Source organism: Ovis canadensis, chromosome 9 (genome assembly GCF_042477335.2).
Source record: "Ovis canadensis isolate MfBH-ARS-UI-01 breed Bighorn chromosome 9, ARS-UI_OviCan_v2, whole genome shotgun sequence".
Taxonomy (NCBI): domain Eukaryota; kingdom Metazoa; phylum Chordata; class Mammalia; order Artiodactyla; family Bovidae; genus Ovis; species Ovis canadensis.
In genome coordinates, this window is record NC_091253.1 from 23,844,485 (window position 1) to 24,115,151 (window position 270,667).

General features: G+C 58.8%; 13 protein-coding genes and 1 long non-coding RNA gene across 71 annotated transcripts in view; 8 read left to right on the forward strand and 6 right to left on the reverse strand.

The window, feature by feature from the left end:
• The first annotated feature begins 1,085 nt into the window (after positions 1 to 1,085).
• OPLAH (5-oxoprolinase, ATP-hydrolysing) lies at positions 1,086 to 11,262 on the forward strand. Its single transcript, XM_069599574.1, has 27 exons — positions 1,086 to 1,687; positions 2,152 to 2,375; positions 2,447 to 2,638; positions 3,137 to 3,236; positions 3,310 to 3,433; positions 3,596 to 3,791; positions 3,859 to 4,024; positions 4,110 to 4,248; positions 4,342 to 4,409; positions 4,537 to 4,802; positions 4,889 to 5,001; positions 5,087 to 5,257; positions 5,394 to 5,531; positions 5,612 to 5,750; positions 5,879 to 5,991; positions 6,221 to 6,372; positions 6,934 to 7,094; positions 7,175 to 7,276; positions 7,347 to 7,521; positions 8,967 to 9,151; positions 9,270 to 9,416; positions 9,500 to 9,634; positions 9,816 to 9,965; positions 10,075 to 10,232; positions 10,339 to 10,499; positions 10,685 to 10,782; positions 11,053 to 11,262. Exons 1-27 carry the CDS (start codon positions 1,462 to 1,464, stop codon positions 11,197 to 11,199), a joined length of 4,146 nt encoding a protein of 1,381 aa, XP_069455675.1. The 5' UTR covers positions 1,086 to 1,461; the 3' UTR covers positions 11,200 to 11,262.
• LOC138445640 (sphingomyelin phosphodiesterase 5-like) lies at positions 10,870 to 14,078 on the reverse strand. 3 transcript variants are annotated; one of them, XM_069599711.1, is made up of 8 exons: positions 13,948 to 14,078; positions 12,575 to 13,486; positions 12,408 to 12,480; positions 12,044 to 12,184; positions 11,857 to 11,946; positions 11,699 to 11,762; positions 11,487 to 11,622; positions 10,870 to 11,415 (listed from the first exon to the last, which is right to left on the reverse strand). In XM_069599711.1, exons 2-8 carry the CDS (start codon positions 13,397 to 13,399, stop codon positions 11,323 to 11,325), a joined length of 1,422 nt encoding a protein of 473 aa, XP_069455812.1. In that variant the 5' UTR covers positions 13,400 to 13,486; positions 13,948 to 14,078; the 3' UTR covers positions 10,870 to 11,322. The 3 variants fall into 3 exon arrangements, with proteins under 3 accessions (XP_069455812.1, XP_069455810.1, XP_069455811.1); XM_069599709.1 differs by lacking the exon at positions 13,948 to 14,078 and adding an exon at positions 13,745 to 13,911 and having other exon boundaries at positions 12,273 to 12,480; XM_069599710.1 differs by lacking the exon at positions 13,948 to 14,078 and adding an exon at positions 13,745 to 13,902.
• A 1,481-nt stretch (positions 14,079 to 15,559) lies between these two features.
• SPATC1 (spermatogenesis and centriole associated 1) lies at positions 15,560 to 42,056 on the reverse strand. The gene is made up of 6 exons (XM_069599660.1): positions 41,846 to 42,056; positions 22,297 to 22,512; positions 21,868 to 22,206; positions 21,241 to 21,753; positions 20,993 to 21,132; positions 15,560 to 15,889 (listed from the first exon to the last, which is right to left on the reverse strand). The coding sequence occupies exons 1-6, from the start codon at positions 42,054 to 42,056 to the stop codon at positions 15,560 to 15,562; spliced, it is 1,749 nt and encodes a 582-aa protein (XP_069455761.1).
• On the forward strand, positions 34,280 to 74,998 carry PARP10 (poly(ADP-ribose) polymerase family member 10). Of its 2 annotated transcripts, XM_069599588.1 has the most exons (11): positions 34,280 to 34,428; positions 41,838 to 42,042; positions 68,540 to 68,794; positions 68,866 to 69,102; positions 69,178 to 69,758; positions 69,880 to 70,101; positions 70,220 to 70,316; positions 70,506 to 71,147; positions 71,236 to 71,369; positions 74,146 to 74,317; positions 74,407 to 74,998. In XM_069599588.1, exons 2-11 carry the CDS (start codon positions 42,021 to 42,023, stop codon positions 74,751 to 74,753), a joined length of 2,709 nt encoding a protein of 902 aa, XP_069455689.1. In that variant the 5' UTR covers positions 34,280 to 34,428; positions 41,838 to 42,020; the 3' UTR covers positions 74,754 to 74,998. The 2 variants fall into 2 exon arrangements, with proteins under 2 accessions (XP_069455689.1, XP_069455688.1); XM_069599587.1 differs by lacking the exons at positions 34,280 to 34,428; positions 41,838 to 42,042 and adding an exon at positions 67,992 to 68,462.
• Positions 62,057 to 65,374, reverse strand: GRINA (glutamate ionotropic receptor NMDA type subunit associated protein 1). Its single transcript, XM_069599766.1, has 7 exons — positions 65,185 to 65,374; positions 63,788 to 64,175; positions 63,595 to 63,707; positions 63,326 to 63,526; positions 63,081 to 63,209; positions 62,839 to 62,982; positions 62,057 to 62,759 (listed from the first exon to the last, which is right to left on the reverse strand). The coding sequence occupies exons 2-7, from the start codon at positions 64,149 to 64,151 to the stop codon at positions 62,610 to 62,612; spliced, it is 1,101 nt and encodes a 366-aa protein (XP_069455867.1). The 5' UTR covers positions 64,152 to 64,175; positions 65,185 to 65,374; the 3' UTR covers positions 62,057 to 62,609.
• Positions 74,958 to 129,089, forward strand: PLEC (plectin). Of its 17 annotated transcripts, XM_069599521.1 has the most exons (34): positions 75,158 to 75,428; positions 76,650 to 76,848; positions 106,382 to 106,443; positions 106,729 to 106,743; positions 106,827 to 106,916; positions 107,717 to 107,794; positions 107,875 to 107,967; positions 108,780 to 108,946; positions 109,583 to 109,698; positions 109,770 to 109,876; positions 109,957 to 110,076; positions 110,155 to 110,250; positions 110,437 to 110,564; positions 110,806 to 110,899; positions 111,353 to 111,507; positions 111,583 to 111,853; positions 111,942 to 112,019; positions 112,108 to 112,269; positions 112,421 to 112,525; positions 112,703 to 112,798; positions 112,988 to 113,113; positions 114,050 to 114,202; positions 114,280 to 114,434; positions 114,514 to 114,640; positions 114,798 to 114,981; positions 115,067 to 115,224; positions 115,332 to 115,510; positions 116,285 to 116,423; positions 116,524 to 116,880; positions 116,956 to 117,039; positions 117,196 to 117,300; positions 117,411 to 117,509; positions 118,299 to 121,679; positions 121,775 to 129,089. In XM_069599521.1, exons 2-34 carry the CDS (start codon positions 76,656 to 76,658, stop codon positions 127,985 to 127,987), a joined length of 13,686 nt encoding a protein of 4,561 aa, XP_069455622.1. In that variant the 5' UTR covers positions 75,158 to 75,428; positions 76,650 to 76,655; the 3' UTR covers positions 127,988 to 129,089. The 17 variants fall into 17 exon arrangements, with proteins under 17 accessions (XP_069455623.1, XP_069455622.1, XP_069455627.1 ...); XM_069599522.1 differs by lacking the exon at positions 106,729 to 106,743 and having other exon boundaries at positions 74,958 to 75,428; XM_069599536.1 differs by lacking the exons at positions 75,158 to 75,428; positions 76,650 to 76,848 and adding an exon at positions 78,382 to 78,507.
• A 25,933-nt stretch (positions 129,090 to 155,022) lies between these two features.
• LOC138445684 (uncharacterized) lies at positions 155,023 to 167,681 on the reverse strand. Its single transcript, XR_011258954.1, has 2 exons — positions 167,520 to 167,681; positions 155,023 to 156,951 (listed from the first exon to the last, which is right to left on the reverse strand). It is a non-coding gene; the product is annotated as an uncharacterized lncRNA (long non-coding RNA).
• On the forward strand, positions 167,009 to 183,367 carry EPPK1 (epiplakin 1). Its single transcript, XM_069599537.1, has 2 exons — positions 167,009 to 167,043; positions 171,156 to 183,367. Exon 2 carries the CDS (start codon positions 171,187 to 171,189, stop codon positions 183,178 to 183,180), a length of 11,994 nt encoding a protein of 3,997 aa, XP_069455638.1. The 5' UTR covers positions 167,009 to 167,043; positions 171,156 to 171,186; the 3' UTR covers positions 183,181 to 183,367.
• A 4,238-nt stretch (positions 183,368 to 187,605) lies between these two features.
• Positions 187,606 to 194,850, forward strand: NRBP2 (nuclear receptor binding protein 2). 3 transcript variants are annotated; one of them, XM_069599636.1, is made up of 18 exons: positions 187,606 to 188,005; positions 188,464 to 188,586; positions 188,651 to 188,752; positions 188,932 to 189,021; positions 189,160 to 189,200; positions 189,303 to 189,397; positions 189,527 to 189,550; positions 189,621 to 189,704; positions 189,776 to 189,831; positions 189,924 to 190,019; positions 190,980 to 191,112; positions 191,229 to 191,331; positions 191,432 to 191,482; positions 191,565 to 191,700; positions 192,621 to 192,674; positions 192,781 to 192,844; positions 192,948 to 193,003; positions 193,095 to 194,850. In XM_069599636.1, exons 1-18 carry the CDS (start codon positions 187,883 to 187,885, stop codon positions 193,161 to 193,163), a joined length of 1,500 nt encoding a protein of 499 aa, XP_069455737.1. In that variant the 5' UTR covers positions 187,606 to 187,882; the 3' UTR covers positions 193,164 to 194,850. The 3 variants fall into 3 exon arrangements, with proteins under 3 accessions (XP_069455737.1, XP_069455736.1, XP_069455735.1); XM_069599635.1 differs by having other exon boundaries at positions 187,608 to 188,005; positions 192,621 to 192,670; XM_069599634.1 differs by having other exon boundaries at positions 187,608 to 188,005; positions 192,948 to 194,850.
• Positions 194,851 to 198,630: 3,780 nt separating this feature from the next.
• PUF60 (poly(U) binding splicing factor 60) lies at positions 198,631 to 211,019 on the forward strand. Of its 12 annotated transcripts, none has more exons than XM_069599644.1 (12): positions 198,636 to 198,894; positions 203,477 to 203,560; positions 205,728 to 205,823; positions 205,935 to 206,024; positions 206,877 to 206,927; positions 208,879 to 209,040; positions 209,111 to 209,203; positions 209,309 to 209,522; positions 209,612 to 209,802; positions 209,937 to 210,072; positions 210,259 to 210,494; positions 210,578 to 211,019. In XM_069599644.1, the coding sequence occupies exons 1-12, from the start codon at positions 198,871 to 198,873 to the stop codon at positions 210,875 to 210,877; spliced, it is 1,677 nt and encodes a 558-aa protein (XP_069455745.1). In that variant the 5' UTR covers positions 198,636 to 198,870; the 3' UTR covers positions 210,878 to 211,019. The 12 variants fall into 12 exon arrangements, with proteins under 12 accessions (XP_069455749.1, XP_069455755.1, XP_069455752.1 ...); XM_069599641.1 differs by having other exon boundaries at positions 198,659 to 198,894; positions 210,563 to 211,019; XM_069599645.1 differs by having other exon boundaries at positions 198,671 to 198,894; positions 203,480 to 203,560.
• A 631-nt stretch (positions 211,020 to 211,650) lies between these two features.
• SCRIB (scribble planar cell polarity protein) lies at positions 211,651 to 231,559 on the forward strand. Of its 22 annotated transcripts, XM_069599560.1 has the most exons (37): positions 211,651 to 212,167; positions 213,344 to 213,461; positions 213,569 to 213,647; positions 213,737 to 213,826; positions 213,928 to 213,984; positions 214,071 to 214,134; positions 214,225 to 214,299; positions 214,371 to 214,515; positions 214,922 to 215,040; positions 215,207 to 215,406; positions 215,476 to 215,642; positions 215,722 to 215,852; positions 215,944 to 216,066; positions 216,883 to 217,050; positions 217,550 to 217,927; positions 218,571 to 218,633; positions 219,042 to 219,131; positions 219,533 to 219,610; positions 220,217 to 220,540; positions 220,623 to 220,703; positions 220,781 to 221,020; positions 221,316 to 221,426; positions 221,506 to 221,799; positions 221,894 to 222,079; positions 227,381 to 227,491; positions 227,573 to 227,620; positions 227,751 to 227,825; positions 228,633 to 228,692; positions 229,407 to 229,514; positions 229,607 to 229,766; positions 229,841 to 229,979; positions 230,080 to 230,265; positions 230,348 to 230,490; positions 230,568 to 230,605; positions 230,726 to 230,800; positions 231,011 to 231,062; positions 231,176 to 231,559. In XM_069599560.1, exons 1-37 carry the CDS (start codon positions 212,009 to 212,011, stop codon positions 231,319 to 231,321), a joined length of 4,881 nt encoding a protein of 1,626 aa, XP_069455661.1. In that variant the 5' UTR covers positions 211,651 to 212,008; the 3' UTR covers positions 231,322 to 231,559. The 22 variants fall into 22 exon arrangements, with proteins under 22 accessions (XP_069455661.1, XP_069455655.1, XP_069455644.1 ...); XM_069599554.1 differs by lacking the exon at positions 230,726 to 230,800; XM_069599550.1 differs by having other exon boundaries at positions 211,692 to 212,167; positions 217,541 to 217,927; positions 227,381 to 227,620.
• Positions 231,555 to 255,965, reverse strand: IQANK1 (IQ motif and ankyrin repeat containing 1). The gene is made up of 14 exons (XM_069599815.1): positions 255,908 to 255,965; positions 254,296 to 254,444; positions 250,944 to 251,033; positions 241,612 to 241,745; positions 241,335 to 241,499; positions 241,068 to 241,259; positions 240,866 to 240,991; positions 233,195 to 233,343; positions 233,085 to 233,139; positions 232,880 to 232,972; positions 232,603 to 232,711; positions 232,417 to 232,510; positions 232,210 to 232,344; positions 231,555 to 232,123 (listed from the first exon to the last, which is right to left on the reverse strand). The coding sequence occupies exons 2-14, from the start codon at positions 254,369 to 254,371 to the stop codon at positions 231,820 to 231,822; spliced, it is 1,722 nt and encodes a 573-aa protein (XP_069455916.1). The 5' UTR covers positions 254,372 to 254,444; positions 255,908 to 255,965; the 3' UTR covers positions 231,555 to 231,819.
• A 64-nt stretch (positions 255,966 to 256,029) lies between these two features.
• Positions 256,030 to 265,881, forward strand: FAM83H (family with sequence similarity 83 member H). 2 transcript variants are annotated; one of them, XM_069599580.1, is made up of 5 exons: positions 256,030 to 256,429; positions 259,641 to 260,102; positions 260,947 to 261,111; positions 261,197 to 261,321; positions 261,521 to 265,881. In XM_069599580.1, the coding sequence occupies exons 2-5, from the start codon at positions 259,656 to 259,658 to the stop codon at positions 264,327 to 264,329; spliced, it is 3,546 nt and encodes a 1,181-aa protein (XP_069455681.1). In that variant the 5' UTR covers positions 256,030 to 256,429; positions 259,641 to 259,655; the 3' UTR covers positions 264,330 to 265,881. The 2 variants fall into 2 exon arrangements, with proteins under 2 accessions (XP_069455681.1, XP_069455680.1); XM_069599579.1 differs by lacking the exon at positions 256,030 to 256,429 and adding an exon at positions 259,120 to 259,204.
• A 1,459-nt stretch (positions 265,882 to 267,340) lies between these two features.
• The window catches only part of MAPK15 (mitogen-activated protein kinase 15), a 5,740-nt gene continuing 2,413 nt past the window's right edge, over positions 267,341 to 270,667 (reverse strand). For 3 of the 4 annotated variants that reach the window (XM_069599692.1, XM_069599693.1, XM_069599695.1), the window contains exons 5-14: positions 270,613 to 270,667; positions 270,338 to 270,501; positions 270,007 to 270,146; positions 269,241 to 269,298; positions 268,778 to 268,915; positions 268,572 to 268,677; positions 268,308 to 268,467; positions 268,100 to 268,218; positions 267,886 to 268,014; positions 267,341 to 267,765 (exon numbers count right to left, since the gene is read on the reverse strand). The exon at positions 270,613 to 270,667 is cut by the window's right edge. In XM_069599692.1, the coding sequence (XP_069455793.1) occupies positions 267,589 to 267,765; positions 267,886 to 268,014; positions 268,100 to 268,218; positions 268,308 to 268,467; positions 268,572 to 268,677; positions 268,778 to 268,915; positions 269,241 to 269,298; positions 270,007 to 270,146; positions 270,338 to 270,501; positions 270,613 to 270,667 (1,246 nt within the window). In that variant the 3' untranslated portion in view covers positions 267,341 to 267,588. Of the gene's footprint in view, positions 267,766 to 267,866; positions 268,015 to 268,099; positions 268,219 to 268,307; positions 268,468 to 268,571; positions 268,678 to 268,777; positions 268,916 to 269,240; positions 269,299 to 270,006; positions 270,147 to 270,337; positions 270,502 to 270,612 lie in introns of all 4 variants that reach the window. The other variant, XM_069599694.1, reaches the window with a different exon arrangement.

Genomic DNA, 270,667 nt, shown 5'->3' on the forward strand with positions numbered 1-270,667 from the left:
AAGTCTGGGGCAGATCTGGGCCCTACTCGTGAGCCAGAGGCCAGAGTTTGGGGGGTGCCCCACTCAGGGTGCTCGGAACTACTGGGTGCTGGCTCTGAAGCCCCGGAATGTGGCTGCGGTGGGGGGTAGGGAGCCGTTGACCTCACAATGGCGGGGTCCGCTGCCCTCTGGCCAGCCTGCCTGCCGCCAGCAGCTGCTGCCCACCGCTGCCGGGCATGTCCCTCCTCAGCAGCTATGAGGGCCTGCGGCAGGAGATCCAGCGGCTGGCACAGGAGAACGAGGAGCTGCGGCGGCTGGTGCAGCTCATCCAGGAGAACCAGGAGCTGAAGCTGGTGCTCAGGAACCGGGGCAGCAGCCTGAGCTTCTGTGGCCCCGGGCTCCTGGCTGAGGTAGCTGCTGGCCCCCGGCTCCCCCGGCGCAGAACTATCAAGTTCAAGGATGTGGAGAGAGGTGCGTGCTGGGCCGGGGACTCTGCAGGGGCCGCAGTCTCCACCAGTTCAGCCGTGTAGCAAAGCGGGAGTCCCTTGCGTCCCTGGGCTGTGTCCTGTCAGGTGCTGACAGGGGCTGCGGAGGAAGGGGGGTGGCTGGAGCGGGGGCTCTTTCAGGGGTGCAGCAGAGGCAGACCAAAGGGAGGGAGCCATCTGGCTGCCCTTCAACCCCCCAACATATGGGGGACACTGAGGCGGCTAGAGGCCAGTCAGTGGGGAGCCCCGCCGCAGGCAGGGTGCAGCCCGGAGCCTGCGCCCTTAAAGCAGCCCACTTCCCCCTCTCCTCCTGGACCAGCTTCAAAGGCCAGCAAGGGTCAAGAGAGTGCAAAGCCGGGGGTGGGACGGGGGCCAGGGTGTGGACCATGTCCCTACCCGTCTGGCCCCCTGTCTGCCTAGTCCCTGAGGTAAGGGGCCCGCCTTCACCTGCTGCTGCTCTTGGGAAGCCCCCTTATCCCCCACCGTTCCTTTTCTAGAGCCCTTCACAGCTTGAGCCCACCTCAGACCTGGGCAGGCAGCCTGGCGGCTTTCAGTCCACAGGGGAGCACTTAGGGGAGGGGCAGCCATCCTTCCCGTGGTCACGGGACTGACCAGCTGTCTGGCAACATCAGCCAGAGTGCCGCAGGGTCGGCCAGGGAGGGTGGTGTGGAGGGCCCCCTGCCCACAGCGCCTGTGGGGAGCGAAGGCTTTCTGCAGGGTTCGAAGTCCTGGCTGCCGGGGACCTCAATTCCAGCCTCCCGCGTCGCTCCCCGACTCCCCCGCTCCCCCTCAACCGCGGCCCGCTGGGGCGCTCTCCGAGGTCGTCTGGGCAGCCTGCTCCCCTCTCCCGGGGCGCCTGGAAGAGGCTTCCCGCGGCGTCCACGCCAAGCGAGCTCCGAGCCGGCGGAGGGCCGGGCGGCCGCCGAGCCCAGGTGCCCGCGGGTCGGGCCGCGGGGTGGGGCCGCGCCTGCACAGTGCTTCCTCCGCGGGGATTGGCATGGAGACGCCCGCTGCCCTCCGGCCCAACTCGGCCCCGCCCCGCCGTACTCGGGATGGCTCGCAGTCGAGGGAGGGGACGGCTCCGGGCCGCCCGATCTTGACGCAACCGGAGAGCCCGGAGCGCCGGGACCGGTCGTGCGGGGGGCGGGTCCCGCTTCCGGGCTGGGGGCGGGAGCGGGCAGGCTGCCGAACGGACGGCGAGCGACCCGGAGCCGACAGGCCAGGTGGGGACCCTCCCCGCTCCTCTCCGCACACCTCGCCCCCGATCGCCCCCGCCGCGCGCTCCTCCTTGCCTCGCGGCCCCCGCCCCGGCCGGCCGTCTGCGCAGGCTCTGCCCGGTCCCCGTCCCCTCTTGCTCCAAGGTCGAGCCTTCCTTCGGGCAGTGGGCCTTCTCTCACCTGCTCCCAACGCACGTGCTTCTTCCTGCTTAAAGGGTCCAGAAACCCCAGCCCCAGGGCTCCTACTGCATCTCCTCCTCGGAAAGTCCTGCTCCAGGAGGCCCTGGGTTTCCGCCCGCAGCCCTGGGCATTGGAACTGGGGAGTAGGCACAGGGGGCATTAGGCCCAGCCCGGACTTACCCAGCTCTGGCTCCACCCAGGGCCCCTTCTGGGCCCGGAGTCGCGTCCTCTCCCCATCCCAGCTCTGCTCAGGGCTGCCCGCCTGTGGATGACCCACTGCCTCTGGCCAGTTCTCCCAGGACTGCCGGCTGAGGAGTCGCTGCTGGACTCCAGCCCCATCACCATGGGTGGCCCGGAGGGGCGCTTCCATTTTGCCATCGACCGTGGAGGCACCTTCACAGATGTCTTTGCCCAGTGTCCAGGGGGGCACGTGAGGGTCCTAAAGCTGCTTTCAGAAGACCCTGCCAACTATGCGGACGCCCCCACTGAGGGCATCCGCCGCGTCCTGGAGCAGGTAGGCTGGGCAGGGTGGCAGGTGGAGGGGTCTCTGGGCCAGAGGCCTGAAGGCTGACCACGTGGTTCCAGGAGGGGGGTGTGCTGCTGCCTCGGGACCGGCCGCTGGACACCAGTCGCATTGCCAGCATCCGCATGGGCACCACGGTGGCGACCAATGCGCTGTTGGAACGGCGGGGAGAGCGGGTGGCGCTGCTGGTGACGCGCGGGTTCCGAGACCTGCTGCACGTGGGCACCCAGGCCCGCTCAGACCTCTTTGACCTGGTGAGCTCATCCAAGTCAGCGGTGGCTGACTCCATAGAACACGTTTTCCCTGGGGCGCCTGGGCCCCTCAGGGAGGGCAGTCCTTGGAAGGGTCAGTGCTAGCCCAAGGCCACAGCTGATAGCAGGTTCTGGACACTCATGATGGGATGCTGCGTCCCTCCAGCCCTGAGTGGCCATGTGTTGTTCTGGGCCTGTCCTCCACTCTGCCACGTCCTGGATGCTGACCCTCACCCCTCTGCGGGGTTCTGGGATGGAACAGCTCTATGAGGGCAGACAGCTGGCAGCACTCAGATGCCTGGGGGCAGAGAGCCACCCTGGGTGGGCCTTCCTTGGGCCACCCAGTCTGACTGTCTCCTGGGACCATCCCGTCTGACTGTCTCCTGGGGCTGTGGACTGGCCCACTGGGACACATCCCCTAGCCTGCATCGACCCATCCACGCAGGACCCCAGCAAGGACCCTCAGGCCTGGGCCACCTCTGAGCTTCTGCCCGCCCTCAGGCCGTGCCCATGCCCGAGATGCTGTATGAGGAGGTGCTGGAAGTGGACGAACGGGTAGTGCTCTATCGAGGGGAGCCGGGTGCTGGGACACCCGTGAAAGGTACGGCGGAGTGCTGGGGGCGGGGCAGCAGGCCCTGACAGCCTTTGACCCCGATCCCGCGGCTTCCTCGCAGGCTGCACAGGGGACCTGCTAGAAGTGCAGCAGCCTGTGGATCTGGGGGGCCTGCGAGGGAAGCTGGAAGGTCTCCTGTCCCGGGGCATCCGCAGCCTGGCCGTGGTGCTCATGCACTCGTACACGTGAGTGGGCTGTGGTGGGGCGGGGGCAGCGGGCCGGTCCGGAGTGCTGAGGGTGGGGGCGGGACGGCGTGCGGGGCGCGGGCTGAGCGGGGCGGGGGGGCGGGGATGCGGGGTGCGGGCCGGTGGGCGGGGTTGGGTCTCAGTGGCGCTCGGTTCTCCTAGGTGGGCCCAGCACGAGCAGCAGGTGGGCGCCCTGGCCCGGGAACTGGGCTTCACGCACGTGTCGCTGTCCTCGGAGGCCATGCCTATGGTGCGCATCGTGCCCCGGGGGCACACGGCCTGTGCTGACGCCTACCTCACGCCCACCATCCAGCGCTACGTGCAGGGCTTCCGCCGTGGCTTCCAGGGTCAGCTCAAGGTGAGACCCCCTCCCTGCCCGCCCCTGGCCCGCCCCACCCCGCCCCTCACCGCCCGCCTGCCCACAGGACGTGCAGGTGCTGTTCATGCGCTCTGACGGTGGGCTGGCCCCCATGGACTCCTTCAGCGGCTCCCGCGCTGTGCTCTCCGGACCTGCTGGGGGCGTGGTTGGTTACTCAGCCACCACCTACCGGGTGGAGGGCGGCCAGCCAGTCATCGGCTTTGACATGGGAGGTATGAGGGCCCGAGGGTGGGGTCCGGGGGCCTCAGTTGCTGGGCTGGGTAGCATCTGGGTCTCCTTGCTCCCCACCCCCACCAGGCACGTCTACCGATGTGAGCCGCTATGCTGGTGAGTTTGAGCATGTTTTCGAGGCCAGCACGGCTGGTGTCACCCTTCAGGCCCCCCAGCTGGATATCAACACGGTGGCAGCGGGTGGGGGCTCCCGCCTCTTCTTCAGGTCAGCACCATCCCGCACCTGTGCGGACACCCCCAGCCCCACCTCCCTAACCCACCTCCCAGCACGCCTCCAACGCCAGTCCCCTCTCCAAAGGTCCGGCCTCTTCGTGGTGGGGCCAGAGTCTGCGGGAGCCCACCCTGGTCCCGCCTGCTACCGAAAAGGTAAGTGCTGGCATACTGGCCCTGAGACCCTTCCAGCACAGCACAGCCCCTCCCCCAGCCCCACCCCCACTGGCCACGCCTGGCACCCACCTACAGCCCCAGCCCCCACACTGTGCACACCTCCCAGGGGGCCCTGTGACAGTGACGGACGCTAATCTGGTCCTGGGTCGCCTGTTGCCTGCCTCCTTCCCCTGCATTTTTGGGCCGGGAGAGGACCAGCCACTGTCCCCAGAGGCGTCCCGAAAGGCCCTGGAGGCTGTGGCCACGGAGGTCAACAGCTTCCTGACCAACGGGCCTTGCCCAGCCTCCCCACTGAGCCTGGAGGAGGTGGCCATGGGGTTTGTTCGTGTGGCCAACGAGGCCATGTGTCGGCCCATCCGTGCTCTCACGCAGGTACGCCCACCGCTGCCCTTGCCTGTGGGGGGAGTAGGGGGGGCCAGGTGGATGGGGGGGCCACTGATCCCCTTCTGGTTCCCCAGGCACGAGGCCATGACCCCTCGGCCCACGTGCTGGCCTGCTTTGGGGGAGCTGGTGGGCAGCATGCTTGTGCCATCGCCCGGGCCCTGGGCATGGACACTGTGCACATTCACAGGTGTGTCTGGGTGCAGTGCGTGGGTCCGGGGGGCGCCCACTTTGGGAGACACTGTACCCGCCACTCTGCCATCCTTGTCCTGTAGGCACAGTGGACTGCTGTCGGCGCTGGGGTTGGCCCTGGCTGATGTGGTGCATGAGGCACAGGAGCCCTGTTCCCTGCCCTATGCTCCTGAGACCTTTGTGCAGCTGGACCAGAGGCTGGGCCGCCTGGAGGAGCAGTGTGTGGAGGCCCTGCGGGCCCAGGGCTTCCCCAGGTGGGGCTCTGGGGGCTACCAGGCCACCTCACTTGGGGTCCGGTCAGCAGCAGTCGGGGAGGGCTGGGCTCTGAGAGCTGCAGGAGGCTCCCCCGCCCGGCCCCCCATGCGAGCACCCCGCCTGCCACCATCACAGGTCCCAGATCAGCACTGAGAGCTTCCTGCACCTGCGCTACCAGGGCACAGACTGCGCCCTAATGGTGTCTGCCCACCAGCACCCGGCCAGTGCCCGCTCGCCCCGAGCTGGTGACTTTGGGGCGGCCTTTGTGGAGAGGTATGTGACCTCCGCCTCCCAGGAGCCCGGGCGCACGGGTTGGCCTGGCTGCCACCCCTGACAGTCCCCTCTGGGCTCAGGTACATGAGGGAGTTCGGCTTCATTATTCCTGAGCGGCCGGTGGTGGTGGACGACGTGCGGGTCAGGGGCACAGGCAGCAGCAGCCTTTGCCTCGAGGATGTCCCAAAAGTCCATAGCGGGCCTCCCCGGGTAGATAAGGTTAGTGATCCTGCCTGTGCCCACCCACCCACCCACCCACAGCCACTGGGACACGAGGACAGAAGTGGAGGGGGAGACGCAGGGAGAGCTCCGGGCCTGGAACCCTGCTTACCTCGCACCCTCCTCAGATGACCCAGTGCTACTTTGAGGGGGGCTACCAGGAGACCCCTGTGTACCTGTTGGGAGAGCTGGGCTGTGGGCACAAGCTTCAGGGGCCCTGCCTCATCATTGACAGCAACAGGTGGGCTGAGGCCTGGCCGGGGTGGGGGTGTGTGGGGTGAGGCCCAGGGTGAACTGTGGGGCCCTGGCTGGGGGTGGGGTGGGGCGGTCCTCTGGCCCCAGCTGCAGGAGTGTGGAGGACTTTTGGGTCCCTTCATGGTTGGGATGTTCCTTGGCCTGGGCATGTGGGGAACCTGGTTGGGTGGGGGTCTGGCCTGGCTCCTCCAGCCCCTCTGCGCCCCTGCCCCCAGTACCATCCTGGTGGAGCCAGGCTGCCAGGCAGAGGTGACTGAGACTGGGGACATCCGCATCTCTGTGGGGGCCGAGACGGCCAGCATGGTGGGCATGCAGCTTGACCCCATCCACCTGTCCATCTTCTCCCACCGCTTCATGAGCATCGCTGGTGAGTGGCTGCACAGTCCTGCTCCCTCGCATGCTCCCTGCGGTGCAGGGGCGGTTCTGCATGCCGGGCAGTGTGTGCTGGGGTGCCTGGCAGGGGTGTGCAGGGAGAAAGTGCGATCGGGGGAAGGGCAAAAGCAGAGCCTCTGAGCAGTGGGGCAGGCAGTGTGGCCCTGGCCCTGGGATGGACCTGCTGCACCTGCAGGTCTGGGGCAGGGGGGTGCTTTTGCCCTCCCAGCACCGTGTGATCTGGGCTCTGCACAGGGAACCCAGGCTCAGGGTCAGGCTAGGTGCTTGCTGGGGCCACCAACATTGGGTTCTTACTGCAGGAGGCAGGGTGTGGGGTTGTTGGGGGCATTGGGCAGGGCTGAGAAGGGAAGGGCTGCCCTCGGCACGAGAAAGACGTCTGGCCACGTCCTCATGTGTCTAGGTAGACCATCACCTGCTTCGGGTCCTGGGTCTGGGACTCAGAGGCCTTGAAGGCAGTGGGCCCTGCCCCTCTGTGCCCGGGACGGGCTGTGGGCAGCATGGGGCCGGCGGGCATCTGGTCACTATGTGCCCCCAGAGCAGATGGGCCGCATCCTGCAGCGCACGGCCATCTCCACCAACATCAAGGAGCGTCTGGACTTCTCCTGCGCCCTCTTTGGGCCCGACGGGGGGCTCGTCTCCAACGCCCCTCACATCCCTGTGCACCTGGGTGCCATGCAGGAGACGGTGCAGTTCCAGGTTCGGGAGGCCCCTTCCCCTGATCCCCCTACCCCTCAGCCCTGCCCCCTCCCCACTCTGCACCTGTCTCCTGGCTTCAGATTCAGCAGTTGGGGGCTGATCTCCACCCCGGCGATGTGCTGCTGAGCAACCACCCCAGTGCAGGGGGCAGCCACCTGCCAGACCTGACTGTCATCACACCGGTGAGGGGCGCTGCCCAGGGACCCATGGAGGAGGGCCACCGGCGCCACTGACCGTTGCTCTCACCCCTAGGTGTTTTGGCCAGGTCAGACGCGGCCTGTGTTCTATGTGGCCAGCCGTGGGCACCATGCAGACATTGGGGGCATCACACCAGGCTCCATGCCCCCCCACTCCACCAGCCTGCAGCAGGAGGGTGCGGTCTTCCTGTCCTTCAAACTTGTGCAGGGGGGAGTCTTCCAGGAAGAGGGTGAGTGGCACTGGGCTGGTACACCTGGCTGCTTCCCGCCTGCCCTACCCCCAGGCTGGCCTCCAGGCTGGGGGAGCCAGGCGGTGACCCCGCAGAGTGGTTGCACAGTATCTCTCAGAGATAATCAGAGGCGCTGAGCTAAGTTGTGCCTGGGCCCAGGGAGGCCTCAGTGTTTTGGGGGTGGGGAGTTGGCCAGGACACCCAAGGGTGCAGGAGAGGGAGAAGCCTACTTCAAGGTGGGCAGCTGCTTCTGTTTATAATTCGCACTTTGGTTTGCACCGGGTCTGGGGGCTGCAGAGAAACAGGGGTGCCAGGGGCTGCAGGCTCCTGAAGAGCTTCCCTGGGCCTGGGTGGCGGGGCAGCTGTGAAAGGCGTCAGCCGGGCCCGAGCTGGTCTGCTGGTGCACCTGCTGACATGCGGTACATAGAGAGTCCAAGGATGGCCTGCAGGCCAGGAGGGGGGGTGGGGCGAGGGCTCTACCTGCCTTGGAGGATGCTGAGCCTCAAGCTGGGGACAAGGGTGAAGGTGGTTTGGAGGTCAGGGTTGGTGTCTGGTGGGATTTCGGCATGGGGGAGGGAATGAAGTTTGGACAGCTGTAGGATGGAGGTTCTGGCTTTGTGGTTGCTGAGGAGGTGGGGCAGCAGCTTTGGTGGAACCTGGGGGCAGAACAGCCAGTGTGAGGCAGCCAGGGGTGAGAGCCCCGGGGGCATCTCAGAGTGAGAACAGGTGATGGGTGACCGGACCATGTGCTGCTGTGGGTGTGAGGACACAGATAAAGGGGTCGAGGCCTGGCTGCTGCCTTGGTCAGTGTGGGGCGGGGGCAGAGGGCAAGGACCCCTGAGGGACATGAGCAGGCAGAGGACCTGGTGGCCAGGAAGCCTCAGAGAGGATCCTGACCCAGACTCAGGAGAGGCGCTTTCCTGAGGCACGGAGTGGTCCTTGGGGTCAAACCTGTACTGCTTGCCATGGGTGGAGTCTTTGTCCAGGTCTGCTGGGGCCAGGGATGGGGGGACAGACAGCCATGCTGATGCTCTTTCAGTGATTGGCCATGGCCGCGAGTGGTGGGCCCTAGGGGGGAGGGTTAGGTAAGGGAAGTGGTTTTTCCTCTTGGCGGGAGGCCTAGAAAAGGCTGGAGAGTGGGCCAGTGGGGAGGTAGGGCAGGAGGAATGGAGGTGGTGTGGAGAGTTTGCTCGGGGAACCTGCGCCCTGCCCCTGCCCTTACCTCCAGCCCATGTGTGGTCACAGCAAAGCTACCTGTCTATTCTAGGGTGCCCTGGGGGACTGGGGTGTGAGGAGAAGGTTCAGCCGATGGGGGAAGAGTCAGCAGAGTGGTAGGGAGCCAGTGCTGGGCCAACACGTGGAGCCTGCAGTGCCCCGGCAGAGGAGCAGGGCACCAGGTGGCCCTGGGACTCCCAGGTGGCTCAGTGGCGGTCCCATCCATTTAGCTGTGACTGAAGCCCTGCGGGCGCCAGGCAAGATTCCGGGCTGCAGCGGAACACGGAACCTGCACGACAACCTGTCGGATCTGCGTGCCCAGGTGGCGGCCAACCAGAAGGGCATCCAGCTGGTGGGCGAGCTCATCGGGCAGTATGGCCTGGACGTGGTGCAGGCCTACATGGGCCACATTCAGGTGGGCTGGGGGCAGCAGGGCAGGCAGCTCTGTGCTCACCCCCAGGTGGGTGGGCAGAGGAGGAGGGGGCACCTGGCCCACCTGGAAGGGACATGGCTGATGCTGAACTCCCCACCAGGCAAACGCGGAGCTCGCTGTGAGGGACATGCTCCGGGCCTTTGGAACTGCCCGGCAGGCCCGGGGCCTGCCCCTGGAGGTGTCTGCAGAGGACCACATGGACGACGGCTCCCCCATACGACTCCGAGTGCAGATCAACCTGAATCAGGTCAGTCTTCGGAGGGGGTACCTCCTCGGGCATCACGGGCACGCCCGGCGGGCTGCTGACCTCTCCCCCACTCTGGTGGGCAGGGTAGCGCGGTGTTTGATTTCAGCGGCTCAGGGCCGGAGGTGTTCGGCAACCTCAACGCGCCGCGGGCCATCACGCTGTCTGCGCTCATCTACTGTCTTCGCTGTCTGGTTGGCCGCGACATTCCACTCAACCAGGTGCGAGGGGCTGTGCTGTGTGCAGGGACAGCGGCTCCACCCCAAGCCCACATCACCCTCAGTGAGCCCGGGCGAGGTCAGCTCAAGGTCGGCCTGATCCTAGGCAGCAGGTGGTGTACTTCCCTCCACAGCCCCCGCCCCCCACCTCCCCCCATTGTTGAGAGCCGCCCTTTGCCCTCAGGGCTGCCTGGCTCCGGTGCGCGTGGTAATTCCTAAAGGCTCCATCCTAGACCCTTCTCCCGACGCGGCCGTGGTGGGCGGCAACGTGCTCACGTCGCAGCGCGTGGTGGACGTCATCCTGGGTGCCTTCGGGGCCTGCGCCGCTTCCCAGGTGCGGTGGGCCCAGGGGACGCTCTGTGCGGCCAGAGGCGGGGATGGGCTGCGGGCGGTAGGGAGGGGCTGCACTCGCAGCCAGCGCAGCGACCCCTTGCCCCTGCCAGGGCTGCATGAACAACGTGACCTTGGGCAACGCCCACATGGGCTACTACGAGACGGTGGCGGGCGGCGCGGGCGCGGGTCCGGGTTGGCACGGGCGCAGCGGCGTGCACAGCCACATGACCAATACGCGCATCACCGACCCCGAGATCCTGGAGAGCAGGTGACGGCTCGGGGTGGGTTGGGGGTCGGGGGACGGGGCTGGGCAGCGGGGCCGGGCGGCGCGGGGGCGGGGCCGGCTGGGCTGAGCTGAGCCCCGGACGGTGCAGGTACCCGGTTATCCTGCGCCGCTTCGAGCTAAGACTGGGGTCCGGGGGTCGCGGCCGCTTCCGGGGCGGCGATGGCATTATCCGTGAGCTGCTTTTCCGCGAGGAGGCGCTGCTGTCCGTGCTGACCGAGCGCCGCGCCTTCCAGCCGTACGGCCTGATGGGTAGGTGGATCCCTCCCCCTCCCCCCTCCCCCCTTCCCCCCCCACCCCGCCCAGCCCCAATCGCTGCGGGGAGTCTGTTCCCCACCCACCTCCTGTCCCATCTGTCCTCCCGTTTAAAACACCCCCCCCCCTCCTCCATCTCTCCCTTGCCTCCTGGGCCACTCCCGCCTTGCTTCTTCCTGAAGGGGGTGAGCCTGGTGCCCGGGGCCTAAACCTACTCATCCGGAAGGACGGCCGGACAGTGAACCTGGGTGGGAAGACCTCGGTGCCCGTGTACCCTGGGGTAAGGACTGCGGCCTGGCCTGTCCCATCCTCACTCCCCCACCCCCAGTGGCCCTCATCCCACAGAGGGTGAATGGAATTTCGGAGATAAGCGGAGACCGAGTTTAATTTGGCTCCTACAAGAATAGGGAGCCGGAAAAAAAGGGGCCCGAGAACCCGGGCTCCGGGGTCCAAGCTGGCCGATATGGACACGTTGTCCTGTGGGGATGGGCCTGTAGCGGGAGGCAGGGCAGCGCCAGGCCCAGGCTGATCCTGCCCCTCTGCTCCACAGGACGTGTTCTGTCTCCACACACCAGGCGGTGGGGGCTACGGGGACCCGGAGGACCCCGCCCCACTGCCAGGTTTGCCTTTGCAGCCCCTAGCCTTCCCCGAGCGGGGCAGCGTGTATGAGTACCGCAGGGCCCAGGAGGCTGTGTGAAGGAGGGCCCACACAATAAAGATCCCTGAAGTCGCCTTTCCCTCTGGCGACTGGCCAGGCTCACGTTCTGTGTCACCGTCCGTCTTTCCACCTGTTCTGGCACCTGTCTCCTGCAAGCTGGCCTTAGGAAGACGTGGACACTCGGAGCCGAAGTCCCACGGCCAGGTGGTCTGTGAGCCCGGCCAGGGCAGTGCTGAATGTCACCTGCTCCACCTCCTGGAGGGTGGGAGGCAGGTTGGAGAGTCGCCCCAGTGCGGCAGGCCCGCACCCTGAGCTCTGGCACTTACCGGGCTCAGAAGGCCTCCAGGCGTGCTGCGGTAGGTGATGTAGTCCAGGCGCCGGCCCCGCCAGGACTCAGCTGGGGGGCCTCCGCGGGGAGGGCCTGCCAGGTAACGGCGGCGCCCTTTCTTCTGCTCCAGGGCCCTGAGGAGGGGCCGTGTCACCAGGGTCAGGGCACCCCTGCTTCCTGACCTCGTCTGACCCCCAGGTAGCCACTCACCTACGCAGCATCTCCGGCGAGCAGGCCACAGAGCGGCGGAGCTCGGAGGGTCTCAGCAACGTCCCTGGGGTGGGCGGGGAAGGGCATTGTCAGTGGGCGCCTCCGCAGAGACCGCCTGAGGTCCCCACGCCCCCATCAGGGTGCCCCAACCTGCGTACCCAGGGCCCAGGGCTGCTCCCGGCGCGTGCCCAGCCGGCAGGGGTCCCGGAAGCAGCTGAAAAACTGGTGCTCCTGCTCCTGCTGGTGGTCTGTGGAGAGGCGACATTCGGGGTGTGTGTGTATGTGGGTGTTTGTGTGTGTGTGTACGCGCGCGCGTGGGGTTGGGGGAGGGGCGGGCCGTCTTACCTAGTGAGCAGTTGTCGAAGTTGAGGTCACCCAGGAGCACGCTAAAGGCCACAGCCTCGTCACTCTGGCGGCTCTCCGCCTCGAACTGCCCGGCCCAGTCCAGGAGCACCGTCAGCTGTTTGCAGCGCAGGAGCCCGTCCTCTGCGGAGCGGGGTGGAGGAGCCGGTGTCCGCATCCTGGACACCCAGCTTCGCCCCCCGTCCCACCCTATTCTGATCCGCTAGCCCACCTAGGGACTCGCGGCGGCTGGGGCAGTGAATAAACTTTGCAAGGAGGGGAGGTGCTGGCCAGGGTCGGGACTCGCTGCCGCCGCCGCCCCGCAGAGGGGCCTCCTGCTTTTGCTTACGAACCCGGCAGGGCTCACCGCTGGGCGCGTGCAAGTGTGTGCAGTGCAGGAAGCCCACGACGCGGCGCCCGTCCAGGATGCCCAGCTGCGCCTGCAATACCACGGACCTTGGCGCTCCTTCGCGTGTTCTACTCCAAGCCCCGCCCCTCCCTGGTACCGCAGGGCCACAGACAGGGGACAGGTACCTGCGCGGAAAGTAGTCCCTTGGAGGCCAGAGCATCCTCGCCACGTGCGTGGGGGAAGGACTGGAAGGCAGCACGCAGCAGCGGATAGCGCGAGGCCAGCAGCAGCCCACTGCCCAGCAACTTGAGGTGTAGGCCGTGCTGCAGGCCGAATGTGCCCACGTCGTACAACACCGGGCCCAGATTAGATGCCAGGAGGCTCACCAGGCGTCGCTCTGCGCGAAGATCGAACGCCTCCTGCAGGCACACGAAGTCCAGACTCGCTGGCATGGCTCCCGTCAGCACCCCGCACGGCATCGCCTGCACTGGCGAACCGCAGCCTGTAGCCCCATAGGGCGAACTCCGCAGGCCGGCGAGCAACACTGCGGCCACGGCTGCGGCCCGCCGCTGCGTGTGGGGCAAGTTGTTGAAGCGCGCCAGCCCGTCGGGGAGCAGGCACAGATTTGCGCTGAAGAAGCCGAAGCTGCGCGCGGGCTCAGTGCGGGGGCACCAGGGCGCAGGGGGCGCCCAGCACCGCGGAGGAGGCTGGTAGCAGAAGGGACGGCGCCAGGCCTGCAGCAGCAGCCAGAGCAGCAGCGCCGGGAGAGTCAGGGGCAGGGCCGCGAGCAGCAGCAGCAGCGCGCCCGCGGCGCCCCCGGCGGTTCTCAGCCAGCTCTGTTCGCTCCGGCTCTCGGCCGGCGCCCAGCAGCCCAGCAGCTGGTCCAGGGCCCAGTAGGCCGGGAAAAGCAGCGCGCGGGTCAGGCGGTGGAGAGCGTGCAGCACAGGGTGCGGGAAGGGCGAGGGTCGTAGGGCGCAGGGCGTCGGGGGCCAGTTGGGCGGGGATGGCATGGCGCACGAGGCTCCTCGGCAGTGTGAGTCTCCGACGACTCATTGGCTTCCAGCGTGCGAGTCGATCCGTGCGTTCGTCCCCGGGAGCTGCAGGGGAGTCGCAGGGGTCAAGGCCACGTGGCACAGCTTGTGCGCGGGGCAGGGAAGGCTCTGTGCCCCGCGAGCTTGGGGGTGCGGACGCTGGCAGAGCCGCCCGGGAAACCGCCCTCTGCTCACTCGCGCGGAGTCTCTGCGGCGGTTGGAGAGAACCAAAAGGAAAGCAGAAGGGACCCTGGTCCCGCCCCAGAAGCCCCTCGCCCCGCCCTCCCCTAAAAGCCTCAAGGAGAACCCGCAGACCGCGCGGACCAGCGCAGCTCCTGGGTGCAGCCACACCCAACAGAGGCCGACACTTTTCCCGAGTCTGGCGGCCGGACGGGAGTGCGATGCGCGCTGCGTCCAGCTCTCTGCCTCCTCCCGCCAGTCAGGGTGAAGTGGCCCTTCGCTCCTGCTGCCCAGACTGCGGCGTATACCCCACCCCGACCTGTGCCCAGGTTCGTGACGTCTAGCACCTGAGTAGAAGACACGCCCGCAGATGGGCGGACTCGAGCAGCCTAACCAGCCGCCAGCTCTGCGCCGGCTCTATGGGCCTACCACGAGAAACTTCCAGTCTGGGGGAAGGACCGTTGGTTCGGCTCTGCGCGGCCGGCCTGGCCTTCCGGGGCACGTGAGCCAGATGGGAGCCACTCTGTTGGGTCCCAGGGCCGAGCTGCCTGGCCTTGCTCAGATGCTGCCTTGCCCTCCCCTCCCTGGCCCCCATCTTTCTCATTCCAGCTGTGAAGCGGTTCCTAGAGCTCTTACGGTTGACTCCTAAATTGCGCTGAAGCTTGGACCAGGATTGCCCTTTCCGCCTGCAGACACAGAGAAGGGGCTCTGCTCCCCGCACCCCTACCCCCGCACCCGCCCCCCCCCCCGCCCAATCAAATTTTCCAGAAATCCTGGATCCCCTGTAGAAATCAAGGTCTGGTGCTGGGTGTGCTCGTTCCTCCCGTCCTGTCGTTCAGCCTTCTCAGCAGACAGAGCTAGGCACACCTAGGGCTCTCTGCCTGTCTACACAGGGGCTCTGCCTGCCTTTCCCAGGGGTCTGACTTATCTGCTGAAGTAGGCCTGGGGGAGGGGAGTAGGCTGTAAAGAGGCAGCAGCTCTGGGGCCAGAGACTCCAGCTTGCCCAAACCCCCTCTCCTCTGTACCCCCTTGCTGGTAGCTGACATGAACCCATGCCCAGTGGCTCCTCTGTCCCCTAGTGATCCTCGGGCTGGTGAGCAGCAGTGCTAGAGAAGCCTCCTGGCTGGGGTCCGCATCCCCACCACCACCTCTGGCCTCCTCCCCTTCTGCTCTCATGCGCCCTCTCTGCTCCTCATGCGGGTCCTGAAGGGACAAGCGCCCTGGCCTACACTCAGGGAATCCTGCACTCCCCACCAGCCTTCCCTCTCTGAGTCTATAGGTTACCTCCTGTGTCCCCTCCTACCCCATCCCACTCCAGCTCTCCTGTTCTGCTCTCCTGTGGCCTGTGCTGCTCAGCTGCACCCCTTAAGTAGTGGGGAGCTGTCTTCCCAGCTCTGACTCTCACAGTCTAGTCCCTTCCTATGGGAGCCTTTGGCCTTGCAGGGCCCCCACCTCCCTGGGCTACCCAGTGCCCAGGTGCGAGTGAGTCTGTTTCTCCTGGCTCCCGTCCCTTTAATGTCCCCCTGCCCTTGATGAGGGTCCAGAAAACATGTCCCCACCCTCCTTGTCCCTGCCTGGTGCAGAGGGAGGCGCTCCTGTGCCCACAGCCTCCTCTGGAGCCCACTCTGCCTTCTGCTCTGGGTCCAGGCCTCACCCGGCCGCCAGCAGGTGGCCAGGGCTGCGGGCACACCCACACACCCCCTGCTAGTTCGGCTCCTTCCCGCTTCCTGCTCTGGACACTCCAGGCCTCAGGCCATGTGAGGGGAGATGTGGGGCCTCTGGAACACCCCCTCAGCATGACAGCTGCTCAGATTTTGTCTTGGGGCTCTCTCCAGGGGCCCTGAGGGGCAGGAGCCCTCAGGGCAGACAGGACAGAAGGGCCCCAGAGGAGGTGGCACCACCCAGGAGTACCGGCCAGGGCCCAGCGGCCAGCATCCGAGGGAAGCTTTAATGGTGGGGTCACCAGATGAACATGGGCTTGCCGTCATCGTGGGCTAGCTGGCTGAGGCAGGAGAGCAGCAGCAGCGCATCAGTGAGCATGCTGGGGTGCACGGTCTCCACCAGCACGCGCTGCAGGAAGTCCACTGTGTAGGAGCCGCCCTCGGACGCGGCCAGCTCCGGCCGCTCCCGCAGGATGCCGTAAGCATTCACCAACTGCTCCGTCAGCGCTGGGTGCACCCGCCCGTTGTAGCCCAAGCTCTGCAGCCGGTTCATGATGCTCACGTAGCGCTGTGTGAGCGTCTGGCACAGCTCCTCGTCCAGCTTGTGGTCACTGGGGTTCAGGGAGGCCTGAGGGGACAGCAATGGTCAGGGACCTTTGGCTCCACCCTGGCCCAAGAGCAGGCAAGCACATGGGGGCAAAGGAGGTTGCGGGGGTGTGGTTCCACCAGGATCACGGTCGGAGGGAGGGACCTGCAGGGAGGTGTCCTGGAGGCCCTGGCTGAGGCGCCTCTAGGGATCCAGGGTGGGGGAACCCTGTGGGCTGAGCCTGAGCTCAGAGCTTCCAGCAGCCCCAGCACCAGCTCCATCCACCACCTGGAATTGGACTGAGCTGGGGCCACAAGCAGCAGAGGACAGAGGGTGTGGCTGCTGGTGATGAGACACCAGGGGACCTCCCCAAACCCTCAGGATTGCCTGACCGGGAAGACACCACCCAGGGTCTTTCCCAGGCCTCCTTCTGGGTCCGGCCCTCCTACTTCTCAGGCTTTTCTCTAGGCCCCCTGTCCCAACACCCCATCCTTAGCATCCTATGTCCACACCCTGCGGGGGGCCCCTTCAAGCCCTCACAGTGTGCTGACAACCCCAGGCCCAGAGCTGAGGCCCTGAGTCCCAGCACTGCTGTCACTCGGGTGCTGGCTCCAGCGTCTGGGCCTGAGGTCGGTCTTCACCTACTTTGTCCCTGCCGGGCTGGGCCTGCACACCCCCTCTCTCCACTGCCTTCTGGTGCCCTCAGCTTGAAGTTCTGCTGAAGCAATCTCGAGGTTGTTAATTTTTGAACAAGGAGTGCCGTGTTTTCCTGTGCACTTGGTCCTGCAAATTCTGTACCTGTCGCTGGTACCGCTGCCCCCAGGCCCATGAAACAGTGGGTTGGCTGTGTGCGGAGTTAGTTGGGTGTTGCCCTACTCGAGCCCCTGTGTGGTTCCCGCTGCTCCAGCTCCAGGGCCAGGGCTGACCCTCAAGGCCCCCATCTGGCCCTGCTCACCCTCTGCCCGCGTTTCCCTAGACACCACCTGCTAGGGTCGCCCAGTCTGCTCAAGCATCACCTTCTGCAGTTAGTTCCCTGTCTGCCCCTCCCTGGGTGGTCGTGTGAGCGCAGCACCAGGCTCATGTTAGGGTTCAGCCAAAGTGACCTCTGACTTCTGGCAGGGGCAACCCTGAGCCACCTTGCAACACTGGGACAGGCCTGTCTTCCTGACCTGGGTTCCATCTGGCTCCATCTGCTGGAGGCCGGCAAGGTGGAGGCTGAAGGAACTACTGACTTTCTTAAACGCTGAAAAATTGCGTTAACAGACATTCTGCCTCCTCTTCTTGCCTCTTCTCTGGGGAGCTGCATTTAGGGCTGTGACTATTGCCCAGTATAAGCAGAAACATCAGGCAGGGCGAAGAGTGGTGGGGAAGGGGAGGACTTGCACAGCCCAGGCACTGAAAGGCCAAGCTTATTTCCATTTAAATGGGCAGTTTCAAACAACTAAAAACCTCTTTCCACAGTTTGATGTCTAATCTACATGGGCAACTAGACTTTACCTTACAATTTAATGTAATCTTTGCCAACTAGATGTCAGACACAGCATTTTAGAGACATAAATATTGTGCTTCTCTGTGCCCATTTTTGAATAGCCGCCACGCCTGCACCCAGAACACAGCAGGAGTGGTGGCTGTGGTCCAGGACAGGTCAGTTCAGTTCAGTTCAGTCGCTCAGTCAAGTCCCATTCTTTGCGACCCCATGGACTGCAGCACACCAGGCTTCCCTGTCCATCACCATCTCCCGGAGCTTGCTCAAACTCATGTCCATCGAGTCAGGGATGCCATCCAACCATCTCATCCCCTGTTGTCCCCTTCTGCCTTCAGTCTTTCCCAGCATCAAGGTCTTTTCCAGTGAGTCGGTTCTTTGAGTCAGGTGGCCCAAGTATTGGAGTTTCAGCTTCAGCATCAGTCCTTCCAGTGAATACTCAGGACTGATTTCCTTTAGGATTGACTGGTTTGACCTCCTTGCTGTCCAAGGGACTCTCAAGAGTCTTCTCCAACACCATAGTTCAAAAGCATCAATTCTTTGGCACTCAGCCTTCTTTATGGTCCAACTTTCACATCCATACATGACTACTGCAAAAACCATAGCTTTGATTATTCGCAAATTTGTCAGCAAAGTAATGTCTCTACTTTATAATATGCTGTCTAGATTGGTCATAGCTTTTCTTCCAAGGAGCAAGTGTCTTTTAATTTCATGGCTCCAGGCACCATCTTCCATGACTTTGGAGCCCAAGAAAATAGTCTGTCACTGTTTCCATTGTTTCCCCATCTATTTGCCATGAAGTGATGCCATGATCTGTGTTTTTTGAGTGTGGAGTTTTAAGCCAGCTTTGAGCAAGCTCTGGGAGTTGGTGATGGACAGGGAAGGCTGGCATGCTGCACTCCATGGGGGTCCCAAAGAGTTGGACACAACTGAGCGAGTGAACTGAAGGCAGCTTTTCCACTCTCCTGTTTCACTTTCATTAGGAAGCTCTTTAGTTCCTCTTTGCTTTCTGCCACAAGGGTGGTGTCATCTGCATATCTGAGGTTATTGATATTTCTCCCAACAATCTTGATTCCAGCTTGTGCTTCATCCAGCCCGGCATTTTGCATGATGTACTCTGCACATAAGTTAAATAAGCAGGGTGACAATATATAGCCTTGACATACTCCTTTCCCAATTTGGAACCAGTCCCTTGTTCCATGTCCAGTTCTAATTGTTGCTTCTTGACCTGCATACAGATTTCTCAGGAGGCAGGTAAGGTAGACTGGTATTCTCATCTCTTTAACAATTTTCCACAGTTTGTTGTGATCCACACTGTCAAAGGCTTTAGCCTAGTCAATGAAGCAGAAGTAGATGTTTTTCTAGAACTCTCTTGCTTTTCCTATGATCCGGTGGATGTTGGCAATTTGATCTCTGGTTCCTCTGCCTTTTCTAAATCCATCTTGAACATCTGGAAGTTCTTGGTTCATGAGCTGTTGAAGCTGGCTTGGAGAATTTTAGCACTACTTTGCTAGCGTGTGAGATGCGTGCAATTGTGTGGTAGTTTGAGCATTCTTTGGCATTGCCTTTCTTTGGGACTGGAATGAAAACTGACCTGTTCCAGTCCTGTGGCCACTGCTGAGTTTTCCAAATTTGCTGGCATATTGAGTGCAGCCCTTCCACAGCATTGTCTTTGAGTATTTAAAATAGCTCAGCTGGAATTCTGTCACCTCCACAAGCTTTGTTCGTAATGATGCTTCCTAAAGCCCACTTGACTTTGCACCCCAGAATGTCTGGCTCCAGGTGAGTGATCACACCATTGTGGTTATGAGTCATGAAGATCTTTTTTGTACAGTTCTTCTGTGTATTCTTGCCACCTCTTCTTCTTAACATCTTCTGCTTCTGTTAGGTTCATACTGTTTCTGTTCTTTATTGAGCCCATCTTTGTATGAAATGTTCCTTTGGTATCTCTAATTTTCTTGAAGAGATCTCGTCTTTTCCATTCTATTTTCCTCTATTTCTTTGTATTGATCACCGAGGAAGGATTTCTCATCTTTCCTTGCTATTCTCTCAAACTCTGCATTCAGATGGGTATGTCTTTCCTTTTCTCCTTTGCCTTTTGCTTCTTTTCTCAGTTATTTGTAAGGCCTCCTCAGAACCATTTTGCCTTTTTGCATTTCTTTTTCTTGGGAATGGTCTTGGTCACTGCGTCCTGTACAGTGTTACAAACCTCCGTTCATAGTTGTTCAGGCACTCTATCTATCAGATCTAATCCCTTAAATCTATTTGTCACTGTTACTGTATAATCATAAGGGATTTGATTTAGGTCATACCTGAATGGCCTAGTGGTTTTCACTACTTTCTTCAATTTAAGTCTGAATTTTAGCTCCCAAGACAGGTCAAGGGTCGTCAAACCGGACGTTAGCAACTTGGGCCTTGCTGACACCAGCAACACAAGGATACCAACAGGGCAAAGATGGGAAATGTCCCCAGCTCAACCTGTAAACCAATGAAAACCTGAACACTTGAACTAGGTGTTTTTTAGAACGTGACAGACCTTGAAATTCTTATTGAAGAGCGAAGGGCCAAGAGGAGCTACTACAGTCTGGAAGAAGGATGCCCAGGCTCCCTCTGCTGCCGGATTAGGACATCGGCTTGTGGCAGGGCTGGAAGGGAGGACTGGAGCCCACACACGTGGACTGGAAGAGGGGACTGAGGCGGGGCTGGCAGCTTCAGTCTTAAGACTTGAAAAGCACAGATAAAGGAAAAGGCAGATAATTCTGGCCACGGTAAAATTAAAAACCTAAAAGGACACCTGAACAAACGGATAAGGCAAATGCAACCGGCGGAACCGATGAGCCCACTGTAACAGAACGTCATTTCTGCCCACTCAGACTCAGGCCGACAGCCCCTCCACGGAGGAGGAAGGCCAGAGGCAGAGGCTGCCACGCCCACCCTCGCGCCCCCTACTCCTGTGCCCGCATCGCCGCCCTCACCCGCAGGGCGTCAGTCGGGAAGGACGTGCCTTCGCTCATTCTGGGGGGCAGGGCTGCAAGGTGTCCAGCCCACGCCCTTCCACCCCCAGGCTCCTATTCGTCAGCGCCTAGTACACGGTGGCGGCAAGAAGTGCCAGACTCGTTTGGGAAGCACCGTCCTCCACGTCCCTCGGGGGCAGTGGGCTCAGTGGACAGCAGGCTGAAAATGCACTGAAATTAGCCCAGCCTTAATGGCCACCAGGCTGCCAACTGCTCAGAGGCTCCGAAACTGGCCTTCCCGGTGTCCACCTGTGACCCTTGAGGACTCAGACCCCGCGGGGAAGAAGGCTGAGGCCTCGGGCCTGCCAGCCTGGGGAAGGGCCCTTGGGAGCAGGGCTTGGAGATCCCGAGGCCACGGCAGTGAGGAGGCTGGGAGCACACATCTGACCCTGCGGGGGCCCTTGCTGCTCTGCTCTTTGGGAAGGCCTCCCATGCACGGGGCTGGGACACAGGCCCCTGCGGCTGGGCGCCCTGGACACCTGCTGGCCACTGGACTGAGCACTAGGCTTCCTGCATCCCTGGGTGCCCTCAGATTCTGCTGTGCTCTGCCTGGCTGACCCCCAGAAGCCCATCAAGAGCCAGCAAGCTCCCCGCCCTTGCAGTGGTGGGCAGGCCCTCCGGTGGCCAGTGGGGATGGGCAGGACACACCTGGATGATCTTCTCCGGAATGTTGGAGACTGTGAAGCCATAGAGCCTCACACGCTCGGGGAAGATGCTGGACAGGATCCTGCGGTCCAGCTGGAAGGCGATCTCCCCGACCAGCCTCTCCCAGGCCAGCTGCTTTGATTCTGGGGACAACAGGGGTGGACAGAGTGATCAGTGACTGTGGCCAGCAGCCCAGGGGGTGCCTGGGAGGTCTCCATGGGCAGCAGAGGGGACCCCAGCCTCGCGCTGACCTCGAGAGCTGTCAGGGAACTTGCTGCTCTTGCGATGGGCTAGCTTCCGCTCCAACTCCAGGATGCTTTTCCGAGACTGCTCTGGGCCGCGTGGACCACGGGTGTCGGTGACTGAAGCCGGGGAGGATGAGGTTCGCGGTGGGGAGCGGGGGTTGCGTGGAGGGGAGTGGGGGGTGAGCGAAGGCCGGGATGGGGAGTGGTGTGTTCGGGCAGAGGGGTGTGGCGTGCTTGACGGGGTGTAGCTGGTGGTCACTGGGGGGGTGGGGGTAGGGGCAGAGGTGAGGATGGCCATGTTGGAGGCAGTCAAGACAGGGACAGAGGCAGGGACCACTTGTCCCTGGGGGCCGCCAGGCTGTGTCTGGGCATCTGAGGTGCCATAGGAGAAGGCTGTCACGGGGCCTGGAGTGCCCGGGACACCAACAGGGGTGGAGGTCTGGATGGGTGCACCCACAAATGTCATGCCGAGGGGCTCTGGCTCCTGGGTTGGCTGGGGGTGCTCAGTGGAGAGTGGGACTAGTGATGTGCGGGAGGGGCAGAAAGGAGAGGAGGCAGATTAGAGCCAGGCAGGACCAGGGACTGGCCTGGGAGGGCCCACCAGGGCCCACCCCCCATCCCCGCATCTGTTACCTTTGGAGGTGGCAGAAGGTCCCCTGTCAGCCGAGGGGTGGGGTCCCGAGGGATATGCTCGGAGCGGCTCTGCCAGCCGCACCCGTGGGGCCTCCGACAGCACCAGATTGTTCATGGGGTTGGCCAGAACGTTCTGAGAGACACCTAGAGGGGCGGCCGTGGAGGTGAGCAGGGGGCCACTCAGGGAGAGGAGCCCCGAGCCTGTCATAGGGGGCATTAGGGGGCCATTCTGAGACACAGCTTGGGGGCCCGCCAGGGGGCTTCCTGGAGTCAGGGGGCCGGTGGAGGGCAGGCCCAGGGAGCTGACTGGTGTGCCCCCTGGGGGCACTGCCCCGGGGCCTGCCAGGGGGCTGCTGGGCATCAGGGAGCCGGTGGAGGGCAGGCCCAGGGAGCTGGTTGGTGTGCCCACTTGGGGCACTACCAGGGGGCTGGCCAGGTGGCTGGTGAGTGGGCTGCTCTGGGAGATGGGCCCTGGGCTGGGCAGCAGCGTGTTGAGAGGGCCTGCCAGGGGGCTCACGATGGGGCCTGCCACAGGGCTGGGCTGTGGGCTGTTTAGCACGTCGGCCAGGGGTGCCAGAGCCACAATCCCCACTTCTTCCAGGATGGGTTCGTTTGTTGCTGCCGGGGACGGGGGCAGGAAGACACCTGGGGGACACAGAGAAAGCACTGAGATGCCAGGCTCTCTCCCACTGTGGCAGGGCCTGGACCACGAGGCCCATCTGCCTCTGATGAGCTGACCAACTCTCTCTGAGCCTCCCCTCTAGGTGGATCCCACGTGAGGATCTGACTCCTCGTTTCTGTCCTCTGAGGGTACCTGCCTCCTCCCAGGATCACCTCCCTAAACTCCTGCCCCCGCCGCCAGGACCTTCCACGCTACCTGCCCCTCAGACAGGACACTGCCCTGAGCTGCTGACCCCTCGCTGAAGAGGGGATGGTCTGAACACACAGGTGGCCAAGTTGACCCCTCTGTGCCCTGGTGGGGAGAGGTGGGCCCGGGCCTCCTGACCACTGTCCTCTTAAGGACAGCCGAAGCTCACGACATGAGGGACCATCAGGGGGCCAGAGCTTGAAGTGGCTGGAGCCCAGGGTGTGCCTGGCCCCTGCCTACCGGCAGGGGATACGGCTGCAGGAGGGCCTGCTGTGCCCACCCCCGCACGCGGCCTGGAGGCCTGTTTGCCCCTGGTTCCTGAGGAGACTGCCCCGGAAAGGCCAAGTGACTGCTGTTGGAAGGAGAAGTCCCCTAGGGAGGGCGTGGGAAAGGCGTCTGTGAGTGTGCAGTTTGATGGAAGCTTCCACGTTATAAAAATAAAAGCAGAACATGCTTATGATAGGGAAAGAATGGAAATACAGGAAAGTCAAAAAGCGATGAACACCACCGGTTGACCTGTCACCCCGCAGTGCGTCCTATTGCAAAGCTCTGTGTGCGTGGCCTTGAAGATGTCTCCAGGTGGTTATGCGGGTCAGGGGCTGGCAGACCCCTCTGTAAGGAGCTGCGAAGACCTTCTCCATGTGTCTGTATGGGTCAGGGGCTGGAAGAACCCTCCGTGAGGAGCTGTCTACAGACCTCCAGCCTTCCTGGCCACTCCTGCTGCAGCTTCTCAGCTCTGTCATCGCTGCTTGAAAGCAGCCATGGGCAACGTGGAAACAAATGGACGTGGCGGCAAAAATTCATGAATGCTAATATTTGAATTTCATGGACTTCTTCTATGTTGTGAAATAGTCCTCTCCTTTGATTTTTCTCTCAGACGTTTAAAAAAAGGTTAAGCCAGCTGTTCCTGGCTCCCAGGCCATGCACACGCGTGCAGTGACTCTATGTCCTTGTGTCCTTATGTGCCCGCCTCTGGGAGACACTCCCTCCAGCTGTGTCATTCTTGGAAAACAGTGCTTATTGTGGCCACGGTGGTTTCCATCTTGTGTACATGCTATTATCTATCGAGCCGATTTCAGTCGGGGGATTCTATTGATTCCAGTTTTCCCAGCAACAAAAATGCTACTATATAAATCTTTGTTATTTTTCTCCCCCTGAAAGCAGACATTTCGCAGTTTCTCAATGCACACTGCCGAGCCCCTCTGCTTTAAGACCCCTTAGACCATCTGATGTTCCCTTCGAAGTCCCAGGTGTGGTACATTGGTGCTATACTACCAGGACGTCCAGCCAAACATTTTTAAGTTTTGTTATTTTTTCCAAACAAATAAATTAAAATTTCAGAATCAGTCTTTGATGATTTCTTGTTTTGACTTTTTTGGATTTTTGCTTTAGGATTGAGGAGACAGTAAAGCCTGTGGCCTGAAGGGAAGAGCCCATGGGGAGGAAGTGTGTGAGGGACTGGGCAGTGGTGGGGCAGAGGTGATAGGGCACGGATATCCGAGCTGAGTGTCCATCCTCCTCAGCCTGACTCCTCTTCCAGGAGCCTGCGGTCTGGATGACTCAGGCAGCATCTCCAGGACTCGGGAGAGAAGACAGTCTCCGCACAGTCAGTCCTCATGGTCTCTGAGACCATCTCACTGATGGCCCTACCACACCATTGCCTCTGTCTTTGCGTTGGCTGGTCCCATTGCAATCCGCCTGTAATGCGGGAGACCTGGGTTTGATTCCTGGGTTGGGAAGATCCTCTGGAGAAGGAAATGTCTACCTAATCCAGTATTCTGGCCTGGAGAATTCCATGGACTGTATAGTCCATGGGGTCGCAAAGAGTTGGACATGACTGAGCAACTTTCACTCACTCATTTCTGCCTGGACTGCTCTTCCTGTGTGCCTGGTTGGCCCTGCACTGCTACTCATCCCTCACGTGAGACCTTCTCAGAGAGGTCTTCCATCCGGAATTGCCAGGTTCCTTCAGGCCACCTGCTCCTTCCCTTCTCCTCGATGACTTCCTTCTTGGCACTTATCTCGCTCTAAGACACTCTGCATTGACTTACTGGTTTGTCCTGGTTCCCTCAATTAGCATGGAAGCTCCATGAAGGCAGGGCTTTGTCTCTGTGCTGCTGTTTCCCTGTGCCTGGAACAGTGCTTGGGCCACAGGAAGTGTTCAATAAATATGAAGAATATGATTATATATGAGCACAGATGAAACCTGAGACTTAAAAAAGGGTCAGTCTAGAAAGTGAGAGGATGGAAAAATATAGTCCATGCAAATGGGAAGCTAAAGAAAGCTGGAGTAGCAATCCTCATATCAGAAAAAATAGACCTTAAAATAAAGAATATTACAAGAGATAAGGAAGGACACTACATAATGATCAAGGGATCAGTTCAAGAGGAAGACATAACAATTGTAAATAACTATGTACCCAGCATAGGAGCGCCTCAATACATAAGACACACACTAACAGACATAAAAAGAGAAATTGACAGTAACACAAGAATAGTAGGAGACTTTAACACCCCACTCACACCAATGGACAGATCATCAAAACAGAAAATTAATAAGGAAACACAAGTCTTGAACGATACATTAGATGAGATGGATCTCATTGATATCCTCAGGACATTGCATCCAAATGCAGAAGAACATACCTTCTTCTCAAGTGCACATGGAACATTCTCCAGGATAGACTACATCTTGGGTTACAAATCCAACCTCAGTAAATTTAAGAAAATTGAAATCATATTAAGCGCCTTCCCCAACCCCAAGGCTATGAGACTAGATATCAATCACAAGAAAAAAACTGTAAGAAACACAAATACATGGAGATTAAACAACACATTTCTAAATAACCAACAGGTTACTGAAGAAATCAAAAGGGAAATAAAAAATTTCTAGAAACAAATGACAATGAAAACACAACAATTCAAAACTTATGGGATTGAGTTACTGTCAATTTCTCCTTTTATGTCTGTTAGTGTTTGTCTTATGTATTGAGGTGCTCCTTATGTATTGAACTGCAGCAAAAGCAGTTCTAAGAGGGAAGTTTATAGCAATACAATCCTCCCTCAAGAAACAAGAAAAACATCGAATACACAACCTAACTTTACACCTAAAACAACTGGAAAAAGAAGAACACAACAAAAGACCCCCAAATTAGTAGAAGGACAGACATCATAAAGATCTGAGCAGAAATAAATGAAAAAGAAATGAAGGAAACAATAGTGAAGATAAAGCTAAAAGCTGGTTCTTTGAGAAGATAAACAAAATTGACAAATGTTTAGCCAGATTCATCAAGAAAAAAAGAAAGAACAAAATCAACAAAATTAAAAATGAAAAAGGAGAGGTTACAAAAGATAATTCAGAAATACAAAGGATTATAAGAGGCTATTATGAACAACTGTATGGCAATAAAATGGATCACATGGAAGAAATGGACAGATTCTTAGAAAAGTTCAATCTTTTAAGACTGAACCAGGAAGAAATAGAAATTATGAACAACCCAATTACAAGCACTGAAATGGAAGCTGTGATAAAAAATCTCCCCCAAAACAAAAGTCCAGGACCAGATGGCTTCACAGGAGAATTCTGTCAAACATTTAGAGAAGAGCTAATGCCTATCCTTCTAAAACTGTTTCCAAAAATTTCAGAGGAAGGAACACTTCCAAACTCATTCTACGATGCTACCATCACCCTGATACCAAAACCAGACAAAGACAACACAAAAAAAGAAAACCACAGGCCAATATCACTGATGAACATAGATGCAAAAATCCTCAAGAAACTTTTAGCAAACAGAATTCAGCAACACATCAAAAAGCCCATACACCGTGATCAAGTTGGGTTTATTCCAGGAATGCAAGGATTCTTCAATATACACAAATCAATCAATGTGATAGATCATATTAACAAATTGAAAGATAAAATTCATATGATAATCTCAATAGATGCAAAAGAAGCCTTTGACAAAATTCAGCACCCATTTGTGATTAAAACTTCAAAAAATGGGCATAGAAAGAATTTACTTCAACATAGTAAAGGCCGTATATGATAAGCCTACAGCAAACATTATTCTCAACAGTGAAAAACTGAAAGCATTCCCCCTAAGATCAGGAACAAGACAAGAGTGTCCACTTTCACCACTATTATTCAACATAGCTTTGGAAGTCCTAGCTACAGCAATCAGAGAAGAAAAAGAAATTAAAGGAATCCAGATTGGAAAAGAAGAAGTAAAGCTCTTACTGTTTGCAGATGACATGATACTGTACAGAGAAAACACTAAAGATAGTACCAGAAAATTACTAGAGCTAATCAGTGAATTTTGCAAAGTTGCAGGATACAAAATCAATTCACAGAAATCACTTGCATTTCTATATACTAACAATGAAAAATCAGAAAGAGAAATTAAGGAATCAATCTCATTCATCATTGCAACAAAAAGAATTAAATTTCTAGGAATAAACTTACCTAAGGAGACAAAAGAACTGTACATAGAAAATTATAAGACACTGATGAAAGAAATCAGAGACAACATAAACAGATGGAGAGATATCCCATGTTCCTGGGTAGCAAAAATCAATATTGTGAAAATGACTATTCTGCAAATTCAATATGATCCCTATCAAATTACCAATGGCATTTTTCACAGAACTAGAACAAAAAATTTCTCAATTTATATGGAAACACAAAAGACGCAGAATAGCCAAAGCAGTCTTGAGAAAGAAGAATGGAGCTGGAGGAAGCAATCTTCCTGACTTCAGATTATACTACAAAGTTACAGTCATCAAGACAGTATGGTACTGGCACAAAAACAGAAATATAGACCAATGGAACAAGACAGAAAACCCAGAAATAAACCCATGTACTTATGGGTACCTTATTTTTGATAAAGGAAGCAAGACAGTCTCTTCAATAAATGGTGCTGGGAAAACTGGAGAGCTACATGTAAAAGAATGAAATTAGAACACTTCCTAACACCATTCACAAAGACAAACTCAAAGTGGATTAAAGACCTAAATGTAAGACCAGAAACGACAAAACTCTAGAGGAAACAAAGGCAGAACACCCGATGACATAAATCAAAGCAAGATCCTCTATGACCCACCTCCTAGAGTAATGGAAACAAAAACAAAAGTAAATAATTGAGACTTGATTAAACTTAAAAGCTTTTGCACAGCAAAGGAAACTATAAGCAAGGTGAAAAGACAGCCCTCAGAATAGGAGAAAATAATAGCAAATGAAACAACTGATAAAGGATTAATTTCCAAAATACACAAGCAGCTCATACAACTCAATGCCGGAAAAACAAACAACTCAATCAAAAAGTGGGAAGAAGACCTAAACAGACATTTCTCCAAAGAAGACATACAGATGGCTAACAAACACATGAAAACATGCTCCACATTGCTCATTATCAGAGAAATGCAAATCAAAACTACACTGAGATATGACCTCACACCACTCAGAATGGCCATTATCAAAAAGTCTACAAGCAATAAATGCTGGAGAGGGTGTGGAGAAAAGGGAAACGCTCTTGCACTGTTGGTGAGAATGTAAATTGATACAGCCAGTACGAAAGATGGTATGGAGATTATTTAAAAAACTAAGAATGAAGCCACTATATGACCCAGCAATCCCATTCCAAGGCATATACCCTGAGGAAACCAAAACTGAAAAAGACACATGTATCCCACTGTTCACTGCAGCACTATTACAATAGCTAGAACATGGAAGCAACCTAGACGTGCATCGACAGATGAATGGAGAAAGAATTTGTGGTACATATACACAATGGAATATTACTCAGCCATAAAGAGGAATGCATTTAAGTCCGTTCTGATGAGGTGGATGAACCTAGAACATATACAGAGTGAAGTGAATCAGAAAGAGAAAGATAAACATCGTATTCTAACACACATATATGGAATCTAGAAGAATGGTGCTGAAGAATTTACTTACAGAGCAACAGTGGAGAAACAGACAAAGAGAATAGACTTATGGACATCAGAAGGGAAGAGAGTGAGATGTATGGAAAGAGTAACATGGAAACTTACATTATCACACATAAAATAGCCAATGGGAATTTGCTGTATGGCTCAGGAAACTCAAACAGGGGCTCTGTATCAACCTAGAGGGGTGGGATGGGGAGGGAGATGGGAGGGAGGTTCAAATGGGAGGGGATATATGTATACCTATGGCTCATTCAGGTTGAGGTTTGACAGAAAACAACAAAATTCTATAAAGCAATTATCCTTCAGTAAAAAAAAAAAAAATTAAAAAGAAAACAAAAAGCTCAGTCTAGGAATTGTCCACAGAATGACCCTATAAACTGTGACCCCTGTGACAGCCATGTGAGATCCCAAACTCAGTCAGTTAACAGGTAACTAGCTGAAGGAGTTGTGTGGTCCTTAGAATACAGAGTGCAAGATTCATCAGCAGGTCTACAAAAGTCAATTGTATTTCCATATACTGTCAATGAATAATCCAGAAGTAAAATTAAGACAATAGCATCAAAAAGAGTAAAATATTTGGGAATAAATTTAACAAAAGATATGCAAAACGTATGCTCTGAAAACTATAAACATTATTGACAGAAATGAAATAAACTCTAAATAAATGGAAAATATCCTGTGTTTATGGATTGGAAGACTTAATATTGTGAAGATAGCATATACTCCCCTAGTTGATTTACAGATTCAATGAACTCCCTATTAGAGCAATAAAAGAAACAATAAGTTGGATTTCGTCAAAATTAAAAGCTTTTGTGTTTTAAAGCACACTATCAAGAAACTGAAAAGACAAAATGGGAGAAAATATTTCCAAATCATATATTTGATAAGGGACTTATATCCAGATTATATAAAGAACTCTTACAAATCAATAATAAAAACCAAATAGTCCAATTTAAAAATGGACCAAAGATCTGAACAGGCATTTCTCAAGGACGATATAAAAATGGCCAATAAATATATGAAAAGTTGCTCAACCTCATTAGTTATCAGGGAAATGCAAATTAACATCAGAATGATATACCACTTCAAACCCACTATATGGCTATAGTCAAAAAGTCAGAGACTAAGTATTGGCAGGATGTGGAGGAGCAGAAATGCTCCTGCATTGCTGGTAGCTTATGTAAAATCATGCCGCTCCACTGGAAAACAACCTGGCAGTTTCTCAGAGTTAAACATAGAGCTATATAGGACACAGGAAGTTCACGCCCGGCTATATAGTCAAGAGAAATGGAAACATATATGCACACAAAAACTTGTACGTGAAGGCTTACAGCATCATTATTAATAATAGCAAAAGGAGGAAATATAAGTCCATGAACTGATGAATGAATTGGTACACACACAAAAACTTGTACGTGAAGGCTTACAGCATCATTATTAATAATAGCAAAAGGAGGAAATATAAGTCCATGAACTGATAAATGAATTGGTACATCCCTTAATGGAATATTATTCATCCATAAAAACAACCTCCCCCATCTCCCACCTAGAAGTACTGATTCATGCTATAACATGGATAAACCTTGAAAACATTATGCTAAATGAAAGGAACCAGCCATAAACGCCACTTATATATGAATCCACTTATATGGAATGTTTAGAACAAACAAATCCATAATAGCAGAGAGTAAATTAGTGGTTGCTTAGAGCTGAGGAGGATTGAGTGGTAGGAATGTGATTGCTAAAGGATTTATTTTGGGGATGATGAAAGAGTTCTAAAACTGATTATGGTGGTGTTTGTATATATCTGTGCATATATCAAAAAATATTAAATTGTACACTTTAAATGGGTGAATTGTATGGTATGTATGTGAATTATATCTTTTGTTTGTTTATTAGCCTTGCCTTGTGGCATGAGAATCTTAGTTCCCTGACCAGGGATTGAACCTGTGCCTCCGGCATTGCAAATGCAAAGTCTTAACCATTGGACCACCAAGGAAATCCAGTGAATTATATCTTAATAAAATTGTTATTAAGAGATACCTGAAGTAACAGGAAAATTTGGCCTTGGAGTACAAAATGAAGCAGGGCAAACGCTAACAGAGTTTTGTCAAGATTATGCACTGGTCATAGCAAAACCCTCTTCCAACAACGCAAGGGAGGACTCTACACATGGACATCAGACGGTCAATTCTGAGATCAGATTGATTATATTCTTTGTAGCCAAAGATGGAGAAGCTCTATACAGTCAGCAAAAACAAGACCAGGAGCTGACTGTGGCTCAGATCACTAACTCCTTATTGCCAATTCAGACTCAAATTGAAGAAAGTAGGGAAAACCACTAGACCATTCAGATATGACCTAAATCAAATCCCTTACAGTGGAAGTGAGAAGTAGATTCAAGGGATTAGATCTGACAGACAGAGTGCCTGAAGAACTATGGACAGAGGTTCGTGACATTGTAAAGGAGGCAGTGATCAAGACTATGCTCAAGAAAAAGAAATACAAAAAGGCAAAATAGCTGTCTGAAGAGGCCTTACAAATAGCTGAGAAAAGAAGAGAAGTGAAAGGCAAAGGAGAAAAGGAAAGATATACCCATCTGAATGCAGAGTTCCAAAGAATAGCAGGAAGAGATGACAAACCCTTCTCTAATGATCAATGCAAAGAAATAGAAAAAACAATAAAGTGGGAAAGACTAGAGATCTCTTCAAGAAAATTAGATATACCAAGGGAACATTTCATGCAAAGATGGGCACAATAAATAACAGAAATGGTATGGACCTGACAGAAGCAGAAGATATTAAGAAGAGGTAGCAAGAATACACAGAAGAACTGTACAAAATAGATCTTCATGACCCAGATAATCACGATGGTGTGATCACTCACCTAGAGCCAGACATCCTGGAATGCGGAGTCAAGCGGGCCTTAGGAAGCATCACCACGAACAGTTAGTGGAGGTGATGGAATTTCAGTTCAGCTATTTCAAGTACTGAAAGATGATGCTCTGAAAGTGCTGCACTCAGTATGCCAGCAAATTTGGAAAACTCAGCAGTGGCTACAAGACTGGAAAAGGTCAGTTTTCATTCCAATCCCAAAGAAAGACAATGCCAAAGAATGTTCAAACTACTGCACAATTGCGCTTATCTCACACACTAGTAAATAATGCTCAAAATTCTCCAAGCGAGGCTTCAACAATACATGAACCAAACACTTCCAGATGTTCAAGCCGGACTTAGAAGAGGCCGAGGAACCAGAGATCAAATTGCCAACATCTGTCAGATCATAGAAAAAGCAAGAGAGTTCCAGAAAACTATCTATTTCTGCTTCATTGACTATGCCAAAGCCTTTGACTGTGTGGATCACAACAAACTGTGGAACATTCTTAAAGAGATGGGAATACCAGACCACCTTACCTGCCTCTTGAGACATCTGTATGCAGGTCAGGAAGCGACAATTAAAACTGGACATAGAACAACGGACTGGTTCCAAATTGGGAAAAGAGTACGTCAGGGTTGTATATTGTCACCCTGCTTATTTAACTTATATGCAGAGTGAGTGAGTGAGTGAGTGAACATTGCTCAGTCGTGTCAGACTCTTTGTGATCCCATGGACTATGAAGTCCATGGAATTTTCCAGGCCAGAATACTGGAGTGGGTAGCCCTTCCCTTCTCCAGGGGATCTCTCCAACCCAGGGATCAAACCCAGGTTTCCCGAATTGCAGGTGGATTCTTTACCAGCTGAGCCACAAGGGAAGCCCTGTATGCAGAGTACATCCTTTGAAATGCCTGGCTGGATGAAGCACAAGCTAGAATCAAGATTGCTGGGAGAAATATCAATAACCTCGGATATGCAAAAGACACCACCCTTATGGCAAAGTGGAGAAGAACTGAAGAGACTCTTGATGAAAGTGAAAGAGGAGACTGAAAAAACTGGCTTAAAACTCAACATTCAAAAAATGAAGATCATGGAGAAGTCTCTTGAGAGTCCCTTGGACAGCAAGGAGATTCAACCAGTCCATCCTAAAGGAAATCAGTCCTGAATATTCATTGGAAGGACTAAAGCTGAAGCTGAAGCTCTAATACTTTGGCCACCTGATGGGAAGAACTGACTCCTTGGAAAAAACCCTGATGATGGGAAAGACTGAAGAAGGCAGGAGAAGGGGATGACAGAGGATGAGAACAGACATGAGTCTGAGCAAGCTCTGGGAATTGGTGATGGACAGGGAAGCCCAGTGTGCTGCAGTCCATGGGGTAGCAAAGAGTCAGACACGACTGAGCCACTGAACTGAACTGAAAATTGTTATTAACAAAAAGACTCATTGAAGGCATTTAGGGTTGCAGTGAAGACACTGTCAAGGTACAGGGGCCAATTAAGTGCATCCCTGGATGGCACTGCACGTTGTGTTGGTACAGCTCCTGGGGGAGTGTGTGTCCACTGCTTGGAGCTAAGACTGTTGTAGCCTCAGTCGTGGACACAGTGTCCACAGGTTTTTGACCCATAAAGGTCAGCAGTGAGAATCTCAGGATTGGCCTGTTGAAATTTTGGCTGGGGGGTGGGGACACTTGAAAGCACAGAGTCCTCACCACTGGACCACAGGGGAATTCCCATCAACAGGAGTGTCCTGAGCCAACAGTGTCCTAGATCCCAGATTAAGCCTTGGTTTAAGGGATTTCAGTCCTATAGTTTTGTATTCTCAAGCAAAATGTGCAGGTGATTGATTGTTTTAAACTTATTATAATTTATGTTTCACTGATTAAGATTTGTGAGTTGAAATGTTCCTAGGTACTTTACTACATGTTTTTATTGTTGTTTAGTTAATTCGTATCTGATTCTTTTGCAGTTCCACAGACTATAGCCTGCCATGCTCCTCTATCCATGGGATTTCCCAGGCAAGAATACCGGAGTGTGTTGCCATTTCCTTCTTCAGGGGATTTGGCAGGTGGGTTCTTTACTGCGGAGCCACCAGGGAAGTCCCATGTTACTACATACCGTGTTAGAAACTTAGAGAGCTTAGATTCACTGCACTTATTTATTTTATACATAAGAATTGTTTAGGGTTCAGGAAGCTTTGTTACATCGAACAATTAAAGTTTGTTTTTAAAGCAAATGTCTTATATTTACCAATGAAGTTTACAGTGTTTTAACTGTTTCCTACTCAGGTCTCCTGCCCCTCATTGCGTCGGTCAGCACGTGGCCGCCATATGGTCCTGCCCTTGGACAGGCCCAAGCGTCTTCCCCGCCGCGGCCTCTGGCTCCCGGCGGCTGCGCCTCTGCAGCCATCGCTCCGGGGCCTACCCACCGCCCGCGGCCTCGGCGGCCGCGGAACCCTGCCTCCCGCACGAGAATGCCGGCCCCACACCCGGGTAAGGGGGGCCCGGCCACTGAGACCCCAGTCCTCGTGGGGACGGAGACGTGGGACAGTCGAGGTGGCCGAGGTCCAGCAGGGTTCCCTGAGAGGGTTGGACGTCATGGTGGGTCCTGACGGGGCGGGGCGCGAGCGTAGGGGCGGAGCCAGAGCAAGGGGCCCGCTCAAGGGGCGGGTTATGTGGGCGGAGCTAGCGTCCCGGGGCTGCCCTGGGGGCGGGGCCAGAGGGTCTTGCGGGGAAGGTGTTGCTTAAGGCACGACCCTGAAAAGCCCAACCAAGCAGTGAGCAAAGGCTGCCAGAGCCAAGGTTTAGAGGGTCAGCGGGTGGGAGGACGAAAGAGAACAGTGTGCTGACAGATCCTGAGAGGCGGCGGGTTCTGAGGTGGGGGCAGAGGTCCCGAAAGGAAGGCAAGGGCTGAGGGTGGGCTGGGGTCCTGAGAGGAATCGTCGCGGGGGGAGGGGGCGGTGTTCTGCAGGGTGGGTCCCGAGAGGGGAAGTTCTGAGGGGGGAGGGTTCTGAGGGAGAAGGATTCTGAGCGGGGAGGTTCTGATGGTGGGTGGGTCCTGAGACGCGGGAGGGTTCTGAAGGGGGTGAGTTCTGAGGAGGGACGCGTCCTGAGGGGGCTGGTTCTGAAGGGAGACAAGAGTTCCAAGAGGAAGGCAGTTCCTGAGGGAAGGAAGGCTTCCCACTAGGGGTGGAGCTAGGCGGGCTTAGGTTAACTCCCTAGGGTGGCATGTAGCGGTGGGGTGGGGGGATGGGGCCTGAGGTAGGAAATTGGGCCTTGGGTGGGTCCTGGTGGGGGGACGACAAGAACACCTCCTGAGGTGAGGAAGGAGGCCCTGACCTGGTGACAAGGTAAAGACCTTGGGTTAAGGAAAGCTCCGGACTAGAGGGAGGGGGATGGAGATTGTGTGGAGCAGGGCTGGTAAAAGGCCTTTTGAAAAGGGGGAAAGACTGCTACCTGCCTGAGGAAACTTCCATCAGCCTGCAGACCCCAAGGGAAGACAAGGGGCAGCAGGAGTGGGGGCCTGGGTGAGGACAGGCTTATGTGAGGAAAGAGTGGGAACTAGGGGAGGGTGCCCGGCAGAAAGAGCAACAGAAGCCCTCCTGCCCTGAGAGCCCTTCCTAGCCTGACCACCTGCCCTGTCCTGACCACCACTGTAAGGAGCAACCACTTTGGCAGGCAGTCACTGTTTTAGTGACTGGAGCCCTCAGTGTAGTCTTCATTTCCTCTTTGCTCCAAATGCCCTGAATTTCCATCTATCTTCAGTCTTCGAGACATCCTGGCACAGTCCCTGAGCCCTCAGGAGCATGAGGCCCTGAAGTCTTAATCCCATCCTGGCTCACCTCCCATCTGCCATGTTCACAAGGCCAAGGCCTAAATCTCTTGGCCTTTCTTCCCTGAGAAGTTAACTCAGCCCATAGCCAATAGTTTACTGATTTCCTGTCACTCAGGTTGCCCAGTCTGCCCACAAAGTTGTACCTTCTGCCTTGCTTGCAAGATCCCTGCCAGCCTCTAGATCTCTAGTACCCTGGTCTCTTTATTTTCGTCTATCTGACAGCCCAGCTGGTGCCCACTTCCTTCTCTGATGTGCCCGAACTCTTGCTGAGAGGCCCTTAGCTCTGCCTGCCTGCTTTCCCGTGTCTGCCCTGCCCTACCCATCAAATACTGCTGGAGAAGGTTGGTGGCTGCTGCCTGTATAATCCATTATGCCAGCATCATTTGGGCCCATTACACACCTCCCAGGTTCTCCATTCAGTTCCTTCTGCCATTTTCACTTCATTTCAGACTTTGCTTATCTTTTTCTCTCCACCATTGCTCTCAGAGAATGAAAGCTTTACAGAGAAAATTAAAGCCATGGTTCTGGAGTTTCTTTAGCTTCCCACCTGGCATTCTCACGCCCCTTTCCTTCCTCCTTCCCTTCTCAGACAGGGGAAGAGATGTTCTTCCTTCAGTTAATGCAGCTCTGCTCTAGAAACTATCCCTTTTTTCTTTCGTATCTTCCCTTTACATAGAAATAAACTCAGGTCTCTGCCGTCAGGAAAAGCAGCTCTGGACTCCAGGCCCCTCTCCAACTAGTGCCCCTCCAAACCCTACTTCATGAACTAAGTCCCCTCAGCCACACAGACACATTCTGGACTCTCATCCCTCACATCTGAGCTGTTCGTTTTCCTACTAAGTCACTTGAATCAGTCTCTCTCCACTGCTAGTTCACACCATCATGTTCTACATGGATGACTCAAGAGCTGCAGTCTAATTTATTTCCCTACCTTACTCTTATCTCCCTTGACTCCATTTCCCCACAGCAGTGGGAATGATCTTTCTGAAGCATAAATATGATTACTCCTTGTAGGAACCTGCCAGCGTCTGCTCATTGCCTTTGGGAGCAAGTCCAAGCTCCTCAGTATGTCATTCTCAGTCCTCAGCATCTGAGCCCTGCTGGCCTCTAACTGCATCAGCACCTCTCACTGACCCCAACCCCCTCAAGTACACTCGCAAATGCAAGCAGTACACACACACCTCACACTAGCACACATAGCATAAACACACTCTAATACCCGCACACCACACACTCATACATGTCCCACACTAAAACACACAATCACAAACATACTTACACATACTATTCTATTCTATCAAAGTATATGATTATCCACATACTATACACATAGCAACTCACAAGACACATACACCACACATACGCCACACATCAGACGGTAAAGCGTCTGTCTACAATGCAGGAGACCTGGGTTTGATCCCTGGGTCAGGAAGATCCCCTGGAGAAGGAAATGGCAATCCACTCCAGTACTATTGCTTGGAAAATCCCATGGACAGAGGAGCTTGGTAGGCTACAGTCCATGGGGTCACAAAGAGTCGGACACGACTGAGTGACTTCACTCACTCACTCACTCACTCACTACACTCACACATTCACACACACACACACACCTTTTTTCATACTGTACAACACACATACCCAAGGCACACATGTTACACATTAGTCACTTACCCACCTGTACCACACACTCCACACGCACATCACATTATACACTCATGGGTCATATACACTAACACGACGTTCACGTGCTCACACCGCCCCCCCCCCGACTCCATACCCACACCCACACACTAAACACCATGCACACCACAGGCTTTAACCACACAATCTATTTCTCACTCCTGCAAACCTTTGGCCCAGGCCTTTGCACAGACAGTTCTTCCCTCTGAAATGTCCCTTTCCCCTTTCAGGGCTGGGTGTCTGGGCTTGTCACCAGAAACCTTTTCCTAACCCTCCAAGCTTGACCCTTCAGAGTGGGAGAGCAGAAGTGGTCCAAGAATTCTCTCAAGAACCAAACCTAAAAGGAGAAGGCTTGCTTGGTTAGCCTGGGAGTTGGGAATCACAGTCTAATTTCTTCAAATGTTTAGTTCAGTTCAGTCGCTTGGTCGTATCTGACTCTTTGTGACCCCCAGGGACTGCAGCATGCCAGGCTTCCTTGTCCATCACCAACTCCGGGAGCTTACTCAAACTCATGTCCATTGAGTCGGTGATGCCACCCAACCATCTCATCCTCTGTCGTCCCCTTCTCCTCCTGCCTTCAATCTTTCCCAGCATCAGGGTCTTTTCAAATGAGTCAGTTCTTCACATCAGGGGGCCAAAGTATTGGAGTTTCAGCTTTAGCATCAGTCCTTTCAATGAATATTTAGAACTGATTTCCTTTAGGATTGACTGGTTGGATCTTACAGTCCAAGGGACTCTCAAGAGTCTTCTCCAACATCACAGTTCAAAAGCATCAATTCTTCCATGCTCAGCTTTCTTTATGGTCCAACTCGCATCCGTATGTGAACGCGACTACTGAAAAAACCATAGCTTTGACTAGACAGACCTTTGATAGCAAAGTAATGTCTCTGCTTTTTATTATGCTATCTAGGTTGGTCATAACTTTTCTTCCAAGGAGCAAGCATCTTTTAATTTCATGGCTGCAGTCACCATCTGCAGTGATTTTGGAGCCCAAGAAAATAAAGTCTGTCTCTGTTTCCATTGTTTCCCCATCTATTTGCCATGAAGTGATGGGACCAGATGCCATGATCTTAGTTTTCTGAATGTTGAATTTTAAGCCAACTTTTTCATTTTCCTCTTTCTCTTTCATCAAGAGGCTCTTTAGTTCTTCTTTGCTTTCTGCCATAAGGGTGGTATCATCTGTATATCTGAGTTATTGATATTTCTCCAGAAAATCTTGATTCTAGTTTGTGCTTCATCCAGTCCAGTATTTCTCATGATGTACTCTGTTCAGTTCAATTTGGTTCAGTCACTCAGTCATGTTCGACCCTTTGCGACCCCATGAACCGCAGCACACCAGGCCTCCCTGTCCATCGCCAACTTTCGGAGTCCACCCAAACCCATGTCCATTGAGTTGGCGATGCCATCCAACCATCTCATCCTCTGTCATCCCCTTCTCCTCCTGTCCTCAATCTTTCCCAGCATCCGGGTCTTTTCCAATGAGTCAGTTCTTCGCATCAGGTGGCCAAAGTATTGGCGTTTCAGCTTCAACATCAGTCCTTCCAATGAACACCCAGTATATAAATTAAATAAGCAGGGTGACAATACACAGCCTTGACGTATTTCTTTCCCAATTTGGAACCAATCTGTTGTTATATCCAGTTCTAACTGTTGCTTTTTGACCTGCATACAGATTTCTCAGGAGGCAGGTCCTATGGTCTGGTATTTCCTTCTCTTTAAGAATTTTCCATAGTTTGTTGTGATCCACACAGTCAAAGGCTTTGGCATAGTCAATAAAGCAGAAGTAGATGTTTTTTTGGAACTCTCTTGCTTTTTTGATAATCCAATGCATGTTGGCAATTTGATCTCTGGTTCCTCTACCTTTTCTAAAACCAGCTTGAACATCTGGGAGTTCATGGTTCACATACTGTTGAAGCCTGGCTTGGAGAATTTTGAGCATTACTAGCATGTATTGCTACTGCTGCTAAGTCACTTCAGTCGTGTCCGACTGTATGACCCCATGGATGGCAGCCCACCAGGCTCCCACATCCTTGGGATTCTCCAGGCAAGAACACTGGAGTGGGTTGCCAGTTTCTTCTCCAATGCATGAAAGTGAGAAGCGAAAGTGAAGTCGCTCAGTCGTGTCTGACTCCTAGTGACCCCATGACTGCAGCCTACCAGGCTCCTCCGTCCATGGGATTTTCCAGGCAAGAGTACTGGAGTGGGTTGCCATTGCCTTCTAGCATGTGAGATAAGTGCAATTGTGCGGTAGTTTGAGCCTTCTTTGGCATTGCCTTTCTTTGGAATTGTAATGAAAGGCAGGACTTTTCCAGTCCTGTGGCCACTACTGAGTTTTCCAAATTTGCTGGCATATTGACTGCAACACTTTCAGAGCATCATCTTTTAGGATTTGAGATAGCTCAACTGGAATTCCATCACCTCCATTAGCTTTGTTCATGGTGATGCTTTCTAAGGCCCACTTGACTTCACATTCCAGGATGTCTGGCTCTAGGTGAGTAATCACACCATCGTGATTATCTGGGTCATGAAGATCTTTTTTGTATGGTTCTTCTGTGTATTCTTACCACCTCTTCTTAATATCTTCTGCTTCTATTAGGTCCATACTGTTCCTGTCCTTTATTGTGCCCATCTTTGCATGAAATATTCCCTTGGTAGCTCTAATTTTCTTGAAGAGATCTCTAGTCTTTCCCATTCTATTGAAGTGTAACGTTTCTTAAATATTGTATCTCCCCGAGCATATCATTTTTGTTGCTCTGTCTGTTGTCTCAAAATCATGGAAGTAGACCCTTTCAGAGGAGAGAGAACTTTGTGCTTGGGACCAGTAAGGGAGGACTGTGAAGCCCAGTTCCAGATCACAGCCAGGCTGGGAGGTGGGAAACCCAGTGGGCAGAAAGCAGGGGAAGGCAGCTTCCAACTGAAACTGGACTGTAGGGGAAGGAGCCCAGACCTGAGGGGAATAGCCTCAGGTCAAAAGGTCAAGTTCTTAATCAGAAGCATGCCTAGTTTAGAGTGAGCTGAGTTCCAGGGACTCCTTGGCCTGATTACCACTTCTGCTGCTGCTGCTGCTGCTGCTAAGTCGCTTCAGTCGTGTCTGACTCTGTGCGACCCCATAGACAGCAGCCCACCAGCCTCCCCTGTCCTTGGGATTCTCCAGGCAAGAACACTGGAGTGGGTTGCCATTTCTTTCTCCAATGAATGAAAATGAAAAGTGAAAGTGAAGTCGCTCAGTCATGTCCTACTGTTTGAGACCCCATGGACTGCAGCCTACCAGCCTCCTCTGTCCATGGGATTTTCCAGGCAAGAGTACTGGAGTGGGTTGCCTTTGCCTTCTCCAGATTACCACTTCTAGTGGAGAGAAAAGCCCAGGTGGGCAGGCTGGCTGGAGGGCAGGGCCTGAACCAGACTAGGAGCTGAGATGAGGGAGGATGACCCAGCTGAAGGTGTTCTTGGAACTCAGAAAGAGGAGGGTTATCAGTCCCAAGTGCCATGCAGTGACTTCCCTGGCAGTCCAGTGGTTAAGACTTTGCCTTCCAGTGCAGGGGACATGAGTTCAATTTTGATCCTTGGTCAGGGAGCTAAGATCCCGCATACCTTGCACTGCCAAAAAAAAACAAGTGGCACGCAGAGTTTGAGAAGAATGCGGCACCTAAGAAGCCGCCTTTCTAGAACAGCGGAGTGTCAAGGTCCGCTGCAGAGCTATAGAGCCTTAAGTGGTAGAGACTGAAAGACCAGAGTTCTCTTTCAGTGAAGGGGGCTGGCCTCACACCTGTTGATGAGCGGAGTGGAGGTGGGGGCAGCAGGATGGCAAGGAGCAGGGCCTTTGATGGAGTGGGGGTCTCCACAGGGGTGCATGGGTACCAAGTGTGGGTGCAGAAGTGCACCTGGGAAGGAGACACACAGCCTTCTCCAGGACAGGAAGGACGTTGTAGACAAGGAGAGGATGTGGATATAACAAATGCGAAGGCGTTTCGTCAGCTCCTCACCAGCATGCTCTGACAGTCTATTGCCACGCCCTGGGAAGTTCTCTCTGATTGCTTCAATACCAGCCATTCTGTGTCCACAGCTTTCTGTTCTTCTGGTGCATCCCTTTTTGCCATCCCCACAGTCAACTGTGAAGCCTCTCTGGCTTCCTGGCCTCTGAACACCCTTCTGGCCCAGTCCCTAAGCTCCAGGCCTAGCCCTGAAGGTCATCACTTTAACTGCTTTTCTGCAAACACCTCTAACTTCTTTGCCAGTTTTTCTGTCTCACCCCACACTCAACATCCTCTCCAGCCCCAGGGGTGTCACGCATTAGTGATTTCCAACCTCAAGCCTCAGTTCTGGTTTCTCTGCCTGGCTTTTGGACTCAGGTGGCTAGTTGCCTTCTGGTCACATCTGAGTGGAGAGGAATGGGGAAGAGGCCTGGGGTGCTGAGGGAGGGATGGAGGGGAGGGTGGAGGGGCGGGGTGGAGAAGCTGAGGGTGGGTGCTGTGTCGGGTCCAGTGGGGCAGCATGTTTGGATTTCAGGGCTGGAAAATTCAGTCTGTGGAGCTGCTTGCAAGTTCACTTGAGGAGAGGGTTCGGGCAAGGGTACCTGCTGTCAGGCAAACGGGGCTGGCACCTAGTTTTGTCCTTTTATCTTGACTGTCCTGTGTCCTCACCCCCCACACCAGGGGGCCTGCTGACCCCATGTTTGTTGCTGTCTACGCCCTTCTCCCCAGACCTGAACACACAGACTCCCTCCCTTGTGGTTGCAGTCTCACCCTTCCCTCCCTGCTTTTCTTGAACTCAGCCTCTTGCAGTTACCCTGGTGTGGAGAAGCACTGGCCGCCGCCTCACTGAGCCCACTGCTGAACCCGCTGATGCCCAGGCCGCCCGCCTGTGTCTTGATCGCTGACTTGAGCTCGTAATTCTCCCGAATGAGCCGCACCAGCTTCTTCAGTTCCTCATTTTCCCGCACCAGCTTCTCGATCTGATGCCGAAGCCCCTCATAATTGGTGAGTAGAGACATGCCCCAGGGCAGCGGGAAGGGTGCGGCCCTCAGGAGGACGCTGCACCTGGAGGCTGCCCAGGGCCTCGGGCCTCGCCCGGGCTGGAGGAGGGCACCAGAGTTTGCAAGTCGCAAGGCTGGCCCAGTGGGCCTGGGTATTGTGAGGTCAGAGGCTGCACCTCCTCCGTGCTCTCTTTGCTCTAACAGGCTCAGCTCTCCATGCCTCCAGGCAGCCTCGAATGTTCCACCCCTTCCCTGTCCAGCTGGCTTTCCTCTCGAGGTGCCTCCTCTGTGGAGTTTCCCAATCCCGCCCTCTAGGCTGTCCCCACGGACGTGTCCTTTGTCACAGCACTTGCCTGGGCCTATGAAGTTAGCTCTTTAGCCTGTTTCACTTCACATCGAGGGCAAGGACTGTGTGACTCGCCAGCATCCTGCAAAGGGCCAGGTGTCGTGAAGGTGGATGACCAGTGAACATTTGTTGAATGAAAACTTGTCACCTTCCTTCCTGGAGAGGGTGCCCTTTCCTGGGGATCTTGGATTTAGTTGTCAGCCTCCTCCAGGCGAAATTCTATCTTGGACACCTGGACACCGGGCTTTGCTTTCTTCTAGCCCCAGGTGCTCAGAGCCTTTCTCTGGCGGCTGGCCCAGGGGCTCCCGTGTCCAGGTACTCGGCTCCCTGAAGCTTGGTTTCTGTTTCTGTGGACTCAGCTCCCCTCTTCCAAATTCCCCTGCGGTGGCCCTCCTGTGCCTGCTCTTCTCCGGATTCTTGAATTTTCTTATTATTCTTCAAGAACCCAAGACTGCATTCCTCATAAGTTTGTAAGAATGCATATTTCTGAGTCCTTATAGCACTTCCCCATTTTAGAGCCATCTAATGAGAAATTCGCAGGTCTGACCTTGGCAGGAGTGAGGCCATGTCCTCGTGACCTCCACTGGTTCTGCGAGTGTCTGCTCTTGAACAGGAGGAGGTGGTGGCATCTTGTTATAAGCCAGAGTGCTCACGCTTGACAGGAGAGTGGGGATGAGGACGCAGTCGAAGATCAGCCAGGACTGGGGTTAGTCTGAGCTGAGCATTCTACATGGACCTCACAATGGGAGGCCTACCCCCACCCCCCTCCGACACCCCAGACTGTAATCCTGGGTGAATCTCTCTGGCCCTGGGGACCAGGGCTGAGCTTTCTTCAGAGGAGATCTCCTCTTGGCGTGTTCTGCTCTTAATAGAACATCTCTGCTGGGATTTCCTCCAGCGTGTGAAAATAAGCTTATCATGGTCCAAGCCTCTTCCACCTCCAGTATTATCTCACTGTTGGCCTCTCCTTGGGTTGATGCTTTCTTTGCCGTCTGTGATGGTTACATTTTCTGGGTCAGCTTGGCTGGGCCTATGGTGCTGCCTAGGAATTTGGTCAAACACTAGCCTAGTCATTGCTATGAAAGTTGACTTTAAAGTAAAGTAGATTATCCCCAATCATGTGTGTGGGCTTTATCTCGGGTTAACCAACCAAAAGCAATCATTTGAAAGCCTTAAGAAGAGAAAACTGAGGTTTTTCCAGGGAAGAAGTAGTTGTGCCTCAGCACTGTTTTAGAAATTGTCTGAGTTTCCCGTCTGCTGGTCTGCTCTGCAGACTTCGGACTTGCTATTTCCAATTGTGTGAGCCAGTTCCTTAAAATAAATCTCTTAATATGTAAGAACTCTGATACACCATCTGTATTTGCCTTTATACCAGTACTGCTTTCTTTATATATATGTGTGTGTATATATAACATCAACTGTATGGAGGGCATTGTGCTAGAAATTAGGGGTTCAGTGTCATAATCAGGCATTATTCCCACCTTACTGGTCATATTGAGTACAGAGGAGAGCAGCTGTGAATCGAACAATCACACATAAATGTCAGATTACTGCTGTGATGAATGTATGGTGCCTGGAGAAGGTGCGGTGGGTGGGTTAGACCCAGTCAGCTAAGGGCAGCCTTCCTGGAGGAAGTGATGATTGAAATGATATGAGGGAAGACTCCGGTGGGAGAAGAACTTTCTAGCAGGCATGACAGCCCATGCAGAGGCCCTGGGTCTGTGTGCGCCACGGAAGGGACCGCAAGAGGCTGGCTGAAGTGACGGGCCGGAGGAGGGGAGCTGCTGTGTGTGCGGAGGAGGACAGAGGGCCCAGACTGTGATCAGGCCTGGTGTCCGTGGGGCTGTTGATCTTCATCTTAAGGGCCTTGTGAAAGCTTGAAGGGCTTTAACAAGGGAGTGTGGGGATGGACTGGAGAGAAAGCTGCTGAGTCGAACACAGTAAGGAGGCTGCCACAATTACCCAAACAAGTAACGCAGGTGGCTTGAACACGGGTGGTGCCAAGGAGCAAAGTGGATGGGGCTGAGAAAATTTTGGTGGTGGACTGGTATTCAGCATGGGTGTGAACAGGGACAGCACCACAGTTGCTGGTATGTGTGCTAGGGCTGCTGGTGACACCAACCGAGAGGGAACAAGACCAGGTTTAGAGGAAAGACCCCGAATCAGGTTTGGAAGTGCTGCTGAGAGTGGGTGCCGTTGAAGCCTCCAAGGAGTTCATTCAAGGAGGCAAAGCTTCCTGCTCCAGTCCCATGGGAGAACCTGCCGTGTATGCTAGAAAGATATCATTTGGGGTTCATCAGCTTTTAGACAGCAATTGAAGCCACGGGAGTGGGTGAGGTCACCCAGAAATCAGTAAGTCAGAAAGGCAACAGGCTTTAGGCCTCCTGTGCCTCAAAGAGCAGCACAAGCCTGCAGAGAGCACAGGACAGAAGTGCCGTGGGGACTCGCACTCCCCTCGGGCTCAGCAGGAATTCTCTGCAGACAAAACTTCAGTGTTTTCCCACTCACTTATGCTGAGTCAGATACCCTCTGGTGTTGGGCCACTGGCTTTTGCACAGTTTGTCCCCATTCAGATTTACCTCATTAGATTCTGCTCTGTGTGCCAGCTTGGCAAGGCCCTCAGGGATCTTTGCTCCCGTCTTGGCTGAGGATGCTTTGTAGGTTTAACAAGCTTCCTTTTAAAGCCATCTTCTCAAGAAGATGGTTGAAGAACAGGGGGCTTTATTTAACCTGGAGCCTTCTGTCTGCACCCCCTTCACTTCCCATACCCCTTGTGGGGAGGGGTCAGTCGCATGTGGCCAGCGCACATCGAGCAATACCGGCCATGTGATCATTTCAGTCCTGTTTAACCGCAGGGTCTGCGAGCTTGCAGTCACATGCTGGTGCTGATGGGGAGCTCCTGGGAGGGATCTGCCCAGTCTGTGCCCTACAGGGTCAGCTGGCTTCTGACTACCAGCACCCTCCAGTACTGCTGACAGTCCTAACACCCCCCACCCCAGGCAGATGGTACAGACACCTCCTCCTCTGGGCGAGGTACCGAGGCACCACCCTCCAAGTGCCTGGGCTTCCCAGGTCCCTACAACCAGCCCATGCTTCCTACTTTTTCCCAGCTGTCAGACAGGCTGGGGTTTGGGGCAGGCTGCCAAGTCTCTGGCCTGCTCTTCCTGCCTCCAGCCTCAGCCTCTCTGCACAGCTGCCAAGAGGTCTTTCTGACCCTCTGTTGGATGCAGGCTCCACTTGGGGAAGACAGGTGCTGTTGTGGGAGGACGAGGGTCACAGCACATACTGCTCTGCACCCCTGAGCTCAGGACAGGGCCCAGAACATAACAGGTGCTCAAGAAACACACAAACCTTTTTCCTCTTTTCTCAAAGAATTCCCATTATAGAGCTGGAGAAGGCACGTTGGCTAGTGGTAGAAGCAGGCCAGGTGCTAGCTGAGTGTCTGAGGACGAGCCTCTGGGTTTCTGAGGGAACGGCTGCCCCTCCCTGCCTCTAGAGGCCTGGGGAGGCAGTGGCCTGGGAAGAGCAGGCGACCCTGCGCACCAGCCTGGGGTCCTGCCAGCCAGAGTCGGGGAGACAGCCTCAGAGGAAAGCCTCTCCAGGTGCCGGTTAGAGGCAGAGTGTTCTGGGAATGAGACCTTGGTCACCAACGCAGGTCATCCCGTCACCCCTTGTAAAGGAGGGAGTTAGAGGCCAGGAAGGGCAGGAGGGCCCTGTCAGGCCCTGGAGCCCGGCAGCATCTCCTGCAGGGCCCTCTCTGCCTTTTACGAAGCATCATCTGAGGGCAGCCAGGAGGAGGAGGGCGGGGCAGCGTTACAGGGGACCGGGGCTGGGGCTGGGGACCGGGCTGCTGGGGATGTGTGTGGTTGGGGTTCAGGCCCTCGGACTCCAAAAGCCTCAGCCCAGACCTGTGTCCTCCAGGAGGAGGAGGGCGGGGCAGCTTTACAGGGGACCGGGGCTGGGGCTGGGGACCGGGCTGCTGGGGATGTGTGTGGTTGGGGTTCAGGCCCTCGGACTCCAAAAGCCTCAGCCCAGACCTGTGTCACTCCTCACTCTGACCCTCGGTTGATGTCTGCTCCTACTGCAGACCCCAGCGTGGGAGCTCGCCTCAGGTCCTGCCATCCGCAGCATCAGAATGATTGCGCCAGGCCTCGGCATGGCCGCGTGGCCCCAGCGGCCCCCATCTGGGTGCCTCTATCCCTTCATCTGTCCTGATGGGCAATGTGCTACCTCCTCCCCCTGCTGTGTGAGGCCCGAATGAGGTGATGTGTGTAACACAGCAAGGGCTGTGTCTGGCGCAAGGGAAGAGCTAACTGCATTTTCTCACCAGCCCAGAGATCTTGACAGCCTGCCAGATGCCAGGCACGTTGTGGGGATAGCAGGGAGCAAACAAAGAACCTCTGCTCTCTCTGGCTCCATTTCCATGGCCAGGAGCTGCCCAGGGCAGGGCAAGCCTGAAGCTGGAGGGGGAGGGGGAACCCCAGGCTCCCTGGCCCTGTTCCTTGACTGGTGGGCACCCTCAGAGCCTGGGAGGGGAGACAGAGGGGCCTGGAGGTGGGGGACCCTAGCCAAGGACCACCTGCCAGTAAGGCTAAGGGGTGACTGTGGACATGTGGCCTGCTGAAGCCTCAGCCCCCAGTCAGCCGGCTCGTGACGCTGTCTCGTAAGGCTTCTGTCAGGACCGTGCGTTTGGTTATCTGGTCCACTGCCGGCATCGCCGCCATCTCTCACCGCTGCAGGGAACCCAGCAGAAGCCTGCTGCCTGCTGGCAAGCGCGTGGGCTGCTGACTGAGAGAAGGAGGTGAGGGTGGTGGTGATGCAGGGTGGGAGGAGGAGTGATGTGGGGAAGGCTGAGCAGGTGGAGATGAGGCCTGCAGTGCAGAGAGGTCAGAGGGCCTCTCTGACAGGCAGCTCTTGGGAGGAGACTGGAGGCGGATGTGGGACAGGAAGTGAGGGTGTTGAAGGCAAAACCTTCCTGATGGAGGGACAGCCAGTGCAAAGGCCTTGGGCATGTGAGCAGTTGTGGTGCACTTTTGAAGACCAGCCAGCAGGCCTTCGAGGTGGAGGGGAACGAGCCCTGAAGACAGAGGTGGCCACGTAGAGACAGAGGCGAGGTGTCGAGGGGAACACAGGGACTTTGGATCTTACACCTGGTGAGATGCTGAGGCTCGGAGGGTTTTGAATGGAAGAAGGAGCTTAATAGACAGTCTACATGATTATATGACCTGGGACTGGGGCTGCAGGACCCTCCTCATTGTTAGGTCCTCGGGCCCACTTCCAGCGCTTCCAGGGCTCTAAGTGAGCCCTGCAGAGCAAGTTCACGGGCCCTGCCTGGCCCTGCCACCTCCCTCGCTCCTCACTGGGTAAAGTCCAGACGTCTCCGCCTGCCTGCACCTCCCCACCCGCAACTCCTCACACACACCAACTTCTGCTTGCCACACGCCTCCCCAGCCCTTGCACAGCTCCTGTGAGCCATGTCCATCCCTGCTCCAGGTGGCTCTGCGACAGGCCCTGGCCAGCCCTGCAGCTGAGGGCAGATCCGCTCCCAGCCCTCAGCTCAGCCCGGTCTGAGTAGAACCATCGGGGGCCTTTCATCAGGAGTCTCTGTGAGCTGGAGGGAAGTGACAGGGGACAGGGCCGCCTGGTTTTAGGCCTGAATCTGGAGAGCAGTGTTTAAATCTTCACTCACCTTTGACCGGCTGGCTGGGAGAGACACCATGAAGTCACGGCAGGCAGGGCTGTCACCTTTGGGAAGTGAGTTTGTCTTAAAAGTCAGATGACCCAGAGGTGAGGTCAGGGCCTGCATGTAGGGCTCGACATCTGGTTGCGGTGACAGACTTTGGACACTTGGGGTCTTCATCTGCCTATGCTCAGGGCTTGCAGAGGAATAGCTGCTGTAAGGGGAGCAACTTGAGGCCAGCAAGCACACACCAGGCTGCTTTGATAAGGTCACCAAGCTGAGGGTCAGACAGTGGGATTGACACAGGATTAGAGCCCAACCCAGGGGCATTGGCCATCCCCATCATCTGCCACTCAGGCCTCCTTGCCCTTGGCCTGGAGGCGTCCCCAGCTCCCATGCCGGCAAGTGAGCCCTGGGTGAGGCTCTGGGTCAGAGGTCAGCTTGTTCAGTGTCACCTGGGCTCTGGCTGGATCTGGGTGGCACACTTGCCCCTACTTCTTCCTGTGATTTTTTTGGCCAGCCCTTACTGCCTGCTCCAGTATCCTTGCCTGGAAAATCTCGGACTGAGGACGGAGGAGCCCGGTGGGCTGCAGTCCATTGGGTCACAAAGAGTCCAGCACGACTGAATGGCTAACACTCACACTTACTGCCCGGTCCTAGGAACATGTCTCTTCTCTCTTCCCTTCTGCAGTGGACGAGAAGTAAAGACTTTCCCAAACCAGTTTCCTCAGAATCTGCCATGGAGTCCCGGGTTTGTGACCTGAGCCCCTTTCTAGAGCTAGGCTCATTTGCTTGGTGGTGGTGACGGACACCTACTTAGGCTGATCAGTGTTCATCCTCCCTGCTCCAACCCTCTCTCCCTAGCATCTTCCACCACAGCACTTCTGGCCAACATCCCTCAGGTGGCAGACTCTGATCCCAGGACCCTCTTCAGCCTGTGTGGGTCCTTGAGCCACAGCCTGAGGAATTTCATGATACAATTTTATGATGTAGTTGTTGTTGTTATTTAGTCTCTAAGTCGTGTCAGGCTTTTTTGCAACCCTATGGATCACAGCCCACCAGGGCTTCTCTGTCCATTGGGTGAGTACCCTTGGTTCAGCTGGATCTCTTAGTCTGTGGTGTTACTGAAAAAATCTGGTTATAGGAGGGAATCCTAAAAATATACAGTTTTGCTAAAATGCTTGTTTTGAAAATGTGAATTTGTTTCAACATGATTGATATATTTGGGAACAATTTGAACACAGGCAGATTTATTTTTCTTTCTTTTTGGCTGCACTGTGTGGCACGTGGGATCTAAGTTCCCTGACCAGGGATCGAACCCATGTCCTCTGCAGTAGATGCATGGAGTCTTCACCACTGGACCTCCCGGGAAGTCTCAAACTTCCTTTGTTTATGTGCAATTTTGTTTATGAGAAATAGGTGAAAATAGAAAGTAAAAACTGCACCCAGCTGAATGGACCACAACCACCTAGAGATGTGCAGGACACACACCTCAGACATCTGCCAGCTGCTTCAGTTCACCAACCAGCACCATGCTGAGCCATACCCCTACATCTGTGTTACAATTTCCCATCCGATTTCAGACACTTCACAATAACCCACAAGCCACAACCTTTCCCCCACCCACTTCTGTAAACTGGCTTCATGTCTTCTTCAAGGTAAACCCCACATTTATTGTAGTATTCCTGTATTTCTTAACCACATAACGTAAGTAAACCTGTGCTGTCATTTTTATCACGTTGTTAAGACTTTTCGAGTGTATCGTTGGTGACATTTCTGCGTACTCTGCTTCGAGCCCCGTTTTCCTCAGAAGCTTTGTGGCGTTTCTTGTGCTGGTTGGACACGGCGGGGCTGCTGGTGGACTCTGGTGGTTCCTCAGCCCCTGGAAGCCACGGCCTGTGAACTGGCACTCAGCATCCTGCCTGCTGCCTCCCGCCGTCTCCGGGATGGAGTGCTCCTCCGGGCGGCCGGGACACTCTCCCAGGCCCCTTGAGAGAATCACCGGTGGGAGGACTAATTCTTTTTCTGGGGGTGTCACCTGCATCTTGAGGGAGCCCTCCCATTGCCACCGCACCTCCACACTGGACCCAGACAGCGCTGTGTGCTCTCTAATGCACAAGGCACCCCAACAAGGACGAGATTTATTGAGCTGTGTGCCATTTACCCTGCTGGGCATCAGGTGACTGTGGTGGCACCACATACATTATGGAAAATTACAGTAAGAGGGGCACACAGACCAACAGGCAGACAGAGAGCACACGGCAGGCGAGGCCTTGACTGGGGACGCTGAGGCAGAGGCCGTCTGGCCCTGGTGGGGCGTCAGGGGCTCATCCCAGAGGAATGAGTTATGAGAGATGAGAGCCAGGCTAGTGGGCTGTTGGCTGGGGACAGGAAGGGGAAGGTGCAGAGGCCCGGAGTCCAGGCAGTTTGGTGCAGCTGAGGTGTGCAGAGGAGGAACTGGGGGGTGCTGGGCAGTCACCAGGGGCAGACTATTCAGGGCCCTGAAGCCCCTCAGAAAGCGTGGACTTTATCCTGGGTTGTGGGGGATGGGGAAGGCTGTACCTTTGAAAGTGTGTGTGTTGGCTTCCTCAGCTGTCGCATGGACAGTGTGGTGTCAATACCAAAATGTTGAGCCCTCCTGGGCTGTGCTAGGCAGTCCAGCACAACATTTGTTCTTCCCAAACTGGGAAATGTCCCTGTGAGAAACTACATCTTCAATGAGCAGTCAACAAAGAATATTTTAGTTTCAAATGTACTTTTAATTATTGTTAATTTTGAAAATAGTTACTTTGTGGTCAGAGAACAATTTGTTATAACATTGTTCCATGTAGCTGTCATTCTTTCATTTTGATATGTACAGTAGTTTATACATCCATAATCTTGTCTGTGGAAGTTTGGTTTGCTACTATGAACAGACACCGTGAACTTTCTTATACATGTCCTCAGGTGTACATGTGCAGAAATTTGTCTTGGACATATCTAGGAATAGAATTCTGGGTTGTAGAAATGAAAGTTTCCAACTTCACAAGATAATGTCAAATTGATTTGCTGTTTGACTGACTTACCAGCAAAGTGTGAAGTGAGCCAGTTGCTGTATATCTTCTCCAGAACTCAATATTGTCAGACTTCTTGATTTTTTTCCAGTTGATATTGACTGATATCTCATTGCAATCTTGATTTCATTCAACAAGTCAACAAATGTCTATTGAGTGCTTACTCTGTGCCTGGCACTGCTTTAGGACTAGATTTGCAATCCCTTGATAATTTACGAGATAAACGTGTCATCATGTTTCATGGCCATTTGTGAGATACACATTGCCATGTCCATCAGGGGGTCTTCTTAGGCTATTAAATATCCAGCCCCACCTTCAAGACGACCAAAGACCACCCTTGCAAACATCTGTTCAGACATGCAGGGAACACAGATAGCCAGCAGTGGGGCTACATCATCTTTTTCTAAAGCAATCATGGAGTGATCTTTTTAAAAAGTATTTATTTGTTTATTTATTTGGCTGCACCAGGTCTCAGTTGCAGCACACGGGATCTTTAGTTGAGGCAGGGGAACCCTTAATTGCTGCATGTGGGATCTAGTTCCCTGACCGGGGGTCAAACTTGGGCCCCCTGAACTGGGAGCATGGAGTCTTAGTCTCTGCATCACCATGGAGGTTCCCATGGAACAATTTATATAGCCATCAAGACTACATGTTTGGATCTTAGATGCTAGCCCACACACAAGGGGATGAGATCCACACTGGGCAGGGCTTCCAAATCCTATGCTTCACAGGAGCCATATGTCTTGCAACAGTTGCATAGACCTAGCTTCCAGAGTCTCCACAAGGGACATGCTCTGCTTCAGGAGTCACTTTCCTCCAGGAAGCTCAGGGTTATGGCTTCTCTCAGGCATTCATGGTTCATTTCTAGTTTCTCCCTGTTGACACGCAGCTTCCAATAGGGGCGACTGTTACCATAAGCAATGTCCCTAGTTAAATCATTAACACTCTACCTGTATCTGGTTACCAGGGGACATAGCTAGACAGTTAACCAAAGGTCAAATTCTCAAGTAGAAGAGGAAATGGTTTGTTAACCTTTTGCTCACATTCATTGGAAACAAACAAACAAACAAACAAACTATTGAGGTGCAATTCTCACACAATAAAATGTACCCATTTTAAGCAAACAGTTTGATGAGCTTTGAAAAACGTGTGAACCGTGTGATCACCACTACAATGAGGTATAGAATTTTTCTGTTACCTCCAGAATTTCCCTGTGCTTTTCCCTAGTAATCCTCACTTCCTACCCCTGGTCCTCACAGGTTAGTCTTCTCTGGAGGAGTAATCAGACAGTGTATGTTCCTTTGTGTCTGGTTTCTTTAGTTAAGCCTGACGTTCATGAGAGACATCCTTGTGGGTGTCTGCATTACTGGTTTGCTCCTTTTTATGGCTGAGTAGTATTCTACTACTCACAATGACTGTATTCCTTTACTTGTCCCTGGACATTTTAGTCTTTTTTTTTTTTTGTTATTATGAATAAAGATTCTATGGACACTTGTATAGTATATAAATCTTTGGATAAAAATATAGGAATAGAACTGCTAGATCATACAATTCAGTTCAGTTCAGTCGCTCAGTCGTGTCTGACTCTTTGAGACCCCCATAGACTGCAGCATGCTTCCCTGTCCATCACCAACTCCCGGAGTTTACCCAAACTCATGTCCATCGAGTCAGTGACGCCATCCAACCGTCTCATCCTCTGTCATCCCCTTCTCCCTCTGCCTTCAATCTTTCCCAGCATCAAGGGTCTTCTCAAATGAGTCAGTTCTTCACATCAGATGGCCAAAGTATTGGAGTTTTAGCTTCAGCATCAGTCAGTCCTTCCAATGAATATTCAGGACTGATTTCCTTTAGGATAGACTGGTTTGATCTCCTTGCAGTCCAAGGGACTCTCAAGAGTCTTCTCCAACACCACAGTTCAAAAGCATCAATTCTTCGGCACTCAGCTTTCTTTATAGTCCAACTCTCACATCCACCAGGGTTCCCTGGTGGCTCAGAGGTTAAAGCATCTGCCTGCAATGCAGAGACCCGGGTTCAATCCCTGGGTTGGGACGATCCCCTGGAGAAGGAAATGGCAACCCACTCCAGTACTCTTGCCTAGAGAATCCCATGGACGGAGGAACCTGGTAGGCTACAGTCCACGGGGTCACAAAGAGTCAGACACGACTGAGTGGCTTCACTTCACTTCACTTCTTCACTGAAATAACTATAGCTTTGACTAGACGGACCTTTGTCAGCAAAGTAATGTCTCTGCTTTTTAATATTCTGTCTAGCTTTGTCATGGCTTTTCTTCCAAGGAGCAAGCATCTTTTAATTTCGTGGCTACAGTCACCATCTGCAGTGGTTTTGGAGCCCCCAAAAATAAAGTCTGTCACTGTTTCCCCATCTATTTGCCATGAAGTAATGGGGCTAGATGCCATGATCTTTGTTTTTTGAATGTTGAGCTTTAAGTCAGCTTTTTCACTTCCTCTTTCACTTTCATCAAGAGGCTCTTTAGTTCTTTGCTTTCTGCCATAAAGGTGGTGTCATCTGCATATCTGAGGTTATTGATATTTTTCCCAGCAATCTTGATTCCAGCTTGTGCTTTATCCAGCCCAGCATTTCACATGATATACTCTGCATATTTCTTTGCATTGATCACTGAGGAAGGCTTTCTTATCTCTCCTTGCTATTCTTTGGAACTCTGCATTCAGATGGGTATATCTTTCCTTTTCTCCTTTGCCTTTTGCTTCTCTTCTTTTCTCAGCAATTTGTAAGGCCTCCTCAGACAACCATTTTGCCTTTTTGCATTTCTTTTTCTTGGGGATGGTCTTGATCACTGCCTCCTGTACAATGCCACGAACCTCTGTCCATAGTTCTTCAGGCACTCTGTCTATCAGATCTAATCCATTGAATTTACTTCTCACTTCCACTGTAACGGATTTGATTTAGGTCATATCTTTCTTCAATTTAAGTCTGAATTTGCCAATAAGCAGTTCGTGATCTGAGCCACAGTCAGCTCCCAGTCTTGTTTTTGCTGACTGTATAGAGCTTCTCCATCTTTGGCTGCAAAGAATATAATTAATTTGATCTCAGTATTGACCATCTGGTGATGTCCATGTATAGTCTTCTCTTGTGTTGTTGGAAGAAGGTGTTTGCTATGACCAATGTGTTCTCTTGAGAATCTCTGTTAGCCTTTGCCTGCTTCATTTCGTACTCCAAGGCCAAACTTGCCTATTATTCCAGGTATCTCTTGACTTCCAACTTTTGCATTCCAGTCCCCTATGATGAAAAGAACATCTTTTTTTTTGATGTTAGTCCTAGAAGGTCTTGTAGATCATCAAAGAACCATTCAACTTCAGTTTCTTCGGCATTTACTGGTTAAAGTATAGACTTGGATTACCGTGATATTGAATGGTTTGCCTTGGAAACAAACAGAGATCATTCTGTCATTTTTGAGATTGTACCCAAGGACTGCATTTTGGACTGTTTTGTTGACTATGAGGTCTACTCCATCTCTTCTAAGGGGTTCTTGCCCATAGTAGTAGATATAATGGTCGTCTGAATTAAATTCACCCATTCCAGTCCATTTTAGTTCATTGATTCCTAAAATGTCAATGTTCACTCTTGCCATCTCCTGTTTGACCACTTCCAATTTACCTGGATTCGTGGACTTAACATTCCAGGTTCCTACGCAATATTGTTCTTTACAGCATCAGACTTTACTTCCATCACCAGTCACATCCACATCTGGACGTTGTCTTTGCTTTGGCCTCCGTCTCTTCATTCCTTCTAGAGTTATTTCTCCACTCTTCTCCAGTAGCATATTGGGCACCTATCATCCTGGAGAGTTCATCTTTCTGTGTCTTTTTTTTTTTTGCCTTTTCATACTGTTCATGGAGTTTTCAAGGCAAGAATACTGACATGGTTTGCCATTTCCTTCTTCAGAGAACCATATCTTGTCAGAACTCTCCACCATGACCCGTCCATCTTGGGCGGCCCTATGGCTCATAGTTTCATTAAGTTAAACAAGGCTGTGGTCTATGTGATCAGTTTGGTTAGTTTTCTGTGATTGTGGTTTTCATTCTGTAAATATCTGTTATAAACTGCCACATTGTTTTCCAAAGTGGTTACACTCTTTTACTTTTCCACTGGTAAATGAGAATTCCAGTTGCTCTGCGTCTTTGGCAATATGCTAATGTAAATCTTTTAATTTTAGCTGTTCTACTGAATGTAGAGTGGTATTTCATTGTAGTTTTAAATTGCATGTCCTTGATGGCTAATGATTTTGAAAACAATTCATGTGCTTACTGGCCGTTTGCATATCTTCTTTTTTACATGTAGTTTTTAAACTTGATATATTGTATTTTCATTTTTATTCAATTAAGGAAATTTTCTCTCTGTTTTTTGGCTTAGAGGCTTGCGGGATCTTAGTTCCCTGATAAAGGATCAAACCTGCACGCCCTGCAGTGGAAGCACAGAGTCAACCACTGGACTGCCAGTGAAGTTCCTGTGTATCTTCTTTTACGAGCTTCCTAAAATTTTTTGCTCATTTAAAAATTAGGTTGAGTGTCTTCTAATTACGACATTCCCTAGTGGCTCAGAGGTAAAGAAACTGCCTGCCGATGCAGGAGAGTGGGTTGGGAAGATCCCCTGGAGAAGGAAATGGCAGCCCACTCCAGTATTCTTGCCTGGAGAATCCCACGGACAGGGGAGCCTCGTGCACTACAGCCCACCGGGCTGCAAAAGAGTCAGACAGGACTTATCGACTGAACAACAACAACAACACTTGTACATCTGGATACAACTGTAACCCTTTGCAAATACATGTATTGCAAATATTTTCTGCAAGATGTGGCTTGTCATTTTATTTCCTTTTCAAGAGCAAAAGCTTTTAAGTTTATCAAAAAAATTTTAAAATGGTCTGTGCTTTTTGTGTCCTATTTAGGAAATCTGTCTACATTTTATCTACATTTATAATTTTAGCTTTCATATTTAGGTCTATGGTCCATTTCAAGTTAATTTTTGTATCTGTTGTAAGGTAAGGGTGGAGGTTCTTTCTCTTTAATATCGATATCTAATTGTTCTATTACCATTTGTTTAAAGAAATGTGTGTAGTATATTTCTGGATTTTCTATTCTGTCCACTGATCTGTGTGTCTCCCTTAGGACACTATTATACTGTCTTGATCATTACAGCTTTACAGAAAATTTGAAATCGGGTCCTCCAACCTTGTTCCTTTTCAAAACTGTTCCGGCTTTTTGAAGTCTTTCATGTTTCCATATATACTTAAGGTATTTGTCAATATCGACAATAAAGCCTGATAGGATTTTCATTGGAATTGTGTTGAATTTCTAGATCAATCTGGAAAGAACTGATATCACTATTGAGTCTGATGCATGAACCTGGTACATCTCTCTATTTATCTTTCAAAATCTCAGAAATGTTTTGTGGTTTTCAGTAGACGTGCACTGCACACATTTTGTTGTTTATCACTGTGAAGAAGCATAGCAGACCTGAGACTGCCACCCTCAGAAAGGTCTGCTTGGCCTTGCTCATCTGGGAATTTGATTTCGGAGAGTTCCCATAATTCTCCGAACTGATAAACTGATAAGAATGGCTCGCTGTGCCCAACTCTTGGTTCAAACAATGTGGCTTATGCTGAGCTTGTGATTTCCTTCTGAGAGTCTGGAATTTGGGTTGCTGCTGGGCAGAGGGCGCCTGTATGACCAGCCCTCTATGAGAAGCTTCGGCACTGGGTTTCTAATATGCTTCCTTCATAGACAACATTGCACACGTATTGTCCCAACTCATTGCTCAGAGAATTAAGTTCATGCTGTGTGACTCCACAGAGAGAAGACTCCTAAAAGCTTGCACTGGGTGTCCTTCACATTTTGCCCCAAGTCTTTTTTCTATGCAGATTTTGCTTCATATCTTTTCTGTGTAATAAATCATTGCCATGAGCAGGAGTATAGCTGAATCCTGAGTTCTAATGAATCAGCAAAACTGAGAGTGATCTTAGGGGGCCTCTGCCATAATCTCTGTGCATTCTATGGTTTTGTGATGTACATATAGTTTTAATTTTTTATGTTTGTGGATATGTATAGTTCATGATTTTTTATTGTTGACCTGAATCCATGACCTTGCCAAACTCTTTTGTTAGTTCTAGTAGGTTTTCGGTAGATTTCTTAGAATTTTCTATGTACATGATCATGTTGCTATAGATAAACACACCTTTTCTCCTTGTCCTATTGTGCTGGTTGGGGCCTCCAGTATAATATTTTGCTGTTGTTTTTGAGGAAACCTTTAGACGTCTTTATTGCTTGCGGGGCAGGGCCTGGGTATGGGCAGTCAGCTTCCTCCTCCCCATCTCAGGGGTCCTGTGGGCGGTACTGTGCTTCCAGGTGCAGAGGGTGGCCCGCATGGTTGCAGACAGTGGTCCGCGTGCTGGATTCCTGCTTCACAACGACCTCGCCACTGTCTGTCCTGTGGAGAATCCACCTGTTGTAGTGGAAGGTGGCTCAGGGCCACAGATGATTGGGTTCTGAGCCAGGTGTCTGCTGGTTCCTCTTCCTCAGGAGGCTGCAGCAGTTCCGCGAGACCATCCATGCTAATGCAGGGACCTGGTGGCAGAAAAGGTGCCTGTGTCTAAGAGTCCCCTTTTTATAAGGACACCAGTCATGTTGGATTAGGGGCCACCTTACTCCAGCACAACTGGAGTAAGGTTCTTTTTTTTTTTCCAAATAGAAGTATAGTTGATTTACAATGTAGTGTTAGTTTCAGGTGTACACCAAAGTGACTCAGTTATACATGCATAATGCGCACGCGTGCTCAGTTGCTTCAGTCATGTCCGGCTCTGTAGCCGGACTGTAGCCCACCAGGCTCCTCTGTCCATGGGATTCTCTAGGCAAGAATACTGGAGTGGATTGTCATACCCTCCTCCAGGGGATCTTCCTAACCCAGGGATCAAACCCGCATCTCTTATGTCTCCTGCATTGGCAGGTGGGTTCTTTACCACTAGGGCCACCTGAGAAGCCCCTCAGCTCTCTGGGGTCAAACTCTGTTTCTGGATTGTTCACATCCTTGATTCCTGGTTCACCTTAAGGAGCCGCAGATGGCTCCTCAGCAATCACCGTGGGGGTGGCGGCATCTGCTGGGCCGCAGGCATCGCATTCCCTTTTGGGAGCCCTCACTCACATTTGGAGGCCTGAAATAGCTGATGGCTGTGACATTTCTTGCCCACCAATATGGCAAGAAATCTTTCATTTCACAAGGCCTTCTTTAGTAGCATAGATGGGAGTTGAGATGTTCAGCTCTGTGTGTGTGTGTGTGTGTGTGTGGTGGGCATTGTTTGAATATGGGGAGTTCTTCAAGGTCCCCAGTTCCTGACAAGCCTGAGACAAAGCAGAACCCAGGAACACAGAACGTTTTGGCGGCAGATGGGCCAAGCCATGCTGATGCCTGGGGCGCAGTGTCTGGGCTCGGTGGGGAAGGGCTGCCTGGGGAGCTGCAGTGCCTGCCATCAGTGCCTCCCCTCCCAACGCCCCACACCCCCCAGGCCAGGCCCTCACTGTGGGCATTGCTGATTTTCCTGCCTTTACTCAAACCACTTCCAGGCTCTTCACTGGAAGGTCCCAGTGGTTCACCCCTGCATGCAGAAGAGTTCGAACTCGAGCTCTGCGTCCACAGCTGACACACTGAGGGCCACTAGACCCTCCACTATGCTCTCACCTCCTTGCTCTTCCACCTGCTCCCCCAGATAGGCCTCCGCAAGTTTCCTGGGCTTTCAGTTCTGCTGCCTGCACTCCTCAAGTGCTTCCCACTGATGCTGATGCTGACCAGAGTCCAGAGTCTGTAGCGCTCCTGCCTGGTCCTGGGGCAGTTGGTGCCTGGGCGGCTCACGCCGCATAGAGTTCCCACTCCTTCCATGATCTACGCCAATGGAACACCCACTCTGGACTAGATGCTGGCCTGAGTGTCAGGATGCGCAGGTTGCGTGCCTGTCCTGAAGGCTCCTCCAGCTCCAGAGGCTGAGGGCAGCACTGGTTAGCAGGGCAGGCAGCACAGGGCACCTACGGGCTGCTGAGCGTGTGGGGTCCTGTGCTGCCCACACGGTGCTTTTCGAAAGTGGGCGCAGTGATGATGCTGAGACTCTGTGTCCTTTAATCTTTCTTTAAAAAATATGGATTAATTTGGCTGTGCTGGGTCTTAGCTGTGGCGCAGGGACCTTTGGTTACGGTGTGGGAACCCTTAGTTGCTAGACGTGGGATCCAGTTCCCTGACTGGAGATGGAACCGCCTGCACTGGGAGCATGGCGTCTTCACCTCTGGAGCACCAGGGAAGTCCCATGCGTTGTTTAACCCGAAAGCATGAATGGACTTACTGATCAGTCATGTAAATAAACATTTTGTTTGAAGAATAAAGTAGTCCTCCTCAAGGCTCCAGAGGAAGCCCACCGACACCCTGTCGCTGGGTGTCTTACACATTAAGACAGGCTTACTGTGTATTTGTTGGGGGGCCCTGGGGGCGCCCAGGATGGACTTGTTTTGGTGAACAGGGTGGGGCAGTTGTCCTGAGACTGTGTATCTCAACAGCAAGTTTTTGGAAGGAGGACAGACCAGGGGCCAGCTAAAGCTGCCCGCTTTGAAGAGCCAGCATATGCTCAGATGAGGCAGGACAGGATGCACAGAGTAGGTCTTCTTTATGGCACGGACGATGCCTGCATCTGGCTTATGTTCAGATGTGACAACAGAGGAGTCTTCTCTCTCGACCTGAGCTGGCACTGAGGGGCCTGGTCTGACCTGGTCTCGTGTGAATCTGCATGTTCTACACCGGAGACCACCACGGACGTATCTGAGTGCACCAGGCCAGCTCTGGGAGCTGGCGGCTGCCTCATGTCACCTGAACAGTCTCTCTGGCCGACCTCACCCCTCCTGCCACCCAGTTAGACACAAGCTGCCCCATATCTCCTTCCCAGCAGCAGCAGACACAGCAGACAGCAGGCCAAACTCCATTGGCAGAAATGCCCTGCCCACCTCGACTGGGCCCCTGTGACCCCTTTGTGCCATTGCCAGCTGCCTTGAGCCCTGCTCCCTTCTGCCATCTTGTCTGCTTCCTCCCTGTGCCTATTGGAACCCAGCCCCCCTTCTGGACACTCTCTCCCTGGACTCATCTTCCTGAGCACACTCTCAGCAGTGGGTCCTGCCAGTCCCTTTCACTGGCAGGGCAAGCTCAAGGCCTCATCCGTGTGCACCCCTGACCTCCCTTCCCACAACGGCCCAGCTTCCAGACCTTGGCCCTGCCCACAGCTCTGGCCCCTGATGGTCTCCGGGAGCCTCCGCCAAGGCTTCGTCTAGTCAAGGTTTTGTCCTTGCATTCCCTGAGTAGACACTGGCCCTGCACACTTGGCTTGGGGTTCATTCCTTAGCTGCCTCTCCTGCCTCTGTGAGGTTCGAAGGCCAGGAACGCTCTCCGGAGCAGGTGTCTGTACACTTGGCTCCCACAGGCAGGGAATCCTGGATGAGGAGCCGCACACCTGCTCCAGGGAGGTAGGGGAGGGGAGCTGCAACATCTGCCCGGCATGTGAACAAAGCCGAGTGCCTGAGGGTAACAGTGGAGCAAAACTGCTGTGCGTGGTGAGCTGGACTCTGGGAAGGCAGTGTGCAGCCCACCCAGGGAAGTGGGGCCTGCCTGCGGCTCAGGCCGAGTAAGGTCCACCTCGGGTTAAGGGGCGTGGGGACAGCGGAAGGCCAGCTCAAGCAGCCTTCAGGGAATGTGGACTTCGTGCCGCCAGCTGCCATCAGGCACGTGGTGTGGTCCGTGTGTCATAAGCAAGCCTGGTGGCGGACAGAGACTTGGTAAGGGTGAGCTGTCAGCCGAGCACAGGAGGCCTCGAGGAGGGGGCCTGGGCAGGGAGCGGGTGGGGAAGGATGGACGAGGGCAGAGGGGACACTTGTCTCCAGCCTGGGGGGCCGCTGGATGCTGACGGGGCTTACGTGGGAGTGGCAGAGGCAGTGTAGGCCATGACGAGCTGCCTGTGGGCGTGGGGTGCTGGCTTAGAGCGGGCTTCCCTTCAGAGGTGCTGGGGTACTGGCTCCGGTTAATGGGCCAGGTTTAATGGGGTGGTGGGTAGGAGCTGGGGAAGCCCTGGGGGAGGGGTCTCAAGCCAAGTGGACAGCAGGTCCCATGAGCGAAGGCTGGTCAGGAGTGTCCACTGGGCTGGGGGCTCAGGAGGGCTCAGGGCCGTGGAGGGACCCCTCTGTGAGGAGGGCGGGGATAAGGGCAACTAGCTGACGGCTGGTGCACGTCAGAACCGGGGCAGCAGGGGTAGGCTCTGGAGCGGGGACAGAGAGAGCCACAGGAGGCCATGCAGGACCAGCTGGGGCTGAGGCCACGGAGGGGCGGGGTCTGGAGAGACTGCTGGAAGGTGCCAGAGGCAGGCCAGGGGGCCTCAGGGTCTCCATTCTGCTTCGCCCTGGGGGCCTGGTCTGCAGGTGTCTGGGGGGGCGTGCAGTGCCACCTGTCAGGTGACCGCTGATGGGCTCCTGGGGGCCTTTCAGAGCCAGAGGAGCAGGACAGTCCTGCCTGGAGGGGGGTCAGTGACCCGTGCCACTGCCCCTCAGGCCCAGGGTGGGGATGGTGAGGTCTCACAGGACCCTCTGTCACACGAGGCAGGTCCCAGGCATGGGTGGCAGATAGCATGTGATCTGGGAGCCCCGGGTCCCATCCATTAGCCAGGCCTCCTGGCACAGCGCTCAGGACATGGCTCGGAAGGCTGCGAGGAGGTGGAGGCATGGAGAAGCTGCTGCCCTCACCCTCCGCCAGAGCCAGGCCCGGCCAGCAATGCCTGTCCGGCTCCTGCCTGTCCGGGTCCTGCTCGCCGCCTCACTCTGTCGACGCCCAGACCCCTCCCTGCCTTGGGGAGGAAGCGGCAGTGACAAGAGTGAGGAAGGGAACACAGAGCGCAGAGGGTCCCGTTTATTGGAATTTTACAGACAGTAGAATGAGAGGAAGGCACCCTCCTGACCTGGACTGTTCCCTCCTCTCTGCCCTCAAGGGCTCAGCACAGGGACGAGACCCTCACCCAGCAGGTCCCCCAGAGGGCAGCACTCCAGTGGGGGGGTGGGGGAGGCTGTATGCCGAGCCAGGGAGCAGGGACAGGAGGGGAGACGTGCACCCTCACCTCGTGGCTCCATCGCTCGCCCCTGAGGCCTGGTGTTGCCCCCAGACCCTGGAGTGGGCTGGCAGACAGGGCTCATGCAACACTGGGTGGGCGGGAGGGGGCACGGAAACCCAGCCCCGCTGCCCTGTGGCGGGGTAGGACGGCTGGAAGGGGCCATGCTGGCCGCGGCGGGTCCGGACAGAAATGTCTGCAGTGTACACACGGGAGGGTCGAGGGGCTCCCTGTCGCAGGCAGCACACGAGGACGAGAGAGGGGAGCTGAGAGGAGCTGCCACGCTGGGGTAGGGACCAGGCCGGGCATGCCACCTGAGGGGCCCCACACGAACGGGCTCAGGCTACTCCTTGGCGCGGCCAATGATAGTGAGGATGTACAGGAAGATGTTGATGATGTCCGTGTAGAGGTTCAGTGCAGCGAACACGTACTCCTCCGGGCTCAGGGACAGCTGCTTGTTCCCCAGCAGTAGCTGAGTGTCCACTGCCAGGAACTGGGGGTGACAGAGTGGCCGTGTCGAGAGACAAGCCCCCTGCCCAGCCCCCCGCCCAGGCCTCAGCCCCGTCACTCACGCAGGTGAACAGCAGAGCACCCAGCGAGGCGTACACGATCTCCAGGACGCGGCTCCGGATGAAGATGCAGAGGATGGCGAACAGGATGAGCACCACCACGCTCACCAGGAGCACGCCCACGCAGGATGTGAAGTCATAGCGGGTCTGTGGGCACAGACGCGTGCAGGGGGCACTGGCGGCCGCTGCCCCAGGGCACCTCTGGGCCCCGGGGGTCGGCAGCCCTGCCCCGGGGGGCCCCTCACCTGCATGGAGAAGATGACCACTGTGAAGCAGACGGTCGTGGTGATGCCTACAGCCATGATGACCGCCTCGGTGTTGTAGAAGCTGGCAATCATGCCCACCATGTAGGACAAGCTGACAGTCAGGATCGACTGTGGGGAGATGGCGTGTCAGCACTCAGAGCCGCGGCCCCTCCCACCCTGCCCCACCCCCTCTGTTGCTCCAAAGCCTGAGACATCGGGTGCTGAGGTAGGGCCCTGGGAGTTACCAGCGCAACAAGGTTCCAGGGGTGCTTCCGCCGGAAGTCCCCACAGCAGCTGAGGACAATGAGAGAGACGAAGAAGACGGCATAGGAGACGTAGTAGGTCCAGACGTTCTCCCGGACAAAGCCCTTCACCTCCCCGACGAAGGTGAACACAGCCACAGTGGACAGGGTCACAGACAGCTGCAGGGTCAGCACCAGGAACACCTGGGGAGGGAGGCGGCTCAGAGCCCCGCCAGCACAGCTGCCCACGCCCCCAAGCCCCCGAGGCCCACCTTGCGGATGAAGGCCTGGCGAATGCTCTTGTCATCCCAGTTGGTGGCAGGGAAGTCCTGGTTGTCATAGTAGGATGGGGGCCCCTCCTCGTGATAGTTCCCATGATGAGGTGCTGAGGAGCAGGACGGGCAGTCAGCACCCCTCACTCATGTGGGAGCCCCTGCCCTCGCCCTGCCCTGCCGGGATACTCACAGCCAGGGTCCTGTGCTGGGAAGGCCTGTGGCTGTCCGTAGGGGTTGGGGGGAAAGGGGCTCTGCGGATATGGCCCCTGCGGGTATCCCCCTGGGGGATAGGGGCCCTGGGGGTAGCCCCCTGGGGGATAGGGGCCCTGGGGGTAGCCCCCAGGGGGGTAGAGGCCCTGTGGGTAACCACCTTGGGGGTAGGGGTTGGGGCCCTGGGGATACCCTGGCTGGCCATAGGGGGATGGCTGGAACGCGGCCTGTGGGTAAGGGGCCCCTGGGTAGGGTGCCATGGAGGGCTGGGGCCCTTCCGGATATCCAGGGTTGGGGGGAGGATAGCTGTCCCCAGACACCAAGAAACTCTTTTCATGGGACATGGCCTCAGCTTCTTCGGTCTCCCCCTAGAGGACGGAGAGAGAACAGTTAGCCTGCCGCGACAGAAGCCAGCCAGGCGCCCCACCTGCTGCCGGGAACCAGGACGGAAGGAGCGGGATTATGACCTCTGCCCCAGGGCAGCGGGGAGTCCCAAGCCGGGGGTCAGGAGAGGCGGGTGGGGGCCGGCTGGCTGCGCTGGCAGCTTCAGCAGGGGCCGCCACAGACTGACCCCAAAGGGGGAGAAGGGGAGGGACGAGGGAGTGACTTTGTCAGCCTTGGGATTCTGGGGCTTCCGCGGTTTCTCACAAGCACCTCGAGGGGCCCTGTCACCGCTGCTGGCGTCTTCGGGTCAGAGCTCATCCTCAGTGTCGGCGGGGGGCGCGGTCGGGGAGGTGTGGGGGTGTGCCCGGACCCTCCCCTTCACATCCCGCCCCTTAAGCAGCTTTAAGGGGCCAGGGCAGGCGGCTATTTCTATCCCAGGAAATCCTCACGCCATCTGTGATCAACCAGAACCCTGAGCCCCTCTCCCAGAGCAGGGCCCGACCGTCCCTCGCTCCCGGGTGGGGGCAGCAGGCCTGGATCGGCTGCCGGGCTGCCTGCCGGCGGGGTACGCCAAGAACAGCGGGTTGCGGGGGTGTGTGGGGGATGGAAGAGACCAGAGGGCGCGCAGGGGAACAAAGCGAAGCGGACGTGGGGGCGAGGCGGGCGGCGGGGGCGGCGGCCAGGGACCCCGCACCGAGGGCGGGGTGGGCCCTCTTGCCCGTTTGGGGGGCGCTCGAGCGGCGGTTCCACTGTCGCAGCGGCGCGCCGCCCCCGCCCGCCTGCCAGCGCGGGGTCCTCCGGCTCCCCGCCCCCGCCGCCGCCGCCGCCGCCGCCGCCGCACCCCCCTCCCCGGCCCCTGCGGGCCGCGTGGCGGCTGGACCGACAGACTGACCCACCGCGACGCCTTTCGGCTGCGCAGGGCTCCAACGGGGGTGGCAGCGGCCGGCCGGCTGAACCGGTAGACACGCGGCTGTGTTAGGGCCGGGGACTCACCAGTCGCGGGGCGCCTCAGGACGCTGCGCCCACTGTCCGCTGCGCGGCCGCGGGGTAGGCCACCGCTTCGTCCGCACTCGCAACCGCACCCGCACCCGCTACGCTGCCGGCTCGGCTGGGCCTGCGCCTGCGGCTCGGGAGACGCAGCGGGGCCGTGTGACGAGGCGGGGCCTGGGGCGGGGCCTGGGGCGGGGCCGCGGACGGGGCTCTGCGGGAGGGCGGCGCCTCCCCGGATGGATCCTGCCCCATTCCGCCGCCCTGCTGGTGTCTTTCTCGAGCTCGTCCACAGAGAGTTGGGCTTGGGCTCTGAGAGCTATAGACCTGGAGGCTGACACCTGGCCTCTCCAATTTGGGTCAGAGTCGAGAAATTTATTCCTAAATTTGAGATTTGCTGAGTTTTGACTAGCACTCTCCATCCCTCCTTGACCTTGAAACCCCACTTTCCATTTCATCCAAGGCTATCCCAGATCAAGAGACCTGATTGTATAATTGCTCAGTCCTCTCCGTTAAGCTAGTCTAGGTCCCCACTAGATCATTCATTCTCACTTCACAAACTCACAAACAGTAAGGGTGGCGTTCTTAGCCCTGTTTCTCTGCTGAGGGACTGAGGCTTAGAGATGCCCCAGAACCGGAGGTCAAGTTAACTTCCGTAGGCTTCAGTGGTCTTGAGAAGAAGCACTGCCTGCCCCAGTCAGGGACATCCCCTGGGGCGCTGTCTCCTGGAGTCCCTGCAGGAGTGCCTCTCCCCCTGGGGCCTAGGAGTCCTACTATACTTTCTGGACTCCTGGATGGTGGCCTCTCCCAGGCCTGGCAGTGGTTCGGAAAGGCTCTGTCCTGTGCAGGGGATGTGTTGGTTCCGTGTTGAAAAACTGACCCCAACGTGGGGAAGCCCTGATCTGTGCCTTTGCACATGTCCTTGGCATAAATACCGCATCATGGCTTATTTCGACTGACCACCAGTTTACAAACTGACTCACAAAGATTCCCCCAAATTAAACAATGTTGTCGTCATGATGTGAGTTGTTCCGGCACACTGCCACCTGGGGTAGATCCTCCACAGTAGGTATAGGTATAATAAGTAAATTATACATTGTGTTAGAGGGCAATGAGTTCCAGTCCAGTTCAGTCACTCAGTCGTATCCGACTCATTGCAACCCCATGAACTGCAGCATGCCAGGCCTCCTTGTCCATCACCAACTCCCAGAGTCTACCCAAACTCATGTCCATTGAGTCTTGAGTCGGTGATGCCATCTAAACATCTCATCCTCTGTCGTCCCCTTCTCCTCCTGCCCTCAATCTTTCCCAGCATCAGGGTCTTTTCAAATGAGTCAGCTCTTCGCATCAGGTGGCCAAAAGATTGGAGTTTCAGCTTTAGCATCAGTCCTTCCAATGAACACCCAGGACTGATCTGCTTTAGGATGGACTGGTTGGATCTCCTTACAGTCCAAGGGACTCTCAAGAGTCTTCTCCAACACCACTGTTCAAAAGCATCAATTCTTCGGCACTCAGCTTTCTTTATAGTCCAACTCTCACATCCATACACGACTACTGGAAAAACCATAGCCTTGACTACATGGACCTTTGTTGACAATGAGTTCCATGAGAAGACAAAGCATAGAGCAGGCAGCGGTGACTTCAGGTTTTGTACAACTAGAAGTTAATACAATTTGAGGGTCCTTTTTTAAAGAAAAAAACTAAAAATGACAAAAGTGAAGCTGAGGTCAGGGCTTTAGGAGGGTCCTTGAAGACTTTTAAGTTCAAGTTAAACCTGCCACCAAGAACCTAGCAAGGTGAGTTGGGGGGAGGGGTGGCCAGGTGGCTCTGTGGGAAAGGCTGGTCTAGAAGAGGGAAGGGCCAGTACAAAGGTGTCAGGGAGGGAGGGTCTGCTGCACTGGATGACGGAGCGCGGGGGATACAGGGGCATTCAGCCAGCAGGGACTGGGGCCTGGTCAGTACAGCCTGACAGGTCTTCCAAACGACTTTGGCTTCATCATGGTCCAATCTCTAGCAGCTGTTGGTGTGACTTTTAAGGCCCTCTGTTGAGGTTGGACAGTGTGATAGGGCAGGAGTGGCAGAGAGAGATCAGTTCAGAAGTCAGACACGTGATCTAGACGAGAGATGACAGGCTCGGACCAGGGTGGGGGCAGCTCAGGGTACAGACTGGACAGGCCCTCAATCCCTTGCAGAAGTAGCAGGGGTTAAGGGGAGTTTTTGTGGCTGAGGGCTAAGTGGGAGGTGGGGGTGGAGAGCACTGTGGGCACAACTCTTCCAGAGGCTGGAAGCCAATGAATACGGGCACCAGGGAAGGGGTGACTGGATGGCAAGAGGGAGTGTGGGTTCTAAAGGTGCAGCCGGGCGAGAGGCATGGCAGTGCCTTGGGCCAGCAGTGATGGGGACGGGACGTACCCCTCCAGGGTCAGGAGCTGAGCTGCTCGCCTTCGCCAGGTGGGAGGTCGGCCACCTTTGAGTTGTTGAAGGGTGAGTGCAGGTGCAGGCACCAAGGTTGCTGGGGAGAGTCGAAAGCCAGCCTCAGGCAGACCCAAAGTCTCTGCAGTGGGGGAAGGGAACACAGAGGCTTGAGGTCTTTGAGTTGGGGGCAATGACTCAAGAACCCCGGCGTATTTACCAGGGAGGGTGATTGGCCGTCTTGAGGTTCACAGGGAAGGGCCAGTGGGAGTGGAGGACCTCCAGGGGCCACTCCCCCCATCCTGCAGCCACTGGGCTGGGGTGGGACAGACGACAAGCGGACGGGACTGGTGGGCGGAGGGCCGGAGGGGCGGGGCGGGGGCGGGGCTGGAACATCCTGCAGGAGGAGCCTGAAGAGGGAAGCACCTGAAAGGCCACACTCGCGCAGCACTGCTCGCTCCTCCCTTCCTGCAACAGTTTCGCTTTTGCTTTCCTGTCCCAGGGTGTGGGGAGGGAGTCCTGGCTGAAGGCCCGGGTTGGGGCAGCTCAGGCTGGGGTCGGGGAGCGTAAGTGGGGGGATGTAGGTCGCCTGCACAGTGAAGGGGACCTCAGGGAACGCTACCAAGGGACCCGGGCTGCGTGAGGTGGAACGGTGGGGCTGCTGCCTACCCCCTCTTCTGGCCCCAGGGTGGCGATGGGAGAGGCGGAGTTGGAGGCGGGAGCGGCAGTGGAGCTCAGTGGTCTGCCCCCCAGCGTCCCAGACGAGCTGCTCACGCTCTACTTCGAGAACCGGCGAAGCTCTGGGGGTGGGCCTCTGGCGAGTTGGCAGAGACTCGGCCGCGGGGGCATCCTCACCTTTGAGGAGCCTGCAGGTGAGGGACCGACGGAAAGGGACAGCCTGGGCCCCTCTGGCCGCTGGCCCTGACCAGCACGCTCCCCTTGCCCGCAGATGCCGCGAGGGTCCTGGCCTGGCCAGAGCACACTCTGCAGGGGGCTAGGCTGAGCCTGCGGCCAGCCCCACCACGCGCCTCTGCGCGCCTGCTGCTCCAAGGATTGCCTCCTGGCACCACACCCCAGCTCCTGGAGCAGTACGTCCAAGCTCTGCTTTGTGCCGCCGGGCACCCGGAGCAGCCTTGCCACACTTTGGCCAGTCCCCGACCAGATCGTGCCCTGGTGCAACTGCCCAAGCCCCTTTCTGAGGCAGGTAAGAGGCGGGATTGGGGCGGCCTGCCTGTTAGGGGAGGCACCCTGTGCTGACTTGCATCCTCCCCGCAGAAGCTGGCGTCCTGGAGGTGCACGCCCAGGCCCTGGGCCTGGAGGGGGCTGAGGTCTCCCTGGCCTGGGTGCCCCAGGCCCGGGCAGTGCGTGTGGTAGGAGGTGACCCCCCTGCAGACCTGCTGCTGCTGGAGCTGTACCTGGAGAATGAGCGCCGCAGCGGCGGGGGGCCACTGGAGGGCATGCGCAGCCTCCCAGGGCACCTGGGCACCGTGGTCTCCTTCCAGCACTGGAGGGGTGAGTGGGGCAGGACAGGGCTGTTCCCTACCATGGCTTGGAGCCCTGATGACCTGTTCTTTCCCTTCTTCCAAGTGGCCGAGCGGGTGCTGCAGCGGGACCACCAGCTGCAGGGCTCACAGCTGAACCTTGTCCCCCACTACGATGTCCTGGAGCCTGAGGAGCTCACTGAGGATGCCGGCGGAGGGAGCCACCCAGGCAACTTGGGGCCTGGGGCCCCCAGGCACATTCTCCAGGAGGCAGGAGGACCAGCAAGGGCACAGCATTATGCTGGGGATGTCACACTGGGCTCTGAGGAGGCGCCAGGGCAGTCAGGAGCTTCTCTGAGCACAGGCCCTTGTTTGGACAGCTCGTTGCTGGCACGGGCCAGGCCAGTCAGCTCAGGGTCTTCAGAAGAGGAGGGACCGGGGAGCCCAAGGACTGTGGGGTCTCCGGACCCAGTGGAGATCGCCACGCGCTCTTCAGAGCAGGTGGCGTCAGTGGGCTTGGGGCCCGCGGGGTCACCGAGGCAGGAGGGCCTGGTGGAGACGGTGCTGGCAATGGAGCCGGGAGCAATGCGCTTCATTCAGCTCTATCATGAGGACCTTCTCGCCGGCCTCGGAGACGGAGACGTGGCTCTCTTCCCGCTTGAGGGCTCAGATACGACTGGATTCCGGGTAAGCAGCCCCTGAGGAGTCCTCACCTTTAATCCTCCTCTGCTACTGGGGGCTCTGGGTGCCTTTCCTGTGCCCTAAACTTGCCAACTGCCCCCCCCACCCCCGCCCCACGGTCCTGCAGCTCTGTGGAGCCCTGGCCCCGTGCCGGGCAGCCGAGGAGTTTCTGCAAAGTCTGCTGGGTAGCGTTAGCTGTCACATGCTAAGCCTGAAGCACCCAGGCAGTGCCAGGTTCCTGCTGAGCCCAGAGGGGCAGCACGTTCTCCGGGAGCTGGAGGCACGGTTCCAGTGCGTCTTCGGGACAGAACATCTGGCTGGGGCCGTCCTGGACATGGATCTGGAAGAGGTGGACATGGAACCTGCCCCGCCCTCCCCTTGTTCCCCCCACCAGGCGCTGCCTCCACCCTTGCTCAGACGCCTTGGGGGGCAGGTGTCCTGGGAGCCTTGACACTTTCTCCCAACAGGTGGGCCCCACTGAGGCCCTGCAGGCCCTCCCTGGCCTCTCTTCCACCCCGTGGCCTCCAGACGATCCGGACAGTGACCAGGAGAACTCAGGCCTGGGTAGGGATCCCTGAGGCCCCGGGACATCCCGCAGCCCTTTCTTGACCTCTGGCAGCTCTGTGCTGCTCTGCACTGTGCCCATCGGCTGAGCAGATACCCTCCAACCCCTGTCTCCATCTTCCTCCCGGCCCCTGACTGCCCGTCCTGGCTGGGCTCGACCCTTGACCGGGTGCCTCTCCCTGCCCCCAGAGGAGGTCCGAGAGCTGCTGGCCACCCTGGAGGGCCTGGATGGTGAAGACTGGCTGCCGCTGGAGCTAGGGGAGGAGGAGCCTGAGGGGCAGCCAGAAGAGGAGGTGACACCCCCCAGGTCTGGGGAGGGGCCCTCGGCCCCCAGCACCAGAGAGTCTGGGCGGCTGCAGGAGGAAGCCGAGCTACAGCTGGCGCTCTACCGGTCCCTGCAGCCGCGAGGCCAGGGAGCCGAGCAGGAGGAGGCTGCGCTGCAGCAGGCCCTGGCCCTCTCCCTGCTGGAGCCGCCCCCCCTGAGAGGGGAGCAGGAGCTCCTCTGGGGCCAGGGCCCGGGTGGCTGGGCCCAGCTGGAGGTGCACGCCTCCTTTGAGCGGGATATGGACGAGCTGGACCGGGCCCTGGAGGCTGCCTTGGAGGTGCACATCAGGGAGGAGCTGGTGGAGGCCCCAGGCTGCGTGCTGCCTGCGGAGCTGTGCACCCGCCTGGAGCGGTGCCATGGTGTGAGTGTTGCTCTGCGCGGTGGCCACATCGTCCTCCGCGGCTTTGGGGTCCAGCCTACCCACGCGGCCCGCCACCTGGCAGCACTGCTGGCTGGCCCCCGGGATCAGAGCTTGGCCTTTCCCTTGGCGGCTTCCGGCTCCACGCGTGAGTCCGCAGGCTGGGAGGGGGTGAGGAAGGCAGGGGCCACCGGTGCCCTGGGCAAGGCCTACAGCCTTTTTCCTTCCTGCCTCAGTGCCACAGCAGAGGCCAAAGGAGCCGCTGGGCAGGCTGGAGCGTCTCGCTGAGAGCAGCAGTGAGTTCCAGGCGGTGGTGCAGGCTTTCTGTGACACACTGGACACAGCCCACAGCAGGATCTGCGTGGTGCGGGTGAGGCCACTCTGTCTTGCCGCCTCTGGTCTCTGGACTCCTGGCACATTTTGCTTGCAGAGCCCGTGGCCAGGGAGACAGAAAGCTGTGGAGGTTGGGGGTCCCAGCCCGGGTCCCCACTCTGCCAGTGACAGTCAGGTGCAGAGCGTGGGGTGCTGGCACCATCTCGTGGCTTCTCTGAGGATTGCTCCTTCCCCAGACTGCACCTCTGGGGGCTCCCCTGCCCTCCATGGGGGTGGCTCCAGCAAGAAGAGGGCTGGCTGCAGCCTCCTCCTGCATTCACTTGTAAAAACTGGCAGCTCTGAGTATGGTCTCGTTGCCGAAAAGGCTGGGAACTACTAGTAGGGGGCCAGAAGGAAGGAAAAGGAGGCTGAGAAGGAGAGGCTGCAAGGCAGTGGGGTGGATGATGGAGGCAGTGGCGTCCCGAGGGCCGGTGGGGTCAGAAGGAAGGGCTGAGGAGGAAGCTGAGCCAGGCTGGTTGACTCTGTGAGAGCAGTGCCCAGAGACAGGATAACTGAGCATGAGCTGGGCTGCACGCTCAAAGGCCAAGGGGCCGGAATCTGGGGCCAGCCGAGAGCTGGGAAGCCAGGCGGCCCCTTTGACTCTTGAGGCACCGAGCTGTGGGTGGGTGGGCCTGGGGTGGGGTAGCAGCATCAGCAGCCTGGATCTGGTCGGAAATGCAGAAGCCCAGGCCTTCCCCAGCCCTGGCCTGGTCAGCCAGCAGCAGCACCACTGCTCTCCTGGTTCTCCTGCTGTAACTCCACAGGGAGGACTCTGCTTCCATTTCTGGACTTAGCAGCCATCACCCCTGCCCTTTGCAGAGGACAGACCTCCTGCACTCGGGCCCCAGGCTCCTCTTGAGGTTCAGCTGGTTGCCTGTGCAACTTCTTCCAGCAGGACCTCTGTGACTCACGTGGTCCGCTTGAGTCTTTTCTCCACTTAATTTTAGAGACTGTCTCTTGTCTCCCTCCAGAGAAGATGTGGAGAATGGACTTCCCTTTTCCCCGTCATTTCTTCCCTCTTCCATCTCACATTTGGTCAGTGACATTATTTTTATGTTGACAAGGTTGACAAACCAACATCATCATCTGACTGTCATGAAGCTCCATGCTTGGGCCATCAGTTCAGTTCAGTCGCTCAGTCGTGTTCAACTGTGTGACCCCATGGACTGCAGCATGTCAGGCTTCCCAGTCCATCACCAACTCCCGGAGCTTGCTTAAACTCATGTTTGGGCCTTAGGTTGATCAATATGATAATGAAAAAATATTTACCACTGGACCAGAGAGGGCAAAGGGGAAGGAAAAACCTAGTTATTAAAACCATGTTGCCTGAAAGAGAATATTCTAGGAGTCAAGGGCAAATGGCCATTAATTTCATTTACTCTCTGCATTTTTCTTTGGTGCTTGGCTACTGAGTTTCTCCTGGTGACTCCGTCACCCTCTTGCATAGTTTCCTTTTCTGTTTAGTAGAAGTATCTCCTTGAGTGAGTAGTAAACACATTGGACTTTTAAATTTATTTTGCCTTTTGCAACTACAACTTGATATTGATATTTTTTCAAACAAAACATGCTGTGTTTATTAAAATATTTCTATGAACTTAAGCACAGCTGATTCTTATGTGCCTTAATCTGTCCTTATTTTGTTTGCACCATAAATAGTGTGGCTGGGTATAGCAATCAGGATGAAAATATATTTTCCTTCAGATGTTTGGAAGACTTAACTCTTTTTCTTTCCTTCTCAAAAATTTTTTTTTCTTGGAAAGGTTAGAAAAAAACCCAACAAAACCCTTCTGTGGCCTCTTAGCATACAGTATTAGTGGTGAGAAGCCCAGTATGAGAATGTGAGATTTTTTCCACTTTTGTATATCGACTTTGGTGTGTGTGTGTGTGTGTGTGTGTGTGTGTGTGTAGTCTTGCTGAGTTTCCTTTCACTTTGAAGGCTGATGTTTTCCCAGCAGGTAGGGGCCATGGGTGTGCCTTTCCCATCGTCCTTGGCATTTCTTTCCATCTGAAGATGCCACCTTCAGCTCAGAGAAACTGTCTTCCATCAAGCCCTTATTTGCTCCCGTCACATCTGGCGTCTTGTGGAGTTCCTACTACTGAGATCTTAGACTTCCCGGCCCCTCTCCCACATCAGTCCTCTCATAGTTCCCAAGTCTTTCTTTAGCTCTGCACTGAGTCACTTCCTGATCTCTATCTTCATCTTATTATTTAGCTTACCCACTGGATGCAGTTCAGCAATTCCATGCTTAATGTAAGAACACTCTAATTTTCAGACTGTTTCTTTTTCACAGTAGGTAACCTTGTTTCATGGATACAATATTATTTTGCATCCTTCTGAAGTGAGGAGAATTTCTTAAGAAACTTTTTGGGTCCCTGAGTCGGCTCCTCCTGGTTGACTACCAGGTCGGTCACCAGGTCTCCCATCACTGGGAAGTCCGGGATATCTCCTGGCATTGAGGGTGAAGTCCTGCCTGCAGTGCAGGCACCGGGCTCAGCCTCTCTCTGTAGAGGCATGGCTGTGGGTGCTGGGTTTTGGTTAGTGGATGGGTTGTCCACCTGCAGCCCCCTCGGAAGCCCTCCAGTGCCACTTGGGGCCCTGTGGAGGTGGTGAAGGTCAGCCTCCTGTGGGCTACTAAGTAGAGCATGGCAGGAGCTGTGAGGTCTCCCCAGGCTCTGAACTCCTCCAAGAGGGCTCTTTGGGGCTCAGCCCTGCTGGGTGGCCGAGGCACAAGTAGCCTGGCTCTGACTGATCCCACCCCGACCCCCTGCCTCAGGTGGAGCGCGTGCTACACCCACTGCTGCAGCAGCAGTACGAGCTGCACCGGAAGCGCCTGGAGCAGTGCTGTGAGCGGCCGGTCGAGCAGGTCCTGTACCACGGCACGGCGGTGCCCACCGTCCCCGACATCTGCGCGCACGGCTTCAACCGCAGCTTCTGCGGCCGCAATGGTGAGGCCTGGGTCCCTGCGGGGGCGGAGGCTCTGCTCCCTGGAACCACCCTGACCGCCCCCCCAACCCCGTGCATTACCCCCCCGCAGGTGCGCTCTATGGACAGGGCGTGTACTTCGCCAAGCGTGCCTCCCTGTCGGTGCTGGACCGCTACTCGCCCCCCGATGCCGAGGGTCACAAGGCAGTGTTCGTGGCACGGGTGCTGACCGGTGACTACGGGCAGGGCCAGCGCGGGCTGCGGGCACCCCCTCCGCGGCCCGCCGGGCACGCGCTCCTGCGCTATGACAGCGCGGTGGACTGCCTCCACCGGCCCAGCATCTTCGTCATCTTCCACGACACCCAGGCGCTGCCCACCCACCTCATCACTTGCAAGCACAAGTCCCGGTTTCTCCCCGAAGACGCCCCTGCGCCCCTGAGCACCTCCCCAGCCACCTGACCCTAGAGGCCCCCCTCGGCCCGGCCTCCCGCTCCCTATTGCCCCGCACAGCCCTACCGCCCCGCCTCCTGTCGTGGTGCTGTGTCCCCCCCTTGGGCAGGGTTCCCCCCACCCCGGCTTGGGCCGGGCCGACCACCAGGGGTCAGCAGAGCCCGGGTGGAGGGTGGCCGGGCCAGACCTCGCCCGAGCGCGACTGTGTCGTTTGAATAAATGTGCCTGTGAAACCTGGCGGGGGCCCTGCTGGAGCTCTGGGTCCGACCTCTGTTTTGAGGGTGGCTAGGGGCGGGGCCGAGGCAGAGCCGCAGCGACTGGGGGGCGGAGGCCGACCCGGCGCGCCCCCGAGCGACCCCGCGTCGCCCTAGTGTCACGCACGCTCCCCTAACGGCGTCGCCTTGGCGACGGGCGGCCCTCTGCGCGCGGGGAGTGAGCTGTGCCCGGCGGCGGAGGCGGGGTGGGGGGCGCTGTCCCAGAGCAGCCGCGCTGGCGCTCCGGCCCCGCCGCCACGGGGAGCCCTGGCCCCGCAAGCACTCGGGCGCCAGGACCGCACGGGCGGCGCTCGGTTAGGGGCCGGGGCGGGGCTCTGGGCTCGCCCCGCCCGCACAGCCTGCGCAGCTTTCCCGGCACCGGCAGTCCGGCCGCACCGGCCGAGCCCAGCGGAGCTGAGCCATCGCGCAGGTAAGACCTGGGCCCGGACGAGGAGGCGCGCGGCGGGCGGGAGCCGCGGGATGGGGTGGGGGCAGCCCGGAACCAGAGGCTGCGTCGAGGCCCTTCCTCCCTCGGGAGGATGCCACCTCCGCGCGCGGAGACTGCGGAACTGGACGGGCGGTGCCCGGGGTGTGGGCAGGAAAGGCTGCGGCGGGGCGCCGGTCGGGGGGCTGGCCGGGAGGCAGGGTGCGGAGGGGCTGTGCAGTGTGGGACCGGCCGGGGTGGAGCGGCCCCCAGCTCGGTGCCCGGCGTCTCCTCCCAGCACAGAGCCCACATTGTGCCCCCGCGCCAGCTCAGCCCCGCCAGGACGGAGCCCCGTTCACCTGCACGCCCGCGCGTGGGGCCCGGGCGCTGAGGGGCGTGCGCGCGTCGGTGCCGGTGCGCTTCTGCGGCCCCGGCTGGGCGTGTGCGTGCTGCGCAGGGCGGGCTGCTGGAGCGGCGGCCCAGGCTCCCTCCCAGCCTCCCTGCAGCAGAGCTCCTGCGGCCCACGCCGATGCGGCTTCAGCTATTTATAGGGCTTCACTGCGGAGACCGAGGTGGGGCTGCGCTGGGGTGGGGTAAGGCGACGGGGAGCCCTGTTGGCTCGGACAGCTTGGAGGTAGAGCTAACGTCGCCGGCTTGAGGTCTGGGTCCTTCCCTGAAGGCCTCTGAGGGGAGGGGCAGCAACCAGTGGTTCCCCATGGCCTGTCTTGTTTGCTGATCGGAGGATTAGGGGAGACAGGGTCCAGGTTTGGCACAGAGGAGCCAGAGGCCGGTGTCGGTGTGATGGGGTGGAGGTTGGAATCAGTGGCCTCTGAGGGGGTGAGCCCCTGGGCAATGGTCTGGAGGGGCCAGTGTTTGGGTGACTAAGACAAGGGAGAGGCAGTGAGTGTTGGGGGGTGTCAGTATCTCAGTGCTGCAAGGAGTGAGGTCAGTGTCTTGGGTGGGGGGCGGGGGTCACTGTGTGGGTGTCTGAAGGATGAGCTGGAGAGGTGAGGCCAACCGTGGTTGTCGGGAGAGGGTGGTCCGTCCTGTCGGGGTTGAGAGGGTTCAGCGTGTGGACGAGGCAGGACGTAGGAGCGGTGTGGGTGTCAGTGTCCAGGTGACAGGGCGCCTGTGGTGGGTCCCTGTTTAGGTTAAGAATGTGTAGGTCAGTGTGGGGCAGTGTGCCCCCATACGTAGAGGTGTGATCCCCTCCTGCTTTCTCTCCAGGAGGCCATGTCGGGCGAGGACCAGGAGGTTCGGGCAGTGGTTGAGGATGGCTCCAACGGGGGCAGTGGCTCGCCCAGCCCTGGGGACACACTGCCCTGGAACCTGGAGAAAACCCAGCGGAGCCGGCGAGGTGGAGGTGGCCCCGGAGGAAATGGGAGTGTCCTGGACCCTGCCGAAAGAGCAGTCATCCGCATTGCAGGTAACGCTCAGGAACTCGGCCTGTCCGGTTCATCAGCTCTCACCCGTTGGCTGAGCCCCTGCTGTGTGTTCTGCGCGGGGCTTCTGGAGTCGGAGAAGAGGCCCGGGGCGGCTTGCAGGGCGGAGCGGGCCTCTCCGTCCCGAGTGACTGCGGGCAGCACAGCGCCACCTGCTGGCCGCGCCCGGTCAGCTGCACGAGGCCGGAGGTGGAGCTTGCGGAGGGCGCCTTGCCGCTCTCAGGAGGAGCCCTCAGGCCCCAGTGATGGTGACACTTCCTTAGGTTGCTGGGGCAGAGCCGCCTCCCAGGGAGTAGAAGCATGTAGGGGCAGGACAGGAGGGACCACCTGGTTGGTGGAGCCCCAGACCCTCCCTGAGCCAAGATCCGGCTGGCCTCCAGTAGCTGCCATCCTGGAGGAGAAAGGGGAAGGTCCGGGGCAAGGACCCTGACCTTGTGGGCTGGCAGCAGACAGCGGCTGCGCCCTCTGGGAATTAGGTGACGGCTGGTGCTGCGAAGGGAGGAGCCAGCTGGGGGTCTCCAGGTCAGCCACGTGGGCAGGACAGAATGATGATGAGGGGGTGGAGGGGGGCGCGGCGGGCAGCACCCCTGCAGGAGGCCGACGTGGGTGGGAAGAGGCCAGGAATCCCAGTGCTGGGCGGGACGGTGTAGGCTGCAGCGAGGGACGTTGTGGGTGGGAGCACAGGGACAGCTTGTGGGGGTGTGGGGAGCTGGAGGGTGCCGCTGCCCGGGGCCTTGTGGGCGCGGCTGGACCGCGGTCTTTTTCACATGTCACATCTGGATGCGAAGGAACGAGGCCCTCTCACTCGAGGGAAGGTGAATCCTGAATGTGCTACCGCAGCCCGGACCCCGGCGCTGTCAGCGCCCCCACCCCATCCCTCCGTGCCGTCCCGCGAGCCCTGGAAGCCAGGGGCTTCTGGACACGGGGTGCGCAGCGTTTGCAGCTGGAGGAACGCTGCCGGGGCGTTCCGGGGGAGGGCGTTTCTCAGCCCTGGGAGACGGGGCTTGCCAATCTGATGGGTGGCAAGGACATTGTCTTTTAAAAAAATCATATTTTCTTCTGTACATTCCTGATTTCAGTCCTTTTATTCGTAATTTTTAAATTTTCTTTTTAGCTTAAGAATTTCATACCGAAAACACTTGATCTCCCAGGTTGCAAGGGAAAGCTTCTCGGTAGCGGCGGCGGGCGCGGAAGCGGGTGGGCGCGCCAGGGGCGGCCAGGTGAGCTCGCTGGGTCTGGCGGCCAGCGAGGAAGGGGGCCCCTGCCAGGCCAGGCACGCAGATTTCGGGACGTCGTTGGGCAGGCGACCGGGTCGGGGGCGGGAAGGGGGTTTGCGCCCCGCCGGGAGGAGCGCGGGGCGGAGACTAGGAGCCTCCGACGCCGGGAGGCGCCGGGGCTCGCGGCCGCCGCTCCCCCGGGCCCCGCCCGCCCGTGGGGCATCCTGGGTGCGGGGCGGGGCGGGGGCGGCTCCTTTAAGCGGCGCGCGCGGCTGCAGGGGCCGAGTGGCCGCCGGGGACTGGAAGCCCGCTCTGCGCCGCAGCGCCTGGCTTGTCCCGCGCCCGCCGCCGCCATGGCCGCCCTGCCGCCGCCCGACGAGCAGGACTTCATCCAGGCCTACGAGGAGGTGCGCGAGAAGTACAAAGGTACGGCCGCGGCCCCCGCCCACCCTGCGGGCTGCCTGCCGGCCGACTGGCCGGCCCTGACAGGTCCTCCGGCCCGGCAGTCCGGCCTCTGACACCTCGTCTGCGGGGGTCGTCCCGATCAGAGCCCAGACCCCCGGCTCACCCCTCAGCCTCACTCGACCGGCGCGGCCGCCGGCAGCGCGCTCGGCAGAGCCCGGTGGTCATGCCCTTAATAGGGCATGGTGCGGCGCGGGCGGGTGGAGTGGGCCGCCCTGGCCAGTGTCCTGTGTCCGGCGTCCGTGCACAGCAGACACGTGGGTCAGTCTAAGCTGTCCCCTACCCCTCGGCTGGGCGCGTCCTCCAGGAGCGCGAGTGGCCGCCTCTGTCTGGCAGTGGGTCGCATAGCTGCTGTCTTTCCTCACCTCCCCAAATTGGTGAGCACCTAGACTGCTGCCCAGCCTTGGCAGGGACCCTGTGATGCCCCTTTACTGTCCGCTGGGGAGCAGCTGTGGGCTGGGGAAGTCGGGTCAGCCCCCTCTTCCTCTCTACAGGGGTCCACTCTGGGGCTTTGGCAGACCTCTGCCCCTGCTCCACCGGCCAGGGGCCCCTGGGTCTGCCCAGGCCTCACTGCTGTCCGCTGCCCGCAGCCCAGCTGCCTGGGGCGTGAGCTCTGAGTAGGCATGGGCGCAGCCCTGGCCCCTGGCCCACAGAGGCTCAGCAAGGGTCGAGGTGGGGCGCTGGGCAGCGCTCAGCCAGAGCAGGTCCCAGCCCACACGGCTGGTTAGGCTGGCTCTGACCCCAAGGGCAGTTCAGGGAGAGAGGTCCTGCTGGGACCTTGCCTGGAGCCCTGGGCAGCCACTGTCCACCCACTGACCTCACCCAGGCAGGGGAGGTTTCACCAGGCCCTAGGCTCATCTCTGCTGGGCGGTCGTCCACTCATGGCTGTCCAGGCCCTGGCCGGGTAGATGTGCTGAGTGCTTCCCCCACCAGCACTGTGGCCGACCTGCTTGCTTCTGTGACCAGTCGCTTGGGCTGGAGACACTGCTGTGACTGTGAGCTCCTGAGCCTGCAGGGAGGGAAGGTGCATCTTGGGCAGGCTAGCCTGGCCCAGGGGCGTCTGTCTGGACACGTCCAGGGCAGGGGGCAGCCGCCCACCTGGGCCGCAGCCCTCCTGGCAGGCCCCAGGACGGAACTGTTCATGAATTGGCCGCTCTGAAGGAAGTGGGGACGCCGCACAGAACGAACAGCGCTCTGTCCAGCACCTTCCCGTGTGGCTCCAGAGCCCGTCAGGAGGTCAGGCTGGAGTGTCCAGGCCTGAGAAGCCCTGGCCTGCTGCTCCCTGGGGTGGTGCCCATCTCTCAGGAGTGAGGCCTGACAGGACCCTGTGGGCTTCTAGGACTGGCCTCGAGCTGCCTTGGCCGTACCTGTTCTGGCTGGCCTGGTTGCTGCACGCGGGTGCAGGGTGCCTTCCTGAGGTGGCCAGTGCCGTGGCTCAGCTCTGATTGCGGCATGGGCCTGGGGCGGCTGAGAGCAGCGAACTGGGGGAGCAGGTGTGGGGGCTGCTGGTTGGGGTAGGGAAGGCTTCTGGGGGACCTGAGTCCCTCAGCTCCTGGCTTGAGCCATGGGAATGGGCAGGGGGCTGGGCTGGGCCCCGGCTGGTCAGGGCCACGGCCAAGGCCCGAGGATGGTTTCAAGGAGGCAGAAGAGGCTGGGCTGTGGGCTGCAGGCCTGACGGCTGTGAGCCCCTCGGACCCATGGAAGCCTGAGGTCCTGGCCCATCCGCCCCTGGCGTGGAGTGCTGCTCACTGCGGAGAAGAGGGGTAAGGCTGGAGAGACAGGAAGGAAGCAGGGGTTCCCCTCTGGGGGCGCAGTGAGCACTAACATGCTCGGCCCTCAGGGACTCCTGCCCAGCTCTGCACACCCGCTTCTGGTCACTCTGGCCGGGGAGGGCCTGGTGCCGCCTACCTTGCCTCATCCCCGCTGGCATTCGCCCTGCCCCCACCCTTGCCCTGTTTGCCCTCTTGGATGCACCTTCCCATCTGCCTCCAGAATCCAGCCTCTGCAGTGACCTTCGTGCCCTCCCTGGACCCCGGGGCACCTCCCTGTCCACACTGGACCTCACAGTCCACACTGGATGTGTCACTCCCCTGGAAATCCCCCACGCTCCCGCTCCCCGCAGCGTCCTGCTCCTCCCAGGGCCTTCTCCACTTCCTGTCTGCCGGACCCTGGCTCCAGGGCAGATCCCCACAGGGCTGGAGAGCCAGGCGGGGCTGGGGGAGGCTGCAGAGGCCTGTGGTCTCTGTGGGAGGGCAGGGAGGGGGAGTTCAGATGATGCAGGCCAGGCTGTGGGGGGAAGGTATATGGTGAAAGAGCCCCCCAAAGCCCCGTGGCGGCCCTTTGCATGCGGGTCCAGAGGCCTGTCCAGGCAGATGGGACACAGAGTCCAGGACAGGGAGTAGGTGGTCCAGCCAGGAGGGTCTGGGCAGCCTGTAGAGAGTTCAAGGCTGTGTCTCGGGGAGCCTCAGTGTGGATGGGGGGAGGGGGGCTGGAGGGTGCCTACCAAGCTACTGCCGTGGTCCTGGAGGGGGCACGGACATGGAGCGGGGAGAGCAGAGGTGAGCAATGTCGGCAGGGGTGTTTGTGGGGGCAGGTCCTCCAGGCAGGGCTGGGGTAGGGGGTCTGCTGGAGGCACCCCCAGGAGACCGTCGGCTTAGAGAGGGTGGCGCTAGGAGGCAGCGACAATGGTGTGGGGAGTGTCCTTGAGTTCGAAGGACGTGTGCCTGGCTGGTGGGGTTCCCTCACCTCCCTGTCTGGCCCATCACGTGTCCCACCCTGTCCCATCCTGGGCTCGGCTACCTGTGTCCCTGGCACCAGCCCCAGGCTCTCAGCCAGGACTCAGGGCGCTTGCAGGGTGAACAGGTGATCGCATGGGGTGTCATCTTTGGTGGCCAGAACTCAGTGGGCAGGATTGGGGTCTGGCAGTTATTTGGGGCTCATTGGAGAGGGCTTTTGGTCTGTTTATGGTCAAAAGCTAAAAACAGACAGAAAAGCACTATGAGAATATAAAGAAAAAAAGTGAAAGTCTCACTTTGGGTCCCTAGTCTCACTGGCTGGGGTGACCATAGTGTGTGTGTGAGTGAGAGAGAGAGAGAGAGAGAAAAACAGAGAGAGAATTCAGTGATTTTAGCAAATTAATAGACTTGTGAAGTCATTCGCACCATTGATTTCAGAACATTTACAGTCCCCAGCCCCTGGCAAACACTGATCTACTTTAGGTCTCTGTGGATTTGCCTGTGTAGGACATTTCACATTAATGGAATCATCCAGCTTTGTGTCTGGTTTCTTTCATGTGGTGTAATATTTCTCCCATGTCATAGTGCGTGGTTCTTCATTCCTTTTTATGGCGGTATGATATTCCGTGGTGTGGATAGACTACGTTTGGTTTACCTCTTTCTAGGGTGATGGGTCTGGGGGCTGTTTCCACCTTTGGCTATTGTGAATATGCTGCTGTGAACACTTGTCTGCTGGTTTTTGTGTGGATGTATGTGCTTATCTCTCTTGGGTATATACCAAGGAGTGGAATTGCTGGAACATGTGTTAATTCTATATTTAACGGTTTGAAGGACTGCCAGATTGCTTTGCAAAGCAGCTGCACGGTTTTGTGATCCCATGAGCAGCGTGTGAGGTGTCCAGTCTCTCCACATCCTCACCAGCACTTATTATCTGCTATTAGGGATCCCCGGGTAGCTCAGACGGTAAAGTGTCTGCTTGCAATGTGGGAGACCCCGGTTTGATCCCTGGGTGGGGAAGATCCTCTGGAGATGGAAATGGCAACCCACTCCAGTATTCTTTCCTGGAAAATTCCATGGGTGGAGGAGCCTGGTAGGCTACAGTCCATGGGTCACAAAGAGTTGAACACGACTGAGCGACTTCACTTTTGATTATAGCCATTCAATCCTAGTGGGTGTGAAGTGGTTTCTCTTGATTTTGATTTGCATTTCCTGATGATGTTGAGCATCTTTTCTTCTGCATATTGGTTATTTCTGTGTCTTCTTTTGAGAAGTGTCTGTTGAGAGACTTTATCTGTGTTTACCTTGTTTTTTTTTTCTTTTTATTATTGAGTTGTTAGTGTTCTTCATGTATTCTAGATCTAAGTCCCTTATCAGAGGATTTGCAAAAATATTCTCTGATTCTATGGGTTGTCTTTTATTTTTTTGATGATATTCTTTGAAGCACAAGAGATTTTAACAAGTCCAATTTATCTATTTTTTTCTTGGTTGCTATGCTTTTGGTGTCATATCTAAGAAACTGTTGCCTATTTCAAAGTTACGAAGATTTATATGTATGTTTTCTTCCAAGAGTTTTATAGTTTTTGCTCTTACATTTTGTTCTTTTATCTATTTTGATTTTTTGAATATGGCATGTGGTAGTGGTCCAACTTTATTCCTTTTTTTTTTTTTTGCCACACAGTTTGCTGATTCTTTGTTCCCAAACCAGGGATCAAAGCCAGGGCCCCTGCAGTGAGAGCGCTGAGTCCCAACCACTGGACCTCCAGGGAAGTCCCCCAACTTTACTCTTTTGTTTGTGGATATCCAGTTGTCCCAGCACCATTCACTGAAAAGATTCTTCTTCCCCCACTGAATGGTCTTGGCACCCTCATGCTTTTTAATGGATACAGTACCAAGCATTCCATTATGTGGAAGTACCTCACCTTATTTATCTGGTCCCTTTACATTTGGACAGTTCAGTTCAGTTCAGTCGCTTAGTTGTGTCCGAATCTTTGCGACCTCGTGAACCGCAGCATACCAGGCCTCCCTGTCCATCACCAACTGCTGGAGTCCACCCAAACCCATGTCCATCGAGTTGGTGATGCCATCCAGCCATCTCATCCTCTGTCGTCCCCTTCTCCTCCTGCATGCAGTCTTTCCCAGCATCAGGGTCTTTTCCAGTGAGTCAGCTCTTAGCATGAGGTGGCCAAAGGATTGGAATTTCAGCTTCAACATCAGTCCTTCCAATGAACACCCAGGACTGATCTGCTTTAGGATGGACTGGTTGGATCTCTTGCTGTCCAAGGGACTCTCAAAAGAGTCTTCTCCAACACCACAGCTCAAAAGCATCAATTCTTCGGTGCTCAGCTTTCTTTATAGTCCAACTCTCACATCCATACATGACCACTGGAAAAACCATAGCCTTGACTAGACGGACCTTTGTGGACAAAATAATGTCTCTGCTTTTTAATATGCTGTCTAGGTTGGTCATAACTTTCCTTCCAAGCAGTAAATGTCTTTTAATTTCATGGCTGGCAGTCACCATCTGCAGTGATTTTGGAGCCCAGAAAAATAAAGTCTGACACTGTTTCCACTGTTTCCCCTTCTATTTCCCATGAAGTGATGGGACCAGATGCCATGATCTTCGTTTTCTGAATGTTGAGCTTTAAGGCACTTTTTCACTCTCCTCTTTGACTTTCATCAAGAGGCTCTTTAGTTCTTCTTCACTTTCTGCCATAAAGATGGTGTCATCTGCATATCTGAGGTTATTGATATTTCTCCTGGCAATCTTGATTCCAGCTTGTACTTCCTCCAGCCCAGCATTTCTCATGATGTACTCTGCATATAAGTTAAATAAGCAGGGTGACAATATACATCCTTGACGTACTCCTTTTCCTATTTGGAACCAGTCTGTTCCATGTCCAGTTCTAACTGTTGCTTCCTGACCTGCATACAGGTTTCTCAAGAGGCAGGTCAGGTGGTCTGGTATTCCCATCTCCTTCAGAATTTTCCACAGTTTAGTGTGATCCACACAGTCAAAGGCTTTGGCATAGTCAATAAAGCAGAAACAGATGTTTTTCTGAAACTCTCTTGCTTTTTTGATGATCCAATAGATGTTGTCAATTTGATCTCTGGTTCCTCTGCCTTTTCTAAAACCAACTTGAACACCTGGAAGTTCACGGTTCACGTATTGCTAAAGCCTGGTTTGGAGAATTTTGAGCATTACTTTACTAGTGTGTGAGATGAGTGCAATTGTTTGGGCCTATCATTAAAAGTGATTGTATTTTGGGACTTCCTTGGTGCTCGGTCCAGTGATTAAGAGTCCGCCTTCTAATGCTGGGGACTCGAGTTCGATCCTTGGTTGGGGAGCTAGGACCCCACATGCCATGGGGCAACTAAGCCTATCCACCACAGCAAAGATCCTGAGCTCTGCCACTGAGACCTGATGCAGCCAAATAAATGAAGAAATATTTTACAAAATGATTGTATTTCTAATTTGGCCCCTGGTGTAGATGACCCAACAGGGCTTTCTCCCCTTGTCTCTTCCTCTCCCCTCCTCCAGGGGAGCTTGGGTCATGAATTAGCTGGGGAAGGGTCTTCCCAGCTGGATGGTCAGCGCTTGGCAGGGACTGTTCCTGCTGCCCTAGGGCCAGGAAGGAGGAGGGGGCATCTGCTACCCATATGCATCCTGGGGTGGGGTGCATCCGGAGCCCGTGCTGCAGGGAGGAAGGGCCTGGAAGGACCCCAGAGGCTGGGAGATCTTGGGCAGGCTGGTGGTCAGGTGGGCCGGGGGCAGCATGGGGGCTGGGGGCCGTGGAGTGGGGAAGGCGTAGCTGGGGGGTTCTACCCCCTGCTTTGGGTTCCTGTCGCTGCCGTAACAAATCGCCACAGTCTGGGTGGCTTAAAACAACAGAGGTTTTCTCTCACAGTTCGGCAGGGCCGAGCGCCCCCAGAAGCTTTGGGGCAGGTTACTTTCTGGCCCCCCTATCTTCCAGTGGCTGCATCCCTGCAATGTCGCCTCCATCTTCAGCATGGCCTCCCTTGCATCTTCTCTTCTGTCTCTTGTAAGGACACTTAAGACTGGACTTAGGTCTTCCTGATAGTCTAGGATGATCTCATTGCAAGAATCTTAACTAAGTTACAACTGCAAAGACCCTGTTTCCAAAAGTACCTTTCACGGTTTCTGTCTGTTTTTGGAGCCACCATTCAGTGCACTGCCACCTGCCTTCTGAAATTCATGTCTGTTATGTGCAAAAGACATTTGCCTCTCCCAGCATCCCCAAGAGTCTTACAGCCACAACACTCAGTCCAAAATCTCACCTAAATCTCACCCAAAGCCCCACGTCTCATCTAAGTTGTCTATATCAGGTATAGGTAAGATTCTGCATACGGTCCACACTGGGGTGAAACCCATCTCAATTTGTGGACCTGTGAGCTAGAAATCGAGTTGTATACTTCCAAAATATAATGTTGGAGAGGCATAGAGTAGACAGCTCCATTACCAAAAGGAGGAAGAAAAGATAAAAGGGTCACCAGTCCCCAGCAGGGCAAGTTCCAATATGGCTGAAGGCCTGAGAACACCTATCTGGGGCTTGATGCTTTGCTCTCTGTACCTTCTTCTCTGCCGGCCTCTGTCTCTGGGCCCAAGGCTCTGCCCTTGGAGTCATCTTTTGCTTAAAAAAAAAAATTCTATTTATTTATTAGACTGCTCTGGCTTAGTTGCAGAATGTGGGATCTAGTTCCCTGACCAGGGATCGAACCTGTATTCTCTGCATTGAGAGCTGGGAGTCTTAGACTCGGGACCACCAGGGAAGTCATGATTTTTCCCTTGATGGGTGGCATATGTTTGAAGCTGAGTAGCTGCTCTGTTGCCCCATTTCCTGCCTGCAGAACCCCTGAATTCCAGCATCTTTCCTTCATCCTCTTCCATCCAAGCTGGCAGTGTTTCTGCTGATACAGCACCCTTTTTGACCGTGTGGGTCTCCCGTGTATGTCACAGGGACCCATGCCATCAGGGAGGAGGCTCCTCCTTCCCAGGAGGCCCCTCTCTGAGCCCAGCTTGTGCTGAGATGTTTGGATCTGCTAGTCAGACATCAGCTCTTTTCAGAGGACGACTGTCCAGTCACGTCGTTGGCTCTCTCTCCTCACAGCGAGACTCCCTGCAGCCGCCTCTCCTGAACCTGGGTGGGCGTGAAGTTCCTGGGTCACCAGCACAGGCTGTCTTCCTGTTTCACAGTTCCTTCCACGATTGGTGTCTTTCCTCCTGAACTTTCCTGTAAGGAACAGATAAAAGCCAGGTCACATCTCCCACACTTGGCTTGGACACCTTCTTAGCTAAAGATGCAAGTTCATCTCTTGCAAGTTCTACTTTGCACCTGACACTGGAACTCAGTTCAGCCAAGTTTTTTGCTGTGTTTAATAAGGATCACCTTTCCTCCAGCTTCCGGTGATTTGTGCTCAAGGCAATCTAGGCTTTTTCTACCATACTCAAGTTCTCAAGCCTCTTCTGTTACCCAGTTCCAAAACCAGTGCCACGCTTTTAGACATTTGTCTCTCCTGGTAAAAATATCTTCATTAGTTTCCTGTGTCTGCCATAACAGATGACCACAAACGGGTGGGCCGGAACAGCAGAAACTTCCTCTCCCCTCTGGAGGCTAGAAGGCCAAAGTCAAGGTGTTGTCATGGCACTGGCTTCTCTGGAGGCTCCAGGGAAGACCCTGCCTGCCTCTGCCTCTTCCAGGGTCTGGTGGCTGTGGTGTGCCCTGTGGCAGCATCCTTGCAGCCTCTGCCCCTTCTTCACAGGCCTGTCCTCTGGGGATCTCTTTTCTGCCTCTTATAAGGGCACTGTCATTAGATTTAGGTTCCACCCAGATATGCCAGGGTGATTTCGTCCTGATATCCTGAACTTAATCACATCTGCAAAGACCCAATTTCCACTTCAGGTCACAGTCACGGGCACTGGGGGTCTCTACATGAGCACACCATCTGGGGCTGCTGGTCAGCGCCTTCCCTCCAGGTTGCCTGCAGTTGGTGATTGGTGTTCCGTAAAACCTCCACAGCTTTATGTTTTATGCTTGTTTTTAAGAAAAACGTGCACAGTATTTTATAGTATAATTTAGTTTATGTATAACTTTGTAATCTAGTATTGTGAAGTATTTAGGTGCAAACATAATTGCGGTTTTGGACTCTGAATTTTAAATCATTATAACTAAGATCAAACACATCTTTATTAATCAAAATAGGAACCATTACAATCAACACATTTTTGCCAACAAGAAATAAGTTTATTTCTATAGTGTAAAAATCCATGCTTCGGGATTCAGTGAACTCTTGGAAAGCATTTTCTGCCTCCTTCTGGCTGTGGTAGCGTTTTCCCTGCAAAAAGTTGTCAAGATGCTTGAAGAAGTGGTAGTTGGTTGGTGAGAGGTCAGGTGAATACAGAGGATGAGGCAAAACTTTGTAGCCCAATTCATTCAACTTTTGAAGCTTGGTTGGTTGTGTGATGTGCAGTTGGGTTTTGTCATGGAGGAGGCTTGGGCCCTCTTTGTTGACCAGTGCTGGCTGTGGGTGTTGCAGTTTTCAGGGCATCTCATCGATTTGCTGAGCATACTTCTCAGATATAATGGTTTTGCTGGGATTCAGAAAGCTGTAGTAGATCACATGGGTAGAAGACCACCAGTCTCTACCATGACTTTTTTCTGGTGCAAGTTTGGCTTTGGAAAGTGCTTTGGCGCATCTTCCTAGGCCAACCACTGAGCTGGTTGTTGCCAGTTGTCATATAAAATCCACTATTTGTCACTCGTTACAATCTGATCAAGAAATAGTTTGTTGTTGTTGCCTAGAATAAGAGAAGATAATGTTTCAAAATGAGGACTTTTTAAATTTGCGATCAGCTCACGCGTGTTAAGTCAGCTCAAGAGACACCCACTCATTCAGTTTTTTCACCTTTCCAATTTGCTTCAAATGCTGAACGACCTTAGAATGGTGAACATTAAGTTCTTTGACAACTTCTCGTGTAGTTGTAAGAGGATCAGCTTTGATGATCTGGCTCTCAGTTGGTCGTTGTCGTTGTCAACCTCCGATGGCTGGCCACTACGCTCCTCATCTTCAAGGCTCTCATCTCCTTTGCAAAACTTCTTGAACCACCACTGCTAACCACTGTATGTCGGTTAGCAGTTCCTGGGCCGAATGGGTTGTTGATGTGGTCTCCTCTGCTTTACAACCCATTTTTAACGCAAATAAGAAAATTGCTCCAATTTGCTTTTTGTCTAACTTCATTTCCATAGTCTAAAATACAGATAAACAGCAAGTAATATGTTACTAGCAGAAAAACAAAAAGGGAGAAATGCGCATTAACACGATGTATAGCATAGTCACATTTATTTAAGAAGGTATTCCAATATCAAACAGCAAATGTCAACAGTGCAAAAAGTGCAATTACTGTTGCACCAACCTAGTGTTTTAGACACGTGTAACTTCTTTTTATTTAATGTTACAACAAATATGATCCTTCTATGACATGAGTTCGTGATTTGCATGGTAATCATATCCTCTTTATTTTGTGCTATTTATGTTTTTGTGTGGCAGGTGTACTAAGGGACAGAACGCACACGAGGCGTGTCTCGGGCAAGGGGAGTGGGTCCTGCACCGCTGTGGCATGTCAGCGGTCAGCGGAGGAGCGTGCCTGGGCTCAGGCACACATACCACCTGCTGGTCTCAGCACCGCCTCACTGTTGTGTCCTTGGGCAGCTTCCCGCTCAGGACTGCATCCTATTGAAACTGATCTCCTCCCATGGAACAGTAGGTTTGGTCTAGTTCAGCTTTTTTGCTGCTGGAAACTGCTGCATAGCAGAGCTGTGTTGCTGGATCATGTGTGTCTATGGCTATTGTTAGAAATGGAATTTCTGGGTCAAACCAGCAAGATTTAAGCTCCAGCTGCACCACGGTGCCGTTTTTTGTTTTTTGTTTTTTCACCTATCAGATTGGCAAAATTCCAGAACCCCGGTTTCTGGATTGTATTAGTGAAATGGTGGGAACCAGGCCAGTGAAAATGTCTATCAGGCCTAAAAACCGCAGTGCGTGAAACAGCAGAGGATGAGGGCAGCACCTGAGGGAGGGTGGGTGTAGACCTGCAGCGGGGGACCTCCTGACAGTGCAGGCAAAGGGTCACTTTTTGTGTTGAAAGGGGGAAAACCAAGAATCGTGTTTGTATTTACTTGACTTTTCCCCATAAAGAAATTTCAGAGATTTGAAGAGGAAGCCAGTCCTGACTGTGAGTCGCATACTGTGTGCAGGGCAGGGAGGGGACAAGATGGGGGCACTTTTCCCTGTGTCTGGGGAATAATTCCTATTCAAACACAATATTTTTACAAGGTCCTAAGGTGTCTGCTCTGGAGTAGGAAATAGTAACCCCCTCCAGTATTCTTGCCTGGAAAATTCCATGGAGAGAGGAGCCTGGCGGGCTACAGTCCAAGGAGTCGCAGAGTCAGACACGACTGAGCGACTAACAACACACAAAAGGTTGTCTGCCAGGTTCTGCAGTGCCTGAGAGGGCTCACTACCCCCCTGCCTACCTTGCACCCCGAGTCAGGGCTGCAGACAAACAGCAGCACCACGCCGATCTGATATGCAGTCACGTGAGCAGGTAAACGAGGCAATTATTAACAGAGTTGGCGTGCGGGGCCGGCGTGCCTGTCAGGAGCGCAGCTCTAGCTCAGGCGCAGTGTCCTGCGGGGTCAGACCCCTGCACTGGGAATGTGAATCTGCTGTGGATCTGGGTCTTTCTTTGTGCTTTTGGAACTTTATCCATTTAAGTCCTGACAGATTTTTATCAGTCCGTGCCAGAGAAGTTTATATCGTGCACTGCGAATGCAGGGTTTCTCCCACCCTCTTTTGCTAACTCTCCATTGTTAGCCTATAAGAAATCTCTCCAGTCTTTCGAAGGATGTTGCAAGCTGGCTGTCCTAGTGGGCGCCTTGTTGGTTCTGACGGGTGGTCGACGGTGCTGGTTTAGGTGCTGAGGAGGCAAAGGACACTTGTCATCACTCTGTGGTCAGAGTGGCGTGTATACGGTTTCCTTTCCTCATAGGCCTGGATCCACCTCGCCAGCAGCTGAGCCTGGAGGCTCGCTCTGGCCTCTGGCCGTGTGGCTTTGGGGACATCCCAGCCACCGTGCCGAGTTCTATCGCCCAGCTGCTCCTGCTTCCGGTACTTCCCACAGGGGAGGCCTCTGGGGCAGTGTCACCGTCAGACTCAGATGGAAGTCTGGTCTCCTGTTAACAGCTGGCCTTCCCCATCCATGGTTCAGCCACTGGGCACTTTAGTAATTTAAGGTTCAAAAAGTAAAACTTGAATTTGCTGTGGATGGTCTTTACATAGGATTTACATTGTAGTCACAGTTATCTATGTGCTCCCAGTGGCTCTGGCTCAGACAGTAAAGAATCCGCATGAGTGCAGGAGACCAAGGTTTGGTCCCTGGCTCGGGAAGATCCCCTGGAGGAGGAAATGGCAACCCACTCCAGTATTCTTGCTTGGGAAATCCCATGGACAGAGGAGCTTGGCAGGCTAGTCCGTGGGGTTACAAGGAGTTGAACATGACTGAAGCGACTGACACTATTCATGTAGCACTTGCTCTGTATTAGCCTATATGTAAACACTACTTCAGTTTTTATAAGGGACTTGAGCATCCAAGAATTTGAGTGTTGGCTGGAGTTCTGGCACCAGTTCCCCTCGGACCCTGAGGGACCCCTGGACCTCCTTTCCCAATTTATTGGGCCACTTTGTAAAAATCAGAAATCTCAGTCAGTTTTCATGAATTGTCAGCAATTTTGAGATTGATACATAGGTTTTCTCCTTTAATCTATTACTGAGGTGAACCTGTTACTAGAGTGCTCTGTGTGATTACAGGGGAACCCTACATAGTAGAAGCCGTCTGTGGCTATCACCTGCCAACCAATCACTAGTGAGCTGCTGCAGGGCAGGCTGTCCCCGGGTGGGTGCAGTGTGAAGCTGGGGAGCGCTGGTGGGGAACAGGGACTTGAGGGCAGGGAGGGCCTTGGGAGCAGCGGTGGTCTGGCTGGCAGGCGGGGTGTGTGGGGGTGGGGTCCTCCTTGCCTCTGGCCCAGGGCCACACCTGCCAGGGTCTCAGGAGACTCGGGGGGCACTTTGTCCCAGACAGAAGGGCTGGGAAGGAGGGGGCCTGGCTGTGGTGGAGGAGCTCAGCTCAGGTCCCAAGGACCACAGGGGTGTGAGCTGCTTCTTTGCTCATCAGCCTGTGCCTGTGGGTGCTGCTGGCTTTGCCCCTGTGGTGTCATCATGTGCCCCCCAGTCCAGACCCAACAGGCAGTGGGCCTGTAGAAGGAAGGGTGGATGCCTGAAGGTGGCAGCCCGCCTGGGGAGGGTGTGGGCCCCCAGGGAGGAGCTTTGGGTAAGGACGGAGGGAAGACTGGGGTGTAGGCCTGTGGGAGACCGGGGTGCCTGTGCCCCACAGCCCCACACAGAGGACCAGGGTGGAGTGGGAGGCGCTTCCTGGGGCTGACCTTGAAGCGGTGTGCCTGCGGCACCATGAATGAGGCCGAGCTCATCCCACTGGGCAGTGCGTGCGAGGGCATTCTCCCCAGGGCGCCGGCAAAGACGCTCGGTGTCGAGGAGGCTGATCCTGTCAGCAGTAGGGCTGGTGGTGGGGACCCCGCGAGATGTGCTGGGACCCAGACAGTTGGTGGCAGATGGACAGACCAGACGGTGGAGCCACCAGGACCCACAGGGCTGACCCACCTCAGGATGACCCCAGGGTGCTGGCCGGAGCTGCTGGGTGGTGGGTGGTGGTGCCTCCAGGGAGGGAGGAGGAACCCTGAGAGACAGGAACACCCTGAGACAAGCCCGGTGGGGACCTCACAGTGGGGAGGTGGGAGCTGGCTGCCACTTGGGGGGTCATGTCACCCAACGGGCTGAGGTGATCCAGAGGAGCATGTGGGTGGAGGAGGGCCCCCAGCTGAGGGAGAATGGGGAGAGCATGGCAGGTGGGGAAGTGAGCCGTGATGAAGGGCCTGTTCTGCCCAGTGGGACCCACCTTTGGGCCTCATGTGGGGCGCTTGCTGGGGAGATGGCCAGGAGGTCCGGACTGTTGGGCCTCTCCAGCAAGGAGTGAGTGGCCATGATTTCGAGGTCAGGAAAGCCACGTGCAGGGGAGACTAGGAGGGCACTCTGAGGGTGGCCAGCGGTGAGGGTCGGGAATGTTTGTGGGGGCTGGGCCTGCCAGGCGCGCCTGGATCTAGCTTGCTGGCCTGGCAGTCTGGCTGGGGTCAGCGGGGTCAGGCGATCTGAGAGCTGGAGGCTGGAGGGGTGAGGGCTGCTTTCATGCGAGCAAGTGCCGGCGGCCAGGCCCTGCGCATTGATTAGCCGAGGCTCCGCCCCGGCTGGAAAGCCCCGCCCCGCACCTCCCGGCTCCTCCCCCAGGCTGCGGCTCTGGCCTGGGCAGTGCAGTGCGGGGCTGGACTCTGCGTGGCGGCGGCCGCGCCGCCCTCAGCCCCAGCGGAGACATGGACCCCTCGCGAGCCATCCAGCAAGAGATCAGCTCCCTCAAAGGTGCGGGCCAAGGCGGGGGGCCGAGACAGGGCATGGGGTTTGTGGACCAAGCTGTGACCTCTGCCTGGATGCAGTCCCCACAGAGCAGCGGTCGGAGTCTGCAGCTCTGGGGGCAGCTTTGGGAGTGGGGAGCTGGAGCCCCAGGAGGCCCGGCCCATGACCCACCGGGTCTGCAGCTGGTGCGAGGTCCTCCCGAGGCTGGCTGGGAGGGCTCCAGCCACAGCCCCGTAGCCCCACGGCCCCGCAGCCCCGCAGCCCTGCAGTGTGTCGGGGGGCGGGGCGGCTGCGGCGGCGGCGGGGGCGGGGCGGAGGCGGGAACTGGCTTCTGCTGGCGGTCGGGTCGGCGCTTTCTCCTCCAGCACTCTGTTGTGTCCCCGCCCAGCTCGTCGGCCTGCCCCCAGCGTCCGAGGGGACCCGGCCAGGCCTAGGGGATCACTGGGGGGAGGCGCCAGGCGGGCTGGCCCCGGGCAAGTGCACACTGCGGTTCTTTGTTCTGGGATGGGGGGTGCTGGGGGCTGCCAAAGGGCACCGACTGGTTGCCCTGGAGACCCGGAGGGGCCTGGAGTGGGGTGGAGGGGGCCGCCCTGTCTGCCCGCCTGGGCCCTCCCTTTGCTGAATCAGCGGCTGCGGTTCCCGCAGTGTGGGGGATGGGCAGAAAGGGCCGTTCTCCCAGCCCTGGGACCTCGGGGGCGCGGGGGGTGCGCTGGGACTAGGGCCGAGGGAGGTGTGCCGCAGCCGGCCGCGCGGGCCAGGCCGGGAACATCCTGCCCTAGGTCCCTCTGTGCTCCTCCCCTCAGCCCTCGAGGCCGGGCTGGTGGGCGGGAGGGGGACGCCCCTTCGCGCCCCGCCCCCTTTCTTGAGCAAGGGTGGGGGTGACGGGGCTGAGGCCAGAGCTGGGCTGTGTGGGAGGAGAGACCTTGGTTTGGGGACCTTGGGTGCGGCTGGAAATCATTTTGGGAGGTGGGATGCTTTGGGGTTGGTTTGGTGGGGTACTTGGGGGTTGAGGGGGTTAGATCGGAGAATCAAACTAAGAAAATGTGCGTTGGGTGTCGGGGTCGCTGGGAGGGAGAGGAAGTCAGCGTGGGGCTATGGGGTGGGCAGGGGGAGCGCCGGTGGCCTCAGGGAGGGCTGAGGGACAGGCCAGGAATGGCCTTCCTCCAGCGCAGGGCCAGGCCGGGCCGCTAGCCTGAGTGCTGGCCTGCACCCACAGCTCGTGTCGGTTCCGCAAAGTCCTGGTGGCCCTCGGGGCGCGCGGGCGCCGCTCGGCAGAGAGGGCACGGCAGCTGCCCACCCCGCGTCCTCCCAGCCGGCGCCCCGCCCTCCCTGAGCCGGAATCCGGCTGCGCTGGGCCCCTGCCCGCCGGCGGAGGGAGAGCCGCAGAGAGCCGGCGGGAAGGGCTGTGGGCACAGTTGGCTGTGCCTGCAGTTTCCTCTGCCACAACTCCGGGCGCGTGTGTGTGTGTGTGTTGGGAGCGGTTCTGCAGTGCCATGGCAACGGCCTCAGAACCCCGCCCCCACCCGCCGCCTGTTTGCCGCCTGCTCGCCGGAGCCTCCCACCTCAGGATCCCCCCACCTCCGTCCGATTTCTAATCAGTTCCCGGGTTGGCCTTGCTTGGTGGGAATGGGTGTGTCTGCTTGGTGGAGCGGGCAGCCCCAGGTGGGAGAGTTGGGGTATCGGGTGGGATGGGGAGGCGAGGCGTGTCTGCGGTTGGAGGCTCAGCAGCGAGGCCTGGGGGGGACTGCTGGGTGTGGCCAGGCCAGGATCCAGGGTCCTCACGTGAAGCATACGGTCCCCTCCCAGCTGCTGGCCCCCCATCACTGGGACGCCCAGACCCTCGTGTAGCTGGGCTCCCATGCATCTGTCCAGCTGGCTCACAGGAGGCTCTGGGGGGTGAGAGGGGCTTGGAGCGGGCGGACTTGGTGACTTTGATTCCCTGTAGCAGCTGAGAGCTTCTGGCCTCTGACAGCTGGCCTGGGGCAGTGGGGGGTGGAGGCCCCACTCTGAACACCGCCCCCCCCGCCCCCTTCCCCCCTCCCGCCCCATTCCCTGCTCCGATTCCTCTGGACTCGGAGCTGACTCCATGCTCCTGGCCCACCCTTGATCTGGCCCGGCATGGCAAGTGTTAAAAAGGGCCGCCAGTGTCTGGGTCTGACATTTGGCGGTAAGGGCTCTGTCCCTTAGCCTGCCTGATGGACAGCAGCCAGTGGTGCCTGCAGCCTGCCTGTCAGTGTGCTGTAGCAGCTGCCCCTGCTGTGCCCCCTAGACCCCTAACCCCAAGACCCCAGTTCTCCTCCTCCCTTCTCAGACCCTGGACCCCTCAGCACCTCCTCTCTGCCCCCCAAGACTTCAGCCCTCCTCCCTTAGACCTGGAGCGCCCCCTGCCGGGACGGGCAGCACCCTGTTCAGATCCTTGTGACTCCTGAGGCCCTGAGACCACACCGCGGCCTGAGGACCCTCCTGCCCTCTCTCCTTCCGCTTCCCTCTGCCACCCTTTGGACTCTGGGTCCGTGGCTGCTCCCGCCGGCCCGCCCTCCCCCGAGTCTTAGAACCTTGAAGGAAGTGTTTAGAAACTGATGTAATTACTGACGTGGAGCCGTGGGCCGGCTCTGCGGGAGGGGGCCTGCTTCGGGGGTGGCCCCTCTGCAAGGTTCCCCCCCACCCTGTGAGGGCCCCTGTTGGTCGAGGGTGGGAGGGGCCGCCCTTGCTGCTGAGTCAGAGGGGGCCGGCCTGGGCGTCCTGAAGGGCGGGCGGGCGGGAGGCTCGCGCAGGCGGTGGGCAGGCCGCAGTGCCGGCAGGAATCGCACGGAGCCAGGGAGCCTGGCGCCGCGAGCTGCTAGCCGGGAGCCCGCGCCCTCGAACTGAGCGCTCCGCCGCAGCCTGCCTGCCCCGGGGCCCATCTCCTCGCTGTGTTCAGGGCGTCTCCTGGCCTCTTCTCTGGGCCCCGCCCGTGCCCTCGGCTCACCGACACCCGCAGCCATGGTGGCCGGCATGTTCATGCCGCTGGACCAGCTGCGGGCCATTTATGAGGTGCTTTTCCGAGAGGGCGTGATGGTGGCCAAGAAGGACCGGCGGCCCCGCAGCCTGCACCCTCACGTGCCCGGCGTCACCAACTTGCAGGTCATGCGCGCCATGGCCTCCCTGCGGGCGCGGGGCCTGGTGCGGGAGACCTTCGCCTGGCGCCACTTTTACTGGTACCTGACCAACGAGGGCATTGCCCACCTGCGCCAGTACCTGCACCTGCCCCCGGAGATCGTGCCTGCCTCTCTGCAGCGTGTGCGCCGCCCCGTGGCCATGGTGATGCCCGCACGCCGCACCCCCCATGTGCAGGCCGTACAGGGTCCCCTGGGCTGCCCGTCCAAGCGGGGGCCGCTGCCCACCGAGGACACTGCCCGAGAGGAGCGGTGGGTCTACCGCCGGAAGGAGCCTGAGGAGGGGGCACTGGAGCCCCCTGTGGTGCCTGCCACCACCCCAGGGACCCTGGCGAGGCAGGGGCTGGAGCCTGCCTTACCCACAGGTAGCTGCACCCTGGCCCCAGCTGGAGGGCGGGGGTGTGGGGGCCTGGGCCTGGTGGGTGGGGCTGCGGGGCCTGGGCCTGGTGGACGGGGTGGGCAGCAGGTGTGCAAAAGCTCTGCTCCTGCCAGCAGGCGGCGCTCTCTCCGCCTAGGCACTCTTGCCAGTGGATCCAGGGCTCCTCCTCCTGGCTTGAGGATCTTGGGGTGGGTAGGCCAAGGAGGAGCCCATGGGTTACTGCCACCCATAGCCAGGCACACTCTGGGGCTGGGGGTGGGGCTCACGGTTCTCGGACTGGCAGGACCAGCTGTCGGCACAGCCCTGGCTGGCATCCTGGGCCCTCTCGCCAGCATCACCCTTGTCTTGTGCCCTGCCTGCCCCCTCCCTGCCCCAGGGATTTGTCTGCTCCAGGCTCTCTCTGCAGGGGGTGGGGGCGTGCAGAGGGGGTGCTGGGATGGGACAGGGTACAGCCGCTCTCCAAGTGGGAATGACTGCCTGGTCTTTCTGAGCCGTGGGTTTGTCCAGCGGGGGTGACATCCGCCCCCCGGTTGTGTGGCACAGATGTGATATGGTGGCTGGGTGCTTGGTCAGCCTGGGGTGGGTGACAGCCTAGCAGGCAGCCCTGGGCCGGGACAGGAAGAGCAGACTCGTGGCCGTGGCAGTGCAAGACTCTGCCTGGGGTCTAGGCGGATCCATCCCGGGGAGACCTGGGTCCCAGGGGCTGGCACCTCGCACTGTGCCCCGCACTGTGGCAGCCCCCTGTCCCTAAGGACCTGTGCTGCACCACCCAGGTGGGCAGAGGGTCTCGGGCAGCTCAGGCTCACACCTGTGCTTCTGAGCTCACCGGCCTCCGTGTTGAGTGGGGGTAGCGGATCCCCAGCATAGGGTGGACTCCATGTCTCTCCAGCTGGGGAGGAATGTGGTCTCTGCGGGTGGGTGGGGGCCTGGGGTGAGGCTAGCACGGTGGGCAGGAGTTTTGCCAGGTGGATGAGTGGGGGGTCAGGGGACCCAGGCTCAGGCCCGGATTGGGCCTGGACCCACTAACTAGGGCCCAGGCGTGGGAGCCCATCTCGGAGAGTTTGGGAGGTTGTGGGTGGCGGGGCTCACCACGTGGCCTCTCCCGCGCCTGTCAGTAAGGTGACCGTGTCCCCCACCAGAGACAGTAGTACTGGGCTGGGCGGTGGTCAGCTCTGACAGCACCTGATGGACGGTCTCTGCGCGGCCTCCTCCCTGACTGTTGCCTTGATGGGGCCTCTGCCCCATTCTGGTTGGCAGAGCAGACCCTCCCCCTTCCTGGGTCGTGGGTGTGGGGAGCATGGACCCCTTCCTTTTATCTCCTTCCTTCCTTGTCTGTGGCCTGGCTGGGCTGGTGCTGGGCTGAGCGGCTGGGCGAGCAGTTGGCTGTGGGCCAGGAGGGGGGACTGGGTGTGGCTCAGCGAGCAGGGGGGGGCGCCCCCAGCCCTGAGGGGTGACTCAGTCTTCCCTTCCCGGCCGCAGCCGCTGCCGCCGGTGGCAGCTCAGAGTTTCCAACAGGAAATGAGTTCCAGCTCCAGGCTGAGTCAGGGCCGGAGGGCGTGGGCTCCCCCTTCCCCGAGGTCCTGCAGGCTGAGCGGGATCTGAGCACCACCCTGGGCACAAGAGGACGCCCAGGGCACCTCGGATGCTGGGTGGGGCACAGGGCTTTGGCCAGGTCTGCAGGGGTCCTGGTGGCTTGGCTAGGAAGCTTCTGATGACATTGGGAACTGTCGACTTCTCAGAGTTTTAAACATTATCAAGTGGGGCTTCCCTGGCGGTCCAGTGGCTGTGACTCTGCGCTCCCAAGGCAGAGGCTGCATTCAGTCCCTAGTCAGGAAACTAGGTCTGACAGGCCCCAATGGAAACCTGGCACAGCCAAATTAAATGAAGAAATAAATACTTTAAAAGTTATCCAGCGATGTGCCACACAGACCCCTCACTTGCTCACAGCATCGCTCCTCTGGTCCATCTGCAGAAGGGCAGGTCAGCACGTGGGCCCAGCCTGCCACACTCGTCACAGCGGCCTTGCTCAGGTGGACCGCCTCTGCCCGGCCAGCCCTGGCCAGGGAGCTGCGGACCCCTTCCCCCGTGCCCTGGTGGTCTGCTCATCCGTGTGGGAAGGTGTCCACTTGCTTGTTCCGCCACTTACCAGTCAGTTCCAGGCTGAGTCCCTGGCTGGAGGCCCCCAGCATGTGGGATGGATGGGCTGGGTGAAGAGCGAGTGGTCTTGGAGGGCCCCTGTGAGAGACGCCCTGAGCTGAGTCCTGACCGAGGAGGACAGCGCTCAGAGAGCTGCCAGGAGGTCCGACGGGTCCTCTGGGGTTACTGGAGAGATGGACCTGGGGGAGTGGGTTTCATACATGAATTTCATTTCTCAATGAGCCTGGCTCAAAATTCAGAAAGAACTAGAACTTCAGTAGAAAAGAAGTGCCGTCCGAACACGCTCACCCCTGTGCTCCAGCAGCCTCTATGCTGTGGGTGCAGGTGCCCTGCAAGGCTGGCTGCTCCTGGCCATGCCGTGCACCTGACTGTCCCACGGGCTTGTCCGCAGGCGCAGAGCCCTGCCGCTCCCTTTCACGGCACGTGGCGCCCCTGCCAGCCCTCCATTAGTCTCCAGTTTTGTGTCTGGTTATCTGCGGGGAGACCCGTAGAACTCTGGCGGGTTTTCTAAGCAGGTTACCGTACGATTAGGTTTGTCTTTTACCGGGTCTCGCGGTGGCTGGGCAGTCCAGTAGCACGGAAAAAGTGCAGAGGTTGGTACTCAGCTAAGATATGTCCCTTTGTCAAGGCTGAAGGCCTGGAGGCTGAGGCAGAGGAGGGGTCTAGGAGGGGCTGGGGTGGTGCAGGCTGCTGGGGCCGGTGCTGGGTGGGGAGGCTGCCGGGTGGGGAGGCTGCCGGGTGGGTGGGCTGGGCCGACAGGCAGAGGAGGGCCCTCCAGTCACACCTGAGGGCTCAGGGATTGCAGGCGGGCTGGTCCGACTCGTCGGTCCACTGGGCTTCACTCTGCCCGGCTCTCTGACTAAGGGGTGGCCATGAGGAGGAGCCAGGCTCCCAGAACTGGGTGGGGAGGCCAGGGCTCTGGCGAGCCCTCCCTTTGCTTCCCACCCTTTCCCTCCTTCCTGCCTTCCCTTCCTCTCCTCTCTGCTGCTCCAGAGCAGCCAGGCTCATGGTCGGCAGCTATGGACAGGTACAGCATGGAGGAGCTGATTCAGCTGGGCCAAGGTAGGGTAGGGTTGGGCCAGGGTGCAGGTCTTCAGGAGGGGTCCAGGCCTCCAGCTGGGGCTCTGCTCTCCCCACCAGCCTGTGGCCGGGGCCCTGCAGGGGCAGGACTGTGGATTCCAGATGAGCATGGCTCTGTCTAGAGATGCCGCCTATGGTGTGTCTGGGGCGGGATGGACGTGTCTCGGGGTGCCAGGCCTTGCCCCAGACTTCCATGACTCCAGGAGCCGGTTTCCCCTGGTGTTGGAGCACGGAGTCCTCTGAGGAGGAGCCCAGCCCTGGCCTTCACAGCTGGCCCCTGCAGGCCGGTTTCCTTCAGAATTGAGTTTCTGAAGCTTGGGGTTGATGGGCAGGAGGCTTGGGTGGGCCTGGCCCTCCACCCCCTCCCCGTTGCCCCTGGCCTCCCCACGTGGGCCGGGGCATCCCTTCCCTGGCAGCCAGAGGCCAAGTGTGGTTTGCTGTGCTCTGCTGCCGGCTGCCCACATGTTCCAGGCAGTCGACCAGGGCTGAGGTCGCGGCCTCGCGTGGCTGGGGTGTTCCTCGCTGGTTCTGTGCCTCAGTTTCCTCAACTGTGTGGTGCAGTGACGCGTGGGGCTTACTCCTTGGAGTTCTCAGAGGGTCAGACTAGAATGGCCCCTGCGGGTTTCCTCCATGGGGTTCTCAGAGGGTCAGACTTGACAGGGAGGAGGGGGCAGGACCTCGACCTCCACCTGCTGTTTCCTGAGCACACCTTGGCCCTGGGATGTCTGAGACCCCGGGCTTCCAGGGTCTGTGTGGGCCTGGGGCCGGCACCTGAGCGTCCTGGGTTGCTGGGGAGGCCCGGCCCGATCTGGCCTGAGACCTGACCTTGGGAGGCCGTCCTGCCCGTCCGTCTGGGCCAGGTGTTGTTTGGTGACCTGCCAGGGGAGGGGGTGGTGGTGCTTGCCAGGGTGGCCTTTCCCAGTGCTCCCCCACTGCTGTCCATGCCCGAGGGGTGGGCAGGGTGGGAGCTGCACGCCTTTCAACAAGGACAGGAGCCCCCAGGCTCAAGGGCCACCCTGCTCCCAGGTGGGCCCCGACACCCAAGGCTTCCCCTGTTGGACTCACCGTGGGAGCTGGCCTGGCGCTGGTGCCCTGGCTCTGAACGTCATGTTCTAAGTCAGGACAGATGACGGGCCTGGCCTGCCCTCCTGGGATATTTATATCCGCGGGCCCCCTGCCCACCCCCCTCCCCCACGGACACAGCTCTGCTGACAGCAGCAGCGCTGTGCCCTCCTCCACGCACCTCTGCGTTCGCTGCCGCCTCCGAGGGGCCTGTGACCCTCCCGACACCCAAACCTACTCGCTGTCGGACCCGTGGGCCCCGCGCTGTCCCCAATGAAGATCGTGCCGGGTAGGTGGGGCTGCCTCTGAGAGCCCAGCGGGCGCTGCGGGGCCCACCCCCTCCCTGTCTGCTGTCTGCGGCGGGGCGGGGGGGCGTCGGGTCGCCCTGTCTTTGACAACGGTTGAGTCCGCTGCGAGCCTGGAGGCCAGCAAGGACCGGGGCGCTGGCAGCTGTCCCCAGGGGCACCCTTGGAGGCAGAATGGGGTGCTGGGCGCCACGGTCACCCCCTGTGGGGGCGGGGGAGGCCCGTGTGAGGCCGCGAGGGCCCGGGCTGGGCTAGGGGATGAGGGGGCTGCGCTCAGCCAGGCGTCCCCGCAGGCCCCTCCTCCTGGCGGGTGTGGCCGCGGGTGAGCAGGGGTTAAGGCTCCGCTAACCTTGAGCGTGCGAGCGGCGCAGGGCCCGCTGAGCGGCGCCGCCGTGGGAGGTGGGGCGGGTGGGGAGCGCGAGTGGCCAGAGCGGGAGGGAGGCGCGGGCGGGAGCGCAGTTGGTGCGGCGGCGGCGGCCGACAGTGGTCGGGCGGTCCCGCAGGGGGCGGTCCCCGGTCCCGGGCACCCCTAGCCGTCCTCCACTTCCTCGGGGGAAGGAAGGGGGGCTGCCCGGCTTGGAGTAGCCCTTCCGAAGGGCGGCTGCGCCTGCCGAGCACGCAGGCCGGCGCCTCCAGAGCCATGGAGCCCTTGGGCAGCCTGTTTCCTTCCCTCGTGGTCGTGGGCCACGTCGTCACCCTGGCCGCCGTGTGGCACTGGCGCCGGGGGCGCCCGCGGGTGCAGGATGAGCAAGGTAAGGCCGATGGTGGCCACCCCCGGGGCTGCTGTTTCTTGCCGCCAGCCGGCCAGGGGGCTGAGGGCGGGGCGCTCGAGGGGCCGCCTCTCTCCCGCCCCTGAATTTCCCTATGCCCGCCCCTTCCTGTCCTGGAGGCTCGCGCGGGCACTTGGCCAGACAAGGTGTGGACCCCAGGCTCCGCACCCTGCGCTGAAGACCCCGCCTGCTTGTCTGGGCAGGGCCGGGACTCTGCCTTCATCAGCCTGGAGCCTGCTGCTGGGCAGGGCATAAAGGGAGGGCTGGGGGAGGTCTAGGCAGCTGGGGAGGGGGCGGCAAGGGGCAGGGGCTTTCCTAGGCCCCTCCCTAGCAGCCCGTATGGAGCGAGCACAGGTGACTCTCAACACAGAAACCGCAGCTGGCAGGTGCAGGCGTCCCGGGGACTGAGGTGGGGCCGCCGCAGGAGGTGGGGCTGCGGGAGCTGGACAGGTGCCTGAGCGCCCTTGACCAGGGCCCAGTAACGCCTCGGGACCTGCGGCCGGACTTACGCTGCCCTCCCCCGGCTCCAGGTCACCCGCTCGAGGCTATAGCCCTCGGCAGTGGCGCCTGGCCCAGGAGTGGGTGGAGCCTGCCTCCACTCCAGTGAATGAGCAGGGGACTGGGGTTCCGGCCGGAGGGACGGCCCCACTGGGGACCTGCAGGGCGGCCCGGGCGATAGCCTGAGGCGGGGAGGCTTGCCCTGGGTGAGGGTGGCCAGGGCCACCCCGGTGGGCCTACTCTGCGGGAGCCTGGCCAAGGTCTGAGTCCGGATGGGGCTCCTAGGCGTGGCTTTGGGGGCTGGGGAGGGCCTGGTGACTCAGCTGCGGGGTTCAACAAAACGGTTCAATAAAATGCTCAGGTCAGCGCTCCCCGCCTCGGTTTGGCCCTCCCTCCCTCAGCTTTTGTCTCCTGTGCCCACGTGGGCACGGGGTACCCCTTCGGCCGCTCCCTGGTCCTGCTGTCCTCGGCGCCCCTTTTCGATGCTTCTGCTCAGTTCTCAGCCCCCTGCTCCGCACACCCGGCCTTTCCCGCGAATCCTGCGGGAGCCGGAGCTCGTCCCGGGAACGCCAGGCTCGGGCAGTTCCCAGCCTCTGTCCTGGGGCCGCAGCCTCCCCCGCTACCCCCAGGACCAGCCTGGTCCTCTCCCTCCAAGCGGGGGCGCGGCTTCCAGGTCCCCGTGGGGCGGGGCGGCCGCCGGGGGCAGGTTCTCAGCGTCCGGCCCGGCGGGGGAGGGTGTGGCGTGCGGAGCCGGCGGCCTCGCGCGTGGGCCGGGGAGCCGACGCACCGTCCTGTTTGCTGTCCGCAGGGCGCCCGGGCTCATGGCTGCGCCCGGCACACGGGGGGCGGGCGTCGCTTTCGCCGCGCAGAAGGAGGTGGTGCTGGAACGGCCGTGCTGGCTGGATGGGGGCTGCGAGCAGGCGCGCAGGGGCTACCTCTACGGGCAGCTGTGCTGCGTAGGTGGGTGCGGCTGGAGGAGCGGTGGTGCCGGAGGGCGCACCCGTCTCCGAGAGCGCCCGGGAAGGCCGCGGGGGCCGGGGGGCGGTGCCTGGCCCAGGCGCAGCCCCGCCCCCAGGCTCGGTGCGGAAACACCTGGGGAGGAAGGCGGGGTGGAGTCCCCTCTGCCCCTGAGATCCCTCCGGAGAAGGGGGTGGGGAGTGGGGCGGGCCGGCAGGCCGGGGTTGCGGGTTCCGGGCTCCAGGCTGTCGGCAGTCTGCCCTCGGGAGGTGTAGGGTGGGAGGGGCCGGGGCGGAGTTGCCGTCTCTGCGCCGCCCTGTGCTCTCGGCTTCTGCTCCCTTCGTGTCTGCAGGCTTCTTATCCTGGGAGCGGCCCCACTAGCCGTAGATTCTTGCCTTAGTTTCCAAATCTGTGAAAGGGGGCAAAGGTACCCTTCAGAGGGCCACGAGCAACTCTGCGGGACACTGGCCTCGTGGACAGGGCAGGAGCAGCAGTGCTGGGGAGGGCCAGCCGAGACGTGCAGCAACCTGGCCTATGGGCGCGGGCCGCGGGGTTGGGCCTGCCGGGGAAGGGTGGGTGGTCTCTCGACGAGGGCCTGAATAGGATGCCGGATAGGATGGATGGGGAAGGGCGCGTCCTACAGCCAGGGGTGAGGGACTGGCCTGCAGGGCCGCAGGGAGTGCCTGAGAGGACACTCTGAGATCCTGGGGGGGGGGGCAGGGAGTGGGGAGTCTGGAGGCAGCAGGGTGTGCTGGGGAGAGGGAGCCGGGCTTGGGAGGTGGAGGTGGAACCCTGTCCTGGACAGCAATCCAATATCCTTGGAGCCTCTGAGTGGCAGAGGAGACGCTGGAGAGGGGCTGGGGCGGGGGACTCCCCCCGCTTGCCTGGCAGTGGGTGTGAGCCATCCTTGGTGACCCTACACTGGGGTGCTGGCCAGTGTGGGTCTGATGTGGGATCCTGGAGCACCTCTGGGAGGTGAAGGGCTTGTGTGGGGGGCCTCTCCGGGCCTTGCGTAGAAGGGGGGGGTTTGTCCAGAGTGGGGGCGAGGTGACCTGCGGCAGGGACCCTGAGGTAGGGATGAGGATAGTCAGCTCCACCTGGTCTGGGGCCCCCTACCCACTAGGGTGTGAGCGACCCCCCCACCCTGTGGCCACAGAAGGGCAGCGGCTGGGTGGGGTGAGCCTTTCCTGGAAACGAGGCCCGAGGCACCATGGGGGTGGGGCTCCCAGCTGGATCGCATCAAGCCAAGTCTCCGACTGGAAAATTCTGTGGTCAGGGCGGTGCATTCTTTCCTGCAGCGGCTGGGCAGCTGGGCAGTCCCTGCGCGGCCAGGGCCGCAGTGTGCGAGACGAGAGGGAGCCGGGCCGCACCCCTGAGCCCTTTGTCCCACCACCTTTACAACCTGAGTGGCTGATATCTGTGTGCTCCGCCCGCCTGCAAACAGCCCCCCACCCAGGCTGCCCCCAATGCCCTAGGTGCGGCTTCCTTGCCCATGAATCACCCCTCCCCTGACTCACTGGCTGGGCCCCCTTAGGGTGCTCCCCTCTGACCTGGGTCCCCCCCCCCCACTCGAGGCAGAGTTCCGCAGCTCAGGGCTGGGCGGTCCTGCCTGGTGAGTCAGCGCTCAGCTATGCGCCCCCTCCTGCCCCGAGGAGCACTGCCTTCGGATGGGGGCACTGCTCCAGGACAGGCTTGGTGGGCCGCTTGAAAGGGGCCCAGCCCTCACTGGAGCCTGGTGGCCCTGGAGCCGGGGTATAGATGGGATCCTAGCAGGGTGTAGGGTGTAGGGCATGTAGGTCTCTGAGGGGTGATTTAGGAGGGCTTCCAGGGAAGGCAGCCGGCCCCCCCAAGCCAGGTGTCACTCCCCTTGGGGGTCCCTCCTTAGAACCCGTCCGCCTGGCAGTTTGGGCAGGCATGGGGCGGCCCTGGGTCAAGTCTGAGCTGGTGTCCCCCCCAAGATGCGTGACCTTGGGCTCCCTGGCCCAGTGGCACTCAGGCACCCCTCCCTGAGGGGGCCCCCTTTGGAGTGGCCCTGGGCACGGTGTGCGGTTCCCTGTGACCTGACACTTGTCTGTATGCCGTGACATGCAGGTCCCCTGGCACCCGGGTTCCTTCAGGGGCTGCTGCGGGCAGGGTGGGTGAGGAAACCCCTGGGTTTCCTGTTTCTGCCCGGCTGTAGGTGTGGCTGTTGGGGGAGGGGCTGCCTTCCTGCTTCCCGCTGGGACACTCCTTCTCTGGGGGTGTGCAGGCTGGGGTGGGGCTTCGGGGGCGGGGACAGCGGCTAGGGAGTTCCGCGGGCAGGGAGTGGCCCGCACTGGGCTCCAGCGGAGCTGAGCGACCAGAGCCCACCGAGCGAGCGTGCCGTGCCTGTGCTGAGCACCTCTGCCGTGGTGTGCCCCGCGGCCGTGAGCGCAGCACCTGGGGTGGGCCAGAGCGCCGAAGGGGCAGGGTGGCACCATGTCTCAGCAGCGGCTACGGGTGCCCGAGCCCGAGGGCCTGGGTCACAAGAGGACCAGCTCGGAGGACAACCTCTACCTGGCTGTGCTCAGGGCCTCAGAGGGCAAGAAAGGTAGCGGGACTCCACACCGCCAGGCGGGGCAGGCGCAGGACAGGAAGGGCCCAGTTCCTGCCTCAGGAAGCCTGGCATTGGGTGGGGTGGGGCCCAGACTGTGGCTCTGAATTTAGGGGACAGACTCTGAGACCAGCATTGGCCCAGGTGCAGAATTGCTGCGGGGCCAGCCAACCATGCCCAACACAGAGAGGCTGGTGGGGGTGTCTGGGCCTTGGGTGGTGGGGGTGGAGGGCTCTCCATGCCCCGGGAAAGGCCCGCCATCCTGTGGGGGGACAGAGCTTCCCCTCACCCAGCCCTGCCTAGTCTGGGTCCAGGCCTGCTTGGGCCCCCGGAGGCGGCCTGTGTGGGGGTGCGGCAGGCCAGGACTTGTGTGCTGTGCCTCCAGGAGTGGCTGCCAGCTCCAGACCCTCCCATCTTGGGAGACCTAGCAGTGGGCACCCGCGGGCCTGGCCCCCAGCTTCTGTCCAGGACTGTCTGGGGCCTTGTTGGGTGGGGGGCAGTGTGAGTCTGAGGCCCTCTTCAGTGGCACCAGCCACTGTGTCTGCATGGCGGTCTCCTCCTGGGGGCTTGCGGGGCTTCTCCCAGGCCCAGGTAACCTGGCCTTGTCTCTCCCAGATGAGCGGGACCGTGTGCAGAAGAAAACCTTCACCAAGTGGGTCAACAAGCACCTAATCAAGGTTGGTGGTGTGTGCACACACGGTTGTGAGCGTGTGTGCAGGAGTGCCTGCGTGTGTGTGTGTGTGTGCAGGGTCGCGGGGGTGGAGGAGGATGCCCTGGCCGTCCAGCCCAAACAAGGGCTGGAGCCCCCTCTGCGTCCACGCGCGCGGGCCCCCCTTTCTCCCCTGGGGGCCCACCTCCCACCTCTGAACCTGTCCTTTCTGTCTGCTTCCTCCCCTGGCTCACTCATCTCCTGTCTCTTTCCTCCTCTTCCTCCTCCTCCTGGTCTCTCCTGGTCTCTCTAGCACTGGAGGGCAGAGGTAGGTGCCTCCTTGGGGGTGGGCGTCTCCTGTGGGCCCCTGCTTTGAGCCTTCTGGACCAGCCCCACGCTCTGTCCGTGCAGGCTCAGAGGCACATCAGTGACCTATATGAAGACCTCCGTGATGGCCACAACCTCATCTCCCTTTTGGAGGTGCTCTCCGGGGACAGCCTGGTACGTGTGTCTGCCCGCCCCTCTACGACCCTGCCTGCCTTCCCTCCTGGGGTCTCACTGGTGACCCCCCCCAACTCTGTGTCCGGCCTGGCCTCAGCCCCCCCGTGCCTCCTGGTCAGTGTCCATCCTGGCCTGGGAGCCGCCTGACCCCTGTGCCTGGGCACACGGCCCCGCTGCCCACCATGCTCAAGCCTTGACACTGTAACCTCATGCTCTGCTCTGCTTTGGTTTCTCTGCTGCTTGGACTCTGAACTTTGACCTCTGCCCTTTACCCTTTGCCCTGCTCTGGCCGGGCAGCCAAGAGAGCGGGACGTAATCAGGAGCTCGCGCCTGGTGAGTGGATGTGCCCGCTGGCCACGGCAGCACGTGGGCTCCAGGAGCCCGGCTCACCTGGCCGATGGTGCTGGGGTGGGCAGATGGCCCTGCTTCGAGCTGTGCAGCAGCCCACCTGCCACACTGTCCGGGGCCGGAGACCCATAGGGGCTGCCACCGCTGGGCAGAAGGACCCCTCCCCCAAACCACTACCCTCTGCCGGTGGCTTCCTGGCTATTGTGTCCTCCCCGCCCCCTCCTTCCTTCCCGCAGCCTGGCCTTGGACTTCCCAAACCCTTGCTGGGCCAGTGTCCCCCCTCCCAGTTGGGGTGGGTGACCCGGGATAAGGGTCATGGATGCCTCGGGGGCTCAGGGGTGCTGACCGGCGTACCCTACCTCCCAGCTGTGGTGGGTGACCCGGGGTGGGGGTCGTGGATGCCGCGGGGGCTCAGGGGTGCTGACTGGCCGACCGGCGTGCTCCCCTTGCAGCCGCGGGAGAAGGGGAGGATGCGCTTCCACAAGCTGCAGAACGTGCAGATCGCCCTGGACTACCTCCGTCACCGCCAGGTGAGGCACCCGCCTGGCCGCAGGCCCCGGCCCCTTCTCCGGCTGGCTCGTGGGTGTGACCGAGGCCCGCTTGCTCACAGGTGAAGTTGGTGAACATCCGGAACGATGACATTGCCGACGGCAACCCCAAGCTGACCCTCGGCCTGATCTGGACTATCATACTGCACTTCCAGGTAGTGCGGCCACCCACCTGCCCTCTGCCGCCTGCAGAGTCTGCAGGGTGGGGCTGGCCCTTGGGGCCTTCTGTCAGCCTGCGCTGCAGCCCTGCGCTACCTCCACGGCCTGGAGGCCCGGGCCTCTCCAAGGCCTGCCTGTCCCTCGCCCTCTGGCCCTGGCTCTCCCTACAGAAGCACGCGTTCTCTGCTGTGTGGCCTCCCGCCACGGGGAAGGTTCTGGAGAGGCACCCGTTGCTCGGGCTGACTCACCCACTGCCTGCCCAGCCGCACAGGAAGCCGCAAATCTGAAAGCTGGGCAGGCAGAGCCTGGCTGGCACGGCAGCTGAGTCATACAGGCGGGCAGACCAACAGTCAGATAACTGGGAACAGACAAGCTGGCAGACTTGGGCCCAAAGGACTGGATTGAGTGCAGCGCCAGGCCCAGGCTGCAGCCATACCTGCCCAGTCCCAGGACCCAACCCTGGCCTGCAGCCAGAGAGGCCCTGACCACTCCCACCCCGCCACACACACACACACCTCATGACAGCCTTCTCTAGGCCTGGGGCTTCTGGGCGAGCCCCTTGCATGCGCCCTCCACCAACTCTGATCCTGCCTTGTGGGGTGCAAGGTGTAGCTGGGCTGAGGGAGCACAGGGCACCCACATTGTGGCAGCTGCTGCCTGGGGTGGCATGGGCTTATGATGCTGAGGGGTGGTGGGTCCCAGTGGCTCCTTGACGTGGGCAGGACACACTTGGCCTCTGCTGGCCGGTGGCTCATGTATGCTGACGGGGCTGTGCCTGAGCCCCACCTCCTGCCCACTGTGCGGGCAGATCTCAGACATCCAGGTGAGCGGGCAGTCGGAGGACATGACGGCCAAGGAGAAGCTGCTGCTGTGGTCCCAGCGCATGGTGGAGGGCTACCAGGGCCTGCGCTGCGACAACTTCACCTCCAGCTGGCGCGACGGCCGCCTCTTCAATGCCATCATCCATCGGCACAAGTAGGCCGCCAGGCGGGGCGGGGCGGGACGGGGCGGGGCAGTGTGTGCGGCGGGCGGGGGTGCCAGAGTCCCTCGGCCGGGCGACTGCAGACATGCTGGGGCGAAGGGGACGGCGAGAAGGCGTGTGCTGTGCACGGGGAGCCGCTGCCTGGGGAGATGGGCTCTGCTGCCAGCTGCTTCCCCAGGTGGCCCAGCCTGGCCCACACCCTTCCCGCCACCTCCCGGCCCTTCCCAGTTTCTTCGAGGCCAGAGGACCTCAGGGCTGCTGGTTTTCACAGCCATGAGCACTGGCCCCACACTGATGCCACAGAAGAGGCCTGAATGGGGTCAGTTCTTGGGGGAACCTCAGCCTCCACCCAGGACCCCAGGGCCTGGTGGACAGGGTAACTGCAGGGAGCCCCACCCTGGGCCCCAGCACCAGGCAGGCCCCAGGAGATCCTGGGGGCAGGGCCTGCACACGGGCCACCTGTGTGGGAGGGACTCAGTGCCGTGTGGGGGTTGCTTCTCAGGGTGAGTGTGGGCTGGGGGCTCTGTGTCCCAGGGATCTACAGAGGGTCTCTGCATGCTGACCTTCCCAGAGGGTCTCACTGCTCCCATGTCCCTGCCTGCCTGCCCCACCTGCCCCTTTGCCCCCAGGCCCATGCTCATCGACATGAACAAGGTGTATCGTCAGACCAACCTGGAGAACCTGGACCAGGCTTTCTCTGTAGCAGAGCGGGACCTGGGGGTTACACGTCTCCTGGACCCCGAGGGTATGTGCCACTGCCCCCCCTCCCTCCCTGCTCCCCACCACCGGCGCCCCTCTGACCCCCCTCCCTCGCAGACGTGGATGTCCCTCAGCCCGACGAGAAGTCCATCATCACCTACGTCTCGTCCCTGTACGACGCTATGCCCCGTGTGCCGGACGTGCAGGATGGGGTGAAGGCTAACGTGAGTTCCAGCCAGCAGGGCCGGGGGGGCGGGGGATGAGTGGCCCTGGCAGCCCCTCATGCCTGTCCCCCTCCCACCAGGAGCTGCAGCTGCGCTGGCAGGAGTACCGGGAGTTAGTGCTGCTGCTGCTGCAGTGGATCCGGGCACACACGGCCGCCTTCGAGGAACGCCGCTTCCCCTCCAGCTTTGAGGAGATTGAGGTGGGTTTCCCTGCTCCTCGGGGTCCTGTGTCCACTGTGGGCACCCAGGTTTGGCTACTGAACCCCCCTCGTCCCCAGATCCTGTGGTGCCAGTTCTTGAAGTTTAAGGAGACGGAGCTTCCGGCCAAGGAGGCGGACAAGAACCGGTCGAAGGGCATCTACCAGTCTTTGGAGGTGAGGGGGACCTGGAGATGAGGGAAGCCGCCCAGGAGCCTGGGGCCTGGGGGCCCATCCAGCAGGCTTGGCCTGCCTCCTCACTAAGCTGGGGCCAGAGCTGCTTAGGGCGGGCGGGCCCAGGGCCTAGGTGGCTTGGCACCCCCATGCTTGCTGGCCTTGGCCTGAGCTTGGCCCTGCCCACAGGGAGCAGTGCAAGCAGGCCAGCTCAAGGTGCCCCCTGGCTACCACCCACTGGACGTGGAGAAGGAGTGGGGCAAGCTGCACGTGGCCATCCTGGAGCGGGAGAAGCAGCTCCGAAGCGAGTTTGAGAGGTGGGTGGGGGCGGGGCGGGCGGGGGGGCGGGGCGGCGGCTAGAAGCCACCCGAGGGTGAGTCACTGCCTGGGGAGGAAACCCCCACCCCCGGGCTGGGAAACCCACACTGAGGCCAGCTCAGCTGTGGGCCGCAGGCCGGCAGGGAGGCCCAGAGCAGGAGGGAGCTGTGCTCCTAGGCGGGAAGCCTGGCGGGCGGTCGACACTCACGGAGGGGGGGCCGTGTTTGCTCTCGACCGCAGACTGGAGCGTCTTCAGCGCATCGTGAGCAAGCTGCAGATGGAGGCTGGGCTGTGTGAGGAGCAGCTGAACCAGGCCGACGCCCTGCTGCAGTCGGTGAGGGCTGGGCCTGGGCAGAGGGGCTGGACGGAGGGAGGAGCCCCAAGCCCGCCACGCCCTGCAGCTGCTGCTCCTGCCTCCTGGCATGGGGCCATCTCTGACCGCTAGATTGGGCAGAGCCGGCTCCTGGGCACCAGGCCCGCCCTGAGCTGCCTGCTGGCTGGATGTGGCAGAAGGGGACCCAGACTGCGGGCCCTGGGCTGGGACTCTCAGGGAGGACTTTCCTGGGGTGGGTGATGGGTGACAAGGCTGAGAAACACTTGGCTCTGGGACCCAGTAGAGGCCTTTGCACTTGATCCCGGTCCCCACAGAGAACTGGGCCTGGGGGTTTGGCCAGAAGCCTTAGTGACACGTACAGTGCTGGCTGGGGAGGAAAGGGAAAGGACGGGCTGGGCCTGGAGGCGGGGGCTCAGGGTGGCCAGACTCTGAGTGAGGGCGATTGCCTCGTAGGATGTCCGGCTGCTGGCTGCAGGCAAGGCACCGCAGCGGGCGGGTGAGGTGGAGCGGGACCTGGACAAGGCCGATGGCATGATCCGGTTGCTGTTCAACGATGTGCAGGCCCTCAAGGACGGGCGGCACCCTCAGGGCGAGCAGATGTACCGCAGGTGGGACGCGCCCCTCCAGTGCCTGCGGTAGGCAGCCCTGTTCTGCGACCCCCCTGACCCCTGCCCTGCCTGCAGGGTGTACCGCCTGCACGAGCGTCTGGTGGCCATCCGCACCGAGTACAACCTGCGTCTGCGGGGCACGCCACGGCACCCTGAGCTCGAGGACTCTACCCTGCGCTACCTGCAGGACCTGCTGGCCTGGGTGGAGGAGAACCAGCGCCGGGTGGACAGTGCTGAATGGGGTGTGGACCTGCCCAGTGTGGAGGCACAGCTGGGCAGCCACCGTGGCCTGCACCAGTCCGTCGAGGAGTTCCGGGCCAAGATTGAGCGGGCCCGCACGGACGAGGTGAGCAGGCAGCGGGTGTGAGGGTGGTGGACGGAGGGAGTGGGCAGGTCCTGGCCGCCGCAGGCCTTACCCTGCTGGTCTCCCTCAGGGCCAGCTGTCCCCTGCCACCCGGGGTGCCTACCGGGACTGCCTGGGTCGGCTGGACCTGCAGTACGCCAAGCTGCTGGTGAGTGGGGGCCAGGCGGGAAGCGAGTGTGGGGAAGGGTCCCTGGAGGAGGCGGCAGCTGACACAGCCCCCGCCCGCCTGCCTGCAGAACTCCTCCAAGGCCCGCCTCCGATCCCTGGAGAGCTTGCATGGCTTCGTGGCGGCCGCCACCAAGGAGCTCATGTGGCTGAGCGAGAAGGAGGAGGAGGAGGTGGGCTTCGACTGGAGTGAGCGCAACAGCAACATGGCTGCCAAGAAGGAGGCCTACTCGGTGAGGCGGGGCCCCTTGGTGGGTGGCCAGGACCCCTTGGTGAGGTGGGGGTCCTCCGTGGGTGGCCCGCCCAGGCCCCGGGAGCACTCGGTGGGAGCCAGGGTTCCCAGTGCTGTCTTGGCACTGCCCCTGAGGCCCCTGTCCCTGTCAGGCCCTGATGCGTGAGCTGGAGCTGAAAGAAAAGAAAATCAAAGAGATCCAGAGCACTGGGGACCGCCTGCTCCGGGAAGACCACCCTGCCCGGCCCACAGTGGAGGTGGGAGGGGCCTACATGGACCTCTCCAGGCGCCCCTGGGGGGAGGGGCAGGGCTGGGGACCCACCTGGTCATCGCTGGTGGGGGCGGGGCTGGAAGGCTCCTGGTTGGGGCGGGGGGCTGGGGCACCCCGGCCCAGGAGGCGGGCGGGGCCTGACAGGCCGTGTGCTGTGTGGCAGTCCTTCCAGGCAGCCCTGCAGACCCAGTGGAGCTGGATGCTGCAGCTGTGCTGTTGCATCGAGGCTCACCTGAAGGAGAACACCGCCTATTTCCAGGTGAGGCCTGGGCCCAGCCCACTGCAGTGGCCTCGAGGGGGTCCCTCTACCGGGCTGTAGTTGTGCACTGGGTCCGTGCACTGTCTGTCTCACTGACCTTAGTCAGCGCTGTCCCCAGGCATTGCCTGGGCCCTCGGCCTACACTGGGGCAGCCGGGGCTGGGGCTCTGACCCTCTGCTGCTGCCCCAGTTCTTCTCAGACGTGCGGGAGGCCGAGGAGCAGCTGCGGAAGCTGCAGGAGACGCTGCACAGGAAGTACACCTGCGACCGCTCCATCACCGTCACACGGCTGGAGGACCTGCTACAGGATGCCCAGGTGAGCCGCTTGGCCGGCCCAGCGCTGCGCAGCGGGTGAGGGGCAGGTGCGGAGGCCCGGGGTGTGGCCGCTGGGGCTGGAGGGCAGCCACAGCTGAGGGCAGTCCAGGGCTGGGGATAGCACTCGGGGTGGCAGGCCTGCTGTCCGGGCTGATGCTCGGGGAAGGTCCCTCTGGAGGCAGAGGGTGGCGACTGGAGGCACCAGCAGAGGTCAGGGGAGGTCGGATGGGGGGAGGTCAGCATAGCGGGATGGGTGTGGGTGGATGAGAGCTTAGTGGCAGGGGCCTGGCCTGAGGGTAGGTGGCTGCTCAGAGCTGGTACAAGAGCTGACCTTGGGGCTGCAGGAGCGAGTAGGGGCCTGAGTTAGCTGCTGCGCTGTTAGTCCCCCACTGTAGGAGGCCCACTGGCATCCCAAGCCAGACAGTCTGGGGCAGGTGGGGCTGAGGTGGACACAGAGGCGGCTGAGCATGGCACTCAGGCCGGGCGAGACAGAGGAGGGGGGCTGGGGGCCCTGCTGGCCAGGGGTCCTGCATTGGGACAGGCGCAGGCAGCTTCCACTGGACTCTGACCCATAGCCTAGGGTGGTCCTTGGTCCCTCAGAGGGGCTGAACAAGAGGAGGTGTGCACCCTTCCACAAGCACCAGGGAGGGCAGAGGGGAGAGGGAGAGGATGATATGGCACCCTCCCCGAATGATGCAGCTGTGCTGGGGGTGGGGAGGGGCACTCGGTCCTGCCCAGGGAGGAGGGCATCAGTGGAAGCCCAGGGGTCTGTCCTGGCGAGTGCCCAGCCCTGCCACATTCCAGGGACTGTGGGAAGGAACCCCTGGTCTCAGGATATTGTGGGGCAGCGGGGGGGCGTGTATGCATTTCCTGGGGCAGGCACGGGGGTCCTCACAGAGGGTCTCGGACCCCCTCTACCCCCGCCCCGCTCCCGCAGGATGAGAAGGACCAGCTGAATGAGTACAGGGGGCACCTCTCAGGCCTGGCCAAGCGGGCCAAGGCTATTGTACAGCTCACGCCCCGCAACCCCACCCAGCCCACACGGGGCCGCGTGCCGCTGCTGGCTGTTTGCGACTACAAGCAGGTGGAGGTGAGGGCCCGGCCTGGTGGGCGGGGCCATGGAGGGGGCTGGGCATGGCCGCACAGTGACCGCTCTGGCTGCTGCAGGCGACGGTGCACAAGGGCGATGAGTGCCAGATGCTGGGCCCCGCACAGCCGTTCCACTGGAAGGTGCTCAGCAGCTCCGGCAGTGAGGCTGCCGTGCCCTCCGTGTGCTTCCTTGTGCCCCCGCCGAACCAGGAGGCCCTGGAGGCTGTGGCCAGGTGCGTGGTCCTGGGTGGGGCGGCCGGCTGGGTGGTAGGACAGCTGACTGGACACCTCTGACTGTGCCCTGCCTGCCAGGCTGGAGGCCCAGCACCAGGCCTTGGTCACATTGTGGCATCAGCTGCACACGGACATGAAGAGCCTTCTGGCATGGCAGAGCCTCAGCCGTGATGTGCAGCTCATCCGCTCCTGGTCCCTGGTCACGGTACGGCGGGTGCTGAAGGCGGGTGGGGTGTGGGGCCTCTCTGCATCTACGCTCACCCCCTGGTCCCTGGTTGTAGTACGGTGGCCCCGCTGAGCGCTCTGGGAAGGTGGGATGTGGGTCTCCCCGCGGCCACGCTCACCCCCGCCCGCCCACCCAGTTCCGCACGCTGAAGCCCGAGGAGCAGCGCCAGGCCCTCCGCAGCCTGGAGCTGCACTACCAGGCCTTCCTGCGGGACAGCCAGGACGCCGGCGGCTTCGGGCCTGAGGACCGGCTGCAGGCCGAGCGCGAGTATGGCTCCTGCAGCCGCCACTACCAGCAGCTGCTGCAGAGCCTGGAGCAGGGTAGGTGTGGGCAGCCTGGGGTGGTGGGAGGCTCGTGGGGGGCCGCCTGTGGTTGGGCAGCGTGCGAGCGGGATGTGTTCCCCAGGTGAGCAGGAGGAGTCGCGCTGTCAGCGCTGCATCTCAGAGCTCAAAGACATCCGGCTACAGCTGGAGGCTTGCGAGACGCGCACGGTGCACCGCCTGCGGCTGCCACTAGACAAGGAGCCAGCACGGGAGTGCGCCCAGCGTATCGCCGAGCAGCAGGCAAGCCCCAGCCCCTCCACCCCACTGCACTGTGCCCGCCCCCGGCTCCCAGCGGTGCTGCCTGTCGGGCTCCTGGGCTCAGCTTGCCCCTTGCTCTGTCTCCTCAGAAAGCACAGGCGGAGGTGGAGGGGCTGGGCAAGGGGGTCGCCCGGCTCTCTGCCGAGGCCGAGAAGGTCCTGGCCCTGCCCGAGCCGTCCCCTGCGGCCCCCACTCTGCGCTCAGAGCTGGAGCTGACCCTGGGCAAGTTGGAGCAGGTCCGCAGCCTGTCCGCCATTTACCTGGAGAAGTGAGTGCGCTGTTCAGCAGCCGGGGTCGGAGACCGACAGGTCTTCAGCAGAGCGGGAGGGTGTGGACAGGCTGATGGGCTGGGTGATGAGGCCGTGATGAGGGTCCGCTGAGGGATAGCAGGCGCGGATCTGGCCGGGGTGTCGCGGGGTGGCGGGAGGGGTTCCGTCCTGGCGTGCCTGCGGCTGGCTTCCCGAGGACCGTCCGAGGGGTGAGAGCAGTTATGGGAGGAGGACTGGCACCCCCGCCCACAGGACACCGGGAGGTTGGGGGGGTCACTAAGATGTGGAAGGCAGGTGTACAGAGGCAAGGGGCGGGCACATGGGGAGCCTAAGAGGGTGAGGAGTGCTGGGGAGGGGGGCGTGTCCAGCGAGGATCAGAACCCGGCTTGGGGGGCACTGACAACCTCAGGGGAGGAGCTTCTTGGTGGAAGGTGGGGTCAGGTGGGCCGTGGGTGACACAGCAGAGACCCAGGGTGCTGAGAGCTCCCCCTCCCCCTCCCCCTCAGGCCCTTTCCCTGTCCCCCCCATGCCTCCAGGGAATATGGAGTCCTCCCCAGGACCCCTCCCTTCTCCCCACCCTCACTCCCAGACACGGACACCTTTTCCCCCCGCTGTTCATTTCAGCATACACATTCATGTGGCTTGTAGATTGTTTTCAGAAGCTTCATGGGAACCCCCCCAAGCTCAGTCCCCCATGAGCCTCCCTCCAGGACCTGGCCTTGGTCCTCAGCCTCTCACTCAGCCTGTCTTCATGAGGCCCTGCTTTCCCCTAGGCTCAAGACTATCAGCCTGGTGATCCGCAGCACGCAGGGGGCCGAGGAGGCACTCAGGGCCCACGAGGAGCAGCTCAAGGAGGCCCAGGCTGTGCCCGCTGCCCTCCCAGAGCTTGAGGCCACCAAGGCTGCGATGAAGGTACTGCCGCCAGCCCGCGCCCCACCACCAGGGCCTGATGGCGTCAGGGGTGGCAGCCAGGGCCTCAGGCTGAAACGGCTCCTCTGCTCTGGTCCAACAGAAGCTACGGGCCCAGGCAGAGGCACAGCAGCCTGTGTTTGATGCCCTGCGGGATGAGCTGCGGGGGGCGCAGGAAGTGGGCGAGCGTCTGCAGCAGCGGCACGGCGAGCGGGACGTGGAGGTGGAGCGCTGGCGTGAGCGGGTCACCCAACTGCTGGAGCGCTGGCAGGCCGTGCTGGCCCAGACCGACGTGCGGCAGCGTGAGCTCGAGCAGCTGGGCCGCCAGCTGCGTTACTACCGGGAGAGCGCAGACCCGCTGGGCACCTGGCTGCAGGACGCCAGGCGGCGGCAGGAGCAGATCCAGGCTGTGCCGCTGGCCGACAGCCAGGCCGTGCGTGAGCAGCTGCGGCAGGAGAAGGTGGGCCCGGGCAGGGCGGGCAGGAGGGGTGGGCGTGGGTGTGCCCCATGATCCCTGACCACCCTGACGCCCCAGGCCCTTCTGGAAGAGATTGAACGCCACGCGGAGAAGGTGGAGGAGTGCCAGAGGTTCGCGAAGCAGTACATCAACGCCATCAAGGTAAGACTTTGTGGCCTTGGGCCCCGGGGGAGACGTGCAGTGGAGGGGTGACCTCTGGGGGTCCCTCAGCTAAGGCCGTGCTGGGCAAAGCCTGTGGGCAGGTTCAGGGGCCGGGTGGAGCGGGCAGAGCTGGCAGCCATTGGTGTGTCTCTGCAGGACTATGAGCTTCAGCTGGTCACGTACAAGGCGCAGCTGGAGCCGGTGGCCTCACCAGCCAAGAAGCCCAAGGTCCAGTCGGGGTCCGAGAGCGTCATCCAGGAGGTGAGGCTGAGGGGCAGTGGGGCTGGTGGGTGGGCAGAGCCAAAGCCACGCAGGGCCTGGTGGGCTCTGGGCAGGGGCAGGGCTGACTGTGGGTGTCCCTCTGCCCCCAGTATGTGGACCTGCGGACTCGCTACAGTGAGTTGAGCACGCTCACCAGCCAGTACATCAGGTTCATCAGTGAGACCCTGCGGCGCATGGAGGAGGAGGAGGTAGGGCTGCCAGGGTGGTGAGGCCGTCCCGCACCCCCCCAGATGTGGTCCCTGGGACGCGTCCAAGTGCACCTGGCACAGCACGGCCCACCCCCCGTGGCCTGGCGCTGCACGGCTCTCCCCGCGGTGGCTGGCGTGTGCCCCGGGGCGCCCCTGGCTCTGTGTGTCCCTTCTCGGGGTTCTGCATTGGCCTTTTCACTTGGCCGCCTGCTCTGCAAGGACTCGGGCTTGTTCGGTCATGGGGGCCGGGAGGGGCGTCACGGCGAGGCAGGGCACTGGCCTGTCTGTCTTCTCCCGCCCCCCGCAGGTGAGCCCTCTGTCTGGCCTACCTGCAGCCTCTTCCCTGAGCTGAACTGCAGACTGTCGGGTCTACATGATGCCCACACTGGCCACCTGCCCTGCTGGGTCGGGGGTGCCAGAGCAGGCCACGGGCATCAGCACTGCTCAGGCAGGGCTGTGCAGTAGTCGTGGTTCCTGGACCCTGCAAACCTCTTGCTTTGCTCTCTCTCTCTCTCCGTTTGTCTGTCTCCATCGCCTGTCTGCGGGAAGAGGGGAGGACGCCTGGGTCTCCTTCCCTGGGCTGGTGAGCACTGTGGGGCCAGGCTGCGCTCACTGCCCCAAGTGCCCCGGGGGGGTGCACGTGATTCCCCTCGGCCAGGTCATGACCTGTGTCCTCCCCCAACCCCTGCACTGCGCTGAGCTGTGGTGGCACTGAATTGCGTCCCAGGAGCAGCCACGGCACGCTCACCGCTGTCTCTGGTTCTCTCCCTCTCTCTGCCACGGCCGCAGAGGCTGGCCGAGCAGCAGCGAGCGGAGGAGCGGGAGCGGCTGGCTGAGGTGGAGGCTGCACTGGAGAAGCAGCGGCAGCTGGCTGAGGCCCATGCCCAGGCGAAGGCGCAGGCGGAGCGCGAGGCCCAGGAGCTCCAGCGGCGCATGCAGGAGGAGGTGGCACGCCGGGAGGAGGTGGCAGTGGATGCGCAGCAGCAGAAGCGCAGCATCCAGGAGGAGCTGCAGCAGCTGCGGCAGAGCTCAGAGGCGGAGATCCAGGCGAAGGCCCGGCAGGTGGAGGCAGCCGAGCGCAGCCGGCTGCGCATCGAGGAGGAGATCCGAGTGGTGCGCCTGCAGCTGGAGACCACGGAGCGCCAGCGCGGCGGGGCGGAGGGCGAGCTGCAGGCGCTGCGGGCACGGGCGGAGGAGGCTGAGGCACAGAAGCGGCAGGCCCAGGAGGAAGCGGAGCGCCTGCGGCGACAGGTACAAGAGGAAACCCAGCGCAAGCGGCAGGCTGAGGCTGAGCTGGGCCTGCGCGTGAAGGCCGAGGCCGAGGCGGCAAGGGAGAAGCAGCGGGCCCTGCAGGCACTAGAGGAGCTACGGCTGCAGGCTGAGGAGGCGGAGCGGCGCCTGCGGCAGGCGGAGGCAGAGCGGGCGCGCCAGGTGCAGGTGGCACTGGAGACAGCGCAGCGCAGCGCCCAGGCCGAGCTGCAGAGCAAGCATGCCTCATTTGCTGAGAAGACAGCGCAGCTGGAGCGCACCCTCGAGGAAGAGCACGTGACCGTGGTGCAGCTGCGTGAAGAGGCCACACGCCGGGAGCAGCAGCAGGCGGAGGCCGAGCGTGCCCGCGAAGAGGCCGAGCGTGAGTTGGAGCGCTGGCAGCTGAAGGCCAATGAGGCGCTGCGGCTGCGGTTGCAGGCAGAGGAGGTGGCACAGCAGAAGAGCCTGGCGCAGGCCGAGGCGGAGAAGCAGAAGGAGGCGGCAGAGCGGGAGGCACGGCGGCGCGGCAAGGCGGAGGAGCAGGCTGTACGGCAGCGCGAGCTGGCAGAGCAGGAGCTGGAGAGGCAGCGGCAGCTGGCGGAGGGTACTGCGCAGCAGCGCCTGGCTGCCGAGCAGGAGCTGATCCGGCTGCGCGCCGAGACAGAGCAGGGCGAGCAGCAGCGGCAGCTGCTGGAGGAGGAGCTGGCGCGGCTGCAGAGCGAGGCGGCCGCAGCCACGCAGAAGCGTCAGGAGCTGGAGGCCGAGCTGGCCAAGGTGCGGGCTGAGATGGAGGTGCTGCTGGCCAGCAAGGCGCGGGCCGAGGAGGAGTCACGCTCCAGCAGTGAGAAGTCCAAGCAGAGGCTGGAAGCCGAGGCCGGGCGCTTCCGCGAGCTGGCAGAGGAGGCTGCCCGCCTGCGCGCGCTGGCGGAGGAGGCCAAGCGGCAGCGGCAGCTGGCAGAGGAGGATGCGGCGAGGCAGCGGGCAGAGGCTGAGCGGGTGCTGTCCGAGAAGCTGGCTGCCATCAGCGAGGCTACACGGCTCAAGACGGAGGCGGAGATTGCACTTAAGGAGAAAGAAGCCGAGAACGAGCGCCTGCGGCGGCTGGCGGAAGACGAGGCCTTCCAGCGGCGGAGGCTGGAGGAGCAGGCAGCCCAGCACAAGGCCGACATCGAGGAGCGGCTGGCGCAGCTGCGCAAGGCGTCCGAGAGCGAGCTGGAGCGGCAGAAGGGGCTGGTGGAGGATACGCTGCGACAGCGGCGGCAGGTGGAGGAGGAGATCCTGGCCCTTAAGGCGAGCTTCGAGAAGGCGGCCGCCGGCAAGGCGGAGCTGGAGTTGGAGCTGGGGCGCATCCGCGGCAACGCAGAGGACACGCTGCGAAGCAAGGAGCAGGCAGAGCAGGAGGCAGCGCGGCAGCGGCAGCTGGCTGCAGAGGAGGAGCGGCGGCGCCGGGAGGCTGAGGAGCGTGTGCAGAAGAGTCTGGCAGCTGAGGAGGAGGCTGCACGGCAGCGGAAGGCCGCACTGGAGGAGGTGGAGCGGCTCAAAGCCAAGGTGGAGGAGGCGCGGCGCCTGCGCGAGCGCGCGGAGCAGGAGTCTGTGCGGCAGCTGCAGCTGGCCCAGGAGGCTGCCCAGAAGCGGCTGCAGGCGGAGGAGAAGGCGCACGCCTTTGCGGTGCAGCAGAAGGAGCAGGAGCTGCAGCAGACCCTCCAGCAGGAGCAGAGCGTGCTGGAGAAGCTCCGCAGCGAGGCCGAAGCTGCCCGGCGTGCAGCTGAGGAGGCAGAGGAGGCACGCGAGCGGGCCGAGCGCGAGGCAGCGCAGTCCCGGCAGCGCGTGGAGGAGGCGGAGCGGCTGAAGCAGGCAGCGGAGGAGCAGGCGCAGGCCCAGGCGCAGGCGCAGGCCGCTGCAGAGAAGCTGCGCAAGGAAGCTGAGCAGGAGGCGGCGCGGCGGGCACAGGCGGAGCAGGCGGCCCTGCGGCAGAAGCAGGCGGCCGACGCGGAGATGGAGAAGCACAAGAAGTTTGCGGAGCAGACACTGCGGCAGAAGGCCCAGGTGGAGCAGGAGCTGACGGCACTGCGGTTGCAGCTGGAGGAGACCGACCACCAGAAGAGCATCCTGGACCAGGAGCTGCAGCGGCTGAAGGCAGAGGTGACGGAGGCCGCCCGCCAGCGCAGCCAGGTAGAGGAGGAGCTGTTCTCCGTGCGTGTCCAGATGGAGGAGCTCGGCAAGCTTAAGGCACGCATCGAGGCGGAGAACCGCGCCCTTATACTGCGCGACAAGGACAACACACAGCGCCTCCTGCAGGAGGAGGCTGAGAAGATGAAGCAGGTGGCGGAGGAGGCCGCACGACTGAGTGTGGCGGCTCAGGAGGCGGCGCGGCTGCGGCAGCTGGCGGAGGAGGACCTGGCTCAGCAGCGGGCCCTGGCAGAGAAGATGCTCAAGGAGAAGATGCAGGCAGTACAGGAGGCCACGCGGCTCAAGGCTGAGGCGGAGCTGCTGCAGCAGCAGAAGGAGCTGGCCCAGGAGCAGGCCCGCCGGCTGCAGGAGGACAAGGAGCAGATGGCTCAGCAACTGGCACAGGAGACGCAAGGCTTCCAGCGGACCCTGGAGACTGAGCGGCAACGGCAGCTGGAAATGAGCGCGGAGGCGGAGCGGCTCAGGCTGCGCGTGGCCGAGATGAGCCGGGCCCAGGCTCGCGCGGAGGAGGACGCCCAGCGCTTCCGAAAGCAGGCAGAGGAGATCGGCGCAAAGTTGCACCGCACAGAGCTCGCCACGCAGGAGAAGGTGACGCTGGTGCAGACGCTGGAGACCCAGCGGCAGCAGAGCGACCGGGATGCCGATCGCCTGAGGGAGGCCATTGCGGAGCTCGAGCGTGAGAAGGACAAGCTCAAGAAGGAGGCTGAGCTGTTGCAGCTCAAGTCTGAGGAGGTATCTTGCGGCGGAGGGCCGGGACCTGGGGTGGGGTCTGCTCTGGGGAGGGTGCGCCCGGCCGGGTCCCTGACTGCCCCCTACCCCCTTGACAGATGCAGACGGTGCAGCAGGAGCAACTGCTGCAGGAGACTCAGGCCTTGCAGCAGAGCTTTCTCTCCGAGAAGGACAGCCTGCTGCAGCGGGAGCGCTTCATCGAGGAGGAGAAGGCCAAGCTGGAGCGGCTCTTCCAGGACGAGGTGGCCAAGGCACAGAAGTTGCGGGAGGAGCAGCAGCGACAGCAGCAGCAGATGCAGCAGGAGAAGCAGCAGCTGCTGGCCAGCATGGAGGAGGCGCGGCGGCGGCAGCACGAGGCTGAGGAGGGCGTGAGGCGCAAGCAGGAGGAGCTGCAGCTCCTGGAGCAGCAGCGGCAGCAGCAGGAGCAGCTGCTGGCGGAGGAGAACCGCCGGCTGCGTGAGCGGCTGGAGCACCTGGAGGAGGAGCATCGGGCCGCGCTGGCCCACTCTGAGGAGATCACCGCTGCTCAGGCGGCAGCCACCAGAGCCCTGCCCAATGGCCAGGACGCGGCCGACGGCCCAGCTGCAGAGCCAGAGCATGCCTTCGAGGGCCTGCGGCAGAAGGTGCCGGCCCAGCAGCTGCAGGAGGCAGGCATCCTGAGCACAGAGGAGCTACAGCGGCTGGCGCAGGGCCACACCACGGTGGCCGAGCTCACACAGCGGGAGGACGTGCGCCGCTACCTGCAGGGCCACAGCAGCATCGCTGGGCTGCTACTGAAGCCTGCCAATGAGAAGCTGACCATCTATGCCGCCCTAAGGAGGCAGCTGCTGAGCCCGGGCACTGCTCTCATCCTGCTTGAGGCCCAGGCAGCGTCAGGCTTCCTTCTGGACCCAGTGCGGAACAGGCAGCTGACCGTCACCGAAGCCGTGAAGGAGGGCGTCGTGGGCCCTGAGCTGCACCACAAGCTGCTGTCGGCCGAGCGCGCAGTCACCGGCTACAAGGACCCGTACACCGGGGAGAAGATCTCCCTCTTCCAGGCCATGAAGAAGGACCTCATCGTGCGCGAGCACGGCATCCGCCTGCTGGAGGCCCAGATCGCCACGGGTGGCGTCATCGACCCCGTGCACAGCCACCGCGTGCCCATGGACGTGGCCTACCAGCGCGGCTACTTCGATGAGGAGATGAACCGCGTCCTGCAGGACCCCAGCGACGACACCAAGGGCTTCTTCGACCCCAACACTCATGAGAACCTCACTTACCTGCAGCTGCTGGAACGCTGTGTGGAGGACCCTGAGACAGGCCTGCGGCTGTTGCCACTCACAGATCAGGCTGCCAAGGGTGGTGAGCTGGTCTACACTGACTCGGAGGCCCGGGATGTGTTTGAGAAGGCCACTGTGTCAGCGCCATTTGGCAAGTTCCAGGGCAAAACAGTGACCATCTGGGAGCTCATCAACTCCGAGTACTTCACGGCCGAGCAGCGGCGGGACCTCCTGCGGCAGTTTCGCACGGGCAAGGTCACTGTGGAGAAGATCATCAAGATCGTCATCACCGTCATCGAGGAGCACGAGCAGAAGGGCCAGCTATGCTTCCAGGGCCTGCGCGCCCTGGTCCCTGCTGCCGAGCTGCTTGAGAGCGGCATCATCGACTGGGACCTCTTCCGCCAGCTACAGCTGGGCGAGCGATCTGTGCAGGAGGTGGCTGAGGTGGAAGGCGTGCGGCGGGCCCTGCGGGGCTCGGGTGTCATTGCAGGCGTATGGCTGGAGGAAGCGAGGCAGAAACTAAGCATTTATGAGGCTCTGAAGAAAGAGCTGCTGCAGCCGGAGGCGGCCGTGGCCCTGCTCGAGGCCCAGGCTGGCACCGGGCACATCATCGACCCTGCCACCAGTGCACGGCTGACTGTGGATGAGGCAGTGCGTGCTGGCCTGGTGGGCCCTGAGCTGCACGAGAAGCTGCTGTCAGCTGAGAAAGCTGTGACTGGCTACAAAGATCCCTACTCGGGGCAGAGTGTGTCCCTGTTCCAGGCCCTGAAGAAGGGCCTCATTCCCAGGGAGCAGGGCCTGCGTCTACTGGATGCCCAGCTGTCCACAGGAGGCACCGTGGACCCCAGCAAGAGCCACCGTCTGCCCCTGGATGTCGCCTGTGCCCGCGGGTACCTGGATGAGGAAACCAGCACCGCCCTCTCAGCGCCCAGAGATGACGCCAAGACCTACTACGACCCCCGTACTTGGGAGCCGGCCACCTACAGCCAGCTCCAGCAACAGTGCCGCCCTGACCCACTGACAGGACTGAGTCTGCTGCCGCTCTCGGAGGAGGCAGCCCGGGCCCGGCAGCAGGAGCTCTACTCTGAGGTCCAGGCCCGCGAGGCCTTCCAGAAGGCCACTGTTGAGGTCCCTGTGGGCAGCTTTCAGGGCCGGGCAGTGACCATCTGGGAGCTCATCAACTCAGAGTACTTCACGGCCGAGCAGAGACAGGAGCTGCTACGGCAGTTCCGCACGGGCAAGGTCACCGTGGAGAAGATCATCAAGATCGTCATCACCATTGTGGAGGAGGTGGAGACCACGCGGCGTGAGAGGCTCTCCTTCAGCGGTCTCCGTGCCCCAGTGCCAGCCAGCGAGCTCCTGGCCGCTGGCATCCTCAGCAGCTCCCAGTTTGAGCAACTCAAGGACGGCAAGACATCAGTCAAGGACCTGTCAGAGCTGAGCTCACTGCAGACCCTCCTCCAGGGCAGCGGTTGTCTGGCTGGCATCTACCTGGAGGAGTCCAAGGAAAAGGTGACCATCTACGAGGCCATGCGACGGGGACTGCTCAGGCCCAGCACTGCCATCCTCCTGCTTGAGGCACAGGCGGCCACGGGCTTCCTGGTGGACCCTGTGAGGAACCAGCGCCTGTACGTCCATGAGGCTGTGAAGGCTGGTGTCGTGGGCCCAGAGCTACATGAGAAGCTGCTGTCAGCCGAGAAGGCTGTGACCGGGTACAAAGACCCCTACTCGGGCAGCACCATCTCCCTCTTCCAGGCCATGAAGAAGGGCCTGGTCATCAGAGAGCATGGCATCCGCCTGCTGGAGGCCCAGATCGCCACAGGCGGCATCATTGACCCCGTGCACAGCCACCGCGTGCCTGTGGACGTGGCCTACCAGCGCGGCTACTTAGACGAGGAGATGAACCACGTGCTGGAGAACCCCAGCGACGACACCAAGGGCTTCTTCGACCCCAACACGCACGAGAATCTCACGTACAGGCAGCTGCTGGAGCGCTGTGTGGAGGACCCCGAGACGGGCCTGCGGCTTCTACCACTGAAAGGGCCAGAGAAGGCAGAGGTGGTGGAGACCACGCGGGTGTACACCGAGGAGGAGACGCGTAGGGCCTTCGAGGAGACACAGATCGATATCCCCGGGGGTGGCAGCCATGGGGGCTCCACCATGTCCCTGTGGGAGGTGATGCAGTCTGACCTGATACCCGAGGAGCAGCGGGCCCAGCTGATGGCCGACTTCCAGGCCGGCCGTGTGACCAAGGAGCGCATGATCATCATCATCATTGAGATCATTGAGAAGACCGAGATCGTGCGCCAGCAGAACCTAGCGTCCTACGACTACGTGCGCCGCCGCCTCACGGCCGAGGACCTGTACGAGGCCCGGGTCATCTCGCGCGAGTCCTACAGCCTGCTCCGGGAGGGCACCAGGAGCCTCCGCGAGGTGCTGGAGGCCGAGTCTGCCTGGCGTTACCTCTACGGCACGGGCTGTGTAGCTGGCGTCTACCTGCCTGGCTCTAGGCAGACCCTCCCCATCTACCAGGCCCTCAAGAAGGGGCTGCTGAGCGCTGAGGTGGCCCGCCTGCTGCTGGAGGCGCAGGCGGCCACGGGCTTCCTGCTGGACCCGGTGAAGGGCGAGCGGCTGACTGTGGATGAAGCTGTGCGGAAGGGCCTGGTGGGCCCCGAGCTGCATGACCGGCTGCTGTCAGCCGAGCGGGCCGTGACCGGCTACCGCGACCCCTACACGGAGCAGACCATCTCGCTCTTCCAGGCCATGAAGAAGGACCTTATCCCTGCTGAGGAGGCCCTGCGGCTGCTGGACGCTCAGCTGGCCACAGGCGGCATCGTGGACCCACGCCTGGGCTTCCACCTCCCGCTGGAGGTAGCCTACCAGCGTGGCTACCTCAACAAGGACACACACGACCAGCTGTCGGAGCCCAGTGAGGTGCGCAGCTACGTGGACCCCTCCACGGACGAGCGCCTCAGCTACACACAGCTGCTCCGGCGCTGCCGCCGTGATGAAACCAGCGGCCTGTTCCTCCTGCCACTCTCGGAGGCCCGCAAGCTGACCTTCCGTGGCCTGCGCAAGCAGATCACGGTGGAGGAGCTGGTGCGCTCGCATGTCATGGATGAGGCCACTGCGCAGCGGCTGCAGGAGGGCCTGACCTCCATCGAGGAGGTCTCCAAGAATCTGCAGAAGTTCCTCGAGGGAACCAGCAGCATTGCTGGTGTCCTTGTCGACGCCACCAAGGAGCGGCTGTCGGTGTACCAGGCCATGAAGAAGGGCATCATCCGGCCCGGCACAGCCTTCGAGCTCCTGGAGGCCCAGGCGGCCACTGGCTACGTCATCGACCCCATTAAGGGGCTCAAGCTGACCGTGGAGGAGGCTGTGCGCATGGGCATTGTGGGCCCCGAGTTCAAGGACAAGCTGCTGTCGGCTGAGCGCGCCGTCACCGGCTACAAGGACCCCTACTCCGGGAAGCTCATCTCCCTCTTCCAGGCCATGAAGAAAGGCCTCATCCTCAAGGACCACGGCATCCGCCTGCTGGAGGCCCAGATCGCCACAGGCGGCATCATCGACCCCGAGGAGAGCCACCGCCTACCCGTGGACGTGGCCTACCAGCGCGGCCTCTTCGATGAAGAGATGAATGAGATCCTCACTGACCCCTCGGACGACACCAAGGGCTTCTTCGACCCCAACACGGAGGAGAACCTCACTTACCTGCAGCTGATGGAGCGCTGTGTCACTGACCCCCAGACGGGGCTGCGGCTCCTGCCCCTGAAAGAGAAGAAGAGGGAGCGGAAGACGTCCTCCAAGTCCTCAGTGCGTAAGCGGCGTGTGGTCATCGTGGACCCCGAGACGGGTAAGGAGATGTCCGTGTACGAGGCCTACCGCAAGGGCCTCATCGACCACCAGACCTACCTGGAGCTGTCGGAGCAGGAGTGTGAGTGGGAGGAGATCACCATCTCATCCTCGGACGGTGTGGTCAAATCCATGATCATCGATCGCCGCTCGGGCCGCCAGTATGACATCGATGAGGCCATCGCCAAGAGCCTCATCGACCGCTCGGCGCTGGACCAGTACCGCGCCGGCACACTGTCCATCACCGAGTTTGCTGACATGCTCTCGGGCAACGCCAGCGGTTTCCGCTCACGCTCATCCTCCGTGGGGTCATCGTCCTCCTACCCCATCAGCCCGGCTGTCTCCAGGACCCAGCTGGCCTCCTGGTCCGACCCCACAGAGGAGACAGGCCCTGTGGCCGGCATCCTGGACACCGAGACCCTGGAGAAGGTGTCCATCACAGAGGCCATGCACCGCAACCTGGTGGACAACATCACGGGCCAGCGGCTGCTGGAGGCGCAGGCCTGCACCGGGGGCATCATTGACCCCAACACTGGCGAACGCTTCCCCGTCACCGATGCTGTCAACAAGGGCCTGGTGGACAAGATCATGGTGGACCGCATCAACCTGGCCCAGAAGGCCTTCTGCGGCTTCGAGGACCCACGTACCAAGACCAAGATGTCAGCCGCCCAGGCCCTGAAGAAGGGCTGGCTCTACTACGAGGCGGGGCAGCGCTTCCTGGAGGTGCAGTATCTGACGGGCGGCCTTATTGAGCCCGACACGCCTGGCCGCGTGCCCCTGGACGAGGCCCTGCAGCGCGGCACAGTGGATGCCCGCACTGCCCAGAAGCTGCGTGATGTCAGTGCATACTCCAAGTACCTCACCTGCCCCAAGACCAAGCTCAAGATATCCTACAAGGACGCACTGGACCGCAGCATGGTGGAGGAGGGCACGGGGCTGCGGCTGCTGGAGGCCGCCGCCCAGTCCAGCAAGGGCTACTACAGCCCCTACAGCGTCAGCGGCTCCGGCTCCACCACCGGCTCGCGCTCTGGCTCGCGCACCGGCTCCCGGGCTGGCTCCCGTCGCGGCAGCTTCGATGCCACGGGCTCAGGCTTCTCCATGACCTTCTCCTCCTCGTCCTACTCCTCCTCAGGCTATGGCCGCCGCTACGCCTCGGGGCCCACGTCCTCCCTGGGGGGCCCTGAGTCCGCGGCAGCCTGATCCCTCCTGCTCCCTGCCTCCCGCTCTGCATGTGGCCTCCCGCCCAGGCGCTGGGGTCTCTTTAACATTGAAAGGTGTCTTCCTCCCAAGCGGTGCCTCAAGTTTAACCAAAAAGACTAGACTAACGTATTAATATATATCTGCTGTCCAGACAGCCTGTCTCCCGGGGACGGGGCCAGTCCAGCCCCACTGACCACTCCACCCCCCGGGTCTCCCTGCTCCTCTTTACCTGCCACTCACCACAGCCAGGTGCCTTGGAAGGTCCAGAGGTGGGCCCCCCGACTCAGCCCTCTCATCTCCCCAGGGGGTTCCGTCTGGGCGAGCTTCCCCCAGCCCTGTAGACCAGCCCCACCCAACCCCCAGCCCAACCTGCCTGGGCAGCGGACGCAGCCCCTAGCAGCAGGGCCGTTGGGACCAGCACCTCTATGTCTCCAGGACTGACCCGCTCGCTCTGCGCGGGCGGCAGCGAGTCCTGGTCACCCTCCTCTCCTCGGCTGCTCAGGAAGCCCCTTCCCCACGGGAGGGTGAGGTTCCCAAGCAGACCCAGCCGGCCCAGGCCAGGCCCCTCAGACCCCAGGCCTCTGGCTTCAGCCTTCCAGCCTCAGCTCCCTAGTAAGTGCCTTCTGTGTCCCCCTTCGCACCCCAGGCCCCAAGGACCCAGACCTGGGGTGGGAGACAGACCCTCCTGGTGAAAGGCTTGCCACTGCCCAGCTCTCAGGCATGCCAGCCAGGTACAGCGGGTCCCCCATAGGTTTCTGCCCACTGTGGGCCCAGCGCCCCCCAAGGCCTGTGGGACACCCCTCCCCCGGGTGCTGACTGCCTGCCTCTCCCAGGGAGCCTCAGCCCCCGAGTGGGCCCGGGACGCGGCCAAGGCGGTCCGTGCCAACCAGGCCGCCCCGCCGGTGCCACCCGCTCCTACTCCATCACCCCGGGCCCTGGTGGCTCCACCCCTGCCTCCACCCTCTGACTGAGCTTTGCATGTTCCACTAACCCAGGGAGGTGGCAGGTGGAGGCTCTCAGCTTCGGCTGCATCTGAGGGCAGAACACTAACCTGACCATGGCGGGCCTGCCGCGCTCGCCCCAATAAAAGCAATTCCAACCACCCTGTGGTCCTGTGTCCTTTCTTGTCCAGAGCTCAGTGGCATGTAGGGTAAGGATGCTGCAGCCCCAGGCTCTGAGCTTGGCCTGGGTGAAGACACTGGCTGGAGGCCATGCACTCAGAGAGCGCCCAGGCTGAGGGACCCAGAGCACAGAGGAGGTAAGGCCTGGCCAGCAGGGGTCGGCCTGTGCAGCACCCAGGCTGGATCTGTGACGGGCACTTACACCTGAGGTGAGGTCCTTCAATCATTCACTGACTGTGCCCTCTGGGTATGTGGTCCAGTTTGGCCAAGGGTAGCCGTCCAGAGCAGAGAAGGCAATGGCAACCCACTCCCGTACTCTTGCCTGGAGAATCCCAGGGATGGGGGAGCCTGGTGGGCTGCCGTCTGTGGGATTGCACAGAGCTGGACATGACTGAAGCAAATTAGCAGCAGCAGCAGCCATCCAGAGAAGGGGGCAGTCGTGAGCACAGGTGGCGGTCGGTTGGCAGAGCGTCAGCATCTCCGCCATGACCTCCCCTCCATGCCCCTGCTCATCATGTTCAGTTGATTCCAACTTCTCCAGGATTCTTTCTGGGAGAACTTTAAAGAGGAGGGTGAATGGGTCAGCCATAGCCCCGCTGAGGTCCTGCCTGAGCTGTCTCCCTACTCTGCTTGGGGAGGGCCAGTCCCTCATCCCCAGGAGTGATTCCTGGTCCCACGCCTTTGGGCTCTCCTCTCTTGCCCACTTGCAGTTAAAACAGCCTGTCCAGGGCATCAATCCTTCCTCTGCGTGTTTGTCAGGGGTCTCCTGGCCAGGACGGTGCCCACTGGCCCGGCTGGCCTCCCATGACAAACAGCTGTCGTGCTGGGTGGCCGCTGAGGCCGTGAGTTGAGGGAGCCCCAACCCTGCCCCGGACAGCTATGTCTTCCCTCGCTGACCAGGACCACGAGGGTCTCACTGACAGGTTGCGGGGACAAGCAGCACGTGCCCCAGCGGGTCCCGGGCCTGTGGGTGGTGGGCCGTCTCAGCCTCCCCTCTTGGGGTCCTTGGCTTGAGGTCCCGCCCACATGCCATCCCACGGGGGTCAGCTGCGCCAGGCCAGCAGCTTCCAGAAGGCCTGGCATCCTGTGGCCCTGGATCCGTGCAGCCCCCCTTGACAGAAGTGGCTCTGAGGTTCGAGGGGATGTTTCAAGGGATCTGGGGGCGACTGAGAGGCAGGGCAGCGAGCTGAAGTGGCCATCCGCCCCTTGTTGCTAGCTGGTCTCTGGTTGCTGTCGCCTCTGGGGTCTTCCTGGGAGGCTGCTGTGCACAGTGAGAGGGGCTGGGCCCGGCTGGGTGGGGCACCTCACCAGCCTGCATGGGGCCACCTCAATGGGAGCCCATAGCCAAGCCGCGCGGGTCAGCCCAGTGTCTGCTCTGCCCGGCGCTCCTAGCAGACATTGGCGTGACCTACCCCCCATGTCCACCCACACCTTGTCCACTCCTGCTCCCCTCAGGCCCTGACCCGCCAGCCAGTCCATGCCGCCCAGGAGCCACTCTCCGCTCCTCTCGGGGGGGCGGGGGGAATGGGGTGGGGGGAGCACGCAGTGCAGCGCTGAGGCTCCAGCCTGGGCTTTCCTTCGCTGCGGTCAGCCCAACACACCATGCCCGCCATGGTGGGCCAGGCCAGGCTTCCTCCTCCTCCAGTCTAGTCGCAAGGACCCCCTGCAAGACTGTCGTCTAGCGGTAGTGGTGAGCTCGGGGGTATGGGCCACTTGCCCATGTCGCCCCCTGGCTCTGTGTGAGCCTGAGTTGGTGTCCACCCCGCTCACCCCAGGCGCTCAGCCAGCCACCCGGCTTTGTGTCGGTGTGTCTGTCATGGGGAGTCAGCTGTGCAGACCCACCAGCCTCGGGAGCATCCTAGGACTGGCCCCGGGGAGACCACACGTGCTCCATCCTCACTTCCAAGCCAAGGCTCCCCTGGGCCTCTCCAGCGACCCCAAGTCACAGCCTTGCTGCCCGTGTTCTTTTAAGGGTGGCACAGGGCAGGATTTAACCCTGACCCATGCCCACCATATCTGTGAGCTCCCCAACCCTGCATGCAGCCTGAGTGCCATCCACCCCAGGTGCCAGGACTGCCAGTGTCTACCCCTCACAGGAGATGAGCAGGTGGGTGTTGCAGCCCCAGGCTCCGCTGTGGAGGGTGCTTCCTAAGATGGCATCTGACACCAGCTGTCTCAGGTCAGTTCTGAGACGGAGAGCCCGAGATGGCGATCCAGGTGCTCCTGGTGGGGTGGGGGGCTCCCAGGGAGGATGTAAGGAGAGAATCCGGTAGAGCCACTGGGTGAAGGTGCGGTCTCTGCAAAGCCTCCGGCGGCCTGATCCTGGGGTCCCAGGCCTCACAGAGCTGTTTCTCCAGCGACAGGTTGTCTGGGCTGATATCCCCTGCCTCCCAGCCATGGGCTGTGGGCTGCCCTGGGATGGGCACCTTGAGTGGGGCAGCTCTCGCTGAACAGGCTGGTGCGAGTCCTTGGCAGCTGGGGATGGGCATGCCCACCCCCAAACAGGCCCTGAGTGGATTGCCAGCTGCACCTGCTCCAACAGATCCAGATCCCGAGGAAAACCCTCTGCCGTAACTCTTCCAGCTGAGACCTCAGGCACCTGAATCCTCAGGTGAGCAATGAAGTCACACTCCAGCATGGGGGCGACACTGCCCCAAGGAGTCTGCTGAGCCTACCCAGCCCAAGCCTCGGTCCCAGCAGACCCTCGGGAGTGGAGCACGCCCTGGGCTGCACAGGCTGGCGCTGTGTGACCCTCACCTCCCCATGACTCTGCTTAGCAAGCACATCTCTGCGCACTCCCCACCACGGCAGATGCTGGCGGGGGAACCTCCTTGGATCAGGAAAACCGTCCGCTGCATGTTCGTAACTTCAGGTCTTCGTCTTGTGCTTTCTGGGGAAGCCCACGCAGAGAAACATTAAGTCCCTGGCCCCAGGTTGCTGTGTCTGTGCCTGGCATGAGCAAACACAACCTTCTCTAGGCATCTTGCCTCCAATGTCTTGCAGAATTCCCACAGGTGAAACTCAGTCTTTGAAACACCATCTCACAATTCAAAATTGTAAGACAAATGAAAACAAGCCATGATGAACAAATTAGCATAACCAAAAGCAGAATTAGAACCCAAAAGACTTAGGACATTGGAATTATTCAATAAAGAATATATATTGATAGTAAGTGTTGAAAATGACTATGAAGTGAGACAGAATTTATCAGTGAGACTTATTGATTGTAAAGGAGAAGATTGTAAATGAATTTAGATGAACTACTAGGAATGAAGGGCTTCCCTGGTGGCTCAGCTGGTAAAGAATCTGCCTGCAATGTAGGAGACCTGGGTTCGATCCCTGGGTTAGGAAGATCCTCTGGAGAAGGGAAAGGCTACTCACTCCAGTATACTGGCCTGGAGAATTCCACGGACTGTATAGTCCATGGGGTCGCGAAGAGTCGGACACGACAGAGCAACTGTCATTCACAGGGAATGAAACATAAAACATTTAAAACTCAATGGATTTATTCAACAATGAATTAGACATAAGTTGAAGGATTTTAAATTCGAAGATAAATCTGAATGAACGACTCAGAATTCATCCCAGGTAAGGGCAGTGAGAAAGAGGATAGCAGACAGCTTATAACAAAATATTCTACACTGGTCTAACTTGTAGTTCTAGAAGAAGATTTCAAAACACACATGGAGATAATTTTTGAAGAAATAAAAGCTGATAATTATTTTCCAAATTAACGAAAAACATGAATCATTGTATTAAAGAAGCACAGTAACATTCAGTCATGGCAAGTGACATATTTGTATCAAAACACACCAACACAATTATAGAGAACTAAAGACAAAGAAACTTTTTTATTATTACTTTTTAGCCATACCATGTGGCTTGCAGGATATTAGTTACCTGACCAGGGATTGAAATCGGGGCCATGATAGTGAAAGCATCGAGTCCTAACTACTGGACCACCAGGGAATTCCCTGAGGAAAAATTTCAAAGCAGCCCAGAGTAAAAAAGAGATTACTTACAAAGTGATGACGTTTAAACTCATTAGCAAAAGGGGGAATCTTCTTAAAGTGCGGGCCATGCATCCTGGATCTTCTGGAAATGTGGCCCTGGGGGTCTGCCGTAGGTCCACTGGGTCACAATCTGCATTTTAACAAACATGCACTTGAACGCCATTTAAAATTAGCTTTCAGAATAGAGTTCAAGATGTACAAAAAAATAGTGATAATATAGAAAGTTTCCATATATTCCACACTCAGTTTTAACATCTAGTAACATGATAAACATGTCACAATTAGTGAACCAATATATTATTGTCACTTAAAATTTGTATTCTATTCAGATTTTCTTGTTTTTTACACAACATTCTCCTGTTACAGGACCTCTCCTGGATACCACATTATATTTAGTCATCATATTGCCTTAGGCCCCTCTTGGCTTTGACAGTTTCGCAAACTTTCTTTGAGGCAGTTTTGAGGACTGGTTATGCATTCCCCACACTGATGCTTGAGAAGCACAGGGCTAAATGTATGCCAGGTTTTACCACTTAAGAAATAAGGCGAATAACAACAACAAAAAGGAAATAAGGTGAATAACAATGCCCCCCCTTCTATTCAGCATTGTGCCTAGCCTGGACAGTAAAGCGAAAATGGAACAAAAGCAAGATTGGAAAGAAAGCAGTAAACCTCTATTTGCAGATGACATGCTCTTCTATATGGAAAATCTCAAGAAATCTGCTAAAAAACTATGAAAGCCAATAAATGAGTTCAGCAAGTTTGTGAGATACAGATCAATATACAAAAGCCAATTATATTTATATACATTTATAATAATCTGAAAATTAAGAAAAGCATTCCATGTAAATAGTATCAGAAAGAGTAAACTTGGGAATAAATTTAGCAAAAGTCATGAAAAATTTATATTCTGAAAATTACAAAGCACTGTTACAAAAAATTAAAGAACTAAATAAATAGAAAAACATCTCATTTTCATGGATTGGAAGATTTAATATTGTTCAGACAACAGTACTCAAATTGATCTGCAAATTCAATCTCGATAAAAATTCCACCTAGATTCTTTGCAGAAATTGACAGATCAATCCTAAAATTCATACGGATATTAAGCAATTCAGAATACTCAGTGCAATCTTGAAAAAACGAACAAAACTGGAGAAATCACACTTCCCTTTCAAGTTTACCTCAAAGCTACAGTAACCCAAACTATGTGATATTGGCATGAGGACAGACATATAGTTGGATAAAAGAGAACAGAGAGTCCAAAAATAAGCACATATTACCTTAGTTCTATGGTTGTGATTATGGTCCACTGATTTTTTTACAAGGATGCTGTTCTTTTCAGCAGGAAAAAGAATAGTCTTTTCAACAAATGGTGCTAGGAAAACTGGATATCCATCTGTAGAAGAGTGAAACTACACCCCTACCTCACACTGTGCCTATAAATTAACTCAGAATGGATCAAATACCAAACGTGTTTTAGAATAAAATGTAAATATTCATGACCTTAGATTAGACAAAAGTTTTTTTGTTTTTCTTTTGACCCTGCAGCATGCTGGATCTTAGTTCTCCAAACAGGAATCAAACCCAAGCCCCCTGCAGTGCAAACGCAGGATCTTAACCACTAGATGGCCAGGGAAATGCCCTAGGCAGTAAGTTTTTGATATAACACCAAGCACAAACGACCAGTGGAAACAACAGATAAATTCGACTCTATAGAAATTTAAAACTTTTATATATCAAAGGATATCATGGAGAAAATGAAAAGAAAATTCATAATGTGGGAGAAAATATTTAGATATCTCATATAATCTGAGAAGGATCTTGAATTCATAAAGAATACCTACAACTCAATAATAAAAACACAAAAGTCCAATTTTAAAATGAGCAAAGGAGCTCAACAGACATTTCTCCAGAGAAGATCTGCACGTGTCCAAAAAGCATATGAAAAAGTGCTTAATGTCATCAGACATCAGCCAGAGAGATGCAAATCAAAACTACAGTGAGATACCACTTCCCAGGCAGTACAATGGCTGTGATAGAAAAGAAAGACAACAGGAGAGGCTGTGGGGAAATTGGGACTCTTAGACATTGTCGGTGAAAACATAAAGTACTACTGCAGCTTTGAGAATCAGCAGCTTCTGCCGTTTCCCAAAAGTCAAACATAAAGTCACCATGTGACCCAGCCATACCCCTCCAACACATCTATCCATGAAAAGTGACATGTATCCACACAGAAACTCATACACAGGTGTTCACAGAAGCCAAAAAGCAGAAGCATGCCTGGTGTCCATCAGACAATGATGGAGAAATAAGAGGTAGTGAATCCACACAGTGGAGGATCATTTAGCTAAAATGAGAACGGAGCACTAATATGTGCTACCCCATGCATGAGCCTTGAAAATATTATGCTACGTTAGAGAAGCCAGTGATAAAAGACAACCTATAGTATGAGGCCATTTATGAGAAATGTCCAGAATAGGTAAGCCCCGCATGCCAAGAGGCAAAACAAAACAACCAAACAAATATACCTACAAAACATTTCTGAGAGAAATTGAAAAACTCACCTGTGGAGAGACAGACCTTGTGCACAGATGGGAAAACTATACCGCTGAGATACTTCTTTCCAATCCAGACTGCAGAGTCAGTGCAACACATCTCAATTCCAGCAGTTCTTTTGTTTTTTAAAGAAATTGACAAGCTAATCCTTAAATTCATATGAGGATGCAAGGGCAAGGGTGGCCAAGACAAGCTTGAAAAGGACAAGCAAATTTGAAATACTTGCACGCTCTGACTTTAAGACTTACTGTGAAAAAAAAGTGAAAGGACTCAGTTGTGTCCAACTCTTTGTGACCCCATGGAATAGTCCATGGAATTCTCCAGGCTCCACAGGGATCGAACCTGTCTCCCGTATTGCAGGAGGGTTCTTTACCATCGGAACCACCAGGGAAGCCCAAGAATACCAAAGTGGGTAACCTATCCCTTCTCCAACGGATGTTCCCAACCCAGGAATCAAACTGGGGTCTCCTGCATTGCAGGCAGATTCTCTCCCAGTGGAGCTACCAGGAAGCCCTACTTACTGTAAAGGTATAGTAACTGAGACAGTGTGGAACTGATGTCAACATACAGCAATAAAGCCCAGAAATAGAATCTTCTGGGCATGTATTGTCATATGACTTGAAGTAAAAATCACAAAACTCAGTCAGTGGAGCAAGGGTCATCTTTCATCAAATGATGCTGGAGCCACTGGCTGTCTACATGCAGGAGACGAATCTCACACTGTTACAAAAATGAACTCAGAATGGATCATAATTGGGACCTAAAGCTACAAAAATCTAAGAGGAGATATGTGATAAAAATCTTTGTGAGCTTTCGGTTAAACAAAGGGTTCTTAGACATAACACCAAAAGCATGGTCAATAGAGGACAAAATTGAAAAGTTAGACTTCATCCCATTAAGAATTTATGGGAATTCCGTGGCAGTTCAGTGGTTACGACTCCCTAGTTTCACTGCCGAGGGCCTGGGTTTGATCCCTGGCTGGAACTAAGATCCCACAAGGCAAGCCAAAGCCGCGCGGCCAAAAATAAAAAGCCACAGACTGGGAAATGATACTCATAAGTCACATCACTATAGAGAACTTGCATCCGGAATATATTAATACAAAGAACTCTCAACACTCAATATATAGGAAGCCATCCCAGCCTGAAAATGGGAAGAAGCTTTGAACAGCCACTTCAGGGATGAAGATGCAGAAATGGTGAACAGCACATGGAAGGGTGCTTGGCTTCACCTGTCATCAGGGAATACAAATTAAACCTGTGATGACAGAACACCACACACCCACTAGAAAACCTGAAACAAGGCGAGTGCTGGTGGAGAGGTCAGGCCGCTGAAGCTCTAATATGAAGCTGGGCGGGGGAAGGTGGATGCTTCACCACTTTGGAACGTCCCTTCAACCAGAATATTCCAGCATCTACCGCAGTCCGACGTATTCACCCAGCAGGAAGCAACGTGTCCATGCAGAGACTTGGATATTCAGAGCAGCCTTACTGGTAATGGCCCCAAACCGCAGGGTAACCAGATGTTCATCCACACGTTGGTGAGTAAACACACTGGGCTGTGCACACCAGGAGAACAGCGCAGCGGTGAAAGTTCACTGCTGATACCTGCAGCGCCCTTGCTGCCTCTCAGGACACAGGCTGAATGAGAGCTGGACAACAAGAAAGCACATGCTGTTTGATCCCATTTACACAAAGTTCTGGAAACACACATAACTCAGAGCGATGGGAAGGGGCTCATTGGCTGCCCGGGGCTGGAGGACACTTGGGGGCACGGGCAGCTGACAGTCAAAACGTAATGTCAACAACCCCTGGTGCCCAGCATTTTCACAAATAGGTCTCTACAGGGAGACTCTCACACAGGCCCAAGGAGACGTGGCCAATGTGCCTTATTCTTGGATGGAGATTAAAGTTGGAAGAAAGCCACTATCAACGAAAAGTTAAACAGTCAATCTGAGAAAGAAATGGAAACTTATTTGAGCCAAATGTGAGGATTATAAGCTATAAAGAGCATGTCAGAAAACTCTGAGAACTGCTTCCTGGTTAGAAGTCGAGACAGGCTGTGTAAGTTGTTGTATATGAGCGGAGGGCTGCACCTCAGACGTATTATTGACAGCTTCCCTAATCCAGGTCTATGCACATCCCAGTGGGTCACGTGACCCCTTAGAAGCTCAGGGAGGAATGTTATCTTTTAGGGAGTTGTCTCCTTGGTGCTGGAGAATGTTACTCTTTGCGGTTGAACAGGTATTTCTGCTGCTGGCTGAGTTTTGGTGGGTGTGTAATGCAGATAAGTGATGCACCCTGGGGGAGAGACTTCTTGTTTAACTTTTTCTTTTCCTGCCATGAAATGTGAATTGGATTTCACACCATGTAACCCAAGTTACTTCCAGCAGGTGAGATATTCACATATTGGAATAAGCAGAGGTTAAAATGAGAGTTAAAATGTGTGTTTAAAATATCAGACATCGGTAACATGTAAAATGGAAGCACCCCTGGCTTAACATGTGTTAACCCACAAGGGTGTGGATCTTGGTTCATTCTGGACTTGGTTAAATAATCATGTTACAAATGGAAGAGAGATCCTTAAAAGAACGGAAGTACAGAGTCCTGGCCAGAAGCAGGGCAGAGGAGGAGCCTCTGACAAAGGGGTCCTTCACAAAGAGGCAACCCCCACAGATCCAGGCCAGGGACCACTGAGAACGTGTGTTATTTGGCAGACACAAGACAGCCTCTCAGGCGGCTCTGGAGGACAGCTGCGGCGAGGTGAGGGAGGAGCCAGGATTTATAGCACTTATTGCAACACAGACCTGGCAGTCAGAACATCAAAAGACACTGTTCATTAAAGAAAACCAGACGACTCAGGTTTCTCTCTATGTGTGGGAAGATGCGAGCGGCGGGGCTCACTGAAACCATTCCTTTCATCTGCACCTCGGCTCCTTGGGCCCAGCCTTCTCTGCTTGCTCACCTGGGTCCCCGCAAGCTGCTTCATGGGGCAGGTGTGGCTGCCAGCTGCCGGCTGTTGCTGCCACATCCTTTGTTTACTGATACATCGGGGACATTCTGTGTGACCTTCTTCACCCACCCTTATTGCCAAACCAGTTTCTCTTCTCCTGTTTCTAAGGGAGTTTGTTTGCTGTTGATTCGCTTGGTTCTTCAAGGTCCCCGGGTGACTGCATAATATCACAGATTTCATTGTCGAGACAGCGGACCCCAGCCAAGGAGCAGGCAGGCGCCCAGTAGTTCTGGAAGCCCAGTGGGCGTCATACTCGTGCTGCTGGCAAGCCTGGCCTGGCCAGACTGCTGGGCTCCAGTTGGTCTAGGAATGGCTTGAGCTGTGCCCAGACGTAACCAGAGTGCTGGCACCCTCGGGGGCCCCACCTTCGGGGCTGAGGCGGAGCCATCCCCCGCCTAGAGCTGTCTGTCCTCCAGGCCGAGCCCTTTGGGGACCCCATGCGCTGCTGGCAGAGGGCCTGACCCGGGGCAGGGGGAGCCCAGCCCAGAGGCAGCCTCACACAGCCCTGTTCAGTGAGGAGCGGACTGTCTTGTCAACAAAGGGTCCTGGCAAGACAAGGTGTCCCTGTGCAGGAAGGAAGTGCAATGCTCACCTCACACCGTTTACAAAACTTAACTCAGAGTGGGTCAAAGATTTAATTTTAAGACCTAATACTATAAAGTCTTCTCTAGTGGTCCAGTGGCTAAGACTCAACGCTGCCAGTGCAGAGAGCCTGGGTTTGACCCCTGCCCAGGGAACTAGATCCTGCGTGCTGCAGCTGAGACCTGGTGCAGCCAAATCAATAAATATATATATATATTAAAAACCTGTTAAACACAGAATAAAAAAGATGCATGACTTTGGATTTGGCAATGACTTCTTCGGTATGACACCAAAGGTATAGGCAACAAAAGAAAAAAAAAACAAGGGAAATGAGACTTTATGAAAATTTAAAAATTTTGTTTATACAAAGACACTGTTGGCAGACTAAAAAGGCAACCCAGAGAATGGAAAAGAATCTTTGCAAGCCACATACCTGAAAAATGATTATAATTTAGAACATGTAGAGAACTCCTAAAACTCAACAGGAACAAAACAGACAACCCAGTTCAGTAATGGACAAAGGATTTGAACAGACATCTCTCTAAAGAAGATGTAGAGGTAGCCAGTTGTTGTTCAGTCACTCAGTCGTGTCCAACTCTCTGTGACCCCATGGACTGCAGCATGCCAGGCCTCCCTGTCCGTCACTAACTCCCGGAGCTTACTCAAACTCATATCCACTGAGTCAGGGATGCCATCCAACCATCTCATCCTCTGTTGTTCCCTTCTCCTCCTGCCTTCAATCTTTCTCAGCATCAGGGTCTTTTCCAATGAGTCAATTCTTTGCATCAGGGGGCCAAAGTATTGGAGTTTCAGCTTCAGCATCAGTCCTTCCAATGAATATTCAGGACTGATTTCCTTTAGGATGGACTGGATGGATCTCCTTGCACTCCAAGTGACTCTCAGGAGTCTTCTCCAACACCACAGTTCGAAAGCATCAATTCTTTGGCTCTCAATGTCATAACATCGGGATACAAAATCAACATACAAGGACTCACCTCCCCACATCCATCCGAGCCCTGCAGGGGGCAGTGTGCTGAGGGGTCAGAGTCTCACTGCCTGCTCCTGCAGGGACAGCCTCACCTGAGGAACCACAGCCAAGGGGAGAAGGGTGGGAGCTGGAAGCGCCTCCCCTCCTCATCCTGGCCTAAACTGAGGCCGCTGGACGCAGACGGTGGAGACATGGGTTTGCCCTCCACCCCCTCTCCAGGCTGGTGCTTCCCACTCTCCACCACCTCCAGGGTCCTGAGAATGGAGTGTGGCCACGGCTACACCAGGGTGGAAGAGCCACTCCGGCTGGTCCTCTGGGATCAACTCTATCTTCAGGGATGGTCCAGGCCAGGTAGCAGGAGTGGGGAGATCTCCGGGGTTCCTTGAGAGACCACAAGAACCTCTTCTCTAAGGAGGCAGGGCGGTCACCTTTTTGATGCAGAGGATTGCAACTCATTTTCACTGTAACTATTCAGTCATCTCCCACAATTGATGGCTAAGTGGGTGTTTAATGGAGAGTTTTGAGCATTCTTTGGCATTGCCTTTCTTTGGGATTGGAATGAAAACTGATCTTTTCCAGTTGTGTGGCCACTGCTGAGTTTTCCAAATTTGCTGGCATATTGAGTGCAGCACTTTCACAGCATCATCTTTCAGGATTTGATAGCTCAACTGGTATTCCATCACCTCCACTAGCTTTGTTCGTGGTGATGCTTCCTAAGGCCTACTTGACTTCACATTCCAGGATGTCTGGCTTTAGGTGAGTGATCACACCATCGTGGTTATCTGGGTCATGAAGATCATTTTTGTACATGTTCTTCTGTGTATTCTTGCCACCTCTTCTTAATGTCTTCTGCTTCTGTTAGGTTCATACCATTTCTGTTCTTTATTGTGCCCATCTTTGCATGAAATGTTCCCTTGGTATCTCTAATTTTCTTGAAGAGATCTCTAGTCTTTCCCATTCTATTGTTTTCCTCTCTTGCTTTGCACTGATCACTGAGGAAGGCTTTCTTATCTCTCCTTGCTATTCTTTGGAACTCTACGTACAGATGGGGATATCTTTCCATTTCTCCTTTGCCTTTCACTTTTCTTCTTTTCTCAGCTATTTGTAAGCTTTCCTCAGACAACCATTTTTCCTTTTTGCATTTCTTTTTCTCGTGGATGGTTTTGATAACATCCTCATGTACGATGTCGCGAACCTCTGTCCATAGTTCTTCAGGCACTCTGTCTATCATATCTAATCCCTTGAATCTGTCACTTCCACTGTATAATTGTAAGGGATTTGATTTAGGTCATACCTGAATGGTCTTGTGGTTTTCCCTACTTTCTTCAATTTAAATCTGAATTTGGCAATAAGGAGTTCATGATCTGAGCCACAGTCAGCTCCTGGTCTTGTTTTTGCTGACTGTATAGAGCTTCTCTGTTTTCGGCTGCAAAGAATATAATCACACTGATTTTGGTGTTGGCCATCTGGTGATGTCCATATGTAGAGTCTTCTCTTGTGTTGTTGGAGGGGCATGTTTGCTATGACCAGTGCATTCTCTTGGCAAAACTCTATTAGCCTTTGTACTCCAAGGCCAAATTTGCCTGTTACTCCAGGTATCTCTTGACTTCCTACTTTTGCATTCCAGTCCCCTATAATGAAAAGGACATCTCTTTTGGGTGTTAGTTCTAGAAGGTCTTGTAGGTCTTCATAGAACCGTTCAACTTCAGCTTCTTCAGCATTACTGGTTAGGACACAGACTCGGATTACTACAGTAATTGTAGTATTGAATTGTAGTATTGAAACCCTATTGAATCGTTTGCCTTGAAAACGAACAGAGATCATTCTGTCATTTTTGAGACTGCACCCAAGGACTGCATTTTGGACTCTTTTGTTGACTATGAGGGCTCCTCCATTTCTTCCAAGGGATTCTTCCCCACAGTAGTAGATATAATGGTCATCTGAGTTAAATTCACCCATTCCAGTCCATTTGAGTTCACTGATTCCTAAAATGTCAATGTTTGCTCTTGCTATATCCTGCTTGACCACTTCCAATTTGCCTTGACTCATGGACCTAACTTTCCAGGTTCCTACGCAATATTGTTCTTTACAGCATCGACTTTACTCCCATCACCAGTCACATCCACAACTGGGTGTTGTTTTTGCTTTGGCTCCATCACTTCATTCTTTCTGGAGTTATTTCTCCATGGATCTCCAGTAGTGTATTGGGCACCTGCCGACCTGGAGAGTTCATCTTCAGTGTCTTATCTTTTTGCCTTTTCATACTGTTCATGGGGTTCTCAAGGCAAGAATACTGAAGTGGTTTGTCATTTCCTTCTCCAGAGGACCACGTTTTGTCCAAACTCTCCACCAGGACCCGCCTGTCTTGGGTGCCCCTACACAGCATGGCTCATAGTTTCGTTGAGTTAGGTAAGGCTGTGTCAAAGAATGCTCAAACTGCTGCACAGTTGCACTCATCTCACACACTAGCAAAGTAATGCTCAAAATTCTCAAAACTAGGCTTCAACAGTACGTGAACCATGAACTTCCAGATGTTCAAGCTAAATTTAGAAAAGGCAGAAAAACCAGAGATCAAATTGCCAACACTGGTTGGATTATCAAAAAAGCTAGAGAGTTCCAGAAAAACATCTACTTCTGCTTTATTGACTACGCCAAAGCCTTTGACTGTGTGGATCACAAAAAACTGTGGGAAATTCTTCAAGAGATGGGAATACCAGACCACCTGACCTGCCTCCTGAGAAATCTGTATGCAGGTCAAGATGTAACAGATAGAACTGGACATGGAACAATAGACTGGTTCCAAATCGGGAAAGCAGTACATCAAGGTTGTATATTGTCACCCTGCTTATTTAACTTCTATGCAGAGTACATCAACAGAAATTCTGGACTGGATGAAACACAAGCTGGAATCAAGATTGCCGGGAGAAATATTAGTAACGTCAGATATGCAGACAACACCACCCTTATGGCAGAAAGTGAAGAAGAACTAAAGAGCCTCTTGATGAAAGTGAAAGAGGAGAATGAAAATGTTGGGTTAAAACTCAACATTCAGAAAATTAAGATCAGGGCATCTGGTCCCATCACTTCATGGCAAACAGATGGGGAAACAGTGTCAGACTTTATTTTTTGGGGCTCCAAAATCACTGCAGATGGTGACTGCAGCCATGAAATTAAAAGACGCTTGCTCCTTGGAAGAAAAGCTATGACCAACCTAGACAGCATATTAGAAAGCAGAGACAGTACTTTGTCAACAAAGGTCAGTCTTGTCAAAGCTATGAGTTTTCCAGTGGTCATGTATGGATGTGAGAGTTGGACTGTGAAGAAAGCAGATTGACGAAGAATTGATGCTTTTGAACTGTGGTGTTGGAGAAGACTCTCGAGAGTCCCTTGGACTGCAAGGAGATCCAACCAGTCCATCCTAAAGGAAATCAGTCCTGAATATTCATTGGAAGGACTGATGCTGAAGCTGAAGCTCCAACGCTTTGGCCCCCTGATGAGAAGAACTGACTTATTGGAAAAGACCCTGGTGCTGGGAAAGATTGAAGGCGGGAGAAGGGGACGACAGAGGATGAGATGGTTGGATGGCGTCACTGACTCGATGGACATGAGATTGAGTAAGCTCCGGGAGTTGGTGATGGACAGGGAGTCCTGGAGTGCTGCAGTCCATGGGGTCGCAAAGAATCAGACACGACTGAGGCTGAACTGAACTGATTACTAGTAGAGTTTCCAGCAGGTGGCAGCACAGAGCCTCCTGCTCACAGTCTCTGCAGCTTGCTTTCTTTTAATCTTTAAATTACCATCCTCTATTACTTAAATCTTTTTAATGGAAATGTAGTTGATTTATAATGCTGTGTCAGTTTCAGGTGTACAGCCCAGTGATTCAGTGACACAAAAGTGTGGGATTTATTCCAGCCCCTGGCAGGAGGGCAGCGTGGTGTCTAATCTGGGAGGCTCCATGCTAATTGGCTCCTGAGGAAGACATGGTCCAGTTGCCGAAGGGCCGCTGCTCTGACGTCTGGAACCAACTATGCTTCAACAGCGGGTACCACTCGGCCAGAGAACTGAGCAGTGTGCATCCTGAAAGAAATCACCCACCGGGGATGTTAAACATGGGACTGTGGCCTGAATCCTGTCCTCAAATACAGCAGCCACAGGTGCAGCGCATTTGGAAACTTATTAAATACATAGTCTTCCAAATGGTGACATTTTAAGAAATATAGAGCCTGGGTACCTTGTGATATATGATGCTTAGAAGTTTATGTATTTTGCTTTTGCTTCAAACTCTTTGCACAGGAAAAAAATCAACTGATGAGTGTGGATGGGGACAAAGCGTTCATTCATAACTGTAGTAAACATGAAAATGTGGTCTGCACAGCAGTAATAACAGTGAGCATGGAAAGATTTTAGAGTGTGGAAAAGGTAACAGTCTATGCCACAGAACAGACACCATACGAAAAATTTAGGCCATGTACTGTGATTGACTGCTCAGATACAGGCCTCTTCCATTTAACGGCAAGAGACTATTGTCAAGAATTAGACATTCTCCATAAAGTTATCAGCTGGAAGTCTACATGGGAAAAATTATAATGTAACTAAAAGCCAGTAAGTACACATACGTGTAAGTGAAGCGCTTCCCAAACACGGGCATGAGCATGGATGTGAACACGCCTGTCTGCAGGGGAGCAGCCTCTCATGGCCCCAGCTCACCCCACCGTGCACACAAGCAGGTGTCGACCCCCGAGCTTTGCATGACACCCTGGCAGGATGGCGATCGTCTAGCCATCATGTCTGCGATTTCATCAACATTCCCCCCGCACGCCATTCTGGTAAAGTTGATTCAGGGTGCTATTCATAGAAAATGTCCCTGTGTAAATATTGCTGGAACGAGAACTCCTGTGGGGTCTAGGTATTAAAACCAGAACTGTTCAAGGGTGGCCATGTTACTGGGGAGGGGATCCCTGGGTCTGCAGCAGGTGCGGCTTTGGGTGCGGCAGAGGAGCATCTGGAGCACACAAGATAAGGGACAAGGCAGACAGTTTTCACTTGGCAGAAACCATAGGAAAGTTTCATAACGTGACGCCAGATCACTTACGACAAGGCAGCGTTCGGTGCCAAGGCTCCTTACTAACCGGATGAACTGCAAGATCAAAAGACTAAGGTGGGTAGGTAGGTGCAGGGCTGTGAAGGGAGGAGGGAGTGTTGTGTGCTCGCTTGTGCCAGCTCTGCTCCGTCCAGTGCACAGAGGGCCGCACTGCCGCCTCCCGTGGTCAGCGGGACCGTGTGACCAGTGTTGGCCAATGGGGTGTGAGGGGACGTGGCACGTGGCCTCTTCACACCAGAGCATTTAGCTGCTGTATAAGACCTTCCAGAGTTCTCTTTCCTTAGGCCAGAAAGACCAGAGATATCCAAGAGCGGTCATCTCATCAGCCCAGCTCCTGAAGTGAAGAGGGCAGGCAGAGCCCCAGCAGCCCCGAGCCAGGCAACATGAGTGAGGACAAGCATCCATGCACACACGAGATGGTGAGCACCACTGGGTGCATACACAGGATGGAGTATTATTCCGCCTTCACAAAGAATGAAATCCTGATGTATGATACGGCATGGATGAAGCTTCAAGTTACCATGCTGTGATAAATAAGCAGACACAAGAGGACAGACCATGAAACTAAAAGACGCTTGCTCTTTGGAAGGAAAGCTATGACCAACCTAGACAGCACGTTAAAAAGCAGAGACAGTACTTTGCTAACAAACGTCCATCTAGTCAAAGGTATTGGTTTTTCCAATAGTCATGTATGGATGTGATAGTTGGACTATAAAGAAAGCTGAGTGCTGAAGAACTGATGCTCTTGAACTGTGGTGTTGGAGAAGATTCTTGAGAGTCCCTTGGACTGCAAGGAGATCCAACCAGTCCATCCTAAAGGAAATTGGTCCTGAATATTCATTGGAAGGACTGATACTGAAGCTGAAACTCCAATACTTTGGCCCCTGATGCGAAGAACTGACTCATTGGAAAAGACCCTGATGCTGGGAAAGATTGAAGGCAGGAGGAGAAGGGGACAACAGAGGATGAGATGGTTGGATGGCGTCACTGACTTGATGGACATGAGATTGAGTAAGCTCCGGGAGTTGGTGATGGACAGGGAAGCCCGGCATGCTGCAGTCCATGGCGTCACAAAGAGTCGGACACAACTGAGCGACTGAACTGAACTGAAGAGACAAGCATGGTATGATTCCACTTAGACGCGGTCCCCAGGATGGTTATTCATAGAAGCAGAGCGTAGAGCAGGGGGAACCAGGGGCTGCAGGAAGGGAGCATGAGGAGTTAGCGTCTGATGGGCACAGAGTTTCAGCACAGATGATAAAACAAACATCCTGGAGATGGACAGTGGTGGCAGTTACACAGCAATGTGGGCATACTGAATGCCACTGAGCTGTACATTTAAAAATGGTTAAAGTGGCAAATTTTACATTATGCATATTTTAACACAATAAAAAAATTAAGGGATCAAATAGAAATTATGGAGTTGAAAAGTATAATCACAGGAATAAAAAATTCACTCAAAGGGCTCAGCGGCACATTTGAGCAGGCAGAAGAATCACTGAACTTGAAGACAGGTCAGTTTAGATGATCCAGAATAAGAAACAGAAAGAAAAAATTTTAAAAATGAACAGAGCTAAAGAGACCTGCAAGGCACAGCTCAGACTCCAAAATACCTGGAATAAGAGTCCCAGGAGAGGAGCGAGAGAAGGGGAAGAAAGAAGATACGAAGAAGGAATCATCAAAATGTCCCAAATTTGATTTTTTAAAGACATTAATCTACACACCCAAGAAGCTCAACAATCTCCAAGTGGGATAAATCTAGAGATTCAAACCTGTATACATATTAACTCAACTGTTGAAGGGAAACACACACAGAGTCTTCAAAGCAGCAATCAAAGTGACTCACCGCATACATGGGCTCCTCAGCAAGAGTCACATCCCTAGGGCTCCCCGGTGGTCCCGTGGTTGAGAATCTGCCTTCCAATGCAGGGCACCTTGCCTTTCAATCCCTGGTCAGGGATCTAAGATCCCACAGGGCTCGGGGCAACTGAGCCCACACACCATAACCAGCAAACTGAATCCACCAGCACATAAAAAGGATTATACTGTGAGTAAGTGGAATTTATGCCAAGAATGTAAGGTTTGTTCAACATGTGCAACTTAATCTGTGTTACAAGTCACACTAAATAAATAAGGGAAAGAAAGCCACATGATCACCAACAGAGGCAACAAAAGCATGAGAAGAAACCTGACCTTCATTCATGACAAAAACAACCAACCAACCAACCAGATGGGAATGTTCTCTAACTGATAAGGAGTCTCTAAGAGGGACCCACAGTTGACATCACACTTCATGGTGAGAGGCCAACAGCTTTCCCACTGGGATCAGGCGGGCAAGGATGTCCACTTGACCGCTTCTCTTTAGCACTGCTGGAGACTCCAGCCAGGCAGTTAGGCAAGGAAAAGCCAAAGGCATCCTATTTGAAAAAGAAGATGTGAAACCATCTTTATTTGCAGATGATATGCTCTTAAGTACAGAAAACCCTAAAAAATTCACCAGAAATCTACTAGATTTAATAAGTGAGTTCAGCAAGATTGTAGAATGTAAGATCAATAAACAAAAGTCAGCTACATTTCATACTAACAATGAACAATCTAAAAATGAAATTAAGAAAACAATTCTATAAACGATCACATTAAAAAGAGTAAGTTACATGGGAATAAATTTAATCGAAAAGTGCAACACTTATATACTGAAAATTATAAAATATTATTGAAAGAAATTAGAGAAGATCTAAATAAATGGAAAATCATTGTGTTCCCAGATAGGAAGCTTTCATCAAATGTCATCACTCCCTGAGTTAACTCCACAAACAGTGCAGTCTATGTCAGCATCCCAGCAGCCTTTTTGGAAAAACTGAACAAGCTGATTTTAAAGTTTATGTAGAATTACAAGAGACCCAGAATAGCCAAGACATTCTTGAAAAACCACAAATTTGGAGAATTCACACTTATCAATTTTAAAATTTTACTGCTGCTGCTGCTGCTGCTAAGTTGCTTCAGTCATGTCCAACTCTGTGCGACCCCATAGACGGCAGCCCACCAGGCTCCCCCGTCCCTGGGATTCTCCAGGCAAGAACACTGGAGTGGGTTGCCATTTCCTTCTCCAATGCATGAAAGTGAAAAGTGAAAGTGAAGTCGCTCAGTCTTGTCTGACTCTTACTATGAAGACTTAAAAACTTATTATGGGACTTCCCTGGTGGGGCATGGTGGAGAAGAACCCGACTGCCAATGCGGGGAATGCAGGTGTGATCCCTGGTCAGGGAATTAAGATCCTACGTGCTGAGGAGCAGCTACTGAGTCTGCGTGCCACTGCAAAGATCCCGCATGCCACAACTAACACCCGATGCAGGCAAAGAAATAAAAATCTGAACAGAAAACAAAAAATAACAAGAGTTGGCGAGGATGTGGAAAACCTGGAGCCTCGTTCACTGTAGGAATGTGAAATGGAGTGACTACTGCGGAAAATAATCTGACAGTTTCTCAAAAAGTTCAGCATAGAGTTACCACACGACTCAGCAATTCCACTCCCAGGTAGTATGAAGAAATAATTTCAAGAGAGTTACATACATATGTCTGTACAAAAACTTATACACTAATGTTCACAGCAGCCTTATCCATAATAGCTAAAAATGAAAACAACTTGAAAGTCCATCAAGTAATGAATGGGTAAAGAAGATGTGGTCTAGCGATGCAATGAAATACTCAGTTCAGTTCAGTTCAGTCGCTCAGTCGTATCCGACTCTTTGCGATGCCATGAATCGCAGCACGCCAGGCCTCCTTGTCCATCACCAACTTCTGGAGTTTACTCAAACTCATGTCCATTGAGTCGGTGATGCCATCCAGCCATCTCATCCTCTGTCGTTCCCTTCTCCTCCTGCCCCCAATCCCTCCCAGCATCAGGGTCTTTTCCAATGAGTCAACTCTTCACATGAGGTGGCCAAAGTATTGGAGTTTCAGCTTCAGCATCAGTCCTTTCAATGAACACCCAGGATTGATTTCCTTCAGAATGGACTGGTTGGATCTCCCTGCAGTCCAAGAGACTCTCAAGAGTCTTCTCCAACACCACAGTTCAAAAGCATCAATTCTTCAGCAATCAGCTTTCTTCACAGTCCAACTCTCGCTTCCATACATGACCACAGGAGAAACCATAGCCTTGACTAGATGGACCTTTGTTGGCAAAGTAATGTCTCTGCTTTTTAATATGCTATCTAGGTTGGTCATAACTTTCCTTCCAAGGAGTAAGCGTCTTTTAATTTCATGGCTGCAGTCACAATGTGCAGTGATTTTGGAGCCCTCAAAAATAAAGTCTGACACTATTTCCACTGTTTCCCCATCTATTTCCCATGAAGTGATGGGACCAGATGCCATGATCTTCGTTTTCTGAATGTTGAGCTTTAAGCCAATTTTTTCACTCTCCTCTTTCACTTTCGTCAAGAGGCTTTGGAATTCCTCTTCACTTTCTGCCATAAGGGTGGTGTCATCTGCATATCTAAGGTTACTGATATTTCTCCCGGCAATCTTGATTCCAGCTTGTGTTTCTTCCAGCCCAGCGTTTCTCATGATGTACTCTGCATAGAAGTTAAATAAGCAGGGTGACAATATACAGCCTTGATGTACTCCTTTTCCTATTTGGAACCAGTCTGTCATTCCATGTCCAGTTCTAACTGTTGCTTCCTGACCTGCATACAGGTTTCTCAAGAGGCAGGTCAGGTGGTCTGGTATTCCCGTCTCTTTCAGAATTTTCCAGTTTATTGTGATCCACACAGTCAAAGGCTTTGGCATAGTCAATAAAGCAGAAAGAGATGTTTTTTTTTCTGGAACTCTCTTGCTTTTTCCATGATCCTGTGGATGTTAGCAATTTGATCTCTGGTTCCTCTGCCTTTTCTAAAACCAGCTTGAACATGTGGAAGTTCACAGTTCACGTATTGCTGAAGTCTGGCTTGGAGAATTTTGAGCATTACTTTACTAGCATGTGAGATGTGTGCAATTGTGCGGTAGTTTGAGCATTCTTTGGCATTACCTTTCTTTGGGATTGGAAAGAAAACTGACCTTTTCCAGGCCTGTGGCCACTGCTGAGTTTTCCAAATTTGCTGGCATATTGAGTGCAGCACTTTCACAGAATCATCCTTCAGGATTTGAAATAGCTCAACTGGAATTCCATCACCTCCACTAGCTTTGTTCATAGTGATGCTTCCTAAGGCCCACTTGACTTCACATTCCAGGATGCCTGGCTCTAGGTGAGTGATCATACCATCGTGATAATGTGGGTCGTGAAGATCTTTTTTGTACAGGTTCTTCTGTGTATTCTTGCCACCTCTTCTTAATCTCTTCTGCTTCTGTCAGGTCCTGACCACTTCTGTCCTTTATTCAGCCATAGAAAAGAATGAAATACTGACACATGACCCCACATGAGTGAACCTAGGAAACATCACCGTAGGTAAGAAGCTGGTCACAAGACCACGTATTCTGTGATCCCACCGACATGAAATGTCCAGGGTAGGCAAATCCATGGAGAGCTATTTCCACAGAGCGTGGATCAATGATACCCAGAGTCTGGGAGGACTGTGGAAACATGTGCGGTTTCTCCAGGGAATGAGGAAATACGTTGGAATTAAATGGTGGTGATGGTTGCCCAACCTTGTGATATGCTAAAAAGCCACACTGAACAGTATACTTTTAAGGAGTGAATTGTGTGATATGTGAGTTGTGTTTTGCGAGAGGGACGCTTAGACAAGAATGGGGTGGTCTGCAGGCAGGATGAGCACAGGGAGCCCGAGCATCTCGTCGGGGAAGAGACAGCTGCTGCTCAGCCCTAAGCAGGCTGAGTGGCCGGAGCCTGTTAGATCTCTGCCTTAAGTCAGGGATTACGCAGGGGCTGCACCACACGCCAGGGTTAAATCCCTGGAGGATTAAGCTGGCACCTGCTAAATCCTTTAAGTCACAAAATGGCTCGAGGAAGAGACTAAAGGCTCTGGATGAGACCAAAGTCTTCATGAATAAGTCAAGAAAGGGAGAACCAACTTGGCAAATCTTCATGCCTGTCTGATCCGTGGGCACGGTGCAGGCGTGTGGGTTTCCCTGGAATAAGATGGGTAGAAGCCAAAAGTTGCTGTTGTTTAGTCTCTCGGTTGTATCTGACTCTCTGCAACTTCATGACCGCAGCCCCCCAGGCTCCTCTGTCCATGGGATTTCCCAGGCAAGAATACTGGAGTGGTTTGCCATTCCCTTCTCCAGGGAATCTTCCCAACCCAGGGATCAAACCTGCATCTCCAGTATGAGCAGGTGGATTCCCTACCACTGAGCCACTGGGGAAGCCCTGAAGAAACCAATTAGCTTTATTTAAAAACATTTTATAGTGGGGAATTTGAACACGTACTAAAGTGAACGAGGGAGAATAAAGGACACCCTTCACCCTCCAGCTTCTGCAGTTAGGAAGTTGTGGTAGCTTGTGGCCTCTGACCCCATCCTTTGCCCACATCCTGTCTATCGAGGACAGGGGCTATTTCACACAGTGACGCTCACATGCCTGCGTCACGCCTGAGGAGCGGGAGCGTCCAAGGTCATTGAATAATCAGTGCCCCTGCACTCGCACCCAGGCGCCGCATGAAGGAAGCCACAGTCACACCTGGGCAGGGGCCGGCACTCTTGGGTCCTGCACTGCTTTTTTCTATTTTCAGATCCATTAGCTTCATAACATGAGCTTGATAGATTTTCTCTTTTTCCTTTTTTCTTGAACAAAAATCATGAGTTAGTAAGAGAAAAATCATTTTGAAAGTTCAGTTTGCAAAAGTTTGGGAAGTTTTGAGGTGGAAAGCGCTTTAGCCACCATTTTATGTGTTGGAAGTTCAGCTTTGGCATTTTGTCCCTAGGAATGTGGCCGTTGTATTTGGGTATGAAATGCCTTGACTTTTTAGAGGTCATGTTTAGAGCTGTCGCTTTTCCCTTTTCACTGTTATTCTAATTTTTATTTACATCTTCTCTCTCTTCTTTTTTTTTTTATCATTCTTGCCAAAAGTCTCTTTTTATCTTACTAATCTTTCCCCCAAAACAATATTGGCTTTGTTGTTTGTTACTGATTTAATCTTTCGTTTGGTTGATTTTCTTCTTTTATTTATTTATGTAGTGTGTCTTCGGTTTGCTCCAAACTTCTTTTGCCAGTTTTTTGAGTTTAATTCTTAACTCCTTTTGTTTGGAATCTTATTTCGTGATAAGTGTCTTTAAAACTGTACAGTTCTTTCAAAATACTGTTTCAACTGTGTTCTGCAAAGCCTACGTGTAATTTCCATCATCAGCGCCCGAAGCGCTTTGTGCTCTGAAATCTCCATTTGAGTCTGAAGGTTCTTGGGTGACCTGTTTAGCTTCTCACCAGATGGTATGTTCACTTAGGGCATAGAGCAGGTTGATCCTACAAGGAGACCAAGGGGTAGTGGCTTCAAAAAGCTTCAATGAAGCTTGTTTCTCTGACACAGAACATCCATTTGGCGTGCGGGCTGCCTGGCCACTGCCTAGGAGACCCGAGACTTCGTCCACATGCTGGAGACCCAGCTGTACCAGGTCCCAGCTGCTGGGGAAGGGAAGGGGTGACCCGGCCACCACTGACCGCTTGGGCTACTGGGTGGGGTGGTCCCTGGGGGCAGTGTGTGCCCACCTGACATGCAGGCTGGGGACATCCGGCCAGTGAAGATGGGCATGGGGTGGGGGTGGGGGCGTCCCTGATCTGGGGGATTTTGTTGGCGGAGGTTGGGTAATTAGCTGAGTGACCATGAATTAATTTCATTTCTTTTTGGTCAGAGGACCACCTGGGTGCCACTGACCATTTGGGATGTTCCAAAGCCTCCTGGGGGATAAGGGGGCAAAGACGTCTGCTGAGGACTCAGGAGGTGCACGTGCTCCGTCTGTGGGAGCACACACCTACACATCTGGGCGTCTGGCAAGTGAGGCCACAGTTATCCTGCATCTTCTGTCTGTCCACTTTCCGTGACTCTGAGCCGGGGTGTGATGCTGGTGGGTCTGTTTGCCCCTGTGTTGCTTTATAGATTGAGGGGCTGCTGGGGGCTGTGTTTGAACCGGGACACACAATGCCCCTCTCTCCTCGTGACCTTGTCTGTGGCTCCCCTCAGTCAGAGGCCGGGACCACTTCCTTTCAGTTCACGTGCTCCTTTTCCAAGGTTGCCCACTGCTGACAGCGTGCTGTTGGGTCTTGTCGGTCTTTTTCCAAACCCAGCCTAAGCGTCTCCTCTCACTGGTGAGTTTAGCTCGTGCCATCACGCACCTGCTGCTGCGTGCTCAGCCGCACCTGACTCTGCGGCCCTTTGGGCTATAGCCTCCAGGCTTCTCTCTCCACGGGATTTTCCAGGCAAGAATACTAGACTGGGTTGCCATTTGCTGCCACACTTGGACTGATTTCTACCACCTTATTCTGTGTATTCTATTGACTCTGCTTTATTAAACGTTTTCTAAGGAATTACGTTTTTTTGGCTGAGCTGTGTCTTTGTCGCTGCCCCAGCCTCTCTCTGGCTGCAGTGAGCGGGGGCCAGCCTCCAGTTGCGATCTGTGGGCTTCTCGCCGTGGTGGGATCTCACCGCTGCAGAGCACGGGCTCTGGGGGGCTCGGTAGCTACGGATTCGGTAGCTTGGCTCCCAGGTTCTGGAGCACAGGCTCGGTAGTTGTGGTGCCGGGCTTAGTTGCTCCGAGGCATGTGGGATCTTACTGGATAAGGGATTGAACCCGCGTCTCCTGCATTGGCGGGCGGATTATTTACCACTGAGTCACCAGGGATGTCTTGTTTTTCTTTCTCTTTTTTTCCCTTTCCTGTTTCCCATTGGATAAACCAAGCTTTCTATTGCTGCTTTTAAAAGGAACACGTTGTACTTATCTGATCTTGGCCACTCTCAGGTTCACACCTGTGCTCACTTCCTCCTCAATACCTGCCCCTCCCCTAACTTGGCCAGCCCTCAGCCCCCTCCTGCCCCACACCCTCTTCAGTTATTTTGTTATTTCCGGATAGAGGAGAGTGGGGAGCACGAAGATGTCAGGATGGCACGGTACCCAGCCCCGCCCCTCCTGCTCTCTGACTGCCATGGAGACCCCGCCTGCCAGAGAGGAGGGGCATTGGGGGTGCAGGCCTACCTCATGCAGATGAGCTCCTGGGGGAGACACGTGCACGCAGGTAGGGAGCTAAGCACCCCCATGTACCCCAAAGAGGAGCTGTTCCGGGCTTCTCTGCTCATGTTCCTCTCCCGACAGCAGACCTGGTGGGCTTCCTGCAAGAAGAGCACCTTGATGGCCCTTGTGCTTTTCCAGCACAAATACAAGTGTCGGTTTCTTCCTGCCAGTGCACGTGATGCTGGCCCCCAGAAGGAGAGTCTGCACGCCAATCCCTGCCTGTGATCGCAACCTTATCTGGGGAAGGGTCTTTGTGATGTAGGGTCAAATATGAGGAGATGAGGACGCTCTGGGTTGTTGTGGCCTTAATCCAGTGGCAGGTGGTCCAGTAGAGACCCACCGTAAAGAGGTGCCAGAGCCCCCAAAGCTGGCGGGCCGGAAGGGACTCCCCAACAAGAGCCTCCAGAAGAGGCATACTCCTGCCCCCACCCTGATTTTGGACTCTGGCCCCAGACCTGTGAGAACAGATCTCTGTTGTTTCAGGCACCAGGCACCGTCTGCGATCATTTATTGCGTCTGTCCCAGAAAGTGCCAACGCCCCTTTCCCATACAGAAAGCAGGCCCATCAGCTGCTTTGCCCTTCTCCTCCTGGTCCTGCAGCCCACACGGCGTCGCCAAGCCTTTCCCACGGCTGCCTGGTATTTGGCAGCGAGGATAGATGGCAGCCTCTTCATCAGCCCTGATGATGTCGGAATCACCCCACACCTCCTGCCCTCGCCAGCCAGGCGGCACGGAATGCATGTGTGCAGGCTCAGTCATTCAGTCGTGTCAAACTCTTTGCAGCTTCATGGACTGTAGCCCGCCAGGCTCCTCTGTCCATGGGGATTCTCCAGGCAAGAATTCTGGAGTGGGTTGCCATGCCCTCCTCCAGGGATCTTCCTGATTGAACCTACATCTATGTCTCCTGCATGGGCAGGCGAGTTCTTTACCACTAGCACCACCTGGGAAGCCCTGGCACTGAATAACCCTGAGTGAAGTTGCTGGAGACTGCAGGTATGTCCGCGAGGCTCACAGCTGAGTGCACCTGTGACCTTGCTCACGACGGCCAAGTTGCCCTTGGAGCTATTCCATCTCACACCCGGGAGAGATACAGCTGGAAAGAGATGGCCTTTTGCCCCTTGGCCTTCCTCTTCTTCCTTCTTGGTGTGCAGGTGTGACAGCTAGAGCCCCTGCAGCCTCTTCTCTGTCTGTGAGGATGGACGCTAAGGCTAATAATGGCAGATCAGGAACACAGATGGAGCCTGGGGCCTTGGAGGAGCTGTGCGCCAGCCTCCACCGGCCCCCGTGGTCTGACCTCCGGGGAAGGGGAAAAGATAAGCGCTTACTGTGTATAAACTGTTATACTAGCAGGCAAACCTATGAGACACGAGTTTGGTGAGTCCCTTTGGGGGCTGTCACCATTCTCCTGCCCACTGTCTCAGAATTCCACCTGCTGACCACCACTCAGCCCCCGAGAGGTAGGCTCTCCCTTCTGTGGTCACTCAGCACTCCAGCCAGCCCACCTGACAGAGGGTGGGCAACCCATGGGGGCTGGGGAGACCAGCCTGGGCAGCCTCTGGACACACATGTGTCCTTCCTGTCCAGCACAGTTGGGAAGGGGTGGGGCTGAGTGCGGGCTGGGGCTCAGGGAGGCGACAGGAACTGAATGAAGCCACGGCCTCAGTTTTGTAGCTGGAAGCTGGTGTCTTGACCCCATGTCTCCAGGCCTGTCTCATTTCTTCATTAGCTTTGACCTCAGTGGGAGGGGAGGTCTGACCCATCACTGCCTGAAGCATCCCCACCCCTTGCTCAGTACCGGAGGAGCCTGCTGATCCAGCCCAGGTCCTGGGAGGCAGGCAACCCCCTTGGGAGGGAGGGAGCCCTGCTGCCCTGCACCCTGTGCCTCCCAAGGCCACACTGGACCCTCCCTGGAAGCAAAAAATAATTGGTTGGGAGGATAACGGGGTGGGAGGTAGGGCTACTGAGTTGTAGAGACGGGGGAGCGAAGGTGAGAGCATGGTGGCCCCGGAGGGGACAGGCAGGGACACAGCAGGCCCTCTTGTAGCTGTGAGGCCTCCAGTCTCATGCTTTTGCTCGTCTGGGACCAGATCTTTCAGGCCCCGGGGAAGCTGACGTCCAAGCCCATCCGCGAGCTGAGAGTGATGTCATGAAGGGCTGGCGGGAGTGAGGGTTCCCTCCTCCACACGGGGAACCCATGGTGGGTTCTGGGGACGCAGTGCTGGATGCAATGGAGCCTCCCAAGGGAGGGGACAGACTTTGACCAAACTGCTACGAAAGCGACAGGCTCTTCCTCGAGAACGGCTGTGTCGCACCGGCTGCCACCTGTGTGTCCACACGTGTGCCCACGTGAGGAGGAGACTTGGGCCCTGGGCTGGGCTTCTGGGAAGAGAGTCCGAGGTGGGGATCTGGGTGAGAGCAGTCTGTCAAGAAGAGAAACCAAGAGAGACAGTGGGGGCGGGGCAGAGGGCACAGCCCAGGGACGGGCAGGGTGCTAGGTGCCTCCTGCAGGGCGCTCAGGGGCAGCGAGGTCTGCCCAGGGCTCGCCAGAGCTGGGGGCATCAGGTGGACCCCCGCCAACCCTCGGGACTTATGTGTCTGTGCGCATGGGCCACATGCGTGCCCAGTGGCCAGGAGACCCCTCATGGTGAGGTCCGAGGGAAGAGGCCGCTCTCTGGCTCAGGTCCACTCGCTCCCCACATGCAGGCTGCCCACTGCCCACTCAGGACCGGAGCTGGACCGGGGCTGCTCTGATTTCCAGAGAAAGAGAAAGGCCCTCGAGAGGCCCCAGCTGGCCCCGAGCCTCCTCCTCCTCCCACCTCCCGTCTGCTGCCCGCTTGCTGCCCAGGGCTCAGGCCTGGTCCTGGGGGCGGGTGAGCTGGCTGCGCATGCACAGAGTCCCAACACCCAAGTCCTCAGAGTGGCGCCCCAAACTCTGTGGCGGGCAGGTCGACAGCTGGACAGAGCGCCTGCCGGTCCACTGCCACGCGGAGCCTGGAGCCACTGGGGCCGCCTGGCAGCTCTGGCCGGGCCAGACACCTGCTGCATGTGGAGGGAGCCTCTGGGGCCAGGGTGCAGAGCGAGGCAGAGAGGGCCCGGGTGCTGCCACCTCTGCCTGCACAACCCCTGCTCCCCACACTGGGGCCACAGCATCTTGGGCACCAGGGCTACGGGCTCGAGGCCCACCCCATCCCCAAGGGCAGCTCCCACTTCAGCGACTGTGACCCTGAGCTGTGCCTGGGCTGTGCCTCTGGGGGCTGCCGCTGGGCCCCTGCGGGGGGCCAGTGCAGTTCCTCCTTGGCCGTGACGTGAGCACCTTGGTTTGAAATCATCTCAGCAGGCAGCGCTCTGGACCCCAGGAAAGGCCTCCAAGCACTTGGCATTTTCTTGGGATGAAGGGCAGCTCATGTCCCGCCTCCAGTGGGCAGTCTCCCCTCCTGCCTCAGGCCCACGGGGTCCCGGGACCCTGGGGTCTGGCTGTGCAGGCCTCACAGGAGTCCTGTGTCACAAGGCTGAGGTGGTGGGCAGTAGCCCCCTGCTGGCCCCATCCAGAGGGTGGAGGGAGGGTAACGAGGGGCATGTGGGCACATGGGGCAGCAGGTGCCAGGCCATGGGAGAAGCAGAAGGCGGGGGGATACAGCGAGCAAGGCAGAGGACCGCCCGTGGGAGCCTGGTGGAGACTGGCCCCGGCGCAGGACAGCAGGGCGCCCTGGAAGCATGTGGACGTGCCGGGGGCCTGCCGGCCTCGCTGTCTGATCACACAAATGTGGATTTGGACTCTCTAGTGGTGTCCTCTGCTCTCTGAAGCCTCAAGAAGCCTCTGAGGTTTTGTAACTGTAGTCGTCTAACCGGTAGGACTTGAGCCACAAAATAGGTGTGCGAGACGTGTAACAGTGTGGGCCTGTGACCTCATCTGTAACCTTGAACCCCACCCCCAGACTTGAGTTGTGGCGCCCCTTCCACGGCTCCGCCCTCGGGGTCCTGCCCATGTCTGGGTCAGCCTCCTGTGCCAGGTCAGCACACTCCTGTCCCCTGCTGGGGGCCTCCCCTCTCCCACCTTCTGGCCGGGTATCCGGTATGCTGGCTCAGGATGGACCAGCTCCCTTGGGGCCACCAAAACAAAGGCCCACAAAGCAGGCTGCTGGGAGTAACCGGGAAGGACTCCTAGTCCTGGAGGCTGGGGCCGGAAGCCGTGGGGTCAGCAAGGCCACCTCTGTCTGGACCTCTGATCCCTTCCTGGCCTCTTCCAGCGGTTGGTTTGCTGTCTGCCTGCAGGGACGCCCCTGCAGTCCCGGCTGCTGTGTCCCGGGTGTCTGCCCCTCACGTGGCCTGTCCATGTGGCTCCCTACCTGCGCTTCAGGCGGTTGGATTGCGGCCCACCCTGATGACCTCATCTTAGCTTGATCGCATTGACTGCAAAAACCCACTTCCAAATAAGGTCAGATCTGCAGGTACTGGACTAGGGTTTCAACATACCTTTCTGAGGGGGCACAATTCAACTCATAATAGCGGGTAAGCCAGTGATAGTTAGTGAAGCCAGTGTGACTCTCTGGAGCTTCCAGAAGAAAGAGGACTGGGTTTCTTTCCCCTCCTCTGAGACGTGAGCCCAGGCGGCCACCTGGGCCACGTATGCCCCGTGAGCTGAGCCAAAGAGCGGGAAGTAAAGCTGAGAAAGGGAGAGAGCGTGTGCGGCGGACTGACACCTGGATCAAGCTGCACCTGAAGGCCTGCTGCCCCGGCCGCTCTGCACATGGGATGGCACGGCCTCTTTTCTGGCGAAAGCACCTTCTGAAGCGTTGTGTCACAGCCACCTGAGCAAAGTCCGAGGATGAGAAACTGGTATAGGGATTGGGCTTTCAAAGTGGCCTGAGATACACGGGCCACTTCCCTGGGGGCGCAGGTGATCAGCCCTGCCCAGTAGGGGGCAAATGGGTTAAGTAGTGTGATACTGGGCCAAGGGGACCGACGGCGGACAGGGTCCGGCCAAGGAGGCTGCGCGGGAGTGAGGCCAGAGGCCGGCCAAAGCTTCTCGAAGCTGTTCAACACCCGGGCGACTCAGGCTTCAGGGAAGAAGCAAGTGGCTTCCTTTCCCCTGCTTTTCCCTCCGGGGCAGCCAGGTTGGGAGAGAGGGGCCCAGGCCTGGCCCAGTGGAGACTGCCCCCCAGTTCACTGTTTCTGGTGACCCATACAGACAAGCTCTGCCTGTCGCTCCAGGGTCTACCGGGCCTCTTCCCAGACCTGGTCCGAGCTCGGGGGCCCCCAGCACACGCCCAGCACATGGCCGCCCTCTCTCGGGCCTCAGGGTCCCCCTCGTGCTCAGGGCTGTCAGACGCAGCACACACACACACACACACACGTACTCGAGAGTGACAGCCCAGGACCCTAGCTCTGCCTTCTCCTGGGTGAATCTGTGTCTGAGCAGGAGAAGCCTCTTTCACTGTATGAGCCCTGGAAATAGGAAGGTGGCAGACAGGCCTCTGCCTCAATCAGTTCCCCCAAGGGAGGCCCCGCACCCTCATCCCAGCCCACCTGCAGGGGCTCAGAGCCGCCAGACTGGGAAGGGCCTTGGGCACTGGAGGGACGATGTCCCGCCCAGACCAGGTGGAGGCAAGGGCCCTACCCTTGGTCCCTCTTGGCCCTCCTTGCTCACCGCCCGCTCCAGGCACCCAGCCACCCCAGGTGCTACCCTGCCAAAGCTCGCCTGTTCACGGCGCTCTGACCAGGCCCACCTCGGGCCAGCCCAGGCTGACTTGGGCCTGTCGCCACTCGGGACATGATGCAGAGTGTTCACCGGTTTGGTCCACCCTGACGATGGCCAGAGCTCCGCTGTGAGGCCTGGTGTGACCGGACTGGTCTGGAGGTCGAGTCTGGCTTAGTTGGCACCTGCCCTCTGGCTCAGCACCGTCTTGGAGAGTGGGGCCTCGGTGAGGCCACAGAGCCCTCTCCCTGCCCCTCCTGGGACCCCACCCCTTTCTGGGGGGCCAGGTCGGGTGAGCAGGGGCCCCAGTGTTTGCAAAGTGTGTCTGTGTGTGTGTGTATGGTGGAGGGGGGCAAAGTCCCAGGCACGGAACTGAGAAGGAGCCCTGGGATGGACAGACAGCAGGCACGCGTGGCCGTGGGCTCCAGCAAGCTGAGTCGGCCGAGTGGATGCCCAGTGTTGGGGCACCTGGGCCAGGGCCTCTGCCGCCACTGTCCGTCCCGATCGCCCACATCGCTTGGCCGCTGCGTGTTGGGAGAACACAACGGAGGGTGGGTGAGGCTGTCTCAGGCTGCTGGGTGGCGGCTGCTGGCCTGGCAGCAGGAGTGCACGTCAGACCAGGACCTCGGCCCTAGGCGCCCCGTGGGAAAGGCTGGAGGTTTCCCTAAATCTGCTCTGAGTTCTTCCTGGGCCCCCCAGCCTCCCAACTCTGACATGGGCCCCAGGCCAGCTGGACCAGAGGCTGATGGGGGACACATCCGGACCTAGGCACTCACCCCTTCCCTGTGGGGGCCCGGGGAAGGGTGAGGCGAATGGAGTGAGACCTAGAGAACAGGTGGGCATCTGGGGACCCCTGGGTCCTACGAGAACACCCTGCCAGCTACAGGGGAGACGGGAACACCCTTCCAGCCCCCAAAGCTGTCACGTGGCCCGGGCCTGCAGGGTGGGCTGTGCTGAGTGTGGGGTGGACAAGCCCCTCCCGGGAGACGCCTGGCACTGGTCCGCTCACGGCGCGTCCATCAGCCTGCCCCGGCCTGCCTGCCCACCCCACCCAACATTCTCTGATGGAAAGTTCCCAGGGCAACAGCAGCACAAACCCCGTGGAGAAAACAGGCTTGGGCAGGAGCAGGCCAGGGGGCACAGGCAGGGCCTGACTGCTCCCCTGGGCTCCCCAAAGCCTGGGTCCCCTCCTTTGCAGACCTGACCTCTGGCACCTCCTCCCCAGGGAAGCTGTTCCTGGGAGATCACAGCCCAGCTCGGCATGGACATGGGAAAGTCCTGGCATGTCTGCTAGACACAGCACCCACCCCTTAGTAGAGGCCAGTGCTGGGGAGAAGGACGAGCCAGGTGAATGAAGGAATGCGGTGCCCACCAGACCACCCACCGCAATGCATGTCAGAAAACTGTGAACCCGCAGGACCCTGGGCCCCTCTGCTGGGCGTTGCCCCATGCAGGGTTTCCAGGCCGGAGGCAGGGCTCCTGCCCCCGTCCGGGTGTGGCCAAGGTGTGTGGTTCCTGGAAGCAAGACCCACCAGTGTTGGGTGTGGGGAGCCATGGGGGGCGGGGTCCAGGCCCTGAGGGTGGGGGACCGGAGGCGGAGGGCGGGCCCGTGAGGTAGTGGGAAGATGCCGCCCAGGGTCCAGGGTCTGCGGCAGGAGGGCCCTCTGCGGGGGTGGGGGCGGGGAGAATACAGGAGCGGCTCGCCGATCCCACAGGAGGGGGGCTCCCCGAAGCATGTGCCCTGCCCTCCCCTGTTTACACCGACCCCCAGGGCAGGCTTGGCACCATCTCCAGCAGCAGCCCCCCTCACCCCACACAGCCTGGGTGGGTAGTGACAGCCCCCCGACTCCCCCACTGTGCAGGTGACTGAGGGGGGCATGGTGCAGCTGTAGGGCTGCAGCCCCTTCCCCAGCCCCCCACCCCGCATGGCTGAGGCCTGCTTCCCATTTCCCAGGCAACAGGTGGCTGGCAGGACAGCTGGGACTGCTGCTGTCTCCCCTGGGCCGGAGGGCAAACGGGGCAGGTACACTCGGGGCCGTGGGGCTGTGGGAGCTGCCGGCAGTGACCCCCGAGGGGCCCTCAGGCGAGATCCGGGCCCTGGCCCCCCACGCAGGGGCAGGGAGAGGGCGGGGTGAGCCTCAGGGCTCCGCCCTATCGCGGGCCCCTAGCCTCGCCACAGCAGAGCTGCCCTCGGTGCTCCTACAGGCCTGTCCCTGTGAAACCCCCGCTCAAGCCTGGGCCACCTGGGGAGGTGAGCAGCCCTGCTTCCTCCAGGGGCCTCCCGGGCCTGGTGGAGGCACCAGGCCTTGGAGGGGACAAAGGTGATTGGGTCTGTGGGGTGGGCCCTGGTGTGAGGGCAGTGGCTCGGGTAGGGTACAGGTCACCCACATCCCCGCTGCCTAGAGCTGGGACAAAATGCGTTCCCATCCCCGGCATCCCCGGGCCCCTAGATGCTGCCTGCAGCTGGCTGGACAGCGGGGAGAGCCGCACGCCTCACTGGCACCTCCGGCACCCGAGCCACCCAGCTGGGGGAGCAGGAGGTTCAGGTCTGCGGGCCGGGGTGGGGGGGGAGCACTCTGGGACCCCCGGGCCTCCTGAGACTTGCACTGTGCCCCGGCCCACAGCAATGGCCTGCAGACCTGGGTGGCAGGTGGGGAGTAGGCTCTGCAGGTGGAAGTGAGGCTGCAGGAGCCTCCGAGCCCGCGGATGGAGGCTGGGTGAGGCCCTGGGGGGGTGGGGGGGGGACCGCCCTCTCAGTCCCCAGGTCGGGGCTCAACCCCGTGGGCCTCAGAGTCTCAGGGAGGCCCTCGGTGCACTCCCGGTGCTGCTGGCCAGGCGAGAGGCTCCCGGCTGAGCCGTGGGGAACCGGCTGGGGCTTGAGGGCTCTGAGGTGCCTGCCAGGGTGGGTCCAGGGTGGGCGGGGTGAGGGACACAGGACTTGGTGGGCGTGGGCGAGGGCACTGTGGCCAGGGCAGATGGCCTGGCGAGGGCCCTGCAGGCGGGCTAGGGGTGGGGGTGGGTGCCCAGGTGCCTGAGGGAAGGCAGGGTGTGTGCCCAAGCCCGCATGTCAGGGTGGTCCTGCCTCTGTTCCAGGCAGAGGTGGCGCCTCTGGGGCTGCCGGTCAGAGGCTCAGGAGCAGGACCCCACGCCCAAGGCCACACGAGGCAGCTCTGGCCGGTGGAGCTGGCGGCCAGTGAGGAGGGCTCTGACCTGCGGTCCATGGGGCCCAAGCTTTGCAGGGGCCTCAGGGGCTGGGAGGATGGGGGCTGGCCATGGCATCCTATGGGAGGAGAGGGCGACCCCAGGGAAGCTGGACAACTTGGGGGCTCCTGCCAGGCTGGGGCGCTGTCTGCCAGGGAGGAGGGCTGTCTAGACAGGAAAGCTGGCAGCAAGTTGACCGCAGAGGTTTCTGTGGCTGTGTTTAGATGGGGCTCCCACCTGCCACACAACCCCAAGTCCCTGTGACAAGCCTTCCCTGCTCTCCCAGTGGGGTCCTGGCCAGAGGCACAGGCGGGCCATCCCTGGGTGCGTCTGGCCAGCCAAGGACAGTGCCTCTGGGGACAGCACTGTCCAACCTCTGAACCGTGTTGGGGGGGCGGGGACAGAGAGGCCCCGGCAATCTGGGCACATCGTCCCTCCTCTGTCCAGCAGAGCTCCTGATGCAGACCACAGTGTTGCTATTTATGACTTCTGTGTACACAGTTATTAGAGAGAAAAAACACATGTGGAACAAAACATAAAGACAAGATATCTGGGCTTCCCAGGGAGGGGCTAGTGGTAAAAAAACAAAACAAAACAAAACGCCTATCAATGCAGGAGATATAAGAGGCAAGAGATGTGGGTTCAATCCCTGAGTCGGGAGGATCCCCTGGAGGAGGGCATGGCTAGCCACTCCAGTATTCTTGCCCGCAGAATCCCATGGACAAAGGAGCCTGGTGGGCTGGAGGCCACGGGGTCGCAAACAGTTGAACACGACCAAGTGACTTAGCAGTAGCATGAGGACATCTAGCTCTCAAGTGTAGCTTGGGTGTCTCTCCTAGGCTAACGCAACCTCACAGCCCGGCCTGGGCGTCCGGAGTGGGTTCCCCGCCCTGGCTCTGCCTTCGTTCAACACCACCCCTTCCCTCGACCCACCGATACTGAAGAGGGGAGAAACCAGGGCTTGCCCAAGGTAGCTTCAAGGTTTTCCTCCTGCCCTGAAATCCCAGAGCCCTTTCTTCACTTGCTCTACCTGGCTGAGTTCTCAGACTACGAACCGTCTCTGTTTGCACCGGCAGCCAGGACCCAGCTTCACTGGCCTGTGGCTTAAACAAGAGAACCTACTGACTCTCAGCTCTGGAGGCCGGGACCGGAGCTAGTCTCAGGGCTGTGAGTGCAAGTCCGCTCCGCTCCAGGGTCCTCTCCATTCCCAGGGTGTCTTCTCCTGTGTGTTCACATCACCTCTGGGTGTGTGTGCATGCGTGTGCGTGTATGTACAAGTGTGTCTGTGTGTCCTAATCTGTGCTCCTACAGGGACCCTAAGGGCCCATCCGACTCCAGCACGCCTCACCTAACTAACCTCATCTGTAATGTCGGTAATTCCCAATATGGGGGATTCAGGGTTAGGACTTCAATATATGAATTTAGGGGGACACAATGCGACCCACAGTAGGCATGACCCCTGCTGGCCTCTCCTTCCCTGTGCTGAGCACCGGGCACAGTGCTGCCACCTGGCCCAGCCTGTGTCATGCCCCCCTTGCTGATGAGGGGCCAGCATCCAGCACAGGACGGGGGCAGGTACCAGGGGGACAGGACAGTGGGGCGTCTCAGAGGCTGGCAGGTCACGTGACTGCTCTGACGACAAGGCTCCCCATAGGAGCTGCACACTTTGGGGAGGTGCCAGAGGGGACCCGAGGCCAGGACTGTGGCCCTCATGGCGACCTTCCAGTGGACTGGGGTCAGAGCAGCGTGGTGACACTCAGATGTCTTCAGACCCCTCCGTGATCTATGCCCTCTGACCTGCAGCTGCTCTGGGAAGGGGTGGGGGCTGTGGGGCTAGGCACACCTCTTGAGAGGCTCCGGGTGCCAGGGACGGGATTGGGCCCGGGGCCACCTCCTTGGCCTCCTGACACCCCCACCCCACCTCAGTTCCCCGAGGCCCCTCCCTGCTGTGTCGGCAAGCCTAGGTCTGGGGGCTACAGGGCTGAAACCCTGGACCACAGCTCCATGGAAGGCACTGGCTCTGAGGGGCCCTGATCAGAGGCAGCCCGAGGGCTTCAGGAGCAAGACAGGGACCCGGGCCAGGAGGGTCCCAGGAAGATGTGAACTGGAGGCCCCTAGGGGGAGAAGAGCCAGAGGGACAAGGACTGGTGGTCGAGGCTGGGCGGGGTGAACACGTGCAGCTTGCCCCCAGCCTCTGCCCCTGGGGCACAGGGAGAGACCCAAGCCTGGCAGCCTCACCCTCCTGCCCACAGCGAGGAGCTGGCACACTCGTGGGCTTCCTGGCCTGGCAGCAAGGTGGCCTGCGATGGCGGGGCCCCAGGAAGGTCCGGCCACAGGCCAGCTTGGGCTCACTTCCCAGCGGACATCGTGGACAGGGTCCTGGAGTCCAGTGAGCAGGCCCGGAGCTGAAGGCAGCTGGCCTGACACGTCCTAGGGGACGGGGCCCAGCCGGAGCTCACGGGGGAGGCCAGGTCAGGCCTCCTCAGGGGCCAGCGGAAGGACGACTGGGACCAGGACACAGGCGGCCAAAGGTCAGCACTGGGTCCCGGAAGCCTGGGTGAGTAAGTGTGAGTGAGGGCCTGGGCCGGCAGTGAGGGCAGAGCCCCGGGAGCCGCCCTGCACCCTCCACCCTGGAAGCCTGGCCCCCACCCTGCCAGTGTCCCGAAGTGCCTCGGTGGTCTGTGCTGGAGGCAGCTGGGTGGCCCTGGTCAAGAGCGGCTAGGGCAGGAGAGAGACGCAGGACAGAGTAGGACAGGTCACAGGTCTTGGCTCCACCCCATCCATCGGGGACCTCTGGGCAGCAAAGGGGAGAACCAGCCGTAAGCTCCATGACTGGCTCCTGTCCTGGGAGTTGTGCCCGCCAGACTCTGGGCCTCCATCCTTTGCACCTCCCGGAGCCCCTGCCCCAGGGGTGTGTGCTGGGACAGGGGGCACCTGCTCTGAGCCCAGGCTGGGGGCTGGACCCACGGCGCAAGGCCTGTCGGTTCCGGACAGACTGGAAATCCGCTGGCCACACAGACCTCATCCCTTCCTTGGTCGAGGGGAAGCCACTCAGTCACGGAGGCGGCCCGGGTTCTCCGCAGCGGCGCAGGAGGAGGGCCCCAGGGCGGGGCACAGGACCTGGCGCGCAGGAGGACGCGGACCGGAGGGCGCTGGCCGCATGGTCCGCCGCGGGCAACGAAGTCACGTTCGTGAAGCGAAACCGCCCGCACGGCCGGCGGGGCCGCATTTCCCTTGCAAATGCCATTCAAAGGCCGTCCGGGCGGCGCACCCTGCTCGCTGCTGCCGCTGCGTTCCTCCGCCGTGACTCCAGGGGAGGGGTCGAAAGGGGCTGCGCGGCAGCCGCCCCCTCCGCACCGAGGACGCCCTCAGGCCGCGGCGGGCTGGAGCGCCCGTGGGGGCGTCGGCCAGCCCCGCGCGGGACTCCAGGCCCGCATCACGCCCAAGGGAGCCCCCGCCCGAGGGAAGCCCCGCGTGTCCCTCGCCGCCCCCAGACCAGGGCGGGGCAGCCGGGGGCGGGGCCTGCGCGGGTTTAAAGCGGGAGGCGCCCGGCGCGGGCACCCCGGCGAGCTGAAGGACTGCGAGCAAGCTGAACGCTGCGGCGCCGTCCGGGCAGGTGGGGCCGCACTCACACGCCTAGGGGGGCTCTCGCCCCGGCCTGCAGGGGCTGGGGTGGGGGCGCGATGAGCTTGGAGGTGGCCGGGAGGTCAGGATCTGGGAGAGCAGAGCGCTGAGGCCTGGCTCCCTCCCAACTAGCCCTGGTGGGCGGGGTCCCGCCCGTCGGCCCCCCCCCCCGCTCCTTGTCCCTGCGCTGGGGGCGCAGGTGGGAAAGCTGAGGTTCCCCGCATGGGTGTGGGAGACTTGGCCCGCCGGGCAGGGGTCTCGCCTGCCCCGCGGTTTCCGGGGCCGGACGGGTGCGCGCCTGGGTGGGGCCCTGCAGGTCCGGTTCCTCCTGCCCGGCCCCTGCCTTGCAGGGCTGGGGGCGTTTGCAGCTGGAGCCAGTCCGTGGGCCCTGCTTTGCGGTCGGGTTGACAAACTGACAGGGTGGACGGGCTTCTGGCCCGGTGCTGGGTGAGGGAAGCCAGCACTTACCCTTGGAGGGAGCTCCCTGCCATTGGGAAGAGTGGGCACAGGGACCCCTGCGTGGGGCCAGCCCCAGGCTCCTGGCGGGCGGGGGTGGGTGTGTTGTGCCGCTGCCTCCCTGCCAGGCTTCCGTCTGGCCGCTGATCTCTGCTCCCTGCACCCAGTGCAGGTGGGCGGGCTCTGCTGCTCCTGCGGGCCAAAGGCCAAGGTCACTGCCTCCTGTGCCAGCCCAGGGCACCTGGCCATTTGGTTCTCTTATCAGGTTCTGGAGAAGGAAAAGGCAGCCCACTCCAGTATTCTTGTCTGGAGAATCCCATGGTCAGAGGAGCCTGGTGGGCTACAGTCCATGGGGTCGCAAAAGAGTCAGACATGACTGAGCAACTAAACCTTCCCAGGTTCAGGAGGACAGCCAGCGAGCCCGTCTGCAACCCCAGCCCAGACTGGTGTGCTGCCCTGGGGGGCGGGCACCACCCTTAGCAACGTGTCCCCACCCTCCTCAGGAATTGTCCTCCCACTTCTTGTCCCCTGGGGCCCCTGAAGGGGTCCTTCTCAGATTCCCCCTCCAGCGCTGGGACTCTATTGGCCCCTCCCCCAGCTGCAAGGCCACCCAGGCCTTCTGCCACCACTTCTCTGGTGACCACCGCCCCAGGACAGCTGAGACTGGTCTGCCTGAGGCCCCGGACACCCCTCACGCACCCAGATCTGTCTCTCTTGAGCGCCAGACCCCTCGTCCAGCTGCTTCCCCAAGATCCCCACTTCAGACTCCAGGCCCCCAGTCCCAGACCACTCCTCACATCCTGCCTGATCAGGGACCTGGGGGCTCGAACCAGCCCCAAGGTCACTGATGGCCAAGCAGGCCTTGGCCCAGCTGCAGTTACCCAGCTGCCTGACTGACCCCGTGCCCAGCAGGTCGCAGCCCCCTCCCTCCCAGAGCCGCCCCTGTGCTCTGATGTCCCCTTGCTCCTCTGGGCCTCCTTTCCAGGTGCTGGCGCTCCCCTGACAGCACCGCCTGCAGGGCCCACCCGGCTGCCCCCTGACCCTGTGGCCCAGAAACCCTCCCCTGTTTGCCGGTGGTGAGGTGCCCCCTTCCTTCCCACCCTGGTCCCTGCTGGATGGCAGCTGACAGGCGCGGCTCTGGCTGCCTGTAGCCCTGTTTCCCGGGCCCCTCTGGCTAGCGCAGTGTCTGAAGCCAGCCTCAGCGCGAGACACACGGTACAGGGGAAGCGGGCCAGACCCCGGTCAAGTGGGCAGCAGGGCTCCCGGCAGTATGACAGGCTCAGGGATCGGCCTCAGAGGGCTCCTGGGGTGGGAGGCGAGGAGGCTGGGGGCAAGGGGACAGGCTGGCCATGGTGCTGGAAAGAGGAGGGCACCTGGTCACACCATGTACTTGAACCCTGCTGCCCAGGCGCCATACTCCTCGTCCTGGGGAGCCGTGTAGGAGGTGGAGGACCAATCCCGGCCCCTGCTGCCACTGTAGGTTGGGCCAGGGCATGGGGCACGCGGTCTCCTCTCGCTGACCCACTCCTGCTCCCCTTGCCCACCCTCACCCTTGTCCCTGAGTCTCCCTCTCTGGCCACGGCCTTTGCTGCCAGATGGGCTGGGAGGAGCTCCCTGCAGCACTGGGGCCCAGCACTGCCTTACAGCCCCTCCTCCCGTGGCGAGGTCCTCTCCCCTGCTGGGGGGTCACCCTTCTTGCACATCGCTGGTTCCTGGACCTGCGTGGCACCCCGCCTGTGAGCTGGGGCAGCTCGGAGCCTTCAGAGCCCCCTACCACGGAGCCCCCTCAGCCGGCCCTCCCTGTGGAGACCCGGGCCTCTCCCAGTCACTTGAAGCCTTTAATAACCTTTCCCAAAGCCTGCATCTTAACCATCCTTCTCTCCCTGCACCGGATACCTTTGTCCTGTCTCTCGAAGGCCTGATACTGCGCCCTGAGCACCCGCTCTCCATGGCCTGCTCACCGTGGGAGAGCTGGACCGCGGCGCTGCTTCTTGGACACTATCCAGTGGCAGCGGCCGAGGGAGCAAGGATCCAGGCCAGGCTTCCGTGTCTGCCTGGGCCCGGCACGAACTCACACTCAGGGCAGCAGACCAGCTGCTGCGCCACTGGGGGCTGGGCCCAGCATCCAGGCAGGGAAGGAGGGGACAAGATTTTGTCCTGGGGTGGGCCCAGCTTTGGGGCACGAGGGGCTGAGCAGAGCTTAGGGGGCAAGCTCTGCAAGGCCAGGGCGGGGGAGCTGCTCCTAGGCAGTGGCTCTGGGGTACCGCAGAGCTTGAGACTCCTTGTGAGTCCACTGGGCACAGTGTTCAGGAGGTGCTGGGCAGGCTGGGCTCTGGCTGTGGTCAGGGTGAATGGGGAAGTGTCACCGGGGCTCCACGCCCGGTGACCCAGAGGTCGGGTAGGTCGAATCTGAAATGCATCTGTCGGGTGTGGTGGCTGGAGCTGAGTTCACCTGAGCGAGCTCACCTGCGGCATGGGCCAGGGTGTGAGGGGCTCTGGGCAGCTGGTCAGGAGGTGGGGATGGGTGTAACTGGGCTCAGGTCTGAGGGTGTGGTTCTTTGGAACGTAGGTGTGGACTGGCCCCCGGGCGGCTGGGCGGCTTCGAACCACAGATTACTCTCCCACAGTCAGGGTGCCAGGGTCTGGGATTTGCGCGTCAGCGTTTGCTGTTTCTGGGGCCTGAAACTGCGTGGCCCATCTGCCTTCCTCACGGCATCCTCCCCCACATCTGTCTCCTGTGAGGACACTGTTGTGTCGGGATAAGGCCCCCCTGCACCCGTGTAACTGCACCCTAACCTATAACACCATCACATCTGCAAAGATCCTGTTTCCAAATAAGGTCACAGTTGCGGGTGCTGGGGGTTAGGTCTTGGACGTGCTTGCTGGGGAGAGGTAACCGGCCAGGGGGTAGAGGAGGGAGGTATGTGGTTGTGGTGGGGCAGAAGGGTCGGCATCGGTCACTGCTGCTCTAGGGGCTGGGCCCACAGCTGTCAGCTGAAGGGGATGGCCGTGGGAGTGCAGGGCTCCAAGCAGCGGACCAGGGACCAGCAGGGCCGGGAGACCTGAGCCTGGCCCCACCCATGGCACCAGCACCCCAGCGTGAGCTCTGGGTCCTCCTGGGCTGCCAAGGCAAGGGATGGGCACAGAGCGGCCGTGGGCCAGGGGACGCTGGCAGGCTGAGGCGGGAGACCCAGGCAGGTCAGAGGACGGAGATCTGGCTGGGAAGCCCAGTGGGGCGCCAGGAGGGAGCAGAGGCCCGAGCAGCAGGGGGTCGAGGTGGGGAGGCTCTGGAGGGGTCACCGGGCGGCGGGGCGGGGCGGGCCCTGGAGGAGGCAGGAAGAGTCTGGAGGCCGAGGAGGAAGAGAGGCCAAGTCACTGCCCTGGGACCCCCGGGGGAGCGGGGTGAGGGTGCGGCCAGAGGCTGGCCTGTAGGACAAGGGGAAGCCCGCGGCACCCCCAGGCTATGCTGGGGTCCTAGTGTGCCCGTAGCCCCACCTGGGACCCCAGGGCAAGAGGAAGGGCTGAAACTGGAGGCTGCCCTTCCTCCCTCAGGAGGGCTGGTGGCACCGGAGGTGGGTCCAGGGTGCGGGGACCTACCACCTGCCTGGGCCATCGCAGGGCCCCTAACGGAGGCTTTCCACCCTGCAGGGAGCAGAAGTGGGTTCTCGCTGAGTTCTGCATGATGAACGGCCACGCCTCTCCTCCTCTCGACCTAGTCACCGGCGGCACCAGGCTGACTGCTGTATCCAAGACCGTGAAGGCCGCGCTGGGAGCTGGCGCCCCGTCTGCACCCCAGGCCAGGAGCATCGCTGGGGTGTGGGTGGAGGCCTCGGGCCAGGCCCAGGGTCTCTATGCTGCCATGAAGCAGGGTCTCCTGCCCTCTGGGCTTGGGCTGGCTCTGCTGGAGGCCCAGGCAGCCACAGGGGGCCTGGTGGACCCCACACAGGGCCAGCTGCTCCCTGTGTCTGAGGCCCTGCAGCAGGGCCTGGTGGGCCTGGAGCTCAAGGAGAAGCTGCTGGCTGCCGAGCGTGCGGCCACTGGGTACCCTGATCCCTATGGGGGCAAGAAGCTGTCCCTCTTTCAGGCCATCGGGAAGGAGGTGGTAGACAGGGCGCTGGGGTGGAACTGGTTGGAGGCCCAGCTGGCCACTGGGGGCCTGGTGGACCCCATCTGTGGGGTGCGTGTGGCCCCCGAGCTGGCCTGCCAGCAGGGCCTCCTGGACCAGGAGACATGGCATGGGCTGTTGGAACTGGGGCGTGGCTCAAGCGCCCCGGGCTTCCTGGACCCTAACACACTGGAGCAGCTGCCCTACCGGGAATTGCTGGCCAGGTGTGTGCAGGCGCCCAGCACAGGGCTGGCCCTGCTGCCCCTCAGGATCACGTTCCGTACCCTGGGTGGGGCTGTGAGCTTGGCCGAGCTGCTGGAGGTGGGGGTCTTGGACGAGGAGACGGCCCGAGGCCTGCAGGAGGGCCAGCTGGCAGTGCCAGATGTAGGTGCATGCGCCGAGGTGCGATGTTACCTGCAGGGCACTGGCAGTGTGGCTGGGGTCGTCCTGCTGCCCGCAGGGCACAAGAAGAACTTCTTCCAGGCCGCGGCCGAGCATCTGCTTCCCACAGGTGCCATGCTTCTGCTCCTGGAGGCTCAGGCTGCCACCTGCACACTGGTGGACCCAGCCACTGGCCGGCAGCTACTGGTGGATGAGGCGGTTCGGGCAGGCCTGGTCGGCCCAGAACTCCACAGGCAGCTCCAGGTGGCAGAGCAGGCAGTGATGGGCTACCACGACCCCTTCAGCGGCACCCGTGTTCCCCTCTTCCAGGCCATGAAGAAGGAGTTGGTTGACCAGCCTCTGGCACTCAGGCTCCTGGACGCCCAGCTGGCCACAGGTGGGCTAGTGTGTCCTGCCCGCCGGCTCCGGCTGCCCATGGAGGCTGCCCTGCGCCTCGGCTGCCTGGACAAAGAGACTCAGCAGCACCTCTCGAGGGCTGCCAGCTTCTTGGATCCCAGCACGCACGAGAGCCTCAGCTACGGGCAGCTGCTGGCCCGCTGCGTCACAGACCTGGAGACGGGGCTGGCGTTCCTGCCCATTTCAGTGGGGAGCCTTGGGGAGGGGCCCCGGGGGCTCCCGTTCATCGAGCACAGCACCCGGCAGATCTTGAGTGCTGCCACAGCCACTGTCTCTGCGGGCAGGTTCCAAGGCCAGCCCACGTCGCTCTGGGAGCTGCTCTTCTCTGAGGTGGTCCCCGTGGAGCAGAGGGTGATGCTGACCCAGCAGCACATGGATGGGGCCCTCTCAGTGGAGGAGCTGGCGGCTGCGCTGAGGGCCACCCACGAGCAGGCTGCAGCCACTGCCAGAACCACGTTTGCTGGGCTCAGGGTCCCTGTGACTCCGGGAGAGCTGCTGAGAGCGGAGATCATCGGCCAGGATGTTTATGAACAGCTGGAACGTGGCCAGACCACAGCCCAGGACGTGGCCAGGCTGGACTCGGTGCAGAGGTACTTGCAAGGCACTGGCTGCATCGCTGGCTTGCTGCTGCCTGGGTCCCAGGAGCCCCTCAGCATCCATGAGGCTTACAGGAAGGGGCTGCTCAGGCCAGGCACGGCGCTCATCCTCCTGGAGGCGCAGGCAGCCACTGGCTTCATCGTCGATCCCAAAGAGAACAGGAGATACTCGGTGGAGGAGGCGCTGAGGGCTGGCGTGATCGGGCCTGAGGTGTTTGCCAAGCTGCTGTCGGCTGAGCGTGCGGTCACCGGCTACACCGACCCCTACACCGGGCAGCAGATCTCCCTCTTCCAGGCCATGAAGAAGGACCTCATTGTTCGTGAGCACGGCATCCGCCTGCTGGAGGCCCAGATCGCCACGGGCGGCATCATCGACCCCGTGCACAGCCACCGCGTGCCCGTGGATGTGGCCTACCAGCGCGGCTACTTCGACGAGGCGCTGAACCTGATCCTGGCTGATCCCAGCGACGACACCAAGGGCTTCTTCGACCCCAACACGCATGAGAACCTCACATACATGCAGCTGCTGGAGCGCTGCGTGCGCGACCCCGACACGGGGCTCTATCTGCTGCCACTTACAAGTGCGCGGACCCTGCTGGCAGATGAGGCCACCCGGCAGGCCTTCCGGAGCCTGCTGCTGTCGGTGCGTCATGGGCGGTTCCGGGGACAGAGGGTGTCTGCGTGGGAATTGGTCAACTCGGAGTACGTCACTGAGGCACGCCGGCGGTGGCTGCTGCAGAGCTTCAGGCGGCACCAGGTGTCCCTGGAGGAGGTCTCGAAGCTGCTGGAGAGGGAGGTTGAGAGCCGGGCAGACATCACCCTCCCCATGCTGTGGGGCCGGGTGACCGCCTGCCAGCTCCGAGAGGCTGGCATTGTCGACCAGGAGGTCCTGGACTGCGTGCTGGCAGGAACACTGAGTGCCGAGGCCCTGCTCCGCACAGACAGCGTCCGCAGGTTCCTGTGCGGCTCGGGCGCCGTGGGTGGCGTGCTCCTGCAGCCTTCCACCCGGCGGCTCAGCCTCTACCAGGCCATGAAGCACAAGCTGCTGGGGCCAGGAGTGGCCCTGGCCCTGCTGGAGGCCCAGGCAGCCACGGGGGCCATGACCGACCCCCACAGTCTGGAGACCATTTCCTTGGATGAGGCTGTGTGCCGGGGGCTTGTGGGGCCAGAGCTCTACAGCAGGCTGACCTGGGCTGAGTGTGCTGTCAAGGGCTTCCCAGACCCCTTCTCTGGAAAGCTGCTGTCCCTGTTTCAGGCCATGAAGAAGGGCCTTGTCCCTGCGGAACAGGCTGTCCGCCTCCTGGAGGCCCAGGTGGCCACAGGCGGGGTCATCGACCCGACCAGCCATCACCACCTCCCCATACTCGTGGCCTTGCAGTGTGGCTACATCGACCAGGAGATGGTGCTGGCCTTGTCTGACTCCAAGACATTCCCCACGCCTGATGGCCAGGGACACACCAGCTATGCCCAGCTTCTGGAGCAGTGTGTAAGGGACGAGGCTTCTGGCCTTCACTTCTTGCCCCTGCCGGAAAGTGCCCCTGTTGTCCCCACAGATGAGCAGGTGCAGGAGACCCTGAAGGCCACGCAGGGGGCTGAGGATGGCACTTCTCTCTGGGAGCTGCTGGAGTCCTGCCACTTCACTGAGGAGCAGCGGAGGGGCTTCCTGGAGGACTTCAGGGAGGGGAGGACCACGACACAGCAGCTGCAGGCGGCCGTGCAGAGGCAGGTGCAGGAGGCAGAGCTCGTGGCGAGGGCCTGTGTCACGCTGCCTGGCCCCCGCGGCGGGGTGCCTGCTGTCTGGCTGCTGGACGCTGGAGTCATCACCCGGGAGACCCTGGAGGCTCTGGCACGGGGCACGCAATCGCCTGCCGAGGTCGCTGAGCAGCCGACGGTGCGGGCTTGCCTGTGGGGCACGGGCTGTGTGGCCGGGGTACTGCTGCAGCCCTCAGGGGCCAAGGTGAGCATCGCCCAGGCCATGAGAGATGGCCTCCTGCCCGCTGGCCTAGGGCAGAGACTACTGGAGGCCCAGGTGGCGTCTGGCTCTCTTGTGGATCCTTTGACCAACCAGAGACTGTCGGTGGAGGAGGCAGTCAAGACTGGTCTGGTGGCTGGGACGCTGAGTGAGCAGCTCCAGCTGGTTGAAAAGGCAGTGGCTGGGTACACAGACCCCTGCTCTGGAGGCTCCCTCTCACTGTGGCAGGCAGTGGAAAAGGGGCTTGTGCCTTGGAGCGAGGGCCTCCCACTCCTCCAGGCGCAGCTGGCCACAGGGGGTGCGGTGGACCCCGTCCACGGGGTGCACCTGCCCCAGGTGGCAGCCTGTAGGCTCGGCCTCCTGGATGAGCAGACAAGCAAGATGCTGACCTCAACGGAAGAGGATAGCAAGTTCTTCTTCGACCCTGGCACACGGGACAAGGTGACCTACGGACAGCTCAAGGAGCGCTGTGTCCTGGATGGCGACACTGGCTTATGGCTGCTGCCACTCCCCCAGGACATGGTGCTAGAGGTGGATGACCACACAGCAGTGGCTCTGAGGGCCATGAAGGTGCCAGTTGGGGCAGGGAGGTTCAGAGGGCTCAGCATCTCACTCTGGGATCTGCTGCATTCAGAGTATGTAGGGCTCCACAAGCGGCGGGAGCTGGCAGCACTCTGCCAGTCTGGGAGGGCCACAGCCCTGCGGCAGGTGGTCACTGCGGTCACCACCCTGGTTGAGGCTTCAGAAAGGCAGCCCTCACAGGCTACCTTCAGGGGACTCCGGAAGCAGCTGTCAGCCAACGACCTGTTCAGGTCCCAGCTGATCGACAAGAAGACGCTGGATGAGCTGAGTCAAGGGAAGAAGACTGTGCAGGAGGTGGCGGAGATGGACCACGTGCGGCGGTACTTGGAAGGGGGCAGCTTCATTGCTGGGGTCCTCATCCAGGACACCAAGGAGAAGATGAGCATCTCAGAAGCTCTGAGAAGAAATGTCCTGCGGCCGGGCACGGCCCTGGTGCTGCTGGAGGCACAGGCGGCCACTGGCTTCCTCATTGACCCTGTGGAGAACCGGAAGCTGACTGTGCAGGAGGCGTTCGCAGCAGGGATGTTTGGCAGGGAAACCTACCAGAAGCTGCTGTCGGCCGAGCGTGCGGTCACCGGCTACACCGACCCATATACCAGGGAACAGATCTCCCTCTTCCAGGCCATGAAGAAGGACCTCATCGTGCGCGAGCACGGCATCCGTCTGCTGGAGGCCCAGATCGCCACGGGCGGCATCATCGACCCCGTGCACAGCCACCGCGTGCCCGTGCACGTGGCCTACCAGCGCGGCTACTTCGACGAGGAGATGAACCGAGTGCTGGAGGACCCCAGCGACGACACCAAGGGCTTCTTCGATCCCAACACGCATGAGAACCTCACGTACATGCAGCTATTGGAGCGCTGCGTGGAGGACCCTGAGACAGGGCTCTACATGCTGCAAGTCGTAAAGAAAGGAGAAACCTATGTGTACATTGATGAAGCCACAAGGCAAGCCCTGCAGTCAAAAACTACCGAAATGCACGTGGGCATGTTTGCCCAGCAGGTGGTCTCCTTCTGGGATCTGCTGTCCTCGCCGTACTTCACAGAGGAAAGGAAGAAAGAGCTTGTCCAGGGGTACAAAGCCAGGAATGTCAGCTTAGAGCAGCTGCTGAGGGTCATCACCACAACGGTCGAAGAAACAGAACAGCAAAACAAGGGTATCAGGCTGGCAGCCATTGGAGGAGAGGTGACAGCTGCAGAGCTATTCAACTCAGGAATCATTGATAAGAAGACACTGGACGAGCTACACAAGGGAGCAGGGGGACAGGACCTCTGCTGCCTGCCGCACGTAAAGGTCTACTTGGAAGGCAGTGGCTGCATCGCAGGGCTGACCACACCCTCCACCCGTGAGGTGCTGAGTTTCTACAAGGCCAGCAAGAAAGGGCTCATCCCCATGGGATTTGCAGCCCAGCTGCTGGAGGCTCAGGCGGCCACAGGGTTCCTGCTGGACCCCCACAGCCACCAGAGGCTCTCTGTGGATGAGGCTGTGGCTGCTGGCCTGGTGGGTGAGGAACTGCAGGAGAGACTCCTAAATGCTGAGAAGGCCGCCAGGGGATACACAGACCCGGGCACAGGACACACCATGTCCTTGTTCCAGGCAATGCAGAGGAAGCTGGTGAAAAGGGAGTTGGCACTCAGACTGCTTGAGGTGCAGGTGGCCACAGGGGGCATCGTGGACCCGAAGCACCACCACCGGCTTCCACTAGATACTGCCTACAGACGTGGCTGTCTGGACCAGGACACGTACCCACTGGTGGCAGAGCAGAAGTGCATGAATAAACGGTTTGTGGATCCCAACACTCAGGAGAAGGTGACTTACCAGGAACTGCAGGAGAGGAGTCACCGAGATGAGAAGACGGGCTGGGCTCTGTTCCCAGTGCTCGAGGATGAATTGGAATCACAGTTCATCGATGAGGCCACCAGACGAGCGTTTGAGGCTGAGCGGGTGGATGTCAGAGTTGGGCGGTTTAAAGGCCAGAGGCTGACAGTCTGGGAATTGCTGAACTCTGAATACGTGACACAGGACAAAAAACTAGAGTTGGTACGAAAATACAAGAGGGACACAGTGCATGCATTAGAAAAGGTGGTAAAAGTGATCTTTGAGATAATCAGTGAGAAGGAAAAAAACAATAAGCAGCTATGGTTCAGAGGAATGAGAAAACAGATCACAGCCTCTGAGCTGCTGACTTCATCCATAATTACCAAGGAGACACTGCAGGCCCTGGAGTCTGGGCAAGCTTCTGTGGATGCCGTGACGAAGACCGAGGAGGTGAGGCGCTACCTGGAGGGCACCGGGTGCATCGCGGGCGTGCTGGTCCCCGCCAAGGACGAGCCCGGGCGCCAGGAGAAGATGAGCATCTACCAGGCCATGTGGAAGGGCGTCCTGCGGCCGGGCACGGCCCTGGTGCTGCTGGAGGCGCAGGCGGCCACGGGCTTCGTCATCGACCCGGTGCGCAACCAGAAGCTGTCCGTGGAGGAGGCGGTGGCCGCGGGCGTGGTGGGCGGCGAGCTCCAGGAGAAGCTGCTGTCGGCCGAGCGTGCGGTCACCGGCTACACCGACCCCTACACCGGGCAGCAGATCTCCCTCTTCCAGGCCATGAAGAAGGACCTCATCGTGCGCGAGCACGGCATCCGCCTGCTGGAGGCCCAGATCGCCACGGGCGGCGTCATCGACCCCGTGCACAGCCACCGCGTGCCCGTGGACGTGGCCTACCAGCGCGGCTACTTCGACGAGGAGATGAACCGCGTGCTGGAGGACCCCAGCGACGACACCAAGGGCTTCTTCGACCCCAACACGCACGAGAACCTCACGTACGTGCAGCTGCTGCGGCGCTGCGTGCGCGACCCCGACACGGGGCTCTACATGCTGCAGCTGGCCGGCCGGGGCTCCGCCCTCCACCAGCTGGGCGAGGAGCTGCGCGCCGCCCTGCGCGACACCCGCGTGACGCTGGGCGCGGGCCTCCCGCGGGGCCAGCGCGTCTCCGTGTGGGAGCTCCTCTTCTACCGGGAGGTGTCCGAGAGTCAGCGGCAGGACCTGCTGCGCCGGTACCGGGAGGGCTCGCTGACCGCGCAGGAGGTGGGCGCTGCCCTCGTCTCGCTGCTGGCCCAGGCCGAGGCCGAGGCCGAGGCCGAGGCCGAGGCCGGCGTGGCGCGCCCCGGCGCCCCGGACCCTCGGGGGGCGCTGCGTGCCGCCACCATGGAGGTCCGGGTGGGCCGCCTGCGGGGGCCCGCGGTGCCCGTGTGGGACGTGCTGGCCTCCGGCTACGTGAGCGCCGCCACGCGGGAGCAGCTGCTGGCCCAGTTCGGGTCGGGGACGCTGGGCTTGCCCGCGCTGACCCGCAGGCTGACCACCATCATCGAGGAGGCTGAGGCGGCCCCCTCCCAAGGGGGCGCAGCCTCCGGGCAGCGGGAGCCCGGGCCCCAGGGGCCGGGCGAGGGGGCCGACGCGGGACCCTCCTCCGGCCAGGACGCCGACGCCGCGGATGCCGCCAGGGCCCTGCAGGAGCAGGCCCTGCGCGCCGCCACCATGGAGGTGCGCGTCGGGCGGTTCCAGGGCCGGCGCGTCTCCGTGTGGGAGGTCCTCTTCTCCTCCTACCTGAGCCAGGCCCGCCGGGACGAGCTGCTGGCCCAGCACGCGGCCGGCGCCCTGGCCCTGCCCGCCCTGGTCGCCGTCCTCACCCAGCTCATCGAGGAGACGGAGGAGCGGCTGAGCAAGGTGTCCTTCCGGGGCCTGAGGCGCCAGGTGTCGGCCTCCGAGCTGCACACGTCCGGGATCCTGGGCCCCGAGACCCTGCGGGACCTGGCCCAGGGCACCAAGACCCTGCAGGAGGTGACGGAGATGGACTCGGTGAAGCGCTACCTGGAGGGCACCAGCTGCATCGCGGGCGTGCTGGTCCCCGCCAAGGACGAGCCCGGGCGCCAGGAGAAGATGAGCATCTACCAGGCCATGTGGAAGGGCGTCCTGCGGCCGGGCACGGCCCTGGTGCTGCTGGAGGCGCAGGCGGCCACGGGCTTCGTCATCGACCCGGTGCGCAACCAGAAGCTGTCCGTGGAGGAGGCGGTGGCCGCGGGCGTGGTGGGCGGCGAGCTCCAGGAGAAGCTGCTGTCGGCCGAGCGTGCGGTCACCGGCTACACCGACCCCTACACCGGGCAGCAGATCTCCCTCTTCCAGGCCATGAAGAAGGACCTCATCGTGCGCGAGCACGGCATCCGCCTGCTGGAGGCCCAGATCGCCACGGGCGGCGTCATCGACCCCGTGCACAGCCACCGCGTGCCCGTGGACGTGGCCTACCAGCGCGGCTACTTCGACGAGGAGATGAACCGCGTGCTGGAGGACCCCAGCGACGACACCAAGGGCTTCTTCGACCCCAACACGCACGAGAACCTCACGTACGTGCAGCTGCTGCGGCGCTGTGTGCGCGACCCCGACACGGGGCTCTACATGCTGCAGCTGGCCGGCCGGGGCTCCGCCCTCCACCAGCTGGGCGAGGAGCTGCGCGCCGCCCTGCGCGACACCCGCGTGACGCTGGGCGCGGGCCTCCCGCGGGGCCAGCGCGTCTCCGTGTGGGAGCTCCTCTTCTACCGGGAGGTGTCCGAGAGTCAGCGGCAGGACCTGCTGCGCCGGTACCGGGAGGGCTCGCTGACCGCGCAGGAGGTGGGCGCTGCCCTCGTCTCGCTGCTGGCCCAGGCCGAGGCCGAGGCCGAGGCCGAGGCCGAGGCCGGCGTGGCGCGCCCCGGCGCCCCGGACCCTCGGGGGGCGCTGCGTGCCGCCACCATGGAGGTCCGGGTGGGCCGCCTGCGGGGGCCCGCGGTGCCCGTGTGGGACGTGCTGGCCTCCGGCTACGTGAGCGCCGCCACGCGGGAGCAGCTGCTGGCCCAGTTCGGGTCGGGGACGCTGGGCTTGCCCGCGCTGACCCGCAGGCTGACCACCATCATCGAGGAGGCTGAGGCGGCCCCCTCCCAAGGGGGCGCAGCCTCCGGGCAGCGGGAGCCCGGGCCCCAGGGGCCGGGCGAGGGGGCCGACGCGGGACCCTCCTCCGGCCAGGACGCCGACGCCGCGGATGCCGCCAGGGCCCTGCAGGAGCAGGCCCTGCGCGCCGCCACCATGGAGGTGCGCGTCGGGCGGTTCCAGGGCCGGCGCGTCTCCGTGTGGGAGGTCCTCTTCTCCTCCTACCTGAGCCAGGCCCGCCGGGACGAGCTGCTGGCCCAGCACGCGGCCGGCGCCCTGGCCCTGCCCGCCCTGGTCGCCGTCCTCACCCAGCTCATCGAGGAGACGGAGGAGCGGCTGAGCAAGGTGTCCTTCCGGGGCCTGAGGCGCCAGGTGTCGGCCTCCGAGCTGCACACGTCCGGGATCCTGGGCCCCGAGACCCTGCGGGACCTGGCCCAGGGCACCAAGACCCTGCAGGAGGTGACGGAGATGGACTCGGTGAAGCGCTACCTGGAGGGCACCAGCTGCATCGCGGGCGTGCTGGTCCCCGCCAAGGACGAGCCCGGGCGCCAGGAGAAGATGAGCATCTACCAGGCCATGTGGAAGGGCGTCCTGCGGCCGGGCACGGCCCTGGTGCTGCTGGAGGCGCAGGCGGCCACGGGCTTCGTCATCGACCCGGTGCGCAACCAGAAGCTGTCCGTGGAGGAGGCGGTGGCCGCGGGCGTGGTGGGCGGCGAGCTCCAGGAGAAGCTGCTGTCGGCCGAGCGTGCGGTCACCGGCTACACCGACCCCTACACCGGGCAGCAGATCTCCCTCTTCCAGGCCATGAAGAAGGACCTCATCGTGCGCGAGCACGGCATCCGCCTGCTGGAGGCCCAGATCGCCACGGGCGGCGTCATCGACCCCGTGCACAGCCACCGCGTGCCCGTGGACGTGGCCTACCAGCGCGGCTACTTCGACGAGGAGATGAACCGCGTGCTGGAGGACCCCAGCGACGACACCAAGGGCTTCTTCGACCCCAACACGCACGAGAACCTCACGTACGTGCAGCTGCTGCGGCGCTGCGTGCGCGACCCCGACACGGGGCTCTACATGCTGCAGCTGGCCGGCCGGGGCTCCGCCCTCCACCAGCTGGGCGAGGAGCTGCGCGCCGCCCTGCGCGACACCCGCGTGACGCTGGGCGCGGGCCTCCCGCGGGGCCAGCGCGTCTCCGTGTGGGAGCTCCTCTTCTACCGGGAGGTGTCCGAGAGTCAGCGGCAGGACCTGCTGCGCCGGTACCGGGAGGGCTCGCTGACCGCGCAGGAGGTGGGCGCTGCCCTCGTCTCGCTGCTGGCCCAGGCCGAGGCCGAGGCCGAGGCCGAGGCCGAGGCCGGCGTGGCGCGCCCCGGCGCCCCGGACCCTCGGGGGGCGCTGCGTGCCGCCACCATGGAGGTCCGGGTGGGCCGCCTGCGGGGGCCCGCGGTGCCCGTGTGGGACGTGCTGGCCTCCGGCTACGTGAGCGCCGCCACGCGGGAGCAGCTGCTGGCCCAGTTCGGGTCGGGGACGCTGGGCTTGCCCGCGCTGACCCGCAGGCTGACCACCATCATCGAGGAGGCTGAGGCGGCCCCCTCCCAAGGGGGCGCAGCCTCCGGGCAGCGGGAGCCCGGGCCCCAGGGGCCGGGCGAGGGGGCCGACGCGGGACCCTCCTCCGGCCAGGACGCCGACGCCGCGGATGCCGCCAGGGCCCTGCAGGAGCAGGCCCTGCGCGCCGCCACCATGGAGGTGCGCGTCGGGCGGTTCCAGGGCCGGCGCGTCTCCGTGTGGGAGGTCCTCTTCTCCTCCTACCTGAGCCAGGCCCGCCGGGACGAGCTGCTGGCCCAGCACGCGGCCGGCGCCCTGGCCCTGCCCGCCCTGGTCGCCGTCCTCACCCAGCTCATCGAGGAGACGGAGGAGCGGCTGAGCAAGGTGTCCTTCCGGGGCCTGAGGCGCCAGGTGTCGGCCTCCGAGCTGCACACGTCCGGGATCCTGGGCCCCGAGACCCTGCGGGACCTGGCCCAGGGCACCAAGACCCTGCAGGAGGTGACGGAGATGGACTCGGTGAAGCGCTACCTGGAGGGCACCAGCTGCATCGCGGGCGTGCTGGTCCCCGCCAAGGACGAGCCCGGGCGCCAGGAGAAGATGAGCATCTACCAGGCCATGTGGAAGGGCGTCCTGCGGCCGGGCACGGCCCTGGTGCTGCTGGAGGCGCAGGCGGCCACGGGCTTCGTCATCGACCCGGTGCGCAACCAGAAGCTGTCCGTGGAGGAGGCGGTGGCCGCGGGCGTGGTGGGCGGCGAGCTCCAGGAGAAGCTGCTGTCGGCCGAGCGTGCGGTCACCGGCTACACCGACCCCTACACCGGGCAGCAGATCTCCCTCTTCCAGGCCATGAAGAAGGACCTCATCGTGCGCGAGCACGGCATCCGCCTGCTGGAGGCCCAGATCGCCACGGGCGGCGTCATCGACCCCGTGCACAGCCACCGCGTGCCCGTGGACGTGGCCTACCAGCGCGGCTACTTCGACGAGGAGATGAACCGCGTGCTGGAGGACCCCAGCGACGACACCAAGGGCTTCTTCGACCCCAACACGCACGAGAACCTCACGTACGTGCAGCTGCTCCAGAGGGCTACTCGTGACCCTGAATCGGGGCTGTTATTTCTTTCTCTCACTGGAAAATGATTGTTCATCGTCTTGACCAGATTTTTTTCTTTTGTTAATAATACATTACAGTTTTTTAGGATTTGTATCATAATATACCTGTTCTTTATGTTTTACTTGCATGTTAATTACCTTCCTTGCTTTCACCTAGTTTTGATTGTAATCGCTTATATTAGTCTATTTCCATTAAAGTCATGACCTTATCGTCTATTTTTTCTATTGAGTTTTGAATTTACAGTTCTTCGCAATTACTCCTGTGAAATCTCTGTAGTATCTAGGTTATTTCGTATCAAGGGTTCTTTTCTGTTTATCTGCACCTATCATAGTTGAGAGGCCTTCCCTGGTGGCTCATATTGGAAAAGTGTCTGCCTATAACGTGGGAGACCTAGGTTCAATCCCTTGATGGGAAAGATCCCCTCGATATGGAAATGACAACTCACCTGATAACTCTTGTCTGGAAAATCCCATGTTTCAAGAACCCTGATAGTCTATAGTCCACGAGGTTGCAAAGAGCTGTATGTGACTGAGTGACTTCACTTTCACTTTTTACGACAGTAGAGGCTGCGCACGTTTTGTTAAAATCCCATTTCATCTAAATGGCTTCTTCATATTGATTTTTTTTTTTCTGGTTTGACTAAACCATTTTCTATCAATTTCTTGGTTTAGTAAATGCTTGTGGCTCTCAGTTTGCTGTCCTCCTGCCCTGGTTTTCCATGGTAGTGCTGTGCTTTGCAGAGGCTGGGCTCATTCTGTCACTCGATACCACTGTTCCTGTTAGCCTGACCCCCTGTGCGTTCTCCTCATCAGATTTGTTTGGTGGTGTGGCCTTTACAGTGATCAGTAATCACTTCCTTCCTCAGTGATCAGTGCAAAGAAATAGAGGAAAACAATAGAACGGGAAAGACTAGAGATTTCAAGAAAATTAGAACTACCAAGGGAACATTTCATGCAATGATGGGCTCAATAAAGGACAGAAAGGGTATGGACCTAACAGAAGCAGAAGATATTAAGAAGTGGTAAGAATACACAGAACTGTACAAAAAAGATCTCCATGACCCAGATAATCATGATGGTGTGATCCCTCACCTAGATCCCAACATCTGGAATGTAAAGTCAAGTGGACCTTAGGAAGCATCACTGCAAACAAAGCTAGCGGTGGTGATGGAATGCCAGTGGAGCTATTTCAAATCCTGAAAGATGATGCTGTGAAAGTGCTGCACTCAATATGCCAGCAAATTTGGAATACTCAGCAGTGGCCACAAGACTGGAAAATGTCAGTTTTCATTCCAATCCCAAAGAAAGGCCATGCCAAAGAATGCTCAAACTACCGCACAATTGCACTCATCTCACGTTAGTAAAGTAATCCTCAAAATTCTCCAAGCCAGTCTTCAGCAATACGTGAACCGTGAACTTCCAGATGTTCAAGCTGGTTTTAGAAAAGGCAGGGGAACCAGAGATCAAATTGATAACATCCACAGGATCATGGAAAAAGCAAGAGAGTCCCAGAAAAATATCTTTCTGCTTAATGACTATCCCAAAGCCTTTGACTGTGTGGATCACAATAAACTGTGGAAAATTTTTCAAGAGATGGGAAATCGGACCATCTGACCTGCCTCTTTAGAATCCTGTATGCAGGTCAGGAAGCAACAGTTAGAACTGGACATGGAACAACAGACTGGTTCCAAATAGGAAAAGGAGTACATCAAGGCTGTATATTGTCACCATGTATATTTAACTAATGTGCAGAGCACATCATGTGAAACGCTGGGCTGTATGAGGCACAAGCTAGAATCAAGCTTGCCAGGAGAAATATCAATAACCTCAGATATGCAGATGATCCCACCCTTATGGCAGAAACTGAAGAAGAAATGAAAAGCCTCTTGATGAAAGTGAAAGAGGAGAGTGAAAATTTTGACTTAAAGCTCAACATTCAAAAAACTAAGAACATGGTATCCGGTCCCATCACTTCATGACAAATAGATGTGGAAACGGTGGCTGACTTTATTTTTTAGGGCTCCAAAATCACTGCAGATGGTGACTGCACCCATGAAATTAAAAGACGCTTACTCCTTGGAAGAGAAGTTATGACCAACCTAGACAGCATATTAAAAAGCAGAAACATTACTTTGCAACATAGGTCCGTCTCATTAAGACTGTGGTTTTTCCAGTAGTCATTTATGGATGTGAGAGTTGGACTATAAAGAAAGCTGACCGCAGAATAATTGATGCTTTTGAACTGTGGTGTTGGAGAAGATTCTTGAGAGTCCCTTGGACTGCAAGGAGATCAAACCAGTATATCCTAAAGGAGATCAGTCCTGAGTGTTCATTGGAAGTCCTGATGTTGAAGCTGAAGCTCCAATACTTTGGCCACCTGATGCGAAGAGTTGACTCAGTTGAAAAGACCCTGATGCTGGGAAAGATTGAAGGTGGGAGAAGGGGACAACAGAGGATGAGATGGTTGGATGGCATTACCGACTCAATGGACATGAGTTTGAGTAGACTCCAGTAGTTGGTGATGGACAGGGAGGCTTGGCATGCTGTGGTCCATGGGGTCACAAAGAGTTGGACACAACTGAGCTACTAAACTGAACTGAACTGATGGCCTTTTCAATGGCTTCCCAGGTTGCTCAGTGGTAAAGAATCTGCCTGCCAATGCAGAAGCTGCAGGTTCAGGCTCTGGGGTTGGAAGATTCCCTGTAGGAGCAATACCCCCTGCAGTATTCTTTCTGGAAAATTCCATGGACAGAGAAGCCTCACAGGCAACAGTCTTTAGGGCCACTGAGTTGAACACGACTGAACATGCACGTACCTCACTCCACTCCATGGCTTTTACAGTTTACAAGGAGTTGTTTGTATGTCAACAAAGCTCTCTTCTTTGATTTCAACTTTTTGCAAGTTCCTCCACAATATTCTCTCTCCTTATTATAAATATAAGGTATTAAACAAGGACAATAAGCACTGATAACCTAAGGTGACATACGGCTATATCCAGCATGGTCTCTGCTTCCCATGGGTTTAGGTCTAAGTCTTGGATGATCCTGGAGCTTCAGACATTGATCACAGAGTGTCTGGTTGGCACAGGTGGCATTGGGCCAAGTCTTCCTGGTCGCTCCATTTTCATAGAGAGTTCTGAGCAGTGAGTGGTATTTTCTCAGGATCACCTTGGGTGAGTGGAGTGTGGAACGCGGGAGCTTTGCTGGTCCCATCAGGATGACAGCAGTGGAGTTAAGTCTGTGCAGAAGGTGGGGGAGTGAGGTGTGGTAGGTGACTCTGAAACCAGCAGGGCTGAAGGCCTCTGGACCAAGCTGGAGACACTAGAGCTCAGGGTTGAGAGAAAGTGGGTACATGTGTCCACAGCCTTTCTCCCCAGAAAGAGAAAGTGAAGGGTGAGTGGGAACCCAGCAGGTGAGAGGAAGGAGATAGTAGGAAAGTAGTGAAAGTGAAGTGAAATCGCTCGGTTGTGTCCGATTTTCTGTGACCCTGTGGACTGTAGCCTACCAGGCTTCTCCATGGGATTTTCGAGAGCACCAGAGTGGGTTGCCATTTCCTTCTCCAGGTAATCTTCCCGACCCAGGGATTGAACCGGGTCTCCCACATTGCAGGCAGACGCTTTACCCTCTGAGCCAGCAGGGAAGCCCAGGAAAGTATTGGGGGTCACTAATTACAGACGTGAGTTTGTGAACTCCGGGAGTTGGTGATGGACAGGGAGGCCTGGCGTGCTGCAATTCATAGGGTCGCAAAGAGTCGGACACGACTGAGCGACTGAACTGAACTGAACTGAACTGAATTACAGTCTGCTGCTGCTGCTACTAAGTCACTTCAGTCGTGTCCGACTCCGTGTGACCCCATAGATGGCAGCCCACCAGGCTCCCCCGTCCCAGAATTACAGTCTACCTCTTGGGTATTTTTCTGTCTCCTCAAGAGAGACATGTGTTCCTTAAGCGAGGAGGGACAGACGCTTCTCTGTGGCCTGACCTCAGATCCTCGCGGTGCAACCCCGGGCTACGCGGGCTGCCCCTCGACCTGCTCCACGCTGTCTTCACCCCAAGGCGGGAGCCTGGGGACCATGTCAGGTTTCCCGATGTGCTTGACGGAGTGAGGCACGGAAGCAGTGCAGGAAGTACGAGCGGCTTCCAGAGCTGGGCAGAGCCCGTGAGCGCAGCCCAGCGAGCGTTCGGGGAGGCCCCAACGGACCTGGCCTCAGGCGGGTACGGAAACCCCCGCGCTCGGGTCTCCGGGCTAAGGCTGGTCCCTGGGCAGCCGAGAGCTGCGCGTCCCAGCAGAAGCCTGGCTGGGACCCAGGCGGGCGGGGCCTCCGGAGGGGCGGGGCTGTGGGCTGGCGGGCGGGGCCCTAGGTGCAGTGGGCGGGGCCTTCGTGGGTGTGGCGGGGCGCGGGGCGGGGCGGGGCTCCACGCGGTGGGGCACGGGGCGGGGAAAGGTGGGGCTTTCGCGGGGCGCGGCGAGGGCTCTACCTTGTGCGTGGAGCCTCCGCTTCGTCTCTGGCCCGGGGAGGCGGCTCCGGCGGGGCAGACGGGCTCCACCCCCGGGCCGGCCGCGTGCCCGCGCCTCCCAATTCCCAGAACCAGGGTGGGGGCTCGAGGGGGTGGTGGCGGCAGCTCCGCTTCCAGCTGGGCGTCTGGGCATTGGGCCAGGACGGGCGGAGAGCGGCGGCGGCGCTGGGCGGCGGATCGCGCGCAGGGCGGTGGCTTGGACCGGCCGAGCCATGGCGGCCCCGGAGCTGGTGCCGAGGCGGGGCCGGGAGCGGGAACGGGAGGACGAGAGTGAGGACGAAAGCGACATTCTGGAAGAGAGCCCGTGCGGCCGCTGGCAGAAGCGGCGGGAGCAGGTGGGCACAGCGGGGCGGGGAGGGTCGCCGCCCACCTCGGGTGGAGGGGCCCTGGGGCCACGCGGGGCCGTGCGCACTCTGAGGGAGCCAGGAGGCCGGGAACCTGCCTGAAGCCTCGCTCAGGCGGCCTCCTTCTCGATGCGCGCTCGTACTTCTTTAGCCTGGCCCCCACGCCCTGGTAAGAAACCCCCTCTTCCTTAAGGGCCAGTCTCTCGAGACCACCTCCCCATGCCTCTGAGATCACCTGTTAGCCTCCTGGGAACCATCCTCAAAAAAACCCGAAGCATGCCCCAAATTCCCACAGCCCAGCCCCAGGACACCACGCCTCTGCTCCTGGGTCCCCAGCTTCTCCCTGGAAGGCCAGTGCCTGCCTCACACCCTCTGGCTGGTGGATAGGATGTGAGCAGGGACTGAGCCTTCCCCGACCACCTCACTCATGCCCCCACCCCCACCCCCAGGTGAATCAGGGAAACATGCCGGGGGTCCAGAGCACGTTCCTGGCCATGGACACTGAGGAGGGGGTGGAGGTGGTGTGGAACGAGCTGCACTTTGCTGACAGGAAGGCCTTCTTGGTCCATGAGGTAAGGCCCGCTGCCCCACCCCCCCACCCCCCCATCATCCTGGTGACTGCACCCCCCTTCCCAGGAGAAGATCCAGACCATGTTTGAGCAGCTGGCGCTGGTAGACCACCCCAATATTGTCAAGCTGCATAAGTACTGGCTGGATGCCTCAGAGTCCCGAGCGCGGGTGAGCCCCTGGGCACGCCATGGGGTGGTGGGGCACACCATGGGGTGGTGGGGCACATCTTGGGGTGGTGGGGCACACCATGGGGTGGTGGGGCACACCATGGGGTGGTAGGGCACCAGTGGGTGGGGTGGCTGTGGGCACCCACTGTTGGTGGAGCCTGTGAGTTTGCCACCTGGCAGGTCATCTTCATCACAGAGTACGTGTCGTCAGGCAGCCTCAAGCAATTCCTCAAGAAGACCAAAAAGAACCACAAGGCCATGAATGCCAGGGTATGCAAGTGGGCTGGTGTGGGTCAGGGCCAGGCTGGGGTCCGGGTGCTGTTGGGGACAGAGACAGTGAGGGGCACGGGGCAGGGCTGGGCCCAGCTGCCTTTCGGAGCCCACCTCATGGAGTCCATCCGTCGCCAGGCCTGGAAGCGCTGGTGCACACAGATCCTGTCTGCACTCAGGTGAGGGCCTGGGCTTGCCCAAACACCTGCCTGCGATCTCCCCCGTCCACCCCACCTCCTGGCACCCCTGACCCAGCTCCTCCGGCTCTCCCCTTCTCCCAGCTTCCTGCACGCCTGCAGCCCCCCCATCATCCATGGAAACCTGACCAGCGACACCATCTTCATCCAGCACAACGGCCTCATCAAGATTGGCTCCGGTGCTGGCAGGGAGGAGGGGGTGGTGGGGAGGCTGGGCCGGGTGGGACCTGTTGGGAACACAATGCTGATGACACTGCGTGCCCTGTCACGTTGACACCTGCTCTTTCTCCCCGTGGGGACCGCCTCAGTGTGGCATCGGATCTTCTCCAACGGTGTGTGGGGACTCTGGGGGACGGGGGGTCATGGAGAGGCCCGGTCTGCTCACCCCTTGCTCTCTCGTAGCGCTCCCTGACGATCTTCGAAGTCCCATCCGTGTTGAGCGGGAGGAACCTCGGAACCTGCATTTCTTCCCGCCAGAGTATGGAGGTGAATCCAGGAGGCCCCCACCCTGCCCCCTGTATCCGCCTTACTCGTCCTGACCTGCTCTCCTCTTTCAGAGGCTGCCGATGGCACTGCCATGGACATCTTCTCCTTTGGGATGTGTGCACTAGAGGTACTAACCCAGTGTCGCCTGGGGCCCTCCTCCCAGCTAGCTCCCCCAGCCCCACCGGTCCCTCCCCTGCCTGACCTTGCCGCGCCCCCTAGATGGCTGTGCTGGAGATCCAGGCCAACGGGGACACCCGGGTCACAGAGGAGGCCATCACTCGTGCCAGGCACTCACTGAGTGACCCCAACATGCGGGTAAGCAGCTCGCCCTGCCCCTGTGAGTTGGCTGTCAGTGTTCCAGGCTGGGCAGTGAGGGGCCTCAGGCAGGCCTGCAGATGGCGCAGGTCAGAGCCAGGTCCGCTGCACTAGCCCTTCCCCTGAAAAGAGGGCCTTACCAGGCAGGTGTGTTGCGGGGCAGACCTGATGGCACGAGGGCACATTCTGAGCCCAGAAAGATGCTTTCAGTGTGGGTGCAGTGTTTATACCAGTTTTATAAAGAAACAGATTCAAAGAGCCTTTAGCGTGAATGGTGGAGCCAGTGTGCATCTAGGTCTGCCCAACTCCACGGCCCTGCCTGTAAACTCTCAGGAGACGGGCCGAGAAGTTGCCAGGGGGCAAGGTGGGTGGGTGCAGAGGGCATATGCTCGGAAGCTGCAGCCACAACCTCTTGGCCAGACTTCAGCGACTACCTGGCTTAACCCATGGCCTCTGGGAGTGGTGGGGCCTGGGTGGGACTGAGACAGACGTGGAGTCAGGATGGACCCAGAGGCAGTGAGGGCCTGGATGTGGGGCAAGGGAGGCACCCCTCAAGGCCATCTGCAGAGCCGGTCCTGACCCGCAGCACCAGAAGTAGGGCAGGCAGGTGGGCTCAGGCTGGGCCGCTCTGACCTCAGGGGCCCAGGCTGATCTGCCAGCGCTTTGCCCAGCCCTGGGCTCCACAGCAGGGGCTGGTGTCCGTCCTCAGTGTGCAGTCTTCATCTGTCATTTGGGGATGACAGTGCCAGCCCCCTACAGAAACTGGGGCGGGGGGTGCCTACTGGAAGGAAAGCGCAGGCAGCTCCGGGCCACGGGAAGACTCCTCTGTCCTGATTGAAGACCCAGGTCCTGGCCTGGCGGCTAACAGGATGCCTCTCCCTGTGCCGGAAGCTGCATGAAGGCTCCCAGGGGCTTGGGGCCAGAGCAGAGAGGCTGCACCCACTTCCACCCCCTCCGCAGGAGTTCATCCTCTCCTGCCTAGCCCGGGACCCTGCTCGCCGGCCCTCTGCCCACAACCTCCTCTTCCACCGCGTGCTGTTCGAGGTGCACTCATTGAAGCTCCTGGCTGCCCACTGCTTCATCCAGCACCAGTGTGAGGGGCAGGTCGGCCTGGGGGCGGGCCAGGGCCTGGGGTCGGGCTGCAGAAGGAAGGCCTGGCAGGACCCCATGCTTCAGGGCCTGCCGCCTGTGTGCTCCCGCGGCCCATAGACCTCATGCCTGAGAATGTGGTGGAGGAAAAGACCAAGGCGATGGACCCACACGCAGTCCTGGCGGAGATCCCCCGGCCCCCCCGGCCCCCGCTGCAGTGGCGGTGAGTGACTTGCATTCCAGAGGCCTCCCTGCTCCTCCCGGCCAGCTCAGCCCCACTGGCCGGACCAGCCATCCTCATGTTCTTCTTACACCCACGCCAGGTACTCAGAAGTCTCCTGCTTAGAGCTCGACAAGTTCCTGGAGGACGTCAGGTGAGGACTGGAGTGAGCCGGGGGAGGGGACAACTGTCGGGCCTGAGCCACCAGCCGGCACCACCCTGCACCGTGTCCCTAGGAATGGGATCTACCCGCTGATGAACTTCGCTGCTGCCCGGCCCCTGGGGCTGCCCCGTGTGCTGGCCCCACCCCCCGAGGAAGCCCCAAAGGCCAAGACCCCGACGCCAGAGCCTTTTGACTCAGAGACCAGAAAGGTAAGCTTCCGCCCCTGCTGCACAGACCTGACCACCGCCCAGACAGGCTCCCTTACCAGGGGGCTTCAAGTCTCCCGGGTCAGCTTTCCTCCCGGCTACCGGACGGAGGCCAAGTCCTGACTGATCACTCTGTGGAACCTGGTGGGGCAGTAGTGCAAGCTGAGAGATACCCGTCTCCCAGAGGCTCCACAGGGAAAGGCTCCTGCAGGCCCTTGTCCCGCACACGCCACTGCTCTGACTTACCTCCTTGGCCTGCGGATTCCCTGACATCTGTGCCCTGGTGTCTCCTCCAATGCCCCCAGGCCCTGGGATTCCCCTGGTCCCTCCTCCTGCAAGGCTCCCCGCTGGCCAGGGGACTCCTGGGCAGCCTCAGCCCCTCTCCCTCTCCATGTCCACACCCACCCACTGGTTTCCAGAGGCCGTGGCTTCGGCCTTGGGTGTGTCTCTATGGTTACTGCCCTGATCTGGGCTTCCTCTGTTCCCCACCGGGATGCTGCACCAGCCCCTTGCCTGGTCACCTGCCGCTGGCTTCCCTCCACAACGCAGCCAGAATTCTTGTTGGGGGGGGGGGCACAGTCAGGGGTCCTCAGCCCCCCACTCTGAGGCCTGGTCTTGCTGGCACCCTGGGCTTCTGCTGTCCTGTCCCTGAGGACCTTGCTCTTCCTACCTTTCCCACAGCTTGTCCAGGTGTTCTCTCCACCTGTGAAACCATCCTAAAGCATCCTCCAGCTTCAGTATCTACCCCTCTGAAAATTTCGGCAGGTTCCTAGCAGAGATGTGCTTTCTAGTTTGCCCTTAGAGATTTTTCCCATCTCTGGTTTTTACTACCCCTGCCTGGCCCCTTTGAGGCAGCATCTGCGCTTGCTGCCAGAGGTTGAGGTCCAGCCTTTGAGTGACCTTGGCCTGTGTCTGCCCTGCAGGTGATCCAGATGCAGTGTAACCTGGAGAGGAGTGAGGACCAGGCGCGCTGGCACGTGAGCTTGGGGTTGGGAGGGCTGCCACCGGCAGAGATGCCAGATGCGGGAGGAGAGGGACCGGCCGACCCGAGCCCACCACGCCCTCCTGCCTCCGCCTCCTCAGCTCACTCTGCTCCTGGTGCTGGAAGACCGGCTTCATCGACAGCTCACCTACGACCTGCTCCCAAGTAGGCCGAGGGGCGGGGGTGGCGGTTGTGGGGGAATCCCGGGCAGGGGCGGAGGCGGGCAGGCAGCACTGCAGGTCTCACTCCCCGGCCTACTCCGCCACAGCCGACAGTGCCCAAGACCTGGCTGCCGAGCTGGTGCACTACGGCTTTGTCCACGAGGTGAGGTGTGCGGGCCGGGTGCGGCCAGCCTGGGAGGGCGGCAGGGTGGGCCACGCCCCTCCGTCCCCCATGCCTCCCTCCCATCCTGCAGGACGATCGGCCGAAGTTGGCCGCCTTCCTGGACAGCACCTTCCTCAAGTACCGTGGAGCTCAGCCGTGACCTTGATCCATACACCTCAGGGTGCCAAGCCCCCTGGAAGCCGACCTCTTGGCTCCCTGGGGAAGCTTGGCATTGGCCCCTGCAGTTGGGTGGGGAACCAGGGTCCCTGTCTGCCTGTGTGCCTGCTAGTGAGAACCTCCCTTCGCATAGGTCCCGCAGCCCTGGGGTGGGGCTGAGGGTGGCAGGGTCCGGCCCACCAGGGGTGAGGGAGCCGGTGCTGGGGGACTGGTTAGCTGCTTCGTGTCCTTAGGAATAGGATGTCCGGTGCAGTCAGCTTCCACAATTTCCTGGCCGTGTGGTCACGAAGGGGCTGCCGCACAGGGAACCATGCATAGTGCTGGGGGCTGAGGGGTGGGGGTCAGCCCTGGAGAGCTGTGCGCCCAGGGAAACGCTCCATTGCAAGTTGGTGCCACTGACCCACATGAGGAACCACCACCTTAAACTGATGGTAAAGCACCTGCAAGTGTTGGGCACCGTGCTGGGTGAGGGGCGTAGCCATGACCTGGAAGCTCGTGTGGCTCTTGCCCCCTGCCTCCCATCCAGGGCAGACCCACTTCCGAGCCCCTCTCTGGCTCCTGCAGCCCCCACAAAGAGCTGTTCTCTGTTCGCGTTCCCTGGCCGGAGTGGTCCATGTCAGATGCCCTCCCTGCTCCTCCCCAGCTCCCCCCTACTCGTGCTACATCCCTGGGTCCTGGGGATATCAGTGCCCCCTCCATTTGCAAATGTAATCAATCACTCTTGAACATTTAAAACCGCATGTATAAATTTAGCACATTCAGGTTTCTAAGTGTTTGAAATGTCAAACAAGAAAAGCCTACCACTGTATTAGTTCTCTGTTGTTGCCGTAGTTTTTTACTACAAACTCAGTGGCTTAAACCAACACACATATTAGTTCTGTAGGTCAGAAATCTGGCGAAGATCCCATCAGACTAACAACAAGGTGTTGTCACTCCTTTCTGGAGGTTCTTGGGGAGAAACCATTTCCTACTCCTTCACGTTGTCAGCCTGCAGGTTCAGGAGCACGCAGGGCACCGGGCAGGAATTCAGTTCCTTGCAGTGATGGGGCCAATGTTCCCATCACCTGAACTGTGTGTCTGGTTTTCTGCAGTCAGGAAAGCTTCGTGTGATTAGGTTGGGTCCACCTGGATAATCCGGGATAATCTCCCATCTCATGGTCCTTAATCTTAATGATATGTGCAAAATACTTTTCACCAAGTAAAGTAATATTCCCAGGTTCTGGGGGTTAGGACATGGACATCTTTGTCATCCCACCTGCCACACCACCCCAACCAAAACCCCAAACCAACACCCCTTACCAAGACATGTCAGATTCCATGTACAAATATGGTGAATCTCAAGTTATTTTAAATGTTCCAGTACTCTACAAAATTATTCAAGTTCTTAAACCTTTTAGTTTAAAGTTACGCTTTAAAATAACTTACACATCTACTTGGAAATCCTGATGCCAAGCTGTCTGATTCTGCATCGTCTGAAACAGTTGGGAGTGTCCAATGCATAACAGATTGTACCAGAGATTAAACTGAACTCAAAAGGATCAGTACTAGTACTGCTCCATTTAATGTCTGTTGAGGTTTTCATTTTAACTTTTATCTCTTCAAAGTGACATACGTATTACTTTAAAAGTGGAATTTTTTTTAGGCCAATAATAAACAACTAATAAATACAATGTCTAACTCTGATCCTTTGCAAATTCAACTCTTAGCTGTTTCTTCAGGAATTTAAAATGCATGTTTCACAAGGACACGCACACATGCTTTCACTGCTTTTCATTGATTTTTCTACATTGTCACCTGCCGGTGTCCTCTGGGGGGAAGGGAGGCCACTGGCCTCAGTCTCTTGACCCAGCGCCATCTAAATGTGATGGGCACTATTACAGGTTCACTCCCACAGGTCTCAGCAGAGAATGAGGTGTCCTAGGACAATATTTGCTTTCTTGCACAACTTTTTGTTTTCCCTGCAGTTAATCATTGCCTTTTGGGGGGCTTAGTTTTCCACACATGTCATTAATTCCTCCCTAGATTCTCCTGCAGAAGTGTGAACCTCCTCTCGAACTTGGGATTTGTTGCATAACTGCTGTTTCCATCTTTTCTTGGACCCCTCAGCCTGCCAACTGCCCCAGCTGTGAGCATGGGCTATGACTTCAGCAGCGTCCTGGAGCACCTCCTTTCTCTCTGCTGGAGCCCATGATTTCCTCCTCCTTGATTCAGTTACGGAGTCTGCAGTTGCCCTCACTGCTCTCACATCTGCTTGTTCGTGTAACTAGGTACAAAGTTGGGCTTCTAGTCCTAAGAATTCCCATGCCTTTCTGAGTTCTGACCTTTGCGATGTCTTCGCTCTGGATCTTTTCTTTACCTGAATGCTTTGGAAATTATCAACGATGTGTCCTGATGTTGTTCAGTCACTCAGTCTTGTCCGACTCTTTGTGACCCCATGGACTGCAGCAAGCCAGGCCTCCCTGTCCATCACCATCTCCCAGAGTTTGCTCAAACTCATGCCCATCAAATCACTGATGCCATCCAATCATCTCCTCTGTCATCCCTTTCTCCTTCTGCCTTCAATCTTTCCCAGCATCAGGGTCTTTTCAAATGAATTGGCTCTTTGCATCAGGTGGCCAAAGTATTGGAGCTTTGGCTTCAGCATCAGCCCCTCCAGTGAATATTCAGGACTGATTTCCTTTAGGATTGACTGGTTTGATCTCCTTGCTGCCCAAGGGACTCAAGAGTCTTCAGCACCACAGTTCAAAGGAATCAGTTCTTTGGCGCTCAGCCTTTTTCATTGTCCAGCTCTCAGATCAGTACATGACTACTGGAAAAACCATAGCTTTGACTCTATGGACCTTTGCAGGCAAAGTAATGTCTCTGCTTTGTAATACGCTGTCTAGGTTTGACATTGCTTTTCTTCCAAGGAGCAAACGTCTTTTAATTTCATGGCTGCAGTCATCGTCCAGTCCAGAGTGATTGTGGAGCCCAAGAAAATAGTCTGTCACTGTTTCCATTGTTTCCCCATCTATTTACCATGAAGTGATGGGACTGGATGCCATGATCTTAGTTTTTTGAATGTTGAGTTTTAAGCCAGCTTTTTCACTCTCATCTTCAATCAAGAGGCTCTTCAATTCTTCTTCACTTTCTGCCATAAGGGTGGTATCATCTGCATATCTGAGGTCCTGATGTAGAACTTCTCTCTCTTTTCTTCCATTATTATTTTTTATTGAAGTATAGCAGTTTATAAAGTTGTGTTAATTACTCCTTTACAGCAAAGTGTTTTTTTCTGTATTCTCTTCCCCTATGGTTTATCACCTGATATTGAATATGTTGATAGTTCTCTGCACTCTGCAGTAAGAACTCAATATGACTTTCTCTTTCATCTGTTGTCCAGAGATTCCAACCCTTCAGTTCTAAGAAGTTTCCTTTGCCATTTTGATTTCTCCCCTTTCCTTTTCTGGAATGCTTACTTAGATGTTGGACTTATTTTCTGAGAGGCTAGGGGCAGAGGCTCTGGAGCCACTCAGCTGCTTCTGAGACAGTGGTTCAGATTGCATGGGGGTGGTCGTGAGCTTGCACAAGTTAACTGTGAAAAGGAACGAGAACAGTGCCCAGCACACTAGCACTCTGAACACAGCAATGCCAGATTTCACAGGCGAAGCTGCACCAGGGAGTGGTGCTTTTGCCCTTCTTCCAGTCCCAGCCCACCCCTCTGTTATGGAGGCCTCTGAGGCACCCGCTGGTTCTAGTACTGCAGAGTGCTGATGAGTGTGACAGTACTCCATTGTGTGTTTTCTAGCTATATGGTTTTATTGTTATACGTTCTGGAAGATTTCAACTTTATCTTGCAACTTCTGTTTCACTGTTCCTTTTCCTCTCATATTTTTCATTTGTAACTGCTTTCTCACTGGCTGAATGTTTTTCTTTAGAGCATCTTGTTCATGTACTTTGATGCAACATCCTATCTCTCTAAGGATATGGTTTTAGCTTTTCTTTTTTCCTTCCTCTCTAGCCCACTGAGTCCCTTTTCCTTTTCCAGTTTTCCTCTCCCTCAGGTGTGTGGTATTCCTGGGCTGCCCAGTCGCATTGAATCTTAGTGGTTGGGGCTTATTGTCTTGTGAGCTTTGAGGTCAAGGATGGAGCCAGGTCATGCTCCTGCCCACCTCCCAACGGCCAGTCTATTTTGTGTGTGTGTGTGTGTGTTGGGAGCTCCTGCAGAGACAGGCTCTTCTCTCTGAGGACTGTGAGTGGCACATGATTGGGGAGCCAGGGGTGGAGGTGGCAGAAAGACAGGAATCTCACGTATTCCCCCACTTTCAGAATAGGCAGGCCCTCCAAGTGTTCCTCTGCTGGAGCTCACCTCTCAGTCGCTGCCAGTAGGGACGGAGCTCTTATCTCCTCGTCATGACTGCACTCATATGAACCATCTCTTGGACCTCGACCTCCAGGATGCTAAAGCAGCCCCTATTGTCCACCTTCCTCCAGCTTCACAACATTCCACCTCTTTGTCTTTGGGGGTTTCTGCCTTTAAAAAGGTGGTGCAACCTTCCCAGGTGGCGCTAGGGATAAAGAATCCGCCTGCCAATGCAGGAGACATGAGATATAAGTTCGATCCCTGGGTTGGGAAGATCCCTTGGAGTAGGAAATGGCAACCCACTCTAGTATTCTTGCCTGAAGAATCCCATGGACACAGGAGCCTGGTAGACTACGGTCCATAGGGTCTCAGAGTTGGACATGACTGAACGAAGCACTTTTTCTTATCATTTTAGAGGAAAGGTAAATTAGTAAAATATTTTCGTGTTTAAACAGGGTGTCTGTATTTCACATTAACTCTCCCAGGGTTGAGAAGAGACCTGCCTCCTTTGGGAAGATACTTTGCTACCTCAGGCAGGCTAAAGTTGCTAAGCTGACAACGTCAGGGCCTGAGCTTCACTGAGTAAGGGTCTTGGGACTGGGTGTGGCATGCAATAAACGTCCAGGGCAGCTCAACGCCAGGGATGGACACCTGGAACTTTATAGTTCAGAACAAAGGGGACTGAGTGCATACCATTCCCAGGGGATTGGTTCGGAAGCCTGTCTCTTGGGTTGCAGTTCTACAGACTGTTACGTCGGTGGCTCTAGGACGCTAAAATGCACTACTGTTTTCTGAACCATTTGGAAAGAGAAAATGCGACCATAACAGGGAACACACCATGCATTGGTAGGCACATTCAGAGATACGATGCAAAGAGGCATTTCGAAATCTGAGTCCGAAAAAAGGCGATTCTTGGTCGCAGTTTTCAACCGCAGCTCTAGAGGGAATCCGGCCGTCTGTGCCCGGCCTCGGGGTTTTCCTGCAAAGACAGAGAAACCGAGCAGCGAAGGGAAAGCGGCCGCGAGAGGCGAGGGGAGGGGCGACCTAGGATGCTAACAGGCAGGCTGAGGGCGGTGCTGGCGGCGGGGCGGGGGCGGGGCGGGGGCGGGGCGGGGCGGGGGCGGGGCGCGCCCCGCCCCGCCCCGCCCCTTCCGCGCGCCCTTCCCGGAGCGTTAACTGTTCCTCCCCGCACCGGAAGCGCGTTCCTTTTTCCTTCCACGTCGCTGGGGAAAGGGCATTTAATCGCGAGAGTTCCGTTCTCTAGAGAGCGCCTCCGCCGGCGCCTAGATCGCGCGAGACCGCGGAAGGAACCGAAGCGTGTGGCGCGCGCGGCGGCCGCGACGGGCACAAGATGGCGACGGCGACCATAGCGCTAGTAAGTGAGACCCCAGTGACCGCGGGCCGCCGCTCAGACCGCGGGAGCAGATTGTTGGCCCGGCCAGGGCGCCGAGGGTCCCTCGGAGACGTAGCGGCCGCTCCGGAGCCCAGCGCGAGCCTCTGCGGCCTTCGGTCGCGCGGGGCGGGGGCGGGACGGGCGCGAGGGGAGGGGGCCGGCCTGCGGCCGCAGCTTCCGGCCCGCAGACTGCAACTTCCGGCAGCCGGCGCGGGAGCACCTGGCGTGGCTGTGACCCGCGGTGCGGCTGATGTTGATGGGGGTGGGGGGGCGGCCGTGCCGTGTGGCGAGCCGGGTCTCTTCACGGTGAAGTCGGGCGGGGCCAGACGGTAGTCGTTCTCCTCTGCCGACGTTGTGAGCCTCTATCCCCGACTTGAAGGCGGAGCACCGTGGAACCGTGGCGTCTCCCCCTCCAGCGTGTAGGGGCCTCAGGGCGGGCCTGTAGGACGGGATCGGGCCTGGTGAGGAGGGAGGCCTTCGCTTCTTGAGTACACAGCTGTGAATGGGCTCTCTGCTGATGCCCACCGGAGAAGAGGTCTCCAGCCAGCAGGGATTCCGTCCTGCAACCCCTACTCAGGAAGGGAAGACGAGGCCTCTCATTACATCTCTCGTTACACGTATCCTGAGCGGTTACATTGTCCCAAGCGCTATGCGAGGGCTTGGGAGAGCAGTAGGGAACAAGAGACAGTCTTGCCCTGTTCCGCCGTCTGCTGGGCACTGGAGACCAGTTTCCACTCAGGGTGCCTGAGGTGTTAGGGCGGTGCAGACATCTCTCCTGCCTTGCTTAGTGCTCAGCCGCATGGAGTGCTAAGCACGAATGGACAGCCTCTCCTCACACAGCACTTCCTTGGGGAAGTCTCTCTTCACTCTTCCTCCTCCCAGACTTGTGCCGCTGAGTCCCCTCAGGGACCCTCACAGGCAACTTCATCCCTTTATTTACCTACCTCTCCCCAGCTCAGTCTAATGGATGGGGTGTGTTTGAGAGGCGTGTGGCTGGAGGTTGGACTGATGGGGGAGATCTGAGGGTCAGTGGGCGTACTTCGGCTGCCTCCCTCAGGCTCTGATGGCCAGAGAGGGGGCGAACCTGTCTCACTGGGGCAGAAGCTGACTCCCAGTGAGAAAGCGGCCCCAAGCTATGAGGGGCCTGGTGTGTGATTCTCAGATCTGGCTAACTTCACTGTCCTCTTTGTGCCATATCCTGCTTCCTGCTGAAGCCACAGGAGCAACCACCTTTGTGACAGGGGCATTAGAAGAGAGGTGAAGGTGGAGGCTTTGGTGACTGTCTAAGTCACCAGAGTTTTAAGATGATGGAGAGGGAGGCTTGAAGACAAGGACCAAAACTCCTGGGAAGGTGTAGAAGGAGCAGAGACCAGTGAGAGTGGAGGCCTCGTGTCCCCGAGCACCCCCAGACCTGCATCAGCACCACACCCCAGCCTTGCTCAGGGGCGCCCAGCTCAGCTGTGGCACAGGGCCAGACCTGGTGGTGTCACAGTGGGGGTGGGTGTGCGCACTGGGACTGAACCTTGGAAGCTGGGCTTTTCAACAAGGGTCTTCACTGCCCGTCTGAATCCTCTTCAGGAGGTTAATGCTGCTGCTCCTAGGTCACTTCAGGCGTGTCTGACTCTGTGCGACCCCATAGACAGCAGCCCACCAGGCTCCTCTGTCCCTGGGATTCTCCAGACAAGAATACTGGAATGGGTTGCCATTTCCTTCTCCATTGCACGCATGCATGCTAAGTCGCTTCAGTCATGTCCAACTCTGCCACTCTATGGACAGCAGCCCTCCAGGTTCTGTCCACAGGATTCTCTAGGCAAGAATACTGGAGTGGGTTGTCATTTCCTTCTCCACAGGAGGTTTATGAATGTATGTTAATATGCATATGCAAACTGTAAAGACCCAGACTTACCTTATCAGCTTGTGGGAATGAGGTCGAGTCTGTGGCCTCACACATTCCTCTTCTAACCTTTCGAATGAATAGGTTTCTAGAAGGGTCACCGGTTCCCTGCAGTGCTTCAGGGGCATAGCAAAGGCTTCTCCTCCGTCTCTTGGTCTGTGCCTGCTGAGGAGTGCTGGTTTGCTGTCCTAAGCTGTGGTTTTGGCTCTTGCGGGAGGTGGGGTGAGTGGCGCTGGACTTGGCGGACAGTGATCTCTGGGGGTAAGAACCCAGGAAGGTACAGAAGAGCCTCTTCTAACTTTTGTGTGCCTTCCCCCTGGTCACTGCAGAAACAGGCCACGGGCCCTTCCTCTGACACCTGGGCTCACTCCTCCTTGGGACCATGGTCCTGGGAGTTGCATCTGGCAAGAGCACTGGATTCCCTCACCTTCCCAGAGGTGAAAGTGCTTGTTTTCCTCCTGTGGGTCCTAGCCTGCCTGTCAGCTCACTGAGAAGCTGTCTGTGCTGCTGTGGCCTTGGGGCCCTCACACTCCCTCTCTCCCACCCTGTGCTTGGTTTTCTCCTTAGGGCTTGTGCTACAGAAGTAACCTCGTGTCGGGGCTGGCTAGCATGTCTCTTGTCTTGCATTTCTTGCATCCACAGTGCCCCACACAGAACCTGCCTGCGCTGTGGATAGCATGGTGCCACGTGAAGGGGACTGACCAGATGGAGGCAGCGTCCTGCACAAGTCCTGCTGTGGGGACTTGACTCTGGATATTTTAATAACACACACACACACAAAAATCACTGAAACCTGTGGATCACTGGCCACGTGCAGGAATTAATTGCCTTACGTATTGTATGTGGAGTTGGCCAGAGTTGGCCACTCGCTGAATCTTCTTGCCTGCCCCAGGAGACAGGCCTGACGAGCCTGAAGCCTGGAGGCGTTAAGTAATTACTTGATTTTTCTGGTTTTCTAATGGAAGTGATCCTTTTGCCCTGGGCTATTGATTAGTGGCAGTGTAGGGGTTTGGGCCCCAGAATCTTGGGGCTGCACTGCACCCCACCCCACCACACACACTGTGTACAGCCCGCACTACGCACACCCTCCCCCACCCCACACACATCTGTCAGAGGGAGTTTGCACCCCTTGAGGCACTGCTGCCTGGTGCTGGGGTGCTTTGTGACTGTGGCCTGCTGTAATCACAGCTGGAGGATAGTGTAAGACTAGCTGTAATGATGAAGGGCAGTTTACTCTGAGCTTTCTTAGCATCTGCCTAGAATAGAGCCCTAGGCTCTGTGGGATGAATTCCCTGGGGTCGGCTGTCCTTTGTGAGTCCCAGGTGGACTGAATTTCCCTGCGAAGCCTCTTCTGAGCCGTCTCTGGTCTCAGCACTGTCCTGGTTCCTGTAGGCTGCTGCACTTATTTGGGTGATTAGGAAATCATCTATACATGTGCCCTCAAGTTGATCTAATTCACAGAGGTCTGATTACATGCCCAGACCTGAAGTTACCTCTTGTTGGGGTTTTGTGAGGCAGCCTCTGCTCTGGTGTGTTCTGGAGGCTGCCAGCGCACTTGGAGCAAAGCCAGACCCTCTCCCCAGATGCCAAGCACCCACTGGGTAGCACCTCTATCAGAAGGGGCCCCGTTTCCTTTCTCTCTCACTGGAGCATGGTTTCATGGCTTACAGCAGTGATCCGATTTCAGAGGGGTTCCAGGGAAGGAGCAGTGCTGGGTTGGCCACAGCGTCCACGCCCACTGGCCACATCTCTAGTGCAGTCAGGCTTGTGCTGCTGTCTTTCCTGAGGCTGGAGCACCTGAGACATGCTCTGGCCAGGTCAGCCCAGCCTTTCTTTAGCTTTGTGCTTGGCGCCTTGAGGGTGGGCAGGGCTGTCGCCTGTGTCCTAGATGTGTGGGGGTCTCACGCTTGAGTTGGGAGTGGGTTCCTGCTGTGTGGTTTCTGAGATGGTGGCGAAGTCTCAGGGCCCTTCCGCTAAGACCCTCACTTCCATGATGTTGCCCACCTTCTTCCATTGGGCTGGCTTCACACTAAGTTCTCCTTGGCCCCTTGAGATGTGGCCAAACTGTCACTTGCCCTGAGTTAGACAGCCCTGGACAATGTGCAGGGGGTGGAAGCATAGGGGAGGCCTACAGAGGCAGCCCCGCAGCCCGGCCTGCCAGTCAGAGCCATCTTCAGGAGGGGCCTCAGGACCGAGACTGAGGTGTGGGCTGGCCCAGTGTGTGTGCAGGCTGCTAGCGAGGTGCCTCTGTCCACCTCTGGAGGGGAGAGGGCTACCGGTGGTCCTGGTCGTCTTTTCCTGTGTGGCCAGAGGGCTGCTCTTGACCGAGGAGTGAGTGCCTTTTGTTGAGCGGGGGGCAGGAGCACAGCTCAGCTCTCCACACTGTCTCTTTCTGAGGACTTACTGCCAGCCTGGGGCTGCCCCAGCCTCTGCTCTGGTTTCTCCCGGCCAGCCCCTTGGGCCTGGGCCCTGGGCAGCGGCAGGTGTGCTGGAGGAGCGGAGCGGGCAGGGCGAGGCGTGGAGGGGCAGCTGCAGGAAGGCCCGGGGCCAGGTCAGAGCTGGCTCCTTGCTGGTCCTCGCGGAGCCCAGCTCTTAACCAGGGAAGACGAGCGAGGGCCCGGGCGGCTGGGTCTTGTGAATGTTGTCACATCGTCTCCTTCCTGCCTGCAGCAGGTCAATGGCCAGCAAGGAGGGGGGTCCGAGCCGGCGGCGGCGGCAGTGGTGGCAGCGGGAGACAAATGGAAACCTCCACAGGTACTGCCCTTAAGCGTTCTTGCCCTCAGGCCCGCCCGCCTGCCTGCCCGCCCGCCCGCCTGCCCGCCTGCCTGCCTGCGCGTCCCTGGGCCCAGAGAGACCTGGCTGGGGGTGGGAGCGGGAGGAGCCCCAGGGATTCTGCCTTCTGGGCAGAGACCCTGCCTTGCCCCCTTGCCACCCGGCCTCCCTCCTGGCTCCAGCCACCTCCTCTTTGCATCCACTTGGTGTCCTCGCCTCACGTGTCTTCAGATCCCAGGCAGATGGTGGCTGTGGTCAGGTGGGCCTGAACCTTGGGCGATGCGTGCCTTTCACTGCCGGTGTCATACAGGAGGGTGGATGTGTCGTTCAGAATGTGCAGGGTGGTGCTAAGAGCCAGAAATAGAGTTTCCCTTCAGATCTCTAAGTAAAACATGAACGCGGACCCCTGTGCAGGTCAGAGCACAGGTCTGGGGCCTCGACTTCAGGGTTGGCCTGGAGGGTCTCAGCCAGTGCTGATCGCCAGACCCGTGGGGTGGGGGTGGAGGGCTGGACCTTGCTGTCCTCGGGTAAGAAGGTTCTTTGTGCTTCTGCATGGCAGTGCCTGCCTCCAGAGGGCTGGGCAGGGCCTCAGCAGAGTGGCCTGTGGGTTGTTGGGGCCGGGTGCCCAGCATGCCTGGGGAGGGCTGTGGTATGCAGCCTGGATCCTGGGAAGCTATGAGGGCTGAAGCTGATGGGCAGGGGGGCCAGGGTGTCCCTCTAGCCAGCCCTTCCCGACCCTGGCTGGCTATGTAGCCAGCCATTGGTTGTTAGGAGAAGGGCTTTTTGTTTCTCAAGACAAAGAGGAGATTGAGAAGTTTCTGAGGGGCTGAGGGGGGCTGGCATTGATCACCATGGTGACGGCCTGCTCTGGAGCCGTGGCCCCGGCCCTCGTCCTCTTTCCCACTGAGAAGAACTGGGCTCAGGGCCGGCGGGCAGGCCGAGAGGACCGCCGTGCAGGGGCCAGACTGCACTGCCAGAGGAGGGGCTGCCAGGGCTTCCCGCCCTTCGACCCTGTGCTAGAAACCTAGCACTGCAGCTGGTCAGGAGGGTGCTTCTTGGGGTCTGGGTCGCCAGCCCCTTCCTGCCGCCTTTGTGCCTCTCTTTGTGGTTGCCTGGCACTCCTGTGCTGGGGGCCTGCCTCTTGTCCCTGCTGTTCCTCTTGAGGCTTCATGCTGGGGTTGGAGAATCCCCAGTCCGGACGGTTGCTGGCCACCCAGCGCCTGGTGACTAGACAGGTGTGCTCCGAGCCTCCGCACACACGCTCCTGCCACTCCCACGGCTGTGTCCTTCCCCTGCCAGCAGCTTAGAAATGCCTTGCAGTAGGGGGCATGCCTGCACTCCTTGTAGCACCCGCCCTGGCCCACAGCGGGCTGGGCCTGCCACCGCCAGAACATCTCCTCATTCCTGTGCTCACCCAGCGTGTTGGCGGGTGTCTGTTTCTGTTCCCTCACGGTGGGCCTGTTTCTGGCTTCTCTTGCCAGGGTGCTAAGCACAGCCCAGGGAGCAGTTTGGTGAAGTGGGCTGGGAGAGCAAGTCCAGGTCTCCGGTTGGTGTGCAGGGATGGGGGGCCACCACCTGCAGCTGTGCTGGGAGGGCGGCGCCTCCCAGACTTGCTCTTTTGAGTGGTCCCTAGAACTGGTCCTGAGTAGGGAAGCCAAGTCTGTGGCCGTGAGATGATGCTGGGGGCTTGGGTGCCAGGCGGCCCAAGAGCAGGGCATCCCAGAACATCCAGAGAGCCCTGGCCCTCCCCTTGTCTGGGAGGCCAGTGTTAGCCAGCTCTCCTGTGCAACTTGAGCCGGAGGTTCTGGGGTCGGGCTTGTCATGAGGGCTGGGCTCTCTCACTGCTCATTGCTTGTCTTGGTGACTCCAGAGGGGCCTGGGTCCTGCAGCTGCTCTGGGTGGGCCAAGGGCCCCAGCGTGCCTGTCTATTTTGGTGTGTGTCTTAGCAGTGGGTCCTGGAGGAGACAGGTTTGGGACAGCCACTGGGCTGTTGGACCCATGTCTGCCCCAGGCAGGAGACAGTCCGTCCCTGGGAACGGGCTGAGCTGCAGGCCTCGCACAGTGGTCGGGCAGAGGGCAGGGTGGGCCTGGGGCCACGGGAGGGCCGGCGGGGACTTGCTCTCAGCCATCTCCCTGCTCCCATCTGCAGGGGACAGACTCCATCAAGATGGAGAACGGGCAGGGCACAGCCGCGAAGCTGGGACTGCCTCCCTTGACGCCCGAGCAGCAGGAGGCCCTCCAGAAGGTGAGCGCGTCCCTCCTGGGGCTCCACTGCAGGGGACCCCTTCGAGGGCGGAGGAAGGCCCGTCTCCCCACAGGCGGGCCCCCCAGTGCTCCTCACTGCCTTCTCTTGCAGGCCAAGAAGTACGCCATGGAGCAGAGCATCAAGAGCGTGCTGGTGAAGCAGACCATCGCCCACCAGCAGCAGCAGCTTACCAACCTGCAGGTGAGCCACCCTCCCGCCCGCCACCCCGCCACCGCTCTCCTACTCTCGTGCCTGCGGCCATCCCCGCGAGGTGTTGTGGTGCTCCGTTTCTCAAGGACTCCTTGGGACCCCCGGGTTCCTCCCTAAGGCACGAGTGGCCCAGCCCTACCCACCTGTTGAGAGCCCACAGCCCCTGCCAACCCTCTTCTGTAGCCCTGCGCCCCCGCCCTTCCCCAGTAGGCTCCTCTTCTCGGACTTCAGACTGTGGCCATGGGTCACCCCCAAGCCGTGTGCCCGGCTGTGAGGCTGATGGTGTAGCCCCGAGGGGCGTTTCTCCCCACTCCCACGGCCTCGGATAAGAGCGGTCAGGCCCCCGCCCCTGCAGTGAGTCCAGTCCAGCGGCTCGGGGCCCAGGATTGAGAGGACAGGCTGGACACGCCTCCCCAGGGCCCTGCTCTAGGGTTGTGGCCAGAGGCGGCCGTGGCCATGGGGGAAGAGGACAGGGTGAAGCCGACAGGCCTGGGCCTCGAGCCTCCCGCACCCCGCCCAGCCCGCAAAATGTTCACGCTGCCGGGGGTGCCTGGCTCTTGACTGTGCTCCGTCCGCTCCTCCCCTCCCTCCCCCTCCTCCTCCTCCTGCTCCTTCCCCTTCCTTCTTGCCCCTGCCGGCCAGGCTGCGGGGCGGGGCACCTGGGGCTCTGAGGCCCCCCTGGGCAGGTGCCGGTGGCCGGCCAGGTGCCCGGCAGTGTGGGAAGGCAGGCGGGCCTCCTGGCAGGGCGGGGACTCCGGGCCTTGCCGCTGTCTGCGTGAGGTGTGACGAGAGCGGAGACTGCTCGGCTCCAACAGACTGAACTCTGTCTTTACTGTCTTTCAGATGGCAGCAGTGACAATGGGCTTTGGAGATCCTCTCTCACCTTTGCAATCGGTCAATAGACATGCTCACTTCTTCCGGGGCTCATGTCCTTAGTCAGGGCTAGAGGGGGGCAGTGCGCCCATGTGCTGGGGACCTTGCTCCCCGTGGCCGGCCCTGCCCGCCAGCTCAGGACGCGCGCAGCAGAGCGCCAGGCGCGGCGGGGCCAGTGGTGTGGGGGGCACCCACCCCGGGACCGCCCCTGGGGAGGCCTGCATCTGCTCTGAGGGCCCGCCTTAAAACTAACCGGCCAGGTAACTGCAGAGGGCAGCCGGCCAGGAGGGCAGCTGCCCGCGCCAGGCCCCCCGCACCCGTGCCGCCTGCACACATCGGGTGTGCCACCAGGCGTCCAGCTCCTCCGGGCTCCAGGCTGCTCGGGCTCCTGGCTGGGGTCAGGCGCCCGAGGAGAGAAGGGTCTTAACTCATGGCCCCCTCAAACCCTGGAGGGGGGACGGAGGGAGGTGGGTGGGGGTTGGGGGGACCCAAGTGAAGGAGAGAGGGAAGGAGCAGGATTGGGCCATGCTCTGCTGTCAGCAAGGGGCGGAGTCCATGCGGGCAGGGAGCAGGCGGTGGCCGTGGCCCTGGCTGCTGTCAGCAGAGGAGTGTGGGGAGGAGATGCCCCTCCCGCTCCCAGAGGCAGGCTGAGGAGGAGGCCAGGCCCCCCCCGGGAGTCTGAGGGGGAAACGTGGCCTTCCCGGGGGCCGTCCCTGGGTGTGAGTTCTTACAGGGGACACGTGGTCCTGTCCTCGGGGGCCAGACAGACCCCGTGTCCTCTCTAGGGAGTGTCTGTCTGTGGGAGCAGGTCAGGCAGAGGGCTCTGGGCACCCCACTGTTGGGGAGCCCACACTGAAGAGGAGACATGCTCCTGTCCTGGAGAACTTTGACCCCAGGGGCAGCTGGTCTCACATCTGGGGCATCTGGCGCGAGAGGGGACCTACGTGTTGGGGATGGGGGCAGTCCTTGATCTCAACAGGAAGCTTGTGGCCTCTTTGTTGGGAGCATAGTTTGAGGAGGGGGTCCTGTCTGTGGAACATGAGCCTTATTTTTAGGCTCCTCTTGGTGGGATGTGGGGGTCTGGCCAGTACTAGACCAGCTGGCATATCTGAAGAAAGAAGCTGGTCTCTGATTATGGGGAACCTCAGGAGGGTGTGGGGGTCCCCCGCTGAGGGGCTGGAGCCAGGGCCCATCTCCTTGGCCTGCCCTGGGCCTGTGGTCTCCTCCCAGTGCCCCATGGCGAGTGGCTCTGGGGCGCTGCCCGCGAGGCCTGTTGTCTGAGGTGGCTGGGTGGGAGTGTCTCCTCAAGCGACTGGGGGCCCCAGCATGGAGGCGGTGGCGCCCGCCCGCGTGGACCCCGGGGCGTCTCCTCTTGGTGGCTCTGCTCCCTCATGATGCTCCCAGGGACCAGCAGCCCTTTCTATGAGGGTTCAAGGCGCTGGGGCTGCGCGAGCGGTGCTGCCAGTCTTCTCTCCGGGGAGTCCCTGACCGGGCTCCTTACGTCCTCCCTGGGGTCTCTTCTGGGCAGTAGCTGCCCTGTCTTTGTCCCCTCTCTTGCCTCACACCAGCATCCCTGCAGCCTGGCGGCTCCCCCTTCCCTCTCTATCTGAGCGCATGGCCAGGACCCTGGGAGGACCTCCCAGCCCACCCAGGTGCCCGGCCCCAGAGTGGAGGGCTTGCAGTCCTGCCTTCCGACCAGCTGTCAGCTGTGCTGTCAGTCTGCCCGGGACCTGGGTGGGCCAGGGTGTGTCCACTTCCTGCCTTCAGGCCTGACTCTCCTTCCTGGGCTGGGGTCTTGCCGACCCCCGCCACCCTGACTGCAGGGGCGGATCCTGCACCACACCACCGCGTGGGGAGCCCTCCCCACAGCGGAGCAGGAAGGGGAGGGGTGGGCCAGGAGGGGAAGGGGCTGCCCAGTGTCTCGCCACCCCTCACAGGCCAGTGGCTCTGTCTCCCCTTGTTCCTGCTCCAGATGGCGGCTCAGCGGCAGCGGGCACTGGCCATCATGTGCCGGGTCTACGTGGGCTCCATCTACTACGAGCTCGGGGAGGACACCATCCGCCAGGCATTCGCCCCCTTTGGGCCCATCAAGAGCATCGACATGTCCTGGGACTCTGTCACCATGAAGCACAAGGTGAGGGTCTGTCTGCTACCTCGCCCCGGCCCTGCACTCTCCTGGTCTAACTGCACATTCCTATGTCCAGGGCTTTGCGTTTGTGGAGTATGAAGTCCCAGAAGCCGCCCAGCTGGCCTTGGAGCAGATGAATTCCGTGATGCTGGGAGGCAGGAACATCAAGGTGAGGGCTGGGGAGGGGACCTTGGGGCCATTGTGCAGCGTGTTCTGTGTCCGGATAGCCAGCCTAGACTGACTGGGGGCTCTTTGTCTCCTGTCTCTTCCCCAGGTGGGCAGACCCAGCAACATAGGGCAGGCTCAGCCCATCATAGACCAGCTGGCCGAGGAGGCGCGAGCCTTCAACCGCATCTACGTGGCTTCCGTGCACCAGGACCTCTCGGATGATGACATCAAGAGCGTGTTTGAGGCCTTTGGCAAGATCAAATCCTGCACACTGGCTCGGGACCCCACGACTGGCAAGCACAAGGGCTATGGCTTCATTGGTGAGTTTGGGAAGGTGGGGGTGGGGTGAAGCCCCCTCCCCCCACACCCCAGCCCCAAGGCTGGCCCTCACTGCACTCCTGCTCTGCAGAATATGAGAAAGCCCAATCGTCCCAGGATGCCGTGTCTTCCATGAACCTTTTTGACCTGGGGGGCCAGTACTTGCGGGTGGGCAAGGCTGTCACACCCCCCATGCCCCTGCTTACACCGGCCACACCTGGAGGCCTCCCGCCGGCTGCTGCCGTGGCCGCAGCTGCAGCCACAGCCAAGATTACAGCTCAGGTAAGGATTGGTGCCATTGTGTGGTTCAGTAGTAGGCACTGGGACCACTGGTCCTATGGGGACTGGCCCTTTTAGTGGTCTTGAGTGGAGGCAGCCAGATCTGGGACTAAGCACAGTGGTCTTCTTGGTTGCAGGAAGCAGTGGCTGGAGCAGCGGTACTGGGTACTCTAGCCACTCCTGGACTGGTGTCCCCTGCACTGACTCTGGCCCAGCCCCTGGGGGCTCTACCCCAGGCTGTCATGGCTGCCCAGGCCCCAGGAGTCATCACAGGTGAGCCTGGGTGGGTCAAGGTTTCCCTCCTTCCACTGCTGCTCTTCTGGGCTTGATGCCTTCAGCTGTCCTTAATGAGCTGCTTCGCCCCGGGGCCCCCTGTGCCCCAGGGCAGTTAGCTATGCTCCTTCCTGGGAATGGAGGGAGGTGGGGGAAGTGACTGCTGACTTGGTGGGTTTGCTGCAGGTGTGACCCCGGCCCGGCCTCCCATTCCGGTCACCATCCCCTCTGTGGGTGTGGTGAATCCCATCCTGGCCAGCCCTCCAACGCTTGGTCTCCTGGAGCCCAAGAAGGAGAAGGAGGAGGAGGAGCTGTTTCCTGAGTCGGAGCGACCAGAGATGCTGAGTGAGCAGGAGCACATGAGCATCTCAGGAAGTAGCGCCCGCCACATGGTGATGCAAAAGCTTCTCCGCAAGCAGGAGGTGGGCCACCGGGGTCGGTGGGGTGGAGCAGGGCGGGCCGGGGCTGTCCAGCCAACCACAGCTCTCAGCTGTCCCCCCCACAGTCCACAGTGATGGTTCTGCGCAACATGGTGGACCCCAAGGACATCGATGATGACCTGGAAGGGGAGGTGACTGAGGAGTGTGGCAAGTTCGGTGCTGTCAACCGTGTCATCATCTACCAAGAGAAGCAGGGCGAGGAGGAGGACGCGGAGATCATTGTCAAGATTTTTGTGGAGTTTTCCGTAGCCTCTGAGACTCACAAGGCCATCCAGGCCCTCAATGGGCGCTGGTTTGCTGGCCGCAAGGTGGTGGCTGAAGTGTATGACCAGGAGCGTTTTGATAACAGTGACCTCTCTGCATGACCTCGGCCCCATTCCCTGGACTCGCACTTTTTCCTTGTTTCCTCTGGGTTTTATAGAGTGATTCAATGGTATCTCGGGCCCGGCTGCCCAGCCTGTGGATAAAGGTGCAGGTGCTGCTGGCCCTGACCGTCCCTGACTGACAGTGGTCTTGTGCTTATTGGCTCCTGGGGCGGGGGTGCAGGTGCGGGGCAGGGCGAGCACCCAGGAAGCACAGAGGCAGTAAGCCTTGGCGGTCAGAGACCTGAACACCGCAAGGAATGCATTTGCCGGGTTCAGCAGGAGCTGCTTGGTTCTTTGGTGCCCGCACGGGGTAGCCATGAACCGTAGGGGTGGCCTTCCTGCTGTGCGGGGCTCTACTATCACATGCTCAGGTAGTGTTGCAAGAAGGCTGACCGAGAGAGTCTCCGAAGTCCTGGGACACGCAGTCCAATAGGCAAATAAATACGAGCACAGCCTGGGCCTGTCGCCCTACCCTCGGGGAGCCACGTCCCTGTGGGAGGGGCAGCAGGCGGGATCTCTGGGTCGTGAGGCTAAGGCGGGGACGGGGGGCCGGTGGGGAGGTGCAGGGCGGTGCTGGAGGAAAGGCAGGAAACCTAGCCTCTGGTTAGGGCGCTGGCCGTAGGGAGCGCAGGTTTTGAGCGGACTTCAGCTCCCACCGTCCTTTGCGCCAGGGGCGACTCGAGCTTCCCGACAGGCTGTGCGCGGCGCCGCTACGGGTACTCAGAGGCACCGGCGCCGCAGGGCCTTGTGGGGGTTGCAGTTCGGGGCGGCGAGGGCGGGCCTCGGCTTCCCGGCGGGCTGCGCGGCGACCGGCGGTTGTCGGCGGGGCAGTCCGGCGGGCAGGGGAGGCGTCTCCGACTGCGGCATAGGCGGCGGGCGAGCGGACGGACCGGGTCAAGTGGGCCAGGCGGGATGCCGGGCCGCCGCCGTGTCCTGAGAGTCTGAGCCCCGGCCGGGCCGCGCCCCCAACCCAGGCCGCCGCGGTCCGAGCGTTCCGAGCGCGGGCCCGGCCCAGCGCGCCGCCACCGCCGCCGCCGCCCCGGGCCGCCCCCTGCCTCTCCCCCGGTCCGGCGCTCATGCGGGCCGAGCCCCGCCCCCCGCCCGCCGACGGATCCCGCGCCCGCCCGCACCATGCTCAAGTGCATCCCGCTCTGGCGCTGCAACCGGCACGTGGAGTCGGTGGACAAGCGGCACTGCTCGCTGCAGGCCGTGCCAGAGGAGATCTATCGGTACAGCCGCAGCCTGGAGGAACTGCTCCTCGACGCCAACCAGCTGCGCGAGCTGCCCAAGGTGAGTGGCCGCCGGCCCAGCCCTCGTTCCAGGTCGGCAGGGTCAGTATGGATGCGACCGTTCGCTCCTCCGAGCCCTCAGCCGGCCCTGGCCTGCGCGGGACACCGCAGCGCCCAGCCGGCCCTGCTGGTTCTTACTGGCCAGAGCCCTACCCTGGCCAGCCCCACCCTCCTCACCCACCGCCGGCGCTGGCACCAGGTGGCATCGGTCATCAGGTACCTGCCTGGGTAGGGGGGGATGGTCACAGCCTAGAGGAGGAGCTACAGATGGAAAGCCGCCGGGGGAGGTGGATGGGCTTGAGGTAGATCGGGGTGGAAGGTTAACCGGCTTGGCTGATGGATACAAACTTGCTGGACTACTCTGGAGGGGGAGCCCAGCCTCTGTCCTGACTGCTCTCTTCCTATAGGGTGCTGGGGCGGGGTCAGAGGGAGCCTTCTTATGGTGTCTGTCCCTGACCAGCCTGTGTTCCACCTACCTCTCACTGCCTTGTTTCTTCCCGTCAGCTTGCTTTCCTTCTAAGGCCACTTGGGAGAGAAGGTTAAAGGAAGCAGGTCACAAAAGGATTTCCTTTTTGGAGATGGGGTGCCAAGTGGCCCAATGCCTAGGGGCTGCATGCCACAGAGGGTGTGGCTTCATTCCAGAACTTGGACCAGGGCTCCTTACGCAGATCTGTGGCCCCTGCTGTTTTCGCTACTTTTTTTTGGTAGTTTCCAAATTCTTGTCCGTGTCTCAGGCTGGGCTGGTTGCTGGGGTACAGTCACAGAAACTACTGCAGGCTTTGGAGGGCCCACCGGCTGGGTGGGTCGAAGAGGTGATTCAGATGGTAGGTAGAGCCCTGAGGGAACACAAAGGGCAGGGAACAGAGACTCGTCAGGTCAGAGAAAGGAAGTGATTTCTCAGTTAAGACTAAGACTTGAGTGTGTAAGGTAGGTCAGCTGGCGATGTTGCATGTGGGGGGTGGTGGGTGGGGAGGTGTGTCTCTGAGGTAACACAAAAGGACCAGGTGTCAAAAGTCAAGGAGTCAGAAGCTTGAGAAGCTGTGTATGTTTTTATCTTGTTGCTTTTCTTACTGCAGACCAGGGTGATGGGACAGGACCCAGGGTTCCTGTGTGGCCTGGAGCAGGGAGGGGCCCTCGCTACAGGGCCTGTCACTCTGACCCTACCCCCTGTCTACAGCCCTTCTTTAGGTTACTGAACCTGCGCAAGCTGGGCCTGAGTGACAACGAGATCCAGCGCTTGCCTCCGGAGGTGGCCAACTTCATGCAGCTGGTGGAGCTGGATGTGTCCCGGAATGGTGTGGAGCTGGGGCAGGCGTGGGGTGGCATCTGAGGGTGGCAGGAAAAGCTTTGAGCTCCTGGAGGCTGTGGGCATCTTTCCATGGTGACCCCTTTCTCCTCGCAGACATCCCTGAGATCCCTGAGAGCATCAAGTTCTGCAAAGCTCTGGAGATTGCTGACTTCAGTGGGAACCCCTTGTCTAGGTGGGTGGTAGCCATACCAGGGCTGGGCATGGGCCGTGGGGGTTCTGCAGCCCTGGCCTGGGCATCTGAGGACCCTCTTCTCTCCTTAGGCTCCCTGAAGGTTTCACTCAGCTACGCAGTCTGGCTCACCTGGCGCTGAATGATGTGTCCCTGCAGGCGCTGCCTGGGGACGTGGGCAAGTGAGTGCCTTCCTGCGGGGCGGGGGGCTCAGCCGAGCCCTGTCCCTGCACTACTCCCCACCATCCTGCCTCCTCTCACACTCTGTCCTGGTCTCGTTCAGCCTCGCCAACCTGGTGACCCTGGAGCTCCGGGAGAATCTGCTCAAGTCCTTGCCTGCGTGAGTGAGCTCGCCCCTGCCGGCAGCTAGCCCCAGGGACCGTGGGCCATTTGGCCACAACAGACCTTACTCTGTTTCCTCTGCAGGTCCCTGTCTTTCCTGGTCAAGCTGGAACAGCTGGATTTGGGAGGCAACGATCTGGAAGTGCTGGTGTGGAGAGGGTGGGGCTGTCATGGGTGGGGCGGGGCCAGGCAGGGCAAGGGAGCCTTGGCCATCACCCTGTCCTGCCTCTTCTTGCAGCCTGACACCTTGGGAGCCCTGCCCAACCTGCGGGAGCTGTGGCTGGACCGGAACCAGCTATCGGCCCTGCCCCCGGTGAGTGAGGGTGTGGCTGCCACCCCACGTTGGTCCTGTCCCTCCCCCTGACCCTCTGCACCCGCCCCCAGGAGCTTGGGAATCTGCGGCGCCTGGTGTGCCTGGATGTGTCAGAGAACCGGCTGGAGGAGCTGCCTGCAGAGCTTGGGGGGCTGGTGCTGCTCACTGACCTGCTGCTCTCACAGAACCTGCTGCAGCGGCTTCCAGACGGCATTGGTCAGTGCTGGGAGGGGCGTGGCTAGTGTGAACCTAGGCCGAGCGGGGTCCTGGGGCGAGGAGCCCTGGCTCTGCTGGGTTCTGGGACCCGTCCCTGCGGAGGGGAGGCATTGGGCCACAGTGGCACGACTCGTACTAGCACCTGAGGAGCTGAGGCAGTGCGCGGTGGCGAGTGCTGGTGGTGAGCTCGTGAGGGCACGAGGGCCCGGGGATCCAGGAGCCGCTGGGCTTGCTCCGGTTGGCAGCAGGGTGGGGCAGTGAGCGTGCGTCTGGAGGGAGGCTGAGGTCTCAGCAGTCTCACAGTGCAGAAGCAGGAATCTTTGAGCCAGCGCAGGCTGCTGCAGTCTCGTGAGTGTCCAAGGCTCCCGGCCCCACTGAGCCTGTTGCTGCATCTTCCCAACGCCAGGTCAGCTGAAGCAGTTGTCCATCTTGAAGGTCGACCAGAATCGCCTGTGCGAGGTGACAGAAGCCATCGGGGACTGTGAGAACCTGTCGGAGCTGATCCTCACTGAGAACCTGCTGACGGTGGGGCCGGTTTCAGAGTTAGTGTGGGAGGCAGGGAGACTGGGGGAGCACCTGGAGACGTGCAGAGTGGTAGGAGCCAGACATCTGCTTCGTTGGGGCCAGAGCAAGGGCAGAGACTGCACCCTCGGGCTCCTGCTGGTCTCTGACCCTCACTCCTCCCGGCCAGGCCCTGCCCCACTCCTTGGGGAAACTGACCAAGCTGACCAACCTCAACGTGGACCGCAACCACCTAGAGGCACTGCCGCCTGAGATTGGGGGCTGTGTGGCACTCAGCGTCCTCTCTTTGAGGGACAACCGCCTGGCCGTCCTGCCGCCAGAACTCGCCCACACGGCTGAGCTACACGTGCTGGATGTGGCGGGCAACCGGTGAGTGCCGCCCCCATCCCGCGGCGCTGGGCCTGACTCTCCATAAGCTGACTGCGCCCCCACCCCCAGCCTGCAGAGTCTGCCCTTCGCACTCACACACCTCAACCTGAAGGCCTTGTGGCTAGCGGAGAACCAGGCGCAGCCCATGCTTCGGTTCCAGACTGAGGATGACACCCAGACGGGCGAGAAGGTGCTCACCTGCTACCTGCTGCCACAGCAGCCCCTGCCCAGCCTCGGTAGGTCACTGGGGGCGGGGCCTGGGGCGAGGCGGGGCCTGGGGCGGGGTGGGGTTCCCCCTGACACGCGCTTCCACAGAGGACCCTGGGCTGCAGAGCAGCCCTTCGGAAAGCTGGGGAGATGCCCCGCTCAGCCGTGTCAGCGTCATCCAGTTCCTGGAGGCCCCCGTGGGCGACGACGACCCAGAGGAAGCCGCTGCTGAGAAACGGGTATGGCGGGGTGGGGTCCCCGGGGGCTCCCGCCTCCCCACCCCCGCCTGACCCCTGCCCCACCTGCCCCTCACCCCTGTGCCCACTGCAGGGCCTGCAGCGTCGGGCTACGCCACACCCCAGCGAGCTCAAGGTGATGAAGAGGGGTGTGGAGCGCCGGAGCGAAGCCACCTCCTGCAGGCCTGACCCTGTGCCACCCTCGCTCTCTGAGGAGGTGCTTATGGGGACCAGCAGGCCACGGGAGGGACAGCCACCTGACTTACAGGCCTTCCCGTGGGAGCCCCAGGCTGGGTGCGGGGCTTCTGGCCAGCGTGGGCATGGGGAACCCACCAGGAGAGGAGCCAGGCTGTGGTGCTGGTTGGGAAGCTCAGGGCCAAGTGCACGCGCCTTGTGCAGAGTAGGCTGCCTCCACCCAGGGCCACTGGGCAGACACAAGAGCCATGTGGCGTGGACGTGGGGCAGCTGCCCGTGAGGAGCCAGGAGGGGCTGGAGCAGTGGGCCTATGGGCTGGCACGTCTCAAGGGCACCCACACTGTCAGCTTCCATGAAGGGGGCTGTTCAGAGTCAGGCAGGCCCAGCTCCGCTAGCTCAGGACCCCTGGGTACAGCATGGTGCCTGGTGCCTGGGGCAGGACCTATGTCTGCAGTACACAGCCACCCACGGGAAGCTGCCCTCGCTGATCCGCGAAGCATGCTCATGCTGGTTGGGGCGCCTGCCCGTCCTCGAGCTGGCATTTGCTCGGGGACTTATCAGCCCCTGCCCTTGTGATTTTTTTGGAATAAGCCTTGAGGGTTCAAACCACAGAAGGGTGGCTTTGTGTATCCACAGCTGTTGAAGCTGGAAGTGTGGCTTCCCTAGGGGTGGGACGGCAGGCACCCCAGAGGATGAGCACAGACTTCCTGCAGGATGGGGGCAGCTAGGAGGGGAAGCTCCCGAGGCTCTGTGGTCAGGCAGCAGGGAGGCCTGGGGTGCATCCTGCAATGTGGGATCCTCCAGGGGTAGCCCAACCCACTGCCTTCCCCTGCCACAGGAGAAGAGGCTGAGCACTGAGTCTGGCCTGAGTGCAGACTCACACCTGTCTGCCGGCACAGCCTCCCAGGGCGAGCCTGAGGGCCCGCTGGCCGAGGAGGAGGGGCTGAGCCAGCAGGAACCCGTGCCAGCCACCCAGGAGGAGGTCATGGAGGAGACCTACGAGGAGGTGAGACTGGCCTTGGGGGCCGCTTCCTCAGGGGCGGGCCTGCCGGCTCCCACCCCGCCTCCTTTCCAAGCACGCGTGCAGGCAGCACCAGTCGGCGCTCTCAGGTGGGCCCCCAGGTGCACACTTCCCTGTGAGGCGCCCAGCAGGAGTCAGGCGGCCCCAGGCCGGGCGAGGGCGGGGGGAGGAGGGTCTTCACTTCAAGGCCGGCTTGGACTGGGCCTTGCCCACCCACGCTACCACACGTTCTCCTCTGGAACATTCCCAGACACCAGGGCCTTCCTCACAGTCCTGCTGGGGCCCCGCCTCAGGCTGCTGAGAGCACGGTGGGCAGAGCCTCCCAGCCCCCGAGCCCGCTCTTCCCCCTGACTGCTCCGTGCCCCTCGCTGGCTCATTACTTGTCCCTGTTCTTTGAGCAGCAGGCCCTCTCAGCGCCTGTCTGCTGCCTTGGGCCCTGCGCTTGGGGGTGGGCCAGCCTAGTCCTCATGCTCAGCTCTCACAGCCCACTGTGCGCTTCGCGGAGGACACGCTGCTCCTGCCCAGGGAGGACGGCGAGAGCGAGGAGGGCCAGCCAGAGGCGCCCTGGCCCCTGCCAGGGGGCAGACAAAGGCTCATCCGCAAGGACACACCCCACTACAAGAAGCACTTCAAGATCTCCAAGCTGCCCCAGCCCGAGGCCGTGGTGGCTCTCCTGCAGGGGACACCGCCAGACAGTGAGGGCCCAGTGGGGGCTGGGAGCTGGCACAACGGCCCCCATATGTCCTGGGCTCCGCGAGCAGAAGAGGAGGAGGAAGACGACGAGGCTGAGGAGGAAGAGGAGGGGGAGGCGGCGGTGGCAGCAGAGGAGGAGAAGGCAGTGGCCTCTGCACCCTCTGTCAAGGTGGGTCTGGCCCCACACGCCAGCCTGAACCCAACTAGCCGGGCCCCCTGGTCCACACTGGCGTGGGTCCCAGGCGACTCTTGAGGCAACTGGCATGGGAGATGCCTGTCCCCAGCTCCCCACTCTCCTCTGCAGGCTGGGTGCTGACTCAGTTGCAAGCTCCGTGCTGGCCCTGTAGCCCCGTCCCAAGCCCCTGGCAGTTCCCGCCTCTGCCCAGGCCCCTCTGCCTGCCCTAGCCTCTGGAGGGCTGGCTCTCACAGGCCCCTGTCTTCATGGGATGCCCCGCCCCACAGCAGCCCCATGTCTGACGTGTCTGTGGTTCTGTGCTGAGCGCAGACAGCCTGGTGCCATGGCGGCTGGGTGGGTCTGGACAGTTAGAGCTGGCACAGCCAGGCGTAGGCCCACCTGGCACCGGCCCAGCCTGCCCACTTGGCAGGTCGGCAGCAGCAGCCAGGCCTCCTGACCTGAGGGGACCCCCTGCCTGGGGGCAGTACCAGACCCAGGCGGGAAGGGCCAGGCGCTCAGGCTGTGGGAGCTTGATGTGGTCTTCTCTCTCTTTCTTGCTCATGGCGGGGCTGGGCAAGGAGGTGGCGGGGCCGGGCGGCAGCTGACCTGCATGTCCTTGCTGGTCCTGTCCTAACAGGGGGTGTCGTTTGACCAGGCCAATAACCTGCTGATAGAGCCCGCTCGCATTGAGGAGGAAGAGGTCTGTACTCGCTTGCTGCTGTGCTCTTGCCCCGGGCTTCGCGGGCCTTGCTCTCGGGCTGCGGGTTCTCCATCTCCTTCCCGCTGCTGCTCAGGCCTCCTCCCCAAACTCAGAGCCAGGGTCTGGGGTGCCCGCTAGACCCACAGGCACCGGCCTCCAGGCAGGGGTGGCCGATCTTGGAGGAGGTGCAGGGTGTGCCCCCCTCCTCCGACGCTCCAGCCCTGGAAGGCCCCCGTCACCCACAGGAGAGCACTCCCTCTGCCTGCGCTCCCTGGAGCCTGGCAGCCCCCACCTCGTCAGCTCCTCTGTGGGCCAAGCCGGCCCTGGGAGAGGCGGCTGGTGGCCGGAGGGGACCAGGCCCTGGCCCCTCAGCCCTCCCTGGACACAGCGTGTCTGTTCTGTTTCCAGCTGACGCTCACCATCGTGCGGCAGACGGGGGGCCTGGGCATCAGCATTGCGGGTGGCAAGGGCTCCACGCCCTACAAGGGAGATGACGAGGTGAGGAGCCACCCCACCCTGTGCTGCCCGTGGGCCCTGCCCCGGCAGCACACGAGGTCCTGGAGGCCGGGGTTGGGGGCAGCGTCGTAGAGGACGGTCAGGGCCGCCGGTCTGCCCGCCGTCTCTTTCAGCCTCACCTCCCTTTCACCGGCGCCTCTTGTGCTGTGTGTGGGTCAGACTTCCCGGGACTGACCTATACCCTCACTCCCTGATGCCTGGGACCCCACAGCAGCCCACACCCAGGCTGTCTGACCACTGCAGGCCCACTTCTGCCTTTCCTGCACCCTGGGGTGTCTTTGCAGCCCTGACTGGGGGGCTTCTGGGCCTTGCACAGCTGCTGAGGGCCTCTCTCTGGAAGGGCATCCGCCGACGTTCTTGGATTGTCTCTGTCTGTCCTGCAGGGCATTTTCATCTCCCGGGTGTCTGAGGAGGGCCCTGCGGCTCGGGCTGGGGTCCGAGTAGGCGACAAGCTCCTCGAGGTGAGCCCCCCGGCCACCGTGTGAAGTGCACACCCTTGGGACCTCTCAGTCCCACTTTTGGTGCTGGGCTGCCTCCCCTCCAGAAAGGGGGTGCCCATTTCCTCCTGAGAGCCCCAAGCATGAGACCCTTGTGAGGCATGGAGCTCATAAGCTAGAGCTCCGTGTAGACCGGAGGTCAGTCCGAGACAGAAACCCGCATCTGGGCAGGGAGCATTGGAGCCCACGTGCCTGTCAGGGAGTCAGGGCAGTCTGCTCTGGAGGATGGGGGCAGGAGGAAGTGACCCTGCACTCACTTGACGGAGGGGCTGCTGTGTCCCAGCAGCTCAGAGAGCGCGGGGCAGGACCAGAGGCGTAGAACCCCTGGGCATCCTCCCCAGGACTGCTCAGATAAGGAGCAGGTGTGCGGGGCAGGGGCGCCAGGACTGGGTGCTGTGACCTAGCAGGGGAGTCTCCTGCTTCCTCGACAGTGGGCCTCCTAGCCCTGTGTTGCCCAGATAGGTAGCCGGTACCCACAGGGAGGGGGGCAGCAGCCCCTGGCATGCTGTGGCTTGTGCCCGCTCAGCCAGCCCGCCTGCAGAGGGCAGGCTGACAAGTGCCGTGTGGCAGGTGAACGGCGTGGCCCTGCAGGAAGCGGAGCACCAGCAGGCCGTGGAGGCGCTGCGCGGGGCGGGTACCACCGTGCACATGCGGCTGTGGCGGGAGCGCATGGTGGAGCCTGAGAACGCGGTCACAGTCACAGCCCTGCGGCCCGAGGATGACTACAGCCCGCGGGAGCGGCGCGGGGGCGGCCTGCGCCTGCCCCTGCTCCTGCCCGAGCCCCCCGGGCCACCCCGCCAGCGCCACGTGGCCTGTCTCGTGCGCAGTGAAAAGGGGCTGGGTTTCAGCATTGCAGGTGGGAAAGGCTCCACACCCTACCGGGCCGGTGACGGGGTAAGGCTGGGGCCAGGGCCAGGGCAGGGTGGGGGGCAGGCCTGGCCAGCCTGCGGACACCCACTCGTCATCCCCCCTTCAGGGCATCTTCATCTCCCGCATCGCTGAGGGGGGCGCTGCCCACCGGGCAGGCACCCTGCAGGTCGGCGACCGAGTCCTTTCCGTGAGTACGGCGGTAGGCCTGCCCAGCACCCATGAACCCCTCTTCCTGGCGCTGTCTGATGGGCTGCACTCTTGCAGATCAACGGGGTGGACATGACTGAGGCCAGGCACGACCACGCCGTCTCCCTGCTGACCGCCGCCTCGCCCACCATCGCCCTGCTGCTGGAGCGGGAGGCTGGGGGGCCCCTCGCCCCGAGCCCTCCCCCCCACTCCCCCTTGCCCCCTACTGCTGCCCCTGCCACCCCAGGGGAGCCCGGGCCTCTGAGGCTGCCCTCTGGTCTGCTGGCCGCTGCCCTGGAGGGGCCGTACCCAGTGGAGGTGAGACCGCAGCCCTGGCCCTGCCCACCAGCCAGCCCCCTTCTCCACAGCCGCACAGCTCTAGGTGTGGCTGTCGGCCCCGCTGGAGGGAGAACAGGGCCTCGGCCCTGTCCTTGCAGGCTCCAGGACACGGTGTCGTTCCGTAGGGGCTCCCTCCCCCTGCAGTCTTCTCTGCACCGTCACGCGGCCTCCCTGTGGTGGGGCTCCCGGGTCTCACACATCCACTGCGCTTGGGAAGCCTTCCTTTAATGTTTGGCTTGTTCCAGCCACCCTTCTTGTTCCTCCATGTTCCCAGGAGATCTGTCTGCCCAGAGCAGGGGGCCCCTTGGGGCTCAGCATCGTTGGGGGCTCCGACCACTCCAGCCACCCGTTCGGTGTCCAGGAGCCCGGCGTGTTCATCTCCAAGGTAGAGCAGGCCCCGTGGGCGTCTTGGGGTGCAGGGGGGCCCAGCCCCCTGCCCATGGCGCCCGGCCCTCCCCCCACAGGTGCTCCCCCGGGGCCTGGCTGCACGCAGTGGCCTGCGGGTCGGGGACCGCATCCTGGCAGTGAACGGGCAGGACGTGCGGGAGGCCACGCACCAGGAAGCAGTCAGCGCCCTGCTCCGGCCCTGCCTGGAGCTGGTGCTGCTCGTGCGGAGGGACCCACCGCCCCCGGGCATGCGGGAGCTCTGCATCCAGAAGGCCCCTGGGGAGAGGCTGGGCATCAGCATCCGTGGGGGCGCCAAGGGCCATGCCGGGAACCCCTGCGACCCCACCGATGAGGGGATCTTCATCTCCAAGGTGAGCTCCCCCTCGCCCGCCTGCCCCGTGGGCTTCTCAGGCGGGGAGGGGCCCAGGTCCTGGGCTGGTCCTGAGCGCGGTGGTCTCCCTGCAGGTGAGCCCCTCGGGAGCAGCTGGGCGAGACGGCCGGCTGCGGGTTGGACTGCGGCTGCTGGAGGTGAACCAGCAGAGCCTGCTGGGTCTGACGCACGGAGAGGCCGTGCAGCTGCTGCGCAGCGTGGGTGACACCCTGACCGTGCTGGTCTGCGACGGCTTCGACACCAGTGCTGCCACCCCCGAGGTCAGTGCCCGCCCGGCCGGCGCTTGGCCACAGGAACTGCGTCCCGCCCCCATTGTGGCCGGGAGGGTCCTGGTGCACCAGGGCCAGGACGTGCTTGGCCGTTGCGAGTCAGACCTGGGGGAGCCATGTGGTGCCGGTGCCAGGCCCTTGTTTCGGCCCCACTCATGGCCCTGGTGGGACAGAGCATGTGTACAGAAGGCCTGATCGTGTCTTCAAAGAAAAGGTTGAACCAGGCAAGCAGCATTTGTGCCCTGGGGCCGCCAGGCCAGGGCAGGACGGCCCAGAGCGGGACACAGCCCGCCTGCAAACCCTTGGGCCCCGCCACGCTGGCCTGGCACAGGCCTGCTTTCTGGCAGCCCCTTAGTAAGGAGCTCAGGGCCCAGACCCGTGTCCCCACTCAAACGCCTGGGTGGGCCTGTGGGAACCCAGCGGTTCTCTGTTGCAGCCCCTAGAGGAAGTGTCAGCTGCCAGGCACAGGACTGGGCTGCAGAGGCCTGGTGTCCAGCCTGGCCTGTGTCCTGCACCGACCTGGCTGTGCCCTCTTGGGGGCCCCTGCTGTCTTGTGCTGCTGCTGTCCCTGGGCTTTCAGCGTCAGCCCAGGGGGGCCGCTTCTCTTGCAGCAGCCCCCAGCCCCCGCCTCCAGGGGCTCATTCCCCGCAGCAGCTGCCAGCTCCCTGAGGGCCTCCTTGCTGGGGATGGGGCTACAGTGGGTCTCTGGGACGGCAGCCTACCGCCCCTGTCCCTGCACTGCCGAGGCGGGGTCCCCCTCCTTCTGTGTGTCGTCTCCTGAACTGGGAAGGATGGTGCATTTGTCTTTGTTTCTCCTGCCTGGGTGCTGGACTGGGACCCCACACCCTGGGTTCTGGAACCCCCTGTGCTGGTCTCTGTGCCCACATCCCTGTGTGCCTGCAGGAACCCTAACCTGTTGTTTCTGGTGAAGGACCTTGCTCAGGTTTTCCAGAGAGGGCCGTGTCTTCTGCTTTCTCATTTAAAGTATGACCGTACATGTTTCGGTCAGCACGTGTACTTATTTTTAAGGTTTCAGTACAAAGAGAGTAAATACATTCCAGGGCGAAGAGCAGAGCGGGTGTCTCCCCAGCGTTACAGAGGCTTCGCCGGGCTCTTCTGACTGTCTGGCCGTTTCTCCCTGGGTTGCTTTGTCTGTGCTGTGTTTCCAACCAGAGTGCTCAGAGCCTGTCTTGATGCTTTTGGGGGCTTTTCTGCAGGACAGCACCCTGGAAGAAGGGGTGTTGGGCCTGAGGCCGCAGGCTTGCCCCGTCTCCCACCCCCGCCCAGCCTCAGGCTTGTCTCCTTGGACCTGGCCTCCTTTGACGTGTGACTCACTTAACTCGCAGTTCGTCTTTTGCGTTGTAAGCTTCTGTCTTTTTGCGTAGGGCATGAGTGGGCTTTGTCTTTCGCTCCTTCACAATGGCTTCTCTGGGATTATAGAAACATGGAGACTGAGTGACGTTGTCTAACCTTCCTCATAATGTCTGGATTTGGATTTGGATGATAAAAACCCTCTCTGGGGCAAGATTGGGTCAAAGCTATTTTTTAGAAAACAGAGCACTACAATCTACTGGAATTGCTTCTCAAGCAAGTGGATCTTCCATGCCAGTGGAATGCACTGGACCGTCCGTCACTCTCCCAGCGATCGGGGGAGATCTGACTTCCCTCGTAGGCTGGATCTGCATCCCCTGGCCCCGGGAGCCGGCCGTGTTCTTGAGCCAGTGCTGCTGGCCTCTGTGTGGCCACTTTAGAGTATGTTTCAGGAGACCTAACTGGTGAAGTCACCCACTGTTTTTCTCCTTTCGACAGTTTTGGTCTATTTTCGTGTGTTTTCTCTTCCAAATGGACCTGCCAGTTCTGTAAGTTGGTTGGGAGCTCGGGGTTAACTTTGAGCTCTGCGACTGTGTGAGTAATGTTTCTCCAGGCACATTCCTAGGTTGCTCTTGCTTCCTTGTTGATTCTCATCAGTGACTTTGTTGCATCTCCAGGAGGAAGCCGTGAGGCCCAGGTGGTGGCTGCAGGTCCCCTTTTCCTGGGAGGTCAGGCTCCTCCGTCCCCCCTGGAACCTGGTGATGGTAGACAGTGACCTTGCCTTGTGCCGACTTGGAGGCGGTAGTTTATATAACATTCTTTTAAACTTGGACGGCTGTTTCCATTTATAACCTGTAAGAATTTTCTCTGAAATGAGTGCTGAGTTTTCTGGAGTCCTTTCATTGATGGCTGTTACAGCCCTGTGCAAGTACTGTGAGGTGCAGCCCACAGGTTTCCTCCAGCTAGCTCGGTGCTTGAAAGAAAAAGGGGCGACATGTATCCCTCAGGACGCCAGTCATCCACCCGGCCCCATTTCTGTTAACCTCAGCCCACCTGCTGCTTCTGTGGTGACCCCTTCAACTCCTGTAGGAATCAGGGTTCACAGCTATCTCTCCAAACTTTGGGTTCTGCAAGCGCGTCTTCACATGAGCTGTGCCCTGGCGTCCTCCCCAACCTCTGCACGGCAGGCGGCGGGCTGGCATCAGGACCTGCCTGTCCTTGCTGTGCTGGCCGCTGACCCAGGGCCCCGCACAGGCGGGCAGGCCTGGTGGCTAGCTGGTGGCAGTGCTGCAGGGGCTACTGTGCACTTCGAAGAGCTTGCTGACTGGTGCTTAGCATGTTTGGGGCAAGGTCCAGAACATTCTCTCTCCTCCCTCCATTTCTGTGGTCACATCACCGTCTTGATCTGGTTTCTGCCGTCTCTTCCTCCCCATCACACTTACCAAAGTTTTGTGTATTTTAGCAGCCTTCTCAGAAAAACCACCTTTTGGATTTTGATCAAGACTGCCTTTCTTTTCCATGTTTCCTTGATTACTGATCGAAGGAAGACTGCCTCAGTTACTCCTTGCTCATCTAGTGTTTTCAGTCCTTCTAATGACCCTTCTGTGAAGAAGAAACTTTATCAGCTACTTTTTATCCTAAAATAAGATTTTGCACAGGAGATGTGTGCTAAACACTCTGATTCTTTCCTTTCATTGGTTGATTTTTAAATAACAAGTGGCTGCCCTGGAAGCCCCCATGGTGACTGCTTTTTGGTCTTTGTGGTCCTCGTGAGGCAGGGTGCCCGCGTGGGCACCGCGGTGACAAGCCGGTGACACGCCAGCCTGATGGTGCACCCAGGCATCCCTGTGTCTCCTGCCTCAGCCCTGGCGTGGGGCTCAGACCATCACTGGCTGGTCCTTGTGGCCTTGCTCCTGGGCCTCTGCAGCATACGGGTCCTCGGGAGGCAGGTTTCTAGGGGGAAAAAAATCCGTGAGGTTGTTACGTTCAACCAGTGCTTAAGGACAGGAGGCTTTGATTCTTTTGACTTTATCTTTGTTTCTTTTTCTCATCTTAAAAGTCATTTTATTAAATTAAGTGATATTATAATTATTGATTTCAAAAAGCCATATCAGTGTTATTACTAGTATTTATTAATAGCATTTTAACATTTCTTTATGTCCTTAGGATTTACCCACTTAGGAGGTACAGTCAAAACACTATGTCACGTCACTGGGAAACGATTCTCCGTATTGTCCTCCTGCCAGCTTGTCATACAGTCAGGCTTATTTTTGTCTGAGTTTTATTTTCGGCTGCGCTGGTCTTGTTGCTGCACACTGACTTTTCACTGAGGTGGCGTCTCGTGTCGGGAAGCACAGACCCTAGACCCCGTGCTCAGCAGTTGGTGCTGCTCTGCGGCATGTGGGATCTTCCTGGAGCAGGGATCGAGCCTGTGTTCCCTGCATTGGCAGGTGAATTCTTAACCACTGGGCCACCGGGGAAGCCCAGAACTCGTTTTCAGTTCTTAAAGATGACTTTAAAAGCGGAGTTTCCTGGGAGTTCCCCAGCGGTCCGGAGGGTAGGACACGGCGCACTCCCTGCCGCGTCACCAGGTCAGCCTCCAGTTGGGGAGCGAAGACCCTGCGGTCGGGAGGACAAACCTCTGCTCATGCTAAACCTTTGCGAGCTGTGAACACAGCCCTCCAGGAGTCTGAATCCCCTCTCGGTGGCCCCCAGGCCAGCATCTGCATTAGTGCGGTTTCTCCTGCTGTTATTTCTGTTTTGAAAGATAGAAGTAAGTAGATAAAGTAGTGACAGTTTTAGAGTTGAAAAGTGTCAAGAACAGTAGACAGGACCTCTCACTCAAAGGCCTTGCATGCCTCCCACCAACGGTCCAAGGCGACCTTTAGAGCCACAAGGCATGTGGGCATCTGGTTGTTTCCCAGCCTGACCTGGAACTTCAGGTGAGCACAGGCCATCATGGCATGGATGGTGCTCGCTGGGGGTCTGTCCAGTGCCTCCTCAGGACGAGCTGCAGTGGCTGCATTTTGGCAGGGTTATCACAGAGCTGACACTGTCTTGGAGGGCCTCCCACCAGACCCACGGGTGGTGCCTGCATGGGGGCGTCTCTGGGTCACCCCACCAGGTGATGCTTTCCCCCAGAAACTAACAGGTGCTGTGTGGGTGCTTGGGGAGTGCAGCAGCCCGCTCCTCCTCGAGCTCCTCATCAGCCCCAGGGCAGTCGTGTGCCCTCCCCACTGCTCCTTCCACAGGCGCTGACTTCCTTAGCACAGATTTTCCGTTTTATCTCGTGGTGAGAGTTGTCACTGCTGCTGTTGATATCTGGTGCTCCAGCCATCCAGACGGAGCTGACAAGAGGGCTTCTGGCTGGCCCGGGGCCCTGTTCACATCACCCGCCTCCCTCAGGCAGCCTCCTTTCTAGCACAGCAGAAAGTCTGGGGTCACCTCACACTTTGCCATACCTTCTTTCTCCAAGGAGCACTGGTTCCCTTAGTGGACAGGGCTATTGAGGAGCCGGGATATGGGCGCCAGGCGTGTTCCTGGCTGTCAGGGTCTCAGGACCGCTCGGGGGCTGGGCTGTGCCTGTGAGCAGGCACCTTTCATGTCCTGACATTCGCTTACGGTGGAGAAGCGCGTGTTCACGTCTGCTGTCGTCATCACTCCGGTCAACACCACAGTCAACTCTTCCTCCTTTAAACGGCCTTTTCTGATGTCAGGAGTCTGTCGGCCTCCTTCCACTGGGACTTTGGCCTCAGTTCCGCTCTGTGCCATGGGCGCTTCACTGTCGCCCCATCACCTTGTCGGTTCTGTGCTCCGGGATGCGTGTCCAGGGCCGACCTCTCTCGCCTGGTGCTCTGCATCGCCGTATCCTCAGGAGCATGGTGTGCAGACGCGACCTGTGGGTGCCCTGGGCACAGAGGCAGTGGTGGCCTGGAGTCCTGAGCAAGCAGAGCCCACCCCAGCGGCTCACCTCCCCCGCAGGTGTCCCCAGGCATCATCGCCAACCCCTTTGCGGCTGGCCTTGGCCGCCGGAACAGCCTGGAAAGCATCTCCTCCATCGACCGGGAGCTGAGCCCCGAGGGCTCCGGCAAGGTCAGAGCCGCCCGCAGCCAGCAGCCCCTGGGCTGGGAGCCTGAGGCCGTCGGCCCCGACCACTGTCTCCTCTGCTCACAGGAGAAGGAGCTGCCCGGACAGATCCCACTGTGGGGCCCGGAGGCCACGGTGAGTGCCCAGGCCCTCCCGCCCCGCATGGCGGGCTCCCCCCCACAGCCCAGCATCCCTGGGCCTGGCTGCCCGCCCCGCACTCTGGCAAGCACGGCCCCGGCAGCCCTGTGTCCACTCTGCCCCCTAGGGTCGGAGCCCAGAGAGCCTGAAGCCAGCCTGCCGAGCCCTGGCCGCCACCCCTGGCGCTGGCAGCATGCAGAGGGTCAGTCCCTGGTTGTCACACCCCTGTTCTGGCCTCTGCCCACTTGTCCATCAGTCCTACCCCTGTCTTCCTTCCCTTCACCTGAGGCCCTGCAGGACAGAGCTCTGCCAGGATCCTGCCCCTGGGGAGAGGGCTGAGGCCCTTAAAGGGCCCTCAAGTGGGACAGGGACTGGCTGGGGTGCCCGAGCTGGAGCGCCACCCCCCTGGCACACGTCTGTCCTGCTCCACCCGAGCCCAGCTGTGATGCACCCACTGCCACCCACCCCCCACCTCTCAGAGGCAGACTCAAGGCAGAGCAGAGGGCTGTGTGGGCCCAGGGGCCACTGCGGGAGCGTGGTGGGAGGAGGGCCAATGCTGCAGTGCGGGCAGGGCCCTGGGCGGAGGCCTGTGGTTCTTACCCCTTCCCTGGAGGGCGGGCTGCCCAGCTCAGCTGCTGCTGGGAGACCCCGCAGAGCTGGTGGGGAGGGCTGTGCCAGCTGGGGGCTGAGTGAGCCTGTAAAGGGGCTTTGTGCTCAGCCCCACGAGGCAAGAGTAGGAAGCCCCCAGGAGGGGAGGGGGCCCAGTGTCCTCTCTCAGAAAAGGGCACAGCTTGGCTGACGGGCCTCTGAGGCTCACAGGGAGGGTGGCCACCCCACCCGGGAGAAGCCCAGCCCAGCCCAGCCCATCCATCTCAGATGTCTCAGGGCTGCTCAGGTCAGGGCGTTGAGGACTAGCCTTTGTGCTACTGAGGCAGGCAACTCCCCACCTCCTCCTCGGGGCCCTCAGCCCTGCCTAACCCTCCCCACACCCGCCTCTCGGCTCTTCCAGGTGCTGCCTGCGGCAAGTGGAGAGATGGCTGAGGCCCCCTGCTCCCCTGGCCACCAGCAGGTGAGTACACATGGTGGGGTGCTGTGTTCAGAGTCCGCTCCTCTGGGGAGGGTGCCAGGGCACACGCCTTCCCCAGCTGCCATCCCACAGGGGTATGGCCTGCAGGCCCCTTCCTGGCCCAGCTGGCTGGTATCACAGGCTGGGGAGCTCCCTGTGGCCTCCTGGGTAGAGGGGAATGGGGGTCAGGGCAGCCTTCCCCAGTGCCTGGAGGTTTTGCCCCCATCTGTCTTCATGTCTGGGAGTTCCCGGGGGCCACTCCACCCTGCCCCGAGCCCCCCACCTGCCTGCAGAGGCTCCTCGGTTCTGCTGCATGGGGAGGGCCAGGCCTGGTGGCAGGGTTGGGGCAGACACTGAAGTGCCAGCTTGGAGCTCAGCGCCCAGCCTCTGCCCCTTCCTAACAGACAGCAGATGGGTGAGTGCTGGCCTCGCTTCCTGGGCACCCAGCTGCCCACCTTGGCGCCATCTCTCTCCCCCCACCCCATCCCTCACACCCCTCACCTGAACCCCTTTGCAGACAAAGCCTGGGGTGATCCAGCCACTGGCTCAGGCCTGGCCAAGGGGTTCCCCGGCCCCCAGGGGCAGAGGTGGTCCCCAGCCCGAGTGCCCTGACCCAGGGGACAGGGGTGGGGGCAGTCAGCAAGGACAGCTGGTGGCGGGGTGGGCGGTGCTGCAGGGACAGCTGTCCCTGCTCAGCTCACTGCACCCGGTCCCCAGCCCCCCTCCCCACCCTCCCCTGCTGAGCTTCCAGCCAATGTGAAGCAGGCCTATAGGACGTTCGCGGCTGTGCCCGGCCTGCACCCGCCCCTGGACACCCCTGCCCAGGTAGGTGGTGGGCAGCCCTCAGGTGCCCCGCTGCGTGCGCCTGCGAGGGTGTGACACCCGAGGGGCCGGGTCTGAGGGCGTGCTTCCCCCAGCCCCCCACGCCCGGGCCCACGGCCTCGCCGGAGCAGCTGTCCTTTCGCGAGCGGCAGAAGTACTTCGAGCTAGAGGTTCGGGTGCCCCAGGCCGAGGGCCCCCCTAAGCGCGTGTCGCTGGTGGGCGCTGATGACCTGCGGAAGATGCAGGAGGAGGAGGGTGAGCAGGCGGCGCGGGGGTGGGGTGGGGGGCAGGGGACGCCGGCACCCAGCCTGACCCGCCGCTCCCCGTAGCCCGCAAGCTGCAGCAGAAAAGGGCGCAGATGCTGCGCGAGGTGGTGGCCGACACGGAGCGCCCGGAAGCCGATGCTCCCGAGGACGAGGAGCCCGAAGAGGAGCCGCCCTGGGCCGGCCAGGGCCCCACGGCGGAAGGGTGAGGCTGGGGAGGGCCGCCTCAGCCCCTGCCCACAGCGCCCCTCCACCTGTGCCCGGCGCCCCTCCACCCGGCCCTCCTGTCCTGTCGCCCGGCCCAGGCTCGGCCCCGCATCTCCCCCGCCGCAGGGAGGCAGTGCCCCAGTGCGGACTGCCAAGGCCGAGCGGCGCCACCAGGAGCGGCTCCGCATGCAGAGCCCCGAGCTGCCGGCCCCAGAGCGGGCCTTGTCCCCCGCAGAGCGCCGAGCCCTGGAGGCGGAGAAGCGGGCGCTCTGGAGGGCAGCCAGGTGAGGCCCTGTCCCGCCCTGCCCTCCGCTGCCTGCGCCCCTCGCGCTGCCTACCTGCTGCCCGCCCTCCGCCCGCCCACAGGATGAAGTCCCTGGAGCAGGACGCCCTGCGCGCACAGATGGTCCTCAGCAAGTCCCAGGAGGGCCGGAGCAAGCGGGGGCCTCTGGAGCGCCTGGCCGAGGCCCCCTCGCCTGCTCCTACTCCGTCACCCACCCCCTTGGAAGGTCTGTAGGTCGGGCGGGAGGCGGGAGCCCAGCCTGTGGCGCGGACTTCTCCCGACGACCCCTTCTTGTTCCTCCAGACCTTGGCCCCCAGACCGGCACCTCCCCGGGACGCTTGGTGAGGAGCCAGCAGCTGCCGCCCTCCCCTGCCTTCCACCCTTGGCAGGGCAGGGATCCAGACTCCCACCTTCTTTTCTTCTTACACTCTCTGCCTCTCTCCTCACGCTGTCCTTTCAAGGCCTTGTCTGGGAGGAAGTTTGACTACAGGGTGTTTGCTGCCCTCCCCTCTTCCAGACCTGTCTATGACATGCAGGTACCGGGCCCTCCGGCCCTTCTGCAGGACGCCATGACCGGCTCCTGCCGCTTTCCGCTCAGCCTGTCTCCCAGCCTGTCCCCTGCTCCATATCCTCCTGGTTCCTCCCCCTCCCCCCCAACCAGGGCTCTGCAGGAACTCACCCAGGCTCCTACGGGGGGCTTCAGGCAGGTCTGGGTAGTCCCTGACCAGCCATTCTCCCCCTTGCAGTCCCCAGATTTCGCTGAGGAGCTGAGGTCCTTGGAACCACGTCCGAGCCCAGGTGAGTTGGCAGGCCAGGGCAGGCCCCGCCACCCCCCCACCCCCCCCGACAGCGCCCCCATGCTCCAGGGTGCCAGGCCCATCTGCTCACTCGCTCCCTGCCCCTGCCTGCAGGTCTGCCAGAGGAGGACGGAGAGGTGGCCATGGTGCTTCTGGGCAGGCCCTCTCCAGGCTCCGCGGGTCCCGAGGAGGTAGCCTTATGCAGCAGCCGCCGGGCCATGCGGCCAGGGCGCCGAGGCCTGGGCCCAGTGCCCTCCTAGAGGGGCGGGGTGCCTCCCCTGACTTGGGGTGGGGGCCCTGCCAGCGCCAACACCACCCTTGCCCCGAGTCTTTTAACCTGGCCGGTAGCATTTTAAAGAGGTCCCCTGAGGAGTTCTAGCCACTGACTAACGGCGCCCTCCCCAGCCGGGACCTCCTGGCGAGACTGTAACTAGTGATGTTTGTACAACCAAAGACTCTATTTTGTGGTTTAAGGAGAATAAAATTGACTACGTTTTACATCTGGTCCGTCTTACTCTGTCCAGCTGCTGGCACACGAATGTGGGCCCCTCTGTCCCTCCCGATCTAGGGGCAGCGGGTGCGGGGACTCTGAGGACTCCAGGTGGCTTACCCAGACTGGGCTGCCCCCCGGTAGGAGGGAGGCTGGGGGACTACCTTCACCACCCCCAAGGCCCCTCCCCTGCGTGGTGCGTGCACACAGAGGAGGCGCACTGCGCGCACACATCGCCCGGGGGCGGGCCCTTTATTGGGGCGGGTTGCTAGAGGCCCCCGCCCGGCAGCTGCACGCGCACAGGCAGGAGGACCTGCAGCTGCTCTGCCGGCGGCCACCGAACCTTGGTGACAAAGAAGAGGCGGAAGTGCTGCAGGCGCGCCTCCTGGAACTGGTTGGGGCTATACTCGGGCCCATCGCTCGGCCGCAGCAGCGACAGGTACCTCTCCTGCTCCAGCAGCCCGCGGCCCAGCAGCTCCTGCGCCAGGCCTGGCTGCACCGCCTCCAGCTGCTGCTGCACGGCTGGGAACAGATCCACCTCACGCAAGTCAAACACCAGCGGCTTCCCGAACCTGAGAGGACAGCGCAGGCCTAGGGCAGTGAGGGCTGGGGCGGGAGTGGGTGTGGCGTCCGGGTGCCTGCCCTCTGCCCACCTCACCTGAGCGCCCCCAGCAGCGCCAGCCGGATCCTCTCCGGCCGCAGGTGGTCAGGGTTCACGGCGTCCACGTAGTTGGTGTCCTGGTAGCGCAGGAAGGTGGCCGCCTGGCCTGAAGGGTCGATAACAAGAGGCCACCTGGGGGCGGCCTCCAGGTCACTGCCATCTGCTAGAACCCCAGCCCACCCCTGGCCGGCCGGGACCACTGACCTGCCGTCTGCGCGGATGCGGTCACCCACGTCCTTCATCAGCACATCGTGGAGCTCGCTGACCTGGCACTTAAGCCCGGGCACCTCCTCCTCTGCTGTGGGGATGTAAATGTGGGGCCGATGGGAGGAGCGGCCCAGATAACCCCCAGGGGCCCTCCCGCTCCAGCCCCAGCCCCGCCCCACCCACCCTCCTGGGTCTGCTCCCGCAGCTCCAGCCTGGCCAGGGCCAGCACCTCCTCTGCCTTCTGGGCCTCCTGCTGGAGCCTGTCCACTTGCTCCTCTGCATCCTTGATGGCCTGCAGGGGGGCCCCACGCTCTGCTCAGGGCAAGGCTGGACACCAACACCAGCCTGCTGTGCACAGCTGGGACCCCTAAGGAAGAGGGGGCGCCCCACTCCAAAGGCAGCTGTTGGAAGCTGACAGCCCAGAAGTAGGGCTCCCCAGGTCCGCGGGGGAGAAGCCAACCTGCAGCATGAGCGCAGCCAGGCCTGCGCCCCTCTGCTCGCACTGGTCGTGCTCCGCGATTCTCCGGTTGAGCTCACAGTAGGCCTGCTGCAGCTGAGGGGCAGGGGGCGAGCCGGCCTCCGGACCAGGTTGGGGGTCCGCAGGGCGCCTCCACGCTCCCAGCTCTCTGCCCGCCCTACCTCCCCTCCGGGGGCGGGCGGCTCACCTGTTGGTGACATTGCTGCTGATCCTTGGCCAGCTGCTGTACTTTGAGGTTCATGCTACAGTGGAGGGGAGCGGTCAGAGCAGCCCCGAGCCAGCCCCCCTGCCTCCCACCTGCCGCACCGTTGGGCCTCCGCCTCCTGGTGCCGCGCGGCCTCCTGGGCCCGGCGCTCCCGCTCTGCCTCCATGTTCTGGAGCATGGCGTCTGTGAGGCTCAGGTCCCACGACTGCAGCACACTGACCACCGTGTCCAGCGAGGCCACCTAGCGAGAGAAGCCACTGGTCAAGAGCTTGGGCCGCCTCTTCTTCACCTGGGGAGGTGCTACAGTCCCACTTCAGACAGGACACCCCCGGGGCACAAAGGCGGCCCTGATGGTGGGCCAGGGAGGGGCCCGGAGCCTTGACCATCATGATCAACACCCACAAAGCCGGGCCCTGGAGGGTCCCCATGGCCTCCTTCCCGAAACATCAGGCTCCGCATCCCCCAACCTGCTCTTCTCCACACCCCACCCACCAGCCCCCACTGCAGGGTCCTGGCTGCAGCCTTTGTTGTCCCCTCGCAGACCTCCATCTGTAGGACACAGCCCTCGTCTGCACCCATCCCAGGCCCCACCGCTCCTGCTCTGGAGTGAGGAATGGCCAAAGGAGGCGGGCTTCTCAGCATGGGGCACAGGGGCCTGGCAGCGTTTCATTTCTGGACTCAGGAGGTTAATCCGGGTTTAATCGAGCCACACAACTTTGATTTGTATAATATTCAGTATGTGGTTTGTATTTAAAAAGAAAGTTAAAAGATGTGCAAAATCAGGGATGAGAGAAATGGACAGATGGAGCAGATGAGTAAGTTAGTGAATTAAATGATAAAAGAATGAGGATTCTTGGGTTAATTGAATGAATGGATGAAATAATGAATTGATACACAAAAATTAGCAAGAGATAAGAAAGCCTTCTTCAGTGATCAATGCAAAGAAATAGAGGACAAGAACTGAATGGGAAAGACTAGAGATCTCTTCAAGAAAATTAGAGATACCAAGGGAACACTTCATGCAAAGATGGGCTCGATAAAGGACAGAAATGGTATGGACCTAACAGAAGCAGAAGATATTAAGAAGAGGTGGCAAGAATACACAGGAGAACTGTACAAAAAAGAGCTCATGACCCACATTATCACAATGGTGTGATCACTCACCTAGAGCCAGACATCCTAGAATGTGAAGTCAAGTGGGCCTTAGAAAGCATCACTACGAACAAAGCTAGTGGAGGTGATGGCATTCCAGTGGAGCTGTTTCAAATCCTGAAAGAGGATGCTGTGAAAGTGCTGTACTCAATATACCAGCAAATTTGGAAAACTCATCAGTGGCCACAGGCCTGGAAAAGGTCAGTTTTCATTCCAATCTCAAAGAAAGGCAATGCCAAAGAATGCTCAAACTACCGCACAATTGCACTCAGCTCACATGCTAGTAAAGTAATGCTCAAAATTCTCCAAGCCAGGCTTCAGTAATACGTGAACCGTGTACTTCCTGATGTTCAAGCTGGTTTCAGAAAAGGCAGAGGAACCAGAGATCAAATTGCCGACATCCTCTGGATCATGCAAAAAGCAAGAGAGTTCCAGGAAAACATCTATTTCTGCTTTATTGACTATGCCAAAACCTTTGACTCTGTGGATCACAATAAACGGTGGAAAATTCTGAAAGAGATGGGAATACCAGACCACCTGACCTGCCTCCTGAGAAATCTGTATGCAGGTCAGGAAGCAACAGTTAGAACTGGATATGGAATGACAGACTGGTTTCAAATAGGAAAAGCAGCACATCAAGGCTGTATATTGTCACCCTGCTTGTTTAACTTCTATGCAGAGTACATCATGAGAAACGCTGGGCTGGATGAAGCACAAGCTGGAATCAAGATTGCCGGGAGAAATATCAATAAGCTCAGATATGCAGATGACACCACCCTTATGGCAGAAAGTGAAGAGGAACTCAAAAGCCTCTTGATGAAAGTGAAAGTGGAGAGTTAAAAAGCTGGCTTAAAGCGCAACATTCAGAAAACGAAGATCATGGCATCCGGTCCCATCACTTCATGGGAAATAGATAGGGAGACAGTGGAAACAGTGTCAGACTTTATTTTTGGGGGCTCCAAAATCACGGCAGATGGTGATTGCAGCCATGAAATTAAAAGACGCTTACTCCTTGGAAGAAAAGTTATGACCAACCTAGATAGCATATTAAAAAGCAGAAACATTACTTTGCCAACTAAGGTCCATCTGGTCAAGACTATGGTTTTTCCAATGGTCATGTATGGATGTGAGAGTTGGACTGTGAAGAAGGCTGAGTGCCGAAGAATTGATGCTTTTGAACTGTGGTGTTGGAGAAGACTCTTGAGAGTCCCTTGGACAGCAAGGAGATCCAACCAGTCCATTCTGAAGGAGATCAGCCCTGGGATTTCTTTGGAAGGAATGATGCTAAAGCTGAAACTCCAGTACTTTGGCCACCTCATGCGAAGAGTTGACTCACTGGAAAAGACTGTGATGCTGGGAGGGATTGGGGGCAGGAGGAGAAGGGGACGACAGAGGATGAGATGGCTGGATGGCATCACTGACTCAATGGACATGAATCTGAGTGAACTCCGGGAGTTGGTGATGGACAGGGAGGCCTGGCGTGCTGCGATTCATGGGGTCGCAAAGAGTCGGACACGACTGAGCGACTGAACTAAACTGAACTGAAGGGATTTAATGGATGAATAACTTAGATAAGATGCTTGAACAAATGGATAGATGAATCCAGTCCAATCATTTGACACAACTTGTGACTGCCTTTCATGTGACAACCAAAAGCACAGTCCCTGCTTTCTCAAAATTTCCTCTCAAGTGTGGGACATCCCTGCTGGCCCAGCAGCTAAGCTCTCAGTGCAGGATGAATCCCTGGTCAGGGAACCAGATCCCACATGCCACAACTAAACCCTGGTGCAGCCTAATAAAATTTTTTAAAGAGAATTTAAAAAAATGTTTCCCTCAAAATTTACTTCTCTCAAGTAAACAGCATGAGTGGGTGTGTGAATGGATGGATGGATAGCTGTGTGAACTGATAGTTAAACACATGAATAAATGAGGATGGCTGAAGGCGGTAGGAATGGTGACACAGATACAGTAGCTAGTAGCCAGACCAGCAAGTTTATTAATAAATGACTCATAAGCTAATAAGAAAAGGTGTGAACTGATGAAACAGTAAATCCACTTCAGGGAAGAATGATTGGATTGAGTGGATAAATTTATGAAAACAATGATAGCGGGACAGATGAGGGATGAAGGGATGGCGGCCAGAGGCACAGCTCGTGGCTGAGGTCACTCAGTTCTACAAGGCGGCTTCCCTTGTGGCTCAGTCGTAAAGAATCCGCCTGCAGTGCAGGACACCCAGGTTCGATTCCTGGGTTCGGAAGATCTCCTGGAGAAGGAAATGGCAACCCACTCCAGTATTCTTGCCTGGAAAATCCCATGGGCAGAGGAAGCTAGCGGGCTACAGTCCATAGGGTCACAAGAGTCGAGCACGACTTAGCGACTAAACCACCGCGTTACTGACTTCTCTACTTGTTTCACCAGTTGCTGAGGTAGGGATGCTGAAATCTGCTACTATGACTGTGGATTTATTTCTTGTCGTTCTCTCAGGTTTTGCTTCATGTACAGCTGCAAAAAACATTCAGGATTCTTTTGTCCTCTTGATGAATCCTCTGTCCTTATGAAATGATTCTTTTCTTCCCAGTAATACTCTCTGTTCTGAAATCTACTTCTTCTGATGTTAATATATTCATTTCAGCTCTCTTTACTTAGTGTTATCCCAGCACATTTGTCCTGTCCTTTTAATTTTCTCCTATTTGTGTCTTTGAAGTTTGTTTCTTATGGCAGAATACTGTTGAATTTTTAAGAAACATGTACTCATTTGGCTGTACTGGGTCTTTAGCCTGGCACGGAGCCCTCTGTTGCGGTGCGGCCGCCTCTGGCTGTGGCTCACAGGCGCTGAAGCGGGGTCGGCAGCTGCTCTCCTCCTCTGCACATGGGATCTTGGCTCCCTGACGAGGGATCAAACCTGCATCCCCTGCATTGGAAGGTGGATTCTCAACCACTGGACCACCAGCAAGTCGCTATAGTTGGATTTTTGTTTTAATCCAAAAGACAATCTGCCTTTTAATTGGGGTCTTTTGACCTTCTACACTTAATGAAGCTATTGATATGGTTGAGTTTTAAATTACCCTTTGCTACTGTTTTCTACTGGTTCTAGTATTATTTTCCTTTTCCTCTTTTTTTGCTCTATAACTCTATTGATATTTAGTAGTTGCTTTAGGGCTTCCAGCATACATATACCTGTAACTTATGATGGTCTGCCTTTAAATGATATTGTACCACTTCACATACAAGAACCTTCCACAGTAGGTTTCATTTCCCCTTGCCAGCCTTTATATTTGTGTCACACAATTGAACCAAACAACAATAATCTGTGCAGTTTTCAGTATGTGTACCTCCATGTGTGATAAAACCACATGACACATGCTGCTATTTTTTGTTTCAACTACATTCTCAGTAAGTTTAAATAATAAGGCAATATCTCATATATTTACCTGTGTAGTTACCCTTTCTAGTGTTCCTCACTCTTTTGAGTGGATCCATATTTCCATCCGGCATCCCTTCTATTGGTACGGCTTCCTCTGATGTTTCTTATAGTGTGAGTCCACTGGTGATTGAGTCTTTCAGCTTTTGTGTGTCTGCAAAGGTATGTCTTTTATTTTGCCTTCAGTTATGAAAGATATTTGCAGTGAGTATCGCATTCAAGGTTGACAAGATGTGTTTCCTTCCTCAGTACCATTAAAGACACTGCCCCACTCTCTCCTCACTTCCACTCTTTCCAACAAGAAGTCTGCCATAATCCTTATCTTTGTTTTCCTGTCTATGTCTTTTTCCCTCTGGCTGCTTTTAAGATTGCTTTATCACTGGCCTTGAGAAATTTTATCACATTGTGCCTTAGCCTGATTTTCCTTCCTGTTTCTTGAGATTTGAGGAGTACGGTTTATACCTTTCATCACATTTGGAAACCTTAAGGTTATTATTTCTTCAAGTATATATGTTTTTCTGTTTCTTCTCTCCTTTGGAGACTCTAATTACATACACAGTAGGCCTCCTGAAACTGTCCCACAGCTCATGGATTCTCGCCATTTGGAAGAACTGCTCTCTCTTGAGTGTTAGTACTTGTAGTAGTTTCTATTTTGTAAGCCTCAAATTCGCTAACCTTTACCTCTGTTCTAAGTTGACATTAATCTCATCCATAGCTTTCTGTTTCTTATCTCAGACACTGTCATTTTTACCTCTAGAATTTAAGTCTTTTATGTCTTCCATTCTCTATTCAATTTTTTGAGCATCTGGAATACAGTCACAATAGCTGTTTACAAGCCTTTCACACTAACTCTGACATTCACGTCAGTGCGTTTGCCTTGACTGGCCAAGGTTTCTCATGGCCATATTTTCCTGCACCTTTGTATGCCCAGTATCTTTAATTGGTGCTAGACAACGTGCATTGTGTCTTGTTAAGAGCTGTTTATGTTGTATCTCCATACATATTCTTGAATTTTGGCATGCAGTTAAATTACCTGGGAAGTTTTATCCTTTGGGACTCGCCTTAAGATTGGTGAGGCTGTACCAGAGCAGCATTCATCCTCACGACTGAGGCAAGGTCCTTCCAAGTACCCCACCCAGGGCTGCAAACGCTGTGAGAGCTCCTGCCCAGGCTGGCGGAGACAGTCTAGGTACTCCCTCCTTCCATCCTGACGGGTGCTCTGACCCAGCCTCGAGGCATTTCCTCACTTCGTATTCCCTGGATCCCCAAAGGTGCCCTACACACCTCTGGAACTCTCATTAAAATTCTTATTACAGTATAGTGGCCTTACAGTGTTGTGGTAGTTCCAGGTGTACAGCAAAAGCGAATCAGTTATGTGCATACATCAGCCACTGGATGTATGACTTACTATTGAGTTTTGAGAGTTGATAAACATTGTAAACACAGGTCCTTGATGCTTCTGAACTGTGGTGTTGGAGAAGACTCTTGAGAGTCCCTTGGACTGCGAGGAGATCCAACCAGTCCATTCTGAAGGAGATCAACCCTGGGATTTCTTTGGAAGGAATGATGCTAAAGCTGAAACTCCAGTACTCTGGCCACCTCATGTAGAGTTGACTCACTGGAAAAGACTGTGATGCTGGGAGGGATTGGGGGCAGGAGGAGAAGGGGACGACAGAGGATGAGATGGCTGGATGGCATCACTGACTCGATGGACATGAATCTGAGTGAACTCTGGGAGTTGGTGATGGACAGGGAGGCCTGGCGTGCTGCAATTCATGGGGTCGCAAAGAGTCAGACACGACTGAGCGACTGAACTGAACTGATCAGATGTGTGGTCTGTATGGGGTTTTCTCCTTCTCTGTGGCTTTTCATCCACTTAACAGGGGCTTCAGCAGAGCAAAAGTTTTACATTTTGAGGAAGCTCAATTTGTCAAGGTATTTTTCTTTTATAGACTGACTGTGCTTTTTGTTTAAGAAATCTTTCCCAAAGATTTTCTCTTGTGCTCGTCTATACGTTTTAGAGTTTACGTTTTGCATTTAAATCCACAATCCACTTTGGGTTAGTCTCTTTATAGGGTGCAAGGTTTAGGTCGAGGTTCATTCCTTCGCCTGTGGACGTCCAATTGCTCCAGCACCACCTCTTAAAGAGACTGTCCCTGTTCTCCCAACAGCCAGAGGGCTCCCCACTGCCCAGCTGTGTGCTGCTCCTCTCAGTACCCCCTGCACCCCTCCCCCAAACTCAGGCACCAGTGGGTTCCACGTCCTCCTCAACACCCCTCAGCCTGCACACTTCTCCAGCCCTCAGCCCCGGGCCCACCAGGGCACCAGCATCTGAGGGGTGGGCCTCCCTGTGCACTCCTCACTCCAGCGACCCTGAGGCTGTGGCCAGGTCCTTCCGTCCTCCTGGCCTCACTATTGTTCCTTCGTCTAGCATGGAAGCAGTAGTTTGAAACCAAAGTCTCTGCTGGTCTTTTAAAACTTGTTCTGTTGCTTATCAAAGAGCGGAGAAGGGCAGAGGAAAGGACAAAGGGCAACCCTGGCGCAGGACCGGGGGCGGGGCTTGCGGCTCGGGGGCGGGGCTTGAGATTCCACTCAAACTCACTAAAGAAGGTGGTGGCACTGGCTGACCCGCTTTCACAGCTGTTCCCAGAGGTCCTGGGCTACCTATCTGACCAGGCCTCCAGGACTCGGGAGAAATCCAGCCCCACCGCCCCCGGTCTCCAGCCGAGGGCCTGGGAAAAGGCCCATTGGTGCTGTTTCCAGATGCCAGGGAGGAGCTGCCAGACCGAGGCACCTGGAGAAGGGGTTTAGGGATCAATTTTCTCAGAAACGGGGAAATTCTGAGGGTGAGGGTCCAGATGGGCAGGCCGAATGCTGCCCTCAATCCCTGAGCCCCCACGCTGCCCCCAGGAGCCTTACTGTTTCCCCATCTTCCTTGGAAACAGTATTTCTAAGGTGGACTGAGGGTCCGGGGAGAAGAGAAGAACCCTGGCCAGAGGAGGACCGCGGAAGCCGGAAGCTGTGGTCTTGATGGCGCGTTCCCGGGAAGGCTCACAGCGAGGACTTAGGTAGGGAGAGGGCCTGCTGGGTCCAGGAAGGTCAGGACCCAGCCTGGAGCGCTACCAGGCTCCTGACAGCTTTGGGAGAGGGGGAGCGAGCGTCCCGCGGGGTTCTGCCCCCCTTCGCACACCTGCTCGGGTGTGCTCCCGTCGTCCGCATATACCCGGGGGTCAGCTCCGAGCTTCAGAAGCACCTCCACGGCTTCCAGGTGGCCCCCAAAGGCCGCTCGGTACAGCGGGGTCCGGCCGAAGGCGCCCTGCGGGACACGCTGGCTGAGCAGGGCCCGCCATGGCGAGGCGCGACCCCCAGCCCTCGAGGGCCCCGGTACCCACCTTGCTGTTGGGACTGGCGCCCTGCTCGGCCAGCAGCTGGATGGCCAGGGATTGCCCGCCTGCCGCCGCCTCGGACAGTGGCGTGTTCCCGCCACTGTCCTCAAAGTCCACCAGGGCCAAGCGCCGCTGCAGCCGCCGCACCATTCCCGCCGCGTCGCAACCCATGCCCTCGCGGGTCAGCAGCTCGTCCACCTGCGCCAGGTGGCGGTCAGCGGCGCCCCAAGCTCAGGACCCTCCGCCCCGCCGCCCCGCCGCCCCGCCGCCCACCTCCCGCAGGACCGCCTGGATCTCGCCCAGGTTCCCGTCGAAGGCCGCCTCCAGCAGGCGCGCCCCGCGCAGCCGCTCCTCCTGCCGCCTCCGCTCGGCCGCAGCCGCTTCTTCCTGCCGCCGCCGGGCCGCCTCCTGCTCGCGCCGAACCTGGGCCACGAAGGCCTGTGGGAGGTCCAGTGAGATCATAGCTCAGCCCTGCGTCCCACCCCCGACTAGCCCTACAGTTCCCGCCCCGCGGCCCTGTGGCCCCGCCCCCAGCCCCACCTGACCTCACCTCCCTCTGCAGCTTCTCCATCAGCTCCTGGTAGTCCTGGAGCTCCTGCTGACGGCGGGCCAGTTCCTTTCTCGCCAGGAGTTTCCGGAAGGCACACTGGATGACGGTGGCTGCTCGGTCCTCCGCGGTTGGCCCTGCTAGTGGGGAGAGGGCTTATGGATCCCAGGACTCCCCTCCACGCGGCGATCCTCGCAGCTGCGGGGCCAACACCAGGTGTGCCAGAGCTCCAGGTTAACAAGGCAAGTGGAGTAGGCAAAATCCCTCCCGACCAGACCAAAGGATCCAAAATGTTCTAAAATACACACACACACGACCAAACCAGAGTAATCCAGCGGCAGAGAGCAAATAAGGCTGAGCCAGATATCTGGCACAAAGCCTGTCCTTCCCCATCCCAGACACAGCTGCGACCCTGCAAACACCCTCTGAGCCCGCAGCTTGGGAAGACATGTGGAGATGGTGGTGAGAAACCCAAGCAAGATCGAGAAGTTACTGTTGATCCTCAAAGACTCCCTCCCTCTGAAAGCCAGAAGGACCCCTTCCAAATTCAGGCGGCCACACCCAGAGCCAGGGCCGACAGGGCTGAAGTGGGTGATCTCAACCACAAGTGCACTGGAGCTCGGAAGAGGGAGCCCCTGGGACCTGTGATCCATTGGCCCCGCACTCAGCCTGGAGCCAGGTGGCACACTCGGCCACAGCGGAGGGTCCCAGCGCTAGAACTAGAAGAGGCATTCACACCCACCTGCCACTCTCTGACCCTGTGGTGTGTGACCGCCTAACCTCTCTGTGCCTCAGGATCCCTTTCTCTAAATGGGGTGATGGCAGTCACACTCTACAGGGCTTTGCAACAGTCCAGTAATAGAACCGGTGAGTCCTGAGAGTAACTGCTCAACCTGTGTTCTTGGTTGAGCAAGAACTAAGAGAGCAGAGGAGCAGCGGACCCAGCTGCCAGGCTTAGCGTGAAGGAAAGGGCAGGGAGAAGGTGTACTCGTGCTGCCAGACGATGCGGCATTCAGGAGACTGGGGAAAACAAGCAGAGGAGCCTGCTCTCCACAGGCACCGCAAGCTGGGGAGGAGCTCAATAAAAACAGAAATTCAAGGGATCAAAGACAAGAGGGAAAAAACGGAACGAGGAGACAGATTTTAGAGTCATCACAGAAAAGATGGAAGACAATTCTCAGTTCTGCAGGCCAACAACTACAGCAAGAGCAGCCAGAAACCAAGCCCGCGTGGTGCAGAGTCGGGCACGCAGGTGAGGGCACAGTGAGGACAATGACTTAGTGTCTCTGGAATGTGGAGTCTAGTGATGGGGAAAGTATTTAGAGATAAAACACGCAAAATTTTCTGAAATGAATCTTAAGACAAAAAGGACAAAGAATACACCAGGGAGCAGAACAGCTGGCATCGGATACGTCCTATTTAAGTTGCTGGCCCTTAAGGAAAACGTTATTCAAGCACCCAAGTAGGAAATAAATCCAACTGTGCTCTCCTGGGACATTTTATAGACATCAAATGTAGAAGTCAGCAAATGAGCGCAGCCAAATAAATAAATATTTTTAAAATAAACACTCTGACAGGCACCAGAAGGTGCCAGGAAACAGACCCTAGCGACACGTGCACGCAGTATACTTGGTCGCGTTTCTGTCCTTGACCTGGCACCCAGCTCCCTAGCCGTGGGAGAGACATGAGATGCCAGTAACGGGGTGAGAAGCGCAGAAATCACAGTGAATCAAATTCGCACCTGCGGCTGAAAGGGAAGCCAGCGTCCCTTCAGGACAGGGCCCAAGACCCACGTCGGTGTGCACAGATCTGCCTTCCAGCCTCCCAGAGGCCCCGGTCCACTGACTAGGGTTACCAGGCCCTGGAGGAAGGACAGCAGGCAGACACTGGGGCCTAAGCTCTGGTTCTGAACCAGTTTCCAGGGCCCCCAAACACTGCCGTGTCCACTGGTCAAAGTGGGGCTTATCACGCCCAGAAGACACTGGCCGAGCTGTGCCTGGATTCCTGATTCACAAAGACCACGAGCTGAGACACGGCCGCTCTATGGCAGAAGGACCTGCGGGCAGGCAAAGCGGACGACCCCCGCACTGCGCGGAGGGAGCTCACACGCGTGCGGAGGCAGCGTGTGCGGAGGCCGCCAGCCCCGGGCCTGGACGCCCAGAGATGCAGGCCCTGCGGACGCTCCGTTTATCCCGCCAGCAGGGGGCGCGGGAGGCGGCGGCAGCGCAGCGCCGCCCGCCTGCTCGACGCCCCTCTGCTCTGGCGCTGCCGGGCAGCGGCCACACCTGCCGGCTCCCGCAGCCGGCCATGCGCGCCAGGACGCCTCCTTCCGCCTTGCCCGCCGGGAGCGGTCTTTCTGAATCATGATGACCTCGCCCGAAGCCCCGTTTGCTGCACCCAGGCCAGTAAGGAGCGTCAGGGGCTGAGCAGATGGAGCAGGGAGGTGCAGGTGGGCTCCGGGAAGAGACCCACAGCGGCCCAACAACGCTTATTTGTTTAAGCCTCCCCCTGTGAGGGTTCAGAGGAGAGCCCTGCATCAAACAATGAGAAACACCCGTGACCTCACCCTCTGCAGGCTGGGCTGGTGCTGGGAGGCCAGTGGGCTGTCCTCAGGTCAATGGGAGATGGGAGCCCAGAACCGAAGAGGCTGAGCAACAGCAGTGGACTGTGGGGCCAGGAGGCTATCGCCATAGGCAGCAGTCAGGGGGACAGTCAGGATGCAGAAACCCCAGGGCGAGAGGCAGGGCAGGCTCCATCCACCCGAAATCGGACATCAGCCACCAGTCTTTCACCCACTTTTCAGACAAAAGTCAAGGTCAAAGACTCACAGCTGCTGGGAGAGAATGCCAGACGCCCTTGGTGGAGGCCCTGCAAAGCCTCTCCAAGAGCTCTCCCCAGGCTGGCATTCCCTTGCCAGCCCCGGAGGAGTTGGTGGCCTCTGTCAGGGTCAACGGTGCCCTGGGGAAACGGGAATAGACTTTTTGAGGCCTATAGACATGATATCTGAACTGACACTGCTGCCTGGGGGGAGGCGGAGGTGCACTGCCACATCATTATGGTCCTGTTTTCAGAGCGAAGGCTGAGGGACAGGCAGCAGTTTGGCCCCAGTCCATTCCCAGGTCCATCTGGGACAGGGTCACTTGGCTGCTGGCAGAATGCTCACACTGGCTTCTTGACCAGCAGAGCTGTTACCGTAGCAAGAGCCAGAGGGGAGCTTGAGAAACTCCGTTCCCACCAGGACCGTGATCAAAATAGAACAATTTCCTGGAGGAACTGAAGAGGCTAATACCAGCACCAAAGACGTGAGAGACCCCTATAAATACAGTCAGCTGACCTTTGACAAAGGGGCAAAGGCAATGGGTGAAGCCAAGATGGTCTCTTTAATAGATGTTGCTGGAACACCTGGGCGTCCACACGCAAGAAAGTGAATCTGGACACAGATCTTACACCCTTCATGGAAATCAACTCAAGATGGATCACAGACCTGAATGGGAAACAAAACTGGAGCACTCCCTGGTGGCCTAGTGGTTAGGATTCTGGGCTTTCACTGATGCAACCTGGGTTCAATCCTGGGTTGGGTTACTGAGATCCCATATGTCTTACAATCAAACCAAACAAACGAAAACCCCCACAAAACTGATTTCTAGAAGGTAACAGAGGAGAAAACCCAGATGACCTTGCAATGACTTTTTCGGTACAACACCAGAAGCACAATTAATGAAACAACTGATAAACTGGACTTCATTAAAATGAAAATTTTCTTCTCTACTAAACACAGTCTGGGAGAAATGTTTGCAAAAGACACATCTGATAAAGGACTGTAATCTGAAATATACAAAGAACTCTTAAGACCTAACAGTAAGAGAACAACCTGATTTTAAAATGGGCCAAAGAGCTGAACAGACACCTCACCAAAGAACCGATACTGTTGGCACAGAAAGCATATGAGAGATGCTCTACATCACCTGTCAGCAGGAAATGCAAACTAAAACAAGAGGGGGATACCTCTGCAGGCCTATTAAAGGAGCCAGAAGCAGGCACTCTGACACCAGGTGCTGGCGAGGATGCGGAGCAGGGGAACGTGCGGTCAGCGCTGGTGGGAGTGCAGGAGGCTGCAGCTGCTTTGGAAGACACTTAGGCAGTTTCTTATAAAACTAAACATACTCTAATAATTTAACAACTGTGCTCCCTGGTATTTACTGAAAGGAACTGAAATCTTATGCTCACATCAAATCCTGCACGTGGATATTTACAGCAGATTTATTATAATTGCTAAAACCTAGACACAACCATGATGTCCTTCAGTAGGTGAGTGGGTAAACTGTGGTTCATCCAGACAATGGAGCCCTAAAAGGAAGTGAGCTCTCAAGACACAGAAAAACACAAGAGGTACCTCCCTGCAGACTGAGCGCGGTGGGTGGAGAGCTGCAGCCCCCGCCACCCCCAGGAAGGCCGTCGTGTGGCACAGAGGAGTGCGGCTGGATGTGCTCCTTTCTGTCCTGAAGAACCGCTGTGTGCCTGATGCCTCAAGTTCTGGAGTGAGGACCCCGGCTCCTTCACTCAGTAATATGCACTTATGGGGAACCTTAAATGCATATTCATACTGTTCATGGAGTTTCCAAGGCAAGAATACTGAAGTGGTTTGCCATTCCCTTCTCCAGTGGACCAGGTTTTGTTAGAACTCTCCACCATGACCCGTCCGTCTTGGTTGGCCCTACACGGCATGGATCATAGTTTCATTGAGTTAGACAAGGCTGTGGTCCATGTGATCAGATTGATAAGAGGCTTATGGAAGCTTCCTGATGGGAGAGACTGACTGAGGAGGAATCTGGGTCTTGTTCTGATGGGTGGGGCCATGCTCAGTAAATCTTTAATCCAATTTCCTGTTGATGGTCCCTCCCTGTTATTTGACCTGAGGCCAAACTATGGTGGAGGTAATGAAGATAATGGCATAAGAAAAAGTTGGCTCAAAACTCAACATTCAGAAAACCAAGATCATGGCATCTGGTCCCGTCACTTCCTGGCAAATAGATGGGGAAACAATGGAAATAGTGACAGACTTTATTTTGGGGGGCTCCAAAATCACTGCAGATGGTGACTGCAGCCATGAAATTAAAAGACACTTGCTCCTTGGAAGAAAAGTTATGACCAACCTAGATAGCATATTGAAAACCAGAGATATTACTTTGCCAACAAAGGTCCATCTAGTCAAAGCTATGGTTTTTCCAGGAGTCATGTATGGATGTGAGAGTTGAACTATAAAGAAAGCTGAGCACCGAAGAATTGATGCGTTTGAACTCTGGCTTTGGAGAAGACTCTTGAGAGTCCCTTGGACTGTAAGGCGATCCAACCAGTCCATCCTAAAGGAAATCAATCCTGAGTATTCACTGGAAGGACTGATGCTGAAGCTGCAACTCCAATACTTTGGCCACCTGATGCAAAGAACTGACTCATGTGAAAAAGACCCTGATGCTGGGAAAGATTGAAGGTGGGAGGAGAAGGGGACGACAGAGGATGAGATGGTTGGATGGCATCACCGACTCAATGGACATGAGTTTGGGTAAACTCCAGGAGTTGGTGATGGACAGGGAGGCCTGGCGTGCTGCAGTCCATGGGGTCTCAAAGAGTCGGACACGCCTGAGCAACTGAACTGAAATGAGCTTAAATGCATATTACTCAGTGGAAAAAAACAATCCACAAAGGCTATAATACTGTATGATTCCAAGTATCTGACGTCCTGGAAAAGGCAAAACTATGGAGACAATAACAAGACTGGTGGTGGTGAGGGATGGAAGGGGGTGTGAGGAACAGACAGAACATGGGGGAACTCTAGGGCAGTGAAAATCCTCCGGGTGATGGCACAATGATGTGTACATGTCATTAACATTTGTCCAAACCCACAGGATGTACAACACCGAAAGTAGACCCTAATGTGAACTGTGGTGTGTCCGTGAGGCTCGTCAGCTGTCAGCAGTGTAAGTGGGGGCGCTGATAATGGGAGAGGCCATGCATGTGTGGCGGGCTGGGCGTCTATGCGAATCTCCGTGCCTTTCCCTCAATGCTGCTCTCAAAGAATAAAGCCTAAATTAAAAACCCAAAGACCTGAGGAAGTCAGTTGTGGCAGTGTCCATCACATCTCCGCTAAATTCACTTGTCTGGCCTCTGCAAGAAACAAACAATGGAGGGAGAAGATGGATGAAGGCAATGCGTACAGACGATGGGCCAGTCGGCTACCCTGGGCCTCGGGCACCCGGTGTGTGGCAGCGCCTGGCCCGTGGTGCTCTCCTGTCCATGCCAAGCAGCAGGCCCTCTCTGCCTTGCCTCAGGACCACATTACTCTCGGCGGGCAAGATGGCAGCCCCTGACGACGCCCGTCTTGTTCCCGGGGGTCTGTGAACACGCTGTGTTACATGGCACAGGCCGTAAAGACTGGAGGCAGAACTAGGGCCACTGTCAGCTGACCTGAAGACAGGAAGCCAGCCGGGTCATCAAAGAAGGTGCAGGAGAAGACGCAGAAGAGCTGGGACTTCGGAAGAGGCTGCTGATTCTGGACAGGGAGGGAGCAGCCATGAGCCAAGGAATGCGGGCGCCTGCAGGGAGCTCGAGGACAAAGGACAGATCCTCCTCTAGAGCGTGCAGGGAGCACCTTGATTTTAGTCCAGTGAGGCCCAGGTCAGCCTTCTCACCCACAGAACTGCAAGACAGTACATCTGTGCTGTGTTGAGACATTAAAAGTGCATTAACTGTTGTTACAGAAGCTACAGGGAACTAGCACAGAAACCCACGTCATCCCGACAACTCACGGATCCAGGCAGCGCCAGAGGATGGGAGACTAACCCACACTAATGAAGAGTTTAGAGTTTGCAGATCTGGGACATGCCAGGATACCTTAAAGGTAAGAGCTAAGCTGTTATGCCTCGGACCTCCTTCCATCAAGGGGCTCAGAGCTTGGCAGGCCTCTCAAGGCTTCAGTGCAGCTCATGCTATCTCTGGGGATAGCACCCGTGTCCAAGGAGGCCCAGGAGGCTAACAGTCAAGCCCAGGGGTTCTGGTGGAAGCATGTGCTGCCATGCTGGCTGGCTGGCAGGTCTGACGAGCTGAAGCTGTATACTCGTGGGGAGGAGGAGGCCGGGTGGGACCCAGTGGGAGAGCCACAGCACAGACTTCAGGCTCCAGAGCAAGGCTGTGCCTCCCCTGAGAACATGGTTCTGGATCTGGAGAACAGCTCTGGGATGGGGAGGGCCCTGGTGGAGCCTGGAGTCCAGCCAGGGCTCCAGAGAACAAGCAGCCTGAGTCCCCACCCTGAGCCGGGGTCCTGGCTCTGGGACTTGCGGCGCTGGGCACACGCAGCAGTCCTTCAGGACAGAAAGGAACACATCCCGAGGCACTCCTCTCTGCCGCGCAACAGGGCTCCTGGAGGTGGACAGGGGACTCTGGCTTGATCCACAGAGCTCAGTCCACATGGAGGCGCCCCTCAGACTGTCCGCTGCCGCCTCACAGCTCCTCTCGGGAGGTCCCAGTGGAGGAGAGAATCTCCCAGGGGTACCCGGTTCACGGCAGGGAGAGTGGCCTGCGGTGTGCACGTAAACGACTCCAGGACAATGGGAAGGGCTTAGCCAGTGCATCGTGAGCCTGAAATGAACAAGTCTGGAACAATGGTGGGCAGGCCTGAGGAAGGTGTGCGGGCAGACTGGCAGCACGTGCCCCTCTTGTCAAGACCGATCTAGACTGGCTACTGACCTGCCGAATAACCGTTGTGACATCAACTCGTGCACTCAAGCTGACAATTTGGACAGATTGTCAGAAATGTGGGTGGTGATAGGAAGCCAGATTCTCTCTGGGGCAAGGGGCTTCTTGGAACAGACCAGAGTGTGAACACGCTGGAAGGGTACCCACTGCAGGGAGCCGAGGCTCCCAGACACGTGAGCACGGCCGCAGAAGGTGGGGGTTGGGGGCACGTGCACTTCTGGCCGCCCAGCCCGGAGCAGAGCAGTCCTGCGTGACACCTCCACTGTGAGGGGACCCCGATTGTACAGGCTGAAGTCTAGGCTCTGCAGTTGCGCCTGTCCTCTGGTTCAAGGCTGTGCCTGCAGACCAATAACACATCCGTGGTCCTGGCACCTGCCCTGCCTAAGTGGGGGACCCGCCTCCTGCAGAAAGAGGTGAAGCAACGGCAGGTCTTGTGTTACTCCAGGTCCATGGGGCACGGCCTCAGACAGGGGTGGACCGACCTGTTGAAGGCTCGAAACCCTGACCTTGTGAGGCTGGTTTCCGTTCTGGAAAATTCAGTAGAGCCCACTTCCCACTACAGAAACTCACAAGGAGGGGGCAGACACCAGTCCCTCCAGTGCCTGAGAACGGGAGCAGGACCTAAGGGCAGACTGGGCTTCTCACCAGGTGCCTGGGTCTTGAGGAAGGGACAGCAGGACAAAACCCCTGGAGACAGCGCTTGGTGGAGCAGCCGGGGGAGCGCAGCAGCAGCGCCACCGGGCAGGGCTCCCGGGGCCCAGCCTGCCTGACGCTCCGCTGCCTCTCATTTCTGCCGCTCTCCACGCCCCCATCTCCTGCCACTGGACATTCTTCCAGTACATAGGTTGGGCATTAAAACTTCTATGAAACCAACAGTCAGGGCTCTGCAAGCCTTCTGCGGTCTGGCCCTGTCCTCAGGACAAGGTCAGGCTCCTCATCCTGGCCCTTTCACAGTCCGGGGGGAAACCAAGGTGACTGGCAGTGCTGGGAGTCTATCTGGGGGTGAGGCCAGAGCCACCCGGGGAGGACCACACTTGCAGGAGAGACTGGCTGCTGGTGGCCGCGACATGGAGGAGACTGGAGGGGCCAGTTCAGAGCCAGAGTCAGCCGGCAGGGCGTGGGGGAGGGGGCGGCAAGGGATGTGGGGGCAGGGAGCTGGCCACGGGCACAGGCTTGCCAGGGAGCAGAACCAGACGGCAGACACGCGAGGCAAGGGCCTCGACGGTGTGCAACTTGGAAGTGCCCTAGAGATTGAGGACACCCATCAGGTGGGTGCGCCTGAATGCGGGTCTGGGCCGCAGGAGGAAACTTTTCCTAGAGATTCTGCTCTAGAGGCCACTGCCAAGAGACCATGACTGAGGCCTGGGACTGAGGGCGTGCACCCTGACCCCAGGGACGCTCTGCCAGGGCGGAGGAGGTCCCGCCTCCGGAGGAGTCGTTGGAGTTGCAGGCGTACGAGAGAGGGGCCCCGCGAGGCCGCCCCGCAGGCGCACCCCAGCTCACGCGTTCGCGGGGCGTGCACACACGGGGACGGTGCCGTGTCCAGCCCCCGGCCCGAGAGCGCACTGGGGAGCGTGGGTTCTCACCTGCAGGGGCCTCCGGGCGCTCGGCGGTTGCGCGCCCCGTGGCCTGCGGGCCGGTCTCCCTCTGAGGCTGGCGGCTCTCTCCGGGTTTCCCTGGGGGAGGGGGCGGTCAGTGGGGTGGGTGTGGGTGTGAGCTCGGCCCCGGAGAAGCGGCCGCCCGCAGCCTCATCGCGAGGCGACCAGGGCCGGGCCGCGGCCACAAGGGGGCGTCGGCGACCAGGCCCGCCCGTACGTGGGCTGAGCTCCAGGCCCGGAGCCCAGGTGTGGCGAAGCCACCGCAGGACTCGACGCCCGCCCTACCCCACCCCTAACACTGCACCCGCCCGGTGCCACTTCCCGTGCCCCGACGCTACTCCCGCTCTGTGCCTCCATCTACATACTCGCGAGGCCTCTGGGGCAAGGTCTGAGCGAGAAGGGTGCAGCCGGCGGGGCTGGGCCAGGCAAACCAGTTCAGCCAGTGTGACGGAGCCGGCTGGGATGGGGCCCTGGGCGTGGGTGTGAGTCAGCGGCCCCGGGCTGGGGAAATGACGGGGAGGAGCCGTGCGTGGGGCCCCCTCCCACCAGGAAGCGGGGGGACGCCGCCAGGCAGGCTGGCCCTGCGTGCCTCCCCCACAGCCGTCCCCAGGGATCCAGAGGCTGGCCCCTTTGGGCAGAACCGCCGGACCCCCAATCAGGACGTCCTCACGAGCTCAGGGCAGCTCAGGGCAGCTCAGGGCAGGCCGGCCTCTTCCTTACTGCCCCACGTCAGTCCACTAAATGCTATCTGGGCCTTCCAACGTCCAGTCTCTTCCACCAGTCCCTGCCCACGCCACCCTCCCACCCCCACCCCGCCCCCGGCCCCCAGTGGAAGTCTCCCTCAGAGGGGGCAGTGGGTCCATCAACTGCACAGGACGCCCCGTCCCCCACAGCTCCCCGCGCCCGCCAGGTGGGCTTCTCCCCCCATACTGGCTGGGGGCTGGGGCCAGGGGCTCCTGTGGCAGTCAGGTTAGAGCAGTCTGTAACCAGTAAGCACCCTGCCTGGATGGTTGGCGCTGCCCGGGTCGCGGCTCCGAGCCCTGTGGGCTGCAGCTGGAGTTTCCCGGGAGCAGGGGAGGACGGGGTGGGACGGGGTGGGGGGGCACTGGTGCCCGCCCAAGGCAGGACCAGACGCGTCCCGACACACAGCCTGCAGTCTGGCTGCCGAGTCGCCTCCTCCGGTTTCTCTCAGTCTCCCTCCCAGTCTGGCCGAAGAGGCCTGTGCCCCAGCAGCCCTGCGCCGTGTCAGCGCGTTAGTCAGCCTCGCGCCGGGTGAGCAACCGCGCCGCCAAGTCCCTATAAACTCCCTGGCGTGGCCCAGCCCGCGGAGTGGGTCTGTGAGGCCCACAGACAGAGCCCGGGTCAGCGCCTCAGCCGGGGTGCCAGCCCAGGGGAAGGGCAGACACGAGGGGCCGCAGGAGCGGAGGGCCCACCGTGGCCTCTCAGGGGAGCCCCCTGGGCCCGCCTGACCGAGGCTGGCCAGCAGATGAGTCGGGGCCCCCGAGGAGCAGACACCTGGTAAAACAGGCGCCAGATTGGGGGCATGTCTGGCAAACGAAGTAGAGCTCGCAAACCCCGGCCCAGGAGGGCGGGCAGGGCAAAGAAGGCCACGGGGCAGCAGGGCCCTGAGGCCAGGCCCCCGCCCCCCGCCCCAGGCTGCCTGGGGGACGAGGCGGGGGTGGCCCCCGCAGGGCACGTGACCAGCAGCAAGCTGGCTCCCCGGGGGCACCCCAAGGTGGCCAGACCAGAGCGGCCACAGGGAGCCGAGAGGCCGGAGCAGGCCGCTGCTGTGGGGTCCGAGCTGGTGCTGGTGCCCGCTGCGGACATGGAGGGCTACGGGGTGGGCGGCCTGGTGCCAGGCCTGGGCCCGGAGCTGCTGAGGCTCCACGAGGTCGAGCTGTGCTTGGCCCAGGAGCAGCTGCTGCTGGAGGACCGGCGTCGGCAGGCCCAGCTGCACATGCGGCTGTGGCAGGAGGAGCAGCTGTGGCTGCAGCAGCTCCAGGAGCAGCAGGCCTGGGTGCGCGTGGAGGGGCTGGAGCTAGCCCTGGCCCTGGAGCAGCTCCGCAGCGAGGGCCTTGAGGCGCTGCAGACCCAAGACCCGGTAAGGCCTGGAGGGAACTGGGGTGGAGGAGGCTAACCATCCCGGGGGTGTGGCGACCGTGGCAACACCCATGGCACATCTGTGGCCCAAAGTGAGGGTGGTGCCCACTGCACGGGGCACTGCAAGGACCACTCAACAGGAAGCCCTCCCAGGCTGGCCCGATGCTAGAAGGCAGAGGGAGCCCAGGCGGGGACTGTTCAGGGAAACTGAGGCAGACGTGTCTCTGCAGAGCACCCAGGCATCCTGGCCCGGTGGGCCGGGGCAGGAACTGTCCAGCACAGCGTTTGGGACATGTGGGGTGAGGGCCGGGTCCCGAGCCCAGCTGGACAGTCAGCAGGCAGGACCAGCATCCCCTCCCCCGCCTGACACAGCTTCCTGGCCACCTGCCCGGCCTGCTGTTTATTGCAGAGCCTGTTCCCAGGGCTTGAGATGAGATGGCGGAAGCCACCTGAGCCATCATCCTCATTCCAGGAGCACTGCTGCCTCAGACGCAGCTGGGGCTATTTTGGGGAGCTAGGGTCTAACCCAGCTTGGCGAGGAAGAGTGGGCACTACCATCCTGCCAGGTCTGGGGATCTGGGAGGCCTCTGGGGTCCAGGCCCGCTCAAGCAGTGGGGCTGCAGCTGGGGAACAGGGTGTGGGGCTCCCCTACCAAGCACAAACCCCAGTACAGGCCTGTGCGTGGGGAGGACCCCTAGCCGCAGCCTAGAAGGTGTTGGCAGCCTAGCAAAGAACTCAGATGAGTGCTGTGACAGAAGAAATGGGATTCAGAGAAGAGTGACTGTGGGTCAGGGTAGACATGGGAGGAGATGCCCTGCCTAGCCCATGGCGGGACTGAGCCAAGGGCAAGCTGTCACCTTTCAGCCTGGAAGTGGCTAAAGAGAGCATGGCCTGAGGGAGCAGCAGCCAAGGAAAAGCACAGCAGGGCCTCGGTGGTGAAGAGGGCCAGAGGGGACCACACACCGTCTGAGAGTCCCCACCGTGGGTTGAAGCCCTGCTGTTTCAGAACCTATATTCAGTCCCCACAGGCCTGCTGCCTGTCTCCACGTGTCCTAAAGTTATGCTGTGAACACTGTCCTCGGGACCCCAACCCCAGGGGTACAGTCCCAGGGTCAGAATCTTGAAGGGACATCTGAGCTCTGACTCCTCTGTCTCAGGGAAGGCTCCTGGGCGGCGCTGCACAGCAGGTGTCGCAAGTCAGAGTCTGAGCCAGGCTGGAGGTCAGAGGGGTCACACTCACCGGCAGGGGCCCGTGCCTTGGCTCTAGGGAAGGACTTCCCTGGCGCAGCTCTGAGTGCCCCCTTCTTACTGCTCATTCTCCTGGGTGAGGGGAAGGTCAGGAGGGTGTGCTCAGAGTGGCAGAGACAGTGGGGACAGCATCACATGGACCTGCAGGAACAGACAGCAGGTGCCGAACTGGGGAACACAGGATCACCCCCAATGTAGCTTCCTGCCGGCTTCCTTGTCCCCCCACCTGCCCCTGGTTCTTGGCTTATGTGTGCCCAGTAGCTTGGGTGGGAATGCTTGGCAAGAACATCTGGCCACAGCTTATCCCCCTTGCCCTCACGTCCCTGCCCCCTCAGCCTGGCTCACCCATCCTTACCCCAGGATTGATGTCTGGTACCCATCTCCCAGCTTCAGACCACTGGGCTGAGCCAACTTTGTCCTAAACAGCAGCCTGAGACGACCTGGCCTTGCAGAAGCCTCTGTGCCCACACTGCCCCCAGCCCTCCCCCAACACCCCACCCCTCTCTCGTCTTGGCCTTGATAGGAGGTGTTGTCGGGGCCCAGGAACAACACCTCTCTCCCTGGCCTACTCGGCTGACCACCAGATTCATTTCCCCAGGGGGGCCTCCCCTGCCCCAGGCTGTGTCGCTGCCCCCTCCCCTGCAGCACTGCTGCCTGGGTGCTGCCTGAGCGCACACCTGTGTTCCCACCGTGGATGTCACTGAGCGTTTGGGGAAGGAGCAAATGCAACTGGGAATGACCCTGAAAGTTGGGAGAAAGTGACTGGAGACGGGCTGAAAGATGGATGGGCACTGTGGCGGGGGAGGGAGAGAGCTTGAGGTGGGAGGGCAGCGGCAGGTGCTGCCATGGGCTTGGGCAAATGGTCGAGGGCTGGGCAGGGCCTGCGTCGTGTAAGGGCCCCTCAGAGAGGGTCTGATGGGGAACTGGGGTTCTGAGGAGGAATCTGAAGTGTTTGTGGGGGAGGCTGGGGGGCTGGGGCAGCTAAGGAAGGGAGTGTGTGTATGAGTGCCTGCACACAAGTGTGGCGGGAGTGTGCGGGGCTCAGGGACTTGCAGGGCCCCCAGTTTCTGAGGGACTCTGGGTGCTCATATAGGTGCCTGTATGTTGTAGGGTTCTGTGGGGGATGGCCCTGCTTGTGTGCAGAGTCTGTGTAGCAGAGCGTCCTGTATGCGTGGACGCGGGCGTGCGCCTAAGTACAGCAGGTGCAGGCCTCCATGTGCTTGTAGGGTCCTGTATGGACCTGGGTTTCTATGTGCATCGGGAGCGGGGGGGGGGGGGGGGGGGGGGGGGGGTCCCATGTAAGCGGGGGTCAGTGTGTGTGTGTGTGGAGTCCCTTGTGTGTGCAGGTCCCTACGTGCCTGTACAGTCCCTGTCCACAGGTGTGTGCTACATGTGTGTGGGTGTGCCAGTGCGGGGAAGGGACTGGCGTGGGGAAGTGTCCCCGGTGTGCAGTGGGTCTCCTATACGCGTGTAGGGTCCCGGATACCTGTGGGCATCAGAGTGTGCGGGGGTGGGGCTGTCCTGGTGTGGTGGGGGGCACTCTGTGCTCACAGGCCCCCAGGCCCTGCCCCGCCCAGGGCTCGGCGCCGCCCTCAAGGTCTCACCTGCTTCACCTGCCTCCCCCAACTCGTAGGCAAGGCCAGAAGCACCGCCCCCCGCGTCGGGCTGGCCCGTTTCCTAGCGACTAGCCGGAACTTCCGAGTCACCCCGACTTCCGGGGCGAGGGTCAAGGGTCAGGCTTAGGGCCCGCGAGCCTTCGGCGAACAGATGGGTTCCTGGGGACGCGGGGCCCCGGAAGTCGGGGCCTCAGCGGTCTCCCGGGGTCCCGGGCTGGGGTCCCGGGCGGCGCCGCAGGGGGGGCCTCGGCGAGGGTCCCGGGAGCGGCGGCAGCGGGCGGGCGGCGGAGGAATTCGGGCGCGCCGCGGGTGGGGCCGCCCCGCCCCCAGGTGCTGCCCGGGCAGGCAGGCGGCAGGGGCGGCGGGCGGGGCGGGGGCGGGCGCGTGAATCAGGCCGCGCGGCGGGCGGGCCGCGGCAGGGAGTGGCTGCCGGACCGACCGGACCGCGAAGCCGCTGGGCGGCGGTCGGCTCCTGCTGCCCTTGTCCTGAGACCCCGCGCACCTGGCCAGGTAGGGCCCCCTCCCCGGGCTCCGGCCGGGCGGGGCGCGCGGAAGGGGAGGCCGCGGCGGGGTGGGGCGGGGTCGGCGCCCCCCCGGCGCGGCCTCACCTGGGCGACCAGCCCGCCTGCACCTGGGCTGCGTCGGCGCGACCCAGAGCGAGGCAGTAGGAGCGCGGCCGCGCGCGACGGGGTTGGGCCGGGTCTGCTGGAGTTGGGGCCGAGGGGGTGCCACGGCCGCGTGTGCTGGTGCGATCGCGGGCGCCCTCGCTCGACGCCGGCCCGAGAGAAGTGAGTGGGAAGGGGCCCCGGGCCCAGATCGAGCCAGCCCAGGCCGCCCCGCCTTGCTCTTACCCTCGTGGCCTAGCTGGAGTCTGGAGAGCGTGCCGGGCCTGGCCTAGACCCTTTCTGGGGATGCCCCTTCTAGGCGGCCGTGGACTAGGGGTGGCCCGCGTGGCCAGAGATCTGTATGGTTCCCTCCGTGGGGCGCAGGGTTCCCTGGCTCCCAAGTCCCTGGACTGGGCGGGTGGACGGGACTCTTGGCCCAGGCAGCTTAACTTTCTGGGGTTCGGTCACCCACTTTGGCCCTGCAGTGTGCACTGGAAAGCTGCAGCTCACCCACTTCCAGACCAGGAGCCTCCTCTGCGGGAATCCCAGCCCCGTTCTCCTCCTGCGGCCTGAAGCCTCTGCCTGCCTGGCGCAGGGCCCGCCCACCTTGTGCCCCAGATCCGTCCCTCCGGATAAAACCCCAGGCCTGACCGCGGGAAAGACTTCCGCTGGAGGTCACTGGTTTAGGAGCCCACTAGAGCCCTGAGGGCCCTGCCTGGAGACTTTGTCGGCTCTGTCTGAGGTCAGAGGTCAGCAGCCAAAGAGCGGGATTCCTGCTGAGTCATCAGCCTGGGTGGGATAAGCGCCCTTCCCTCCCTTCAGGCCAGCGTTGGTAGGCAAAGGTGGAGAGGCAGCTGTTGGGGTTCCCATAGCTGGGAGTGGCCACTGCCGGGCCCACAGGTCAGGGGCATGCGGACCTGTGAAAGGAGACAGGCAGAGGCCTAAGGTGGTCAGGGGCCCGAGTGTGGCTTCCTGCGGCTGGGCAGGGCCCCCTGCACACTCCCTCAGGACAGGCTGTTCCCCACTCTCGGATCCCCCACCTCCTCTGCATGCAGACTGGACACTTGGAGTTGATTCCCTTCCCCAGTGAAGTAGGAGGGAAGGAGGTCCCTTCCAGTATGTCTCCCCGACGTGGGAAGCGGCACCCTCAAGGGTTGTCAGCTGGATAGCGACCCCTCTCCAATCAAATACAGTTCAAGATAACACACACCCTGTGGTCACACACAGGGTCGGGACCCTGGTGCAAACAAGCCCACACCACGTACCCTTGTGTGGTCAGCCTGTATCTGGTCCTGGTACAGTGAGGACACATGGCCACCCCATTTGTACCCAGATACGCCAGCGGGCAGTGCTCCCTCTTAGGCACAGCAGGTTTTCCTCAATCAGACCAAGTAGCCTCTCCACCGGGTGTGACTGAATACATATGGGGGCGTCCCCCACCCCCACGTCCACGTCACTTCTCCCAGGAGGGCAGACAGGAAAGATTCCCCAAGTCATCCCGACCCCCCCAGCTGTCCCAGTGGGCCACTGACCCCGTCCAGTCAGCGCTGTCCAGCTGCACCTACAGGGGCTGGGGGCACTCTGCCTGTCAGCCCACATTCAGGAAGCCACAAGCCAGACAGGATCAGCTTCCTACGACCCTCCTTCCAGATTAGGGAGATGAGCAACCAGGTATTTCAGGGGTCCTAGGGAGATGGGTCCTAGGAGCCAAATAAAGACCCCCACCTGGCCTTCCAGGACCCATGTTCCCCCAGGCCAGGCTCCCATGCAGGCCCCTTGGAGGCAGGGGGGCTGGAGTGGAGCCAGCGGGGCGTGGCTGATGGTGAGAAGTCAGGGGGGCAGTGAATGTGGAGAGGCTCACCTGGAGCTGAGGACAAGTGGGTGGTGACCAGGCGCTTGGAAGGTTACTGTTGCCCCACGGGCCAGGCTTGGCAGGGACAGGCCTCTTAAGCTGCCACGATGTGAAGTTCAGGCCTGGGGAGGGGGAGGGGTGTGCCAGGGGTGGGGCCTAGGGAGGTGTCTAGGATGGTATGGTGGACGGGGCAGAGGGCTCCAAGGTTGGCAAGTGGGTTGTGGGGCTGCGTGTGAGGCCCTGTAGCACAGGTGGGGGAGTGGCCAGGCTCTGTGCACTGAGGTCGCCTTGGGCCAAGTGTGCTATCAGGTCAACCCTGGCAGCTGCATTCAAAAAAGCTCTTAATTAAAATTTTAAAGTGAATACTCCATTTACAGTTACTACAAAATACTGGCTGTATTCCCATGTTGTCCAGTACATCCTTGAGCCTGTCTTACACTCAGTACTTTGTACTTCCTGCTCTCCCACATACACTAGTCACCACTGGTTTGTTCCCTATATGTGTGTCTGTTTCTTTTTTGTTATATTCACTAGTTGTGTTTTTTTTTAGATTCCACATATATATGATATCATACGGTATTTGTTTTCCTCTGACTTATTTCACCCAGTGTAAGCCCTTCAAGTCCATCTATGTTGCGGCAAATCACAAAATTGCATTCTTTCTGGCTGAGACAGCTGCATTGTACAGTGGAGGGAACAGGCCACAGAGAGCAGTCCAGGGTCCCCCGGCTCTAGGGGCAGAGACACAGGCAGTGCCCCAACTTGTCCAGTATGCACAGTGCCAGCGGCCACAAAAATGCATTCATGTCATAAAATCAGAAGAAAAAGGTAAATATGTTAATACAGTCTGAATTATATTTTCTTTATAACAACTGTCATATCATTTTTTTTAATGGAGGAAGGAGTCCACAAAGCAGAAGTGCCTTGAGCCACAGAGGCCATAAAGTAGCCCTGAGTCAGGCCCAAATGGAGCCGGAACCCCTGCCTGGAAGCTGGGGCCCAGGGTGCCTCCTGGCCCCTGGTGAGAGGAGGGCCAGCCCCACCGCCAGAGTCACAAGAGACAACGAGCCTGTGTTCTGATGTTCCACCAACTAGAGGGCATGCCAGGGTCTGGGAGTGCCCTGGAAGACCTCCAGGCACAGGCTGATCTCCATAGCCCACCCAGGGTCACTGACAGCCGCTGCTATGATGTGTCCACATGTATGTTGGGGGGGTGGATCCAGAGCCCCTCCCCCTGTAATGCATCTCCCTGCCCTTCCCCCAGGTCCCTGGCCCCAACATGGCCCGTCGCTCCCAGAGCTCCTCCCAGGGGGACAACCCACTGGCACCCGGGTACCTGCCACCACACTACAAAGAGTACTACCGCCTGGCCGTGGATGCGCTGGCTGAGGGCGGGCCAGAGGCATACAGCCGCTTCCTTGTGTCTGAGGGGGCGCCTGCCTTCCTGTGCCCCGAGGAGCTGGAGCACGTGAGCCGCCACCTGCGGCCCCCGCAGCATGTTGCCCCCGAGCCCCCCGAAGGCAGCCCCCCCAATTTGGACTTCGATGGCTCCTCTGGTACTTACTGGCCTGTGAACTCCGACCAGGCAGTGCCTGAACTCGACCTGGGCTGGCCCTTGACCTTTGGCTTCCAGGGCACTGAAGTCACCACACTGGTTCAGCCGCCGCCACCTGACAGCCCCAGCATCAAGGATGAGGCTCGAAGGATGATCCGCTCTGCCCAGCAGGTGTGCGGTCACAGGCTCAGTGGGCAGTGGGGAAGGGCGGCCTGCACTGGACATTGAAGCATGAGTAGGAGTATGAGGGTGAAGGAGAAATACAAGCATGCCAGTTTAGGGGGCAAGGGCGGGGCCAGGACTGGCTGGCCAAGCCTCTCCAGCCCTCAAGCTGTAATGAGGGCTCCCTGGCAGACTTCTTCTAAGGTCATCAGTGGTTTGGTTATCACAAGCTGCAGACTGCACGGGTTTGCCTACCCAGGGTCATGGCTGGTGCCCAGAAGAAAAGGGGCTCTGATGGTTGGGGCCCCTCCTCGCCTGGACTTAATGTTCAGAGAATTCTCTAGTCCTGCCCTTGACCTCCCCCCAACACCAAGCAGTTGGCAGATAGCAAAGGGAGCCTGTTAAACCACAGACCTATGGCAGCAGCTCAGATGTACAGACCCGTCTCTGCCCTCTGCCCCTTCGCCCCTCCTCCCCAGATGGCAACTCCTTCCCAGTGGCAGGAATGGAGCCTGGGGCTTTGCCTTGCCCCGTCCCCCATCCAGAGCTCTGCCCTGAGCTGAACACCCACCCTGAGCTGAAGGACAGCCCTCCCTTAATAGGCTGCAGGCCCTGTGCCTGCCTAGGGCTCTATCATGGGCCATTAGTAACCCCACATCTCTAATGACGGGCCCCTTCTGACCCCCGTTCCATGATAGGGCCCCACTCCCCTGCGATGGGCTAGTAGCTGTTGTGGGCATTCAGCGATAACCTGCCCCTGCTCCCAGGGAGTGGGGAGGGCATGAAGGTATGGCTAGAGAATGGTGGGGACAGCAGAGGGTTCGGGCCTCTGCCCTTGCTTCACCCCCTGCAGGTGGTGGCCGTGGTGATGGACATGTTCACCGATGTGGACCTTCTCAGTGAAGTGCTGGAGGCTGCTGCGCGCCGCGTCCCAGTCTACATCCTCCTAGACGAGATGAATGCACAGCACTTCCTGGACATGGCCGACAAGTGCCGGGTCAACCTGCACCACGTGGACGTGAGTGGCCGGAGAGCGGGAGGGGACGACCGGGAGGGGCGCGGTGAGGCCCCGGTGCAGAGCCTTAACGCCTCTCCCGCCCCAGTTCCTGCGCGTGCGCACTGTGGCGGGCCCCACCTACTACTGCCGCACTGGGAAGTCCTTCAAGGGCCACGTAAAGGAGAAGTTCCTCCTGGTGGATTGTGCCGTGGTGATGAGTGGGAGCTACAGGTGCGCCTAGCCCCTTGCCTCCGCATTCGAGGGCCTCCTCTCCAGAAGCCCTTCTGTAGCGCCCTAACCCTAACGCGCTCAGCCACGCCCCTTCCCCACCCGGTCCCTCCCCTCCCCCGCCCCCCCGCCCCCCCCCCCCCCCCCCCCCCCCCCGCGCTGGTCTCGCCCCTCTCTCTGACTGGCCCCACCCGCCTCCCAGCTTTATGTGGTCCTTCGAGAAGATCCACCGGAGTCTGGCGCACGTGTTCCAGGGCGAGCTGGTCTCCAGCTTCGATGAGGAATTCCGCATTCTCTTCGCACAGTCCGAGCCGCTGGTACCCTCGGCTGGGGCGCTGGCCCGCATGGACACCTATGCCCTGGCTCCATACGCAGGGGCTGGGCCACTCATGGGCGGCCAGATGCCCGGGGCTCCCACCCCCTTCTCCTTCCCCAAACGCGCCCACCTCTTGTTCCCACCACCTCGGGAAGAAGGCCTGGGCTTCCCCTCCTTCCTTGACCCCGACCGCCACTTCCTGTCGGCGTTTCGCCGAGAGGAGTCTTCGCGGATGCCCGGGGGCGCCCTGGAGCCGCACACGGGACTGCGGCCGCTCTCACGGCGGCTGGACGCAGAGGCCGGACCAGGGGGGGAGCTCTCGGGCCCGCGGGGCTTCTTTCAGGCGCGGCACCTAGAGATGGACGCCTTCAAGAGGTACAGCTATGCGGCTGCCGACGGTGCGGGCGCAGTGGAGAACCTCGCGGCCGCGCGGCAGGTATCACGGCAGACGTTCCTCAGCCACGGCGATGACCTCCGCTTCCAGACCAGCCATTTCCACCGTGACCAGCTCTACCAGCAGCACTATCAGTGGGACCCGCAGCTCGCGCCAGCGCGCCCGCAAGGCCTGTTCGAGAAGCTGCGGGCTGGCCGCCCTGGCTTCCCAGACCACGACGAATTCGCGCTGGGCGCCGGGCCACGATTTCCGGAGCTCGGCCTGGACGGACACCAGCGGCTGGACTACGTGCCATCCACTGCCTCACGGGAGGTGCGCCATGGCTCGGACCCCGCCTTCGCGCCCGGACCCCGCGGTCTGGAACCCGGCGGGGTCCCTCGGCCCAACCTGGGCCAGCGCTTCCCTTGCCAATCGATGACGAGGCTAGGTCCAGAAACGGCTCCCGAGCCGGAGCCAGAGCGCAGGGGCGGACCCGAGGGGCGGGCCGGACTGCGGCACTGGCGCCTCACCTCCTACCTGAGCGGCTGTCACAGCGAGGACGCTGGCGACGAGGGCCTGCCTACACCCATGGAGACCGAGGCCTATGACGATGACGTGCTGGTTTCTGGGGGCCGGGCGACCGCTGGGGACCTGCTCCCCTCGGCCTTCCGTGTGCCCGCGCCCTTCCCAGTCAAAGGCCCAGCGCCGGGCTCTGGCAGTGGTGGCGGTGATGGACCAGAGCGCGAGGGCCCAGAGGAGGCAGGTCTGGCCAAGCAGGACTCTTTCCGTTCGCGCCTGAACCCGCTGATCCAGCGCAGCTCCCGGCTGCGCTCCTCGCTCATCTTCAGCGCATCGCAGGGCGAGAGCACGGGCGGAGCCGCTGGGGCCTCCACGGAGAAGGTGCAGCTGCTGCACAAGGAGCAGACGATCAGCGAGATGCTGGGGCCCGGCAATGAAGCCGTGCGCTCTGCTGCCTCCACTAAGGTGGCCGAGCTCCTGGAGAAGTACAAGGGCCCCTCTCGAGACCCTGGAGGCGGGGGGACAGCTGTCACAGTCGCGAGCCATAGCAAGGCTGTCGTGTCCCAGGCGTGGAAGGAGGAGGTGTCTGTGCCCGGCGGCGGCGGTGGGAGCGAGCGCCGCAGCCTGGAGAGCTGCCTGCTGGACCTGCGTGAGTCCTTCGCACAGCAGCTGCACCAGGAGGCGGAGCGACAGCCTGGAGCTGCCACTCTCGCTGCAACCCAGCTGCTGGACACGCTGGGCCGGGGCAGCAGTGGCACGGACCGGCTGCCCTCCCGCTTCCTGTCCACCCAGGACCACTCCACCTCCCCGCAAGGGCGGGACAGCCCCCCACCAGAGGGGCCTGGGGGGTACCAGTCTGAGCCAAAAGGGAGCCCCACCTCAGCCTACCCGGAGCTCAAGGGGAGTCCCACTCCTGGGTTTCCCACCCGCAGAGGCAGCCCCACCGCTGGATTTACTGAGCAGAAGGGGAGCCCCACTTCTGCCTATCCTGAGCGCAGGGGTAGCCCGGTGCCTCCTGTTCCAGAGCGCAGGGGCAGCCCTGTGCCCCCTGTGCCTGAGCGCAGGGGCAGCCTCACCCTTCCCTTCTCTGGGGAGTCTCTGAAGCCCGGGCCCACAGAGGAGGCGGTTGGTGGCCCCATGGAGGTCCTGCGCAAAGGCTCTGTGCGACTGCGGCAGCTGCTGAGCCCCAAGGGTGAGCGGCGGGCAGAGGATGAAGGCAGCTTTCCGACGCCGCAGGAGAATGGGCAGCCTGAGAGCCCCCAGCGGCCGTCCCTAGGTCGAGTTGACAGCACCGAGGCGGCTGCAGAGGAGCGGGGCCCGCGGGCGCGTGTGGTTTCAGCCACAGCCAATGCCTTGTACAGCAGCAACCTGCGGGACGACACGAAAGCCATTCTGGAGCAGATCAGCGCCCACGGCCAGAAGCATCGTGGAGTCCCCGCCCCGGGCCCAACCCCGGCCCACAGCAGCCCAGAGCTGGGTCACTCGCCAGCGGCTGGCGTCCTGGCCCCTGACATGTCCGACAAGGACAAGTGCTCAGCCATCTTCCGCTCGGACAGCCTGGGGACCCAAGGCCGGCTGAGCCGCACGCTGCCTGCCAGCTTGGAGGAACGCGACCGGCTCCTGCGCCGCATGGAGAGCATGCGCAAAGAGAAGCGTGTCTACAGCCGCTTTGAGGTCTTCTGCAAAAAGGAGGAGCCGGGGGCTCTCGGGGCCACGGAGGGCCCTGCTGAGGAGGATGCCAGGGACAGCAAGGTGGGCAAGTTCATGCCCAAGATCCTGGGTACATTCAAAAGCAAGAAGTGAGTCACCTGGCCTTCCAGCCCAGGCCGAGGTGCCTGCATCACCGTCGGGCAGAACACTTGGCCCTCAGCCAAAGCCCAGGGAGCCAGCTGAGCCAGCCAGAGTCTGCTCCACTTGAGGCTCAGCCGGCAGCCCTCCTGGCCTCGTGCCCCTGGGTCTCTCCTCCCTTAGAGCTTCAGCCCCAGCTGCCCACTGACTTACCACCCCAGCTCTGGCCCTGCACACCTCTGCCTCTGAACCCTTAGCCTCCCCCTTCTTAGGCATCTGTCTCCCCCATCTCTCTGTGCCTTAGGCCCCCATACTCTGGGGTCCGTGCATCTCAGGGCTTCCGTGTCTCAGGGGTCCCCTCTCCTCGTGGCCTGACTGTGCTGCCCTTGTCCACTGCCTGGCAGTCCCCTCCTCCCCAGGCCTCCCGTCTTCTCAGGGCCTGTTTCCACACCTGCGTCTGAGGTCTTAGGGCTCACTTCCTGCCCTTTCCCCAGCGCATTCCTCCTTCCCTCCCTCTGGGCCCCTTCCCTGGTCCCCAACCCTTCAGTGGGGGTGGGGCCGCCCTGGTGAGAACTGAACCAGGTGTGGCTGCCACTCCTGCAGGGCCCCGGTGAGCACCCTGCAAGGGCGAGAACCCTGGGCTTTGTGGCACAACAAGTCCAGTGGATGATGGGAGGCCCTGGCCTCACAAATCGTTCCTGGCAGACGGCGTGTTCACAGGTGCATCCACAGTCACACCTCAGAGAGGGGCTGGATGTGGAGCCTTGTTCTGTGAGGGCAGAGGATGGCGTGTGATGGCCCCTAAGCCCTGGCACACTGCTCTGATGGGTCTCAGTGCCCCTGACGTGGGACCTCTGAGCCTCAGTCCCTCATCTAAGTGGTCCTTCCCGCAGGTGCCCAGCAGACCCAGACTCTGCCCTCTTGTGCATCCTTTCCCCTTTGTCACCAGCCCCCCAAAAATCTGTCCGAGCTTCCCCATGTAGCTTTCTTGTATCTTTTTTTTTCCCACCTCCAGACAGTAACTGATCTGGAATGATTCATTTCGGCACCAAATGCTTCAAAAGCCGCCCCTGCCCTCACCATAGGTGCTGGTATTGTTAAATTAGTGTTTGTGCTATTTCTTTTTAAATAGTTTTTTTTTTAAGTATAGGAAATCCTAATTGCTCTTTGGGGACTGCCGGGTATGGCCTCAGTCCTGACTGAACCCCTGTGCCCTGGTGGCCCATGGTCTCGTCACCAAAGCCACCACCCAGGTGGGGTGATAGCAGAGACTTTGGTTCGAATGGAAAAGGCCGCCAGGGAGCAGGATGAGCCGGAGGGTCTCTGGTCCTCGTTGTGCTTGCTGACACGTTTGGTTTGGCCTGGCCTGCTGTGCAGCTGTTCTGAGCAGACCGGGCTGGGCCTATCGCTAATGGAGAGCCCCCTCAGGAAGTGGAGGTTCTGCCCAGAGAGAGGCCCTCGGCCCTCGGACCCTCCTGTCTGCGTCCTCCACATCATGCTCAATAAGACCTCACCTCAATGTGATTCTGCACATTTTGGTGTTAATAAAAAAACACAACACATGAAATATTCTGCTGTGTTCGCAAATACACATACATACCACCACCCAGTTATATTTTGCAGCCTTTAGCCCTATTAATGTCTCAGGTTTCTCTCTGGACACCACCATCCATCCCTGTGGGGTGGATTAAAGACCCCTCCCCATCTATACTGCCACCACCTCTACCCGCATCTTCTAACCACCACAAACCCCTTCCACCTCTCAGCCACTTCCTGTGACAGGCCTCATTTCACCTGCTCTCTGTGTAGGCACAGCCCATTGGCACACCCCTGGTTGCCAAGCCCAGCGGATACTTCCTAACCTCGTCTCAAAGTTCCCATCAACCTGGGGCTGCCCTTGGCCAGGGTGCCAAGCAGCCATTTGTCCAGTTGTCTGGGTCTCCCAGACCCTCCAGTCTTCCAGCACCACCTCTGCACTCAGGGCTGGACTTCTTGGGTGCCCTGCCCCTTTCTGGGCAGTGGCGTTCATTCCTCAGCCCTATGGGTCCTCCGTATTCATTGCTTGCTATACCTCAGGCTCTAAAAATACAAAAAGCTGCCCCTTCAGGCAGCCCCATCTCGTGACTGGCTCACCTCCAAGCCAGAACCATGGTCCCTCCCTGGCCTTCCCCAAGCCCTGTTCTGCCTTCTGAGTCTCTCCTGTAGCTGCCAGGTCTAGGTCACGCCCTGCCCAGCTCTCCTTGATCCATACCTCGCCCTCCCCTGCAGCAGCTGATGTCTTCCACAGTAGGGCGAAACCGCCTGCTCCTGGCTGAAAAGCCCTTGGGCCAGAAACACCTCCAACCAGGCACCGGAAAGTGGACTCCCTGTGTCCTGACCACTGCCCAGGGTGGGTGCAATGTGAGGTGTGCGTGGAACCAGAAGGTACCTCAGTGCTGGCTGGGACGCTCCCACTCCTCAGTCCCACACCCTCAGTCTGGGCTCACACTGGGCACTTTGCCTGATGATACCAGAGGAGGAAGCCTTGAACCCCACAAGACATTCACAGCTGCTCTCCCCTTCCCCAGCCAAGATCTGGAGACAAACCGAGCGCCTGTCACCGTGTTGGTGGGGCGTGGCTGACTGCAGTCAGGGGCACTGTCCCATGTTCTCCCCTTTCCTGCTGTGGCTCAGGGCCACAAGTGTGGTCACACGGTGGCTTGCAGCCCGGCAACAGATGCACTGAACAGGACCCTCCCCGGCAGGACCACCGTGGGGACTGCCTCACTCCTGCAGCACCCCCAGCTGGGACCTGAGGTGCTCAGGCACCAGGCAGGCCCTGGATGCTGTGGACAGAGGTGACCCCAGGGCAACCCCCAAGCAGCCTTAAGCTAGAGAGAAAGCACTGGACGCTGAGCAGACAGGAGCCCGGATGACAGCATACGGCACGCTGGAGGCGTCTCAAGAGCTCTGTCCTCCAGAAGGGAAAAGGTTTGGTGCAGCCTCGCTGGCAGACCCTGGCTGAGGATGACAGATGGCCAGGCAGGTGGGAGACAGAACTTTATTGGAGGAAGTGATGGAGGTTGGGGTGTGAACCTGGGCGAGTCCCCCAGAGAGACCAGGAGAAGCTCTGGGACTCAAATGTGGCCAGGAGAGGGTGCTTTGGGGAAAAGGTAGGTGGAGAGCACTGGGGGCTTGGGCCCTGGAACCTGTCAGAGGAGGGGCAACCTAGGGACTGGGGGAGAGGCACGGGGCTGGGCGCCGGGGAGGTCCGCTTGAAGACCTGCAGGGCAGCTCAGGCGCGAGGTCCTGGGAGGAGGGGCAGGCAGCCCAGCGCCGAGAGGCAGACGGTCCCGTAGGCTTGGGAGTAGCCCCCCAGCGCGGCCCGCGCGGCCCCCTGGGTCCCCTGCGCGGCCGAGGCCCCGAACATCCTCCGACCGGGCCGGGCAGCTCCGGGAGGTCTAGGAGGAACCTGCACACAGACGAGGATCGAGGACCGTGGAGGGAGCGCCCGGCGCGGGGAGGAGGGGAAGTAGGGGGCGGCGGGGCGGGGAGCGGGGCGCGCGGGCTCACCCGTGGCGCGCGGGCTCACCCGTGGCGCGCCGGGCGCGTTCGCACCGCGGCCTGGGTTCCGGTCACTCCGGATCAGGGCCCGGACGGCCACCTGGGCGGCGGCCTGCGAGATCAAGGAGGGTGCGGCCTCCCTCACGCTGGGCTTCACCTGGGGAGGAGCGAGTGGCAGCGTCACCGGCGCCCTCGTAAAGGAGCAGCGGGAGCGGTCCTGCCGCGCCCACACCACGACCTACCCACGAGGATGACGTCGCCCCGCCGGGCCTCGCCCCTCTCCCAGAACCTCCTGGGGGCGGAGGCTGGTGCAGGGGGGCTGAGTTCTGCTTGGGAGGGTCCTCGGCTCCGCCGGGGGCGTCTGTGGGGTCGGGAGACCAAACCCCGCGGTCAGGAGTCCGGCGTTGCTGGCGGTTGGTGGCCCCACACATCGGCCGCCAGACCACGCACCGTGCACGGGGCCGTGGCCGGGGTTATTCCGAGGCCGGCGTCCGGGGTTCAACGCGGGCGAGTCCGAGGGCAGCTGGGCCTCCGGCTCGGGGGTCGGGGAGCCGCCCCCCAGACCCGTCTCCTTCGGGAAGCAGCCGTGGCCCCTGCGCTCCAAGATCATCTGCGAGAGCAGAGGGGCGCTCAGAGGGCGGTGGGAGTGGGGGCGGGGTCGCTGCGCAGCGGAGGCCTCTGGGCCCGAATGACTCGGGCGGCGTCTCCGAGCACCTGATGGAGGCGGCGGCGATACTCGGCGGCTGAGAGCTGGGCTCCTTCCTGCACCGGGAGCCGCACGTCCCCGCCCAGTGTCCACTCACGGGCCGGGCAGTGGAACCTGTGGGGAGCCAGCCAGGCGGGTGCTGGGGTGGTGGGGCCAGGCTGCCTCGGGAGAGCCCCTCGGAGCTTTACAGCCCCGCGCCACCCCCAGCCACTACCTCTGCACGTAGGGGTGTTGCAGGGCCTGGGCTGCGCTGAGCCGCTTGTGGGGGGCAAACACCAGGAGTCTCGAGAGGAGGTCCAGGGCATCTGGAGGAGTGTCGGGGGGCAGGAGAGCATCTAGTGTCTGCCTGGGCCTGCGGGAGGCCAGCTCGTCAGGGCCTCCAGGGTCTGGCCCCCATCCACATCTATGCCCCTTGCTAGGGTTTCAACTTCCACCCATCCCCTGGTTTTCTGCCCCCTGCATCACCCTCAGGCACTGGGGAAAGTCGTCAGACCCCTGATCTCTGAGGCCATTCTCCCAGCGCCAGCGGGGCCCACCCTGGTCTCCTCATTTCAGGCTGACCAACAGTTTCCTGGTTCCGGATCGTGGTCAGGAGGGCAGGGCCCACGGAGCTGACACTCGCTGGCCCTGAAGGCTGCAGGGAGCACGCTGGGGCCCCCTGAAGCCCCCGCACTCACCGGGACCCCAGGTGCTGCAGAACTGAGATGTTGCAACCAGAGCTGAGCGCCAGGAGGTCTGGGAGCAAGGGCAGAAGGCAGTGTGCTCAGGAGTCAGGAAGGTGGTCAGCCACTGCTTCTGGCCTGCGGAGCAACCTCCTCTGCAGGGCCTCGGCTCTCTGGCAGGGCTCAAACCCCAAAAACCAGGTCGCACACCACCACTAGTACACTCATACGTGTGCCTGTCCTTACACGCCTGCCTCCTCCACATGCCGCGTGCTCTCGCGTGCACGCATGTACCCCCCACCTCCATGGGGAGCGCCTTGCCCTCTCCGCCAGAGCATAATGGGGAGAGAACAGGGCTCCCCACGCTGCCCTCACACCGCCACCCCCCAGGGAGGAAGGACCACTGCGGGCTGCCCCTCCAGCCGCCTCCACCCATCGCTTCTCTAGCGCCCTGTCCGGGCCCTGGCAGCACAGTGTGGAGCTGCCTGTCGCCCCTCCACAGAGCTCGTGCTGTTGTCCCGCCCCGGGTGGACCCTTGATGGGCACTGCCTGACCCTCGTGGGCCCCATGTCCCTGGCAGAAACCCCCAGCAGCCCTCCCCTGGGCCCACCCTGCACAGCTTGCCCCCTCCAGGCTTGCCAAGGCCTCTGGACCCTGCTTATCCCACCTCCCTGCCATTCCCAGCCCCATCCCCTCCCCGCTGTCCTCCCATGCAGTCCTTGTCCATGAGGTGCCATCCCCCCACAGCTGTGTGCCAGCAGCTGCCTGCCCACACGCTCACCCTCCTTGGATGGTGGCAGGATGGCCTCCAGGATGAGCTCCAGCTGGTGGAGGGTGGACGTGCCAGGGAACAAGGGCCGCCCCCGCAGCATCTCCCCCAGAATGCAGCCCAGACTCCACATGTCCACCCCGGGGGTGTACCTGGTGCAGGGGGGGTGTGGAGCTGGAGGGGGAACCCTAGAGGCCGAGGCGCAGGTGGGAGGAGGGACTACAAGTGGGTTCTGGGACTCAGGGGCAAGAAGGCTGAGGGCCCTGGCTGAGCAGGGGGGCACAGGGGCCCTGACCTTGCAGGGGGAGGTGGGGCAGGATGAGGGCAGGTCGCTCAGTGTTACCAGCTGGAAGACAGCAACATCTCTGGAGCCCGGTACCATCTCGTGGCCACATACTCCGTCAGGGCACGGCCCTCGGGCACCTCAGGGAGGCCGCTGAGGGGGCGAGCCAGGCCAAAGTCACAGAGCTTCACCAAACAGCTGGCGTTCAGGAGAACATTGGATGGCTGGGGGTGAAAAGGCAGGCTGCGGGCTGACCAGGCTCGGGCTCGAGGACCTGGTGCACTGCTGCGGCACCGGCTGGGCAGTGGAGCTCAGCAGACAGGTGTGGGTGGTACCTTCTGGTCCCGGTGGATGACCCGCCCTGAGTGAATGAACTTGGTGGCCCGCAGC

Bases quoted from the DNA above. Each gene is read 5' to 3' on its own strand.
- OPLAH (XM_069599574.1), top strand. From the start codon at position 1,462: ATGGAGACGCCCGCTGCCCTCCGGCCCAACTCGGCCCCGCCCCGCCGT. The intron at 1,688-2,151 runs GTGGGGACCCTC...GCCTCTGGCCAG, and splicing joins ACCCGGAGCCGACAGGCCAG to TTCTCCCAGGACTGCCGGCT. The intron at 4,803-4,888 runs GTACGCCCACCG...CTGGTTCCCCAG, and splicing joins CCATCCGTGCTCTCACGCAG to GCACGAGGCCATGACCCCTC.
- LOC138445640 (XM_069599709.1), bottom strand. From the start codon at position 13,399: ATGCCATCCCCGCCCAACTGGCCCCCGACGCCCTGCGCCCTACGACCC. The intron at 11,763-11,856 runs GTACGCAGGTTG...CGCCCACCCCAG, and splicing joins GGAGCAGCCCTGGGCCCTGG to GGACGTTGCTGAGACCCTCC. The intron at 11,416-11,486 runs GTAAGTGCCAGA...CCCACCCTCCAG, and splicing joins CTGGAGGCCTTCTGAGCCCG to GAGGTGGAGCAGGTGACATT.
- SPATC1 (XM_069599660.1), bottom strand. From the start codon at position 42,056: ATGTCTCTACTCACCAATTATGAGGGGCTTCGGCATCAGATCGAGAAG. The intron at 22,513-41,845 runs GCAAGAGGCTGA...TGTGTCCCCCAG, and splicing joins TTCTCCACACCAGGGTAACT to GTGTCTTCCTGCCCCCGTCC. The intron at 15,890-20,992 runs GTGTGTCCTGCC...CTGTCCCCTCAG, and splicing joins TTCCGGAGAAGATCATCCAG to GCCTCCCTGAACCCCAGTGA.
- GRINA (XM_069599766.1), bottom strand. From the start codon at position 64,151: ATGTCCCATGAAAAGAGTTTCTTGGTGTCTGGGGACAGCTATCCTCCC. The intron at 63,527-63,594 runs GTGGGCCTCGGG...CTCCCTCCCCAG, and splicing joins GCCAGGCCTTCATCCGCAAG to GTGTTCCTGGTGCTGACCCT. The intron at 62,983-63,080 runs GTGAGGGGCCCC...CTGTGCCCACAG, and splicing joins TGGTCATCTTCTCCATGCAG to ACCCGCTATGACTTCACATC.
- PARP10 (XM_069599587.1), top strand. From the start codon at position 68,285: ATGGGAGAGGCGGAGTTGGAGGCGGGAGCGGCAGTGGAGCTCAGTGGT. The intron at 68,463-68,539 runs GTGAGGGACCGA...CCTTGCCCGCAG, and splicing joins CACCTTTGAGGAGCCTGCAG to ATGCCGCGAGGGTCCTGGCC. The intron at 70,317-70,505 runs GTAGGGATCCCT...CCCTGCCCCCAG, and splicing joins CCAGGAGAACTCAGGCCTGG to AGGAGGTCCGAGAGCTGCTG.
- PLEC (XM_069599518.1), top strand. From the start codon at position 102,510: ATGGGGCTCCTAGGCGTGGCTTTGGGGGCTGGGGAGGGCCTGGTGACT. The intron at 109,699-109,769 runs GTATGTGCCACT...CCTCCCTCGCAG, and splicing joins ACGTCTCCTGGACCCCGAGG to ACGTGGATGTCCCTCAGCCC. The intron at 114,203-114,279 runs GTGAGGGCCCGG...TGGCTGCTGCAG, and splicing joins GCGACTACAAGCAGGTGGAG to GCGACGGTGCACAAGGGCGA.
- EPPK1 (XM_069599537.1), top strand. From the start codon at position 171,187: ATGATGAACGGCCACGCCTCTCCTCCTCTCGACCTAGTCACCGGCGGC.
- NRBP2 (XM_069599634.1), top strand. From the start codon at position 187,883: ATGGCGGCCCCGGAGCTGGTGCCGAGGCGGGGCCGGGAGCGGGAACGG. The intron at 190,020-190,979 runs GTAAGCAGCTCG...CCCCCTCCGCAG, and splicing joins TGAGTGACCCCAACATGCGG to GAGTTCATCCTCTCCTGCCT. The intron at 192,845-192,947 runs GTAGGCCGAGGG...ACTCCGCCACAG, and splicing joins CACCTACGACCTGCTCCCAA to CCGACAGTGCCCAAGACCTG.
- PUF60 (XM_069599641.1), top strand. From the start codon at position 198,871: ATGGCGACGGCGACCATAGCGCTA. The intron at 206,928-208,878 runs GTCAATAGACAT...TTCCTGCTCCAG, and splicing joins CTCTCTCACCTTTGCAATCG to ATGGCGGCTCAGCGGCAGCG. The intron at 209,204-209,308 runs GTGAGGGCTGGG...TCTCTTCCCCAG, and splicing joins TGGGAGGCAGGAACATCAAG to GTGGGCAGACCCAGCAACAT.
- SCRIB (XM_069599538.1), top strand. From the start codon at position 212,009: ATGCTCAAGTGCATCCCGCTCTGGCGCTGCAACCGGCACGTGGAGTCG. The intron at 212,168-213,343 runs GTGAGTGGCCGC...CCCTGTCTACAG, and splicing joins AGCTGCGCGAGCTGCCCAAG to CCCTTCTTTAGGTTACTGAA. The intron at 220,704-220,780 runs GTGAGTACGGCG...GCACTCTTGCAG, and splicing joins TCGGCGACCGAGTCCTTTCC to ATCAACGGGGTGGACATGAC.
- IQANK1 (XM_069599815.1), bottom strand. From the start codon at position 254,371: ATGAGCAGTAAGAAGGGGGCACTCAGAGCTGCGCCAGGGAAGTCCTTC. The intron at 240,992-241,067 runs GTGGGTACCGGG...CGTGTCCCGCAG, and splicing joins GCGCCAGTCCCAACAGCAAG to GGCGCCTTCGGCCGGACCCC. The intron at 232,345-232,416 runs GTCAGTGGTCCC...GGCCGCCCCCAG, and splicing joins CGCATCCGCGCAGACGGCAG to GTGGCCTCTTGTTATCGACC.
- FAM83H (XM_069599580.1), top strand. From the start codon at position 259,656: ATGGCCCGTCGCTCCCAGAGCTCCTCCCAGGGGGACAACCCACTGGCA. The intron at 260,103-260,946 runs GTGTGCGGTCAC...CACCCCCTGCAG, and splicing joins TGATCCGCTCTGCCCAGCAG to GTGGTGGCCGTGGTGATGGA. The intron at 261,322-261,520 runs GTGCGCCTAGCC...CCCGCCTCCCAG, and splicing joins GTGATGAGTGGGAGCTACAG to CTTTATGTGGTCCTTCGAGA.